This window comes from Lemur catta, chromosome 13 (assembly GCF_020740605.2).
Source record: "Lemur catta isolate mLemCat1 chromosome 13, mLemCat1.pri, whole genome shotgun sequence".
Classification (NCBI taxonomy): domain Eukaryota; kingdom Metazoa; phylum Chordata; class Mammalia; order Primates; family Lemuridae; genus Lemur; species Lemur catta.
The window spans coordinates 70,305,657-70,563,781 of record NC_059140.1 but is presented as its reverse complement, the minus strand read 5'-3'; the positions used below and the strand labels follow the sequence as shown (position 1 = coordinate 70,563,781).

Sequence of the window (258,125 nt, the reverse complement as noted above, 5' to 3'; positions counted from 1 at the left end):
CTTAAGGGCCAGGTTTCGCTACTGGACACTTCGTGGCTGCCAAGGCTGGGTCGGCGGTGGAAAGCCCCATGAGCTCACACAAGCCTTGTCTCCCAGGACAGGAATGTTCTCAGAGCCCAGGCTGTTCACAGCTTCCATCAGTTTTTGCACAAAAGTCCAGGGAGTGGGAGCAGCTCCAGATTCCTGTGAAACCTTAGCTTGGCTCAGTATGCAGCCTGAATTTTGGTGCAGTTAATCCCCTGACTTTCAGTCCTGTCACCTGGGACATGTATTTGTCCCAAATATGCATACATATACAAATGCACACGTGTTTTTCTCTCTTCCTGAGCCCATAGCTTTCAATGGAAAATCAGAATTCTATTTTTCTCCTGCCCACTGAGCCCAGTTATGTGTTTGATTACTTATTATTGATAAGTGCTATTCTGAAATACTTTCAAAGTATCATGTAAATACTAAATAATTACCATTTGTTTTAAAATGCAGCTCAAATGAGATGCATGTTACAAATTCAACAAGTGATGCAATATTTATTTTTGAACTATTTAATAGCCCAGGGATGAGTACAATGAACTCACCAAATTAACTAAACACAAAGCACTGAGCCTGCTCCTTCAAATTCTGATGCAAAATGAGAGCCAAGGGGTAAGTTAAGAGAAAGGAAGAAGCCAAGTGTATCTTCTTGAGAACAGAAATCAGAGCTTCTTTTTATCTTGCCAGTGACAAAGGCCAAGTGATTTCTGCCAAAATGCTAAACCAAGAAATATTTAATAAATTCCATCTCTTGACCCCTATGGATATTCTATCAGGGTCATTTCTTAAGAGCTTTAAGTAACTCAAATGCGTCTTACCTCTTTCCTAGCTGTTCTACCTGGCACATGCAGATAATGGGTTCAAAGAAACACCTTTGTGTTTGATTTTCTCAGCAGCAAAGTGCTCCCACTAGAAATAGTTAGGCATCATTAACCCTTTCAGGAAACCAGGGGACAACTGATAATTAAATAGATGTGGACATTAAACAATACCCACTGGCCACTACATTGTGGTAGTATCATTTGGTCCAGGACAGCAGACTGGTAGCAAATGGCACCCAGTAATGTGACAGAAGTAATGCCACTTACAAAAGCGCCTAAATTACTTCCAGACTAGCTTAAGCCTTTGAAAAATCTAACTCATATTCAGTAATAATCTGTTATTAAAATTAAATTTGAGCAGGAAACTTCTGATTCAAATAATTTTCAAAAACAGACGTTACTTCCTTTATGTCACTAAGGTATTGATCAAAGAGGTGACTGAATTAATGCATCCTTTTTCCCATGAACATCTGAAGTTAGTGGAGACCTCCCTCCAGCCCCCCAAAGCTAAGGTTGTTTAAGCTGTGTACCCCAATTGCTGCCCCAAGAAGACACATCTGCATCCTACAAGATGACGATGGCTGGGCCAAGGCTCTGTCAGTGGCTCCCATTAACTTAGTGCTTGCTTTTTGCCATGCTGGGGCTTTTATACATTTTCTTATTTTATCCTCTTAAGATCCATGCAAGGTAGATATTATTATCCTCATCTTACAGATAAAAGAATTTAGTCACAAAGTTTACGTCATTTGCCAATAGTTATGCAGCTAAAAAATGTCAAGCCCAAGTCCAATTTTTCAAATCACTATGTTTTAAAATTCAAGTCCGTTTTCCAATCGCTATGGCCATATGCTTTTTATGGGCAATACCAAATTCTAGTGCAAAATGTAATATCTTTTGGAAAATGCAGTCTTTTAATCAAAGAGTTTATTTCTTCATAACAGAGAGAGTTAACTCTTTGCTAGTGTGACCACTGCTTCCTTTAGTGATGAGTACCATCCACTGTGTCTACTTTGGGCTAAACTTCTCATGAGAACATTTATACTTTAACCTCTGACACAACGTTGATGGGCAGTCTTACCTATGAGTGCTTGTTTTCTTGAAAGTAAGTTTTCAGTGCAAACCAGGAGAGAGAAAGAGAACCAAAGAATAATGCCTTTTAATTGACCATGTATCTCTCTTCAGGTGCCTTTTGTTGCATCTTCATAGAAAATATGCTTAATCACGTAATTCAGACAGAACTACAGAATAAGGGACATTCTCAGGAAGAGATACACTTGCTATTTTTCCCTCTAGGAAGGAGAATTTACTCTGGCCCATTCATAACCTTTCCTCTGCGGCCGGCCGCAGGCATGTAGTACTCCTGGGTTGGGGCACTGTGCATATTTAGTGGCCACCACAATTATGAGAATATTATAGAATATGATCATCATTCTTATTTTCCTTTATATTTCTTGCAAGATGGTGAAGGCTCTTTATGGCATTTCCCCCTAATTACAGAACACATACTTCTGCCTTCTACTGGAACCACAGAAACTCAGTGATGAGAGACCTTAGCAGTAGCATATCCGATTTTTACCCAGTGTATGAATTCCTGCCACAACAAGTGCTCTTTCGGCATCCACTCTGTTGCTTCTAAAGTTGGCACATGCAGAGAAAGTGAAGAGAAATAAGATCATCCCTCTGAGAGTTAGAATAGATCACAGGATTCTATATATAGTAGATGAGATCTTTAAGATATAATTGTTTCAAGTGGCCATTTATCTCTATCTTGGCACTCCAAACATGCTGAGGTCCAAACTGCATTAGGTTCTGCACAGAGGAAAAAGGGTCTCTACCACACGGATATGCCCTCCATAAACCGACAGAGAGCGTCTCAAAGCTCGTTTCTCCCTTTACTGTCTAAGTATAATTGACTTTAGTAAAGGGGAACTTTGCACAACCCACTCCCCTGCTGGACAGCTCCTCAAATTCGACTGAGATCTACTACCCTGGGATTTTCCTGTTGGCCTCAGTCTACCCTTTGAACCTACAGAGAACAAATCTAATGACCCTGCCTTTTACTTATGCATTATATTCTCCCAAATTTGACTCCTCATTAACTAGGAACACCCAGCTCTTCAACTGCTTCTCATATGACATGGCTGGGAAACCCCACAGCAGTGCAACTGTCAGTATCTCCCTCCACATCTGCCTCCCAGAACTGGACATGGCACGGCAGAGGTGGTCTGACTGGTGAAGCTCCATGACTTCTTTGGTTGTTGACATGTTGCTTCCATTAAAGGATCTGACATCAAATAAATGTCTCTGACAGTCATGCCATGCTATTGACTCACCCAGTCAATAGCATGGCATGCAAAAGTAATTGTGGTTTTAGCATTGTTGAAATTTACCATTTTATATTGGAATACATTCTTAAATAAATGTGGTTATGTTATACATCATTTTAATGCACATTTCTCACTTTAATTTGCCAATGACTTATTACTTGCTGTTTATTTTGTATTTATTTTAGACTATGTTAATAAAGGTAGACAAAAAAGCAAATTCGAGCGATTTTCTTATTTGAGTTCAAAATGGGTCGTAAAGCAGAGGAGACAACCTACAACATCAACAACGCATTTGCCCCAGGACCTGCTAATGAACGTACAGTGCAGTGGTGGTTCAAGAAGTTTTGCAAAGGAGATGAGAGCCTTGAAGATGAAGAGTGCAGTGGCCGGCCATGGGAAGTTGACAACGACCAATTGAGTGCAGTCATCGAAGCTGATCCTCTTACAACTACACAAGAAATTGCCAAAGAATTTAACATTGACCATTCTATGGTCCTTTAGCATTTAAAGCAAATTGGAAAGGTGAAAAAGCTTGATAAGTGGGTGCTTCCTGAGCTGACCGAAAATCAAAAGAATAGTCATTTTGAAGTGTCGTTTTCTCTTCTTGTATGTAACGACGATGAACCATTTCTTGATCAGATTGTGACGTGTGACGAAAAGTGGATTTTATATGACAACTGGCGATGACCAGCTAGCTCAATGGTTGGACCGAGAGGAAGCTCCAAAGCACTTCCCAAAGCCAAACTTGCACCAAAAAAAGGCTATGGTCACTGTTTGGTGGTCTGCTGCCAGTCTGATCCACTACAGCTTTCTGAATCCTGGTGAAACCATTCCATCTGAGAAGTATGGTCATCAAATTGGTGAGATGCACTGAAAACTGCAACATGGAGCCTGCACTGGTCAACAGAAAGGGCTTAATTCTTCTCCACTACAACATCGGACTGCATATCACACAACCAACACTTCAAAAGTTGAATGAATTGGGCTATGAAGTTTTGCCTCATCCGCCATATTCACCTGACCTCTTACCAACTGACTACCACTTCTTCAAGCATCTCAACAACTTTTTGCAGGGAAAATGCTTCCACAACCAGCATGATGCAGACAATGCTTTCCAAGAGTTCAATGAATCTGGAAGAACGGATTTTTATGCTACAAGAATAAACAAATTTATTTCTCGTTGGCAAAAAGGTGTTGATTGTAATGGTTCCTATTTTAGTTAAAATGTATTTAAGCCTAGTTATAATGATTTAAAATTCACAGTCTGAAACCGGAATTACTTTTGCACCAACCTAATAAAATCTCTATGCTTTTCACATGTTCTGCTTTCAAGGTCGCTCATTCTGTATTTGTTCAACTAGATTTGGGGGCCTAAGCCCAGTCTTCTCTCAGAATTTTCCTTTATTAAGCTGTGTATTGTTATTTGATCCTCCTTTCTGACCTGTTGAGCGAGATCCTTGTGGACCCTGATGAGGTCACCTTACTCATGAGCGATCCCTCCAGCATCCTATCAGTCTGATTAGCACCACACCAACATCCTCATCTCAGTTGTTGATAAAAGCTTTCAACAGGCCTGGCACGGTGGCTCACGCTGTAATCCTAGCACTCTGGGAGGCCGAGGTGGGTGGATTGTTTGAGCTCAGGAATTCGAGACCAGCCTGAGCAAGAGTGAGACCCCGTCTCTACTAAAAATAGAAAGACATGATGTGGACAGCTAAAAATATATATAGAAAAAATTAGCCAGGGAGGCTGAGGCAGGAGGATCGCTTGAGCCCAGGAGTTTGAGGTTGCTGTGAGCTAGGCTTACTGCATGGCACTCACTCTAGCCTGGGCAACAGAGTGAGACTCTGCCTCAAAAAAAAAAAAAAAAAAGGCTTTCAACAGAACAGGGTCACAGCAGCCTCTGTCACCTCAATGCCCACGATTTCTCTCCAGGTTGATAGTTGATGGCAAATGACTGTCTCAATGTACTTGAGTAATTACAGAGGTTAACATGTTCTCTACAGCTAATAAATATCTAGAGATCCAGTGATAGGAAAAATTCACATTTTCACATCTAGGATTATATCCTTGACTTCTATGCCATTTTGAGGTCATGAGTATTTATAGACCACACAAAGTTTCATTTATTCATCCATTCATCTGATAAATAATGTTTGAGTGCCTCCAATGTGCCAGACACGAGGCTAGGTGGGAGTCATACAATCACCAGAGAGTTAGAAGGATCCTGAGTCTAGGCACTGACACCCTGCAGGGTGACAGGTGTTACACAAACCATCACGTCAGTACTGTAAAGGAAAAGAACACGAAGAGCTTCAGGGAGAGCGTCCCTTCCCTGAAGAAGTAACATTTAAGCAGAGACCTGAAGCTAGCCAGGCAAGAAGGGGGAAGAGTATTATTCCAAGCAGAAGCAATAGCTGTGTGAAGGCTTTGAGTGAGAAGCAGCTTGTTTAAGGATCAAGAGCCGAGCGGGGCTGAAGAGCTGAGGCAGGTGGGCAGGGAAAGTGCAGAGAGGCCGCTGTGAGGGTAGGAGGGGCCGGTGCCCCACCGCCCAGGGCCATATTAAGGAATGCAGACTTTGCCCTAAGAGAACAGAGAAATCACTGAAGGGTTTTAAGCAGAAAAGTGGCAAAATCAGCTTTGCATGTTTAAAAGCTTCTCTAGCTTTTCTGGCTGCCATTGGAGAACACTAGAGAAGGACAGGGGAATAGGAACGATTTTACTCCAAGGTCTTGCTTGGAGAGGGTGGCAGGGCACAACAGTAGCTGGGAAGGAAACTTCAAGTAGTTATAAGCCTACCATTGTTCTCTCCGAGATGTGAATCTGAACTTACTAAAGTTTTCAAATCCACAGAGTTTTTTAAGGTCCATGGATTAAATATGACATCTCCAAATGAAAAATATTATTATGTAAAATTACAGATTGTTCTTGATACAATCATTTCAGAAAAATAATTTCAAAGTATGTTATTTTTCCCTTTATCACTGCCCCAAGGCGTGGAGCAGTCCCCCAAAATAATGAAAATTTTACTTAAGGATGCTAAAATTAACCCTAAAAATAGTTACCTTTGCTAAAATGCATTTGAACAGAATTTTATTTAGCCACATTCTTCCTTCCAAAAGTTTTTTTAGAGACAAATAATTCACTTTTTCTATTCATTAACACATACATTTTAAAATACTGTACACTACTTTGTTAATTGCCGTATTCTGAGAACTTTCACTGATTCCATGGGACACAAATATTTAGGAAGTCACAATAGTTATTTATAATTGTCCTCTAGGAATGGAGCAGAACTCTCCAGAAACACCTAGGATTTTTCTGACCTGGGGCTAAGACAATAGTGATTGTCCATTTATCAGATGTGCCTATAGACTGAATAACTTCGTCAATAAAGTCAAAGAGTCTTTGGCAAGTTTTTGATATATCCCAAGGAGTCTTTTAAATTTTAATTTAATTTGTGGAAGTGGGTTTGTAAAGGTATCTCTTAAACAAAGAGAAAACTTACTAAATTTCTGCTGTAACAGAGAGAATGGCCTGAAAAAGGGTAAAAATATTTTATGTCTCTTCAAAACTGCCTCTCCCTTTTTGAGAACTAAAACCTACATCTCTGCCTCAGGCCAGTGGTTGGGAGGGGCAGGGGAGTGTCCTTTGTTCTTTGTGCCACAGGAAATGGCTCCAGGTAATTGCCCGGGTGGAGGTCACAAGATTGGCTTAGCCAAAAATGAGATTGTGGGATTAATCAGAACCTTTAAAAGCTCCGCACTTCTGCTCAGAGGCAGGACTTTGGTACTTTTGTTAGGTTGATACAGAGGGATTCTGAGTCTCCCAGGGATGAAAGTGGGTGCTGTTGCCCCCATCTTGGTCCTGCCCCACCCTAATCCTGCCATGAGGTACTGCCATACCTGGGGAGGGAGGGAATGCCCTACGAATCGGCCAATCAGAACTTAGCGTGCCAGCTGCAAAAGAATGCAGAAGACTCTCTAGCCCATGGCCAAGCCACGTAGGTACCATAGAGCCCAGAAACTGACCTAGAACAACCCACATACATAGTAATGCAAGTCCCAACTGTCCAATCAAAGTGGTTCCATGGTGATGTCTGAGCCACTAGGGAGGTCCGAACCTGGGCATTATAAAACCAGATGCAGACCATAACCAAGCTCTCTTTTTCTTGCTGCGACAATGGGTCCGGTCATCATCTGTGGCATGTGTATCATACTCTGTAAACCTATATTTTGCTCTTGACCTACAATCCTATCTTATTCTCCTTAATAAACCTCATTTTCATGCTTGCCTTACTTTGGTGTGTCTGGTCATTCTTCGACCATGAGTGCTTCAAGAACAGATGTTTCAGACTGACATATTAACACAGGAGCCTGCCAATCTCTTCATTTGCCAGCAAATTAATAAACTTCTCTTTTATTCTCCTCAAACCACTTGTCCTCATTCTACTGATGTGGCCTCAGGGACAAGTGCCAGACTTTGGTAACACGGCTACTGACAATCTTCTTCTAAGTGAAAAAAAAAAAAAAATCAAAATATTTTTGGTGTATATGTGTTGGCTCATAGTTGTGTATTCTCAGTTCTTGGTGTTCTCTTGGCTGAAGAATAACCAGACAGGAAAAGTAAGGCAAGTGTGAAGTGAGGTTTATTGAAAAAGGGCAAGATAAGTTTACAGAGCAAGAACAAGATATAGTTTTACAGAGCAAGAACAAGAGCAAGACACGTTTGCCACAGGCAACAAACAGGCTCCCCTGTCATACAAGTGGTCTAGTAATGGTCTGGTGTCTTGTTTTATGGTGTGTGGTTTGGGCCCTCCTTGTGGTTCAGATGTCATTACTGAACCATTCTTATAGACAGTTAACAACACGGTAATTAGCCTTAGGTTACTCTAGGTCACTTTCCAGATCCCATTGTGCCTGGGCTGCCTGGCCAGCGCTGGGGAATTCCCTGCATTCTTTTGCAGATTGGCAGGGCATTCTTTCTTCCCAGGTGTGGCAGCCACTGGGGCAGGATTAAGGTGGGGCAGCACCAAGCTGTGGGAGGCCTGCCTTTGACCCTAGGAGAGCCAGAGATCCCTTGCTATCTACCTAACATATGTATTCTTCTGAACTTTTTCATGCATATGTACATATGCCAAAAAATATAATTTTAAATACAAGAACAGTTAAGATGCTAATGTTATCAAAACTACAAGGGGTTTCAGCCTAGGTCCAGTTACTCCTCACACAAAGATCCAATTATTGAGACAACAAGGATTGCCAAGGAAAGGGGAATTTTTTAATCTGAAAGACATTTTGTCAAATGAATGGGAGAAGCTGCCTCAAATCTGTCTCTCTCGACTAAACAAAGATCATGGGCTTTTAAAGGAGAGGCCACATGCCTTGGGGCAGGTCATGGTATAACTAACAAAGGGCTACTGTGCCGGGCAGGGCAGGTTGTGGGTCTTGGAGTCAGGAAGTCTGCCCAGGGGCCTTTAGAATTTCAGCAACTTTATTTTGAAGAAAATCCTCCATTTCTGGGAAACAACTCAAAAAGTCAAGTGGTTAGTTAAGGGAGAGGATTATGAAAAAACACATAGGGGTCAATGAAATTTATTCATGGACCAGTTACACTAATGTATATAATGCTGTATAACTTTTTTCATTTAACGATTAACTCAAAACATGTCATAAATCTAAATGTGAGAACTAACACAATAAACCTTCTAGAAGAAAATATGGTAAAAAAAATCTTTGTGACCTTTACCTATACAAAGATAACTTAGAGAAGACCCCAAAACATGAAACATCAGGTAAAAAGAAAATCAGGTAAGTTGGTTTTTATGAAATTTAAAAACTTTTGCTCTTCAAAAGACATTGTTAAGAAAATGAAAAGGCAAGCCACAGAGTAGCAGAAAATATCTGCAAAACATATATCTGATAAAAATCTTGCATCCAGAATAAAGATCCCTTCCAGCACAACGGGAAGAAGAGCAAAAAAGGGAGGTAGGAAGTCAAAAGATATGAATAGACACAACACCAAAGAACACATAAGGATGTTCAACATCATTAGTCATTAGGGAAATGCAAACTAAAACCACAATGAGCTATCACTACACACCCACTATAATAACTAAAAATAAAAAGACTGATGATACCAAGTGTTGGGGAGGGTGTTGAGCAACTGGAACTCTCCATCATCACTGGTTAGAATGCAAAATGATACAACCACTTTGAAAAGTTTGCCAATTTCTTATACAGTTAAAAATACACCTGCTCTATGACCCAGCAGTCCCACTTCTACGTGTGTAAAGAAGAGAAAGAAGAACATTTACACAAGCCTTGTATTAAAATTGCCATAGCAGCTTTATTCATATTAGATTAAACTTTCCAAATGTACATTTACTGGTGAATGGATAAATGAATTGTGGAATATGCATACAATGAAACATCATTCAGCTATTTAAAAAGTGGAAGAACTACTGATACACAGCAACATGGAATGGATCGCAAAGCATTATGTTAAGTGGAAGAAGACACACATAAAAGACTACATACAGCATAATTCCATTTATTTGAAATTCCAGAAAAGACAAAGAAAGCAGATCAGTGGTCACAGGGCCTGGAGTTGGGAGAAGATTGGCTACAAAGGAGCATAAGTGAAATTTATGGGATAACGGAACTGTTCTATATCATCATTGTGGTGGTGGTTATAGGACAGTACCCATTTGTCAAAACCCACCACATTGTACACTTAGTATAGTGAATTTTATTGTATGTAAATTATAGCTCTATGAAACTACTTAAAAATCTCTGTATGTCAAATGAAAAGTCAAAAGGTGAATGATGGGCTGGGAGAAAATGTTTGAAATAGATATGACAGACAAAAGGTTACTATTCCTAACTGACAAAGAGCCATAGAAATTTATACATAAACATCAAGGAATCTGATAGAAAAATTAACAAAGTATATGCAGTTTTTCACATTAGAGTTGATGCAAATGGATAATAATCATATGAAAAGATGCTCAACTTTACTGAAAGTTCAGGTCGATGTAAGCAAGTCAAAAATCAGATGCATTCTCCCATCAGTTTGGCATCCATTAGAAAGACTGATAAAATGTATTGCTGACAAGGTTATAGAGGAAAGGAGACTTTCATACAACTGCTATAATCTTTTTGGAGAGCCAATTGCAAATAAACAGGGTCTTTGATTGAACAGAATCTATCCTACAAAAATAAAAGCACCAGTACTTACAGATTTGTATATAAATTTGTTAAATGCTGGTCTTTGCCTACCCGCAGCATTAAAAACCTGGGATGGCGAGGGTGGGAACTATTGCCTATAAATAGAGAAATGGCTGAATAAATTGGAGTCCATATATACATACTATAGAATATCATGCTGCTATTAATAACATATTAGTCTATGCATATTGACATGGAAGAATGAACATGGTATGTTGTTATATGGAAAGGTAAGTTGCAGAAATATTTATAGTGTGATCTCATTATTTGGTAATGAAAAGAAAGAAATAAATCTGTATTGTGTATCTGTTTGTATATGATTACACTAGTTTAGAGAACTAAAGATAAACATACATTGGGCCAGGCTCGGTGACTCACACCTGTAATCCCAGAAACTGAAGAGGCTGAGGTGACCAGATCACTTAAGCCCAGGAGTTTGGAGTTGCAGTGAGCTATGATCATGCCACTGCAGTCCAGTTTGGGCAACAGAGCAAGACCCTGTCTCAAAAAACAAAAACAAACACATACACCAAAAACATACATCTTAAAGTGTAAATATTGGCTGCACGGAAGTAGGAGGGAGAGAGACTGTTGCCCTTTTCCTTGTGTATCTCTATGTTAATGCCCTATTGCAATGAACACTGCTTGCTTTTGTAGTTTGAAAATGAAAATCAAGAACTTAGTTTTCAAAATTACACAGTGAAGCATACTCTTTCTTTCCTTCCTAGTGTTCAGAGCTTTCAAATACTAATTTAATGCGCATGCATGTGCCACTACACTCTGAAAAACTGTCCTACCCTTCCTGGGTCTAATAAAATGTGAGGTAAAATGACAGAATACATTGTTTTTACAAAGATCAGTAGGTACGGTTCAAGTAACAAATACACCCAGGGAAAGGAACCCAAACTGGCTTTACCCCTAGGGCACTGAGCTTCACTTTTCATAATCTCCTGAGGCATAAGGACCAGAGACAAAGCCTAGAATGTGCCTAACATGAAACAATGAATAGGAAACCCTATTGATAAAGCTGCGACCACTAAGAGATACACTCTCAGAGAAAGGGTGCCTGTCTCAAAATTTGGTCTTAGGTAGGAGAGGAAAACATTCCCTAAGATCTCTACAAGGAGAACTATGAAACACTGATTAAACAAATCGCAGATGACATAAACAAACGGAAAAACATCTCATGCTCATGGACTAGTAGAATCAACATTGTTAAATGTCTATACTGCACAAAGTGATTTATGGATTCAACATAATCCCCATCAAAATACCAACATCATATTTCACAGACATAGAAAAAATAATTCTACACTTTGTCAGGAACCAACAAAGATCCCAAATAGCCAAGGCAATCTTAAGCAAAAAGAACAAATCTAGAGGCATCACATTACCAGACTTCAAATTATACTACAAGGATATAGTAACCAAAACAGCATGGTATTGATAGGAAAACAGAGACACAGACCAATGGAACAGAATAGAGAATCCAGATATAAAACCAGCTACCTACAACCAAGTGATCTTCGACAAAGGAGACAACAACAAACACTGGAGAAAAGAAGCCCTATTCAATAAACAGTGCTGGGAAAATTGGATAGCCACATGTAGAAGAATGAAACAAGACCCCTATCTCTCACCATTCACAAAAATTAATTCAAGATGGATAAAACACTTAAATGTACAGCATGAAACCATAAAAATTCTAGAAGACAATGTAGAAAAAACTCTTCTAGACATCTGCCTAGGAAAAGAATTTATGACTAAGACCCCAAAGGCAATTATAGTAACAACAAAAATAAATAAATGGAACTTGGTTAAATTAAAAAGTTTTCACGCAGCAAAGGAAATAATCAACAGAGCAAACAGACAACCTACAGAATGGGAGAAAGTATTTGCAAACTATACATCTTATAAAGGGCTAATATCCAAACTATACAAAGAACTCAAGCAAATCAGCAAGAAAAGAATAAAACTCCACTAAAAAGTGGGCAAAGGGTATGAGAAGTTTTTGAAAAGAAGATAGACAAATGGACAACAATCATATGAAAAAATCCTTAACATCACTAATCATCAGGGAAGTGCAAATTAAAATCATTATGAGACATTACCTTACCCCTGTCAGAATGGCCATTATTAAAAAGTCCCAAAATAATAGATCTGGCATGGATGCAGAGAGAAAGGAACATGTATACACTGTTGGTGCAACTGCAAATTAGTACAACCTCTTTGGAAAACAGCACAGAGATTTCTCAAAGAAATAAAAATAGACTTACCATTCAACCTAACAATCCCACTACTGGGGGTATCTACACAAAGGAAAAGACGTCATTTTATCAAAAAGACACCTGCACTCAAATGTTTATGGCAGCACAATTCACAATTGCAAAGATAGGGAATCAACCTAAGTGTCCATCAATTCATGAGTGAGTTAACAAAATGTGGTATATATTTATGTACCACAGAGTACTACTCAGCCATAAAAACAAATGAATTAATTTCCTTTGCAGCAATACGGATGGGGCTGGAGACCATTATTCTAAGTGAAGTATCTTAGGAATGGAAAAACAAACACCACATGTACTCTCTAATAAATTGAAACTAACTGATGGGCACACACGGGCATGGAGAGAAGTAAAAATCATTGGAAATCAAAAACGGGGGAGGGGGAAGGTAGGGAGGGTTAAAAACCTACCTAACAGGTACAATGAACACTATTTGGGGGATGGGCACGCTAATAACCCTTACTTAAGCATTATAAAATCTATCCATGTAACAAAAACATTTGTACCCCCTTAATATTTTTAAATAAAAAAAAAGAATGAAGGCAACATAAAGATAGTCTTCAGAGGAAATAAAACTAAAAATATTTACTTCCTACAAAGTCTCACTTAAAGAAATACTTTACAAATGTATTTCTAAAATAAGCAAATTTAAATACATAAATAAATATGATGTATAACTTCCAAAATAATACACAAAACATAATAGAATTATTTTTAAAATTAATTATAATAAGACACGATAAGGAAATAAAGCAAACATAGAACAAATGGAATAATTACAAAACACAAAATAAGATGCTGGAAATAACCCAAATATGTCAATAATTACAAATGTGCCACTGTGCTGAAAACTCCAATTATCAAGGCCAAGTTGCTAGACTTGATTTTTTTTTTTTTTTTAAGGACAGAGTCTCACTGTGTTGCCCGGGCTGGAGTGCAGTGGCTATTCACAGGCATGAGCATAGCACACTACAGCCTCAAGCTCCTGGGCTCAAGCAATCTTCCCACCTTGTCTTTTGAGTAGTTGGGACTACAGGTACACAGCACAGCACTAGTCTCTAGAGTTGATTTATTAAATCCATTTCTATGCTATTGATAAGAGACACATCTAAAATGTAATGATACAATAAAAATTTAAAACGTAAGTATGGAAAAATTATACCATACAAATACTAATAAAGTTCAGATAATTATATTAGGATAAAAATTTCTAGGGATAAGAAGGTATTCCATAGTGATAAAAGAGAATTGACCAAGAACATGTAACAGTGATGAGTTGGTATGCACAAAAATGACATGACCTCAATAATATATGGCAAGAATTGAAGGAATTATAAAAAGAAAATATTTAATAGAAAAAAATTCAACAAATTTCCAAATATTGATATCATATAGTCAATATTCTCCCCTACAATGCAATTAAGTAGGAAATGAGTAATTAAAGGAAAAATTTAAAAACCCATACATTTAAAGGATTTCAAATATTCTTTTAGTAGTACATTGCTCAAAGAAGAAATCATAACAGATTTTAGAAAATACTTCAGAAAATCAATGTACTAAACATCTAATTTCAGAGGTTGGAAAGAAAACAAAAGAATAAAGCCAACATAAGACTTTTTAAAAGATAAGTATAAGAACTACTGGTAGAAAACTTTCTAAGATGGCTCTCAAGATTTCTGCATCCTGTACACACAACCAATATAATCCCCTCCTGTTGCGTATGGACAGGACCAACTTAATTAGGTGAGCCCTTTAAGTGGGGGCCTAAATATCAAAGACAAAAGTCTGGGAAATTCAAAGGTTCAGCAGGTGCTCCTTGTACTTTCTTTACAAGTATGAAACACTGAGAAAAGAAATCGCAGAGGACACAAACAAATGGAAAAACATATCATGCTCATGAATTGGTAGAGTCAGCATTGTTAAAATATCCATACTACCCACACTGATTTACAAATTCAAAGCAATCCTCATCAAATTACCAACATCATACCTCACAGATCTAGAAAAAATAATTCTACACTTTGTTTGGAACCAGAAAAGAGCCCAAATAGCAACCTCAAACATAAAGAACAAATCTGAAGGCATCACATTACCAGACTTCAAACTATACTACAAGGATACAGTAAACAAAACAGCATGGTATTGGTACAAAAATAGAGACATAGACCAATGGAAAAGAATAGAGAGCCCAGATATAAAACCATCTACCTTCAGCCAACTGATCTTTGGCAAAGTAGACAACAACACACACTGGGGAAAAGAATCCCTATTCAATAAATAGTGTTGGGAAAATTGGATAGCCACATGCAGAAGAATGAAACAGGACCCCTATCTCTCACCACTTAGAAAAATTAATTCAAGGTGGATAAAACACTTAACTGTAAGGAAGGAAACCATAAGAATTCTAGAAGAAAATGTAGGAAAAACTCTTCTAGTTACTGGTCTTGGCAAAGAATTGATGAAGAAGACCCCAATGGCAATTCCAGCAATAACAAAAATAAATAAATCAGATTTGATTAAACTAAAAAGTTTCTGCACAGCTAAGGAAATAATCAACAGACCAAATAGACAACCTAAGAATGGGAGAAAATATTTGCAAACTATACATCTCATAAAGGGCCGACATCCAGAATCTACAAAGAATTCAAATAAATCAGCAAGAAAAAACAAACAACCCCATTAAAAAGTGGGCAAAAGACATGAGCAGAAGCTTTTCAAAAGAAGAAAGACAAATGGCCAATAAACAAATGAAAACATGCTTAATGTCACTAACCAATAGGGAAGTGCAGATTCAAACCACAATGAGATATCACCTTACCCTAGTTAGAATGGCTTTTATTAAAAAGTAAAAAAACAATAGATGCTGGCATGGATGCAGAGAGAAAGGAACGCTTATACACTACTGGTGGGACTGCAAATTAGTACAACTTCTATGGAAAACAGTATGGAGATTCCTCAAAGAACTAAAAGGAGACCTACCATTCGACCCAGAAAATGCATAGAGTAAAGGAAACGATGAATAACTTGTATCACATTAAGAATCTCTATTCATCAAAAGATGTTATAAAGAAAAGTAAAAAGATAAGCCATAAACTATGAGTAGACACAATTTACAAGCCATATAATTGACAAAGGATTAATATCCAAGTTATAAACAGCCTCTAAGGTGAAAATTAAAATAACAACTCAGTAGAAAAATAAGCAAAAAACAAACATGAATAGGCATTTCACAAAAGAATGAACATGGTCCACAAACATAAACAAAAGTTCAATTCCCTTAGTGTGTCAGAAAAATTCAACTTACAATCACAAGATGCCATTTCACAGATATTACACTGGCAAAAGTAAAAAAGGGTGACAACATAAAGTGTGAGGACAGTGTGGAAAAACCCAAAATCTTATACAGTTCTGAAGGAGGTATATATTGGCATAACCATTTTGGAAAACTACTTGGTATTATGTAGTAAAATTGAAAATAAGCCTACTCTATGTGCCAGAATACCTACTTCTAAATAATACATATCCTAGGGAAATTGTTGCACATGTACTTCAAAAGACAGGTACAAGAATGTTCCTGGAACATTCTGTTCCTATTTATAACAGAGAAAGCTATAAAAAATGTAAATAATCCAGTGTACATCAACACAAAAGAGGACAAATCATGTGGTATGTTTTTATAATGACAAACTATACTGTAGTGAAAATGAATGAACTACAACTACCTACATTTACTTAGATGATTCTCACAAACAACGTGTCGAGAAAAAAAGCAAACCAGCTTCCCTTTGTTTAACTGGTATGTATTTAGTAAATTAAGCTTTAAGCTTTGAGTTAGTTAAGTGGTAAGTATGCAGTAAATATAAATTGTATAAACATAATGTTTTAAAATTGTATGTTTAAATACCTGTTTCCTGCATTACACTATTCTAGGATAGGCATTTATCTTCCTTAACTTTGTTTCCCCAGTATTTAGCACAGGTATTGTATATAATACATGTTGCCTTAGCCTGGGTTCTTCCCAAGGTTGAGCCTGAAACAAAGCCTTTGGTGCAAGTGATTTATTTGGTAAGTGAGCCCAGGAAGCAGGAGTAAGGTAGAGGAGGAAAGAAAGAGGAAAGGAAAGAAATCCAGTGTAAGAATAAGTTACCAAGATGGCCAATACTGGTGCATTATCTCACTGGACCATCTGAGGAGCCTTATGAAACACCTTCAGAAGCATTTGTCCATTGCTTCCGTCCCCAATTTGTCAAGGATGTCCAGGGCTTTAACCCTCTTTGAGTCTGGGCTGCACATAGCAGAGTGGGGAGCAGTTTCCTTCTGGCAACCAACTCCCTGAGGCAGAAAAGCTCAGGGACAAAAAGTAAGAGGCACTTGGCATGCAGCTCTAGGCAAGGTGCTGCCAGAATACACCTACAGGAAGCTCCTCAAGGCCTCCCTGTGAATGATTGCCAGTGAAGTAGCTATATTATCACATAATGAAAAGAACGAAGATTTACGAAGGGTCTACTATAGGGTAACCACTTTGTGTATCTTCTTTCATTTAATCCTCGCAATAACATTAACATAGGACTTTTAGCTCCATTTTTACTTATTAAGAAAAGATTATGCTTAATGAGAGGTAATATAACTTTCCAAAGTGTCATAATTATAATGTGGCAGAGTAAGGATTTGGGAGCAAATCTTCCTCAAAAGCCAGCGCTGCCTCTACTATACTACGAAGTTGATACTGTTGCACAGTTCTAAGTGCCCAGAGAACAATCGCATTTCAGGAAAGATGAATAGGAAGCAAGGAGACGGGGGAAATAAAAAAAGAAATGTACTCAAGGGTAGAATAACACAATGTAATTCACAGTTGGAATAGGATTAATAAAAGTAAACATGTCGAGAGAATTTGTCCTACAGTGGTTTTTGTATTTGTAAAGAAATAATACCAAAACCCAGAAATCAGTTTGTTCTGGGTTTATACTTAACAACATAACAACAAACAATCAGAAGCTAAAATGAAATGAACGATGCCATTCATAGTAACATCCAAGTACATGAAATACGTAGGGTAAAATAAAAGATGTACAAGACCTGTACACTGAAAAACCACAAAACATCACTGAAAGTAAAAGACCTAAATAAATAGACTGATATATTGTGATATTGAGTTAAGGGGTCATTAGACCCAATATTGTTAAGATGTTCATTTTCCCAAAATTGATCTACAGATTCAATTCATTCCCAATCAAAATCCCAGCAGTGCTTTTTGAAGAAATTGGCAAAGTGATTCTAAAATTCACATGGAAATGCAAAGAATCTAGAGGACCCAAAGCAATGTTGCCAAATGAGAACAAAGTGGAGGATTAACAATACCTGATTTCAGAACCTATAAAGCTACAGTAACCATGGCTCTGTGGTATTAGTGTAAAGAAAGACAAATAGAGCAATGGGGCAGAATAAAGAATCCAGAAATTGACTCATATACATGTGAGCAACTAATTTTCAACAAAAGTACAGAGGCAATTCAATTGGAAAAGGCTAGACTTTTCAATAAACAGTGCTGGAAAAAGTAAAAATCTGTATGTTTAAAAAAAAAGAACTTTGATTCATACCTCATGCCACATACAAAAATTAACTTAAAATGAATCATAGATCATAATGTAAAGCCTAAAGACATAAAATCTCTAGAAGAAAATATAGGAGAAATCTTTGTCACTTTGGATCAGCAAATTTTTCTTAGATACAATGCCAAAAGCAAAACTATTTAAAAAAAGAAATTATATCTCATCAAAATTAGATTAGGAAAATTAAGAGAATTACTAACAGATTGAAATGAATTAAGAGACTGAAAGAAGTTATTAACAAATTAATAATTAAGAGAATGAAAATATAAACCACTGATTTGAAAAAATGTTTACAAATCATATTTCTGATGAAGGGCTTGAATACAGAATATGTAAACAACTCTGAAAACTCAATAATAGGAAGACAACCCAAACTAAAACTGGGCAAAAGATTTGATGCACACAAAGAAGATATATTCAGGACAAATTAGTTCATTAGTCATTAGGCAAATGCAAATAAAACCATAAGGAGATACCACTAACGTCTATTAGAATGGATAGAATTAAAAAGGCTGACCATAGCAAGTGTTGACAAGGATGTGAAGGAACTAGAATTCTTATATACTGCTGGTAGGAATTCAAAATTGTACTACAACTTTAGAAAACATTTTGGCAATTTCCTAAAAATGTAAACATACAACTTACCCTTTGATCCAGCCATTCTACTCCCAGTTAATTATGCAAGAGAAATGAAAGCATATTTCCATACAAAGGCTTGTACAGGAATGTTTGTAGCAGCTTGATTTATATAGCCCAAAACTAGAAACAAGCCAAATGTCCGTCAGCAAGTAAATGGATCAATAAACTGTGGTACATCCGTATAGTCAAACAGTACTCAGCTTTAAAAAGGAATGAAATATCAATACGTAAAACATGGGTAAATATCAGAATAATTATGATGAGTCTAAGAAGCCAGGCAAAAAAAGAAAAATCACTACATGATTCCATTCATACAAAAATTCTAGAAAATGCAAACAAATGCTAGTAACATTAAGCCTATCAGTGATTGCCTTGATATGAGATAAGGGCCAGGAAGGAGGGATCATAAAAGGTCAGGAAGTAACTTTTGTGGATGATGGATAAATATGTTCATTATCTTGATTGTGGTGATAGTTTCACAGGTATATATATTTTTCAAAGCTTATCAAATTATATACCTTAAATATGTACAGTTTATGTCAATTACACCTCAATAAATAAAGAATTGTTTCTGCTTAAATAAACAAAAGTTAACCTGATTTCTCCTCCCTTTATCTATGGCATATTTCTTACCTTCCCACCACGCCACAGGGATGAAAGCATGTGTGGATCTTGGCTCCTGGGAATGACTCAGACTTTTTGGAATTAGTTCATTGAGGTTCCTTTGCATCTTCAGTTCTCTGACTATTTTTTACTTTTTTTGGTAGCTTATCATTTTTTTCTTATTTTTAGGATGGGATTGACGGTCTCCTCCAACTTTTTACATTCTAACAAGAAGTCTCCTCTCCTCTATGTTGATTTTAATTTAAAAGAGTCCTTAATAATATCTTTAAAAAAGTGTTTGATTTCTCATCTTGAGCCTAAATGTCACTTAATTCCTGTTGAGGAAAACATTTAGAATTCCAGATTGTAGAAATCTGTATAATCACTGTTACTGAACAGTGTGATAAGTGCTTTCAGGAATTTCCATATACTTCCCGTATCCTGGCTCTGCACAAAGGTGGCTGTGCCCTGGAGAAGGGCTGTCCCCGAGAGCAGAAACCCTTCGGATGTCACGTGTCCGATACAGAACTCTCAATAGAGACACAAACCCCTGAGCCTCACCGCGCCCCAAGCCAACTCCAGAAGCTCTACATTCAAGTGAAAATGCTAGGGATAATCACAAAGGGTCCGGGAGCAGATTCTGGGGCAACTCACAAGGGAAAAATTTCCATGCCCCAGAGGAGGTGGGTACTGTGCTCATCTTTCAAAAATGGTTTGGAGGAGTGACTTACAGGAAAGAAAATCTGACCCAGCTATGGAGATAAAGATAATTACAAGGGGGAAGAGACACTTCCAGGAGTGCTAGACATTTCACAGTCAGAGGATTCAACCCTTCCTCTCAGGGTGGGGACACAGGTCAGGACCCACACAGTCCTCTCCAAGTGTGACCCCTGGCCCACCCGCTGTTCCTGCTCCCCCCCCCTTCCAGGTGAGCGCAGAACTGGAGAGTGAGCTGCCGGGAACCTTTGTAGTCACTTGACATTGGCATGTCATGCAAACGTCTAATCAGTCATTCATTTTGTCCGTAACTTATAAAAGCGTAGGTCGGCAACATTAAAAATAGTTTAAAAAACTGGTCTTTCTCCACAAATAGTTTGAGAAGCACTGAGACTCTTCTTGCTCTCTCTGCTGCCCAATCCCTCTCTTCTGGTCTCCTCTCACCACCTTGAACCCTACATGACAGCCTTAATAACGTATTTTAGTTTCTCAGGGGTGCCAAGCTTTTTCTCAAATAGACCTTTGTTGTTTTCTTTGTCTAATTTTTTCTCCGCGTAACTCTTAACTTTTCTTGTTTCTACTTTTCTTTTTTCTTCCTTCCTGCCTGCCTTCCTCTTAATTTTTAAAAATGAACTGTATTCTATCAAGTGTTGGCAAGACTGTGGGGGAAGAGAAACTCCCACACTGCAAGTAGGGACATAAATGGCCTGCAGCTTATTTAGAGAGCAACAGGGCAGTGTACCATATGTGGTAGACTGCAAAAATGGCCGTGATCCTTCTACTTTTCCCATTTTCACACTCTTTGCAATGTGATTGTGCACATCCTTTCATCAAGAGGTGGAGTCTATTTCCTCTCCCTTTTTATGTAGTCTGACCTTCCATTCTGTCTATTCTCTTGCTTTTACCAACAGAATGCAGCAGAAGAGACATTGTGTCTTAAGAGTACTTATGCTCCTTCACTTGTTCTCTTGCTTCCTTCAAGAAGTGCGCAAGCCTATTGAAGAAAGAGATCACAGGGAGGGACCAGCTGTCCCAGCTGAGGCGATGGTAGACCAGCCAGCCAACCCAGCAGCTGCCCACAGAAGCATGAGCAGAAGTCACTATGGTAAGTTCTCTAGTCCAGGGCAAATGTTTCACGTTCAGAAATCTCATGTTCCCTGGAACATACAAGACACACCCCGTGGAAGCATCTCCTGGCGCTCCCACCCTAACGCAGGGCTACAGCTCCCCAGGGAATCTCCTGAACAACTCTGACATTCACACCTAATTGTGAAGCCTTTGGTATATCAGCAAAAGTGTTTAGGCAAAAGTGTTTAGGTTAGTTTCATTTGCTCAACTGTTTTTCACAGGACACTCACATGGAGTCTGATATTCCCATAAGATAGGCCTTCCCTTGGAACATCAGTCTCTGAGGATTGATTCTTCCATGATTTTTTTTCTGGAAAATTCTTGGTTGACTCAATGGTTAAATGAAATAATTTCAACTGCTGAAATAAGAAGCTGGTGCATGAGATTTTTATGCATTTTCAAGCTATAGAAAAAGAAATACTTTCTGAACACTGGAATTAAATAAGGCAATTTTATATATATTTATTTCTAAAGATAAAAGTTCTGATAGATAACAAAAGGAGGTAGATTAAAAGTCTAAAGGGCCCACTTATCAGGCCAACAGCATCCTTAAGGCCAGTAATCTTTTTAAAATGAGAGCAAAATAATCATCATCATGACAACAGCAACTACTATTTATTATGATATGTTAAGAACAACACTAAATGCTTAACTTACATTACTTCACTTAATGTTCCAACAACCCTAAAATATAGCTATTGTTATTTTCATTTTACAGATGATGAAGTTGGGGTATAAAGAAATTCAAGTCACTTGTCCATGGTCACAGAGCCAGTAAATAGTGAAGCCTGGCTTTAAACAGAAGTCTGACTTCAAAGTCATGCTTCTAAATGCTACAATCTACTCATTCAAACAAACAAACAAACACACACAAAAACCATTGCATAGTGCTTTGAAGTTCACAGAATCCTTTGTCATACATTATTTTACTTGATCTCTGTAAAACTCTAACTCCCATCTTACAGAGGAGCAGTAGAGCTGAGACCTGAAGTTAGGTCTTCAAGTCCCAAGTCCATGTCCTTCCCAGAAAGTCAAGCTGTTAGATGCTTGAGGGAATGTAAACAGAGGTTGTGGAAGATGATGAACTAGAGGAATAAAGAAGAGATGGTGGATGAAGGGGTTTCCCCTTAAGGCTTGACTCAGACAAGCACTTGTGGGAGCCACTTTGCAGAAACTACTTTGGAAGAAGCTCAGCCTTCCTCCTGTCTGATGGAGGAAGAGTTGGCTCTGGAGGTCCTGAAAGTAATGAAATTAACAAATGAGGGAAGAAGATAGAGACTCCACTCTGGAGAGCAAATGAGGAAGGTAAAACATGTGACTCAGTCTGTAAGCATTCCTCCCCTGGGGACAGGCTGGGTAAGCGCCCAGGGCAGGGACAGGGCCAGAGAGTCAGGAAGGACCAAGCACATGAAAGTGGAGGGCTGGAGGTAACTGAATAAAACCACACCCACGGTGACTATAATCCTCCTCCTTTGTCCCTGCTGGTGTGACCTGGAGAACTCCAATGCAATATGTCTAAACAAGACTGTAGAAATGCCTCCAAAATTGATACCTGGCAAATTGATCAAGCATATTGCCATGTGGAAATAGTGCTAGACTTGCTATTGATATTAGTCTGAGACACTGCCTTAATTTTTGGAGTCTGACAAATGCTCAGAAAGCGAGTTAAATTTAAACAACTTGTTAAATGCCTTATTTTACAATTGAGGAATCGCGTCAGTGGCGACTGGGGCAGTTGTCTCCTCAATCTGGCCATCACCAGCCATGAGAGTCCTACTCCTGTCATGCTCTCCCTGGTCAGGAAGGGGAAAAGAACTGCGGGAATGACACCGTGCCAGGGTGGCAGAGAAATAGCTCTTCCCTGGGAGCAGTGCTATTGTGCAATGACACTCTCCCCAGACCCAGGGGCGGGAGTTGAACAGATCACTTTAATCTCTTTGGGTTTCTGGATGCAAAAGCAGTCTGCGAACGGGATTCCCAGGCGCTGGCTCACGGGCTGCAAGTGTGAAGCTGTGTCACGCCTCCCGCGTGGATGCTGGGGACGATTACTAATCACTGGCCACCGCCCTGTGACAGCAGAGGCGGGGGAGGCTCGGAGCCCAGCTGTCAGGCGGGAGGGCAGAGGTCAGCGCGGGGTCTCCCGGAGCAGGAGGGAGGGGCCCCTGGCAGGTGCAGCCTCTCCCTCCCTGTGCAGCCTGGCGTCTGGCCGGGAGGCGCGCAGGGGACCCCGAACCCGCAGCCCGCGTGCGGGGGAGGCGCTGCGGTGACCCGGGCGGGGGCCTCTCCCATGGCCCCCCGCCCAGGGCCGCTGCCAGGCTCCTTCGGGTCTGCACCGCGCTCCCCAGCCGCTGCCCACTCCCCTTGAGATGCAAAGGTCTGTGGGAACACAACACAGGGATGCATATTTTCATGCCGGAATTCACACCCGAGCATGATTTGCACCACGTGATTGAATTAGGTGAATATAAAATATCCAAGCCTCATAAATAAATAGCTTTGGGGGTTTAAATAGTCAAAACGAGTTACGACTTCCCTGACTCCACCTAACATTGCACCGACCTATGTTTTGAAGAAGTTGGGGGTGGGGGAAGCTTTTCATGATTACCTTAGCCTCCAAGTCTTTAGGTCTATTAATTTGCTTTTTTCTTTCTCATCAATACAATTGCCTTGGTCTTGTGCTTCCCCAGGCAGCTTTCTGTAATTAAGGGTCTCTGGAACTAAGAGTGGATAAAATACAATTCGTGCCAATGTAAAAAACAATAGTTACAAAAACGTATACCCATGTTAAAAATAGATTTAAATCCCCAAAGTCCCCCACTTACCCATTCTTTAAAACAAGGGAAGAAGGAGCTTGTAATGGAAATGCAACCGTGTGCAGAGGATAATGAACAAAAAGTTTGACCTTAACAAATCTCTGAGACGTAAGTTTTCCATTTTATGTCCTTAAAAAGAAAAACCTTTTAGAAATTTTGCAGAGTTGGACATTGCCAATTTGCTCCCAGGCATTGACTGCTAGAGCAGGCGCCAGTGATCAAGTTGCCAGTAAAGGAGGGTAAGGCTTCTTTCGTAATGAGGCCTTTGAGTAACAACCTGAATGAATAAGTTAGCCAAGCAGATTTCTGGAAGAAAATATTATACTTCATATGGAAAGAACTGCACATGCAAAGGCTCTGAGGTAGGCTTGTTCAAGGAATATCCAGGTGACCACTGGGAGCGAAGCCAAGTGAGGAAGGGGAAGAGTTTTGGAGATGATGTTGGATAGGCTGCAAGGTTCAAGGTCATAAAAGGTGTTGTAGACTCATAAAGAGTTTGGTTTCCACTGAATGAGATGTGAGGCCATCAGAGGTTTGCAAAGAAATGACATGATTTCATTTAAATATTCAAAAGACCACTCTGTCTACTATGTGAAACAAAAAGATTGTAGAGGGGCAAGGGAAGAAGCCAGAAGACTGGTTAGGAGGCGGTTACAGTAACCTGCGTGAGGATGGGTACCGTGCAGCTGGAGTGAAGTGGTCAGGTTCTGCTGATAGTTTGAAACTCGAGAAGATGGGATTTGCTGGAGAGTATGAGAGAAAGAGAAGAGCCAAGGATCACTCAGAGTTTCCAGCTTGGTGATGAATGGATTTGCCATGTACTAAGAGGGAAAGGGAGGAATGCTTGGGGAAAGGTAATCTGGAGTTCAGCTCTTGTCTTGCATTACCCCCAGCCTTCTTTTTAACTCGCGCCTTTTCACAGTGTTTGAATTGGCCCCCAACCCCTTGACCACTTTGCCCTTTGACCTGAAATAGACCCCCTCCCAGATCTCCCCTTTTTATATTTGCATAACATTCATATTCCCATTATGCAGAAAAAATTTGCCAAACATTATTTTCAAAAGTTATTATCAAAACATTGGGAATATCCTTTTTATCTTGGATGCCAGCCATTGAAAAATCACTGCTCTCACCTGAGCAATTAATTCCTGTTTTCTACACAGGTTTTGATCTGCTAACCTGCATAGGAAGAGAAAGGAAGAGACCTTTAAGCCCTTTTTGGCAAGAAACCTTCTGCTCCTACAGGAGGGCCAAGCTGAAAGTAAAGGCCCTGTAACACTTGCTGGGAAACACGATACACATCTCCTCGTAGCTCCCGGGCATCACTGTTTGATGATGGCTTGTTTAATAGTAGATGAAGAAATGGTGAAGGTGAACAGTGTGAGGTGTCAAAAGTAACTTATTACTAACGATAAAGATAAGCTTGCAAATTATTAGTGAATTGGAGCAAGCTAAACTGTATCCCTATATTATTGTAATTCTCCCTTGTGTTCTAGAGAGAGAATAGGGTGGAGTTGCTGCTCGTGTGTTGGGAATTTCACCAAACCTTGGGCATCCCCACGAGAGTGACTGCTCGTATGAATAGCATCCATTTTTATGAATTGGCAGAAAAACAAATTGGGGGCTGCAGGCTTAGCTGTCTAAGGATAGCAGTGTGGAGGGACTCAGAAGAAACAGAGGATGTTGTCCCTGTCTTTGCAAAGCTTACAATTTTGTTAGGGATTCCAGATGTAAAGAGACAAAGTCCAATTTAATGCCAGCATTTCCAACATCCGTGGGGGCTGAGTTTATAGACTGGCTGAACACTACTCTTTTCAGTGATCACCTCCTCTCCTAAATCCCTTTCCCCCGCCGCATGGCACATGGCAGGAACAGTGGCTATCGTCAAAGTTATTGATTTATGCCTTGAGCAGACAGGAAGTCAAACAAAGCAGCCTGAGGAAGAGGCAGAGGCAGAGGCAGCTGCTTACCCAGGAGGATTTGTGGGAGGGAATCTACTGGCACAAAACTTATCTGCCCCCATTGGCTTCAGACTAGAACAACAACAACATCAACAACAACAATGCTAATAGCAGCTAACACGTAATGAACGGTCCCTGCCAGGCCCATTCTCTCATTTAATTTTCCCACAACCTTGCAAGGCAGATTCTATTAACTCCTTATTTTTACAGATTAGGAAACTGAGGCATAGAGGGGTAAGAGAACCTGCTCACAGTCACCCACTAGTGAATGACGCGGGTTGGATTTCAATTTATGTCTGTCTGACTCCAAAGCTCTTGCACTATTGTCTTCACTTCTAGCCTGGCTCCAAACTCTCATTTGAATCACTTTTTTTTTTCTTTATTTTTTTTGGTCAGAAGATACAGGCAAAGAAATTATCTTCAGAAGGTTGGTAGAAAAAATAAACATTCTGAGTGGGTGGTGTAAAGACAGCAATGTGCAGATTTTTGGTTGCCTTGACAAGACCGTATTGGGGACAAAAGCCTGTTGGAGTGGGTTCAAAAGAGAATTTGAGAAAGTAATTGGAGACAGGCATAAACCCTTTTGAAAAACTTTGCTCCAAAGGGGAACATTCTTCAAAGATGGTAGAAGCTGAAAGTAAAGTAGGCTAAAACAGGATGCCCAAATAAATGCATTAGCAATAGACCTTTAACTGGTCCATAAGCAAGATTACATTTAATATGACTCTAGTTTTTTGACACTGATATTCTATGAGGTAACCAGCCTTCCCCACAAAAATATCCATCAGTGTTACTGCCCCAGACAGATTACAGAATTGAATAGAGCAGTGGTCTGGCATTATTTGTCATGCTCCTAGATTTAGAATCCACCAACTTCCAGCTCCGTTTTCTGCCCAGAGTGCTGTAAAAAGCAACACAAAACTGAATATGTGGATCTGAGCAAAAATGTTAAAACTTTCATTTCAAAAGCTGGGAATTCTCAGGACCAAGAACAATGTGCAGTCATAGATGAAAACCCAACCACATGTAATCTTTGGTTTCAGCCGAATCATGTAAAATCACTTGTCATCAAGAAAACAAGTCTTTGTGATGTCACAAGTGCTAAGAATAACAAGGAGGAATGTAAACAGTACAGCAAAACCTTGCAGGTGCCTGGTGTGTTACTGTCATCTCCAATTATTAACATCCAGGCAATCAATCCATAGTTTTCCCACTGCCTATCAGCCCAGTTTTGATGAGTCATTCCTACCCTGTCCTTCTCCCTTAGAGCTGAAATTATTTTGATTTTCTGGCCTTGAGTATGCTTTCTGTTTGATGAAGTATTACTTTTAGGACCCAAGGTTTCAAAACATTGAAGCGTCTATTTATTCTCAGCCATAAATTATCCTATCTTAATTTTAAAAATTACAGTTGTTTCCAAAGGCTATTTTTGTTGTGAAGGTGTTAATTATTTTCTGGGCCTAAATTGTGATAGCTGGCCTAATTATTGCAGCTCCAACACCGAGCTTGGTTTATTATTGCTTTGATTTAGTTCCACCGAGGGACTGACCTAAAATGCCTTTTCTTTTTAAAGCCAGAGAGTTTAATGCTGTGATTGGATTATTGCAATAGCCTCCTACGGAGACTCTCTGCCTTCACCTCTACCCAGTCTATTCTCAAGGTAGCAGCCAAGTGAACCTTTAATGCAAAAATCATATCATGTCACTCCTCTGTTAAAAACCTCCCCAGGGCTTCATTTCATGCAGGAAAAAAAAAAAAAAATGAAAAGGTCCTTACATTGTGTGTTCTGGCCCCTGCAATGTATAACAACTTGAATGAATCTCACAAACATAATGTTGGGCAAAAGAAATCATGCACACAAAAATACATGCAGCAAAATAGTGTATTGTGTTGAAAGGAATAATAGTGGTAGTCTTTGGGGAGGAGGGAGTGGTAGTAGTCAGCAGAAGGAACTAGGTTTCCAGGGTGTGGACAGTGTTCTATTTCTTGATCTGGGTGCTGGTACATAGTGTGTTCATTTTGTGATAATTCATTGAGTTGTATACCTATAATTTGTGCACCTTCCAGTTGGTTAATTACATTTCAGCGAATCACTTATAGGAGACAGAATGGGAGGTGAGAAAGTGAAGAAAACATGCATAAAGCAATCCTTGCAAGGAGTTTTGCTCTAAAGGAGAACAGAGAAATGGAGCGGTAATTGGAAGGAAGTGAGATGGAGTCAAAAGAGGATTCTTTTGTTCTATTTGTTTCTTTTTAAAATTTATTATTATTGTTTTTTATTTGTATGGAAATATGGGAGACACGTAAAATTTTGTATATGATGCATAGTGATCAAGTCAGGGTGTTTAGAGTGTCCATCACCTGAGCACAATACATATTTGTTAACTATAGTCACCCACTATGCAATATTTGCCTTTTTGTGCCTGGCTTATTTCACTTAAGATAATGACCTCCAGTTCTATCCATTCAAATGACATGATTTTATTCTTTTATATGGCTAAATAGTATTCTGTTGTGTATACATACCACTTTTTAAAATCCACTCATCCATTGATGGACACTTAGGTTGATTCCATATCTTTGCTACAGTGAATAGTGCTGCAATAAGTACAGGTATTTCTTTGATATATTGATTTGTTTTCCTTTAGGTAGATACCTAGTCGTGGGATTGCTGGATTCAGTGGTAGTTCTATTTTTGTTTTTTCAGAAATCTCCATAATGTTTTCCACAGTGGGTACATTGTGCATGGAATAAGATGATATCTCATTGTGGTTTTGATTTGTATTTCTCTGATGATTAGTGGTGTCGAACAGCCTTTCATATATCTGTTTGCCATTCATATGTCTTCTTTTGAGACATGTCTATTCATATCCTTTGCCAACTTTTTAATGGGATTATTTTTTTTTCAAGTTCCTTGTATGTTCTGGATATTAGCCTCCTGTCAAATGAATAGTTTGAAAACACTTTCTCCCATTCCATAGGTTGTCTGTTCACTGTGTTGATTATTTCTTTTGCTGTGTAGAAGCTTTTTAATTAAGTGCCATTTGTCTATTTTTGTTTTTGTTGCCTGTGCTTTTGAGGTCTTAGTCATAAATTATTTGTCTAGGTGAATGTCCAGAAGAGTTTTCCCTAGGTTTTTCCAGCATTTTCATAGTCCCCAGCACAACCTCACTACAGCCTCCACTAATAACCACACCCTAACCCACTGAAGAAATCACAGATACCACTAATGCTATTTATAGCCAAAGAAACCATACAGAGACTACACTACTGCCTGCACCTGGAGTCAAAGCCAAAGTTCTCTACTGAACCAACACCACAGATACATGTTAAGGAAAAAATATTTTCCTGCAAAAGTAAATTCAAACATAGGAAGAAGTGACTGTTACACCAGAAGCACAGATATCAACCTAAGGACACAGAAAATATAAAAAAGCAAAGCAATATGACACCTCCAAAAGAACACAATAATTCTCCAGCAGTAGATCTTAATCAAAAAGAAAATTTTGAAATGCCAGGTAAAGAATTCAAAATATTTATTTTAATGAAGTTCACTGAGATACAATAGAATTCTGAAAAATAATACAAAGAAATCAGAAAAACAATCCAGGATATGAATAAGAAATTTACCAAAGAGATAGATATTTAAAAAAAGAACCAAATAGAAATTCTGGAACTGAACAATTCATTGAAGGAAATAGAAAATACATTTGAAAACTTCAACAATAGACTAGATCAGGCAGAAGAAAGAATCTTAGAGATAGAAGACAGGTCTTTTGAAATAATTCAGTCAGACAAAAGTAAAGAAAAATGAATAAAAAAGAATGAGCAAAGCCTTTGTGACATTTGGAACAACATATAGTGACCAAATACTCAAATTTTCAGTATCCCCATGGACAAAGAGAAAAAGAAAGGGTTAGAAAACCTATTTAATTAAAATATAGATGAAAATTTCCCAAGCCTAGCAGGAGATTCAGACATTCAGATACAGGAGGCTCAGCAGTCCCAGGCGGATACAATGCCAAAAGTTCTTCTCCATGGCACATTATAGTCAGAATGTCTAACATCAAAGTGAAAGAGCGAATCCTAAAAACAGCAAAAGTGTCTAGTCATCTATAATTAATCTGATGGGGCTTGCTTTATAGATGACTCATGTCCCAGTCTCAATCTGGCAGTACTTGTTTCCCAGTACTGGCAGCTGCAGCCCACACCTCATTTGCTTCTTAACCCCAGCTGCAGGAGCACTCCCAGCTCATGCTCCAGTCCCAGCAGCGACAGCCCAAGTTTCCCTAACACCTCTGTCCTGGCACTGCTGGGCCCCAGGACAGTGTGTAGTCTGCCAAAGGCTAAGTTTGAAAATGGCACCTTGCTGCAGCCAGTTAGGTCTCAGAAAAAGTGTGGGGCCCAGCACGAGCTCCCTTCCTGAAGCAGTTCTGTGCCACAGTCTCCCAGCAACTCCCTATGTTAGTTTCAGTGGTTGGGAGGGTCAAGGAGCTCCTCATGGCCGGAATTGCATGATTCCACAGTGGGCATGTAGGCTGCTGGAAGTCTCTCATTCACTCTTTCCATGGCTGCATTCTTGATAGGTGGTTTTGTTTGTTTAGATGGGAGATATTAAAGCATGATTACTGTGTTATGGAATCGGTCCTATATAAAGGGCCTGCCCAGTGTTCAAAAGGGACAGGGGGCAGTTGCTCGAGGAATGTCCTTGAGTAGTCAAGAGGGGACAAAACCCAAGCTAGGAGTGGAGGATGAGCCAGGAAAGGAGCAGGGCACAAAGGATTTTGCTGTTGCTAACTGAATTCCAGAGAGGTGTTTGGGTTCAGGGCAGGTGAGAGATTGGGTCCCAGATAGATGTTCACCAATGGAGTTGTGGGATGGCCATGAGAACCTTTGACTTCTGGTGGTGAGAGAATTAGACAGGCATGGAAAGAGTGATGGGACTAGTCCCCATGGCCTTTTAGGGGAAGGCAGGCAACCATTTCTAACTATATCCTCTTTGGGAATTGGTTTCAGCTTACAGTGGTGGAGCAGACCGTGTTGGGACAGGCAAGGAAAAATCAATGGTTTTCCTTGTGGCTTTCATTTATCTCTCAAGGAAGAGAGGTCCTGAACTCATAATGAATTCTTAGATATGGACTCATGGAATTAAGGGTTTGTACATTTAAAATCATGATGGATGTTGCCAAATAATTGATGCAAATTTAAATTCCTATCCATATGCAGGGTAGTTTTCCCTTGTTCCCTTACCAACACCGTGTCACAGTACACAGTCTTTGTCAAATCTAGTAGGTGAAAAATAGCTCATTGTTTTATCAATCATTACTGTAAACATCTTTTCATATATTTATTTTCTTTGTGTTTCTTCATTATAAAATGCTGTTCATGACCTTTGCCTGTTCTTCTCTCTGGTTGCTTGTCTTTTCCTTATTGATTTGAAGAGCTCTTTGCATGTTTGGGAAATGAGCCATAGGGGGGGGCGTTTAATCGTATGGGTTTGGGTTTCATTGTCATTCTTTAAAAGAAGTTACCATGTCAGATTTATAACAATATACATCTGTTTTCTTTGACGATTTTACAGTATTTTGCTGGGTGAGGTAGGAATGCAGTTTTACTTCTGTTTTTTTTCTTGTAACTTGCTTCCTCATTGCCGTTTCTGGAATAATCTGCTTTCCCCTAACATACTTGAAATGCTAACTTTATCCTCCCTAGTTTAAAAAGTACTTACAATTCAACTCAAGAAGAGGGCTCATCTGGATCCTGTCACACTCCATCAGTCTGAAGACTTTCCCTTTTTCCTTCTCAGCACACCAAGTACTTCACACTCACTCCACAGTTCTGAACCCTGTGTCTGAGGTTACTCTGATCTGAGTCTCTCAGTGGGTTTCTGTGTCTTTAATACATTAAGGCCCTACTTGTGCTATTGACTGGAAAAAGGCAAGTGATCAGCAAATAATTAGGGTCCCCTTCCTACCTCCGTCATAAAAATAGAAATTTATTACTTTCTGAAGACTTTGGAACTCTCTGGAAATGGCTGATCTTTGAAAACACTGACCGATGTTATACTCTTCCTTAAAGTGCTCACATATTCTCTCAATCTCTCGTGCCTTTTCTTCCTCTGTGCATGTATTTATTCTATTCAAGTAAAATCTCCTTTAGTAATATGACTGAAACTTCTGGTAAAGTGTCCATCAGTAAGAATTCTATCAAAATCATTGAAGTATATGCTTCAAGTATCTGTCTTCTGGAATGTTATTATGGATGGGATTCCCAGCTGCTGAGAGTGCTGGACAGATGAGCCTTGCTGTGGTTGTGGGTTTTTGTGTTCTCTCCATAACCTTGTAAGACCACACTTCCCTTTTCCACAAAGGAGAAAGAACACTCCACTCCCGTGGTCACACGAGTGACAGTAGCCCCCTCCATACCCACTAGTCTGAGTACTCCACTCTCTCACTGCTGCATCTGCTGTGACCCCCATCTTATCCTCACATCTCATCCTTCCATCTACTCTGACACCACAGGAACAGAGCTCTCCATTCACTGATCCACTCTCCAGGACCCATCACCCCTCCTCACCTGTAAAGCCAAGAGTCCCTGAGTCTTCCTGACTATGACTCTCTTGCACATTCCTTTGACTCCCTAGACTCTATCTCCCCTGTAAAAGGTGCTTAGTGAAACCCCAATTAAATCTCTGGCTACATAACAGCAGCAGCCAGGTAGCTGAATCAGCCTGGAGAAAACCCCTACATCCCCTAGGAAGCCAAACACCCTCACTGTGTGGGTCCCTACAGAGCTGGGAAGAGTGGCATAAAATGACATTGAGACTGTGATTCTTCTTCCTCTGTGCAAACCATGTCTTGGTGAGTAGACAGGCTGCAGGAAGGGAAGGTGGCAAGGTAAGAATAGCAGTGACGGTTTGGCAAAGGTCTACTACGTGCCAGGAACTTTGACAAACATTAGTTTCAATCCCTGGCATTTGAATAAGTAAATGAATATTATTACCCCCATCTTAAAGAAGAGGAAGCAAATGCAAGAAGGCCTATAATTTACCCAAATATATGCAACTAATAGGTGGTAGAGCTAGGCTCTGTTGACAGCATTCTGACTTCCAACCTCACACTCTTTCCAAAATGTGAAGCTGCTGCTTAGCTTAGGGCCAATGTGTAAGGTAATCAGTGCCCAGAGCTGAGCAGTGAGCAAGTAGTGTCTGGACAAGCATCAGACATTGAGGAGGTGGAGGCAAAAGTGTATCTGTTACAAAGGTAAGGGCCTGGGAAACAAAGAGCAGTATCAGGAACATGCTGAGGGAGGCCAAGACTGGGCATGGGAGGAACACCATCGCCAATGGCTTTGCCTTGCCTTTGTTTAAGGGGTAGCAGAATGTCCAAGGGTAGACAGTGAAAAATAATTTTCAGCTGGAAGCCTGCCATGACTGGCTTGGCTTTGCCAGTGGGATCTGATTAGTATTCTTGAGCTTTCATTAGCATTTGAAGGAAATACCCAAATGACACAAAGCCTATCCTAGCAGCTGAGATTTAACATTTTAACCCAATTTCTCTAATGCAGTTAACCTGTGATAAAATGCTGGTTAAGCACCTCCTCTACATAAACTATTTTGAGCCTCAACAAGCAAATCATTTATACAAGGACCTTGACGTTCACCTCTGCACGCCAGGCCAGTGGACATGCCTCCTTGCAAAGTGGATTTATCATTTGCTGCCGGGGTAGAGAGCCGGGAGTATTTTTCCCAGCCTTGGCTGGATCGGAGCCAAGGTTCTAAGTGCAAATCCCTTAACATGATCTCCCTGGAACTGCCCCTGTGCTGACATGAGCCCGCCCCGGGAGCAGCATTTTATTGCATCCTTTGTGGCAGGTTTTCCATTTTAGGGAGAATTGATAGTGATACTAAGTATAAAAACATTCTCTGTCAGTCAAATTCTTTGGCTAGGTTTTTTTAAAAAGGAGCTGGGCAGTCTTGTGGCCAGTAATAATATTTATATTGAAACTCATGGCTTGCTTCATAGGGTGAGGGCAACGGCGGTCAAGAAAGGAATTCCCTTCCTTGCGTACAATTATTCTCACATGATGCTCACAGGAAAGTCAGGGAGTATTATTTTGAGCTCAGAGTAAATCCTGCAGCAATTTCTCAGTTGCTTAAGATTAGGATTAAGAACCCTTTAAAAAGTTCCTTTATGCCACGACAATATGCTCATATTCAAATTTTTCCAAACACTATTTTCTGCTTCTAAAGAAAAAAAAATAGTTTGATATCTCAGCTCTCTTCCCTTCCCTTAACTCTATCAACGGTTTAGGGGCATTTTCATCCAGCTCCTGACCTTCTAACCCTATAAAAGAGTAGAACTTCCTATTGCACTGAAAAAAAAAAAAAGAAAAGAAAAAGTCTAGAATGTCTCCTTTAGTGAAATATTTAAAATCATTAATTTACCAGTTAAATGTCACAAAAGGGTAGCTCAATTATAGTTCTCCATTACAAGATAAAAAGGCACTGGCCTTCTTTTTAATTATAGCAAATGAAATCTACAAATATTAAAGAAACAAGTGATTACCCCCAGGGATGTGAATCTTACAGGTTTTTCACCCATCACTTAATGTTCTATAAACAGTAGATTCAGGAGTATTAGAATACCAACAGGTGAGAGAACCAGTATTAGCCCAAAGCAGTTGGGAAGGAAATCAGTTTCCTTCTTGTTTATTCTTGTTTCTGTGAACCTCCCCTAATATACACATGGCTATGGGAAAGATTTTTGGCTTTTCAATAGTTTCTAGTTCAAAATTGAGCCCTACTTCAGGACTGTGGGGAAAATAATCTGCAAGGTGCTTGCATTGTTGAGATCTGTTATTGGGTCTCATCAGTTCACCTGGCTACTGTTTTGAAGGACACAAGGAAATAGCCTGAGACAGGCTGAAAGGAGGAAGAATTCAGTGTTTTCTAAGATACGCCACTCCTAACACTCTCATATAGCCTTAAGACTAGCTGGGGAGAAACAAGTAGAAAGGAAAATCTGTTTGCAAAGACACCTTGGGATACACGGTTTAGCAGACACTTTTCAGAACAAGTTGATCTGTGCATTTTAGAAGTGTATTTCCTTGAAGTTTCTCCCAGCAGCACTTAAACCCTTCCATTTTATAATCTGACTTCCACAAACCTTTGCTTTGAGCAAAAATGACAAATATTTTTACTAGAGCCTGGAAAGAAAAATTCAGCAGCATCCAAGATATATTATTATATGTGTATGTGCATGTAATCTATTTTTTGTTTTCAGAAAGAATATTATTCTGGGATGTAAAAAAATCCTGAAAAATACAAAGATAAGAGGTTTCTCTGCCTTCCATGGGAGTATCATGTTACCATGGTGATGAAACCAGCTCTTGATACCCGATTAATCAGGGTGATCCACTGGCTTCCTGCTTCCTCCTTCCCTGTAACAGCGAGACTCACAGAAGAAAGGAGAAAGCCAGAAAAATACCCAGAGGCTCAGGTTCTGGTCTCAAGATTTCGTTATGTCAATGCCATTCAGAGAAACAACAGATCTTTTCCAATGTTCATTGTTTTGCAAAAAAGGCATTCTGCTTAGAGTAATTTTATAAAATATGAAAGATTTAATAAAAATTCAAAGCACCTGCTTTCATGCAGTTTCCACTGCCATCTAGAGAAACTAGAGTAGTCAAACCCCACCTCACGTTCCTGGCTGTCCCTCTCCTTAGGTACACCTGCTCAAAACTTGCTGGATCCCTCCCACCTTTGCATTTCCCCATGACTGTGCTATCTACTTAGCTTTCTAACCTACCAGAGCAGTTTCCAGAACCCACCTCAGCAAAACCTTTCCAAATTGATCGGCCTGGGAGTCCTTATTCTCTCCATCCTCACCTGGCTAGGCTCGGGAGGGCTGCACCTCCTGCCTCACCTCCTGAGGTCAGCCCTTAGCAGGTGCTTGACTGGCACGCTGGCAATTGACAGGGGCTCGCAGAACCAGCTGATCAGCAGAACCATCCTATGCAGAGTGCTGCACCCCATTCTAGAACTATGGAATCTAAATCTCTGGGAGAGAGTCTTGAAATGTATGGTTTTGAAAAACCTACAAGTGCTTCTGCTGCACTGCCAGGCTTGGAAAGCAATGATGGGTGGTTTTAGTCTGTATCTGTCCTGTCCCCATGGGTAGCTGCACCTGCTTTGTTTTTTGTTTTGAGACAGAGTCTTGCTCTGTTGTCTGGGCCAGAGTGCAATGGCGTCATCATAGCTCACTGCAACCTCCAACTCTTGGGCTCAAGCGATCCTCCTGCCTCAGCCTCCCTAGTAGCTGGGACTACTGGCACGCACCACCACGCCCGGCTAATTTTTCTATTTTTTTGTAGAGATGGGTCTTGCTCTTGCTCAGGCTGATCTCAAACTCCTGACCTCAAGCGATCCTCCTGCCTTGGCCTCCCAGAGTGCTAGGATTACAGGTGTGAGCCACCGCACCTGGCCTCTGCATTAGTTTTTAAGAGGGATAATCAGATACCAGCAAACATACTTGGCAATGTTTGTTAAATGCAGATTCCCAGGTACCAGCAAACCAAGTCTACCAGATCTGACCCCGTGGGGCATGGCCAGGGCATCTGCATTTTAACAACACCCCTACTACCCTCAATCCTGAAGTGATTTCCTTGTATAGGAGAAACAATGCCCCTTTTGGAGTCAGACCAGGGAGTAACGTCAGTGAATGAGGCAGGCTGGGTGGGGACAGTGAACACAGGGAAGCTGATGCCCCATAGGAAGGAGTAGGCACTCCTTAGCCTGAGACTGTGTTGCCATTTTGCCCTACTAGAAACAGATTCTGTATTCCCTATGTTTTGAACTTTTCAGAAGCTAGGCATTCAGAGAAGTTTAATTTCCCACAATTCAAAAAACAGCCAGTCAACAAACAGCTGCCCTGGCAACTTGTACCGTCTGCCTGTGAGGGTTTTACCCACGTACCTTGACTCTCTGGTAGTGTGCGATGCCATGCGTCATCAGGAGCCTGGCCCAGTAACCTACCATGACTTATATGGGATGACAGAACTGCAGGCTTGCAAGGTCCCACTGGGTCACCAGGGCCACTCCCATCATAAGGTTGGAACCGCCTTCAGCATTCCCGCCCCAGTGCTGACGACGCCCCAAACCACATCTCTCTCAGCCGTATCTCCTGCCTGTGCTGCAACACCTGAATGTGTTTTTGCCACTTCCACAAAGATATCCCACAAACACCTCAAATGCAACACGTCCCCAAATAAAGCTGTCACATTCTAGTGCCAACATTCCACATGCCCTTTTCTTTGCCTTCTCTCAGTGAACGTCGATACTGTCTACCTAGGTGCCAAAGCCAGGAACCTGGGTGTCATTCTTAATTCTTTGCCCTTCCTCACAACCCCTATATCGGATCATCTACCATGTCCTGCTAATTCTGCTACCACCTGTGTGAAACCTACAAGCTGTCATCCTTCCCAGACAAGCTCCTTGCACCTTTTTCACTGTGAATGTAACGCTGCAACCGTCTCAGGACCAGCCACCTTAATTTACAAAGAAAATCCTGCTCTTTTTCTACAAGCTGAAGCCCAACTCACCTTTCCTCCTTGGCTGAGAGTTTAGCTTACTTGGAAAAGGATAATTTATAAAAGATGAAATTCTCATATTTAGAAAAAAATTTGGAAACTTACATGAAGTTCAGGATCATGGAACTGGCCTGAAAAAAACAGGACGTTGACAATGGATCTGCTAGCCTCCTCTTTATGTTGAAAAGAAGAGGGGACTGAGAGAGCACCAAGTACAGAGCTGGCTCCAGGCATCCATTGCTGCATAATTCCCAGCCCCAGGCTTCTCTCCCAGGCCACGCCTGGATATAGGGAAACTCCAATACCAGCAAGAGCCCCAGCAACAATTAAGACCAGCTGGGAACAAAGGCAGCCATCCCAGTGCCCAAAATACCTCAACAGGTTCTCTTCCAATGTCAAAGCAATTACTCCTAAAGGCAAGAGAATGAAGAACAAAGCACCTGTGTGTGATAATAAGCATAGAACCTCAGGTGGAAGCTTCCAGTTTCTTTATAATGTCAAACATCCACAGGTTCTGTCCTTTTGGTATCCTCAAAGAAAAGTTATACAATTTGACATGAAAATTAGGCTAGGCCTACAGTAATTTTTAAGCTTCTCAAATAAAACTCTAGGAAATTAAATTCCCTCCATAGTACTACTAAAAGAACATATATTTATTAAACAAAACAAAAATGAATTACCATTTTCGGGGTCAAAACTGAGTATTTTCTTTAATAATAAAACGTATACATAAGAACATTTCAGTGAAATATAAAACAAACAATTTTCTCCCCTTATTTTCAATAGCCTTTTCTAATACCCAGAGGGAGGAAGAGATGAGAAACAAAGAAAGCAAGGCCCTGCTAGTCTGCAACTAAAGATCCAGAAAGAAAAATTTACCTATTAGCTATCATTTCACTCAGGAGATTGTGAAATGCAAACACACATCAGTTTATTCCTTAGTAGTCAAGTGAGCAGGTAAACACCTCTTTCAGCATCTCTCTAGATATCTTAGTTTGGGTGGTGAATAAAGAAGGAAACTCCCTAAAATGTCAAATTTGGAAAATATACCATCTAGAAATAAGTGACAGTAATTCACAGGGATACTAAAAATAAGAATCAAGTTGCAATATCTGTACTCAGTGACAAGGTATCACCTTCCCGATCTGACCACTTTATCGAGTCTACACAGATCTTCTTTAGAGCGTACTTTTTGTTTCATAAATTGTGGAATATTTTTTGAGAACAAAGAGTATAGGTCATGGAGGCCGTTTCTGTCTGGTTGGGGGAGATCCAAGTGCGTATGAAGATGAGGGAGAGTGTGTGGCCGGCTCTTTAGCTGCTGGTCTTTCCATCTGCAGAAGCTGTGGGCACACTTATCAGAAGTCAGACAATGCCAACTCTTTTGATATTAGGTCTCTGGGTGGAGCTTTCAAAATCATTCTTTGTTCTACTTTTCCTGTATTGTCAAACTGTGCCCAATAGGTGGTCTAGAGTATGAACTTCAAACATGTGCTATTAATATGCCCAAAACTGTTGCTGTAGAAAAGAAAATATGTATATATATTAATTGAATCCTGGTCTGTTCTTACTCATGATATCACAAGTATATCTTCTGTGTCCTAAAACAATAGTAAATGATTTGTAAAACCATGTGAAATCTTCAGGTGAATAAACCTACAGGTTTTAAAATATGTATTATTTACTGTTATTAAAAGTAATTACTATCTTACAACAATTCTCCAACAAAAACCACACAAAGTAAGTATAGGTAAACAGTAAAAGAAAGAATAACTTTGTCATCCTTTCTTTCACTTACCCTGGTCTTCCTGTTGGAATATGGATGATCATTAGCAACATTACTACATCTGTAAGACACTTCATAGTTTAACATTTCTCTGTAAATGTTTCTCTTTAGAATATTTTTCTCACGAGTGTTTTTTGGGAAGGTCACTATTATTCCCATTTTAGAGATGTCACAGGGCAATCATAACAGTCTCTGCCCTCAAAGGATTGCTTCAGGGATTCATTAGATCATCTACATTAAGTGCAGGGAGTATTTGGCACATTACTTATTGTGTACTCAAAACATGTTAGCTATTAATCAAATACAAAAGTATTAGCCACTATATTAAAGTGATCAGAAGTCCATTTTAAGCAGGCCGGTCTGGTTTGAGTCTTCCTCTGCAACTGGACAGTTCTTCCAAAAAATGCAGACACCACTGATTCCATCTGCTGGGAGTGCTCTGCCCTCCACACCCCTGGCTCCTAACCCCTCGCCCCGGCTGGTTCTTAGTCTTTAGATCTTGGCACAGACAGTACTCTCCAGGATGCAAGCAGTCTCTACCCTCTCCCAAGTCTAGATGATATCACACATGGTGGGGTGCTGCTCCTACCTCCTCCCATCCGTATCCAGATGGCCTGCTTCTCTGTCTGAATCCCCAAGACCCTAAAGCTTTGTGAGGGCAGAGATCATGTCTATCTTTACACACCACATTCTTAGCACAATGCCAGAATATCATGGGTGCTCAGTGAATACCTGCTGTAGGAGGACATGTGGTATCTGAAATCAGACTGGCTGGGGATGGGAAGAACAGGTTCTGAGATAGCAGAAGAGTTGCTGCCGGCCTGGGATAAGCAGCAGCCGGTCATGGAGCCGGTCTAGGATGAGGTGCCATTACGGAAACTCTGAGCAGAAGCTGGGGGTGGAGGGGAGGGGCAATCAGCTCCAGAGGAAATCAGGTTCCATCTGGTCACTTGAGGTCAAGCTAGCAGAGGTGCATCCAGATGCACTGATTCTGGACATCCAGATACCAGCTCTGCAGCAAGAGGAACGAGAGCCTGGGCTAACTGCACCTCCTTCTCACTCATCAGGGAAGAGTAACTTAGAAACAAGCACAGCTCTTAGGTCCCAGTCTTCCGAGCAGGGTATTAACAACAAAATGCAAAATAAATAAATGAATAACAACAAAATGCGAGTCTGGGGTCCCTGCCAGCTGGCGCGAAAGAGCCCGATCTGATCCGTGGAGCCCTGAAGACTTACCAGACAGTTGGGATGTGTCGTGCACGTCTGGCCCAACACAGAATTGCAGTGCTGAGGAAGGAACTTTGCAACTTTGGGCACAGCTGAAGGTAAATGAATTGAGATGCTCTGATTTGTTACGGCAGCTGCATCATAGGAAGGGATGACTTTAGAATAATATCTGACATGGAAGGAATTCAGAGAGAGAGCTGCACTGGGAATGCAAGCTTTATACAGATCACCAACACCATTCTCTGAAGTGGAGGCTGACTGACCTTTAATAAGAAAGGAGACAAATATCTGTCAGTATGCACAATTCTATAACTCCAAACTACTGTATTTGAAATAAATTGTCCTCTATCTCATCTCTTCATGTTATAAATCTGTACTACTGCTACACTCAAATGCTGATGGAAAACAAAGCGAACTTTTTAATAGTGACATTTAGTGCAATACACACACCATAAATTAGTGTTTGTGTGTCATTAAAAGATTTTAGAGAAGCAGCAGATCCCAGTGCCTTTTGGTATGTGTGTTTGGCTTTTATCATAAACAAAACTGACCATTCCAATGAAGCAAGAACAATTCCAATCAGCCACGAATAAAGTTTGGTTGATTTTCTATCACTGAAGTAGGTTATATCACTATATCTATATTCCACACAGTAACTAGAAGAAAAACATTTGAAATATACAATGTTAACAATGTCATCTCAAGTAATACTGTAAATATTTATTTTCTTCTGGACATTAATAATAATGAAAATTAAATGATATAATTTTATGTCCACTTTAAATACAAATGTATCTGAAATGTTTGTGAAAAATAATTTAAGCAAATGTGCACAGAGATTTATGAAAAAGAACACAAAAGTCAAGCTGATGAAGCCTAAACACATCTGTGTCACAGGTCAGGCTTAGCACAGAAATCTCAGGACCTTGGGTGGTCATTTAACTTCTTTAGCCTTCAACTTTCTGACGTGGGTGGTGAAAGTGAAATTTGGAAGACTTAACCAATGATCACTCTTCCAGTTCTCTTTCAAAAACAATTTGGCAACATGCATTAGAAGCTATCCATACACTCATGTTCTCTGTTCTCTAACTCATTCATCACATACTTCCAGGAATCCAACCCAAGGAATAGTCTAAAATACAGAAAATCCTACATATGGGAAAGTATTTCCTCTCACGTGGCATATAAAACCATTCTTGCCCCAAACTGGAAATGCTAAATGTAGCAATTGGAAGATGGCTACGAAAATCACTCTATAAATCACTTGAAAAACTATTAAAACCATTAAAATGGTGATGAGGGCTGAATAACAACAAATTAAAATATTTAAGACCCCAAATCAGGAGACCAAATGGGATGTCCACTATGATTTAGAAAAATGTACCTAGAAAAAGACTTGAAAGGAAAAGCATAAAAAATGAACATACTGATTATCTTAGCCCAGTTAGTAAAGGATCAGTATTGCTTTTCAAATGTAAAAATGTATTTAAATACAATTAATATGGGGATTTTGACTCATTGACCTTGATGACCTTCAAGGTCTCCTCTGGTCTGAACACGCCCTAAGTCTGTGGTCCTAGTATATCCCTGTGTCCCGAGAGCAGGCTCCTGAGGTGCAATGCCACAGGTGCTGGGGCACAGAAAGGCCTGAGCTCACTACCCTGCCATGAAAAGTGTGTTTCAGAGATTCTGCGGGATATAAATAGTATTGTATGTACAAGAAATAACACTGACAGGCATATGCCTCTGGCTTGACCTCTATCTGACTTAATCTGAGCTGATTTAATCATTCCATGTCACATTCAGCCACAGCTACTTTAAGTGGATTAACCATGGCTCATGGCAACTCTCTTCTACTCTCATCTCCTTTCCCCTAAGTCAGGAGAAAAGTCTAAACTGACTAATAGAGCTCGCTGAGGCTTATTTGATGATATGAACAAGGAGGGCTGGGTTCTATTTTGGACCCCATTCTCTTTTGCCTGTAGACACCATCCCCATTGGTTTCCATGGCTTCCACTACCTCCCCAGATATGCACAGTACCTCCACGACAGCACTTAAAATACTGTGTGAGCCATATTTTGCTTTTGCAACCCCTCTGCCACTAATTTGTAAGCTCTGTAAGAACAAGAACTGTGTCTTGTTTACCCTTGTGTCCCCATGTTTGAGGCAGGAACATTTAAGCTGAGAACTTGGGGACAGACGTGGAGCTAACCAGGGAGTGAGGGGAAGGACATTCCAGCACAGGGGAGTGTGATGTGAGAGCAGAACCCCTCGGGGGACAGTTGCCAGAAGGGTGACCTGAGCCCTTGTCATCTTGCATCTAACTTTCAGGTTAGGAGGTTCATACCTTCATGGTTTCTCCAAGGGGAGTAGCCTTCAGGAATACTAAAACTCACAAACTGGTAGCTGTGTTCTTTTCTCTGGCTCTATTTTTTTCCACCTTCTTATTTCTACAAGTATGTGGGCATGCCTAGGCTTCTATGACACGTATAACAAAAATGCCTGGCAGTGGGTAAACATTTGTTTTGTGATGAATGTTCATATGATGAGATTTCTTGAGCCCCTACTGTGTGTTGGTCATTGTTCTAGGTACTAGAAATACAGCAATGAATAAAACAGGCAAAAAAATAAATAAATAAATCCTGGCTTTCATGGAGTTGACACTCTAATGGGAGAAGATAGGCAATAAAAAAACAAAAAGTCCAAGTAAAGGATATTAGAAAGTGGCAGGAGCAATGAAGACAAATCCCGCAGAGTCCCCTACGTCATGTTTATGGGGGGAGCTTATGGCAGCTTGCAGGAATGCACAGCAGCCCAGGGGTGCAGGGGGCAGCCACGCAGGCCCAAGCGTACTGTAAGTGGCACAGGTCTTAGGCAGAGCTCACCTCTCACAGCTTCATCCAGGGAGGCCCCTGCGGCAGGAACAGAATACATATTCACGCACTTGTTAGCCAGGAATTGGATTCCTCTCACAGGTGAGTAAGTGCTTGTCAACACACTGTTTTCCCTTGAAAGGAAAGAAAAGAAAAAAAATACTTTGTATATTTTTCAAGGAAGACAATGTGAACATTGCTGAGTTCAAGTACTCTTTCATCATTCAACTGCTACAAAACACTGACAGAGCCTCAACTATGGATTATTTACATACGAACAAAGAGATGAACATGACCCAGGAGGTGCAGGAATGAATGATGTGCTTTTCCTCTATAATTTCTCTGTGTTTACGGATTCTATTCAATCCACATAAGGAAGCGATCATGTGGCATGTCACCATTTTGCACTAGTGAGATGCTTTAAGGATCACTCATTAAAATGGGGCTGGAGTATTCCAGGGCCTATAAACCTCCCAGGCAGAGGAACACTGGAGTCCCTTGTGCCTCTGCTGGGATTGCTGTGGTCACTACAGTCACAGGCAGCCAAGCTCCATTTTAAGATCCTCAGAAATAACAAAAGGAGAAGTGAGGGTGAGTCAAATGATGGAATATTACATGCGTTTATCGCTGGAATGAAGCGATACACATCGGCCATGGGGAGAGTTCACCGATCCTTCATAAATCCCTGAGCTTTCACTGAGGATGGGTTCAGTTTCTGTCTACACATCTAGCATCGGCATTGGAGGAAAATAACAAGCAGACTCCAGATTCACAAGAGGCCTCATCGTACCTTTGTGCCACGATGGTGCCCGGGAGAGACAGGTGGATGGGCATTTGCTGCTTCTTAGAAAACCTCCTATTGCTCTGGAGTACTTCTGCAATCTAAAAACATAGAGATAGAAATATATTTAGATAGATATAGATACTTTTACAGATATTCAAAGACACATACATTTCCAATTACAGAAAAATAAAAAGAAAACTGTAGCATTAAAGCATTGTATATAAGGATAAAATTCAAGGCTTTAAGAGTCAAATACCTGGTGCATGACGGCTGGAGGGATTTGCTTTGTGATGTATTTCACATAATCAACTGTTGCCTCAAGAACAGAAGCCGCATCATTCTTCCTCCCCTTTACATACGGCAAGAGAATGCGCAGCTGCTCACAGCAATACTTGATTCTTTCTCTGGACAGAGAATTGTAACAAATAAGGAGTAATTAGTCTCATTTTCTTCCTTGTATCCAAGGACAAACAACCCTTCCTCCTGGGTATGTTTGTAAAGGACTGCCCCCAACCTCCCCAGTCTAGTCTCTGTTTCAGAGAAAAGCTGTGTCCCCACAAGCCAGAGAGGCCCTCACAGCCCCGGGAATCACAACTTCCTGGGGCGGCCACTCGTACCGCTGCACCAGGAGCTGTGTGCTGCCGGCAGCCCCAGCTCCTGGCCCCAGGCCTGCTGCAGCGCAAGGATGCCCTGACACTAGCAGCAAACACGCCTCCCCCTGCCCACCGCTGCCTATGGAAACCAACAGACTGACCACTCTGCCCTTTGGTGAGAGAATCGCACGCTATATATAAATCCTTTTGTGGTTCACACTAGAAACCTAGACAGCAAAGAGCAGTCAGGAACTTCAAGTCACTAGGAACTGGACTGCATTTCCATTAGCATCTTGTAACAGACCAGCTTTACATGTCGCTCTGGAGCCGAGGGATTTCAGAAAGCTGCTTCCTTTACAGGAGGTATAGACAGAACAAATAAACCAGTATGCAAACGCGAACAACACCCAGGCTAGTATCAGACACTAACCTAAGTCTTTCATAGCTCTGGGGGAAATAGATAGGAAGCGTAGATCTAATTGATTTAAGCCGCCGGTGCCTTCATTCATTCACGTGCTCATTTCATAAACATTATCAAGCACCTGTTTTGTGTTGGATGCTGCCTTGACATATACGGGGTGGAACGGCGGCTCTGCTGGGTACTAGCTTGGGACCTTAGGCAAACTACTAAACCTCTCTAAACCTCAGAATGGCAGAGAAATTAAACAAAAAATACAGTTTGACATATAGCCAGTGAATCACTCAAACATTCTATATCAGTGGTGTTCTCATTGAGCTTTGAGGAGCTCTGTGGGTTCCGCGGAAGTGTTCCAGGGACTATTCTGGAAAGAAAGGGTGGAAGAGTCAACAATTTGACAAAGTGTATGAAGGACTTTGAAACTCTTCTCTTTGGAATAGTACTTCCACTTACAAGGATCTAACCTAAGGAGATAATCTAAAACAAAGAGCCAACTTTTTGTACACAGACACTCATTACAGTAGTATATTAGTAAAATATGGAAAACAACCCAAATACACGATATAGGAGAATGCCTTAAGTAAGCTATAGTGTAGTAGTGTAGTACAATATCATCTGGAAATGGAAGTGATATGTTATAGAGCTTATTGGAGAACAATTGGATATGTAACAGTGTATAAAATATAATCGTAGCCATTAAGCAAAGCAAAAATGAATCATAAAAAAAAGACTGAAGGCAAAAGCATCACGTAATAGTTATTTCTGGTTGCCTGGACTATGAATAATTTTTATTCCTTTCATTTTCTATATTTTCCAAATACTTTTGCTAAGCATATGTCACTTTCATAATGAAAAATCCTATTGAACATCTTTTTCAACAGTAGGAAAATGTTCAAACATACAGAAAAGTTGAGTCTACTACAATTAACATTTATTCCACAGGTTGAGCATCCCTAGCCCAAAATGCTTGGGACCAAAATGTTTTGCATCTCAGACGTTTTTGGATTTGGGGATATTTGCACATACATAATGAAATATCTTGGGGATGGGACTCAAGGCTTCACAGAAAATTCATTTATGTTTCATATATACCTTATATACATAGCCCAAAGGTCGTTTTATACAGTATTTTTAGTAATTTTGTGTGTGAAACAAAGTTTGCATACATTGAAGCATCAGCAAGAAAAGGTGTCACTCTCTCACACTGGTGCTCAAAAAGTTTCAGATTTTGGAGCATTTCAGATTTTGGATTTTTAGATGAGTAATGGTCAATCTATTTGCTTGATTGTTACGTATCATCCCCTGTTCTTACATCAACCCATTTGAACACATCAGAGTAAGTTGTAGACTTCAATACACTACACCCCTAAAAACATCATTAGCTCGAGTTCAAATTATTTTATTTTCAAGTAAAAGTTACATAAGATAAAATGTACAAATCTTACGGGTCCCATTCTGTGAGTTTGGACAGATAAAACTATGTAACATAAACCCTAATCAACATCGTCACAACCCCAGAAAGTCCTTTGTGTGCCTTTCCAGTCAATCCCATCCCCCGTGCCCACAGGGCAGCTACATTTTTGACATTTTTCCATCCCACATCATTTTCGCCTGTCCTCAAATATAAATTTGATTTATATTTATTTGATACAAATCAAACCTTACAGCATGTGTTCTTTTGCAGGGCTTCTTTCACTCAGAATGAGGTTTTGGAATTTATCCATGTGGCTGCCTATATCAGTAGTTGGTTCCTTTTTATTGAGCAATAGTGTTCCATAGTGTAAATATGCTATGGCTTATTTATCCACTCACTTACTGATGAACACTTGGGCTGTTTCCAGTTTTGGGTCATTATAAATAAGGCTGCTAGATCATCCCTGACATCTTTTTGTGAATTCATGTTTTAATTTTTCTTGGGTAAATAACCAGGAATAGAAATGATGGGTTTCTGGCAGAACTTTTACCAAAGTAGCATCATTTTACCATCAATGTATGAGACTTCTTGTTCTTCCTAATCTTTGACAATATTTAATATTATCAGTAGTTTTAATTGTAGTATTTTGGCCTTTCTAGGATATATGTATATGCTTCAATTTGCAAATCCCTGACAACTAAGGACGTTGAGTACTTTTTCCTGTGCTTACTGGGCACTTGTATAGCTTCCTTTGTGAAGTGTCTGCTCAAACATTTTGCCTACATTCTAATTCAATTGCAGGTATTTTATACTGAGCTTTTGGAGTTCTTTACGTATCCTGGATACTAGTATTTGTTAGATATCTGTTTGACAAATCTTTCCTCCCAGTCTCTGGCTTGTCTATTTTCTTAAAAGTGTCCTTTGATAGCAAAAGTTTTAAATTTTGATAAATGTAATTTATTTACTCTCTTTTATGGTTATTGCTTTCCTGTCTAAAGAACATCTGCCTACCTTCACCTCATGATGATGTTCTACTGTCTTCTTGTAGAACTGTACTGTCCAATACAATAGCCATTATCTACCTGAGTCTATTGAAATATAAATTAAAAATAAATATAATTTAAAATTCATTTTCTTAAGCTGCAATAGCCACATCTCAAACACTCAATAACTACGTGTTACTAGTGGCTACTGTATTGGATGATGCAGATATAAGCGATTCTAACACTGTAGAAAATCTGACCAAACAGCACCATCCCAGACGCTTCATAATTTTAGCTTTATAATATAGCTCTGACCATGCTCCATCTTGAATTAATTTTTTATATGGTGTGAGGTAAGGGGTGGGGTTAATTATTTTTCTGTATGGATATCTAGTTGTTCCAGCACCATTTATTAAACAGGCTTTTTTTCACCCAAATGTTTGCTTTGGTGCTTTTGTTGAAAATCAAATGACCATAAATATGTAGATCCAGTATTGGGCTATTGTGTTCTATTGGTCTATTTGTCAACCTTTATGCCAGTTACATACTGACGATTGTAGCTTTATAAGTCTTTAAGTCAGATGGTTTAGGTCCTCCAACTTTCTTATACTTTTGCAAGATTGTTTTGGATATTCTAAGTCCTTTTCACACATTTTTAAATCATCTTGTCAACTTGCTGGGATTTGATTTGGATTCAAATATAGTCATATTTCAATTTGGTGAGAACTGACATCTTAACAATAGTGAATCTTTTAATTCATGATTATGATATAATGCATGACTTAGTTTTTAATTTGCCACAGCAACATTTTGAATGATTAATATACAGATCTTTTGTGTCTTTTTGCATATTTGTTCCTAAGTATTCTAAGGCTATTCTATTATACATGTCATACTTTTTAAATTTTTATTTTACAATTGTTTGCTGTTTATAAAATACAATTGATTTTTGCACACTGACCTTATATTCTGCAATCCTGCTATATTCATTTTTGAGTTCTAGCAGTTGTTTTGTAAATGTCTTAGGACTTTATACACAATCATGCCATCTACAAGTAAGAGAAGTTTCCTTCTTCCTTTCTAATCTGTTTGTCTATTAGATATGCCTAACTGTAATGGTAAGATTATTTAGATGATGAATAGAAATGGTAAGATTGGGCACTCTTACCTTTTTTCTGACCTTCTTAAGGAACAGAGTTTCATCACTGAACATAATGTTAGCTAGAAGTTTTTTATACATGCCCTTTAATAGACTGAGAAGGTTCTCTTCCATATCTATTCACTCAAAGGTTTTTTTAATCCTGAAAGAATATTGAATGTTGTCAAGTAATTTTTCTTTTTTTTTTTTTTCCTGAGACAGAGTCTCACTCTGTTGCCGGGGCTAGAGTGCCATGGCATCAGCCTAGCTCACAGCAACCTCAAACTCCTGGGCTTAAGCAATCCTCCTGCCTCAGCCTCCCGAGTAGCTGGGACTACAGGCATGCGCCACCATGCCCGGCTAATTTTTCTATATATATTTTTAGCTGTCCAAATCATTTCTTTCTATTTTTAGTAGAGACGGGGGTCTGGCCCTTGCTTAGTCTGGTCTCAAACTCCTGAGCTCAAACCATCCGCCTGCCTCGACCTCCCAGAGTGCTAGGATTACAGGCGTGAGCTACCGCGCCCGGCCAAGTAATTTTTCTTAATCTGTCAGTCATATAGTTTTTCTCTTTATTCTGTTAACGTTGTGAATTTCATTGTTTGCTTTTTAAATGTTATATGATACCAACCTTGCTTTCCTAAGATAAACCTGATATGGTCATGATACATTTTGTCTTTATGTATTTTTGGAATTTTCTGAAATTATGTTACATATTTTTGTCCCTATGTTCATGAGGGACACTGGTCTGTAATTTTCTTTTTGTATAATGTCTTTGTTAGGTTTAGGGTTATGCTGGCCTCATGGAAGGGGTTAGGAAGTGTTCCCTCTTCCATTTTCTATAAGAATTTGTTTGTTGGTATGACTTCTTTAAATGCTTGATAAAATTCATTGGTAAAACCGGTGGTATTACCACCGGTTGTGGTATTTTCTCTCTGATAAGGTTTTTGATAGCAAGTCCAATTTCTTTAATACATAGGACTATTAGGACTATTCATATTTTCTGCTTCATCTGGTATCAGTTTTGGTAAATTGTTTTTCAAGAATTTGTCCATTTTGTCTAAACTGTTAGATTTATTGGCCTGAAATTGTTCAAAATATACTTTTTATATTTATAGGGTCTGTATTAATAACCCCACTTTCATTCATGATATTGACAAATTGTGTTTATTTTCTCTCCTAGCCTCCTTCCAACCTTCCTACTTACGTTGGGTTTTTGTTGCTGTTGTTGTTATTTTTTCTAGCTTTTTCTAGCTAAGATGGAACCTTATATCACTGATTTTTAGACCCTTTGCCTTTTCTAATATAAGCCTTTAAAGCCACAGTGTTTTCCCTAAATTTTGCTTTACTTGCATCCCACAAATTTTGACATAGTCTATTCTCATAATCATTCATTTTGAAATATTTTCTAATATTTCTTGTGATTTTGTTTTCTTTTACCCATGGATTTATTTAGAAGTCTCTTTCTAAATTTCCATATACCTGGGGCTTTCCTTTAAATCTTATTTTTACTGATTTCTAATTTAATTTAATTGAGGTCAGGGACATGCTCTTTGTCTAAGTGAATGTACAATATGCCCTTGAAAAGAAATATTCTGCTGCAGTTGTTGGGTGTCGTGTTCTACAAATATCTATTATATCAAGGTGGTTAATAGTGTTTGCATCTCCACTATCTTACTGATTTTTTGGTGTCTAGTTGTATAAATTGCTGAGAGAGAGGTGTTAAATCTCCAATAATGGTTGTAGAATTGTCTATTTGTCCCTTTAATTCTGTGAATTTGCGATCCAAATACTTTGAAGCTCCATTATAATCACATGCTCTTTGCGATTTTTATATCGAGATAAGTTGACACTCACTGCTCTCATTGTGAAATACCCCTCTTTACCTCAATGATACCATTTGTCTTCAAGAACACTTTATTTGATATTAACATAGCCAATCTGATCTTCTTATACTTATTGTTTCCACAGTGGATGTTTTTCTATTACTTTATTATGTCTTTACATTTAAAGTTTGTCTCTTATGGACAGCAGATATACGGGTCTTAGTTTTTGTTTATTCTGAAAATTTCTGCCTGTAAGTTGGATATAGTTGGATGAAGGTCTATTATTTTACAATTTTTTTCCCCTGTTGTCTCTGACTTTTTTGTTCTTCTGTTCCTCCTTTCCTGCCTTCTTTTTGAATGTTTTCTAAAATCTAATTTTAATTTATCACGTGGCTTCACAGCTAGGCATTCTATAGATCTCTTTAGGTTGCTCCAGGGATTAAAATGATATATATATATAATATAAAATATATAATATGTATTTCAAAATTATATATAGTTAATATATATTCATATATAAATATATGAACTTTTCAAAGTCTAGGGTCAATATTTTATGACATCACCTAAAATGTATAAATGCTGCAGTCATGTAAGTACATTTATCTCACTCATTCTTCATGTTATAGTTGTCCTATGTACATCAACGCATATTACAAATTCCACAATACAATGCTATACTTTTTGCTTATAATACTGTTAAGCATTTTAAATAAATTAAAAAGAAAAATGTCTGTTTTAAAATATTTATTCACATATTTATCATTTCTGATACTGTTGTGTCCTTCCCAGCAATCCAACTTTTCATTGGCATAATTTCCCTTCAACCTGAAGAATTTCCTTCAGCTTTCTTACCCTGCAGATCTGCTGGTGTCAAAATCTCTAAGTTATTTTTTATGTGAAAATGTCTTTATCTCACTATTTGCTGTTGAGAAATCATATATGATGGAAGTATGATTTACACAAAGAAGTGAAGGGCATAAGACATGATAAATATGGTGGCATACATAAAAGTGCCCTGGTGCTCTCTGTCTCTCTGTAGCAGCCAAAACTGAGTGGGAGAACACAGGAGCAAAACATGGTAATACAGGGAAATGCATGGAGAGGGAATTTTTGCAACTCACAAATAACCTTGTAAACAGTTAAGAAAAAAAATCTAAAATTTGAGTTTAAAAAAAAAAAACAGCTACAGATTAAAGTGACTGAAAATTATTTATCATTTCTCCAATGAAGAGTTAGGGTCTATTTCCCCTTCCCATTGAATATCTGCTGGCCTGTCCCTGCTTTAAACAAAAGATATCTGTAGAAGTGACTCTATGAAAGTTCTGGGACTAGCATTTCGGAAGACAGAGCTTCAACACTGGTCCCACAGAACCCTGAGCTGTCACGTGACAGGTCTGCCTTGCTTGCTGGAGAGACCATGGGGAGAGGTGCTGAGACCACAGGGCAGAGAGCAGCCCATCTGAGCACAGCCTCCAGCCATCCCCACCAGAAGACCACACATGTGGACGAAGCTGTGCTGGACTCTCCAGACAGGCCATTTGCTGAACACCATGGAGTGACCACAGTTAAGACCATGTAGAGAAGAATCACAGAGCACAGCTCTGCCCAAATTGATGACCTGTTCAATTGTGAGATATGATAAATAGGGTGTTGTTTTAAGGCACCAAGTTTTGGGGTAATTTGTTACAAAGTAATAGATAACTGAAGCAATAGGTTTCTGTTTAAAGCAAAACTAATGACAATGCAGAGTTGGTAACATATGTAAAAATGTATGACAACAATAACAAAAAATGGAAGAAGGCAAATGGAAATATACTGCTGTATTCTAAGGGTATTTATACCCTTAATACCATAATATTCAAGGTAGACTGTAAGTTAAGGATGCATATTAGAATCCCTAAAGCAACCAATAAAACAAATAGTTTTCACTAAAAAGGCAATAGAAGAGATAAAAAGGAATGCTAAAGTATACTTGATAAATTCAAAAGAAGACAGGCAATGAGGAAAAAAAAGGTAAAAGAAAATAGATTAGACTACTGAAAACAAATAGAAAAGTTGTGGGCCTAAAATCAAACTTAACAGTAATTATATGTAGATGGACTAAACAATTGAGCAACAGAAATTGTAAGAAATGGGCAAATAAAAAATAAAAATAAGATTCAACTACATGCTATTTACAAGAGATGCTCTTTAAATATAATGACATATATAGGTTACAAGAAAACCATGCAAATACTAATCATAAGAAAGCTATATTAACATCAAAGTAGATTTTAAGATAAGGAGTACCAGAATAGATAAATTAGCATTATCATTTCCTAATGATAAATGGGTGAATTCATCAAGAAGACAGGCATCTAACAACAAAGTTTCAAAATACATGAACCAAAAACTGTCAGAAATAAAGGGAAAAACAGACAAATCTACAGTTATCACTGAAGAATTTAACCCTCAAAAAATCAATAAGAATACAGAATATATGAAAAACACTATCAACCAATTCTACCTAATTTTTATAGAACACCACACCCCAAAACAGCAGACTATACATTCTTTGCAAATGCACATGGAACATTAATCAAGAGAGACTATACTTTGGGCCATAAAACAAGTCTCAGAAGTATCAAATGATAGAAACCTTACAGAGTATATTCTCAGATGACAACATAATTAAATTATAAATCAGTACTTGAAAAATCTCCAAACGTGGAAATTAAGTTACATGCTTCAATGGTAAAACAAAAAAATCACAAGGGATATGAGAAAATATTTTGAACTTAATGATTCATATTTCAGTGAAAATATATCAAAATTTATGAGATGCAGCTAAAGCATTGCTTAGAGAAAAACTTTTATAAAGAGAAATTTTTAGTTTTAAATGCTTGTCAAAGAAAAAGTTAAAATCAATTATCTAAGTTTCTACCTAAGAAGACAGATAAAAAGAGCAAAGTAGGCTGGGTACGGTGGCTCACACCTGTAATCGCAGCACTTTGGGAGGCCCAGGCAGGAGGATCGCTTGAGGCCAGGACTTCAAGAATGCAGTGAGCTATGATCGTGCCATTGCATTCCAGCCTGAGCCACAGAGTGAAACCCTCTTAAAAAAAAAAAAAAAAAAAGCAAAGTATAGAAACAAGAAAATGACAAAGAATAGAAATCAATGAAATATAAAATGGGCAAACAATAGAGAAAATCAGTAAAACTAAAAAACCTTTTGCTAGACTGATTACCAGAGAGAAAACCCAAATTATCAATACCAAGAATGAAAGAAGCCATCACTGCAGACCTAAATACATTAAAATGATAATAAGAGTATTATAAAGTTGTTCAATAAATTTGACAACTTAGATTAAATGGACAAATTTCTTGAAACACATAAATTAACTCAAACTGACATAAGAGAAAATAAAATATTGAGTTCTATAATCATTAAAGAAATTGAGTTTGTAATTGAAACCTTCCCACAGAGAAAATTCGAAGCCTAGATGACTTTTCATTGTTGAATTCTATCAAATATATTATTCCCACACAAACTCTTTCAGAAAACAGAAGAGAAGACTTTGCATTTCATTTTATGAGGTCAGCATTTCCCTGATACAGAAATTAGACTTTACAAAAACTACCGACCAAGAGCCTTCATAACCACAGATGCAAAAATTGTTAACAAAATATTAGCAAATCTAAACCAGCAATAAAGTAAAAGGACAATACATCAGGATAAAGTAGACTTTAGCATTTTAAAAAATAAATGTAATCACCACATTAGCAGAAAATAGAAAAAAATCATATAATCATCTTAATAGATACAGAAAAAAACAGACAAAATTTTATATCTATTCATGATAAAAACCTGAATTAGGACTAGAAGGGAATTTTCTTAAGCTGATAAAAGGCATGCACAAAAACCTATAGCTTATATCATATGTAATGGTAACATTTCCCTCTGAGATTAGAACAAGGCAAGGATGTCTACTTGGGTCCCTCCTCTGTACAAATGTGTCTCAAGCAAACAAGGACTCAAGAGGGAGAGGTCTCTGGGCCAGACACAACTTTGGACCCTCTGAGAACTTCCTGTTCTATCTTCCTTGAATTTCTAAGACTTGCCCAGTGCTGGAAAAGCCTTCATCTGTGGGAGACTATGGCAAAGCTCACTTTCACTTTTTTTCAAGTGAGAAGACACCCTGAAAATTATTAAACCACCACCATGTCAGTCTCATGGGCACACAAAAAAAGGATGGTATTACTTGGAAAAGTATATACCGTACAAGATAAAAACATGTTTATGCATTTTTTAAATATAATGAAAGGTATCTCACCAGGAATATAAGAATTAGTTAGCTAATTTTTATTAATCTGTTCTACTAATGAAAACAGGGGTATTGGAGTTTTTATATAGAAAAAAAATTCCTGGCCAGGCACAGTGCTCACGCCTGTAATCCTAGCACTCTGGGAGGCTAAGGCAGGAGGACTGCTTGAGCTCAGGAGTTTGATACCAGCCTGAGCAAGAGGAGACCGGTCTCTACTAAAAGTAGAAAGATTAGCCAGGCGTGGTGGCATGCAACTGGAGTCCCAGCTACTCCAGAGGCTAAGGTAGGAGGATCTCTTGAGCCCAAGAGTTTGAGGTTGCAATGAACTGTGATGACGCCACTGCATTCTCCTCCCCCTGCTTTACATATGGTTTTAGGGGGTATTATTTTGTTTTTAAGCAGCTCAGGGTAACATGCTGTTTGCTAATGTTAAGAAAATGATAGTTCTGGCTCATAGTTTTGAGTATTTGCATGTGGGAATTTTTTTTTTTTTTTTTTGAGACAAAGTCTCGTTCTGTCGCCCTTGCCCTGGGGTCTGGGTGGGCTCTGGCGCTGCTTTGACCAACAGCACATGGCAGAAGACACTTCCCATCTCATGGAACCTTCTCTCCAGGAGCCCTAAGCTACCACATAAGAAGTCCAACAACCCTAAAACTACATCCTGGAGAAGCTTCAGTGCGGTAGTCGGAGCTCAGTCTTCCAACCATCCCTGCAAAGGCTGCAGACATGTGATGTCTTGGACCCTCCTGACTGCAGCATCCACCCGCTGAAGACTACTGAGTGACCTTAGTTAATGTCATGTAGGCAGCAGAATTGTCTGGCTGAGCCCTGCTCAAACTGCTAACCCATAAAATCATGAAATACAATAAAATGGTGGTTGTTTCAAGCCAATAAATTTTCTTTTCATTTTTCAGGCAGCCACAGGTAACCAGAACATGAATTATCTTTAAGACACTTCTCTCTCCAAGCTGTTTGCTTTTGTGATATAAACATACACATGCTCAAGTCTGGGCCAGTCTAATCAAAATTTCTCACTTTACCCTTAGTCCCCTTTTAAATACCTCACACCTTCATCTGCTCCTTCCTTTCACCTATGTCCCCACCTTTCACGTCCCATCTTTCTGCTATGGTGCTTCTTCTCTAACCATACCAATCAAATGATTTTTGCCAGATCAGTGACATTTAGGCCTGGCTAGATACAAACAGGCAACGATTAGTTCTTACTTTACTTAATCTCCACACTACATTGTACTCCTGCGCCCCGTTCCTTTAGGATACACCTCTCCCCTGGTCTCCTCTATCCCGCCCCCTCTTGGTACTCTTATCCCCCTAGTAACTCTTTCTCCCTGATTCCCTCCCTGCTGCCTGGACCTTAAATACTGAGATTTTCCTAAGGTTCGCTTCTCCACTCATCACTTTCCTACATGCTTTCCGCCGTTATTATACATCCATCCCTACCATCCACTGCTTCAAATAGATGTTGTGCCCTAATACCTCTAAGTCTGTACTTCTAGCCTAGACCTTTCTAGAATCAAAGGGCCAATTCCACACTCCATCTAAACCTGGAGGTATTCAAACTCAACAAGGATGAAAACAAAAGCACATTAACCCACACCCCTTACACTGCCATGCTATCACACTTCCTCGTCCCTTTGGGAGTTATGCTTCACTTGTCCTTCAGTCACGCTCATACTGCTCCTACCCAGTCAATACGTCAATACATCTAGAATTGGCCTATCGCTCTATCCTATTCCTAACATGACAGCTCAGGATCTCATCATTTCTTACTGCAGACTCCTCTGGCCTCCGCATTCAATTCAATCTATTACATCCTGTGAAAGTGTTCATTCTAAGGTTTAAATCTCATCGTATCACTCCTTTGCTAAAATCCTTTAGTGGTTCCCCGGCAGTCCAGGTTGCAATTCAAATTCCACAGCACGACATACCAGTCTTTATCTACTACCTCTCATCTCCAGCCCCTTCCCACCTGTGTCCTGACAGCCAACCATATGGAAGTGTCCCTGTACTCTCTGCTACTTCCAGCCTCTGTATCTATTGCTCCTTCCATATAAAATGTCCTTCCCTAATTTCTAAACCAAATTAATAGCAACTTTTTGTTGAAAGCTCAACTTAGCTATTGCCTTCTCAAAAAGCCTTCTCTGTCCCCTTATTCTGTCTCAGACACCTTTCCCAGCATCCTTACCCTGTGTTCTCATCATGACATATATTAAAACGTAATTTTCTATTTAATAGCCTACTTAGAAGTCTGTCTGAACACTAGACTGAGAATGCCTTTAAAGGCAGGGATTTATTTTTTTATTTCAATTCTCCAATCATACTTTGGCACCCAGTACAGACTCAGAGCTATTTGTTGAATGACTAAATGACTGAACGAGTGAGTGGCGTCTATTTGATTGTCAGATTAACTAGTTTTACTTAGAGTTTTAATAATATTACCAAAAAAATTACAAAATTTATGAAAGTAATTTCTCCTTTCCAAGGAATAATGCTTAAAAAGGGCTGTATTAAAATTCACCTTCTCAGTTTTTCCTTGCTTGAATGAAGAAGAGAAATCTGTTTGTTTTTCTCGAACTCTGACAAAGGAGACTTTAATTCAAGCCCATTGTCATTTCTTAGAGATTCAGAGCTAGAAACAAGAGAGAATCATGCAACATTAAAGAGGAAAATTGTCAGGCAATATTAAACAATAAGCATCAATATACCACTCAAAGAGCGCTTTTCTAAGTCTCTTGCTTCATATAAAGGGGCAATAAATATCAAAGTACGTTATCTTACACATTTGGCACAGAATGTTTGTTTCAAAATTTCAAAAGAAGATATTATCAAAATCATCATAAATTCAATGAGCGATCAAAATTCTAAAATATACTATTAAGTAATAATAGATACACACAGGACTAAAACATCCTGACCCCATTTGTTATATCTATACCAAATTATATGACTGTATCTACCTATCAGAAGGAAAGGTATATTACAGGAAAAAAGCATAAAGGATTAGAAGGCCAAGATACACCCTATCCACCTTGATCAGTAAAGAGAAGGTTCCCTCTATTTCAAAATTGGTCATTTAATGGACATATTCTGGCTCTACTATTTTTCTAGGACTTCTTCAGGCATTTTGATTGATTTTTAAAAAAATATTAATCTAAAAAACTTGCAAACTAATCCTATTCCTTTTATTCTAAGGGGCGTAACTTGATTTGAAAATTTACTCTGAGGAAAGACAGAAATATTCCAGGTGAGTAGAGATTGAAAAGCAGTTGCAAGTAATATAAGAAAACCATGAAACCTTCCAAAACCCTTCCTAACCTCATATTCCAGATAAGGTTTAATTCAGTAAGTCTCTTTAAGGTTAAAATAAGACCAAGAAAGCTGCTATTTCTGCACTACCTAAGTGAGCTCATCTTTGGTTTAACCACACATACTGGCTGCCAAGTCCCTTCCTTGTTCAAAATAGTAGGTGGCCACATTCTACAAATTCCAGAAGTGACTGACTCAAAATTCTCACCATCATCAGCACCCATGTCCTCAGCATTCTTTGTAGCCCTATGCTCTATTTAAAACCTCCTTGGAAATCAGCTTAAAGGGAAGAAATCCATGAAAAGTGAGTTTTTATAAGCATACAATGCTGGCATTGGAAGGGTCTAGTCCCCAGTTCAACTGCCTTATATCTAATGCAGGTTTGAATGCCAGTGTCTATGAGACAGACAGACACGGAGAGACACACTAAACCTTGCCTTGTGCACCAGCGAGCTACTCTAAAAGCTACATGAGGTATGTAAAGGAAACTCTAAATCTTTTTTTAGCAGAAGTTTTCAGTAATTGGAGGGACAGGTTCATGACTTTGAGAAAGGGAACAGGAAGAAGCTGAGTGATAGGTAGATAACAGGCAAGGCTGCTCTTGTCTGTTTAAATATTGGGGGTTCCATATAAAATTTTTGCTTGAAGAAAGGAATCCACTGTTTTAGAAAAGTCTGAATACCACTGCCATTATTTAATTTTCATCAGTGATAACCCAGACTCTACCTTAACACTGATAAAATTCCCTAGTGATGGGGAACTTAACTACTTCAGCGTGCTTCCCTGTGGGCAGCTGAAATTGTTTGTGCTTCCTTCTGTTGGGTTGAATACTTCTGTACCGTGTACCCACGGGTGCCAGCTCAGGATTCGGAAATACAGAAAATGCTGCATCTCTCTTCCACAAAATAGCCTCTTCTTTCTTTCACGTCACTCCCAGCACTTGTGCTAGTGTTCCACAATTTGGAGACAGGATCTCACTCTGTCGCCCAGGCTGGAGTGCAGGGGTACAATCATAGCTCACTGTAACTTTCAATTCCTAGGCGTAAGCGATCCTCCTGCCTCAACCTCCTAAGTAGCTGGGACCACAGGCATGTGCCACCATGTCCGGCTAATTTTTAAATTTTGTTTTAGAGACAAGGTCTGGCTATGTTTCCCAGGCTGGTCTCGAACTCCTAGACTCAAGTGATTCTCCCACCTCAGCCTCCCAAACTGTGCTGGGATTACAAGTGTGAACCATCATACCCAGCCCAGAAATATTTTTAAGGAAATGCATACAGTAAATATTACCATTATGAAAAGGTACAAAAAAACTAACCAGGCAAATAGATCAGTAGAAAAATATTCCAAGGGTTTACTGCAAGACCTCTGCAGGAGCAATCCAGGTTCTTCAAGGCTCATATCATTCTCATTTTTAACTGAAAATTTTAAAAGAGGCACCATGTTAATTCTAAAATTACCCCTGGGGATGATGCCAATCAAACATACAAGCCTAATCCTTAAAGCAGTTGTCACCTTTTATTCAATAGATCTTACAGAGCAGTATTTTTAAAATAGAAAGCAATTTATAGATTCCAGTCTGTGAAGTATAAAACCACCTAGGTTAGAAAGCAACAACTAAAATACTATATACTATTTACCCCAAGATACTCTCTTTCAGACAGATTCTAGTAGCTTAGCAACAGGTATGCTGAAAACACATTCAACTGAGTTTATTTATCAAGCTCCTATTTATAGGTAAATTTCAAGAGACAGAAAATATGCATGAGTCTTCAATAGCAGCTGCATCGTCAAAATATGGCATCTGAATTATTGTTATTATTTATTTTTCGCAGCTGCTCATCCTCTAAGATGAGACAACTGGACTGGAAGCAGACATGGTCGTGACCAGCAGAAGGGGGTGGACAGGTGAGGAGCAGCTGCTCTATGTCAACCAAGATCCAAATAAGAAGAGGTTGCAAAAGCCCTTGGTCACCATGGCTAGCCATTTCCAGGAAGAACTTTAAGACTGCAGGGGCTGGGAGCCACTGGAATGTTACAAAACAGACTCACTCATCTGAACATTAAAAAAGAGCATAAAAAAAGGAGGGATGTACTGAATCCTGTGTCATCGGGAATCTGAACTCATAAAGGATAATCCTGAAAGTATCTTTTAGGCTCATTTTAAGAAAAATATTATCTTAATTTTTTAAAAAATGTTTTTCCAGCTTAAAATGTGTCTATTTAAGTGTACAACTTGAGTTGATATACATACCCATTGTGAAATAATCACCACAATCAAGTTAATAACATATTTATCACCTCACATAGTTACCACTTTTTTTGTGGTAAGAACACTTACCATCTACCCTCTTAGCAAATTTCAAGTACACAAAACAGTATTAATTATGGTCACACTATCGTATATTAGAGCTCCAGAATTTATTCGTCTTACACAATTGAAACTCGGTACCCTGTGGCCAATATCTCCCCATTTAAGATCTAGATTTTATTAGATTATTAAGTATGGAATGTCCGATTTCCTTACATACTAAGTTTGACAGTTGATATCTCTGACATTTCACTTTGACACTTATTTTTTTTTTATTGTGAAGGTACATCCTCATTCTTTCAAATGCATGTTTTAGCTTGTGATTATCTTTCAATTTTTCTTTTCAGAGCAACTTTTGTGAAACCATGGATAAGTAAACAATTCGTGTTATTTTTGAATATGAGTTCTGCCATGGAATCAATGCAGTGCAAACAGCTCGAAATAGCAATGAAATGTTTGGGAAGGATGTGGCTAATGAACACACAGTACATTGATGGTTTGAGAAGTTCCATTCTGGTGATTTTAATCTTGAAAATGAGCCACATGGGTCACCTGAGACCAAGGTGGATAATGCTGAGCTGAAAGCTGTAGTGGAAGCGAATCCATCTCAACCTATGTGTGAACTAGCAACAAGGTCTGATGTTACTGTTCCAATGATATTGGACCATCTGAAACAAATGGGCAAGGTAAAGAAGCTGAATAGATGGGTACTGCATGAATTAAATGAGCATCAGAAAAGAAATCCTCTTGAAGCTTGCCTTTCTTTGCTGTCACAACATAAAGGTGAACCATTTCTATCCCGTATTGTTACATGTGATGAAAAATGGATTTTTTCTGACAATCACAAGCATTTGGCACAATGGCTGGATCAAGATGAAGCACTGAAACACAGTCTAAAACTGAATATTCATCAAAAATGCTAATGGTGTCTGTTTGGTGGTCCAGCACTGGTATTATCCACTATAGCTTCATTAAACTTGGTGAATCCATTACAGCAGATGTCTACTGCAATCAATTGGATGAAATGAAGAGGGTGCTTGCGATTAAGCAGCCAAGATTGGTCAACAGAGACAGGCCAATCCTCTTGCAAGACAATGCTCAACCACGTCAGACAGACAACGCTGGTCAGACTACAGAGGCTGGATTTAAACACTCTCTGTCATCCACTGTATTCACCAGACCTTGCACCAACTGACTATTACTTCTTCCAGGCTTTGGACCACTTTTTGCAAGGAAAAATATTCAATTCTCAACAAGCTGTGGAAAACACCTTTCTTGATTTCATCACCGCTTGCTCTCCAGGGTTCTTTGCTGCTGGCATAAACAAGCTACCATTAAGATGGCAAAACTGTGTTGACAGTTTAGGCACATACTTTGATTAATTGTACTGCTTGTTTGAGATATAATAAACTAAACTTTTGATTTGAAATCGGACATTTCATACTCAATGACCTAATACAATATTTCCTAGCTTAGTATCCCAGGCCTAGATAGACCAAAAGTAGTCACTGACCAATAATGATTCCAATAAAATGTAATTTCAGAAATTGGAGCCTGTCCTCTTACAAGCCAGATTAAAGCTAATTTAATTAAGTGTTCAGATGCTAGTGATATGCATAATTTAACAGGTTAAGAGTTTAGAAATGTGAGGTCTAATTGAAGCATTGACACTAATTCTCTGTGACAAAAACAGAAAGGACAACCACCTTATTAACTTAAAGAAGTAAAAGAATTTATATGCAAGTGTTTTGTAAAGCAGAAAGTACTATACAATTCAAGGTCCATGCCCCTGGCTTTTAGATAATCATACAATGATACAGCATGATTAATTCCATTTTAATGATAAGGAAATTATGGTAGCTAGACTACCCTCCCCCCCTCAAAAAATAGTAACACAATCCTGCTACCAAAGAAAATAAATATACAACCCTGTGCCCACCATGACAACTGTATTTGCCCTTGTGTAACATTTAAACCTCTGAAGATGTTAATTTTTTTATTTACAAGTAAAGAACATATATTTCTTTTTTATTTAAATTTATTTTCTTCAGACTATAATTAAGAAAAATTACATGTTCTTTACAGCACATAGCAAACAGTTAATCCTCAGTAGATAAAAGGCATAAGTGGAAAAGCAATTTAAAAATGTACACAGTTTTTACAGAATTTTAATTTTAATTTTCAAATATTTGGAAATTTAGTTTTTACTCACCAGTATTTGACAAATATGTTTTCCAGTATGTTACCACAATGTTCATTTTTTCCATTGTCAGTGGTTCAATTAAAGTAATATCAGCTCCGTGCCCTGTAATACAACCTAAGAATCTTTGTATTAAATATTGACCTCATGATTTCTAGTTGGAGAAAAAACAAATACTATATCCAACAGGCACATACCTTTGAAATTTTCAGGGATTATAAAAACAAACATCAAATGTGTGTTTTTCTTCTTGCCAAATCTGAGAAGGGAAAAAAAAAATGTTAAAATGAAGGAAAATCCTCATTCAAAAAATTGGAATTCAAGAATTTAGTTTATAAGACACTAAACTACAATGCTTTGTTTATTTTTTTTAGAATTTAAAATGGTATATTAATATGAAAATTTAGTAAAAGTAGCACTTCAAATCAGCGAGGGAAAAGATGTACCACTTTTTATTAAAAAAATAAAAAAGCCTAAACCTTACCCAAATTTTTCATGTAATTATCAGTTTGCAAGAAATTTGGGGAAAACAGAACATTTTAAAGAACACTATAGAAAAGAAATCAGCACAATCTAGAATGTGGAAAATTCTATACGACAAATGACTCCTTTTAAAAAATATATATGATTAAAAAGACAAAAAGAAAAAAAAGATAGAAGGGAAAGTTGAATCCTGATTTGCATTAACTCAGAGATAAAAGAAAAAAATCACAGGATAAGCAGGAAAATTTGAATACTGGATATTTGATTATATTAAGGAATTGCTATTAATTTTCAGGTATTCTACTGGTATCATGATTATTTTTTTAAAGAGTCCTTATCTTGGACAAGCACCTATTAAAGTATTTCTATATGAAATGAAATGGTGTCTTAGATTTGCTTTACAATGATCCACCATGGCTGGGAGGACAGAGATGAAACAAGAAGGGCCAGATGTTGGTAACTGATGAAAGTGCATTATGGGTACCTGGAAATTCATTATACTCTCTACCTTTATATGCTTAAAATTTTTCAAAATAAAACTTTTATTTAAAAAAAATTGTGGCATTACAGTTAACTAAGCTCAGGAATACAATAAGTCAGAATTTCTAATAATTTGACGGATACTAAGCCTTGGCATTAGGCAAAATGAAATGTTTTCCAAGGAGAATATGACTGTGAACCAGACTTTAAAGAGAATGGTTAAAACTACCAGAAAAACAAACTATTCTTAGATACTGGGAACATCATTATTAGTATGTGGTTATATATGGTTATTATTTATTCATTAAAACAAGAACCCCCACTGCATAATACTGTTAGTTTATCTTATATATGCATTTGAAAGTAAGGATATACTATTCTATATTTCAAACTAATTATATATAATTTATACATCTGAGTCACATATACAGAGAGCCTACTGTGTGCCAGACTATGTGCTAGGCTCTGTGCGAGGCTCTGGGGTGGGGGGGTATCATGGTGAACAGATGGACACGGTCCCTGGGGAGGAAAGACATTAAATGAACTACATGTGGCTGATACGTGTCCACCGCTGTGAAGGAAAGCCACAGACAGGGCCAACGGGAACACGGGCCTCTGCAGGGAGCCTTCCAGCAGACTGGCCTCTGCGGCCAGCAAGGGGTTAGTCACCTGATGGGCTGCAAAAAAGGGGAGGGCAGAAAGCAGACATGCAGCAAGGAACATTCTAGGCCAAGGGAACAGCATATGCACAAGCCCTGAGGGAGCAGAGAATAAGGTGAGTTTGAGGAAGTGCAAGATGTCCACGGTGGCTCTAGCACAGAGCCTCTGAGAGAGAAAAGCATGAGATGAGACCAGAGAGGTAGGGAGGCCTTTTAGGCCAAAGGAAAGAGTTGGAATTGAATTAAAATGGATATCAGGAAGCTATCAAGCTTGGGAGGAACATGATTATAGTTGCATTTGAGAAAGACCATTCTGCCTATGGAATTGAGGAGACTATATGGCAGTTATTCAGGAAACGGCTAACAGTAGAGAAAGCACACATACCTGAGAATCTTCTGTAAAAATAAAGAATTCAGAATATTTACTAAGTTAATTACTTCAGACTAGCAGGATTATTACTAAAATGTGACATTCACCCAATTGAGGTCTATTCAGGTTTGGTTCTGTCCTATGAATTTTGAGTTTGGGCTGGAAGAGAAGAAAGGGAAGAATACACAGTTTCTATGAGTTAATGCGAAGCTCTGGCAGAAACACTAACACCAAAATAGACATATGTGGGAGCCATATGTGAGGGCCAGCTGAATGTGGAGGTAAGGATGGCATATCAGTACACTGGTGTGGTGGGGCGTGGTGGCACAGTGGGAATGATCAGAATGACATCTGCCATGATGTAAGCATTTCTCATATATATATATGCATATATATATGCATATATAGATATATATATATATACACACACACACACACACACACACATACTTTTTTTTTTTTTTAGAGACAGGGTCTCACTCTGTTACCCAGGCTGGAGTGCAGTGGCGTAATCATACTCACTGCAGCTTTGAACTCCTGGGATCCAGCTATCCTGCTGCCTCAGCTTCCCGAGTAGTCACCGTACCCATCTAATTTTTTTATTTTTTGTAAAATAATATGTTCTTATTATGGAACTTATTATGTTGCTCAGGCTGGTCTTGAACTCCTGGCCTCAAGTGATCTTCTGGTGAAGGCCTCCCAAAGTGCTGGATTATAGGTGTGAGCTACAGCACCTGGCCTTCAGGTATGTGTATGTATGTGTGTGCATATACACACATATATATATATATGTATATATATATACATATTTTTTTTTTTAAGACAGAGTCTTGCTCTATTGCCTGGGCTAGAGTGCCATGGCATCATCTGCAACCATACACTCACTGCAAGCCATAGCTTACTGCAACCTCCAACTCCTGGGCTCAAACGATCCTCCTGCCTCACCTTCCTGAGTAGCTGGGACTACAGCCATGTACCACCACGCCTGGCTAATTTTTCCTAATTTTAGTAAAGACGGGTCTCCTCTTGCTCAGGCTGGTCTCAAACTCCTGACCTCAAGGGATTCTCCTGCCTCGGCTTGCCAGAGTGCTGGGATCATAGGTGTGAGCCATTGCACCCAGCCCATACATATTTTTTAAGTGAAGAGAAAGTGTGGAATATAATGGAGATATGGAAAACAGGATGAGGAAAGACAGGTGGAAGGGGAAAATGAACTGAATAGATAGGACCACTGAAAGAAAATTATTGGGTAGCTTAGTCTAACTGTTAAAAGAAAAAATACTTTACAGATTTATAAAAAAGTAAATTCTCTTAAGTTAAAGTACTCTAGAATTAAAGGAGAAAAAGGTACTTTTAGAAATCATCTTATGTCCATTTTTGAAAAATTATACAAACTGATTTCACAGACACTAAAGTATATTCGATTTGGATATATGGATTTATATGCTCTGATGACTTTCAAATGTCAAGCTTTACAGCAGACAGAGTTGGAATTCTTGGACTTTTGTCACTGGCACAGAATCAATTACCAATTAACACACGTTCCCTGCTGCATAGGGACTCTAGGATCGATAGTTCCCAGAATCCAGCACTCTGGTCTTAAGCTTCACCGCTCATTCACATTCTCTACAAATCCAATATGCTAAAAGAGTTTGTAGTTTCCAGGATCAACAAGAAAATGTTTGCTTTCTAATGAATGAATGTTCCTTGAAACAAAACTAAGCAATGCAAAAACAAAAGTCTCTTTTTCCCACCCCAACTGATACCACCTTCATCTTCCATATGCCAAAATCAAACTGCAGGTTCTCAGACCCTCTCAACTGAAGTCTCTTGTCTTTTAAACTTTTGCAATTCATTTGGGGAGAATTCTTTTCTCTTCTTCTTTCACAGATTATACTGTTTAAATGTCATGATATTTCCTAAGACTATACCTCAAATATGAGATTGGACACTGATACTCTACATTCCATTCCTATGCCTCCCTCCCTCCAGTGCCCTATGGAACTGGAGCCAGCCATCAGCTCAGACTGCAGCAGTGCCCACCCTCACCCTCTGTCTTGCCCCTACCCCTAGTCTGGTCTCTGGTAGCTGAAAAAAACAAAAAGATCACATAAAAGTGCTTTGAGCCAAGTTGTACAGTTTGACACTCTGCTTACCAAAGGGTCTCAGGAAAGTCCTGCCCTCTGAAAGCTATCACCTAAGATGGCCAAAGGAGTCTTACAAGTCCCAGTGAAGCCAGGAGAAATTTCTAATCCTACTTCCTGTAGAGCCATAAGGACTTCAGGAGAAAAAGCCAGTGCCATCTTTGGGTTGTGGCCTTTTGAGTACAGTTATGCATTATTCTGTCCATGGGCTTAATGCAGCCAAACTAACCTAGCATGGCCTCTTTGGGACTTGTAACAAATAATGTTCTTTGTTAATTACTTAATTAATTAAAATATCCCCTTTCAGTAAGAAAATCAAGACTTTTACTTATAAATACAGAAATATTGAGTTCATGTACTATTTATAGGGTACCTGCAGTAAAATGTAATAATACCCTGATGTTTTTTTATTCTGGACAACAGTGAAGGCTGGCATGCCCTGCTCCCACTTTGCTGCTGGACAGAAGAGTTCCTGCTGCAACATTCACCATGTTAGGTGCTAGAAATTACAAAGATCTAGAATCTTCCTCAGTTCCTATTCATACCACCACCAATTTATAGGAGAAAGTTTTTAGTAAAACTATTTAGATGTTTTGTTGTTGTCGTATTTATCATCAAATATTCAGAGGACTAAGTCATGGAAACTATTAATAGTAAGATTTACTGAGTTACATTATCAAGTCAAGGATGTTTTGGGAAACACAAAAGGACAATGTGTTAGATCTCTGTGGTTCACAAGATTGAGTTTTCTTAGTGAAGTGATAAGTTAATTGATCAAACTACATGGGGAAAAATGAAATCAGATCTAAACTTGATTTGGAGATTGAGCAGATGGAACCACCTTATGCACTCCTTTCCCGTTGCTAAACTGCTCTGAGCTCATGAAAATCATGAAATTTTGAGAACTGCAGAGCCATTTCATGGAAAGGAAAATCAGAGCTCCATATATCAGATCCATATATTGTTGATGAGTTTGAAACATATTTCAATTTTCTCTCCTGCCTTCAGAAGATAAAGTGTCAGGATGTGTCCCTTTGAGTGTGGCTCAATTTTGAGAACTGATATAAGCTAACAGTGAAATATCACTGGAATTCTGGAGCCAAGCAAATGAATCCTAAGATTATCTTCAAATATTTTACCACTGGGCAGGTTTGAGTGCATCTGCTCAATAAAAATATATTCTTGCAATACATTCATGAAATGAAAACAAATTAGGGAGAACTATCAAGAACACTAACCTATAACTGAGAAGTGCCATAATTCTTGAGAATGTTGGTCTGTAAAGTACCAATATTTTATAAATGATTAAAGTTGATCAATGGTTAGCACCAAGCTTAAGAATAAATTTAAGAATCTTTTAAGGAGGCTGCTTTCATTTTATTCTAAAATCAATCTAATATTATAGCTAACAGGCAAAAGTTCATTCTTATTTTCAATTATGCCTTACAGACATATATATTTGTGATCAGGAGCTTTAATACTGAAAATAAATACAGATACTTTCACTCTACCATAAATCCCCTCCCTCACTGGCAGTTGACACAAAGTGCCCAGAGAGAGAAGAGTTAGGTAAGTAGTTGTACATTTTCCTAAACCTATCCAGATTTTGAGATATTATAAAAATGCAACAAAGATCTAAGGGGAAAAATCTAAAATACAGCAGATGAAAAGCTAAACCAGACTCTGCATTTTGGTTTGGTCATTAAATGTTAGCCAACACTCAAAAGATACCGTGCTTTAGGAAAGATGACAGTTTAAATGCTTTATAAATGGGGCAGAACATGTAGAGGACTTATTACCCTAAGAAAAACTACAGGTGAAAACTATAAACGTCTTGCATAAGGGTTTAAATAACTCATTAATCATAAACTCATAACAGTGCTGAGGGCAGGAAAGGGAATTTCAGAAACATTCCTAGCCTCTGAAGCCAGCATCATGAAGCAAAGCTTCCACAAAAAAAACTTTGTCCCCTTTTCAGAGAGGAACACAAAAGCTAGAACTCAGTTTCTGCCCCAGAATGGAATTTCTCCCACTCATCCACATCACACTCACTCACACCTGCAGCAAGGAAGCTAATACCTGCTGTTTGTCAAGACACATGCTAGATACTGGAATAGTGCAACAAGAGACAAACAAGAAAAACAAATCCAGGTGTATTCTACAAAATTATCCTTTTTTTCCTTTTCAGACAAATGCTTTTAAAGGAAAATAATAGAACTACCATTTGGATATCTGTACACTTAGTACCTTCATTTACCTTCTTTTCTCAGCTAAGAAGTCTTAAGGTCTGTTATTCAGAGCAATAGCTGCAGTGAGGAAAATCCACACAAGTAACAGGAAATTCACTCCTTTAACCGCCTAGGTTTTAATAACTGCAAGTAAACATAAAGCTGGTTTTTAAACAGAACTTTATTCTTATACTGGTCAAAATTTAGCTTTGATAATGAGCAAATACAAAGCTTTACTCCATTCAGAGAGGCACAGCTAGGATCCTACTCTTGGAATAAAGAGAGAGACCAGCTGTATTGAACTGTCCCGTGTTCCCCCAAAAGCATGTCTACGTTTGTTTACACTGAGCTTGGCATATACTGAACCCCAGAGGTGAAAAAGAGGTTCAATACAAAAGTCAAGTAATTACACACTTCTAGAAAGCACATGAAGGGAAGAGTTAAGAGTTCTAGTCTGAGTTTTTTTTTTTTTTTTTGAGACACAGTCTCACTTTGTTGCCCGGGCTAGAGTGAGTGCCGTGGCATCAGCCTAGCTCACAGCAACCTCAAACTCCTGGGCTCAAGCGATCCTACTGCCTCAGCCTCCCGAGTAGCTGGGACTACAAGCATGCACCACCATGCCTGGCTAATTTTTTTTCTATATATATTTTTAGTTGTCCAGATAATTTTTATTTCTATTTTTAGTAGAGACGAGGTCTCGCTCAGGCTGGTCTCGAACTCCTGACCTCGAGCAATCCACCTGCCTCGGCCTCCCAGAGTGCTAGGATTACAGGCGTGAGCCACCGCGCCCAGCCCTAGTCTGAGTTTTGTACAAAGCAGCCATGCGGTCTTAGGCAAGTCACTTCAGCCCCAGGTTTCTCATCTGTCAAGTAAGGAAGACGAAACCCTGTTCCACCCGCCTCATACAGCTATCGTAAAAATTTAAAAATATGATATAAATGAAAAATTATGATGAGTCCTCAACAGGGGAACTCTATCTCTAGATTGTATATAATAAAATAGGCATATTCTCAGGAGGATAGTTCACAACATGTTCTGGAAGTGAAACCCACTTTGACGTAGACAGTTTTCCTGGTTTGTCAGAGTTCGCATCCCTAGTATAAAGCCCAAAGAAATGCAGAAGATCAAACTGTTCTAGGAAACCCCAGAAGTAGCGTCTACCTGTCTGTCTCTGTTTAACAAGTGACTCAATGGCTTGGGCTTCTTTTCATTCCAACCTTTCTTTTCCCCTAACATCATTTGCCTGCTCCTTTATTCAAGGATCACAATATTGTCTCTGAACTTTCTCTTTTAGCATAGAAAGGTCTGTCATATAATTTTAACAAGCTCTCATATGTTCCAATATTATCTACCATTCCACTATCTCTATCAAGTGTTTCATATAAAGGGAACACATTTGTTCTGATCTAACCCTGTTGAAACACATACTATATAGCTCAAAATCCAATACAGTCAGGCAGGGAAGAAGAACCTAACTGTCCCACCACTGGACTCCAATTCTCTAGAGCTGCAGTGGGTGACAAGGAAGCAGGACTATGGAGCTACAAGACTAAACAAAAACACCGGAGGTGGTAGGGTCTGGACTCAATGGATCCAGAGGGCCTCATGGCTCCAAGAGACACCCCAGTCCACAGCTAACAGGACAAAGAGCAAAGAGTGCTCATTCACCTGCTTTAGTATCTGCTGTAACAACCAATGAACTCTGAAAAGATGCACTACTTTAATGATGCAGTAATTAAAAAGGAGCACGTATGGGGATAATGTAAGCATCATATACCAAGTAAATTTCTATGACCATTTTTATGACCAAGTCACTTCATTCTCACCCATACTTATTGCTTTTCAAGTTCAAATGACAATTTCTTATAACAGTATGTCAAACTGGCAATAAAAATGTATAGAGATTCTGCCCTGCCCAAGAATTTTGAAAATAAAATTGTTTTAAGTAGGAATATATCATCTTTTAAGGATTTTTCTAGAAATAGGTTTTTTTAAAAAACTATTAATATTCTAAAGATACAGAGTCAAGGTTTTTGAAGTTTACCTAATTAACTTGACTGTTTCCAGCTCCTCAGCACTTAACGAAGTCATCTTCAGGAAAATCACGTTGTATGTGCAGTCATCCAAAAGCGCCGCGGCCTTCTTCACATCGCTAGTGGTGACGGTGACTTCTGCCACACTGGAGAAGACTTTCTGTACTGCATCAGCCAGGTAGTGAACAGTGACATCTCCGACTAATAAGAATTCTATTTTTGCCTGAAAGAGAAGGAAGCCGTAGCACCACATAATTAATATCTAGGCACAGAGAAAATGGCATGTATGAGAGGATAAAATAAATAAAGGTTACATATAACACAATGACTGATTCTATAGCCGGAGCGGACGGAAGACTGTAAGAACCTCAAGGACAGGAACTATTAATTTCATATCCTCAGTGCCTATGGATCTGAAGGTCACGTTATTTTTTTAAAGTTTTGCCTACCAGTGCTATTCTACTGTGGTTTTCCTGTGAATTTCTCTCTTGTCCTATTAAACAATAGACAGAATTCTTATGACCCAGTTTTCCTGCTGGAAAGTCTGTTTACTGCTGAGAGAACCAAACTGGTGACTCTGCCACACAATTTATTTTGGTGAAACACACATTCCAGAGAACAAAGAAAGATCTAAATCCCTAAATCCTAAGAAATGCTCAAATAAAGTCTGAGTGGAATATATATGCTATTCAAATCCCAGGATTAGGAGCCAAAAGGGTTCTTTATTTCCATTTGGGAGTATTTTTCAGTACAATTAGGAAAAATAGAATTTCCATCTTCACCTTTTATTTATGTGTTTTATCCCCTACAGCTAATGAACTCAACCCACTAAAAATGCCAAAGAATGGGGATGCTTGAATTAATGGAAACAGAAAACAACTGGAAATGCCAGGCCATAGACGGATCCACAAGAGGAAAAGAACCTGGGAGTTGGCCAGAGTTGAAGCCAAAAGAAGTGGCTGAAGGAGCCAGGAAGACTTGTACAAAGAGAGAGGCAGCTTGTCCAAGAAGCAACTCCGCGGGGCAGGGTGCTGGTACAGGTGGCTCTGTTATCCCCTGGAGTGTCCCTCCTCCTTCAGCCTGATTCCTCAAGGGCTGCAGGAAAGCACAGGTGAGGTGCAAGAAACTAGGCAAGAGTTTAAATTAAGCAAAGCTTCTACACTTCTATCTGCTCACCTTCTAATTTTCTTCCCTCTTTCTTTTTATAAAAAAGTAAATCTTCCTTTATCATCTCTCACATCTGAATCCACAATCCCCTCTCTAGAAGCAACCACTGTCAACAGTTTGGTGTGTATCCTTCCAGACAATTTTTATGTCAAATATATAGTACAGCCATAGATAGCTTTTTTCATGAATGTGACATTACAGTTTTAAAAAAGTGAGTTGCTTTCACTTAATGATATAGTTTAACAATTCCTTAAAAATTCTGTTTCACTGGAAACATTCTCATCTTCCAGGATGGTATAGAGTTATTCTCATAAAAATATGTTTTCTATTATTTTGTGGGATCTGGGGTGGATGTGCTCATCTGTCATCTCGATCCAGTCTTCCTCATTTCCAATGATATTATAATAGTTGATTAAGCCATTCTCTTAATGTTGGATTATGATGCTATTATAATGCTGTGATGAACACCTATGTAAATATATCTTTGTGCAACTAAGCATATACCCTAGAATCAAAACTAGAAGATCAGAAAGCTTTTGCTTTTTTTTCAACTTACATTGTTCTTTCCAAAAGATACAAAAGTTTACATCTCCACCAATAGTATATTTGAATACCCATTTCCTCACTCTTAATAAGACTGATTATTCTTAATCTCTTTACAATTTTGCCAATAGTGAAAAATACATCTTAATTTTCCTTTTCATTTTTCTAATTAATGGTGAAGTTGAATGCCTTCTCATTTCAGTGGCAATCTGCACCTTCCATTTGTTGCATAGTGTCCATTTATTACCTTTGTCCACCTTCCTATTTGTGGTTTCTTTTTTCTCTGTAGGAGTTTATATATTCTGGATATTAGTCAACTATTTTTTTCCTGTCTGTTACTTGGCCTTTAATTTTGATTATAAAGTCTCTTGTCACTAATAAGTGTTTGATATTGAATAGTAAATCTACTATTTTCTTTATGGCTTTGGTGAATTTTGTCTTGCTTTCAAAGCCATCTCTGTTTATGTTAAAATATGCTATGATAGTATATTCTAATGCTTTTATAATTTTATTTTTAACATTCAGCTTTTTATCCCATCTAGAATTTATTTGGTAATTAACATGAGTATATATCTGATTTCATTTTTTCAAATGCAGAGGTAACTGCCCCAATAGCATTATTGACTAAACTTCTCTGTTTTCAGATGTTACCTTTGTGTGTGAGTGTGTATGTGTGTTTCTGGACTTCATTCTGATCCATGGATCTATTTACCTATTCCTGGTTAATATCACACTGTTTAATTACTAGCTCTGTATAGTGTGTTTTGATATTTGATATTTGATGGTTCCTTCTTTGTTATTTTTCAATTTGGTTCTTAAATATTTTCCCACAATTTCTTTTCCAACAGAATTTTGGCATCCACTTGTCAAGGGTTGTCAAAGTTTTGATTTGGTTGCATTTATTTTAACAGTTAATTAGGGAATATCACTGTTGTACTAAATCTCCCTATTTAGTAGGTATGATTCTCAAAGAATTTGGGTCTTCTATGTTCTTTAGTTTTACAGACTTTGAAATAGATATCATATGTGTCCTCATATATTTATACCCAGATATTCCAACATCTGGAGGTCACTGTGAAGGGGATATATTTTCTCGCTCATTTTCTGATTGATTATAGCTGACATATAGAAGTGCTGTTGATTATAGCTGATATATAAAGTGCTATTGATTTCTGTAGAAGAAATTTGCTTCAAATAATCTACTTCTGGTACTTTTTATTTAGTTCCGATATATTTTAGTTGATTCTTCTCAATTTCCTAGGTAGACAATCATACTATCTTCAAAAAATGACATTTTGTCTCTGTTTCCAGAATTCATGCCTTTTATTGATCATAAAGCACTGGCAAAAACATCTAAAACATTGGTGAATAGCAAAAGTGACAGCATTCTTGCCTCGTTCCTGACTTTAGTGGGAATATTTCAAATATTTTTATCACTAAATATGGTATTTAATGAAAGTTTCTGATCAATATCCTTTATCAAGTTAAAAAGCTTTTTTATTTGGAGGCTAAGAATTTTAAATCAGAAGTGTGTTAAAATTTATCAAGTATTTTTTCAATATGATTATTATTATTTTTTATTCTTTAATCTGTTAGGTAGTGAATTACATTAGTAGATTTCCTAATGTCAAGTTATCATTGCATTGCTGGGATAAACCATTATAATGTATAATGAACTCAGTTTATTCATTTTTAGATTTTTGCATCTATGTTCATAAGTGAAACTGAATACAAATTTTTTATTGTATTGTCTTATCTGGTTTGGGTATCAGGGTTATGCCAGCCTTGAAGAATAAAATAGAAAGATTCAATATTACTCTATGGTCTTGAATAGTTCATAAAACACAGAAATTACCTGCTTCTTGAAGTTTAGGTAAAACCCGTCTATAAAATCTGGTCCTGAAGACATTTATAGAGATAGGTCTTAGACTCCCTTTTATAGTTCCTTATTGATTACTGGTAAATTGAAGTTTTCTACTTTAAGTGAATTTTGTTCATGGAAGTTTTAAAAAATCCATTTATATTTTCAAATGTATCAGTTTTAAAGTATATGTAATATTATTGTCATTGAGCTCCTCTTGCTTTCTTTCTAAAAATTAATGTTTAATTTTTTCTCTTTTATCTTACAGTGCTTGATTATAGAACTATGTGGTCTAATATAGTAGCCACATGTGGCTACTTAAATTTAAACTTATGTTAATTAAAATATAAAATTTGAAATTCAGTTCACTAGCCACATTTCAAGTGCCCAATGTCCACATGTGGTAAGTGGCTACCATTATCAGCTTAATTATATTAATAGAACATTTACATCATTGCAGAAAGTTCTATTGGACAGCATAGTTGAATATATACTTTCCTCCAAATGGCACTTTATTGTACCCCACAGATTTTGATATATAGTGTGTTTATGTTCATTCATTGCTAAATAGTTTATAATTTCAGTTTATCTTTCAATTTTAACCTGAAAGTCATATAAACACCTATATAAAGTTGTTTTCAATTACCAAGAGGAGAGTGTGTTTTTGCTTTTTAAATTTTTTGGCTATTCGATTAGTTGCTCATTTCTTATTTCATCATGTTGTCAACAGTTAATGTGTTCTGCACGATGTCTACATTTTAGAATTTGTTGACATCTTCATAGCCTAACACACAGTAAATTTTTGTTAATGTCCCATGGGTAATTGAAAACAATGCTTATTTTCTGTTGGGCTTAAAGCTCTATATATCTTTTAGAGCAAACTTGTTCATTGTTTTCTTACTTATATTAGGTCTACTTGATCTTTCAGTTTATGACAGAGCTGTGTTAAAATATCTGTAATTATGATTTTGTAAATTCATCAATTTCTCTAACTATAGGCTCTATTTATAATTAGGAGTTAGGTACATAAAGGTTCATGATAATTATACAATTCATATATATAACATTTAACAACATATATTATATACTGATCTATGTTTATATATTATTAAATATTATATATTATATACTGATAATTACATAGAACATTATATGTGAAATATACCTCCTTGGCCCTTTGAATGCTTTTCACCTGAAATTTTTTTTTCTGCTATACAGCCCTTAGTTTTTCATATCCCTTTATTTTGAACCTGCTATATCATTTTGATTTTGTATGACTTTTGTAAATAGCATATGATTGAATTTACAGGGTTTTTTCCACAATCTAAGCTTTTTGTTTGGTTGGTTTTTGGTTTTTTGAGACAGGGTCTCACTCTGTCACCCAGGTTAAGAGTGCAGTGGCATCATCATAGGTCACTGCAACCTCAAACTCTTGGGCTTCAGCAATCCTCCTGCCTCAGCTTCCAGAGTAGCTGAGAGCCACCATGCTTGGCTAATTTTTTTTTTTTTGTAGAGATGGGGACTCACTATGTTGCTCAGGCTGCTTTCCGACTCATGGCCTCAAGCAATTTTCCCACTTTAGCCTCCCAAAGTGCTAGGATTACAGGCATGAACCACTGCACCCGGCCCTGAGCTTTGTTTTTAATGCATGAATTTAAGTAATTACATTAATGACATTAGCTAATATACTAATGTCATTAAACTAATGTCATTAATGTAATATAATTAATTAGCTAATATGAATTGTAAACATTTACACTTTAATGTAAAATGGCCTTATTCCTTTCATTTACTATTTTAGGTTTCCTATTTACTGTCATTTTTTTCTTTTGTCCATGTCTTCTGTTAGGCAAATCAAATTTTCCTTTTTCTACCCTGCTGCTCCTACAATGCTTTGGGAGTAAAATCCCTTCCTTCTATTCTTTAAGTGGTTAGTTGCCCTAAGTTTTTTATTTTGAGTGAATCTGATTTACAGAAGAGTTGCAAAGAGGGTATGGTGAGTTCTCATGAACACTTCATGCAGCTTTCCTGACTATTAACATCTTACACAACCATGCTACTTTTATCAAAACTAAGAACTTGAGTTTTTTTTTTTTTTTACAATAAAGGAAACCCTAGTTTATAAATACATACAACTATTTTATACCCATAGTAATTAAAAATATTTTTTTAAAAACCCTAAGAAATTAACATTGATATAGTACTACTAGCTCAACTACAGACTTTATTTGGATTCATCAGTTTTTCCACTAATGTCCTTTTTCTGCCCCAGGGTCCCATCTATGATAACAGGTTATACTTAGTTCTCATGTCTCCTAGTATCCTCAAGTTTGCAGTGATTTCTCAGTTTTTTTCCCACTTTTGAAGAATGCTGGTGAGGTATTTGTCTGACATTTTTCTCATAATTAGAATGGGACTATGGATTTTGGGAAGAATACCATAGACACGAACCACCCTTCTCATGATGTCAGACACCACTGAGATATTACCAGGGATGTTCACCTTGGTCACTTGATTAAGATGTGTCTGCAAGGTTTCTCTACTGTAAAGTCACTATTTTTTCCTTTCTACACTCTTTTCAGAAGGTAGTCACTAAGTCCAGCCACACTCAATGGAAGGGGACTCCTGCACCACCACTTGGAAGGAGGAATAGCAAACAATGAATGTATGTGAAAAACATCACACTAATATATATGTTGGGGGAGGTACTTTGAGGCTATGCAAATATTCCACTTCTCCTTAAAGTTATGCCCTTTAATTTCATCAGTGGCTCTTTTCTGCAGCAATTATTATTGTGACATTCCAAAGGTGATTTTTTTTATTTCCTTCCTTCCTTCTACATTTATTATTTGGAATTCTTATGTAAGGAAGATTTGTCCCTTCTCCCTATTTATTTAGTCAATCATTTATTTATATTAGTATGGACTTATGGATATTTATTTTATTCTTTGGGTTACAATCCAATACTATTGCTTATTTTGTTACCCTAATTACTCCAACTTGGCCACTGGAGGCTGGGAAGCACTTAATTTTCAATAAGTATAGGTAGCCATTTTCAATTAAGATACAGACGTAGTATAAATTTATAGCTTCTCTCCAAACAAGGTAGCATCCTTAACATGTCTCCCTTTACCCATACCTTGACCCCCTATGCACGTCTCATGATGTGAATATTTGGAATTTTAGTTCCAACCATTATTAAGTTTTTATATTTTTTCATTAACATTTATACTTAATGATTTTTTTCTCTGATTCCTATGGTTTCTTATATCTCATATTTGCTTATTTCTTGGATTCATTTATTGAACAGCAATACAGGTTCAGGAAATTCTGTCTGGTAGCATCAAAGAGAGTCCTAGCATGTCTGAAAGCATCTTCATCGTGCTCTCACAATTCAGGGCTGGTTTTACCTGGCAAATACTTCGAAGGTCAAAATCAATTTGTCTCTGAATTTCTCTTCTAGTGTCCAGAGTTGCTGATAAAAAGAGAAAGCTGCTTTGTTTTTCTTTGGGTGCTTTTCTCTTTATCCTCTGGGTTCTGATGGTTCTCCAGGATGTGTTTGAGTATGGACCTTATTCCTTCTACTTGGCCCCTAGAGGATCTTTGGCTCCGAAAATTTTCTTTTGTTATTTCTTTGATTATTTCCTCCTCTCTGTTGTCTTTGTCCTTCATTGTAAATCTTCTCCTAGATGTTGGGCCAAGTAGATTGATCCTAAATTGATCCTTCATGTCCCAATTTCTCTTTGAGAGACTTCCTTATTTTCCAGATCACTTGTTCAGTCTTCAGTCCTTCTAAAGATTTTTACAATTTAATATACTATGAACTGCTAATTTCTAAGATTTATCTTTTTTCATAATTTTTCATAACCAGCTATTTTTAGGATGTGATATCCTAAGGATACAAACTAGAATTTTAAGTTTTTTTTTTTTTCTATTCCTTTATGTCCTACTTCATTCAGGCTGCTATAACAAAACACCATAAACTGGGTGGCTTATAAACAACAGCAATTTAATTTTCACTGTTTGGAGGTTAGAAAGTCCAAGATCAAGGTGCTGGCAGATTCAGAGTCTGGTGAGAGCACAATTTCTGGTTCACAGATGACAATTTCTCCCCCGGTGTCCTCACTTGACAGAAGGATTGAGGTGTCTCACTAATCCCATTCATGAGGGCTCCTCCCTCAAGAGCTAATCACCTCCCAAAGGTTCCACATCCTAATACCGTTATCTTAGGGGTTAGGATTTCAACATATGAATTTGGTGGAGGGGGGCACAAACATTCAGACTATAGTACCTTAACAATATGTCTCTGGAATAATTGTTCTATCTGTCCATTTGTGTCTAGTTCTAATGTCAGGCAGTCCTTGGTTATCCAAACATAAATATGAATCAAGGACTAAGTGGATGTGAATAAGCAGTTTCCCTTTGCCCTGATGGCCGCTTCCTTTAATGCTGCAGTCCCCAAGCCCCAGGCTACAGACCAGTACCAGTCCAGTCCGTGGCCTGTTAGGAACCAGGCCGCATTGCAGGAGGGGAGTGGCAGGTGAGCTAGCAAAGCTTCTTTTGTGTTTACAGCTGCTCCCCATTGCTCACATCACTGCATAAGCTCCGCCTCCTGTCAGATAAATGGGGGAATTAGATCCTCACAGGAGCACAAACCCTGCTGTAAACTGCACATGGGAGGGATCTAGGTTGCGTGCTCCTTATAAGAATCTAATGCCTGGTGATCTGAGGTGGAGCTGATGCAGTGATGCTAGCACTGGGGAGCAGCTGCAAATACACATTATCATTCACACAGAGGTTTGACTACACAATAAACGTAATGTGCTTGAATCATCCTGAAACCATCCCAAAAAATTCTTCCAAGAAACCAGTCCCTGGTGCAGGACCACTGCTTTAATGGGATAACTGACTACATCCTGAGCAGGGTGAGTGGAAGCAGAGGCTGGAGTGCAGAGAGGCTGGAGCAAGCTATTTATCAAAATCGAGCTGGGGGCTTTACTCTGAAAAACAAGCACATTAGTTTATTTTCCTCCTGAGAAGAATTACCTTTCCTTTTCTCTTCCATCTCAGTTTTAGAGGTCTGGAAATAACCCACACCAGCAGCCCTCGTGCCATGTATAGTTCATTTTCCTTAGAGGGCAGTTCCTGGGGTTTATCACAAAGTTAAAAGTACCACTGCTTCTGCTCTAATAGGAGTGAGCTGAGAGAGTCCAAGGTACATCCAGGGGTCCACCAGGCCCAGGTGTTCTGTATTCAACCAATTCAAACCAGGTGAGCACCTTTTGGGCCACTTTCATCTTTGTTTCTGCTAGCATTGAGCCTGAACTATCACTAAAATTGTTTTTCCTCTATATTTCTTCTTTGTGTCTTTTAAACTGTAGTTTTTCTACTTTTGTTTGATCTCATCTGCTTTCCTAATTTCAAGTTTTTCCTGTAGATTTCTTTAATGTTCAGAGAGAACCTGCTTTGTTTGAACCAAGATCCCATTAAGGACTATGCACTGCATTTGGTTGTCAGGTCTCTTTGTTCTTTTAATTTGCAACACCCATCTTGTTATTTTTCCATGATATTTATCTGCGGAAGGCATCATCACAATTTCAAAGTAGCTCCAGCTATGGAGTTTGGGGTGGACAGCGAGGTTCACGTGTGTGCTCAATTCACCATCATGAGCCAATCTCCCTCACCTGCCCCACCCCACTTTAAAAAGGATAAAAATTTAAACTCCCTAGCTTGGCCTTTCATAGCCTGATATCAACCTACCTCTACAACCTTATTTCTCTCTGCTTCCCTCAAATTCTCTACATTCTAAGAAGACAGCACTGAACACTTTTAAATAACCTCTGAAATTTGGAATTTCTACAGGAGAGAGTGTTGGGGCCCTGATAGTATGTTTCCTTTTTACTTTATGCACGTTCCTCATTTCCAGTAGCACTTTAGGAGCTACGTGGGACTCTAAGCCACTGTGACACTCTGAGTGCAGACTGTTTGCAAATCTCCACTGTAGCACATGATTTCGCCTATACCAATATATTCCTTTGTGAACCCCAAGCCAAGCACTGAAACAGTCATTAACAAGTGGTCATAAGAGTTTTTTAATTAACCTGATTAATTGAAGCAACCTGTGAATATCCAACAATAACCTATTTTATACAGGCAGGGTGACCACATAATTTATCTTCCAAACTGAGACACTTTTGATAATGAAAGGGGTGTGGTATTAATAACCACACTAAAATAACAGGTATAAACCAGGGTGTCCTGAGCTATAAATCTGTATATATTTCTATTAGAAAAGCCGATTTTCTTTTTATTTTAAAACATCCTGCCACTTTATGCATCTGCTTAAATATGTTTTATTTATTCTTTCCCTAGATATTTATTGATCTGCTTCTACAGGGCAGACACAGTGCTGGGTGCTAGGACAAACAGACAAGGTCCCTGCCCTCATGGGACTTATATTCTAATAGCCCTTTTCTCTGCTGATAAGAAAGCATGGCTTTCAATCCTTGGAACACAGAAAGAATAGTGCATGAGCCTCAGTTCTACCGAAGCTGTTACTGATACTTTTTCAACAGCTTAATGCAGCGGGAAGGAAAGCAAAGGTTTCTGAAGCAGAGAGACCAGGGTCTGTCACTAAGTTCAACCACACATTAGTGGCTTTGAATAAGACACTAAGGTGATCCCTGTCTGGAGGACAACAAGATTGTTATAAAGAGAAGGGGTTGTACAATTCCTTCTAGGTGGTAGTTATTGACCTGTTGTCTCAAGAAATACGACACCAGAACACAAAAAAACCCGGAGACAACATCAAATCAACCTGACAGGGGAGGGGTAAAGGGAGAGGTGGAATTAGAGGGGAAAATGTGTCCATGCTGGGCTGTAAAAACAGCTCTGAATTGAATTGATCTCTGCATTGGCTGAGTCACAGAGGTCAGGAAATGGGGCCTACTGCAGAGCGAAAGGTTAAGTTTTAGAATAACAGAAATCAGCTGCCTGACTTGAACCTTTTCCTAGCTATCAGCTCCCAACGTCCCCAGAATTTCTCAGCCTTGTGGAGAAAAGGGCAGAAGGTGGGGAGAGGGGAGAAATCTGAAAGGAGGTAGGAAGCTGGATGTGGAAAAGGGAGGAGGCAAAAACAAGCACCATTAACTCACCGTTCTGCACAGGAGTCTGAAATTTTTGCTCCATGGCACAGAGAGGACATGACATAAAGAAGCTCCAAAAAGAATTGATTTGATCTCTTACCAAAGGCTTCTTTCCCTACCTTACAAAATCAGTGCCATAGCATATTCAGAAAGTTAATAATCAGAGGAATTAGAACACCGCTCAAGTCCACTATCCCAAGGTAACTCCAATTAACTGAATAGCTTATAAACAACATAAATCTAAATATTCAGTTAAAAAATATCTTGTTGACAATGTAATATGAACACAGCCTATGAGGATCTACTGATAAGAATTTTTAAAAAGGAATAAAAGTTTCTAGTATATTCTGCCTGGAAAACTGCCTTTTAGTACCTTTCACCTGTGAGCACCACAATTTGGAGCAATGCTAGACTTCATTTGATGGAAGATCTCTTTTCTATTTGAATTGCTTAAGCACCTTTTTAAACAAAAGCAGTGTGTATGCATTGGGAAATACAGGAAAAACTCAAAAAAGCCTAAAGAGAAATTAAAAAGCATCTATAAATCCAACACTCAGAGTAAGCCCTATTAACACCTCGGTACATATTAAGTGTGGGCAGTTTTTATAACTTGACATCATTATCACCAACATCTTCATCCACTCCGTTTGATTTCTGTGACCACAGTAACACTCAGGTCACTCTAGTCTCTACAATTGGAAAAACACTGGATTTCCATTTGCAATCGTGGCAGGCTAAACCCTTAATTAGTAACAGCAGGTGCTGAAGTGCTTAAAGCAAATCACTTCCACATTTTAGTGAGTTGTTATTTATGTCACTCTTATCACCGGGAGCAGCTGCATGGGCTGAGGCTCTCAGCCGGCAGTCAGAGGCCCGCGGTTTCCCCAGGAGTCGAGGGATTTAAACAGCTCTAGCAGAACCGAGCAAGCAGCTCTCCTCGCAAAGGCACACAAAGGGGTCAGTTGGGGCTTCACGCTCTCTTAAGGGTGGGAAACCATAATTATTTGTGCATTGCTAAATAATCAGATATTTAGAATTGTATTTTGTGCAGCTTTGGCTAATCCTGCACCATGAAATACGCCCCCTTCTTTTTTTTTGGAGTTTAAATAGGGTCCTCTAGAAAAAATTAAACTCTGTTAAAAGGGTCCACTTCAAAACGGTAATAATTCCATTTCAGAAAGCTTGCTCTTAAGTGCGAGATTAAGTATACAGTGCTTTCTGAGGGGTAACAAAACGTCACTCGGCACAAAAGGTTGCCCTCTATCAAGATATGGGAAATCGAGGAAAGCCAACATTAGCTGGCCTTGCTTTCTGGGGTGGGGAGGTCTCACTTATGCTTTCTTCCTGGTAGAGTAATCGCCACCTTTCACTTTTAACAAAAGCAGTCACAAAACTGATTTTGTGCTTCGCTACGAGGATGAAAAATAAGGTGCTTTTAAGACAGACCAGTGGGCTTTCTAATGTCCATGGAAGTGGCGGACATGTGGGGCGAAGGTCCCCTTCCCGCCTGTTTGGGCACAAGCTTGAGGACGGGCACTTTGGGACGCCACGCCGGTGCACAAACCGGGAAAACGCTCGGCAAGTTGTGCAGAGACGGCGCACAAAGGCAGCAACTCAACAAAGCGACTTTCCTACGTTAAAACTAAGAGCGACGTTACTCACCTATTGTCCTGCCACCAGCCCCAAAGAGTCCACTAAACTTTGCTCTTAGGTTACTCTACAAGCGACCTTCTAATTGAAAAACGATTTTAAATTTCACAAACGTTAAGACCTAGGAGAGGGGTTTTCTTTACGGAAGACTTTTTAGTCCACTTTCTTCCTCGGTCTCCTTTCCAAAGCTAAATCCGCCCCGTCCCCAACCTCGGGGCGCCGAGGACGGGCAGCACCAGGGGCGCCGTCGGGCTCCCGGGCCGCTCCCCCAGCTCTGGGCACCCGGCGGCGGTGGCCTCGCGCCCTGGACCCGGCCTTTCGCGCTGCCGCCTCGCGGTCCCCCGAACGAGACTCCTCGGCCCACCCTGACGGCCGAGGGGACAACCGGGCGGGCCGGCGCGGCTGTAAACGCAGCTGCCTCCCCTTCCTCCTCCTCCGCCCCTTACCTGGCCCGAGATCCGGCCGGGCTCCTGGCAGGTAATTGAGGCCGCCATGGCCAGCTGCACACGTGCCGGGGCTGGGACGGCCGCCCGGGGGGGAGGTCGCGGCGCGCGTCCGGCCGCGCTAATGGCTACAGGCCGCAGCTGCGGCGCGCACGCCCGGCCGCACTTAAAGTGCCCTGCCGCGGGGGGAGCGGCGGGCTGCGCGCGGGGGCCCGCGAGACCCGGGCCGGGAGACTGTCGTGAGCACCCTGCCCACCTCGGGTTCCCTCCCAGGGCAGCTCTGGCAACAGGAGGCCTCAGGAGGAGCTGCCACTGGCCCGCCGCCTGGAGAAAGGGGGAGCAAGCCCCCCCCAGAGCTGGTCTGCAAACTTTAAACAGTCTTTTCTTATGGGCGGTCTTTCAAGTTTAGATATTAAGTGTTAGAGAACACTTGAGATTTTTCCCTCTTTTCTAGACAGACATACGTTGAGGAGATAGGAAAGGTGAGCACCGTTGTGGTGCTTTCTTTCCAAACCACTGAGAAATTAAAAATTTTAGCACTGAATTTTGTCCTATGATTTAACAAATATTGTCCCCATTTTCTCAACTGAGAAAGTGAAGCAATAAAGAAATCTTGTAGTGGCTGTGGCAATGTAAACCTGTTTATTCAACCTTCACTAGACATTTTATTGAAATCTGTTGAGTATTGGGACCTGTAGAGGATCCTTCTTTTTGTCTTTCTTTACTACTGTACTGTGATTTTTCCATTACTGGAAGTGTGGTGGTTACCTTGGATTTGTGTAGACACTTGCTGTCACTTGAGCATCTCAGAAGTGCTCTAGGGAACCACCACAGCAGGTGGTCCCTGGGCAAGCCTGGCTTCTGGCAGCTGGTGCTGTGTTCTGGGGGCCTGATTTATTTAGATTATGAAAGGATGAAAAAATATTGCTGTGGTTCTCTACTATTTTGATGGAAAGAAAAGATGCAGATAAATTTCTGATAGGGATCATTCTGCATTACTTTTGGAAGCAAATATACACATTTTAATAGATTTTGTGAATAGATTTTAATGAATTTCACCTTTGTTGCTTTTCTAATTAGGAACTGACAGTATCTGGATCAGTGTCTGTTGGTTTGCAGCAATATAGGAAAAAGGTGGAGTCATGCACAGGCATTGGGATAGGGTGTGAATTGAAGCAGCTCTGGGCATTGTCTTCCTGAATGGTAACCAGGTTTCCATTGCTCCAGAAGTCTAGCAAGTCTGATGCTAATAATGACAAAGACATTGTTGAAACCAAAATAGTCATTTTTTTGAGTGAAAAATTCCCCTGAGATTATGTGAAAGGAAGTCATCACTACAGTATTGGAGGAAGAAAAAAAAAGATAATAAGTTTCTCCTGCATCTAGAATGAGTCCAAGCTTCATAAAAATCAACTTAGATATTTCTATGTAAAATCTCCTTTAAAAAAAAAAAAGCTTACTTTGCAAATGTACAGTCATCTACTATAAAAACAATGGCTCTCCCTGGGGGGATTTTGCCCTCCAAGAGACATTTGGCAGTGTCTGAGGACATTTTTCATTGTCACAACTGGGGGGTGTATTGGGTTCTCCCTGGAAGAGTTCAGGGACGCTGCTAAACATCCTACAATGCTCAGGATAGCCCTCTACAACAGAGGATTATCTGGCCCAAAATGGCATTTGTGCTGAGGTTGAGAAACCCTACTATAAACCCTCCAAATTATTTCAGAAAAGGATCAATTAATGCTTCATTAAAACTTATCTAATACATACTAAAATATTAATGTATATTTAACACATTTTTATAAAAGCTATATTGGGGTATCAATCACAAAACATTAACCCAGTGAAGTGTACAATTCAATAGTTTTTTATTATATTCACAGAATTATGCAGCTGTCACTATAATCAAGTTTGGAACATTTTCATCACACCAAAAAGAAACCTTCTACCCATTGGCAGTCACTGTCCACCACCAACCCTTCCCCTCAACCCTAACTCTAGGCAACTACTAATCCACTTTTTGTCTGTATGGATTTGCCTATTTGGACATTGCATATAAACAGAACTATGTAATATGTGGTCTTTTATGATCATATTCTTTCATTTACAATAATGTTTCCAAGGTTTATCCATGTTGTAGCATATATCATCATTTCATACCTTTTTATTGCCAAATAATACCCTTTGTTTAGATACACCACACTTTGTTCATTCGTCAGTTGATGGACATTTGGGCTATTTTTATTTTTTTGCTATTTGAATAATGGTACTAAAAACCTTCATGTATATGTTTTTATGTGGATGTAGGTTTCCATTTCTCTTGGGTGTATACATAAGAGTGGAGTTGCTGTGTTATATGGTATCTATGTTTAACCTTTTAAGGAAGTGACAGTTTTCCAAAGTGGCTGTACCATTTTACATCCTACCAGTAACGCATGAGGGTTCTGGCTTCTCCACATCCTCACCATACTTACTATTACCTATCTTTTTATTTATAGCAACATTTGTTTTTGTAAATGGTTTTTCTTGACATTTGGTAGTATATTTAGACATTTTAAATTCTGAAATACATTAAATATTGTTTTACTGATTTTTGCTTTATGAATTCTGAAGTTTCCAATAAAAAATATTGATATCAACACATATTTGAGTATCAAACAAAATAAAGATTTCCAAACTGTCATTTTTGCTCTGGTTATTACAATAAATAATTGCATTTTCTTATCAAACCTCACATTACAAGTTACCTTCAGAGCTTAAAACTAGATAAAACTTTTTCTCTACATATATTTTCCTTCTACCAAAAAATAAAAATGAGAGGTATATAACTCATTCTTTTTTTGCACAGGCCACTAGAATGCTTAAAGCTAGAGCTTTTCTTATTTGGGAATTCTTACCAAATTTTAACTTTTATTTTCACCTTTTATTTTGTAGGCATTGTTTTTATACCTCTATATTTAGTCAAAGTTAACTGACATCCATTTTAGAGGGAAATATAGCATAAAGAAATAAACAAATAAATATGTGGTAAGTACCCTTGATCTGCACAGCAATCCCAAGGGCAGTAGTTAGGATAAATATTCCCAATTTTATAAATGATAAAACTGAGGCAATGAAAAGCTATTTCCTCAAAATCAGAAGCTTAGAAGTGGCAAAACTGATATTAGAACACAGAGCTTAGAGTCTCCCGTTTTAGTTCTGTATACTATCCCACCAACATCCCATCCCTCTGTTTGAGATAGGCTGTTTCTGACATCTGAAAAGTATCCCAAGGTAGGTCCTGCAGAACTAACACTTAAATGTGATAGAATCCCTGTGATAAGGTGTTCAATTAATATTCCGTCCCAGTGATTGAGATAACTTTAAATGTTCCTTAGTCCAGTTCCCACAGTGTCTTACCTCTGTATGAAAGAAATAAACTTGTTTATGTTTCATTGATAATTATAATTATTACTAATATTTAAATTATTAATTTTCTCCTAATGCTAAGATGGTATAAAGCAGAAAAATCTCATATTTGACCAATAATATGAGTCAAGGTACCTAAATATCTGTAGTTGGCTTAAGAACAGAAGAAAATATTTCCAGTTCCAATGTAGAATAATTTACAGAAAGTTACTTTATATTTTTCTGCATTACATTTGAAAGTCACATAAAACAATTTTTTGGCTATATGAAATTTATGTTTTCTTCCTTAACGAAAGAAAGTAAACATCTAGAGGGGTAATTATAGAAATGCATTTGGTACTCACTATTGGTGATACTGAATGGAATTTAGATTTGGTGCCAGAGATAAGGTAAGAACACCATTAGCTGGAAATTATATTATCTCTGAGTGATTTCTGCAGATTTAAAGTCCAATAATTTCACTTTTTAAAGTGGGTAAATAAGTTATTTGTACGTTCTAGACCTAGGTGAGAGTTACAAAAATCATCTAAATGGCAAAAACAGTCTAAATATGAATAGAATTCAATAAATTTTATAAATGTTTAAAAAGAACCCTTCTCTTATCCTCATTCTATCTCCACTTCTGGACTTGAGTATTGTGAACACTTGCAAAATTTGGTCCAAAGGACTAGGCTATCACTACAAATTAATAAACATCACAAAATGACTTAAGTTACCATGGGCTAAGTGGCAGGACCTTGTGATTAAATAAGCATTGGTTTTCTAGAATGGTAAGAAAACTTAGAAATTGTATAGTGTGCCTCGGTCCCACAGGTGTGGGAAATCAAGATGAGATAGAGGGACTCACCCTAGATCTCCTACATTCATTGCAGAGTGCGTATCATAAGCAGCTGATTCATGATTGAGGGTTATTTTCACAATACCATGATATTTCAAGTCAAAATTTAAAATGCAGCTGTCTTTAAACCTGAGGTTTAAAAAATTGAGCATGATACAGCCTGAAATAACAAAAAGTTTTCATCAACTCACATTTTTAGCTAACAGCCAACTAGAAACCAAATATAACAGCAATGTTACTATCAGAGCAGAACATGAATATAATATTAAAAGCAAGTGTAATGATGCGAACCTTCAGGCTTCCTAGGATATTTCAAAAATCACAAACAATTCTATTAGATATTTTAGGGTCACTAGGAAAAATTACATTCATGCAGACAAAGGAACAAACTTCTGGAAAAGGATCTAAAAAGAAGTTTGGCTGTTCTTTCTTATCTATTTCATTTCCTGGAAAATGTGTTGAACATGAACTTCAAAAGTTGAACATTACAGATGGAAAAAAAAAAGAAATAGAAATCCACGAGTTCTGGAATCATGGATTGAGTTTTGGAAGATGGTTTGATCTTGTAATCTTTCTTGCTGGTCCTCTCTTGGCATTCATTATCTTCTGATTAACTGGATTATATCTTCCCCTGAAATAAAATAAGTGTTAATCATGATTTTTCAGTCGCCATTGTGTATGTGCAACAGAAACATTATATGCCACATAGGGAGAACTATATGTTGCATCCAGTTCACCCGGTCCACAGTCCTTCACATGAAAATCTTCCTGTGCATATTTTTTGTCTACAGTGCAATCTTAGGCAGCCATATATTATACCATACCATCTCACCACAGCTACAGAGGCATACAAGTCAAGGGTAGATAGTCCAAAGACTGGGAAGCAGTCCATCAGGGTTATCTAAAGAAGAAACGGACCATTCTGATACTTGCCCTGATACTTGTCAGACACACAAGGTCACATACTGTATGCTTCCATTTATAGTCATGTGCCATATAACATTATTTCGGTCAACAGACTGCATATACAATGGTCTTCCCATATGATTATAATACTGTATTTTTACTGTACCTTTTCTACGTTTATATATGTTTAGATACACAAATACTATTCTGCTACAATTGCCACAGTATTCAGTACAGTAACTGCTGAACAGGTTTGTAGCCTAGGAACAATTAGGCTATACCATATATCCTAGGTGTGCAGTAGGCTGTACCATCTAGGGTTATGTAAGTACATTCTGTGATGTTCACACAGTGACAAAATTGCCTAGTAACACATTTCTCAGAAGGTATTCCCATCGTTAAGAGACACATGACTGTATTCAAAATAACAAGAATAGAGAAATCCATAGAGACGGAAAGCAGATTAGTGATTGCAAGGGGTCTGGGGGAAGGTAACTGGTAATTAGTATAGGGTTTCTTTTTGGGGTGATAAAATGTCCTAGAATTAGTGGTGATGGTTGTGCAACCTTGTGAATATACTAAAAATCATTGTGTTTTACACTTTAAAAGGGTGAATTTTTTGGTATGTGAATTGTATCTCAATAAAAAATATTTTTAAAATGTTGTGCTTTGGGAATAAACCACTTCCTGTTAAAATGTTTTTTAGTTAATTAACAATGTTTAAGAATAATTTCATCCCCTGGTGGAATATGGAATTAACCACAATCATTCAATTATATCATATTTAATTAATAGTTCATTATAGATATTGTTTACTATACTAAATGCTCTTCTATTACTTTAAGAATGTTTTAAGTAGCTTCCCAAATATGACCTCTTTCTAAAAGATCTGACATGATGACACTAATCACAAAGCTGAGGTACTTCACTGTTAAGATATGTTTACTCTCGTAGCTGTATTTTAGAGCATGTTTTTCAAACTGTAGAATGCAACTCATTAGTGGATTGATTTGGTGAATTACAATAGCAATATAAAAATAACATGAAAGGAAACAGAACAGAAAAGGAAAAAGAACACATAAAAAGAAAAGGAGGTATCAGTATGCATCACACATAGTAAGGGCAAGTGTTGTTTCATAAATTGTTTCAGTTATATGTGGGTATACTAGGTCTTCAGTCATGGCAAACAAAGTTTGGAAACCATTTTACACTCCTGAGTATTGTGGTTTTTAAATAAATGATAATGGCTAAGCCTCTTGCAAGATTATGTTAGCATAACAGTTTTGTAGATTTGTCACTTGTATTTCAAATTATTGTCATATGTATTTTTCTATTGATACTTTGTCACTTTGCTGATTCTTTATAAAGTACTATACATTGAATGGTAATGATAATAGCCAATGTTTATTGAACTAGGGATTTTTCAATAATCTTTAATTCTCATACTAACATTCTATTTGGGTTTCATCATTCCTATTTTATAGGTGAGTAAACTGAGCATGAGAGTGGTTACTTAGATAAAGCTACATTAAATAATAAGTGGTAGAGGCAAAAATTGATTTGTCTGTCTGCTCCAAAGCCAGTACAAATTTTCATTCACAGTAGTCGCCCTTATCCATGGTTTCACTTTCTGTGGTTTCAATTATCCGTGGTCAACTGTGGTCCAAAAATAGATGAGTACAGTACAATAAGATATTTTGAGAGACAGAGAGAGACCACATTCACATAACTTTTATTATAGTATATTGTTATAATTGTTCTAGTTTATTATTAATCTCTCCATGTGCCTAATTTATAAATTAAATTTTATCATAGGTATGTATGTATAGGAAAGAACATATTAATAGTATATAATTCTAATTCAGTACTTTTCCATGGTTTCAGGCATTCACTGGTGGTCTTGGAATGTATCCCCCTCGGATAAGGGGGGACTACTATTTTTTAAAAATACTGTACAGAATTACTTACAAAAATATTTACATTGCTATTTTGACTTGAGGATTTCCATAGTCTATCTGGTAGATGGACTTTCTCTTAATTTTTCTCTTTTATTATTTATTTATTTCAGGATATTATGGGGTTACAAACATTTTGGATACAAGTTATGACTTTGTCACACCCAAATCACGATTTGGAGTGTGCCTTTGAGCCCATCCTCTGAAGGGAGGTATCATAAGTACAGAAGACTTTTTCTCTTTTAATATAAAGTTATTTAAAATGATTATAAAGTACATATATTCTTACATAAAATACTAAAAGGTATAAAAATAATTCTTCCATAATGTCAATATACTATTTTGTATTATAATTTTTACTTATATATAGGTAAGCATTTTTCTATGTCAGTTATGTATTCTCCTAGAATGTAATTTTTGCAACTTCATAATACCATCATAGTTTACTGAATTATTCCCTTAATGCTGGATATTTAGGTTGTGTTTTTTATACTCTAGCTTCTTTTTTTTTTTTTTAATACAAAGGAAGCTCCCCTAATAATCTGTCTCTTAATGAGTCCTAGAATCAATTTCCCTCAGGTTCTTTTATTCCAGGGCACTAAGGACTACTTTGTTATTTTTTTCCTCTAGGGCCTTTAATTACTTTAAAACTCTTCATAAGCAGAAAAAAATGAGGCTTTGCACTAAAGAAAAAAAATAACCTTACAGTTTGCTACTTTTAGGAACCACTGCTGTAGTACCAGCTTTGAACTCCTTGCTTTCAGGAATATGATTTTTCATAGTTAACACATGCCATGGGTCACTGTCAATAAAGTTACTTATTAACTTGTCTAGGCATTTTTTGGCAACTTTCAAAACTCAACCTAAAGAGGCTATTTCTCCTATTTTTCTTAAGGAGCCTTTTTTCAAATAAGTATATGTAAGGATCTGTAGAATATATTATATCTTTCAATGACAGTATAGAAATCTTGTTCATTTTGGGCCATAGTAGGAACATAATAGCTAGTATTCAATCAGGCACTATCCCTATTTGCTAGATTTTAAAATATAATTTCACATTTAAATGGGTATTTTCTAATGCTCTGATTTATTTTAACATTAGAAAAACTGCATAAGTCAATATTTTAACATTAGCACATATGAGAACACCAACCAAAATAAACATTAAAAGCCACTAAAACTTGATTAAAAGCGCACAAAACACAAATGCACCACTCCATGAATTATAATAAAACAAATACTCTTATAACCAGCACCCAGGTCAATTAAATAGAATGTTGCCATCATACTGGAAGACCCCCTCATGTCCTGCCCGATTATTGTTTCCTTTCTCCTTCCCATTGGTAATTACTATCCTGTCTTTGACACCACAGTTTAGTTTTGCCCGTCTTTAGTCTTTATATAAATGGAATCATATTGTATATATTCTTTTGTTTCTGACCTCTTTCACCCAACGCTGTGAAAATCATCCATAATGTTGTATGAACTATAGTATATTTGTTTTTATTTTGTTATTATGCATACATATATATAGTTTTTATCCATCGTACAACTTATGGACATTTAGATGGTTTTCATGGTTTTCAATTTGGGACTGGTATGAATAAAGCTGTCATGAACATTCTTATACAGGTCTTCTGGTGTAAATGTATACACCATCCTGTTAGGTGTATAACTAGGAGTAGAATTAGTGGGTCATAGAGAAGGTGTATGATCAGCTAAATACAGGGAGTAATGCTAAACAGTACTCCAAAGTGGTTGTATAAATTTACCATGAGTGTATGAGATTCCCCTATTCCTGTACATCCTTGACAACACTTGAAATCACCAATCTTTAAAATTTGTGGTTGTATCTCATAATTTTAATTTGCATTCTGCTAATTAGTAATGGTGTTGAGTATCTTTTATATGTCCATTGGCCATTTGGATATCCTATTCTGTGAGGTACCTAACACAAAAACTTGGTTTTAAAACTCAATTTGAATCATCAATAAAAGAAGAATACTTCTAGAGTTAAGTCACTAATTCAAAAAAACAATTTTAAGGTAGTACTAATTACATATACCTAATTTGGAAGATTACAGGTATATAAAAATGTTCCTATTAGATGAGTTATTTGGATTATTTATCATTTCAGAAAGTGAAGAGGTTTTTGCCCATTTGTTTGACCATTCATTTACTCATGAATTCATTCAAAAATTATTAAACACCAGTTTATGCTAGGCACTGGATTCAACATTAAGCTTCATCAAATATGGAAGTGATAGATCTGGGATCAAGCATGAACAGTGCTGGAGGCACAAACCAGCTGAATGAGCAGGTACCCTACATCATGTTGTCCATCTCTATGCACCAACACCTCAAGCTCCATTCAGACCTATGGCATAGAGGGCCCCACAGAGAAGCTGATCATCAGTGTGATACACAGTGGATGCTACATCAGGGGTCAAGGAGGAATGAGTTTGGCACCTGGGTAATCTGTTATACTTCAGTGTCCTTTAGTACTAACTTGCCCAATTTTTACAGTAAGTGGTCAAATATCTTAGCAATGGCCTGGAAAAGACAGGATAAACAGGGACTCAGATTTCACAGGGATAAGGGTTTGGGTTATTCCACCAGAGGAAGAAAAAGCCCCCACTTGGGTCATGGATGAATCAGATTGGTATGTGAGACTGTGGCTGCACTATAGCCCTACTCCCTCTACCCAAACCTGGTTCCTTCCCTTTTCCCACAGGTCCAATCCTAAGAACGTTCACTAATAAACTTCCTGCATGTTGATTCCCATTTCAGAGTCTACTCCCGAGAGATCCAACTCACAATAGTATTCAATGGAAAACCAAACTGCCTTCATGGACTTATAGTATAGTGATATATATGTTTGTGTGTGTTAATATTTAATTAGATTGAAGAAGTTTTATTTTTATTTTCAAAATATTTCCCCCTTTACTATTTAAGCAAATTTGAATGAGAGAGGCAATATCTTTTAAAAAGATGTTTGAACTGGAAGATAAATATCAAAACAAAAGAAAAATTATTCAGCGTGATTGTGCAGAAAGGAGTTACATAGCAGGCTTGAGACTGCTGTCCTTAGCAAAGCCTGCTTCCAAGGTTAGCCCTTGGCTGGGTCTGGGAACTTACTGGTAGACAGTTCTTTACATTGATATAAAACTTTCCCTAAATAATAAGAACGATTAACTACACCTATACTGTTTGTACAAACAATATGGTTTATACTGATCACCAGGAGTCTGGAATTTTGATATTCCTAGGTAGAGGATGCCTACCTGATATGCTCCCAATAAAAACCTTGGGTGCTTCCCTAGTATAATAGATACAACTTCATGTGCTGTCACACTTGTTGCAAGTCATTGCTGGTGGAATTAAGTGTGTCTTACGTGAATATACTTGGAAAGGACTTTCGGAAGCTTGCGCCTAGTTTTCTCAGACTTTTGTCGTATGTACCTTTTGACTTTGTTGATTTTGCTTTGTATTCTTTTGCTGTAATACATCTTAGCCACTAATACAAATAGATGCTAATCCTTGTGAATCTTTCTAGCCAATCATTGAACATGGGAGTGGCCTTAGGGACCCTGACATAGTGGTATGGTAGGTTTTACAGGGAAGTCCTTTATCAGAATTTAATATTTATACTACATTATATTTCCAATGATGAAAATGTATAAAGATAATGAATTATAATTTAAAGCATTTATGACTATTCAAGAAAGAATATAATTTTATCCAGCCAGCCAAATATTAGACAAAATGTTGCTACCTCATTAATCTACACCAATGAATTTTTCTATATTGCATATGCTCAAGTGCCTCTTGCCTTGACCTATATTTGGAAAGGATTCTCTGATTTATAAACTAATTTATATCTTGGTTTAATTTTTATAGTGTTAAGTTACATATGAATATTCCCCTACATGGGATAAGGTTACATAAGACAAGGATTATGTTAGGAATTCTTCTGTACTTAGTACAGGACCAGGAAAAATTGTGTGTGGATATAACCTTCTCAACCCATGAAACATTCCTCTGTTCTTTATCTATCCTAAAGTGGTTTTGTTTACATAGGAAAATATAGTTTAAACTGCACTGTCATCTATATTTATTTTAGTGTCCACTCCAATGAACATATTTCCTCACTAAAAAGGGTAAGGCTGACACTTTAATTGCACAAGCATACTTTGTTTTATTGCACTTCACTTTATTGCTCTTCACAGATATCACATTTCTTACAAATTGAAGGTCTGTGACAACCCTGTGTCGAGCAAGTCTACCAGTGCCATTTTTCCAACCGCATGTGCTCACTTTGTGTCTCTGTGTCATATTTTGGTAATATTCATAATATTGCAAACGTTTTCATTATTGTGATATGTTTTATGGTGCTTAGAAACCTTTGATGTTACTATTATAACTGTTTTGGAGCACCCACCACAAACTGTGCTCATATAAGATGGCAAACTTAATAAGTTCGTGTGTGTTTTGATTGCTACGCTGACAGGCCATTCACCTATCTTTCTTGGGCCTCCCTATTCCCTAAGACACATATTGAAATTAGGTCAATTAATAACCCTATAGTGACCTCTGAATGTTCAAATGAAAGGAAGAGTTGCACTTCTCTAGCTTTAAGTCAAAAGCTAGTGAGAAAGCTTAGTGAGGAATTCATGTCAAAAGCCAAGATAAGGCAGAAAGCTAGGCCTCTGGAGCCAACCAGTTAGACAAGTTTTAAACGTGAAGGAAAAGTTCTTGAAGGAAATTAAAAGTACTACTCCAATGGACATAAGAATGATAAGAAAGCAAAAGACTCTTATTGCTGATATGGAGAAAAATTTTAGTGGCCTAGATAGAAGATCAAACTAGCCACAACATTCCCTTAAGCCAAAGCCTAATCCAGAGAATACTCTAACTCTCTTCAATTCTATGAAGGCTGAGAGAGGTAAGGAAGCTACAGAAGAAATGTTTGAAGCTAGAAGAGGTTGGTTCATGAGGTTTAAGAAAGAAACAATCTCCATGACATAAAAGTGTAAGGTAAAGCAACAAGTGCTGATGTAGAAGATGCAGCAAATTATCCAGAAGGTCTAGCTAAGATAATTGATGAAAGTGGCTACACTAAAAAACAGATTTTCAATGTAGACAAAACATCTTTCTATTGGAACAAGATGCCATCTAGGACTTTCAAAGCTAGAAAGGAGAAGTCAATGTCTGGCTTCAAACATTCAAAGGACAGGCTGACTATCTTGTTAGGGATTAATGCAATTTCAATTTTTCAAGTCTTATTATTTAAGAAATATATTTTTTAAGGTTATAGCTGCCATAGATAGTGATTCCTCTGATGGATCTGGGCGAGGTAAATTGAAAACCTTCTGGAAAGGATTCAACATTCTAGATGCCATTAAAAACATTCATGATTCATGGGAGGTGGTCAAAATAGAAATGTTAATAGGAGTTTGGAAGTTGATTCTAACCTTCATGGATGACTTTGAGGGATTCAAGAACTCGGTAAGGGAAGTAACTACAGATGTGGTGGAAATAACAAGACAATTAGAATTAGAAATGGAGCCTACAGATGTGACTGAATTGCTGCAATCTCATGATCAAACTTGAATGGATAAAAACTTTGCTTCTTATGGATAAGCAAAGAAAGTGGTCCCTTGAGGTGGAATCTACTCCTGGTAAAGACACTGTGAACACTGTTGACAGGACAACAAAGGATTTAGAAGATTACATAAACTTAGCTGATAAAGCAGAGGCAGAGGTTGAGAAGATTGACTCCAATTTTGAAAGAAGTTCTAGTGCTACAGAGAAATCTTTCATGAAAGGAAGAGTCAATCAATGCAGAAAACTTCATTGTTGTCTTATTTTAGGAAATTACCACAGTCACCCCAAGCTTCAGCAACCACCACCATGATCAGTCAGCAGCCATCAACATCAGGACAAAACACTCCACCAACAAAAAGATATGTCTCACCTAAAAAGTTCAGATGATCATTAGCACTTTTTAGCAATAATGTATTTTTTAACTAAGATATGTACATTGTTTTTTTGGACATGATGTAATTGCATACTTAACAGACTACAATATTATGTAAACATAATTTGGGGTCTTTCTCTGTCTCCCAGGCTAGAGTGTAGTGATGTGATCATAGCTCACTGCAGCCTCAACTCCTGGGCTCAAGCAATCTTCACACCTCAACCTCCCCAATAGCTGGGACTATAGGTGCACTCCACCACACCTGGTTAATTTTTTAAAAAATTTTTTGTAGAGATAGGGTCTTGCTATGTTACCCAGGCTGGTCTTGAACTCCTGGGCTCAAGTGATCCTCCTGCCTTGGCCTTCCAAGTGCTGGGATTACAGGCGTGAGCCACTACTTCTAGCCTAAACATAACTTTTATATGCACTGGGAAATGAAAACAATCATCTGACTTGCTTTATTGCAATATTCACTGTATTGTGGTAGTCTGGAACTGAACCCACAATATCTCTAAGGTATGCCTATATTTATATTGTTGTTAATAGTGTAGTTTTAAGCTCTTCTCTGGCATAGTATTATTTTAGTTTAAAAAATAAGATCGTATCATGTTTGAAGACCAAAAATGTTTCTGGGATATAATAAAAGTGTTTACACTCGATAGAGATCACAAACTTCTTTAAGTTTTCTTACCATCTGCTATTTTATATTGTTGCTATAAAATCTAGAAGTTCAACTTCTAAAATATAATGGACACCTGTTTGTCAGTAGCATTCATATGCAAATATAATTAATTAGAAAAAAAAAAGATATAGCTAGACTTACGTTTTCACTAGAGTCTCTTTCATTCTAGGCAGTTGATCCATCTGTTGCCTTTTAGAAACTTGATATGAGCCAGAGACCTGAAATATAAAAATTTGAGTGTTTATTTTCTTATTTCATAATTGATTTCAGAGATAAGAGGAATACTCAATTCTTAATTAACTCCTTCTTAACTGGGTCCTTTAGGAGCACGTATAAGAGAAGCTGAAGAAAATGGAAAATTCTGGCCTTCTCCAGTATTATCAAGCTTTTAAAGATTCTGGAAATTTCCCTATCTCAGCCCCACAGTCCATATGATTTTTCAAATAAATATGAATAGTACTGTAAAAACCATACCATACATATGGTATAGATCATTAAAAGTTTTTGTAGTAGACAGTAAATATATTAATACATAATACATACAGCCTGCCTTGGGGTAGATAAGAAAACAGAAGTTGTAGATATGTTGAGGCAGAAATAGAAAGATAAGGTAATATTCTCATTTTTGTCTATTTTGAAATTTTTCTAGAATATAAAAGTAGAGACTTCTTGTGGTTGGTGTAAATATAATCTGCAATTCAGGAACAACTGAGGCTGATGGCCTCAGAGATGGCAATTGAAGCCACAAGTGAATGAATCATTCATTAAGGGCACAGAGAATCAATGATATAAACTTAGAAAAGCAACTTTTAAGGGATAGAAGAATCATCAAAGATAAACAGGGCCATCATTTAAACAAGAGGAAAACCCAGGAAAAAAATACTGGCATGGAAATCAAGTGGAAGGGGGGCAGTATTCAAAGCAGTGAGCATAGTCGCAGTGTAAAATGCCTTAGAGACCTCTAATACCAGGAAGCTTGAAGAGGAGTCATTGTATTTGGCTATTAAGAGATAAAATGGACCAGAGTACAATGGTGGGGTCAAAAGCAAGATGAAAAGAGGTCAAGGAGGGAAAAGCAAAGGCAGTGAGTATATTCACTCTTTCATGAAGTTTGGCTCAGGAAAAGAAAGCAAGGTAGTAGTTTTATGAGGACACTTGGGGTAAAACAAAAGTTTGTTTTTGTTTTGGTGGAAGAGTCGGGCACGTTGCAAGCAAAGGAGGATAAGCCACAGCCAATAAAAAAGAGATTAAAAATTTAAGATGAAATAATTAAGTGAGTCCTAGAGGCAGTGGGTGGACTTGGGAAGAAGTCTAGGATCCTTTTTCTTTAAGACAGGAAGAAGAACAGGAATGGAAGGTAAAGATGTGGATAAATTTGAAGGTAAAAAGGACAATTGGATTGCATACCTTATAGACTCTATTTCTTTCTGAGCTCAGATAACAGATCATTTGCTGAGTGACAGGTTTGAGTGCACTGAACAGCAGATGAAATTCATTCATTCATTCCGTAGTAGTTATTATCTAGTATGTGCCACCACTACATTAGGCATTGGTGTACAAAGACAAATAAGTCATGGTTCTATTGGGGAAACAGCAAAATAAACAGATGACTATAATTAAGTGCCTTGATAGAGGATTGTACAGGTGCTTTGTAAGCATACAGGAGATATAATTAATTCAGGATATGGGCAGGGCTTCACATGGAAGAAATAGAGAAAGGGTATTCTAGGTAGAAGGAACAGCAAGGACCAAAGGTATAAAGCAGCATGATATATGCAGGAATTGCCCATAGCATTTGGTCTAGCTGCAGTACAGGATGTTAGCAGGGAGGGATAAGGCTGCAGAGACACACACAGCCATGTTGGAAAGAAGCTTTGCTGTGATCTTTTGGGAAATGCAAACTGAAGATTTTTAACAGGAAAAAACACCATAATATATGTATTTCAGAATGATCACTAAGGCAACAGAAGAAAAATTGGTGTGGTGGAGACAAGACTTTGATAGCTATGCTGTTGAGATTATATCTTAAGTACTAAATTTAAACCTGGGAGCTCCATGTTTAAATGAACACTAACAAAAAAGAGTTCTCCAGAAAAGCAGCGGAAATACCTGGACAGTGTGGGACATGGCTAATGTAACTTAATATTTTAGCTAAGAAAAAACAAAACAAAACAAAAAAACTATGGGAAAACTGAGAGTTGTTTACAAATCTTTGAAAAACTATCATGTAGAAGGAGTGTAGAATTGCTCTCTGTTCTTCAGAGGATCAAACCAAATTAAAGAATTTTCAAGAAAAGAGAATAAGGAGCATCATATGATGCTTTAATATTTCTAATTAGAACTCCCCAACAATGAAACAGAACAGCTTTAGATTCCTAACTGCAAGCTAAAAACATTATATTCAACAATATCTCAGAGCCATTGTTAAAATTCTGTGTTTACAGGAATAGAAGCTAAAATTTAAGTTTATTATGTGTTGCAACAAGCTCTAGTCAGGCTTTCAGCCTGATTTTTAAGTAATTTAGTGTACCTGTGTATTCAGAAAAAGCAACGCCCATACTATATTGTGCAAATCAGAAGACTACTGAGATGGGAGAACTCTTCAGTCAAAACAGTGAATTGAGAGTGAGACAAAGCCACAGAGACAGCAGCAGAAGTATAAACAGCAGACTCAGCAAATAGCTCTAGTTATCTACCAAAGAATCAATTATTTATGTATTCAGCATGGACAGAACTGCAAATCATCCATTAACCTTTCCAGTCACCATAGTATCCGCATGGTCAGAACCGTCTTTCACTATAAAGATTAACAATTCACTCCAGAGTGAAAATCCTTATTAACATTTATACTGGGGAAAGGATTAACATCTTCCTGGGAAGCTGTTAAAATAGGCTTTTACTGCATGTTCAGTGATCCTGTATAGTCAGAAAGTAGGATTATTTCACCTAAATGAATTTTTCAGATAAACAAAGGTAAATGAATGCTTTGAGGGCAAAAAAAATCCAACAATGTTTTATATGTCACCTTTTTCTTAATAATTTGGGCTTATTATCAATATAAATTTCTGTATTATGTTCAGTAAATTGTTTTGAACATTGTCTATATGCCACTCTTAGTTTGTATAAGTGTAAGGGAATAGAAAGAACGAGGTGCCCTGTCTGACCTCAGGGAGGAACCTACCGCTGAGTGAAGCAAACAGATATATCAGCACTAAGGGACCAGGAGGAAGGGTCAGGCAAGTAGAAATTCTGATGCCTTTGCCACAGAGAGAGGGGCCAGGGAGACCAAGAAAGAAAAACAGGACAATAATATTCACCATTTACTGGAATTTAGAACCTATTATGTGCCAGGCATTTCACGCAGCAATTCGTACACATTATATCTCTAAACACAAAACCGCTTAAGATACTGATATTTCCTTTTTAGTGGTGAGGAAAGAAATTAAGGCCTGAAAAGTTACACAGCAGTAGGTGCAGAGCTGGGATTCAAATTTGCAATGGCTCTACACTCTGTAGTCTTTTCATCATGTCATGGCGTCATAACATGTGCTAGACCTTGAAGGAAACATGTGCTAGACCTTGAAGGAAGCGGAACTGGCACATGGTAGAAGGAACATATTCCAAGTCTGCAGAAAGGTATCAGGCCTCTGCTGCAGGAGGAAACAGTACTGCTAACTTAATAACAAGGACCATGAAGCTTGAACTGATTGTCTATTATGTGGACAAGAGACTACAAGGACTGATCCTATCTTGTCTCAATTTCCTAATTACTTAAGTCAATACTACAAGTCCAAGCCCTTTACCCACTGTAGCCCTGACTTACTTTCTCAAATTTTTCTGTACATTCCCTTATCAGCTGCAATCCCCAAACCTAACTCCCTTGCTTTCCACCCTTCATTGATCTCTCTAGATACTCTAGATCAGTGATTAGCAGATTACCCTTTATGTCAAGCTCATCCTCAAAATCTTCTACCTCCTTGTCTAATCTGGCTATGTCTTGAGAACTCCAAGCCTCTTTTTGGCTCTTCTTCTCTTGACTGTCACTGTTAAAGCTCTACCTTTCTTCAGAGCTATGTCCCAGACTATTTTTTCTTTTCACCTTGTATATTCTCCCTGATGCATTTCTTTCATTCTCATGACTTCACTTACTATCCATATGCTAATAATTTCCAAATTTTTATCTTCAGTCTTTATTTTTTTCCTGAGATTCATATATCTATTGCTCTTTGGACACTTCCATTTGGACAACACACATCAAAAACTAAATTTACATCCTAATCTTAAAACATATACCAAAATAATGTTAATACAGATTAAATATTTAAATGTCAAATATTATGCCATATAAGTATAAAAGAAGATGTGGTGAATGTTATGAAACATTAAGATGAAGATGGTCTTTCTAACTCTGACACTAGAAATCATAAGTAAAAGATAGCTCTGACAACATAAAAACAAAAACTCTGTAATACCAATGATATCATAAATAAAATTGAAAGGCAAATGAAAAACTGGAAAATATGTACATCTTTCATAATTTACTAATCATTTTCCTATCCTGTATTTATAAGTACACACTCTCTACCAATAGCAATTCTGATCTTAGACATTTCCATGAATAATAATGAAGTGCCTTGAATTTCATGATAGCAGAGGGATAGCAGCTTATCTGTTTAAATTCTAGCAATTATGGATCAAACTAAAGGGATAACTAAGGAAGCAAATATGCAAAATAACCTCTTAGTTTGGGAAACTTTTATCTCTTTTTACCTCTTTATAAAAGTTATGTTTTCCTTTCCACCCTTCACATTTATAAACTTGGTACCTTTTCTCCCATAATTGCAACATCTGCTTCTCTACCAAACCAAACAAAAACCTAGAAAAGTAAAAAAACATAATTTACAGTAAGAACAAACTCTTAGAATTTGGGGGAAAAAAAAGTTACCTGAGACATTTCAGCTAGGTATGTACGGCGTTCATTGTTGGTCTTGTGGTAAGCCTACATGAAAGCAAAGAAAAGTAAAAGTAAAAAAGTAAAAGTAAAGAATCGAACATAAGAGATTAGTAATACTAGCAAGACTATTAGTAAGTTCAGGTTTATGTCTCTATTGTGTTTTTTTAAAATAGTGTAGGAAATAGTTTTGTAAGCATTTTATGATAATTATATAGTAGTTTTGTAGATAACACTAGAAATCATGGCAGTTTCAAAGGAATCGTTTAGTACAGAATAAAAACAAACCTTTGATTCTTGTTCCAGTCTAAATGCATAGTCTTTCACTTGATTTTCAAGACTCCTTTTTTCTTTTTCTAGCTGTTTAAGTAATGCATTTAAGGATTCCTGAAAGTATAAATAGTAAACATTTATATGTACTCATGTTCTAAACAACAATAAGAATGACCATCAATTTCTTCACTAGCAAATGCCTTTTATACCTAACATCTTGTGATTTCATAATTCTATAATGTGTACTTTTTAAGTAATAGTAATAATCACAATATTTAATGAACTCTAACAATATACCATGTATTGTACTAAATGCTTTTCATAGATTATTTCATTTAATCCTTATTATGACTTGAGATGGTTAATAAATTTATTTCCATTTTACTGTAGAGAAAATTGCAGCTTATAGAGGCTATATAACTGGCCTGAAGTTATGCAGACAATAAATGGTAGAGATGGAATTGGAACCCAGATAAAATGACTCCAAAGGCCACACATGTATACAATTACTATATATGTGTTCATATTATTACTACCATTGTAAAAAAAAGAGGTACCGGCAAAGACATTTAAAGAGTATGTCTTATTGCTAACTGTATAATTTAAGTCAATTTTTACTTCCTGGTGAAAACTAATCTAGAGATCTACAAGAACAGGATGGAACAGGTATCCAAATAGAGGAAAAAGTTTATGGCACCTTTTTCATAAGAAGAGGGTATAAAGTGAATTATTTTGAATTCCACCAATAATACTGAACATATACATAATTATAAATTATTAGAGAAACATATAATTAAAATGTATAATTCATATCTTTCATCCTGAGTTACACTAGTTTCTAGCATTAGTGAAATAAATATAAGCAAATGCTTATGTAATAACGCATCAGATATTTGTGATGAGGGGTATCTGGGTCTTAATATCTAGAATTGTTCTGTTCTGTAATATTTTCACAATTATCCTGGTTATCAACTTCATTGCCTGTTCTACCACTCTACTTCTCTCACTTCTGTGGCTTGATGAGTAATTTCATTTTCCTGATTATATATTTTTTCTTTTTTCCTCCCTTACAAATTCCAGAACTTTGTTTTATGAATGCTACTTTTCCTCAGAGTCTTCTACCCCATCTGTTTAGCTTTTGAGAGAGGACCTCTATGTGCAGTTTCTTGGGTCCCACATATAGAAATGTAGAAAAGCTTTCAAGACTTTTATAATCCCTCTACCTGGCCAACATGTTACTGAGGGCAGAAATCTGTACAGACATGATGACTGGGGACAAGGAGGTCTGGGGAAGAGGTATGTGGATGGCCCTATAAAAGCAGAAACAAAAGGTAAGATCTCTGTATTGCATAGCAATTCTCACCAGAAAGCACCTATTATAGAACAGGCATTAAACCAAGTAGGACAGAGACTTGACCAGGAGATTATCATCCATCTTCTGCCCTTGGTCACCCCACTACTTGGACAATAAGCTCACAAACAGAGCAACTACAGTGGCTGAGATGGGGACTTTTCATTGGCTCAACAGCATGGGTTCCTTCCCAACAAGATTGATCTAGTATTGCTGCTGCTCAAGGCCTGACCTTCCAGCAAGAGACACTAACATGAACCGCTGATATGTTACCATCCTTCAAGGAAATCAACCAACTGCTTAGTAGCAAGTTGATTACATAAAAGGCCTTCCACCCTAGAAAGAGCAACTATTCATCCTAATGTGTGTTCCTGATACAGTTTTACCTTTCCTACCACAGTGCCTTAGCCAGCAACATATTTTGGTAATCTATCAGTTCTGAGAGGGAAGGATGGTTTTCTACCCAAAGATTTCCTTAAGGCAAAAGATTAAGCTTACCATGCTGTTTCAGCAGGGCCTGGCTGGACAATCAACTGGTTGATATCCAAGACTGGCAGTCTAGCATAAGTAGTGGCTCAAAGTATATGAGGTGAAAGCAGAATGGCTGGGCATAAGGCTGAACCTTTGTAACAAAGGGAATTCACACTTCCACTAGAAGACAAGTTGTGTCCATTCTATAGGAAAGCTGGATTCTTTATGGCTAGACTTGTCTCCAGAGCCCCTGCCCCATGATCACAGAACTGAACATTGGCACATGCCATTGGGAACTTGCTATTGGAACTTAATGCAGATTTGTGGCCTCAGGTAAATTCATCAGCTGGTTTTAGTCCAATAGACCCAGGTGCCAATTTACTCTAAACCTGCTTAGCTCTGAGTTGTTTAACCATCTCACACTTTTTAGTTCTTTCTTATACTCTGGGAAAACCATTAACAGGTGCCCCTCCAGGGAGACTTTCATAATCAGAACATTTTTTAGAAAGTTCATATAGAGGAATAACTGTCCACCCCTTAGTACTGCCCAGAAATGCTTGACCCTGCCTAACTCAAATCTATCATCCAGAAGTGACTTATGTTGACATTTAAATCTCCTCTGCCACCAACACTTCTGGACATCATAGTGTCCAGATTACCAAATACACAGCCTTTGGGGAAGTATGTGATCTCATCCTCAGACAAAAAGGAGATGAGTGGAAATTATCTTCTAAGGGTAGCCTAACCAACTGTCACATAATGCTATTTGAACTGTTTCATGATGACTGTGCCAACACCTAATGAAGACCTTCATCTCCTTCTGGGTGTATAGAGCACATTATGTATAATAATATATTGATTTACTGCTAGATCTAGTCTCTTATTATCCCTTGTCCAGGTAATCTTGAACTCCTCATATATATCACAAAGATTAGTTTCAATACCTAAGTAAATGAAGGTGCTACTAGCCTTTACAGCTAGGAATTCAAGTCTTGCTTCAAACATGCTCTTAATTGTGGCTCAATCCTTCAATCATGAAAACCTGAAGATTCTCTCCCCCACCAAATGAAAGGAAAAATGTGGCTGGAGGGTTGGTGAATATTGGATAGCCCAATATAGTGACCTTAAAGAACTACTCTTACCAAGGAAATTTCTGGGCTCTGCACTCTGCATAAAAGGATCATCTCACCATAGGTTCAGAGTTAGTGGGCTTAGTTTCCCGAACTATCTATCTGTGCCCAGCTCTGAATCAATCAATTTTGGTGGAGGTGAGTAGAGAAGAGATACAGTAGTTAGCCAGTCTATGTTGGGCTTGGTTTCCTGAAGTATGTATCTGTGCACAGCTCTGAATCAATCAACTTTGGTGAGGGTGAGTAGAGAAGAGATACTGTAGTTGGCCAGTCTATGTAAGGTCCTCACCTCTGGACTAATGAGCTCTGGATACATATAAGGCAGTGAAAACTCTTCTGGCATTAAATGTATGTTTAAAGGTGGGGAGAAAATACAATTTTCAGAAGAAGGGGAGTTCTGTTTTAGAAAAAGGCAGATGGAATGCTAATCAAGCCAAATAAAGGTGTCCTCTACAAAGGAGTTGTTAGCCTAGGGTTTGGCCATGATATCTGGGTTGCTGAGATCAGGGGAGGAGGAGCATTACTAAATTAAGAAGTTCAAGGAATTATGAGGCTATAGCATTCATTGAATTGTTTACAGTTAAGTTCCCTGACATATTGGTAGGAGAATAGAAAAGAAGAGGGCTAGCCAGAGGCCAAAGCAATAATGTATTATACCCATTTGGTTTAGAATTTTAATCTTTAAACTAATAGCTGATAACTTTCAGTAACTCCAATTATTTCTCAATTTATTACAAATTAAAGAAAAAAATCTTCAAGTCAAATTATCTCAATTATGTTGGTCATGATCTAGGTCACTAAATCTATTAAAAGAATCATTCAAAGAAAAATGGAAGCAGCTGATTTAATCTCCACAAAACAAAACTGCAAGATATTTTAGAGCTCATACTTTCCTGAAACACAGCTAATTCTCCAAACACTTTACTTATTCTCTTGTAGATACTTATTCATAATTATTAGAATTTTAAAAATTGTATTGAGAGAATAATTAGGTCAGCTGAAACAGGGCAAGTTCTGGTCTCTCAAAATAATACCAGTGATAAATCCCTTAGAAGTGATGATTCCCCACTATGCACATTTGATTAACATCCCTGTTAAAACATAATTGGGTGATATTTCTCAGGCAGGCATTATTCTTCTTTGAAAATTAATTATGTACTAGCATCATGAATGGCTTTCAGTTCCCTTCTGCCAAACTCAAACTTGCTCCAGAAAAAAATCAACAAAACCAAACATGTGTAAGAGGCTAACCTAAGTTATTTTATAGAAAATTAAACCCTTATGAAATAAACTGCTCAAGTATGAAGAGCTTTTGATAGGGAGTGATGAAAGTAGTTCAAAATTATGCTGCATGAAATTTTTCTCCAACAATTCCAAGCTTAGGCTACCATAGTAATATGGATCAGTTACATAATTTGTTAAATACATTTATAGATGTAAAAGAGAATCTAACCCTTTTAAATGTTGTTTCCATGGGAAATGCACTTTAAGTTCTAAAAGAAGTTAGCTTACAAATAACCTACTGGAATATGAATTATTTTTACATTAAAGATGACCTGAATGAGATGTGATCCAAAACCCTAGGAGCCCATACAAAAAATGTACATATAAGACAGCAGTTAAAATTTAAGGCAGTATATGATTAAATGCCAATATGTGAAACATAGGCAATAAATACTTCACTAGTTTTAAAAAGAGGTAGCTCAATGTGAGCATACAGGGTCCCCTAATTGGGAAGGATTTGGATGGTGGAAAAAAGAGGATGAAAGGAGCCACACATTGATCATAGGCTTGAATCAGAAATGATTATTTAATGGTAGTTATAGAGCTGATGAAAAATATTTGAGCAACATATAAGAGGGAAGGTAAGATAGCTAGGGAAGAATCTGGTTATATTACAGAAGGTTTAAAATGTTAGGCTCAGGGGTCTAAGCATTGGGAGCTATTCCAAGTTATTAAAAAGTGACATGATGAAAACAGAGGTTTAGGAATATTAATCAAATGGCTCTAGGACAGAGGATGTTTTCTGCTATTTATTGGTGTGAATTTGCAGTTCTAACTTTTGAGGCTTAAAAAGTCTTCACATACCTGTACTTTTCTTTATGATTAGATGGTATCTTGCTGCTATTCCCATCCTGACTAGATTTCTTTTCTTGTAGGCTAATTTTACAATTATTCATTCATTTATTCAAAAAATATTTATCAAGCACCTTTTATGTGTCCTTATGTGTCAGGTGTTGTGCTAAGGATACCAACAGTGAGAATTATGACTCCAGCCCTGTCCTCATGAAGCTGAGAGTCTAATGAGGGCACCAGAATGTGGCCTAACCTGGTGAATGCTAGATGTGTGCTTGAGAAGAATCTGTGTTCTGGTGGTGTTGGATGGAATATTCTATAAATGTCAATTAGATCAAGTTGCCCAATAGTGCTGTTCAGGTCAACTATGTCATTACTGATCTTCTGCCTGCTTGATCTATTGATTATTGATTGGGGTGTTGAAGTCTCCAACTTTTATAATGGATATGCCTATCTTCCCTCCCATAATTCATCAAAATTATCATTTAAGTGTTCCTACTGGTTTACAGTTCCAGCAGCTTCTGTGCCAGGTAAGCAGATCTTGGTTGTGACTGCCTGCATTTGTCTGTTTATCCAGATTTCTAATGGACCCAAGAAAAGTTATTGATTTTCAATTTGTGCACTTTTTATTGCTGTAATGACAGGATTGATGACTTCAAAGCTCTATACATGTTGGAGCTGAAACTGGGAGTCACAAACTGGTTTTGATCCTCTTTTCTAACTGGAATGGAATGAATGCATTCTCCAAATCAACGAATATGTGCCCTGTACGTGAAGCCTTATTAATCTGCTCTAGCAGTGATACATCTGGCAAAATAGCTGTAATTGAGGCTAACAATTAATTGGTTAAGTCTACATCAGCATATAGTTTTTCTCCAAGACACATCCGGTTTCTCCAGGGGTCAGATTGGCAAATTAAGCAGAGCTCTGAAAGGCACCTGTACCCTTGCATCTTTTAGGTCTTTAATTGTGGTACTAATCCCTACTGTCTTCCCTGGGCAAGAGAGTGTTTCTGATTTACTATTTTGGTCTGGCAAAGGGAGCAATTTTGGAAGTTTCTATTTGGTCTTCTACACTATGATAGCTTTTACTTCAGAGATGAGTTACCCAAATCTCTCACCTGCTGAGATTTCCTTCTCTATTCTTCTAACCCATTCACTTTAATTATCAACTATCATTTCTCTGCTAACAAATATCATATCCAAAACTAAAAATAGGGCCCTAGGTGCCTATTCTTAACATTTTTTGGCACTTCAAACTCAACTTTACCAAAATTAACACTATGATTTTACTCACACAAATTGTGCCTTAATAAAAAAAATTTTAATGGCACCAAGACTGATTTTCCAATTTTACATGGGCTGTTTGAATTTGGTTAGGTGGCATTACTTTAGAAATTTTGTACATGAGAAAAAGCATATGGGTTTACAAGACAGGGGCATTTAAGAGTGGACATACCAAATAATTAACTGTGGTAGTCATCTGAAAAAAAGGTTCCTAAAAGGGCTGAGGCCCCAGACACATACTACCTCCCTTATTAGTTTCAAAACCAAAATAGTCTTGACTAAAATGAGAACCATTCCAATTACGGACAGTTTCAAAAGCATATTCCTACTATTACTTCAATATTTCTTTGATAATTTTATACTCAAACACTATGAATTCTAAAATATATCAAATTTGAGATTGTTAAAAACCTGCCCTGTTATTTGAGTTAGAAATTCCATCAATTTTATTTAAAAAATTTTTTCTAATGTACTAATTTTACAAATCTTATCGGTACCATGTAGAAAATGTATTAAGAAACAACTTCAGCTGTGGTCCCCGTGTCTTGTCCTGTGGTTTTCTTCATTACCATTCTCTACTTTAACACCTTGATTTCTTCTTCCAGCCTCTAACATAACACTCTGCCTCCCAGCTCTGTGCTTGCTCATTCCTTCCAGGCTCAGCATAGAGACACAAAGTATTTTATCTTCTCTGGTTAGCCTGAGCACTTCCCCTACAGCAGTTCTAGCTGGGATGGCCCAGAATTCCTGGGACCTACCTACCTCACTCTCATTTCCCGGTACCTGCTTCCTATGAGTTCACTTTCAGACACACTATGCTTTGAAAGTATACTATAACTCAGGAAATTAGGATGGTTCATTGTGGCATCTCATGGGAATAAGACCAGCATAAAAACAAATTATCCTGGGGAGCAGATAAGAATATATTACAGATTTTGCAAAAACTACACTAGTCATTAAATATTCTGGACTATTAGCAACAACATATTTGTGATTATCCATTTATAAAATATACCTGTCAGGAATTCTTAAAAATTATAAAATTGTAGTAAAATAATTTTAAGGTTCATTCTAGATTTTGATTCTTTAACTGACTCCAAAATGAACTAAATATTTTAAAAACAATTTTATCAGAGGAACAGACTCTCTGATTTCATCACTTCCAATTCACTGGAAGACCCATAAGTTAATGTCCTTGATCTTCCCAAGGAGCTGCTTTTATCTAATAATATAATCAATGGTCACATACTAGAAAACTGCAGCCTGGAAAGACAAACTGAAGCCATAGGATAAATTGAGAACTCTACTAGAAATTAACAACAAAAAAATCACAGGCAAAAATATAATTCTTCTACTATCATGAAAGAGCTGTTTTGTATTAGATACTAATCAGTTCTTGGCATTCCAAGCAGTATCATATTTCACCTACATTCTTGTTTTAATTTCCTTTTAAAAGGTCATTTTCTAAGAGTAGATTGAAAGAACAGGGTGGGTAAGAGTGAGAAATTTCAGGATATTACTTACATTCCTGAAGTAAAATATATTTAGGTTAAAAAAAAAAAAAAAGGCCCTCATCTTTATCCCATGCAGAAAGGAAGCTCTATTAGCTACCTGTTCTTTTTTAAACAAATGGTAATTGCTAAAGAACACACACACACACACACACACACACACACATAAAACTAAAGTAAAAAAAAAATCACTACATTGAATGCTTACAAAAGAAAATCATGAGAAAACAATTTAGTTAATCACAGCTCCTAGATATACAGTAGTTTTCAATAAAGGCAACTACAACAATGAAAGAACACAGCCTTCTGCATACTTAAATACCAAATGCCCCCTTGTGGACAGCACTGTTATTAGATTTATATATAAAACCTATTCCACTTTTCTCTCTCTGATTTGAAGACACTTGTCTCCTAATTGACCGTTCTGATCTTGGAGATAACATAAATCCAGAGAGGTCTGTGACAAAATACCGGGAGGCAGTCTCTGATTTTACATATCTACCAGCAGCCAGATGGCCAGCGGGGATTTTACTTCTTGCTGTGTTTATACCACACTTTTGAGAATCCAAGATCCTTTCACTAATCATTTCACTATATGATTGATTGATATACCACTTTAACCACGTCAATATTTTAAATATATACACACACATCTATACACATATATGTGCATGTATATATACTTATGGGTGTCAATAGTGCTCTAGGGTCATTAATTTTAACACCTGGTTATCAAGTTCTAAAATGTATACTCATAACCTTTAAAACAAAATTTCTAAGAATGTTCTGAAGGTGGAAACCACCAGAGTGAGCCCAGTGGGAGCATGACTAATTGGGTGCAAAGTGAGGTAATGAGTCCCAGGAAGACTCAAACTGGGCTGGATGTCCGTAAGGCTGCACAACTAAAAGATTTCTAAATCATAATAACGGAGAGCAATAAATATCACAGTCAGGAAAATGGTATGGGGCATCAGGATGAAGAAAAGATAGAGTAGGTCAGTGAGTAATAAGACTAGACATCAGAGTGTGGAACATAAAATGGACCAAAGCACAGAATAATAGAGAGGAGAGACTTGTTTCTCTGAAGGGCCAAGTGTGTGATAAAGAAAATGGCCCACAGTTAAAAAGAATTTTCCTGAGACTTAAAACTGTGCTTTAGAAAGGATCCTTATATATGTGAACTTACAACTTAAACATATTCTTTTTCTGAATATATTTTTCAATGATGATACTAAATGCTAAGCCATTTCCATGGATCTTAGGTTTTTAACAAATTAAATATTCCTTAAAATGCTACCAAATAAAATTATATTCTTAAGAACATATTTAAGAATTTGGATTTCAGCAAATTGGCTTCCTATTAATTGATCAAGCATTTTCCAGATAACTTTTGAGGTGAAACTAAATATTTTCCTAAATAATGTTTCTCTGTTTTTATTATACACCTTCTCCCCCAGGCCTCCCACCACCAGCTAGTCTTGTGGGATTAAGGAGCAGGATCCATCTGACTGTCAGAGTGTCTACACCAGTGAGAGATTTCCCTAAGGATCAAAGCTGTCTGGATGTAGTAAGACGAGGAAAAGTGCACTCACAGGAAAATCACAGGCAGAGAAAAATGGCGGTAATCAGTTTTATGACTTTGGAGTCATAAAAATGAGTCAAGAAACAGTTGACTGCAGGGATATGGTAGTGCTTGCTTATAGAAACTTTATAGTAACTTTTGTCACAGAGAGGCTATCTTGCACATCTTTTTCTGAGGGATATAGATCCCCTAAATTTGTTGATCTCAAATTGTGCTCTGCAGTAGGGCCTATTGAGGTGCCTGCCAAAAAGCAACAACATAAACATCCAGGCCTTACCAAATGAAGATTTCTGGGGGTAAGCCCCAGAATTCATACTTTCAATAAATGCTCCACATGATTCCTATACAGTTTGAAAATGGAAGAACCACCACTCCATTTATGAAATAGCAACTAAGGACACGGTGGTACTGGACAGCACAGGGGAGTAGGGAAGTAGACTGGCCAATTGTCTTTTCTGTTTATGGCACAGTGTCATAGCCTCTGAGAGGCCATGGGCCTAAATAAGCCACTCTAAGAAAGAAGACATGCACTACCATATGCTAGTAGTGACAGTAAAGCATTGAAATACTACTGAAAATATTGTTGGGTACCCCACCGGCTGCACACTCAGAGCCATGGGGTTGTATCCTAACCAGAGATTAACGAAGAAGCCAAGCCAGAACCTGAAAAATAGCTAATGCTCATCAGAGACAACCAAACCTAATTAGCCTGAACTTTTAGTTATCTGGAATCCTTAAAAATTTTAGTCTTCTGGTGAATGGCTACAGGTCTTCGCTGAGCACACCTGGAAATTCTTGGAAAGAATGTTAGGTAACTGCTAGGTCCTTTTTCTTGTGAATGCAAACAGAAGATGCTAGAAAATGTACACCCAGCTAGCCCAAGAGAAGTAAAGGTTCTATGTTTCTTAAATTAAGAGTGTTAAATACCTGCTGAAGCCCCTGCTTTCTGGAAATGTACTAAGAACCATGAAATTCTATTATATTACAGTTTTGAAAAGGTACAAGAAGTTTCACAGCTTACATAACAGCACAGCCTACTAAGCCTACTAAGTGAAAACAGATTGCACATCTTTGGGCCTTGCTCTTATTCCTTACAATGGATTACAGCTAATTTCACAACAGATATGTCTTAATAAAGTTTTACTTCTCTTTTATCAAGGGAAGACAGGAAGGGAACTAACACAGTACTACACAATTTTTTTTAATCTGTCACTAACAATCATGACAACCTTGCAAGAAAGCTTAATTAACTCCAGTTTACAGATTAGGAAATTAAACCTGAAAGAGATGAAATAATTTCCTCAGTGTTCCATAGTCTGAATTTGAACCAGGACAGTCTGATTCCAAAAGCTATGTTTCTAGGTAAGGGAGGGTTATATTCACTCCATTTTCTCACCCCTACTTTTCTACCACACTACCTCTTCTTCCAATGTCCCTAGCCTCTAATTGGCACTTGTTTATTTTCTTCATTTTTGAATAATTTGCCTGAACTTTGGACCATGTGCTTTATCCTACCCTCAAGTAAAATTTTCTTGCAGGACATTCTTCTATTGAACATTCATAAAACCTTCTCCTTCTTTGGCTTCTGTGATACCACTCTTCCAGTTGTTCCCATCATCTTTTCTTAATATTTTTCCTTCTCAATTATCTTCACCAAATCACCTCCTTGGCTAACACATTAAATATTATTATTCCCCAGGCTTCCATCCTCAATCTTGTTTTTCATAGTGTATGTTATTTTCCTGCACAATCTCTTGTGCTTTCATGACTTCAAGAGACACTCATGACTCCATGATCTCTATTTTCAGAGATACAACTTTCCATAGTCTGAAACTATTTCCAGTTGCTTCCTGACCAGTATCATCTGTGTAAAACACACAAACAAAACTGAACTCACCATTTCTTAATATCCCAACTAGTTCTGATTTCTATAGGCTTGTTCATTGTAATCCGCAAAGTTATTGAACCAAACCCCTCAATTGTCCTTAAATTCTTTCCCAGTCTCACCCTAGCATCCAAGTATGCATGAAATTCTCATTCCCAAATATATCTTTAATCTGTCTCCTCAGCTCCATCCCTATATAATACTGCTCAAGCTAAAAACTCACATTCCCTTACCTAGACTATGGCAAAATCATCCTAACTGGTTTCTCTGCCTTGATTCTAACCTGCCCCTGAGGAATCTTTTCTCCATAGGAATGGGAGGTGGTGGGGGCAGCCTTTAAACTCTATATAAAATACTTCAATAGCCTCTTATCACATATTAAAAAAGGTTCACACTCCCTAACACAAATACAAAATCCATTATGATCTAGTTCCTGCATATATTTCCAGCCTCATTTCCCATGACTTCTCCTATTCATTCCAGACATACTGAACTAACTATAGATCTGGGGTATCTTTAGATAGATTGATCCAGAGGGACTTTATCATTACTTTAAAATTTGAAAATGTACATATTCCATGACTTAAAAATTCTACTTCTGTGTGTGTGGGGGTATGGGATAAAAACTTACCTATTGGGTATAATGAACACTATTCTGGTGATACGCACACCAAAAGCTCTGACTTAAGCATTATATAAGATATCCTTGTAACAAAAACACTTTTACCCACTTAATTTATTTTGAAATAAAAAAAAAATTCTACTTCCAGGCTGGCTGCCTAGTAGCCCTGTAGTCCCTGCTACTCAGGAGGCTGAGGTAGAAGGATTGCTTGAGGCCAGGAGTTCCAGACCAGCCTGGGCAACATAGCAAGATCCCGCACCCCCCCCACTGCCAAATTCCACTTCTAATAATATGTATGTTTATAGAAGTGGTTCTCAAACTTTGTTGTACATCAGAATTACCTAGAGAGTTAGTAAAGAACACGGGAATGGTAAGCTGGTTGAAGGATAGGGCCTAGCCTTTGTACTTTATGAAGTGCCCTAAGTGATTCTGTTACTCAACAAAGTTTAAGGACCACTGCTCTAAAGCAGGGGCCAGAAAAGTAAGCCTAAAGACCAAATCCAGACACTGCTTGTTTTTGTAAACCAAGATTTTTTAGAATATAGCCCACCTACGAGGTATTGTCTACAGATCCTTTTGCACAGTAGCAGGATTGAATAGCTGCAACAGAGATCAGATATCATATGGCTGCAAAGCTGAAAATATTTACTATCTAGCCCTCTACAGAAAAGTTGGCCAAGCCTGGAGGAACACTTTATACTGGGAGACATGGATAAGGATGTTCACTGTGGCAATGCTTGTCATAGTGAAATTTTGAAAACTCCTCAATGTATGTAAAAAGGGTAATAAATAAGATATACATGTATAATGAAATAGTAAACAGGTAAAATTTACTAGATCCTTATGTACTAATATGGATAGAATGAAATAACAAGTAGAAGAATATGTACAGTATGATACTTTTTATATGCATTTTTAGACATAATATATGTGTAAAGATATTAAAAAATAAACTAGAATGACATATCAAATCCATGATAGTACTTGCCTATAAAGAAGCAAAGGGAAGGAGACAGGGAGGGGAACAAAATGGACCTCAACTCTATGATTTGTTTTTATTAAAACATTTAAAGTGAAACAGTGACAAAGATCTGAAGATTTGTTAATACTAGAGTATATGGTTGTTCGCCGTAATATACTCTGTGGGTTTTGTTTTACTCAAAATTAAAACTAGAAATAACCTAAAATATTCAATTATAGAGAAACATTATTGAACATTGACATTCCAACACAATAGAATATGATGTAATATTTAAAAATGTGCCTGAAGAAAACATAAGAAATAAGTGATTGTCCTATTAGTATGGGATTCAAAATTGTTCATGAGGTAAGGTTACAATTATATTTTAAACAACAACAAAAACTAAGTGCAATCCATTTTTGTGGTCTTGCTCTTGCTCAGGCTGGTCTTGAACTCTGGACCTCAAGTGATCCTCCCACCTCAGCCTCCCAGAGTGCTAGGATTACAGGTGTGAGCCACCACACCTGGCTGGGTTGTTCTTTTTGTCAACACATATACATACAAAAATTACTTAAAAAAATAAATTGTCAACAGTAGATATGTTTGATTTTATGATATTCTTTTTCTTTGCCTTTTATTTTCCAAATAATATCAACTGAACACATATTACTTTAAAATGAAATACTATTCATTTTAAATGACCTTGTGTGGCAGATAGAGCTAATTGCATACCCAATATCCATTCTCCTCTTCTTCCTATTTATGCTCAGTAACACTACATTTCCCAGCCTCTCTTGCAAATGAAGGTGGCCATATGATATAGTTCTAACCAATGAGATGCAAAGGGAAATTGCTGGGTGCAACATGTTGGAAAACTCTTGAAAGGAAGTAGACGTGACTGGCCTTCTCCTTGGCCCTATTTTCTTTCACCTACTTCTTTCTTTAAATGAGAATGTAAAGCAGGTGAGAAGGTGAAGCAGCCATCTTACAAGAATGGGAACAAAAGCCACTCACAAAAGGATGGCAGAGTGGAAACTCAGGAGGAGCCTGGATTCCCGATGGCATTATAGAGCCGCTGCACCAACCCTGGATGGCAAACTGCTAATACTTCCTGTCACATTGAAAAAAAAAAACAAAAACACCCTTACCTGTTTAAACCTTTCTCTTACATGCAGCCAAATACAGACCTTAACTAATACATCACTGTAAAATTAAATTTTAACAAATTATATTACAGAAAGATGCTTTCAAGATATTATAATATAATCTATACTACCTTAAAGGAGAAAAGTGAATCTCAAAAACTAGGTTGAAGGCTCCAAGCTAGTCTATATCAGAACAAAGACCAGAGCTTTAATATCACTTGAGTGAATAATTTTTCCAAAATATTAAAATCAAGTCCACTTGAATGACCTGGTTTGAAAATAACTTAACATTTAATACACTTTTTCAAATAGTATTTTAAAATGTTACAAATATACTGGTCAACAAGTAGTGTCCATTCTTTTTGTTACCTGTAAGCAAACCCGCAGTGTGAAGTTACTCAAAGTTAGCATCAATTTCATAATATCAATTTCATAAGTATGTCTATATAGGTTACTCCTAAAGATTAAACAACCCACAACAAGGATAAAAATTCAGGAAATTTACAAATAGTATTCAAATTCATACTCTATCCCACAAAAAACAATGAATTTAAGCCCTTTTCTCTAATTATCGGTTTAACAGGAAACCAAAAATATGTTTGCATTATAACAATATTATATGTCTGAATTTCATAAATATTGTTCTTTATATCAAAGAATAAGACTTAGTATATCTTATATCATTAGATAAGAGAAGTATCTTGACTGGATATATGATTCTTGGATCCCAGTGCTTTTTGCTCAGTATTTGAATATTTCCATCACCAAAATCCTTGGCTAGATTTCTAATCCCTGCTGCTCAGACAAACCCCTCCTGGATTCCACTGTGTAAGAAAACCCAAATACTGTGCAAGGCATCTGCCTACAGAATAGAGGACCAGTTCTATGTATGCCGAATTTTCATTCTCTTTCCTTTCTGCTTGGTCTGTGGCCCCACTCTTGGTTGTTCTAATATTTCTTCAGTCTTTTACTGAAAAGAAATATAATTTTCTGCCTCTGGATCTAAACCTCTCAGAGAATCACATTTTCTTCAAGAACACAAATCCATTAAGGAAAATAAATGTATTTTTTGCCAACATGAATATGTTACAGAGTCTCAGGGAACAGGCAGAAAACTAATTAAATGCTCCTTAGATATGCTATATACCATTTTAGCATATCATGCCAGCACTTGTTGCTATTCTCCATGAGACCAGTGATACCCAATTTCTTGAGGTAGGATTGGGACTGGGTTATCAAGAAGCAGGTAGCCAGAATATTTTATATTTTATAGGTAGTATTTTATACTTTATGTTCTGTAGGTAATATTAAAATTCCACCTGCAATTAAGAAAAGGCACTAAGCTTAAAATAGCCCTAGCAACAATTTCTAAATGCCACAAGAGGGGGATATTACTCTAAGAAAGAAGGGGAAAAAAAACAAAACAAAACACTTTATAGGTTTTCCAATTAAAAAAAAATATATATATATATTTTCCTGACTTTCCAAGATATAGAAATAAGGATATTTCTGGGTTAAAAATAACAGAGAGGTATGCAAAAAAAAAAAAAAAAACCCAAAAACTGATTTTTCCTTGATTCATTATTAGCAAAAATGCAATATTTCTTTATATTTTTCACTAAAGGTTTGCAGTTATTTAAAGAGCAATATTCATAAATGCTCAGGTCCTCATTATAGCTGACAACTTAGTACTCTACCTATAGCCATTCAAAAACTATTTGTTGTTATTTCCGATAAGCAGTATAGAAAGGCTGTTAGTCTAGCAGAGTGTAGTTAAATGGGTGCAGGCTTTGTCAGAGGGAAAGAATCTGGTTCCACATCTCTAGATTGTGTGAGCCTGAGCAAACCACTTCCCCTCTTTTAAGCTTAGTGTCACTTGCATTAAAGGGAATAATATTAAATTTTATTTTACAGGGTTGTTGCAAAACTAAGATAAGGCACATGAATTTAATTTGTATACTATGTATATTTAACTGAAGACATCATTATTATTATAATATTAAGTCCTATCAATTCAGCTGAGTATTATATTTTCATTTTTATAAAAAGTATGCTTGGTTTTTCATGATATTTCTATGTTTTTCTGAGTATTCTTAAAATAAAAATTCAGCAAGAGTTCTGAGGAAAAGGCTACTTCTAAAGCATACTTTGGACCCAACATAAGCCATGTTTTGGACCTTCTCTACATTCTAAAGGATAAATATTTGAATGAATGAAAAGCAAATGAATGTGCTTTGTAAAGTACAAAACATATAAATTTAAGTAATTTGTTAGGGATTAAAATAAACTCTTAAAAGAGGGAAAAGATATCACTAAGGGCAACCAGAAAAAAAAGTAGATAGCTCAGCCTAATGAGGTTTCATGTTTCTTGCAGGGTAATTTTTTGGGTTCTCTATTGCATTTTGTACATATTTTATGTGTGAGTGTGTTTATGTATATAGATGTGCGTGTATGTGAGTATTTTGTGTAGATATGTACATGTGTATATGTATATTACAGAGGAACTAGAATAAGAATGTTTTTAGATATGTAGAAGATATGTATTTCCGTGTTAAACAGGCTCCTTAGGGTTGCAAGGAAAAGATACACTCAGGTTTCCACCCAGCCTGACGACTGAGATTCCTTTTCTTCTATTTTGTTTGTTTGTACCTACACCAGAATACCTGCCCAGCTTTATAAGGGGGAGATTAAGCTGACAATTTATTACAGGATTCCTCATATAAAAGAAACAGCTCCCCTGTATAAAATATTTTATTTAGACCTTGCCACAGTCTTTTAACTTTTGTTTGGCATATGTCTGGGGGTTGGGAGGGAAAGGTACATAATTTCCTTCAACTTTTTGTTTGTTTGTTTAACCATTTTTTACTCACCACTGGCATTTGTTCATAGACACGAATAGAAGATAGTCTATCTACAATGAAACAGATACAAGCAATTGATATTTTATCAGTTTTAACTCAACTTATAAAACATGCATATAATTGCTTGTGTACCTGAAGGATTGCCACGAATTTTTGCCATTTTCTCTTTGAGAGAAACAATTTGCTTTTCTAGTTGATCATTCAGTTCAAGCTGTGTCTCATAACGGGTTTTCCATTCACAGCCTTAGTAAAAAGGGGGAAAAAATCAAGACCACCTCAATATCTCGCATTTATTCATTACTGTACTTGACTTCATTAGAGATACAGATGAACTAGAAGGAAATAATTACTATGTATTTCTATGTTAGACAGGATTTTCCAGATTGCAGGGACTAGACTAGACCCACACTCAGGCTACGGCACAGTCAGACCTCACCACAACTCTTGGGATTCTGGTTCTTCCTTACTCCCACCCCTTTATCCTTCACTTCCTCGTGTATCCTTATAATGAATTCCATTAGAGAGAATATCAGGAACATGTTCCTTCCCTTGGAACTTGAAATATCCATATAGACATCCTAAACAGTACTAATCTTCTATCTAATGTCATGTTCAAGTTTGCCATGTGTAAAGCATACAATGCTTTACACATATTAAATATTAATTAATTTAATTCTCATTTTAAAAAAGTTAGTTAATTATTTTACAGATGAGGAAACCAAGGCTCAGAGATGTCAAATAACATTCTTAAGATGACTAAAGCTAATAAATGGGAGAACTGGAGTTTAAACCTAGTTTTTTCTGACTTTGAAATCATATCCTCTTAACTGCTAAGCTAAGGTAACATTGTGCACATTTAGCTGTCTTCTCAGGCATTTTCTCTGAACCTTATGTAGTTTTCTTTCACTAAACCTCTTTGGCTATTAAAGCCAAAGCACTTATCTCATGTCTGGGAGAAAGGAAAAATACAGCCTAGAATTGGAAGTCTTTGTTCAGCTTCAAAACCCAAAGCTAAGTTTTTTTGAGTCTTGAAAGTCAGGCTTTGTAGAGAGAAAAAAGACAGCTTCTTTTTCGGCTTTAAATGCTTTTTACATATCTTGAGATAATTTCTGCTACAGTATAGTTGATGGAGGAGTCAAAGGAGAGAATAACCACACACACCACTGCCAACTTCCTCAATCCTGTCACAGGGCTCCCTTACACCCTCATCTCTGCACAAATGTGGTCTACTAAAGAAAGAGGTTGGATGGGCATGGTGGTATGTGCTTGTAGTCCCAGCTACTCAGAAGGCTGAGGAGCGAATATCCTTTGAGCCCAGGAGCTCGAGACCAGCCTGGGCAATATAGAAAGACCCTACTAAAAAAAAAAAAAAAAAAAAAAAAGAAGAAGAAAGAAAAAGAAAGAAAGGGGCCCAAATTATACCCTCCCAAACCGAAACTGAGAGTCATTAATTCAAATGTTTTAGGGAACACGAAGGGAGACGCATTGAAAGACTGAACATTTATCCATAAGATACCATAGAGCCCAAATAGATGGAGTTATCTTTCCAACTGGCTAGCTGAAGTCTTTGTCACTGTATCCCCTTTACCACTATGGGAATGGAGGATTCAGAGGAAGATGAGAATGATTACCAAAAAAAAAAAAAAAATTAAAAAATGCAATTTATTTTTGGCATATCTGAGTGCAGTTTATAAATTTTGATCCCATTTTACTTTCAAATATTGTTAACCTAAAAATCATCAAATAGAGATAAGCCAAATAGTATAAAATTATATACTAATGTTAATGAGTACAAGGTCTTAGAGGTAATGGCATCAACATGTTCCTCAATGTGTTGAACTGATGTCCAAATATATACTCAAATGTGTAATTCCTTCAATGTACACAGATGGCTCCAGACTATAGAGGACAAACGAACAAAGAGAAAGGCATATGGACTGCTGAATTAAGGAGAAAATTTAAAAACAGTAGTGTATATAAAAAATGGGAAGAAAATTATCTTAGGTGGCTGTAAGGCAGCCTTATGAGTTTCATGGCTTCTAGGCACTTTTGCCTTTGTGGGCCCTTTTCTCCATAAAAAATTATTAAAAATTCTATTTTATTACTGTGTTGGTATAAGACAAATGTAATCCAGCCTGACCATATTTATTTTTTCTTCTGATTTTAAAAGAAATTAAAATAACTCATAGGCTTCTAAAATTATCATGAACCCTACATAATGTGCCTACTGTGCTTAAGAGATAAGTCAGCCCCTGGGTAGCTATAAAAGGTCAACTTCCTAATAAAGAATAAAAATTAATCAGAGTTCATAGCAAAGAATGATCTGCTCTTAAGCTATTTAGGCAATAGGTAATCACTGAGACTGATTTCCAGAGTTTTAAATTGGCGTATCTTTGATATTTTGCAAATAGTTCATTTCGACATCAAATCTATCCTACCTGTACTAATTACTGCTGCATTGCCAAAGTTGATCTGAGAATGCATTGCTGTTTTGATAAATTACAATGAGGAGGGATACACATAAAACAGAAGAACCTGCTTTAGAGAAATCTTAGGAGGCATTAAGTAACTGAGCCCACAAATGAAAGAAAATGACAAGAGAGCTATCAAATAAATTAATGCCCCTTATTCATTCCAAGTCAATTATGTCCCTAACCCCAGTCAGATAATGTGTATGTTATTAACAATTCATTAATTAAAAGACATTTATTTGCAATTGCATAAAAATGAAGAGTATATAACTCACCAAAACCTACAGTCGTGACTAACTTACATGGCTAATACTAATAAGGTGAATGTGTGGGAATTTCTGAATTCTCAGCAAGTGGATGGAGTTCCACAAAACTGGAGATTAAGCAAATTTTTGTTCCCTTTTCAGAAAACAGCATTGGCTCCCATAAAACAGGTCAACTTCCTAATTATCAACTGTTTCCTTTTTCTAAAAATGGACCACTCTGAGTTTTACTTTCCCTACCACACTTTATTCTGTGATAACTCAAAAGTGCTGAAAATACTAAGGTTTGTAATCTTTGCAACATTCATTATCTGTCTTTAAAATACAATGATGTTTAAATTATGTTTTCAACTGGAAATAATATTGATCATTAAAAATAGCAAGTTTCTGGAATAGACTTGATACCACGGGTAGTTCAGAACTATATGAAATCAGTCCAAGTAAGAGATGTGGTGTTGTCTTTGAGACTGCTACAATAAACCTGACACCAAAAAAGATGATCCCTTACCTTGAGCATGCCAAGTCAACCTAACAAGGTCTTAGATACACTTACAGAAAGCCATTACTTAAAATACAGGTTGTGAGTATAAACATTTATCAGAAACATTTGTGGATCTTAGAGGGGGGAGAAAAGAAAAAAATACTCTCAGCAATAACTCCATGAAACCACCACTCCTGTAGCAACTCTAAAAACAAACAAAACAAAACCAAGAAACAGGCATTGTACATTTTAAAGAAAAAAATAAATTGTTTTATAATCTTATAGAGGGATCTTGGCTAGGAACAATACAATGAAAAACAAAATCAAACAAAAAATTGAAAAATTCCATGAATTGACCTTTGAAGGGGAGGTTCATAAAGCAGGAGGAAATTAGGTGAATCCCTATATTTTACATAAGAATTTTTATTTTTAATTTTTATTTTACCAAAGACAAAGAGCAATGTTAACAGACAAAAAAGCCCCACCAAACAACAATACCAAGTAATACATTTTAAAGTGTTAAAAAAACCACAGTTGAATTGGTTGGAAATTGACTATAATATGTCTTAGTCCATTTGTGCTGCTGTAACAAAATACCTGAGACTGGGTAATTTACAAAGAGCAGAATTTATTTATCACAGTTCTGGGGGCGGGGAAGTCCAAGATCAAGGCACCATGTATTTGTCTGATAAGAGCCTTCTTGCTATGTCTTTATGTGGCAGAAGGTAGAAGGGCAAGCTAACTAAATGCTTTATGAAATCTCTTTTATAAGGGCCCTAATCCCATTAAGGAAAAAGGAACCTTCATAGCATAATCACCTCTTAAAGTCCTCACCTCTTAATATCACCATATTAGCAACATTTGAGTTTTAATTGTTGGTCACTATATTTATAATGATTACAGAAATGAAGTTATGTTAATTTGAAAAGACTTTGTGAAAAAAGAAAATGTTTTTAATAAGGAAAGGAAAAAGTCTAATGTGGCACTGTACTATGCACTAGGGATACAAAACTAAAATAGACGTAGTCTCAGCTGTCAATCAGCAGTAGGACTAGTCAGGAGAAAAAGACATACAGCCAGAACATTTCAGAAAAATTTTTGTTAAGTAAATGCTGTGAAATACCTTCCAGACAACCAATCTGGAAGGTGGTGGAAAGAAATTAGGGATGGGGAGATTAAAGTTGAAAAAAGGTTATAAAATGCTTCTTGAGAGAAATGACCCCTGATCCAAGTCAGAAAAGGTGAGAAAGGTTTTCAAGTAGTGATAACAGCATGAAAATGTCAACAAGTCAAAAAGGGAGGGGACATATTGGTACAAAATATCATGTCTCAACCACTTACTAGCTTATCTATGTGATTCAGAGCAAGTTCTTACCTTTTTTGTGCCTCAATTTCTCATCTGTAAAATAAGAATAAAGTTCCTATCTTATAGGATATTGGGAAGAGTAAGTAAAACATGTAAAATGCTTAGAACACTATAGAACACACAGAAAATGCTATAAAAATTTTTTTCATTGTCATTTTCATCATCATCATCATTATAAGAAATTTATTCTAGAAGTGCTTTCCAAAGAGGTAGCAGTAATATATAAAGTGCCTGTTTCACTCTTTGAAAAAATCTCTTCTTTGATAGGAAACAAAGTTTGTATCAAATTTCTTTAGCTAAAAGACAAGTTATTTTTCCATACTCATGAATTGTCTCTTTATGTTCTACTCATATTTATCTATTGGAAACTTAGTGTTTCCTAATTGAATTGAAGAACATATAGATGTAGTGAAAATATAGACCTTTTGTCCATCATCTTGGCTACTAATATCTTTCCCAGATTGCTGTTTTTGATTCTCATGTGTGCCTTTTTTTAATCAAAGGGAAGTTACTTTTTCTGAAGTCAAACCTAAATATAATTCCCTCAGTGATTTCTTTTATTACTCTTAAACTAAGAAAAGCCTTCTTTATCCATGACAGATATATGGTCATATATATTTTCTTGTCTCAATTTTTTAATTTATAAAAATGGAGGTAATAATACTTTTTCAAAGGATAATTGTGCTTTCAATTTTTAAAAATGTACTTAAAGCTCTACACAAATACTGACTCTTCTCACTTTTACAAAAATGTCACCTGAACATTCTCTTTCTTGTCTTGTCACTAAAATTTGTGATGATGAAATTCAAATTAAAACATAAAGCCACTTTTTCCATATATAGTTTCCTGTGAATCCTAAAGAACTTCAAGAGGCTACTATGGGAATGTGAAGCTTTTTGGAGTTGGTTGTGTTCGCTGTTTCACCTAAATGTTAATCCAGTTATGAGCCTGATTAAACAAGAATAAGCAGATGAGAAAGAGTGGAAATCAAAAAGTACTCTTTAGCTGTACATGGGGCAGTGAAAAGGATGACAGTTGAAGGGGAAAGGTGGGGCCAAAAGAGGTTTTTCATTTGTTCTTGAGAATGATCCAGTGGAGCAGGGAAAACAGATGGTACAGGAAAGAGAGGGGACCAGGGCTAGAGTGATATCCTTGAGTAGGTGAGAGTAGATAGGATCTACTGCACAAGGGGAAAAAGTAAGAATGACAGACCATCCATAGGAATAAGAGGGAAGAAGATGTGCAAAGACACAGGTAGGTGGTAGCTTTGTTGGTGGAAACGTGGAATCCTCTTCTAATTGCTTCTCTGTTTCTCTTAGAAAAATGAGGGAAAGCTCATTAGCTGGCAAAATGGCAGGGAGAGGTGGTGGAGGTTTGAGGAAAGTGGAAAATGTGAAGAATTATCTAAACAGTGAGTGTACCCATAATTGTCACACGTGCATGTACTTCTTTTGTAATGTTAAAACAATGGTAAATTTATTTTAAAACTCCTGTTGCCTTCAGGATAAATGAAAATTCATTAGCATCGTATTTAAAGACTCTTTATTTACCTCTTTTATAAGTCTTAATCTCATGTCCTATCGTATTCTTTCTCCATCTTTATTAATTAGGTAGCGTCCTCCCCAAATGGCTTTATGTTTAATGCCCCTGTGGCAGACTGTACTCTCCAAAGATGACCACAATAAAATTTCCCATCCCATATGCTGTTATGTAATGTGACCTTGAAAAGCAGAGTCTATTTCTCCACTCTGTTGAATCTGTGACTGTTTTAACCAACAGAATGCAGTGGATATAACGCTGTGCCAGTTCTGGGAGTAGCCCTTAATTGGCCTGGCAGTTTCTACTCGTGCTTTTTGGAATGCTTGCTCTTAGGATATATCCTCTTGGATCCCAGCTACCATGCTGTGAAAAGCAAAAGGTACAAGAGGCATTTCTAATAGGCAGTCCCAGCTGGGCTCCAGTCAACAGCCAGTATCAGATGCCAGCCATACGAGTGAGTCATCTTGGAATGACCAGATGAGTTGAAGCTTCAGATCTCTGAGCCTCAGATAACACTTGATTGCAACAAAATGAGACCCCAATCAAGAACCATGCAGGCAAACCAACTCAGTTAAGCCACAGAATTGTGAGATAATTTATTGTTTTAAGCTCCTAAACTATAGCTAATTTGTTATGCAGCAGTAGACAACCAAAAGTTTTGAGTGCTGATGTGGTAGATGGCAATTGTAGTAGTAATAGTAGTAATGGTAGATAGATAGACAATCTAGGATCAAATCATGGCTTTGCCACTCCTTGACTATGTAGCCTTAGAAGTTATTTAAATTCCTGAATATCACTTTTCCATAAATAAGAATAATAATAACCCCCTCACCTGACACAGTTCCTGGCTTTAGTTAAAGTTAAAGAAGGGGTAAATGTTTCTGAACTTCCCCTTAGGCCTTACCTTTGGCCCACTGAGGAAAGAACTTTCTCTCCTACCATTGTGACCTTTTCTCTTTGTATCCACATACTAGCTCCTCCCCATGAGAAGAACTGTTGATAGTAAGACTTAGTGAGCTACATTTTACCAGTGGACATAGTTACTGCATTGCACGTGTACCTGTGAGCATGCCTTCTGTTTTTTCTGTAACTGAGTAGATGAGGAAATTCCAGCCATCCTGCCAATGCAACCACTTGGTTAAGTACACCCAGAATCTGCCCCTACAGAGCCAGTTATACCTAAGACATAGATATAAAGATATAGGAAGCTACTTTAGCCTTGGGACAAAGCAGTACTCTCCAATCAAGCTTAAACAAAGCATTGGCTACTTAAAGAAAGTGACATTTAATTTCCCATATGGCTACTAATCCTTTTGGTTCATGGCTCCCCAGTAGAGGAAGAGAATAAATGGGTTTAAGAACCAAGCCCACTCCCATAACCCTAATAAACTCCTGTTGTTCTTTAGCATTCAGTTCAAGCACTGCTTCTTCTGGAAAATCTGTCTTTATTAGCTCACCCATGTTGTATTAGGTTCTCCTTACATAGAACTGGTATCACTTCTCATGTTTTGGTTTGACACTGTCTTTCCAGTAGTCATGAATCTCTTTAGAACCAGGAAGAGAAAGGTATTCCATTCAAAATGTTGACATATGGCAGGGTCTCAATCAATATTTGTGGAATGAATTGGTATCCTGCATACATTAAAAATTTTAGGGATATACGAGTGTATATGTGTGTGATGTGTGTTTATGCAACACCCTGGCCTCCCCACACACATTCTCCTAATACAAACAAACAGCCAAAACCTAGATAAGGATTCTAAAGTTATACCCTAAATCCAGAAGTTAAGATATGAAGGGTATGACTTGAGTTGAATAGAAAACTAGTGATGTTTTATTACTTACTAAGGAAATAATATATTTATGTCATGTAACAAAGGTTTTGCTAATTGACAAACATTTTGAATGTGTAACATAGAAAAATAAATAGTACTAGGCTTAACATTCTGAAATATCAGTTTTAAAACCTGTATGTAAAATTATTATTAAAGCCACCAAAAAAAGCAACACTGAAATCTTGGTACTATTATTCAATATACGAGATTTAATGAACTATAGGTATCTTGGTAAAATGAATAATTACATAGGAATCACATATATAAATATCTACTTATATACCTTCATTGTCATTATTGAGTTTGGCTTCCAGTTCTGCTATCTTGCGTCTTATTTCAAGCATTGAGAGTTGCACTATATCCCTGTTATTAAAAATAATTTTTGTTAATTATGATTCAATTAAAAATAACAAAAGAAAAATAATACATAACCCCCCACTACTTCAGGAACAATTATGAATCATCATTTATTGAAGGCATGGTTGATAATCAGGAATCAGGCAAATGAAAGCTTCTGATTAGCCCATTCCAGAAGGACGCAAATGTGCACTAAAGCTTTACAGGCATGCGCCACCATACCCGGCTAATTTTTTCTATATATATATTTTAGTTGGCCAGATAATTTCTTTCTATTTTTTTAGTAGAGACGGGGTCTCGCTCTTGCTGAGGCTGGTCTCGAACTCCTGACCTCGAGCGATCCACCTGCCTCGGCCTCCCAGAGTGCTAGGATTACAGGCGTGAGCCACCGCGCCCGGCCAGGAAACTCTTTACTCTTAACTTAAATTTGATCCCAAAGGAGTTGGTTATCTGGTTTTTCAGAACGCAGCAAATTAGGAGCTTCAAATTATTATAGAAAGGAATAGCTAGGGCAATAGGCAACAACTGACAAAATGAAACAAAGAGAAAAAAAAACACTAATAAAAAATGTTAGCTCTTTAGGACATCAGTAAATAGCACATTAATTATCATGATGACAGAATCATCTATTCAATAAATATTCTTGCATGCCTATTATGTTCAAGCCATTGTGCTAAGCACTGAAAAATATTACAGTGAACAAGTGAACAGAAAAATAGCAATCGCAGCAGCAAAAGTCCACTGAATGCTTATTACAAGCCAGTGCTAAGTGCTTTACAGTACATTTCACTCCATCCTGGGAACAACCACAGGAGGTATAACTATTTGTATACCAATCTTAGAGTTGAGACAACTGAGGCTTAAAGAAGTTAATTAACTTGTCCAAGATCATATAGTTACTGAGTGATAAGAGATGGGATTTGAATTTATGCAGGATTCTTCTAAAATACTTGCTCTTATCCTCCCTCAGGGAATACACAGAACCTGTCCTCAGAATGTTTATAGTTTGGTACAAGAAAAAGAAACAGGCAATTGAAATAGTGTGATTGGAGCTACAGTAGAGGAAAACATAGGATGCTAACGGGACACACAGGATTGTCTAATTCTCACGGGGCCTATGGGTGGGGTTGGAAGTATCCTAAAAAGTACCTTACAGTATACTGACATAATACGCTCCATTTGATTTGATCCTATCGGCAGAACACCCTACCTCAAAACCAGCCTATTTATAATATCAAAGGTTTAATTAGCCAAAGAGTCAAATGAACCTTTCGCATAAAATAACTATTTTTGGAAGTCGCCCGGTGTCGGCAGGTGTTAATCACGACGCGGGTCTCACAGGGACCTCAGTGGCTTTTGCCGGGGGTGGCACGAGCCGCCGCAGCTGAGGCCCCGGTGCGGACGGGCCCCCGCACGGCGCGGGAGCGCGCGCCGCCCCCAGACTCACTTCAGGTGGATTTCTTCCAGCAGCTCCATTTTAAGACGGTCGGTGCTCACACCGTCGAAGTTGTCGCCCTTTCCTTCCCCCATAGTGTCAGGTCAGAGACTTCCCGTGTCCTTCCCCTCAAAACAGCTTAGAGCAGAAGACTTGCAGCAACAACCAGAAGCGAGGAAGGAGAAAGCGTTGTCAGGAGCCGTCGCCATGGCGAACTACCTCACAGCCGCCGGCTCCGCGTCTGGCCCGCCGCGCCGCGCGGTGACGTCATAAGGCGCGCCCTGCCCACTGCTGGGGACAGGGCGGCTAGAACCGAAGGAATGTGCTCTCTGTCCCGGGGAACCCCTGGGAAACGGCCCGCTCCCAAGGTGGAGGGGACGTATCTTGCTCTGCACAGCCGGGAGGGATGTGCTCGGGCTGCATGGCTGAGTGTAGGGCGGTCGAGAATATCCATCTCCTTTCTCTCGCCTCCTGTCGGCCTTGGCTGCTTTCCTAACCCTGCCCTGTGCCCAAGTCTCCCTTCCTCTCAGCCCTTCTCAGGGAAATGCTGGATCCAGGAGTGGCTGCGCCTTTCTTTGCTTCAGCTGAACGCACAGGACATGCTCTGGTTGGGAGTGTAGGAGAAGAAAGAACTGGGCTTAGAAAGGTACTGCCTGAACACACGAAGACTTCTGAGTCGCCGGTCCAGGTTACTCTTTTTTGAATCTGTGTACTGTTCATGAACATATGTCAAAGCTGCCCTCTGCAACTTGAAATTTCCTTATGTTTTCAATCACAAAATTTGCATTCTACTCCCGATACATCTCTGTATTAATATCCCTCGCCCTGCTCCCCCATCCATCTTGGAGTAGATTCACGTCCTTTACCTTATGACTTCTCTAGTACATTTTCCTGAATTAATTTGAGAAGTGTGCGTATGGGACCATGTTTTCTGGCAGAAATCGGCACAAGTGTTCTGTTTGGTTAATTCCTTTCTTTTGTTTCATCTCTAGTGCTGAGAAGAGTGGCTCTTCGAAGTCAGTAAACCTGTTATTAATATATGCCTATAGAAGGGAAATGTTTCAAAAATAAAAAGCACATTTGGTGAAATGCTTAATTGGTTGCTGCTTACTAACATATTTTTGGAAAAGTGATAATTTATGGGAAAAATATTAGAAACTGATAGGAAAAATTAGGGACCTATGGTTGCTTTAAAGTTTGTAGAAAATAAACCTTAAAATGATTGGCAAGATAGATGCTGGAGCTAAAAAAAAGTCTTCCATTAGAAAGTAGGTTTTGACAGAGAAAGGAGACTCAGGAAATTTAGAGAACCTTTGTATCGGGGAAGGCTTTAAGCACGGGAACAATTTGGAATTAACTTGTTTGAATAAAACACAAATGTAGTAACATATTACACCAATAGTGTGTTTAATATCCAAACGAATCACCCAGGTTTGTAGGCAAGAGATAATTTAAAGCATTAAGAATTCTCAGGTTTTATTCTGAAATGTTGGTTCTTGCTTGGCGCACTCAAGGTCGAAGAATGACCAGATACACCAAAGTAAGGCAGGCACGAAAATGAGGTTTATTGAGGAAAGGCAGGATTATAGGGCAAGAGCAAGATATAGGTTAAAGAGCGTGATACATACACCACGGGTGACCACCGGACCCATTGTTGCAGCAAAGGGAGAGCCAAAGGAAGGGCAAAGAGGGCCTGGTTATGGTCTGTCTTGTTTTATAGTGCCTGGATTGGGACCTCTCTAGTGGCTCAGACTTCACCATGGAACCACTTTGATTGGACAGTTGGGAGTTGCATGACCTGAGTCTTACTGCACATGCAGATCTCCCATGAGCCTCTCTGAAAGCCCATTGGGCAGGGGTGAATAGCAGCAGCACCCACTTTCGTCCCTAGGAGACCCAGAATCCCTCACTATCTACCTAACAGAATCAGTTCAACTAATAGCAAGTAAGGATAATTTGTGTACAAAATGATGTATAAGATGATAAATATATTCACTGCTTTCAATGAACCTACAGTTTAATTGAAAAGAGAAGTGTAATACTAAAGAATTCATGTCAGTCTCCTATTGGTGACTGTCAGTCCCCAGCGTGCATTCTCTGCTTTTGTACTTCCTTCCTTCCTTCCTCCCCAGCCAGAGTTCTTAGTTCTTTTTCCCTCATTAGGGGGTGGAGTGGAAGTGAGCTGGGGATGGGTAGAGGGGTAGTCATGTATTATAGATTCTTTCAAGTCTTTCTGATACACACGTAAACCATAGCCTCTGAAATGTTAAAAGCCAAGAATCAGTGTATTTGTTCTCTGGTTCCTCTGTAGAAACTCCTGCTCCTTCAGGTCAGGAGGGTTAAGAATTGTGTCCACATCTAATGGTACTTCCAAATTACTGCTCTTGCGCTGCATGTAAAAAAACCCCACTCCCCTGATCCACATGCCTTATTTTTTAAATTTATATGTTTTTTATGTCTTAGAGATGGGGGGTCTCAGTGTCACCCAGCCTGGAGTGCAATGGCACAGTCATAGCTCACTGCACCCTTGAATGCATGGGCTCAAGACATCCTCCCACCTCAGCCTCCTGAGTTGCTGGGAGTACAGGCAGGAGCCACCATTCCAAGCTCCACGTACCTTCTTGGTGTGACACCATCTACTCTTCCTCTTTGCCTCACCCAGAGACTTCATAGTCACTGCTTGTCTACTGACTTTGACAACAAAAGTGCCTTTCCACCGTAAGTCTTGCCATATTCTTTGCAACTGGACTTCCGGATGGCTGAGCCTGTCCTACAACCTTGCCCTTCAACTCACAACTCTCATCACTTTCATCTCCACTCCACCCACTTCCACAGCCGTACTCTCAATGTTGTTGTCACTAAGAGTGTGGCCTTACCTTAGACACCTTAAATTCAAAAACTACTGTCTGCCAAAGCCTCCTATCCTTTCAGTTCCCAACTTGGTTACTTCCTACACAGCAGTGTTTTACTAACTAGGAACATCATCTGGAGAGCTTCTTAAACAAATTCCGGGACCCTATCCTGCGTTTCAGAGATCTTGCTTCATCCATAACACACTGTTTGCTCTTCACCTGGCTTCCAGATATGTCTTCTAAATTTAAACAGTAGATTGGGGGTTGGAAAATGGAGTACGATTTTGCCCACTAATAACTTTCCTTCAATGAATAGCCTCCCAGGTGGACAAGCTCTTTCTTCATGTATGACAATTCGTTGCATAAAATATATTTTAAGACATTATTTCAGAGTTCTTTTTTCATTTGATCTTAAATATTTTTATGCATGTTTCTGGATCTTTTAAATATACTGTGAAAAGTTTATTTTTGGAAAAAAACAAGCTATTCAGAAATCAATGAAATGTTCTCTTTGAATTATCTGTTGCTAAAGTAAATACAAAATGATAAAAACCCATAAGGAAGTCTGTTTTAAAACATCTAATCTTTTGTTTGGTTAGAAAGGACCAGAGAACCAGTTTGTGTTTGAGCAGAGCTTTATTTATCAGACTCACCTGGGAAGTAGAATAGAAAATAAATACTGGCTAACAAGCCTTCAGCCTGGCTTTTCTTAGTGTTGAGCAGAATACCATTCACCAGTTATTAATTCCAGGGGAGGACTCTAAACACTTCTGTCCATGGAATCTTGGTACTGGAGTTGCCAAGAAAAACACAACACAGTCAAGCACTGGATGGAGTAATGCATTACTTAAATAGAGAAGTGACAGAGCAAGATCACCTCCAATCATGTGCATCAATTTCTCATGGCTAGCGGGTCACTCAGGGAGGAGACACAAGGCAATTTACCAATGTGCACCTCTTTTGTGCTGCAGTGAAAAGCCACTCCCCCTCCTCCATGGAGTCTGAAATATTGAAAACTGGGGACATGCCTGAGGGCCATGGCACACCTGGTTAAGCAGAACAAAGGGACACTCATTAAGGGAAAGATACTCCCACACAAGCCACATGCTGTGTAGGCTATTTATCTCAATAAGGAAGTGTTCAGGCTCAAGGCCCATTCTTATGTGGCCAAGCAGGGATCAAAAGACTGTGCACATGAGGCCGCCTTACCCAACATATACAGCTTACCCTAAAATACCTATGAATATAGAAGAAAAGACAAAAGCTCACCGTATTGTGAAGATCTAGGACAGATGACCTATTGCTAACATCTTGGGAAATTTTCTACCAACTATCAAGCTAATAGAATTGTAATAAAAAAATACTGATAGTGTTAAGCAGCTGAAATCAGGGGGAATCTATAAAACCATATCTTAGTCCATTTTCTGTTGCTCAGAATACCTGAAACTAGGTAATTTATAAGAAATGAAATTTATTTCTTATGGTTCTAGAAGCTGGGAAGTCCAAGGTCAAAGGGGTGTATCTGCTGAAAGCCTTCTTGCTGGTGGGGACTCACTGAAGCATCCCGAGGCAATGACAGGTATCACATGGCTAGTGGCCTCAGTGTGCTAACATGCTAGCTAACTCAAGTCTCTCTTCCTCTTCTTATAAAGCCACCAGTTCCTCCCCCCACCATGAAAACCCATTAGTCCATTAACTATTAATCTATTAACAAATGAATGGGTTAATCCATTCATGGAGGCAGAGCCCTCGTAATCCAATCACCTCTTAAAGGCCCCACCTCTCGATACCGCCACCTTGGGAATTAAGTTTCAACATGAATTTTGGAGGGGACATTCAAACCATAGCAGACAATTTGTCTTTCCCTATCTACATCAATTTACAAAAGACAAGACTGGCCTAACAATCACACTACTGTGTAGGTCCCTCCTTTTTGAGGCAAGTATGTAACCTCTTTTTTCCCCTTATTAATACTGTTCTCCTTGATCTTGAGCAAGTTATTTAACCTTTCCGTGCCCCAGTTTCTTATTCTGTAAAATGAGGATTCTAATAGTATACACCTCATAGAAATGTTGTGAGGATAAAATAAATTAATCCTGAGACAGAGCAGGGACCCCTTTTAGCCTACCAAGCATGGAAATAATGGAAAAATCTTGAGTCCCTTCAAGGGAGCTTCCAGGCACCTAGCTAGCCTTGAAAAGTAAATGAACAACCTGATAATCAAGGAGTTAGTAACAGCAGTCTCCCAAGCAAGTCAGAGTCACAAGGTATTTGGGTTCTCTATAAAAACTAAAAAGATCACTTCTTATGTTTTTGAGTTGTTTTTCAGAAACTCCCACCAGATGGAAAATGCTGACCCACTATCTTATAGTGCAATAAATGCCCCTTTCTCCCATTGCAAATCTCAGTGTCAATGTCTGGCTTTAATTGTGCCAGGTGCATGAAGCCATTTGGTTTGTTAACAACAACAAAGTGTACAGGCACTTAGGACACTCCTGGCACTATGTAAGTTTATATAGTAAGCACTCTATAACATTAGCTATCATCATTTCTATGGCCAGTCCGTACCTGGAGGTGCTCCCAGAATACTACTCAGTACAGCATGGAGGAGGGGCAATCTGTAGAGGTAAAGCGAGGAAAACTCTGATAGCAGTAAATATTGAGAACTCTTGTTTTTCACACACCATGTTACATCTGTTGAGTCTCAAAGAGGCAAGCAGAGGTAGGTGAGAGACCTTGTCTTAGTCTGTTCGTGTTGCTATAACAAAACATCTGAGATTGGCTAATTTATAAAGAATAGACATTTATTTCTCAAAGTTCTGGAGGCTGGAAGCCCAAGGTCAAGGTGCTGGCAAGTTCGGTGTCTAGTGACAGCCTAGACTCTGCATCCAAGGTGGCAATTTGTTGCTGCGTCCTCACATGGCAGAAGGCAGAATGGCAAAAATGGGCCTAGCTAGTTCCCTTTTATAAGGGAGGGAGCTGGCGGAGGGGAGGGGTTGGCCATGAGTTTATTTTCCTTTTCAGTTTTCTTGGTCTGACAGAACTCACCCATAAGTCCTTCTAAGACTGATGTTTCTTTGTGAGGAGATTTTAAACTTACTGAATTTCTTGGATCAACTAAAATATCCTTAAAGAATATGGTCAAGGGAATTGACCCTCTTGCCCTAACCAGGCAGCAGGACTTATTAAGAAGTTATAATGATGACAGTGTGGTACTAGCATAGCAACAAAACAAATGACAAATGAACAACATGGCCCAGAAACACTCATACTTGATATACAGAGAAGCCTGATAGAGAACTGTGGCAATCACTAAAGAAAAGAACTATGCAATAAATGGGGCTTGAGTAATTGATTATCCACAAGAGGGAAAATTAGATTCTTACCTTACATCTTGTACACATATACACAATTCTCAATAAATTAAACACCTAAATGTGAGAAGCAAAACAGTTACAAACAGGCAAATTTTACAGTGGAGGGAAATGAATGGCAAGCATGAAAAATTACTGACCTCATGAGAGGTCAGGAAAATGCAAGTTAAAACTATGAAATACTGCTTTATATATGCTAGAATGACAGTCAGAACACTGTCAAGGGAAATACTGCTCAAGAGAATATGACCATTTTGGAAAATAACTTGGCATTATTTTCCAAAGTTAAAAATGACAAACCCTATGACCTGACAAGTCCACACCTACATATAAACTCTCTTGCATATGTGTAGCAGGGCACATTCAAGAATGTTTACAGTAGTACCGTTTCTATCAACCAAAATTAAAAACCAAATGTCAACTGACAGGAAAACGAATAAATCCTGGTATACTCACACAGAATACTATACAGGAACTAAACTAACCATACACATAAGCACAAGAATAAATTGTAAACACAAACTCAGAAAAGCAAGTTGAATAAGACTTTGCATTAAGATACTATATGTACAAAGCTTTAAAAGTACAAAGCTTTAAAAATACAAAGTGAAACAGTATGTTTGGAGAACATACATGTGTGATAAAGGCAAAAAAAAACCCAGTAAAATAATGGTGGGGGAGAAAGAGGCAAGGAGAGAAAATACAAAAGAACACACATGTATATGTGATTGGCAACTTTCCTATGACTTTAGTTTGGTGATAAGTTTATGAGTGTTAATTTTGTTATTATGCATCATACCTTACATGTTTTATGCAATTTTTTCTATGTATCAATTACTATATAATACAAAAAGTTCTTTATTGGAAGCCTATCTCCTAGTGACTCAGTGGAATGGTGGGAAAAGTCCATTTTCTGTACTCTAAGGGAGGGGTCAGCATACTTTTTCTGTAAAGGGCCAGACAGTAATTATGTTAAGCTGTGGGCCATACAGTCTCTGCTGCAACTATTCAACTCTGCTGTTACACTAGAGAGCAGCCATAGCTAGCATGTGAACAAATAGGTATGACTGTGCTCCAATAAAACTTTATGAAAACAGGTGGCCGGCTGGATTTGGCCCATCAGGCATATTTGCTGATGTGAACTAAAAATAAAATCCCAAGCCCTCTGCTAACTGAATGGACCCCTCTCGGCCAATATGCCCCCAGAAATACCTTAAAACTGAGTTCCCAGCCATGCTGGGATGGAAGAGAGAAAGCACAATTACATGTATATGATTTCCCTTCATACATATTCATGGCTCCTCCTATAGATACTTGTTAAATATGTTCGTTTGACCACCATGCTCAGTATAAAATCCTGTTGCCTGTTCTCTCTTCTTGGAAGTACATGTGCCTGGCTTCTGGCCTGGGATCTGCTTCCCAACCTGTTGGAATGGCCACTCAGCAGGTTGCTAACCTTTGTAAGAAATAAAGCTCTCCTTTATTATAAACCTTATTAATTAATATTTTTTAGTTAACAATGACCTCTGGTCAAAGGTAACTTTTTAACTTTAGGCTCCACTATCTGCCATTCCATTTTGTAAACTTGGCAAAGCAGAAACTGACTGGAAGCTGTTTACCGATTCATTTTTATTTCAATTTTAACAACTAGTACATCATCCATGGCCTTAGGAGAAAGCTCTACCAATTCTATGTGTTCCCAAAATACAAACCAACAGATATATTTGAGGCCAAGCAATTCAGTTTTTTATTCACAAAGTGCATTCTTCAGATAGTTTCAAATAAAGTCTAATAAACTAACAGCCACTAGAGGTTCAGAAATGATTAGAATGGACTACAGCTATAAAAACTAATACCAATTTAATCAACAAAAATAAAATGCCATTAGGTATTTACTTACACATTCGTAGCTTAAAGGTCTGTGAATATCCTGTCTTCTGCCAAAGTGGAAACTATTATGCTTACTCACCATGGATTAAGCCTAAGGTTTGCACATTCTTTACCGGATAATGAATAGAACCTTTCCTCTTTAATAACTTATTTGCTTTTAATATAAATTCCAATGACTGAATCCCAAAAGAAAAAATATATTTACCATCAGAAAACGCAATTCTGTTTATGTTTTAGTTTTCACAAAGTTTTAGCCTTTTGGAAAAGCTTACAGAAGCAGCTTTGGCAAAATAATCTCTTAAAGTATTTTTTTTGTCCAATTAAACCGATAACAAAATCACTTAAAATTTTAATACCAATCATGCCTCCAAATTTCCTAGCTCCTAATAGATCAATACCAGTCTCAATATAAAATCCTTAAAAATCTATTGTATTCATTTTAGATCAAAAAGACCATCCCATTTCGTAATAGGTAAGCTACCAAATAATTTTACAGAACCTCACTGAATTCTTCACCAGTCCCTTCTCTGTTTTTAAGTCTTTTAAAATGTTATCTGAGAATTCTTAGGCTCCTAAAGGATTACAGTTTTTGTTTAGCTTACACACTGAAAATTTTGACAAGCATCTAAAAATAAATCCACAATAAGAGCAAAAAGAGAAGACAATACTTTAAATCATTCCTTCCCAGTATAAATAGAATTAAGGTTACTAAATACCAAATTTTAAGTAAATATATAATTTCCTACTTGGCTTTCTGAAAGATAGCAGATACAAAAATAGTTTGCATTAGGTTTAATGAGGTTTATAGCACATTGTTAGCTTTAACTGCAAAAATATTTTAGCTACATTTGGAGAAAAATAAACTTATTGAGAATATAACTTCCTATTTCTAAAAGCTAGATGCAAGAATACCAATTCTTCTCCTTTTAAGTAGAATACATGCCATAAAATTTATCAGTCACTTTGTAGGAATGAATACATTTAAAAAACACTGGTTTTATCTGTGGAGAATTCCACTTTTGCCTGTTTAACACAATTTCATCCATCTCATAAGGCTTTGGTATAGGCGATTCCCAGAACTTCCATCACTTATCTTTCTTCTTTGCCTCATTCTTCTTTCCTTCCTTCGTCTGCTCATCCTTCTCCCCTCTCATGTTTACATTTGCTGCTCCTTGATTTTCCTTCTGAGAATTATCAACTATTTGATAGTCCTCAAGAAGAGTGTGTCCTGTTTGTGTTGCAGTTTTCTTCACCATTGCTTTGATACCAATGTTGTTAATGTTATAGGCAGTGACGCCAACATTGACAGCAGAATCCACTGCATTGTGTGTAGCTTCTCCAGCAGTATGCCCGTATCTTTAAAACAAATTATATTAAAGAATGTACAATAAAATTACAAATGTAAAATGAGGTTTTCTGAATTACTGTTAATTAAGTCAAATGATTATTGTGTTATCCCTGAAAGCAAAATCAAAGTTTAGGTTTCAATTTAATTAATAACTTAAAACATAGTACAGAATGAAATCACACTGTGACAAAACTGTTATTTTCTCCTTTAGTAAAAACAATGTGAAACTAAATTTAGAGTAGCTGAGAATGATGTCATAAAGACTGTTGAATAAAAATAAAATGTAAATTATAATATAGGTTGTTAATCAGTCTTTTTTTTTTAATCTTCTTCTTCTGGAAATATAAGGCAAAATATTCACCGAGGCAATTGTAGGACACAAAGAATCTAGTCATTATACAATAAATGGTTTCCAGTTCTACCTTAACTAGACTTTTGCTAAGTCTTTTAAACTATGGGAATCTGAGTTTGTCATAAGCAGAGAGTCTATGACATTCTCCTCCACATCCCACCCCACTGCACACTCACTGGCCTCCTTACTGTTCCTTGAACCTACCAAGGTCACAAAAGCCTTAGGACTTTATACTGGCTGGTCTCTGCCTGGACTTTCAAAGCTCACTGCCTTACCTTCCTCAAGTTGGCTCAACTATTCTCTTCTCAGTATCTGTTTAAATTTCCTTATCCCACATGCCCCACCACACTGCCAATAAATCCCCCCTTAGATTACTCTTTCTTCTTCCATAACTTGTTTCCTTCTATGTACTATAGAACTTATTAATGATCATTCTTTATGTCTTGCTGTCTCACTAGAATATAAACCCCACTGGGGAGGGGAATCCTTTGTTTATTAATTTATTAATGCATCCTAAATATTTAGAACAGTGCCTGACATTCAATAAGTATTTATTGAATGAATAAAATCAGCAATTTCTGCCCTATCTGCCTTAGAGTTTTCTGAATATCAAATGTATGGCAAAGTGCTTGGCAGTTATAAAGCATACACAAAAGCAGTTATTATTGATAATTAATATCAATATCTGTGTTTAATACTACTTCTATGAGAAAATGTAATTTGAGGTCCTATCCAAGGATACCAAAACATATCTCCCTGTTTTGTTTTACTCTTTACACTCTTTCTGGTAGCAGGCTTTTAAAGCTTTTCTTGCCCATAGTTTTTCCCAAGTAGAGAACTGCTAAAGCAATAGAGAAAATTTTACATTTTCTCCAGGACACACCAGGTGCTTTGTGACCTATATCTAGACATCTCATACTAACATTGGATCTGTGTTATGAATTAACAAACCCTCTATTACTATTAGCCTGGCCTAGAACAATGGTTTGTGACCCCACTGGCTTGTTTGTGCTTGGCTTTTTTCAACCCCAGTGCTACAAATGTGAAGTAATCTTATTGTGCCCCTGAATGATGACTCTGTTCTGTCCTCTGCCTAATGTTAATAATTATATTAGAGCCAGCACATGGCAGAACCCTTAAGGCTGTGCTATTCTTGATTGGGGGCCTTCTCACCAGTCACCAGAAAGAAAAGCTTCCTACAACTGCTTTCTGCCAGTCCCTGTTGTTTTGCAATCCCTTAGCACTGCACAGGATTTGCTGATGGTGCAGAAGACAGGGGGCCTTCTCATTACCAACCAAGTCCTAGTCACAAATACTATTGTCAGGTGGCAATGCTTATGGCTAAACTAAAATAAAGGGGTAACAGCCATTTCAGCACTGAAAGAATGACCATAACTCTTAGTGGAGTAAGTTTCTCTTAGGGTTTACTTCTCTAGGACTATGTGAGCTACAATGAAGTGACATGGTAACTCAAGACTCTGGCCACAGTTATGTTTTCCAGTATAGGAAATCCTCCGTATTTATAAACTTCCACTTCTGAGTACATGGAATGTTCCTTATTCCACTGATGGATGTAGTTTGATACCTCTAACTGCACTTATGATATTTCTATATTTAACACAGTTCTAAAAACTACACTGTCTTTAACAATGTACTAAAAGTGAATTTGTTTTGGAACTCTGTTGACTTTGTTCTTCCACGTTATCTCCACATTCAGCAGCAATTCCTATTAATTTGGGGAAAACAGTACCAAGCTAGGAGTCAGAAAACTAGATTCTAATATCAACTCTGTCATATGATCTTAGTCAAGTCACCACCTTTCTGCATCTCATCAACTTCCTCCTCTTTATCTCATAAAATGATGTGTATGTGTGAACGCAGTTTGAAAGTTCTAAAGTACTAAATGTATATTTTAAAAGATCCTAAAAATGGCTTGTTTTCAGTTGTGTTTATTTTTTAATATATCCTCATTTATTACTTCTGCTTTCCAATATGCCTTAGAACCAGTTTCCCTAGTAGGCATTTGTTCTTCTCTTCCTAGATAAGTAACTGCTCAGTCCTTTTCTTCAAACTGCACTGCTGAACACTCCTAGAAAGCATATCTCTGGCAAGAAGATAAAGTTCATTTTCGATCTCTTACTTTTAAATAAATTAACTTTAGAGCTAATTAAGTTGAATTTTATATACCAGCACTACCAATTGAATAAAAAATGAATATGAAGTACATCCTAAATAAGTCAATTGGCTTCAATCTACAATTTGAACCTGAATTCTCTGAAATTTTTCCAATGTGTTCAGTGATGTCAACAAAGACAACACGCTGGCAGTGATTCTAGATTTCACTAATTATAGCAGCATTTCCACCATAACAACTTTCAAATAAATCTGCCTGTAAATCAATTTATAGGCAACCTTCAAAATTATACTCAGAAATATTAACCTGAAATATTTAAAGTAGAAATAGCCTTTTATTAATCTATCCATCAAAGGCAGATGGGTTGTGGCCAATTTATGAAGGACCTTGTAGGTGAAGCTAAGGAGTTTAAACCTTACCTTGAAATGAATGAGAAATAAAAAAAAAAATTTAAGCAAAGGAATGGCATGACCAAATTCATTTTTCAGAAAGATTCCTCTAACTAAAGTTGCACTGTGAATTTTAAGAGTCTAAGACTGGAGGCAAAGGAACCAGGAAGGAAGCAAGCTGTGAGGGGGATGAAAAAAGATGATGGTCTACTCTAAGGAAGTGATAACAAGGCTTAAGGGAAAGGGATGAATATACAAATCAACAGGAGATGGTAGCAGAATGTCTACAGCAGTATACAGTTGGGATGTATGAGCCTAAAGATTAAGACAAAAGTTAACAGAAAACATAGATTTGAGAGTTACCGGCATATAAATCCTAATTGTAGCCACAGGTGTAGATGAAATTATCCACGAAGAAATGAAGATAGAACACTGAAAGAGAACACTGACAGAACACCTTACAAAGAACCAATATTTAACAAATGAATGTGGAAGACAGTAATGCTGAGAAATAGTCTGATAAGACAAAATAGAAAGCTGAGCTAAATGAGAATACTGTTACGAGATTATGCAGACAGCTAAGCCACCAATCTTAATAAGCATGAAATACTGGAACAAGAGCAATCAGGAGGAGAGGCTCCAGTAGGCATATGATTAGACTTTATCCATGAACATTTCTGGAAAAAAAATCTACTCATAAAAAAGACATGTCTTTCAAATCTGTGGATAACACAAACTAGAAGACTGGCTAGTATGACACACCACAGTCAAAAGCACAAATAAAGGACTGATTTAATGACAGATCAAAAACAACAAAATGAAGTTAAGCAAGTGCAAATGAAAGGTTTTAATTCTATGTACAAATATCAATTGTCCAAAGACAAGATGAAGGTCCAGATTTTAAAGGTTTATTTTTTAAAAAGGTCAAGTTTGTTCAGACACAGTGGCTCACCTCTGTAATCCCAGTACTTTGGGAAGCTGAGGCAGGACTGCTTGAGGCTAGGAGTTCGAGACCAGCCTGCAACACAGCGAGACTGTCTCTTTAGAAAAAAAAAAAAAAAAAATCAGTTGGGCATGGTGGCATGAGCCTGTAGTCCCAGCTATTTGGGAGGCTGAGGCAGGAGGATTGCTTGAGCCCAGGAGCTTGAGGCTGCTACAGTGAGCTATGATTGCACCACTGTACTCCAGCCTGGGTGACAGTGAGACTCTGTCTCCAAAAAAAAAAGTCAAGTTTGATATCAGTTAATAAAGAGGATATACTCTTTGTCTTCTGTGCCATACTTATCAAGTGCAAATATGACTAAAACATGGGAGGCAAATTCCACTATATTTGATCTGATCACAACATATCTGGAACATGAGATTCAATTCCAGATGCCATGTTTTCAGAAGAGCACTGATAAACTTTAATTTGTCCCTATGAAAATAAAAATAGAGGATGAGCAGAATGAAGGACCTGGAAACAATACCATATATGGAACTGTTAAAGCAACTGACAGTACTCAGGAGACAAGCAAAACCCAAGTGATGGGCATAATGATGATTAAATATTTAACTCCTGAGTAGATATTACGTAGAACTGGTTTTGGGTAATATGACATTTGCCATTGGAGTTACCCTTTCATCCAGTGCAAATTTAAAGGGAATTTTACTTAAATTTCACTATACAAACCAATAAAATACTGTACCATAAAACAGTAAATTTCTTACAAGAAAATATCTATTATTAAGCTTATTTTCCACAAAAATATATTCAAAGATAAAATATTGCTAGAGAAAATAAAAATGGATCTAGTTTACTGAAAAAGTTATATTCTTCTTTAAACAATTTAAAGTGGAACAAAAGAAGCTTAAAGGTGAAATTTAGAAGCTATGTAGAAGGGTGATGAATTATTTAATAGGTACTATACTAAAATTAAGTGTAGCAGGTTTAAAGTTACATATTGTTTTTCACTGTTTCTGCAGGCCTTCATGTTTCTAAATCTAAAATAAGACAAGTTTTAATCTAACTGACAAAAATAAACTGAGTCTTAACAAATAGTTCTTACACATTTACCTGAAAATGTTAAGAGTATAGTTATTTAATCCTCTGTATTGGCTTATACTACCAGAAATCAGATAACGAATTTTATATAATGCATTTGTTTTCTCCTAGGCATAATGCATATAATTAAGGCAGATTTAAAATAACTACTCTGGAGAGCAATAATTTATCAGAGGCAGTAAGAACACAAATTTTCTTTCTTTTTATTCTTTTGGACAGTCTCACTCTGTCACCCCGGCTACACAGCTCTCTGCAATCTCAAACTCCTGGGTCAAGTGATCCTCTTGCTTCATCTCAAGTAGCTGTGACTACAGGTGCATGCCACCACACTCGGCTAATTTTTTCTATTTTCAGTAGAGACAGAGGTCTCGCTCTTGTTCAGGCTGGTCTTGAACTCCTAAGCTCAAGCGATACTTCTGCCTAGGCCTACCAGAGTGCTAGGATTATAGGTGTGAACCACCACACCTGGCCCCAAATTTTCTTCATTATACTACCATCAGTTGGATTAGTGTACAACAACACAAATGCTCACTATATCAAATACTTTTTGATAGTATAAGTGTAAATAAGAATGTAAATAAATGTACAGAAATAAATCAATTAGTTAAAGGTACAACTATCTTTTCCATTTCTTCAGTTCTGTGACTAAGTTATTACTGGTTTAATACTTTTAGTTTCTTTCTCTTAAAAGATATTTTCTATTTCTAGGCCAGATTATCTCCACAGGTGAGAAAACAGTATTACTTGGGTAAATCCTTTATTCCCTACTGCCTCTCCCATCTTTCCAAGTCTCTAGCAGTAGAAATTAAATTACTGCTAACACAATCACCCTTATAGTTAGAAATATAAACCTACTTAATTCTCACTTACATGATTTGTATTTATTCCATGTATCTTTGGAGGAAAGGAAAAAAATAATAGCAATACATACCATAATAGAAATAAATTAGCTCAGAACCACTGTTAAAATACCCTATTCATTACATTAAGTTCTCCTTGCTAAGGACCAGAAATACAAAATTTACATCAAATCCCAGTACTTCCTAGTTATGTGAATCTCAAATTTTTAATAAGCCCATTGTACTTAGATAAGTATTTTTTTCATTAGAGTAGGAAAAGGGCAAATTCAACAAAGTACTTCCTACTTTCTAATATGATTGCCTAATTATCTGTGATAACAACAAATGACAATGACAATCTAAAAATAATTCACTTTTGGCCTAAAGGCACTTCTCACTTCCTCCTGCTCTTGCTACAAATAAACAAACTATTTTTCTAATTATGACTGATCCATCCAGTAATCTCAAGGGCAGAACAAAATTCATGAATATCAGACAGAGGTCAATGCCACAAGTGGCAGGAAGTGCACTGGAAGACTTGAGTTTTACATTTCCATCAAAAGAATTTCAGACATATTCTATATTCTCATTTTCAACTGTTTTTTGTAAAACTGACAACCCAAGAAGATGTGCCATGTTGCTTTGATTCAAAGATATGTATACCCCAAACAGAGCAGGTCAAACTAATTTAGGATGGAAATTAAATTAGTATTTCCTAAGTCAAAGGTAATTTACTGTGGTGGGAGGGAATCTAAAAACATGTTAGATAATGCTGGAAAGTACTAAGCCTGCACAGATTACCCACCAAGGGCAGTGGTGGCCCAGCACTTTTCTCTGCACTTCACAGCACACGTTCTAATGACAGAAACACTTGGTTTATATTCCAGCTCTGCTTCTTACTAGAGGTGTAATCTTTAATAAGTTATTTAAGTCTCTGTGCTTTGGTTTCCACAGCTATAAAATGGAGATAATAACAGTATTAAAAATTAAATAACATATATGAAAGCACTGAACATAGTGCCTGACACAGAAGTATGAACTCAAATAAATGTTATCAGTAAGCGGATAATTAACACAAATAACAAAGAATTGTGAACACCGCTAATATTACTCTTCCTTTTTCTTTCTAAATAAACAGTAAGATCCAAACTAATTCAAAGCTAAGAAAGCAACCCAGGTCCATCATACTAGATTTAGTCTTTAGATCTTAATTCTTTAATACTGTGTAAAGGCAGTATTATCAGGTAGAAAGAACAAAGAGCTAAAAACAGAAGATCCTGTTTTAAATCTCATCTTTAATATCACTTGTCATAAATTTGTTTAATATAGTTGCTGCTTCAGCATTCGCTTTTTAGGCCTCACATAAGTTGTCTCAAACCCAGTTGTATCCCATCACCTTTGGCCGAGTTAAAACTTCTCCCTCCCCATGTGGTTGCTTGCAATAGAACTCACTTGTTCCTCATCTCACTGACTCAAAACTCAACACACCCCACAGCTGCTGACCACGAGAAAACCCAACAGCCAACACCAGAGTCAAGTAAATAAGTTCTTCCCTTCACACATGTTTTCTTTAAACTAGTCAATCCACATCTCCCACTGGAAAGCCAAAGGGATAACATCCATGGACCTTAATGAGGGCACAGTCCCACAAGGCCCCTTCTCCCTCACATACATGTGTGCTCACTCCCTCCTTCCCCCACCTGCTGACTGAGCACCCTGCTGTCTCCAGGAAGTTCCATCAGCCCTCATGGATACCCCTCTTCTCTCATGGATCTGTAATAAAATGCTTCTATTAATTCATGTGTTTTTTTGTGCTGCTTCCTGTGACCAACACACCCAAACCTAACTCTCCTCCTAGTTAGGGGGTCTGCTTTAGAATGATTTAGTAGGAATAAATTGGACACAGGTCTATAAGACTGTATGCCAGTATAAACAAATGTCCTTAAAGAGGGACACCTGGTCATAGGTCAGACGCTTACGCATTAGGCTGTCTACCAGGATAAAGAAGTATCCCATGAAAGGTACACTGTTAACATCCACACCTCCCCTAGGGCCTCATGAGGGCAGGACTAGAATTTATAGCCACTCTCTAGAGAGATCTTAAGGCCAAATTAGAAAGAAATCAACACCACTTATCAAGTAAGCTTGTGCAATGCATTCATTTCTACACCTGTCGATTTCTTAATATATAAAGAAGACATACCATTTGTGCATCCCAATACAAACATACAGTGGTAATTAGAGTCAAGTAAGATGTGACAAAATTTTACAATCTTTGTATACATAATGGGCTAACACGGGGTATAATAGTTTAATTATAATTCAAGTTTTTCAGGCAGATATCATCCACCAAGAACATGTAGTTAATAAGTGATACAGAAATTCCAGGCTTTTAAAAGAAATTAAACCTATTCTTTAATGATGAATATGTATAACAATTACTACTACAAAAAGCAAAGTCACAAGAATTTTATTTTACCAAAAATATTATTTTCACTACTGAAGAAAAATAGTGAGTGAAAAAAATTGTTTTATCAGGTACTTAATAAAAATAACTACATAATTACCTTTTTTTAATATGGAATCTTGCTATGTTGCCCAGGCTGGTCTCAAACTCCTGGCCTCAAGTGATCCTCCCACCTAGGCCTCCCAAAGTGTGGAATCACAGGCGTGAGCCACCCACCCAGCTTACATAATTATCTTAACTGTCATGGAGTTTTACAAATGCTACAAGAGATTTAGTCATTAAAATGATAAAATTCAACTTACTTGTATTTGACAGTTTGTACAGTTTCTGCTGAAACGTTATTAACAATGCATTTAGCTGCACATTCCAATCCCTGCCAGACAGTTGAAAATCCTGCAAACATATTGAAAAGTAAGTAAATCTAACCCAAAGCAAACAGACCTTCCTAGTTAAAATTCTGGGCCCTTTTGTTACCTTGAACACTACTTGCTGCTACAACCATAGCACCATCCAGGGGAGATTTGCCATCTTTGTCTTTTTTAAGAGATTCTGGAACAAGTTTGCTTCCATGCTTCTTGACGTGTGGAGCTAGTTCTTTTCCAACACAATTTGCTACGGTGCAAACTCCATCAACTAATATAATAAAAAAAAGAAGATTTAGAAAAAAAACTATTCTTCCCTTGATTTTACCATCCATTGCAAAATCGTTAAGTGAGGATCTAAAATTGTTTTACTCCATAATGTTTCCATTTCTACTTAAGGATGAGAAGCTAGACTGGGGCATTTTTTTTTTTTTTTTTTTTTTTAGAAATAGGATCTCACTATGTTGTCCAGGCTGGCCTTGAACTCCTGGGTCCAAGTGATCCTCCTGCCTCAGCCTCCCAAGTAGCTGAAACTACTGGCACACACCACAGACAGGCTAATTTTTTTTAATCAAAGGCTATTGTTTGCTTTAAAAATGTGTTTCCAGAGCCTTCTGATGGTTATAACCTCGCCTCTTAGATATACATGTTCTTCTTGACACTTCTGTTTGAGAAAACCATCCACATTTTCTAACTGATTGTTGCAATGCAAGATTGGTAGGTACACCCTTTAGCATTTTACAGCTAAGTGTATTTGTATTTTTCTATCAGTAAATATCTGAGTGAAATAATAAGGTATTTAAGTCCGTAAATGTAAACAACCCAAAATCTGCTTCAACAAATACTAAAAAAGATAATCTTACTAAATTTAATGATAATCCATTAAGGTCCTATTTGACCATCTTAAAACAGTAAACTTTAGCGCTCTGATTCTCAAAGGACGAGGGGTTAGAAATATATTGCTTAGGAATCACTAAGTCAGCTTTTCTCAAACAATACATCCCTCCCTCTTGACCATCAACTTCCATGCAGAGAACTGCTGTTCTTAAAAGAATACGTCACATACCTCAGATGGATTCAAGAATAACAAATTCAGTCACATGCCACATGATGACATTTTGGTCATTTTGTTGTGCATATGATGGTGATCCCATAAGATTAAAATGGAGCTGAAATATTCCTATACCCTAGTGACATCAAAGCCATTATAACACTGTAGCACAATTACTTTTTTTAAAAAATAAATTTAGTTTGGCCCAAGTGTACAGGAGTGCACAGTAATGTCTCAGGCCTTCACATCCACTCACCACTTACTGACTCACCCAGAGCAACTTTCAGTCCTGCAAAGAACATTCACGGTAAGTGCCCTATACAGGTGTATCATTTTTTTCTCTCTTATACTGTATTTCTACTATCCCTTTTCCATGTTTAGATACGTAAATACTTACCATTATATTCCAATTGCCTACAGTGTTTAGTGCAGTACCTCGCTGTACAGGTTTGCAGCCTAGGAACAATAGGCTATACCATCTAGTTTGCATAAGTATACTCTAGGATGTTTGCATAATGATGAAATCACCTAGTGACACATTTCTCAGAACATATTCTTGTCATTAGGTGACACAAGACTGTACATTCTGAACTCCTCTTGCAAGATATACACTGTTCTCTCCAACTAATCAAAACCACCCTTAACCAGTTTCTCAGACTTTAATATGCAAATAACAATCACCTAAGGATCTTGTAAAAATGCAGATTCTGAATCAACAGGTATGTCTGGGGCCTGAAATTCTGCATTTTTAAGGCTCCCAGATGGCCTGATGCTGCTGGTCTGTAGGTCCCACTGTGAGTAGCAAGGAGAAACTGCTCTGTTTTAATTCTTTATTCTTGAGATTAAATCATCTAAATAAATATTTGGATTAAGAGATTATTTTAAATTTAACTTTAAAGAAGTCATCTAAAATTACTTTACCCAGGAATTGACTGACTTTTGCTGCTCCTCCTGTAGCCTGTTTCGCTATATAAAGTCCCTTGGTGACAGCTGGACTAACTTCCACTGGTTTTTCTTCTGGTTGAATCCGTTCTCGGAGTTTAGAAGCACCTTTCTGGATTGCTTTGCCAGTAAATTCAGCACCTTTGACTAAACCCCAGCTCACCCAAGAAGCACCTTTTAAAAATAAAATTCAAAATTACACAATATTAGGGCCAACTACTCTCTCCTGAATAACATCAAGAAAAATAAAAGGAGTTTGATATTCAGATCCCAAACACGCCATGTCATCAACTTTCCTGATAACCTCATACCTATAGTTTCTTCCTGGAATATACACCTTTTTTTAACTAAACTCATCTTTCAATATTTAGGTCATATATCACTCAGTGACAAGAGTTCTGCATTACTCTACGCTGAGACTGTAACTTGTAGAGGTATCTCTATGTTACTTACCACACTATATTAATGTTAGGTATTAATTTTGAGTTTTGGTGCCTTTAAGATAGTATTTGCCTAGAGGACCCAGATATCCTTACTCTTTTTGCCTTAGTCCAGGCATCACTTTCCCCCATGACATCCTGAGGGGGAAAAACAAAAACAACACAAAATGGAAACCAAAGAACTTGTATCTCAAACACTAAGGCAGAAGGAACTCCTGCTTGCTTTAGGCTAAGGCATTAGTCAGGGGGTCCTGTTCCTTCTTCAATCCTAAACTCAAACTCCTGAATCTCAGCACCTTTTAGCTTGCTACATAAACATGAATGACAAAATCATGAGAACCACCAAAGAACACATGACAAGAAAAAATCTAAAACAGAAGAGAGAGGCCTAGGTGATTTAGCCATTTCTCATGACAGTAGGCCCTAGCCCTTTGCTCTGCTCATGCTGCTTGCAGCATGAATGAAAGCAGCAGTTGCCAGAGGAAAAGCAGAATGGCAGGGTCTTTTCTAGAGAGGAGAAAAGGTCCTCAGCCAGTATGCATGTGGGGAAAAGAGGAGTAGGAGAGACGGGAAAAGCAAGAAAAGATACACAAGAACAGAGTCCCCAAAGATGGGAAGGAAAGTGTTACCCTCCTCTGTAGAGAGCTTACAATGTAAAATATTTCCTTTTTGGCTAACCCTAAAACAATGAACTTTTAAGGCTGGACATACAATACTTAAATATGTTCTATCAAGGTCTGGGCCATGGTTTTACATGATAACTCCAGCCCACAAGTAAGCATCTAGCAATGACGTCAAAATCATACCAGGTTATTTAAAACTGTTAAGTAGCAAGTAATAACCGGTTAGAAAATTTTATGCTTCTTCTCCTATTTCAGGCAACATCTCCACCTCCAGCTCCAATCCTATCCCCACTGTCCTACCCAATAACTAACTTTGGGGGAAGACCAGGTTTCAAAACCAGGCAAACAGGCTGCCATAACAATAAAAGGCTTGAAGATGTCCATTAAAAAAAATTATGTTTTTAGAGTTTATTAACTTAATAGTTGTAAAGTTTTAAGTAGTAAAAAACAGCTGAACTTGAAGAAAGAAGTCTGAGAAATCATAAAATGAAACAAAGGAAACTATGATCCTACAATGAAACTCTATAAGAAACAAAATGGATGGAGTCAATTAATGACTGAGAAAAATAAATGGAAATGAGATAAATCAAAAGTCATAGGACTAATAAAGAGAAATGCTAGATGCAAATAATCGACAACAAGATATCACCACAGAAGTGCACAGTACTGGTAAATATGTTAAAACTGTGGAAACTGCAATAGTAGATAAAAATAGTATGTCATCAATAACCATTTAGATCTTTTAAATGGCATGTGCAGTGCCAGATATACATTGACTCTGTTCACATTTGTGTCCTATGCACTCAGTTAATGCTGAAAATGGCAGTCAATGAATGTATGCTGAATAAACAAGAGGCTGGCAGATAACTTATAATCATCTAGCACAAACCTACCCACTACGGTTTATAGGACACTCTCCACTTTTATTGAACTAAAGAAACTTAGCATTTATACTTGTTATTAAAAATAGAAGCCCCAAATTACAATTTTCTTTCCAGGTAAAAGGCCAGCTGAAATCTAAGATGATACAGATCCTGGCCTTTCTGATAAGTTTTAATAATTTTATCATAAGAAATATGAATTTTAGAACATTGGTCTTTCTATATGCAACTTTTGATAACCTTTAACTCTGCTCACAGAGGGGGAAAATTGGCAGAAATAAGGGTGTACTGGCTACCACAACCTGACTACTATTGAATTTCCAATCATATGACATGTGTCTTTTGTTATTATGTTTAATTTGGTCCTCTAAAAATCTAGAAACGATTTATCTTAGCACTTAATCATCCTGTACTCCATCAAAGTAGAAGTTGTCTGAATATATGACTGTTCTCTGATAATGCTTTATTTATTCTATATACCTTATATTAAAGATCTTCGTGGACCTGACAGCCAGAAGACTGTACTAGCCCAACAGGGTCCTACAAAGAATCTATTGAAGAATAGGAGGGCTTCTTTGTGGCTATTCTTTAACAGACTGAATTAACCAAAATGGAAAATTCCTTGCCAGAGCCTACCAGCACAGAATGGTAGTGAGAAATATATAATCTTGGAGAAACTTTATGGGTACATCATAGTTAGAGCTCCCTTGTGCTATCAGCCTTAGGATGGTACGCTGGAATGAGTGGGCAGAAAGTGGTCATTCCTTCTCACTCCATATCAACTGTTTACAGAGAGTCCCAGAGTCCATCTGTACATTAAATTGGCGAGATCAGGGCGTTGAGAAGTTAAGTGAAATGTTAACCAACTAAAGCAGAAAGACGTATGTCAGTGATGATCATTCTGGTTTTAGAATAATTGATCTGAAGCCCTTTCTAACTATAAATAGCAGGGCCTACTTCCCAAACAGCTTGGCTATAACCCTCAGATCTTCTCATGCCTGCATTGCTGTGTGGTTTGGGAGTGCTGCTTTGCTTCCAAAGTTGGATAAACATCTCTTTTTTTGGGGGGAGGGGTGTCTTTGTCCATTGGTGCTGCTATAACAACATACCATAAATTGGTGTCTTACAAACAACAGAAATTTATTTCTCACAGTTCTGGAGGCTGGAAGTCCAAGATGAAGGTGCTAGCAGATTTGGTGTCTGATAAGGACCCACTTCCTGGTTCACACAATGGCACCTTCTTGCTGCCTCCTCACAGGATGGAAGGGGCAAGGCAGCTCTCTGGGGCCTCTTTTACAAGGGATTTCACAGGGGAAAGGAAAGTAATTTTATGTTCAGAGCTATTCTAACGGTTTGTGGATTCCTGAAGCTTTTCACTATCCACTTTCCCAAGAGTAAAACAGAGACTAGGCCAGGAAGAATTTATACCTATATGACAGTATGTGATGTTCTAAGAGACTAGTTCCTTCTACTTTTGAGTATTTCTGAATTGATTATTTAAAACAAAAATACAAAATATTATCTTTCTAGATATCCCTTTATAAGCAGTACCTTTATTGGGTTCCAAAGGCTTCCATTATAGGGGGGGAAATTAACATTACTATAATACCTGATAAAATATTTTGAGCCACTTTCTCACTCCATTCAGGTAATTCTTTTGCTTTTTCTTCTGAAACTGGCTCACAGGGTACAATGTGACTCAGATTAACTTCTTCACTTGAAGTATCTTTAGCCTAAATAGTAAAAATGTTTCAAAATGTGAAAGAGTTAGTTAAGTACCAAGAAGAGGTTAAATAGAAGCGTTATATAATAAAATACTAAGCCAACAAATATTAGATATAATTAATGAAAACTATCTCCAGACAACCTAGTTATAAGTATGTCTTATAAAACACAATACCAGAACTTCTATAAAGCTGAAAACTATTCTGGCCTATTTAAACCCTTACTGGTAAAATTTAAACATCAACATAAGTCCAATGTAGCATTTATCAAATCATATTTAAATTGACTAACTTTTTCCTTTACTTGACTAGACTATGAGTTCCTTTCATACAGATATCATACCTAGAATTAGTATGTATACTATACCCAGTAAGGTTAAAAAAGATTTCTGTTAAATGATTCAATCAGTAAGGAAAGATGTATCCAAATAAACTGGTTTTGACAGAGATTAAGTAAACATCTAATTTGAAACAAGAAAATATAAACACACAACCTGCCAATCAATAGAAATGGAGAGCATGGAAATATCTGTACTTTGTTAATTTAACAGCTTCTATGAGAGAGCTAGGGCCAACACACAAACACTCAAAGCTAAATGAATTCATTCTAAGAACTCAGGAGGCTGACTCAGATCTCACAGTATTAAAAATAACTTGAAAACCAAAGTGCCCAACAGAAACACAAAGAACCATTTAAAATATAAAAACAACATTAAACAAAACAAAAATGTCTATACGGGGAAAAAGCCACCCATAAGTGAAATCTAAAGACAAACTGGACACATTTTTTGCAACTTTTATCTTTGACAATGGGCCAACGTCCCTAATATATAAAGAGCTCCTAGAAACTGAGATGAAAAAGACTCACAGCTCAATAATAAAAACGGACAAAGTGAGATTTAACTCAGTGACAAGTTAAAAAAAAATGGACAAAGGGCACGAACAGACAGTATACAGGAAACAAAATTCAAGAGACCATTAAGCCTAGATACTCAACATTATTCAAAATAAAACCAACACAACTAAGATACTGTATTCTCATACACCATTTCTCATCTATTAGACTGCCAAAGTACAGAAAAACTGGTCACCCACTATGTTGACCGAGATATGGGGAAATAGGTACTCTTATACACTGCTGGTGGGAGTACTAAATAGTGTAATCCTTAGGAGGGCAATTTAGGAAAATCTATCAAAATTACAAATGCATTGATCTTTTATTTAGTAATTCTACTTCTGAGAACTTATCTGATTATCTTCACATGTATGAATCAATGGATCTACAAAGTTATTCATTGATGCATTATTTGTAATAGCAAACAATTGCAATCATGCCAAGTACCCTTCAATAAGAGAATAGTTAAAGAAACTATGATATAATCACAGAATGAAATACCAGGGTAGCTGCAAGAAAGTCTCAGGAAATTCTCTATTTACTCACATGTAAAGATCCCCAAAATTTATTATCAAATGAAAAAAAAATACAAGATACTCTATATTGTACATTATCTTTTATATAAGGAAGGAAGAAAAATAACAATTTAAATTTGCTTTTGTCTGCCTCAAGAAACCCAGGAAAGTTACACAATGTCCTAATAAAAGTGATTAACTACAGTGGCAGAGGGAATGGTGTGGAAAGGGACAAAGGTAGGAATAAAGCCTTTCACTGTACATAACTTTTAATATAATTTCATTTTTTTAACCAAGAAATTAAATTTCTTGATTCTAGAAATCAAAATTCTAAATGTTATAGAATTTTCAGATATATTAATAAAAAAGCCCAGGAACAAAATAGTATGTTTTATATGCCACCATTAATGTTAAAAATTATATATATGTATGTATATTTGACTATGCATAAAATGTATCTGAAAGGACAATAAGAAGCTGATAACAATGTGCGTGAAGAGGGGAGCTAGGTGGCTGGTGGACAGGAAGGGAAGGCAGACTTACTTTTCACCATATTTCTTTTGTACCCTTTGAATTTGATTTCTCATAATTAACTTTTTAAAAATCTTTTAAAATAAAATATATTTATTAGAACCATTTTGGAATCCCAATGTTCTCATAAAGCTGGTCTAAGATATTCAACATAAACCACAGTATCACTTTTCAAGTAAATGTAGACTATTCATGTGATATTAATTCCAAAGATAATTATTGAGCATTCAACATGTGGAATACAGGAATGAACAATGCTGCACTCAAAAGTGCCTGTAATATAATACTCATACAGTGCTGTTTTCTTCATACACTTGCTTATATTACTATTGTCTAAAAGCTCCTTGAATTTGCTATTCACATGACCAACTCTTCTTTATCCTTCTAGACTCACCTTAGCCATAATGTCCTCTAGGAGGAGGTTCTTTACTGCTTCCCACACCACCCATCCACCCACACTTATCTATTATATTAGGCTAGGCTATATATTCTATTTAATGACCACATTAGATAGAAATTATCTCTTTGCTAGCATGTTCTTCCCACTAGACAGTAAATGCCCTGAGACAAGAAATTTAAACTTTCTCTACTATGTATTTCCAACATTCTAGTATTCAATAAAATATACACTGAACTACAATCCAAATTTACCATTTAGAGCATAATACATGCTCAGAGCCTAAGAAATGAAAGAAACCACTAAATAAATTTTTAAAAAACTCCATCTCTGCCCTGTTGCCCAGCCATGAAAAACAAGCAACTGAATAAAAATGGCAGTGTAAGAAAAAGAGACAGGAGTATATTTAGCTCCAAGTTCTTGGTGCATATAGGAAGGTGGAGAACACCACAAAGCAAGCAAGAAAGGATGTGCATCGTTAAGGTAAACATAAAAATCTTTCAAATAGTTGGGAAAAAATATATCCCCCAAATACAAAATATCTTTTAAAATAGTTTAAGAAACAAACACTTAAAAGGGAACTATTAAAGTTGATTCTAGTTGTTTTTACCAGTGTTCACTTTGTAACTCTGTAAAATTATATACATACATGAAACTGGTAAAAGGTACCATTAGAAGAGAACACATCTTATTTTATAGCTTCTTTATTACCTTTTTTCCACGTTTTCCTTTATGACGCACATCCTTATTGCCTTGGTCCAAAGAAGGACCCAACTGTCTCACATCAGTGCCAGAGGCTTCCCTCAATTGGTCAGAGGGGTATCTAGTTCTTCCAGGGATTTGGAATTGATTTTCTTCTTCTGCTCTGTTCCAGTTGGTCTAAGGAGTAAAGGACGACGCTTAACTCAAATCAGAATCTGTTTTAGATGATTTTCCTCCAAGTACATTATACTATGTTCTAATGATAAACTTGTTCAAATGTCAGTGTTTGACGGTCTATAAATAACAATTACTTTTGCTGTTCTCTATATTTTTGTTTTATCTTATCACCAAACCTCAAACCTCTAAGTTCTTTGGTTTATAACACATGGTCTAAAGTAAATTTCAAAAGACAAAGTATAAAAGATAACTTACAGCAGTTGCTGGTATAAGTTATCTTTAAATCAGATGCAGCTACATTTAAATTTAATAATGAATAAATTTTAGGAAATATATGTAAGACAAAATGAGTTTAAAGACAAATTAACAAAACTCATGTCTACTTTACTAAGCATTGTTGGAAGGCTGATATTTTGTTTGTTTTCTGCACTTAATACTAAAGGTATTTTGCTAGCATATACTTTGCTGAACGAATGCTTAAGAGTAAAAACAATTAAAATTGTGACTGGTAACTAGCTTTTGTTTACAGTTGAAGTTCTTGGACAGTAAAGCCATACAATCAGAAAATAAAACTGAACAGAGAAAATAAGCATATAACCTAAAAGTCCATTTAATTTCTTTCCTAAAGCCCAGTTATGTATGTCCACTAAATATAGGAGTTAAGGGAGAAACAGCTCCATATTATTAATAGGTTTGTGAATACTCAGGAGTGTCATTTCAGTTAGTAAAGAGCAAAGCCAAGCAGAACCTAGCTCCATTTGACCAGGTTCCTGACTTTGTAAACTCCTCCCCATGAGCACACTGAGGCTACACACTTCTGTATGGCAAGCATGGGATTTGTTAACATAGCTTAAACAATTGCTGGCTATGCTAAATGGCTTGTTGATCACCAGGTCATTCTCAGAGCTTGGGAACAGGGGCTGGTTTTGTTTTTGTTTTTTTTTAAACTATCTGTCTATCTCTCTCTATCTATCTATCTATACAGTCTCCTGTTCTCATGCTCTTCCCATCCCATCATTTAACACAGTACCTGGGTAAATAATGGATTCCAAACATCTGCTGATTGAAGAATAAAAGACTATGTTATCATACTGTCAGCCTCATTCAACCCCAGATAACTGTCAACATTCTTAATCAAAAATATTTTTCCCCTCTTGCCATATAGTAGCATGGGCAAGAACACTGAATATCTTAAGCCTTTCCATAATACTCTATTTCAGCTCCTTATTAAACAGAAATACTCTACTTCAACAGGTAAGCATGTGGGCAAAGGAAACAAGCTAAATAAGTTCACAGGATGATCACATTTTATTTTCTCTTTATTTGGCCTTCATATACCAATAGAACAAAGATAATTTTCTCAGAATCTGTTTTTTCCTCAAAATGCCAATCATACCCTTAAAATCTCCAACACAAAACTGAAGCTAAAGCTAAAATTCTTTTCACTTTACCATTTAGTCCCAATAGTCCACTTTCCAACCGAGCAGTAAAACAGTGAAAACAACAGCTAGCATTTACAAAGCATTAACCACTTGCTAGCACTGATATAAATGCTTTAATGTATTAACTTTTAATCTTCACTGTAGCCTAATGAAGTGGACATTATCCCCACTTTATGATAAAGAAACTAATGTATAGAGGAGATCAATAACAGCTGAGTTAAGCAACTATTAAGTGGAAGAGTTCAAATTCAAATCCAGGCAATTTGACTCCAGAGTCCACAATCTTAACCAGCATTTACAGCAAATCCCCAGGATGTAGCTGTGAACACACAAACAAATTATATTATAGTCTTCTAACTTTGATCACTTAGAGGTTATTGCAATTTCTTTAAAAGCAGAAGTGGAAGTGCTTACGTTAAAGTAGGTTTTCACCCTAAAGATGATCATACAAGTTACCTGGAGACGAAGGTCAGACATTTGTCTTAACAGATCCTCAAAGAGTTCTCTATCATCTTCTGGTAACTCAGAGGACAAGACGACCCCCACAAAGCATCCTGCCGCCTGTAACATTGTGTCAGGAAACATGTAGGCTCCCACGGTACATTTCAGAACTGGAGATCTATCAGGAACCAGAGGATACAACCAGTCACAAACCTGAAACGATTAGGCAGAAGAAAAAAATATATGTGTCAATGAATGGAGCTAGATTTTCATCTACATTTTAATAAAATGGTTATACCAGAAAATAAACACTTTACTACCATCATTTCTGACTAGCAGAATATAAATGTGAAAGGATTGAAATATGAGAGTCTGACTCTTTCCTGGAAAGCACTTAGTAAACATTTTCAAATTCTTTTTCTTTTATGGATTCTCTGTTCCATTTGTCTCAAAAACCACTCTACCTAATATAAAAGTCAAACTTCGGACAGGTTACAATAAAACTGATTACTGTGTTTTCCAAAGTACAATAAATACATAAACCATCTGTGGTATGTGAAATGATGTCAGATAATCCACAAACTTTTCAAATTTGAGTAGTTACGTATTTTAATATATTAGGATAAAAGTACATTTTAATTTCACAGCTGTTATTGGATATAATTAACAAGTGAGAATTTAATAAAAATATTAAGAAAATAATAGGGATGTAGATTTGACAAAAAAAATTGTAAAGGTTATTCTAAAATGATTAAAGCTTGGGAAAGTTTTTTTTTTAAAAAAACTATTCCATGATTTAAGATTAACTATATTCTGATAACCTTAATTGAACTGGAACATTCCCAAATCTCAAAAAACCCACAAATGTTTACAGACCTTTCTTATCACAGGTTATTACAGATTGGTGAGCTCATCCATCATAGGCTGATTTATTCCAGTTTTATTTTCACAGGGCAATCTCATGTCCAAGTTCTATGTACACTGACTACAGATTTTAAGGGGTTTAAAAAGTATATTGAGGCTGGGCGCAGTGGCTCACGCCTGTAATCCTAGCACTCTGGGAGGCCGAGGCAGGTGAATCGTTTGAGCTCAGGAGTTTGAGACCAGCCTGAGCAAGAGCAAGACCCCGTCTCTACTAAAAATAGAAAGAAATTAGCTGGACAACTAAAATATATAGAAAAACTTAGCCAGGCATGGTGGCGCATGCCTGTAGTCCCAGCTACTCAGGAGGCAGGGGCAGAAGGATTGCTTGAGCCCAGGAGTTTGAGGTTGCTGTGAGCTAGGCTGACGCCACGGCACTCTAGCCTGGGCAACACAGTGAGACTGTGTCTCAAATTAAAAAAAAAAAAAAAAGTATATTAAAACTAAAACCAAAAGAAAAATAGTTTTTTGAAGGCCTAGAATTCTAAGTCTGCCTACCTAAAACCAAATAATATTACTCTAATTTCCTAAGTAGACAAATAGTGATTTTTACAACATAGGAAATTATACCTAACTTCTAAAATTTGGTTGGTTATTGTCTTTTTTTACGATAAAAACATTCAGTAAACGCATATGGTAACTCTTTTTTAGGATACTCTGCTATAAATACCTGGAAACATGCATGTGAGAGCCTATTAAAGAGACTCCAATTAAATTTTGAGCGTAATTTTACTTTTCATTTAGGACCAAAACAGAAGGAATGAGAAAGATTAAAAACAAAATTAAAAGCACTAAGACAGGACAAATTTCTACTACAGTACAAGTCATTTTAATGGCTGAATACAAGTAACCAGGTAGAGTGTTTCTGACATTCGTTACTCGCATCTCCAGTTGCTGAGGACCCAAAGATTTTTTAATTACAATTTTACAATGCAATACTATTAACAGATCAGCAGAAATTGTTATAGCTTTTATCAGCCCCTTCCCCAAGCCCACCATTTTTAACCTTAAGGCTTCTTCCCTAAAATAACCTACAGAATTCACAACAGTCTTTCTGTCCAGTAACAAATCTTTCCTTTCAACAATGCCTTCAAAGTAACTCCTTGGTAAGCCTGTCTTTCAACAACTTTCAAGCTGACTTTATGTAAAAGCTGCATAACAACTGATGGTAGAGTGTACCATAAGAGAAAATGAATATAGATAGCCAGTGCTGTAACTAAACTACATTATCTGGACTTTGGACAAAAGCATCTACTTTGCTTGCAGAGTGATCTCTCTTCAAAGCAAATTCCTTTGTCTAATGAGTCTCAATGTCTAATGAGTCCTCCTTTCAAGAACTCATCTCCCCATACCTACAACCAGCTTTTTAAAACCAGATTTGTCTTTGGACTACCCCCTTCAGACTACCTCACTAATCCACAGGAATGGTCTGATGCCAGCATTTAGTTAGCACCAGTCTTTACTCTTAGACCAAGTGCATTCTAGTAAATTTTTCTGCTTGGAATGTTGAAATTACATCTTAAATTATCATCACACTGTCTACTTCTAGACTTCAACCCTGGCATAGTTGAGATTTTTGGCTGGATAAATTTTTCATTGATGAGGGTTGTCCTGTGTAGATGTTTGGCAGCAACCTGGGCCTCTACTCACTATGCCAGGAGCAACCAACCCTCAGTGGTGATAACCAAAAATGACTTCAGAAATTATCAAATGTTCCAGGGGTAGGGGAGGGTGGTACAAAATTGCCCCTGGTTGAGAACTACTGTTCTGGATGGTGGGAATGGGTCTAGCCCAGTTTAGACTCTCAGCTGGGTCGTCACATTTGTAGATATTTACAGTTATATATCCACACGAATTACATAAAACCTTTTTTTTTTTTGAGACAGAGTGTCACTTTGTTGCCCTGGCTAGAGTGAGTGCCGTGGCGTCAGCCTAGCTCACAGCAACCTCAAAATCCTGGGCTTAAGCGATCCTACTGCCTCAGCCTCCCGAGTAGCTGGGACTACAGGCATGCGCCACTATGCCTGGCTAATTTTTTCTATATATATTTTAGTTGGCCAGAGAATTTCTTTCTATTTTTAGTAGAGACGGGGTCTCGCTCTTGCTCAGGCTGGTCTCGAACTCCTGACCTTGAGCGATCCCCCCCGCCTCGGCCTCCCAGAGTGCTAGGATTATAGGCGTGAGCCACCGCACCCGGCCCCATAAAACCTTTTAAAAATTAAAGCTATTAGGCTTCTTCCTCAGATAAAGAATTAAAAATTTAAGGATGATCTCCCTTAGGTTCTATCATCACAAATTTAATACCAAAATAAGACTTTATATCTCAAACAAAAGACTACTAAACACAAATATAGATGTTCAATGCTCATTGATTCCGTGGAATATACCTAAAAAGGAAATAGTCATCTTTTTGCACTTACTGTACTGGACACATCATAAATAGTAACAAATAAAAACGATGTATTCTACACATATTTCAAGTTATGTTTACATTTTCCTTTGGCTTACCTGAAGAAACCCAGGAGGACGGTTTAGAACTGTATCAAGAGAATTATCCAAGAACCTCACAATTCGAAGGTACCCAGGATACGAAGGTGCACTAACCTCCCCTGCAGGATTTACAAAAAAAATCTGTACTCCATTTGGTATTAAAATCAACTCATCTGCATCTAGCCCTAAGGTCTCAAGAGGAGGTGGCTGAGAATGATTCCTATAAAAGTCTTCTCCAACTGATGAAAACTCTCCAGAATCTGTTCCATAGGATACAGTGTAGTGACCCTCAGCAGCCTGAGGAGTATAAGCAGGAGGTGCTTCTGCAGGACAACTTTGAGATGGTAAAGACAGAGAAGGAGGTGCAGCAATTGCCCCTGCACTTGTAGATGGAGTGTTTCCATTTATTTCAGCATGCTGAGGTGGTGAACTAAAGGACTCAGGTTCTGGTGACTTTTCACACATGTCTTTTGGTGGAAATTCTGGATATAACTTGGGCACTTCCTGAAGATCATTCCGTAGAGAAGTGGCAAGACCCTTCTCGAGAATTTCCAACCTGGTGCGTACATTCTGTAGTGTTTCTTTCATCTTCTGTTGCATCTGTCTAGCAGATTCCCACCCAGGGCCTGTTTGTTCAGGGTCTGTTGATGAAATGCTGATTCCTCTGAGCAGATGTCCTATTCCTTGCTTATAGTAGTTCTTTGCTTCTTCCTTCTGACCTAATTCATCTGTATTCAGTCCTTTATTAACAAATAAAAAGGCCTTCTTATATGCTTCCCTGATAATCTTAATTTCGGCAGGTTCTCCATTTTGTGGTTCTTGCTCCATTTCTGCAAAACAAGAAATATTATCTTAAATTAATCTTCTTTAGGTGTTTAGTTTACTTATTTACTATCCATCTCTCCTACCTGAATATATTTCAAGAAAACAAGAGCCTCAACTGTTTGTTTTGTTCACTGTGGTACTATTCCCTAAGCCTGATGGGGAACTTCACCAGCATCAAGTTTATCCACTTGACTTGAACAGGGTCTTGAACACCACTGTGACTTGGCACCCACTTCTGTATTACACATTATAGGACACCACTATCACCGGGCACCATTTAGAGTGCTTAACTTATGCTGGACACACCATGTTGGGTGTTCATGTCATTAAATCCTTACAAGCAATTCTTGAGGCGTTATTGCTATTAGTACTTTAGACAGAAGAAAAATTGAGGTTTGAAGGCATCAGCTGCCTTAGATCACCTGTTTCTTGAAAGATCCTGGAGCTAGGATTTTTACATTTTTAAAGCATTATCAAAACAAAAAAGAATGTACAACAGAGGTCATATGTATAGCCCACAAAGCCTAACACACTTACTATCTGAAAAAAAGAGTTTACTGAACTCTGCCCTGGATCACAGAATTAAATAGTCTGATTTCAAAACAAATCCAAAAATCAGGGTTTCTCAACCTTGGCATGGTTGACATTTTGGGCTGGATAATTATTTGTTAGTAGCATCTCTGATCTCTGTCCACCGGATGCCAGTAGCAGCACCCCCACCCCCAACCCCCAAAATGTCTACAGACATTGACAAAAGTACCTTGGGGAGCAATACTGGCCCCTGTTGAGAATCACTGCTCTAAATGGTCTTCAAACTTGAGGATGTGGACCCCTGGAACACATGAAATCTTCAGTGAGACATGTACCAACAACGTGTAATTTCAAGAAAAAAAGCTTCCAGATCCTCTATTTCCATTAGTACTCCTCACTAAAACTGATCCGCATGGGCACATGCCTACAGTAAAGTTATGCTGGTTTTTCTCTCCCAGACTCCTTTCACAATCTTCCCGCTTTACAAAATAAAGTTTACCTTTCATCCATTCCTATTCTTACATGGTAAGGCGTCAAAGAACCTCTTTTAATTTATGCATAACTCCCACTATCCATCTCATTAAGACATACATTTCTACTGAACTACTCTTCATACTTATTATTTATCAAAATCCACCAGGTATTTATGATGTTCTGATCAACTTTAGTTACTACATGCAGTAACTCAATCAAAATTATAATTCCTAAAATTATAGTCATAGGAAATTTTTAAAATTTAGTTTCAATTTATATATTTTTATTAAAGACATGTATGACAGATTAACAAAAAGCTTTTCAAGCATAAAAGTACACTACATTAAGATAACATTTTGTGGGGTGGAGGGTGACAAAAATGAAAGTAAAATTTCAAGAAAAAGGAACTGTATGAAGTACAATGTTTTAAAAAAATTGATGGTGAAGGATATAAAACAGCAAAGATATACTCCTTTGGATAAAATTAAAAGAATACCTATTTTATATTAAAATGTCAATATCAATACCAGGTGGGAAAATGCATCCTTTTCAACTACCTAAAACTATGATGTAAAATTCAACCTTAAAAGTGTGCAAGAGGGACAGTTTTACGAAAATTATTTGGGGGGTTGACAAGCAAATTATTAATAAAACCACTGCTCTAAAACCACTTGCTACTGTAATATATTGAAAGATAAAATGCACATATGGTCTCTGGCCCTTAGAAGCACCATAATTCACTGCCTTCTATTAAGGTCGATCTATATATATGTGTTTGGCACCTTTCTAAGGTTTATCCAATCCTCATACTCTTGGAGGTTGATATTTGATTTAGAAAATGTTTTACAAATATTGAGCAACTTGTCCAGGGACAGAACTAGTAAATGGTAGGGTCAGATTCAAATTAAGGCATGGCTCAAAAGATAATGTCAATAAAATAACTGAAATGTTTGATTGCAAAGCTAAAGCTCCTAGTATGCTTACAAGTTAACAGAGCGAAGAAAGGATGAAGGAAACTTGGAGTGTTTCATGGTAGAAAGGAGTATGGCCAAAATCTTAAGGAATAGGGAGCATCTAAAGGTAGAAAGCATAACGAAGGAACTCTAGATAGAAGCAATATTTACCTTGGGTATATTTTTATTTCAAAGCTTATTTTACATATAGTGTGATGAAAGATTTCCTAAATAATGTGTCACTGGAGTAAATGAGCTGCCATTGAGAAAGAAAGGGTTGTGTCTATGTGTGTGTGGTGGGGTGTCATATAATAATTCCACATGGCTACTGATGCTGAATAGCTTTCCTTGTTCCATCGCCATCTTGAAGACAAAAAAAAGTTTAGCAAGCAGAAGAGCCGGAAATCTAGCAGGTGAAAAGTAGGTCTAATGTTCAATTTCACTCTAGTACGGGGAATCACAACACAGAAAAAAAGTTTATATTAAAATATCACATTTGATTTTGTAACTGGGATTTTCTATATTCTCAGCAGTCTCTGAGAAAATACAATTCACAGAGATAGTGACTGTAGGGGTGGTGACTTTAAAAATAATGCCTATCATATTCCTAAGCACAATTAAGTGCTTATCAAGTCTCTGAAAAACAGTAAAAATAATTATTACATGATTTCAATCTTTTAATTTTCAACTTTGAAAACACAAAAACTTTGAAATGTCAATCTGAAGTATTTAAATAAACATTACCTACACTAATATAATAGTCCTAAATCACCAATACCTGTTTCCAGATACCATGGTACACTTAAGTTATTTTTTAAACGTTCTAATAAAAGAAAACACACTTATTTCAAATCATACGTATGTGTATATGTATGTGTTTTAAAAAATACTCAGGAGCAAAGGGAAAATTCGGAATCAAAATACTTGGCAAGTTAGTTCAATCCCATAAACACCGAACTTAATGGTCAACATCACAAGGAGTCTTGTTAGGGAAGCTACATACAACAGCGTTTCAGAAAGCGCCACAGGTGAGAAGCAGACCACAAACAAAGCATTCCTTTTTCAAACGGATCAAATAAAGCCATCAAATTCTGTCTATTATTATACAGGAGCGCAACTCCTCAAAAGAGTTCCTTCCATTTATAATTGGAGACATTCTTAAGTCACCTTTTCTTTTGCTTTTGGAAATTTCCAAGAAAAACGGTTAAATTCCCAAATACTCGAGGCCATTATTTCAGAGGCAAAAACAATCTCGAACACAAATTCATTAAATTACAATACCATAAAGCAAACCTGAGGATCCTCAAGAGACTACTAGAGTAATTCATTACAAGCAGAGAGTGGAAAACTGGGTCAACCCCATGGTAACGCAATAATGCCGTGTCACGAAACTGCGCATTCCAAGACAAACTTTTCTCAGACACAGAATGAGGTCGGGCTCAATCCCTAGCAAACATTAACAAAAGTATTCGAAAGAGTAAAATCATACGCTGTCCAACCCAATATAATTGCAGCTGGTTGTGGGCCTTTTTGCAAAGAAAGACTATCGAAGCTGTGAGCGCCGGCGGAGGGCAGGCAGTCGCAGCGACTTTGGCAGCCGAAACAAACATGGGGGGCGGGGCAGCAGGAGATGCTCCCACCCGAGCGCGATCGCCACGGGCCGGGAGGGTCGCGCTCTCCCTCCCAACAGTAAACGGGGGTGAGGGGGAGGCCTAAGGGTCCATAAATAAGACCTGGAGTTAACTGAGAACAACTTCTCAAACTCTCCTCTCGTGACACTGCTCCCGTCAACGAAAATTCCATCTCTGAGATTTGGATGAGGGCCGGGGCCCTTTATCCCCCTCTCTGGCTGCTCCGCCCGCCCCGCCGAGTCCGCGGGGCCCCGCGCGCTCCCACCGCCCGCCCGCCAGGGGGCCGCGCGGGGGCAAACAGTTCCCCGCCACCACCGCCGCCCCACCTGTGCCTTCCGCAGCTCGGGCGCTTCGGCGTCGCCCCGAGAGCTCCCAGCCCGGCCGCGGCGCCCAGGGCCGGCTCCCTCACGCGACGCGCTCCGCCCGGGGTACCCACGGCCCGCCCGCCGGCGGCTCCCAAGGTGCGTTCCAGAGCGCGCGCTCCCGAGCGCGCCACGTCACGCGGCCCCTCCCGGCGGCCCCGGCGCCCGAGACTGCGCAGAGGCGCGTCCCCGCCGAGCCTCGCCTTCCCCTGTGCGCCCACTCCGGCGCGCCGCGTGGGTTCTGTCCACTCTGACCTTCTAAATGCAGTGTGGGAGGACGTCACTCCGCTTCGAACCCAGGAGTCACCGTAAAACTCTATAGGGGGAAAAAATGGAGCCAGGGCTGGAGGCCCGAAAATACCCTCGCGAGTCAGCGGCTCAGCGCAGACCCCCTACCAGGGCCTCCGGGGGGGAGGGGGTTGGGGGGCAAGGCCACCGCCCCGCGCCTGCGCAGTCTTTTCCTTCTCCGCGAAACCTGAGGCCTCAGAAGGGGAGGGAGCGTGGGCAGTGAGAGCCTGTGGCCTCTAGGACCCAGTGCACGAAGGAGAACAAAGGCTGATTCTCGCAACTCTTCTGGAACTAACTTTTGTGACTACTGTATTCGGAGGACATTTAGCCTCGTACACCATGTGCTTTAAGTTTCAGTGGTGTGTGAGTGTTAACGATATCGATAGATATCGTAAAAAATGTTAAATTCCTGATAAAAAAGTAAGTATGCCTATACCATTTGAGATTATGAAAGGCTAAAAGGGGAAAATCAAAGGGAACATACTTACTTTTCTTCAAAAGTTCTTTAAAATTAGTGAAGTACTATAGATGAGAGATTTATACTTTCGAAGAGGCCTGCCTTAAAAAAAAAAAAGGAAGAAAGCTTTATGTAGTGCTCTGAGCATTTCAGACCAGTTAAATGACTTATCTAAGGATCGCATGACTTATTCCAGATGAATTTTTACTTTCCTCAATCAAAATTAAAGATGGGGACTATTGGGCTGGGAGTGAGTCTTAAATTCAAAATTGGGAACCATTTGGTAATTACCTCAATTCTCAGACTGGTAGATCGATCTTCTCAAAAGAGTAAAACCTATTAGGAAGGAATACATTAGTACAGTTGTTGCAAAAAATTTTGCTTTTATACACCCTAAAGCTGTGGTCCCCAAGCCCCGGGGCCACAGGAACCGGACACATCACCACGTGAGCTCCGAGACAACCCCCCTCCTCGCCCCCTAACCCCTCACTCCTCCTGGGTCATGGAAAAATTGTCTTCCATGAAACCAGTCCCTGGTGCCAAAAAGGTTGGGGGCCACTGCCCTAAAGAAATACCCCAGAACTGTGTACCTTCTCCTACATTTTTAGATTGACTATCACAATTTTTTATTTCACTTAAATAGTTGCAAAGATGCAATTTCTGTTTTATTGTAAATTGATATTTTAAAATGAAACAGTTACATAACTTTTAAATGTAACCAGTGGAATCTAAATAGAAGACAGTTTTATATCAGTCATTGTCAAGTTTTAAAACCACATTAACAAGCTTTTCTTTAATAGGAGGAATTTTTACATCATCCCTTTTCTTCTTGAACTCATATTTCCATTTCATACTGTGAAATTTTATCCCAATGTAATATTTCTTTATTCTTAAAAATCTTTTATTGATCACCTAGTCTACATAAAAAATGAAAACATAAATTTGAATATAATTTCAACAATTTTCAATAGCCATAGATTAAAATGTTTAAAAATGTAAAATTTGTATATGCAAAATTATTATATAGAGAAAACCCTAAAGAATTTACTACAAAGCAGCCAGAACTAATGAGTTCATCAAGGTTGTAGGACACCAGCCTGAGCAAGAGTGAGACCTGTCTCTACTAAAAATTGAAAAAATTAGCTGGGCATGGTGGCATGTTCCTGTAGTCCCAGCTACTCAGGGGGCTGAGGCAGTAGGATCACTTGAGCCTAGGAGTTTGAGGTTGCTGATGCCATGGCACTCTAGCCCCAGCAATAGAAAAAAAAAAAAAAAAGTGTAGGACAAAATATCAATATACGAGAGTCAATACTGTTTGTGTACATTAGCAATGAACACTTTGAAAATGAAATTAAGAATTCCATTCATAATACTATAAAGAAGAATACTTGGGAATAAATTTAACAAAATAAGTGCAAGACTTGTACACTGAAAACTATACAACATTGCTGAAAGAATTTAAAGATCTAAATAAATGGAAAGCCATTCCATGTTCATGGATTGAAAGATTTAATATTGTTAAGATGGTTATACTTCTCAAATGGATCTACAGATTCAACACAATCCCTGTCAAAATCCAAGATGACTTTTTGCAGAAATTGGTAAATTGATCCTAAAGTTCATAAAATTTGTGGAATACAAAGAACCGAGAATAGCCAAAACAATCTTTAAAAAGAACAAAGTTGTAGGACGTATACTTTCCAATTTCAAAACTTATTACAAAGCTGCAATAATCAAATCAGTGTGGTACTGGCATAAGGACAGACATATATGGAATAGAATTGATCAGTGAAATAGAATTAAGAGCCCAAAAATAGTTCCTTGCATTTACAGTCAACTTTTAGCAAAGGCACTAAGAATATTCAATGGGGAAAAAGTCTTTTCAACAAATGGGATAATTGGATATCCATGCAAAAAGGGGATTTTGGACACCTGCAATACACCATACACAAAAATGGATCACAGACCTAAACATAAGAGCTAAAACTATAAAACTCTTAGAAGAAAATGTGAGTAAATCTTCATGAACGTGGGTAAAGCAATGATTTCTAAGATATGACCCAAAAAGCATACAAAGTAAAAGAAAAAATTGGTAAATTGAACTTCATCAAGATTAAAACCTTTTGCTCTTCAAAAGATACCGTCAAGAAATTGGAAATACAACCCATAGACTGTGAGAAAATATTTTTAAACCAGTATATTTGATTTGTATCTAGAATATACAGAGAACTCTTTCAATGCAATAATTAAAAACTAACACAATTGAAAAAAATGTGCATAAGATTTGAATAGACATTTCTCCAAAGAAGATTTACAAATGGTCAAAAAGCACGTGAAAAGATGATCAATGTCATTAGTCTTTACAGAAATGGAAATCAAAACCATTAGGAGATGTGATTTCTTACTCACTAGAATGGCTATAATCAAAAAGATAGTAACAGCTGTTGGCAAGAAGGTGGAGAAACTGGACTCTCAGGCATTGCTGGCAGGAAAAATGATGCAACAATTTTTTGAAAAAAGGTTTGGCTTTTTCTTAAAAAGTTATACATAGATCTGCTATATGACCTAGCAATTCCACTTCTAGGTAGAATTGTGTAGATGCGTTTTCATTTCTTTTGATTCAAAGAATTGAATGATGCTGCTGTTAAACGCTTCCCACTCCTATTTATTTTACTTAGTTGGACAGAATTTTTCAGCTTTTATGAGTTCTCTCTCTCTCTCTTTTTTTTTTATGCTCTGTTGCTTGGGCTAGAGTGTGGTGCATCATGATAGCTCACGGCAACCTCAAACTCCTGGGCTCAAGCGTTTGAAAGAATGAGGATGTACCTTTACACACACACACACACACACACACACACACACACACAGCAAAACACCAAGAAATGTCAAAGTGAAATGTCAGAGATATCAACTATTAGGACTTAAGGAACTTGACAGTTGATGCAGTCATGAACTCTCTCCATTTTATACCTTATAATTAGATAGCTGGCCCTGATATTTTTCAGTGGGCCTTTCCATGAAACTCCATAAATTCAAGGTTTATTTACCTTATGCTATCTGGACAGACAATGGATACCCTGCTAAAACCATTTCATGTATAAGGACTGTCCCTTATCTTCCCACCAGTATCTTGGTCCAATTAGCATGCTTAGAAGGAGATTTGACTTGGTTATTTCCACCTGGGCATCTCAGGATAGAAAGGATTGGTTACAGATCAGCTGCTAATACTTAACTTCCAATTTATAATTTATCTCCCCTGTCTTTTGTTCTCACCAGATTCTTCTAAAAAATAATGCATTCTCTAACAACAGTGAAGAATTGGAAGAGGTAGGTGAGGTCTTTAAATGAAAATTATTATTATGGTAATTTTACAGTAGTTTAGAGGAGGCTTCACATCAAATAGTATTTTGAATTGTCTTTTTATTTAGCACTCTTGAGGGTTTTACACCATGGGCAATGCATCAGAATAAGATTTGGGGAGCTGAGGGCTATGCATTTCTTATGTAAAGTGGGAAATGTTTTAGTGTGAAAGGAGAAGTAGGAAAAGAGATGCTAGGAAATGGCACATACAAAATTAAAGTTCTGGATATTGATTATCTTAAAACTCTTATAGGCTTGTAAAGTTTTTGCACACCTCCAGAGGTATGCACACTCCAGTTAAAGGTATGCATACTCCAGTTAGACCCCCATGTAGCTGTGGGGGTCTAAGACCACTGGTTCTGGAATTCAAGTGCCTGAGTGTGAAGCTGCCTTCATCTCACAGTTGTTATTACTTAACTATTAATAAATACTCTGAGCCTGGTTTCTCATCTGTAATATGGTGATGTGATAAAAGAACCTGCCTTATAGGATAGTTACCTAAAATCACTTTTTTTTTTTTGAGGTCTCACTGTGTTGCCAGGGCTAGAGTGCTGTGGTGTCACCATAGCTCACTGCAGCCTCAAACTCCTGGGCTCAAGGGATCCTCCTGCCTCAGCCTCTCAAGTAGCTGGGACTACAGATGTGCACCACTACACCTGGCTAATTTTTAAAAATTTTTTGTAGAGACAGAGTCTCACTATGTTGCTCAAGCTGATCTCAAACTTCCAGCCTCAGGTGATCCTCCTGCCTTGGCCTCCCAAAGTGCTAGGTTTACAGAGATAAGCCACTGTGCCTGGCCAGTTTCCTAAATTAACTGACATAACTCATTTAAAGTCAGCACTCAATAAATGTTAATGATATTTGAATTTCTTCTCTCTTTGATGAAATTTTTAAATGATTTGCAAAGAGCAGTTTTGTTCTAAGCAAATCTAAATAATTTCAAGTCTGTCTTCATTAAGATTGATGACATTATTCTCTTAATCAAGAATTTAGTTCACAGTACAAAAAAAGGTAAATGTGAATACTATTTTTAACCTTTCACAGTGCCATTAATAAAACAGTAATATTATATATAGCATTATTTTGATAACATAAGTGTCCTCAGAAGAAAAATCTACTTGTTAATGGACTTTAGGAGTGATATATGCTTATTTGGGTATGTGGGCATGTAATATCCATTATAATTACAAGTCCTGGGTGATTATGCCAAAGACTTTTATGCAGAAGCTTGTATTTTAGTTAGATGAGTGTTCTGAAAGTTTCATCATAAATTATACTAGATTCAATTTCATTCAGGTTGTCCAGTTTCTGTTACATGCTGAAAATATATTGTATTTTTTCCTATTCATCTATTATATAATATTGTCTATGGGTATTAGAAAACTCAGAGAGTGTATCATATAATGATGAATGTCATTAATGTGAGAAATGTCTAAATTACTTTAACCATGAATTGAGTTAGATGTCAGGGCATCCATCTCATGAACTGATCTAGTTATCACCGGTGATGTAACCTAATTGCTCCAAGCTTATATTGAAATCAGTGGGATGACTTGGTGTAAAATAAAACTCCTGGTGAGTACATTATGTTGAGGGCTAATGTGATAATAATGTTCCAAAAGCTCTACATGGGGCGAGGTTTCCGATCTCTGATCTTCTTGTGTTTTTCTTCCCTTAAACTCTTTGTTATATGAAAAGCATGCATTTGACAAAAGATTAATAGTTGTGAGGTTCTTAGTACAGTATAATTTTCCTCTTGCAGACCAAATATAGTGGATAATGGACAAATGCAGCTTTTTTAAAAAAGTGAATAAAAATAGAAAAAAATAATGTCTTATTCATAGAGTTGGAGATACATATGTATTTCCATATGAAGTATTGAGTCTTTCTTTAAGCAAATGTATCTACCCTTTTAAAAAAACAATCTATTGATTGAAGTATGGAAAACAATTTAACATTTTTTACTTAGCAGATTTGACTTGGTACCAGCCAAATCATACTTTTGTATTATGTTAAAAATAGGCTAATGGCTTGGCTATCTTATTTCCTATTTGCTTATATGTATAACAGGGTGGTGGGGTGGAATTTAAAACCAGACACCAAAATTATTATTATAGCAACCGTGTTGCTTTAGGAAAATGCTTTGGCAAACCACCTAGAGTTAAGATGAGTCCCCAAGGACACAGGCAAAATGAGACAAATAAAGGAAAGAATACTTACAGCATTTTGCAATACTGTCACTACATTACAAACGAGCAAAGATTCGCACAAGTGGAGCAGGGAATGAGGAGCAGTGAAAACTGAGAAGAGAAGAGAAGGCACACAACATGACAGATTGACAAAGGACTCAGAATAGTTTTCAAATTTTGTGTTTGAGGTTGTTTTGCTGTCGTAATGTAAGAAGCCTAGATTTCCTGAATCCTTTAGTGCAGTTTGCCAAGAAATGTTGTGGGTTTTGGGTCTTGTTTTGCTCTGTTTTGCTTTAGCTAGAGATTTGGGAAAGAGGCTCTATGTCCATTTTGTTTCTGTGATACAGCACAAGACAGCTATGTAAAGATGAAGACAAAGAATGATGTTGAGAGAATCCATGAACTGAACTAAATTGGGGAAAGCAACGGCTCAGAACTAGAGGTGTCCTTGAGAATGTAAGCTCCTGGGGAACTTGTGGACATTTTGAAGAGGACATCAGATTTTCTATAAGAGGTAAAGATGGAGGTTCAAAGCAGATGTCAATGCCCTCCATCAAAGACCACCAAGAATACACTTGAAGTTTTAACAGCCTGGGTTTATTGTTCATTGAAAGTGAGGGAGAACACATGCCATGGGGAGTTATGAGACATCTCAGTGAAAGGGTGTTAGAAAAGACTTATAGGATTTGGGATTGTGTATGGTGATTTTGGAGTTGGTGTAAGGAAGCAGGGGTTTGCTCTGGATTGGGTACTATCAGGAGTAGGGGTCATTCTGGATAGAGGATCTTAAATCTTAGCTAGGAGGGAAGACTAGAGCCACACCAAATCTATAATTAGTAAAGAAGCAGCAATCACTCCTATTAGCCAAGATAGAGGGATGTTTGGCCATTTTTGTGATTTGGACAACAACTATGTGTGTTACTTGCAACAAAGCAAAGTGAATTTACAAACATCCGGAAAGAGTGAAACCCTGAGAAGTTTCTAGTAAGCAAGGAAAGGTAAATGGAAGTTAATTGGACAGTATACATTCTTTACTAAATTGAAATGTGTGAAATATTTTATATGTTATTGATTCAGTATATTAAATGTGTTTTGTTTTATTTGGGGAAGTGTAAAAAATATAAACGCTTTTAAAGACTCAGTTTTAATCACTATCCCATAAACCTATTTTCCCCACAAACTTTTAAATAATGTAGACTCCTCCTCCAGCTGACAAAGGCAACTGTCCCTTCCCTGATAAAGGCCAAGCTTTGCAGATTTTCAGAGTTGCTGATACTGTTGGGGGTCTGAGTCACCATCAAGCTATGATCTGTCCTTGGAGCGGGGCAAGGTGTGGACACTCCTGCTCTTACCACTATGGAGATCTAATAGGTTTGTTCCCAGGATGGATAGTTGGCCTTATTTGGGACCTGCTTCCTGAGGAAGTAAGTGCATGGATGGGAGTTCTGCTATCCACGCCCCTTGCACAACAATGGCCATCACTGCTGGGATGACTTGCTGGGAGCGCAAATGAGACCCAGCCAGTAACAAGTGAGTCATCTTTGCTCGTACAAAGGTGAGTTGATGGAAACTGAGTAGTTTTCTCAGAAGAATGTGAAAGCATGGCCGCTTTGAAGAAAGCCCCTCAGACCCCTGGTAAGGAGAAATGCATAGCGTGCAGCTCTGTAGCAAGTCACACCCACAGAAATTCTGTTTAAGCACTGCCTGTCTTTTTATAAAAGGAACCTTTAAGTGGAATGTGAAAGAACCCCTTGGTAAAACAGCAAAGTGGCTAAGAATTCTACATTATTAAAATGGTGGTTATGTTTAGGTATTCTATGTATACTTGTAAAAGCTTTTGAAGTTCTATGTAATCAGGGATGACAAGAATATCTTTAGTGCCAGTTGTCTGCACCACCAGTCAGACACAAGCCCCTCTCCTTCTTGAGTAGATCACTTGTTGGGGCAGCCAAGAAGAAAAACATATGATAAATTTCTGGTAAAATCCACCGAACACCAAGAATTCATTATTAGACATCCTTGATTGTCTTGGAGGGGGAGGGGGATTCCCATTCTGGAACAGCTAACATTTTTCTGGCAAGATGCAGACAGTTTGGATGGAGAGATCAGGCCCAGAAATTTCATCTGCAGGACTCTCAGTTCTTGGGGCTGGTCCATCCAAGCCTGATTGCCCAAATACACTGCTGTTATAGCTGATGACAAGGAACACAATACTCAACATAACACACGGAAATGCATCAGTTCACAGAGAGTTCATAAGCAAAGACACTGTTCAGAAAAAAAAGACCCTGCTATTTTATGAAACTTGGTAAAAATACACCAAGAGTCACATTTTTATAGTTAAAACCTTTAAACAATTCTTTCCAAAAATTCTTTTTTTATTGTTCAATTGTATTCATTTTCTGAAAAGTCTGTATTTCTTACTCTTTTTTGCACATTTAGAACTCGAATTGCTATTATTTCTTTAAAAAATAAAGTTATTTTCCCTAGAGCAATACAAATTTTAATAACTCATCTCCCTAACACAGCTGCAAAGACTTGTTGCCATGACCAATATATGAAGATGAGAAATCAAATTTGAATTTACCTATTTTTTTCTCATAGTTCCAATTTAGCCTGAACAAATGGTGCCATATTACTATTATCAACAAAAAGAAGCTATTGGCTATGTAAAAAGTTCACATTTAGGACAAACGTAGGGCTTGAGAATCCCTGTTTCTTTTAAGAGAGCCAGTTTTCCCTTCCAAAATATTTGCTTAGTTTAATTTACATTAGACAAGTCCCAGTGGATCTTGTTGGATCACAGCATAGCTGAGCATCACTGAACTATGTTTAGTTGCAAGGCTTGATTATAACAGCGGGGTGCTTCTTGTGCAGTCCTGAAGAAGTAGAAATTAAAATGCTAGCAAAATCCAGTTTTAAGCAGCCCACAGAAACTATATATATATTAAACCTACTTGCCAAGTCCATAAATTACTCCATCAGAATAAGGTAAGGACTTTTGGAATTTGATGGATTCTTTTAGATAAAAATAGTTTTCATTAAATTTTCTGAAAAATTAAATTGGGCACAATAGTAATACATACTATTTTTTGGACCCAAGTGGAAAGTCCTCTACTGACTGTTTTAACTCATCATTTTATTTCACTCCTCAGTTAACTAAGGTGGCTATCTTAGATGAAGAAATGGAAGCTCATAAAGTTTATATAATATGTTCCAAACCACATAGCAAATACCTGACAAAGGCAAGATTCCCAAAGTTTGTTTTCAGAATTGTTATTTTATTAAAATTAACATTCTGTTGAATACTGTATGCTCAGCATGAATCGTTTCCATACTATACATTATTCCCCCAAAAGCCATAAGGAATGGGGTTTATTGAAATTAAATAACATGGTCAAGGTCTTGTTGCTACTAAGTGGTAAAGCTGTAATTTAAACTGAAGTCTTTGACTTTAAAACCTTTACATACTTTTTATTGTCACAATTGTCTTGTTGTTTATCTAGTTTCCAACAGTTAATATACTTTGGAAAAATCTGAAATATCTTAGAAAAGAGAGTAATTTTTCCAAGGCTAAAGGTGCTTCTTCAAGTTAGCTCCAAGAACAGACATATACTTAACATCATGGACTATCAAATGGAACCGTGTTTGAATCCCGGTAGTCTGATCTATACCTATATGAGCCTAGTAGGTAAGTCACTGACTCTCAAAGCTTCAGTTCCCAACTTTGTATAATATAATTGAGATAGCAATAACAAATTCATGGGATCATGTTTAGGATTAAATAAGATAAGGTATGCGAAGCTCTGTACCCTAGGAAAGACAGCAGATTGGAGTGGCCAAGAGCACAGATCCTGGAGCCAGCTGTTCAAATTCAGAGTTCAAGTTCTGAGTCTGCCACTGACCAGCTTAGTGAGCTTGAGCGCATTTGCTTTATTCATCTGTGGCACCAGTTCCTCACTGGTAAAACACAGTAATGATAGTAACTGCTTTATGAGTCAGAATGTATAAGGTACTCAGGGTAGTGCTGGCACATTGTACACACTATGTAAGAGCTTGTTCAATTAAAAAAAATACTCTTTGAACATAGTAGATGCTGAATTTTACCCTGCAACCACTTGGGTGAATTAAGATTTTTTTTCCCCGAATTTAGATTTTTGATCTTTGAAGAAAATTCCTACATTGCCAATAGGGAAACATGTAAAACTAAATCAGCAGTTCCAGAATGATGAGTCTTACAGCTACCCAGTAAGTTCACTGCAGTTGGGGGTGAGGGAGAGGTGGAGAGGAAGATGTTAAGAGTGTCTTTCAGATTCAGGGATTAAGCAAGTGGGTGTGACACTAGGCATTGTTTCCTGAGATGGGGAAGAGAAGGATTATGCAAATAGGAAAAGGAAGAAGAAAGAGAACTAACATTTTTTTTTCTAGTATTTCCCAAGTACCAAGCGTTGTGCTAGGCACTTTTTATATATAGTACCTCATTTTACTCTCAGAACCACTCTTTGAGTTTTACTGCCTATGGTTTATAGATCTGCCAAAATCTTTTAAAATATGTGTTTTGCCACATGTGCAAGTGAATCAACGTGCCAAATCGAAGTTATTGCATAAATGGGATAAGAATTCTTCTCTTGCCCCCTTCCCCTGCCAAATTCTGAATTTTCACATCAGTACTTTTATTGGTTAGAGTAGTCACCACTTTCAATAGAAAGTGACCCTTTCCTCTTCTTGGTAGTCTTTTAATACCTCCAGAGACAAAGAACCTTTTGAGATGCCATGCAGGCTCTAAAAGTTCCATAATAACTTGAGAATCTGTAATAGTTATACAACTCTGTCCAGAAATGTCATGGGAGTTGTTGTATTTCTCTAATACTCACATTAGGCACAGACACACTAGCACAGAGCTAACATTCAAATTCATGGTGTAACAATATTGTACGTTAATCTAGTAATGCTGCCTATATCAATTTCTACATTAATATAATGTCACTGTTTCCAGTTGGAAACAAACCAAAGTATATGCAAAGTATATTGCAATTTTCTGAATAATGCATGCCATCTGTATTACCTCAAACTTTTGGGAACAAAATGCGTTAAATTAAGCAGAACCTCAAATAGTGAAATGAATTTGAGTCTCTGTGAGGATGATATTTCTGAACTCTTTCATGAAAAAACAAGTTCTGAATCATGGAGCCCGTGAATTTTTCAAACAAAAGCATAGAGGAAACTGCCATTCATTTTAAAAATTTACTGTTATGCAAATATTAGATGGAACCTTATGAACATACAAGTGTCAGCACTTTCACATGGCTCCTCCTAATAGATGATAAAGAGAGTAGAAGAATGGAAAAACAAACACCACATGTACTCTCTAATAAGTTGGAACTAATTGATGGGCACACGTGGGCACAAAGTAAAAGTCATTGGAAATCAAGAAGAGGGGAGGAGGGCAGAGGGGAAGGGTAAAAACTTACCTAACAGGTACAATGAACACTATTCGGATGATGGGCCCTGACTCCAGCATTATAACAGCTATCCATGTAACAACATTTGTACCCCCTTAATATTTTGAAATAAAAAAATTTAAAAATTTAACAAATAAGTAAGTAGGCACTCCCAACTTCTTAGCTCTCCAGTGCCACAGAGAACTGCTAAGATGCTGACCCTTGGTTCTCTCTCTTCTTCTCTGAATTTCCCCATCTAGTCTTCTCTGCCTCTGTCTGGTTCTTCTTTTTTTCCTCCTGTAAAGATTTAGGGTTTTTAATTGACCGGAGACAAATAGTAGCATGAATGTCCCACTTGTTTTAGCTTGTGCAGTTGCTCACATTCTTTTGAAATTAGCCTGAAATTAGATCACTGCTCAAGATAGCCATACAATAATATCAGCACACAGTCTCTGACTCTAAATTATCTGGCAACTTTGAGTCAGCTCTGTCTAAATGCTTATATCCCAGGGTATCAGCAGGAATATTGTTGCAGCCTGGATTTTAAAAAAATTTTATTTTGAAATAAAGACTATAAGAAGACACAAAAATAATACTTTTGTGTACACTTCTTCCAGCTTTCTTCAAGGGTGACATCTCACATAACTATAGTACATTATCAAAACCAGGAAGTTTTCCCTGGTACAGTGCTATTGACTAAACTCTTCTTAGAGCATGGGATCTGAGAGCAGATGGAGAGGTAGATGGCAGTGTATTCCCGGCTTTGTTAGCTTTGCAAGCAAAGGAGAAGCAGTGTCTCTCCTTCACCAGTGATCTCTTTTCACTTACGAATGTGATGATAGTCATCTGGTGCAGGATTCCACTCCAATTAAAATGTCTGAAAGAATTTTTGGTCCAAATGTAACAATAGACATAAATATTAAAATTATTTTTCCTAAGTTGTTAAAAGAATATATTCCCACAAGAAGGAAGAATAATCATTTACCTCTGCAAATTTTAAGGCACTTAATTTTTTGTGTGTGTTCCCTATTCTCATTGCAACATGCTTTAGGTCTAAATATTATAAACAAGAAAAGTATTCAATACATATATATTAATGTTTGTATACCTTTGCCCCTAGTAAAATGATCATAGCTAGAAAACTTTAAGGCTTATCGCTCTTCTTTCAAGGAAGTGATCAATCAGGAATATTTAACACATGTCAACAAAAAATAGAGACTGTTGTTCCTTCCTTTCTCCCTTCCATTTTGCCAACACATTAGGCACTTTATTAGCTGCTGAGGATACAAGAATAAACAACACAGGCATGTCCTCTGCCTTTACCAGGTTTATATGAGCTTCCAAATGAACATAAAACAATTGGGCAAAACTTTTGAGGAAGAAAGATTATCAAAAAAGGTATAGAGAGAACTTATTGAGATAATGTTTATCAATCACTGTAACAAAATATTTCTTCTTCAGAATTTCCATAATTCTTTGGCCAATATATTTTTACCCCTCCTTAATAAAACAAAACAAAACAAAACAAAAACTTGCCAATAGAAAACTGCCTTTCCTAACAGAATTGCAAGCCATAGAGTTAGAACTTAATACATGGATTTAATGTTGATTTAATGAGTTAGTTACTGTGTGTTGAATTCAATATTAAGAGAAGTCAAGATATCTATATGTTATATATATTTGTTTCACATTTCCAATTAGTCATTACTAAAGGTAAAATTGAAAATCTTAATACATTACACTATACATTTTTTGAGCAGAAATATAACGATTTAAAAAATAAATTACAGAATGTTTTCTTTAAATACTATTATTTTTCTCAAAATTAAATTGGCTATTGATTTTTTCCAAGGTCATTTGCCCCCTATCTTTTGTCCTCCAAGTGTCAACATCTTGTCCACATCACTCTTTACTAAGACTTTATACAGCAGAAGGCCCAGGCAGAAAGAAAAAAAGTAACTTGTATTAATTCATTTAGTCCCTTAAAAGCCACAGCAAAAGCTGTAGTAAAAAAAAATTAGTAGTATTATTAGGTGTATTACAGTTTGCTCCTAAATGTCCTATAACTGACATTTTAGTTTTATATTCTTCATGATTACAGGTAATGATCTCTTAGTACTCACAGACACCTGAGTTCTATGATGCCATATAACACAATTTTGTCGCCAAATCCTGCTGTGGTTTCATCAATGCCTTTTTGTTAGCTCTGAGTTCTAATTTTCATTTGGAACCATAACTGACTTATCCCAACTGCGGATGGCTGCCTGGATTCTGATTTGGAACATTTCCAAACCCAGCATACTTTGCTCCAAGAAAATATGGGGCTATCTCTCTGCCCAGACTTGGAAATACATAAGGATCTGGTTTGCCATCATTTACTTCAGGGTGACTTTAACATGATTCCATGTCCTCTTAGTGTCTTTACTCCTACAAGTAAAGTAACAAACAAAACAGTCCAACTCTCAGGGAGTTCCTCTTGTCTGACAACCAGGAAACTTTCCCTATGCATTATATTGCCATTTTCTCTCATTGCTCTCTCACATTCTCTCAGTAATTCAGCAAACATTTATGGCACTCTTGTTGCGTGCAAGGCAGTGAACTCAGCACTGTAGAAAGAACGGAGACGTGGACCCGATGAGGACATGACTCTCTAGACCTTTGCCTTCTGCAGATGTTGAGGCCTGTAGGCGATGGGACTGATAAGCCCTCAGAAACGAATCCCACCCCCTATACCTTCTGAAAGAAGGAGGACTATAGAGCACACATAAAACAATAATGATTAATAATTATAATAAAGTTTACCCCTTTACTCACTCAAGAGCGATCCTTTTGGGGCAAGTCACTTAGTTTCCTTCCAGAATTGAAGAAAGTGTTCACAGATGGAAGGTGGGGGCGGTGGCTGGTGCTGGTGTGGAGCCTGGCATGGGGGAGGGAGGAAACCAGGGAGTGAAAAGGCTCTTTCATTTCCCTGGCAAAGGCAGCCTTGCAGCTGGGGCCACGGTCTGCTGTGTTGATCCATCTGTTGGGCCATTGCCCCCTGAGAGAGCATGTGCTCCTCCAGCGATTCATGTCTTAGCACCAGTCTCTAGAAGGAGCCAGGAGATGGGGAAGACAATTTAAATGATCCATATAATTTCATAAAATGTGGACAAGCACTCCCCACCCCCCTGCCAAATCAAGAATATCTACTCAATTTAAACTCTTACCTGAGATCTCTTCTCCTCAGCTCCAGGATCATAAACTTGCTGTTTAACTTGGGCATGTCAGTAAAACCTTACCCCGTTTAGGTTCCGCATATGTAAAATGAGAAGGTGGCAACAGATGTTCCTAAGATTCCTCCAAATGAAAACAAATATGATTTTTGCATCAATAGAATTTCAAGGGACTCACATCCGACTGTTAAGAAAGAGGAAATAAAAATCTACTTGTATATTTGCCACTGTTGGCCTTTTTCTGTCATCATAGATTACTTATTGCTATTTATTGACCACACTTTTGTGTTTATTATTGCCTCTACTAACAACACTGGATTAAAACAAGCAAAGGTGTAAAGATTAATATCCTTTTTAAAATTCTAGACACTCACGCACCGTGGATGTAGATGATGCAGCATGGAAATGAAAGCTTAATTGAAGCATAACTCCAGTGGTTCTCAAACTTTAGCAGGCATTAGAATCAGCTGGAAGATTTGTTAAAATGCACATTTCTGGACCTCATCCCAGAGTTTTTAATTTGCTAGTTAAGGTGGAGCCCAAGAGTTAGTATTTCTTTTCTTTTTTTTTATTTCAAAATATTAAGGGAGTACAAATGTCTCTGTTATGTGAATAGCCTTTGTTATGCTTGAGTCAGGGCTATAAGTGTGCCTATTACCCGAGTAGTGTTCAATGTACCCAGCAGGTAGGTTTTTGCCCCTCCCCTCCTCCCCCCCTTCCCCCTGCTTGTTTTCCAGTGACTTCTACTTCCCTCTGTGCCCATGTGTACCCGTGGTTAGAACGTGGTTAGTTCCAATTTATTAGAAAGTACATGTGGTGTTTGTTTTTCCATTCTTGAGGTACTTTCCTTAGGATAATGGTCTCCAATTCCTTCCAAATTGCTGCAAAAGGCATTAATTCATCCTTTTTTATGGCTGAATAACACTCCATGGTATATATACACCAAATTTTGTTAATCTGCTCATGAATTGCTGGGCACTTTGGTTGATTCCACATCTTTGAATTTTGCTTCAATAAGCAGGCGTCTTTTGGATAAAATATGATTCCTTTTCCTTTGGATAGATACCCAGTAGTGGGATTGCTGGATCAAATGATATGTCTACTTTTAGCTGTTTGAGAAATCCCCATACTGTTTTCCATAGAGGTATATAATTTGCAGTCCCACCAACAGTGTATAAGCATTCCTTTCTCCCAACATCCATGCCAGCATCTATTGTTTTTGGACTTTTTAATAAAAGCCATTCTAATAGGAGTAAGGTGAGATCTCATTGTGAAGAGTTAGCATTTCTAAAAGGTTCCAGGTGATACTGATGCTACTGGTCCGGGACTACACTTTGCAACCCACTGCTTTTTATCATCATTCCCAAAGGGACATATCCCCAGTGTATTCTCTCTTCAAATCCCTGAAAGTCATGATGTGCCTCAGGCAATAGTTTCTCCCCTCTGTTTGTCAATTGTCTGCAAGTTGTGGTTATAATTTTTTTTTTTCGTGTCAAAGCACTGTCTACCTATTCCTAATTGATTACCTACTGATTTCTCTTTTCCTTTGACTATTGCTTGCAAGGATTTCAAACCACTGTAAAACTGGCATTTTAATAGCTGGCATGACATTTTCCTCTTTGTTTTGTTTTATTTTTGCAGCAGATTAAGAACTCCCACTAGAACACATTCCTTTTTAATTCCCTAGACATTGTGGTCCAAAACTCTGTGCCAGAAATTCTGTGTTGCCCAGAACACAAAATAGATGGGAGAGGCCACTCAAGTCAGGGTAACAGGCAGAACATTTGCAATGCATTTAGCTAATTCTCATAGAGGTATGGTATAGTGTCTGCTGTGCAGGTTTTCATCTTTGCCTTAAGCAGGGTATGAACCTAAGATTGTGGAAGGAAGGATTCTGTTAAGAAATTCATTTTGTGGTATTTGAGTAGATGGTTTTTGGTAACATAGAAACACTTTATAGCCCTAACTTCAAGAAAGGCTCTTCCATTAATGCTCCTTTACAATCAATGTATTCTCAGGTTTCTGTCTTCTAAGAGGGATCTATAGAATAAATTATTCTGGAAAGTTTGTGGTATAGCACATAAAGAGGAAGGAGTGGTTATAAGTATGAAATAAAAACCATAACTGTTTTTTAAAAGGTACTTACATGACTTAATTTCTTAAAAGACTGATATCCCCATGCCAGAGGGAGAGGCATATCCTACTCTCCATCTGCCAATATAAGGAATCAAGCACACTGTTTCGTTAGAGTGCCAGCGTTAAAACTAATTAACAATGCTATAGGTTTGTTGGCAGTCGTCTTTTAAGGTGATGAAACAAGATCTGTCCTTTACACTGCCTTCTGTTACCTGCTTGTCCCTCCTTCCCTGCCCAGAAAGAGAGTCTTGGCATTTGGCAGGAAGAGAAATGACTCAGCAGAAAGAGAAACCAAAGGGCTGCTGCTGCTGCTCCTGCTGGTGACTGATGTGTCAGGGTAATTTCACCTCTGGTGCTAAAAAGGTCTAAGTTTCATTTCCAACCAGCTAGGTGAAGCCAGTTTCCCATCCCAGTCCTACCAGGTTCAGTGCACCCATGGCTCTCCAGGCACTAAGGCATTTCTTTTCCATGCAGGGTTATTTATGACATTTTTAAAGCTTGCATGTATATTTGTAGCATGTGGTGTGTTTGTGCATGTGTGCATGCCTGTGTGTGTGTATCTGGGGTGAGGGTGACTATGCTTCAGGCCTCACTTACCGTGGATGTTGTCCCCTTCTCAAGGTTCCAACATGAACCTTTGGCCTCTCCCACCAAACTGAGGCAGGAGAAATTGCCTGAGGTTTGGAGCTTGAGACCAACCCAAGCAAGAGCGAGACCCCGTCTCTACTAAAAGAGAAAAAAATAGCTGGTCATGGTGGTGTGTGTCTATAGTCCCAGCTACTTGGGAGGCTGAGGCAAAAGGATTGCTTGAGCCCAGGAGTTTGAGGTTGCAGTGAGCTAGGCTGATGCCACTGCACTCTAGCCAGGGCAACAAGAGTGAGACTATCAAAAACAAAACAAAACAAACCAAATCCCCTTACTCCATTCCCTAATTTTCCTGTATGCTCCAGAATCTCTCATATATCAATGCTCTAAAACTATTCCACTAGGCTCTGCCTTTTGTGGAACTTTCTCTCTACTTTCCTGTGCTTACTGTGGTAGATACCCTGGCTTTTATTCCAACAATCAAAAAACGTCTTCTTTAGAATAGCCTCCACATGTACTCGCCATCAAATTGGCACTAACTGATCAACACTATGGTGCTCACACGGTAATAATATCCTCCAGAGATTAGGGGGCTGTGGGGGGTAAACTCACAACTAATGGACACAGTGAGCATTGTAGAGGGGAGGGGCATGCCTCTAACCCTCGCTTGGGTGAGACAAAGACATAAAATGTAACCAAAACGTTTGTACCCTCACAATATCCTGAAATAAATTAAAAAAAAGTCCTCTTTAAGTGGAAGAGAGATGGGGAAGTGGAGGATCCGGGAAGGCTCTGGACATCTTACTTAATAACTTCCGTTGCAGCACAATAGCTGCACTTCATTATGCTATGACCACGTCGCAACTGCATATTAGATGCTGTGTTTGTATTTTCTCATTTGAGACTTACTAGCCCTATTCTAAAGAAGAGGATCTGAGCTTCAGAGGGGATAATTAATATTCTCAAGGGCACATTGCCTAAAAGTGACAAAGCTGGGGTCTGAACTCAAATCTTTTTTCCTCCAAAGCCTTTACATCTGCCACTAGTTAGCCACCATGCCTGTTATCTCAAAGAATTAATTAAAGGGAAACAAATAAATGGTTTGTGTATGTCATATAGATTATATATTGATAAAAGGTCCAAAAACATGAATATGATTAAGTAAATTATTATCCAGTGACTTCATAGACTTCTATGCAATCATTTAAAATGATAAAGAAGCTGCAGTTTGTACGTAAAGAAGCATACAAAATAATTGATTAAAAAATCAAATGTTTAATGTGTGCAGAGCACACTGTATGGGGGATGGGCACACTTGTAGCTATGGCTTGGGCCATGCAAAGGCATCATATGTAACCAAAATATTTCTATCCCCATAATATTCTGAAACATTTTTAAAAAAAGAAAATAAATAAATAAATCGAAAAAATCAAATGTTTATTATGTATAAAATTATAATCATTTAAAACCAAGCATATACAGAATTAAAAATCAGAAAAGTCATAGTGATAAAAACTATGTCTATTAAGGTGAAAGACAGGAGTTGTATTTTTCCCTAAAGTTTTTATACTTTGAATGACTCTTGTTTGTCTTTTGAAAGAAAGAAAGATTGTCAGTCCTGGGAGTACTGATTTTGCTGACTGCAAGCTTCACAAACCCAAGTTCAAGCTGGTGAACCTAAACTCCCGTTAATCTGATAGATTGATACCATTCATATTCTTCATCTCTTTATCCTGTTTCTGTCAAAATAGTACTACTGTACTTGATAGTGGAACAACTTAAAAGAAAACCAACCAAAATGCTTGCTCTCCTGCCCTGCAGGGGGCACAGGAGGCTTGTTTAAATCCAAGGCTGGTGGTGCCAGACCACTGCAAAGTGGTGAGCTGGCAGTTTGATGCTCAGAGCCTGCTCAGGCCCATCCCTCTACCAGCAGAGCCTTTCTTACTCCCCCTTTCCCTGCTCCGCCGAGTGCTCCCATGGTCAGTTGCCTACAAACGACTGGTACCATCTGAAGTGTGGCTTCTCTTGGGGAGATTTGTGTCAAGTCTCTAAGCCTTGCTCTCTGAAGGAAATGGAGACTCTAAGCAAAAGGGAATTTGAGGCACCGTTGGGAAGACAGAGAACACACAGGGAAAGCCAGCCTCACTCTGTGGCTCACGATCAGCTTTAGGCTGGTGGTAAGACTGCCTTCCTGGGGGCTGCATCCTTGGAGGAAAGGGTTCTCTTTTATTTCATTTTTAAAATAACAATTCTGGTGTTTATGACTTTCATGAAAAAGTGATTTTTGAAAAGGCGACTTACCAGGCACATAAAACCATTTTCTGTGCTCATGTCAGTTCGTGCATTTTCTCTGAAGAAGTACCACCCCTTTCTTGTGAAGGTGCATGTGGATTCTCTCTCACTAGAAGACTGATGTGAAAGCTCAGTATTCCCCAACTCTACCCTTCTTCTGGGAGATTTATTTTAAATTCTGTTACATCTTTTATAATTCATCATAGGATGCCTCACTTTGTTCCAAATGTCAGGCTTTGTTTCGGACTCTGAGCTCCTAGAAGGCAAGGCTTCCTGTGTTCCCACTGAGGGGCTGTGATTGATGGTGTATGATTTGAGGAGCTATTTCATAAGCAATACTTTTCCTCTCGTGCTACCCTCTGTGCATTTCTATCGCATTTTTATGCCCCTTGTATTAAAAAAGGTGCCTAACAACAAAGAGCCAATAACCCTACTCGCATCCCATCACTCACACCTTCTGCTTCATTTCATGCATCTGACCTTTGAACAGAGCCATGGCATGGTCCTCAGTCTACACTTTGGCCCAGATAATGGCTTAGAGATATTTTTCATAATGAATAACACCTGTTTATAGTCCAGGATACTGCACTATACATATGGAATTTAAATTGGGCAGCACTGAGCTCCTATAAATCTGGAAGATAATATAAATCATATTTTACTCCTCTCGTTCTCCTGCTTCCTGACAAGCTGCTGTGGTCTAGAAAGACCTTTTCTCTGGGCTTCTGGAGAAATAAAATAGAATTGCCCCCTGGAACTCATTAGCTGTATCAGGATCTTGAACAAGTTTCTTAATCATTCTGAGTCTTTTATGCAATGTAGTAATAATAATAGCCATGTTGCAGGGTGCTATAAAGATTATAGGAAGTAATGTGCGTGGAAACCATTTGTGCTTTGTCAACCACAAATGTCAGTTATGGTTACACTCCAAAGCTGTCCTGGCCCAGGGTTTCCTGGATCCATACTGTTTTAGAGGTCAGTAGCAGACCAAGGTCTCTCAGAATTCTCTCCAACTCTTCCTCTCCCCTCTCTATCTGTGTCTGTAGAATCCACCTCTCTGTCTTCCTTTCTTCTACCTCTGCTTTCATTTTCGGGCACTCATGACCATTCCAACAGCCTCCAAACTCTTTGTTGGACCTTCTGGAAACCAACAAAGTCAAACTTTCTTACCCTTACCTTATTTTCTGCCTTTCTTACTTGGGCATACACCAATGTCTCTCTTGGATCTAACATGCTGACATTGAAAGGAAAAGCCTCCTGGCTTCACTTCCTTCATCCCGTATTTCAGACTGTCAATAGTCATCTTTCTAAAACCCATCCATAATCATGCCACGCCTCTGCCTAAGAGCTGCCTTTGAATTCCCACTACCTGAAGATCAAGGGACACATTTCTTAACATGTCCTACGAGGCTCTTCACGTCTAGTCCCAGCCAAGCGTGATTCAACGCTCACATTCCCACACCCAGTGACTAGCCGCACTGAACTAAGCACATTTACCTATGTAGGCCATGCATTTCCCACTCTCTTTACCCTTGCTCTTTCTCTTTCTTCAGCCTGAAACTCCCACACACCTCTTGTATGCCTCACAGACTCACACTGCTCTTTCAGGACCCAGTTCAGAAATGTGACCGCTTACTCAATTCTTCCAGACAGACTTTGTCCCTCTCCTCGGTTCACATCCCATGGCTGGCATTTATTAAATGCTTACTATAGCTCAATGTGCTCAGATTGGTACTACTAGGCCCCCTGTAAGAGACATAACTTTTCACATTGCTACCAAGCGGCCGTGCCAAGCCTGCATGTATCTCTATCTTATCTCTTTCTCCTGCGTGTATCTCTCTCACTCTGCCACTCTCATACTCTCTGGAATAGGCTTTTATTATGTATCAATAATTTATCATACTGAGTCTACAGCACAGCTATTTATTTCCACATCTTTTTCTTTCAGTCTAAGCTCCTGGACTTTTCCATCTCTATGCCCCTCCCTTGGCCTAGTAACTGGCAATCAGTAGGTTCTCAGGAATTGCTCACTGAAATTGAAAGCAGGAAATTGGACTATATCCGGCATCCTCCAAGACAGCAGGGCCCCTGAGTGCTCTCATCAGTAATGTGGCCAGATCTTTTGCTTATCTAACTTGGCTCTTCAGCGCAACTGACACATCCATCACTCTCTCCTGGGACACGTTCCTTCCTCGGCTTCCATGACATCACACTCACATCACTTTCCTCCTCTCTCCCTGCTTTCTCAGTTTCTTTTGCTGATGTTTCAGTCTCTGCTCAATCTCTAAATATTGAAGTGCTCAGGGCTCTGTCCTGGGTATCATTCTCTTCTCTAGCAACACATTCTCTTGAAGTAACTTCACTTAGACACCTATGGCTTTAAACACCACCTGTGCAGGCCTCCATATTCACATATTCTCTGCCTGGTAGATGTGTCCACATGGTGTCTAGCAGATGACACCATCACAGCATGACTGCGATGGGACTCTTGCTGTCTCCCCCAAACCCACTTCTCCCCACTCACCCCCATCTCAGTGAATGGTGCCACCCAGCTGCTCAAGCCAAAAATCTTGCTGTCATCCTTGACTCCTCTCTTTCCCACGTATCTCACGTTTAATTCACCAGCAGAAGCTGCTGCTACAGCCTGTAAACACATCTTGAGTCTCTCCCTTCTCTGCTGTCAGTCCTGCTCTATCCTTTCCCAAGCCATCATGCTCCGTTTCCGAGACTGCTACACTGGTCTTTTCCATAGGTATCCTTGCCTCTACTCTTCGTCCTGTCTTCTCTAAAGTAGCCTCATTGATCTTTTTAAAATGTAAATCAGATCAAGTCTTTTCCTTGCTTAAAACTTTCAACTAGCTTTCCATTATATTCAGAGTGAAATCCAAACAGCAGAGCTTACATAGGGACCTCCCCTTACCACCCTACCCAAAGCAGTTACCCTTTTACTCCCTTTTTACACTACCCTGTAATTTTTCTCTGCATAAAATTTATCACCATCTCATTTTTTATTTATTTTTATTAAAAACAACATTTTCTATTTAAAAATACATTCAACAAGGGCAGGAACTTTGTCTTTCTTGTACATTACTGTGTTTCCTGTACGTAAGACATAGGTCTTAGAGATTTGTTGAATGGCTGAATTGGTCTAGTTCAGTCCAGGATTCCTCAGTCACCGTGAGCCAGAAGAACAATAATAAGTTCAACTTTTTAAGTCATCAGGTTAGAGAACCAGGCTCCTAAATATTACCAAAATGTATACATATGTGAAATAGAGCTGAAATTTATATATGAGTCACAAATGCTATTAACTTTTCAAAGCATTTCTTTTCTAAGACACAAAAAGGAAATAAAAATGAAACACTCTGTGTAGTCCCCCCAAAATATTTGTTACACATCGTCACCCAGGGAAAAATTGCTTTCCTCACTGTCATAGTTAAAATGCTTCAATACCATTCAGTCATCACTCGCTCGTTCTGGTTTTCCTATTTGAATCATTATCCAGATGGCACACCTGTATCAAACGCAAGCACAGATCACCACTTTGTTAGGTAGTGCATTCTTGTGTGAAATAATTTTTCCCAAAGTTTAATAAAATCTTCCAGGCATGAGTAGAATACAACAAAACTGTTCTGAAGTCTGGTACAGACCTGAAGTTAGTGCAAGTGTTCAAATCCAAGATGTTATTTTAAATATGCTCACAAATTCTGATGGCTAAGGTCAGGTATTTAGTTTTCAGTTCAGTTAAATAATTATTTACTTATTTATGCCCAACTATGGAGACCTCTTCCTCAAATAAATCCGTTTTGAGAGCATCTAATGAAGTCTTTAGGAAAAATGATGTTTTTCATCTTTACGTATACTTATAGTGAAAGTTTTCCTTTTACTGTCAGGGTGTTACATCCTATAGAAACATTGTTATATGTGTAAGGGTTTTTTTGGAGTGCCCGGCGCCAGAGAAAGAAAGACGAGCAGAGTTGAAAGGGATAAGTAAAGAGGCTTTATTGGAGCGCTCCCAGGTGGGGTAATGAGTCCCAAGAGAGGGACCTGGGCGAGCTTCACAGGACCCACGGAGTGGGACCAGAGAAGTTGCATGGCACAGAAGTTTGAGTGGGTTTATATATGTTTTTAGGGCTGGGGGATGGGAGCTTCTTTGGCCAGGAGATGTCGGGGCGAGGAGTAAGGAATTTCTTTGTTTCAGTTTTGGTGGGGGTATTGAGGAATAGGAGGGGCTTCTTCTTTTTTCATTAGGGAAGGGAGGGGTGCCTGCCACCAACCTTACATTATGTAAGTAAGAAAGACATTGAAAATAAATAAGGCTTATTATATTTTACAAGTAGCATCTTTAAAACTTGAAATGTATTGTCTCCTCCTAGAATGATCTTTACTTTCTTCCAAGAAGCAGCCTTGGTCAAACTGGAGACTGTCCAAAGTGTCTGTAGCATCTATTTAGACATAATTCTTAGCAGCAAGAGGATTTTCTCTCACGATACGGAGCTGTTAGCTAGCAACTGGTGTGGTCACTAACAGACCACTCAGTTTCAGACCCCAATGTGATTTCATACAGTGTACACATTCCATGCAGTTAATATAGATTTGTTTACCCTCCATTCTCTCCAGAGATTCTTTAAAGGGTGAAACTGGCAAAAACCAACGCAACACAGATGAGGTTATCCATATGCAGAAATAATTTACTCTATCATTTAGATTGCTTTGGTTACAAGAAACAGAAACTGACTCTAACTTATGAAAAAGGGAGTTTGTTAGAGTGATATTAGAGGCTGTATAGCATCAATTAAAACTGGGTTTAGAAATGGGCAAGAACCAAGTTCATTCCAGAGGCTAGGAAGCCAGAAACATAATCATGTCATACCAGGAGTATACTAGTAAGGGTGGAATAGAATGAAACTCCAACATTTTTTAGTCTATCTCTGCTTAAGAGTCAAATACTTGGTAAGGAACATCTGCTTGGTGAGCTCATTGGCTAGGGGAGGGTGAAGCCCCTGATTACCTACCTAAGGAGGAGGAGGTCCCAGTAAGAAAAGAAACTGGATGCTGGGCAGCCAATAATAGCAGCATCTAGTATAGCTGCCCTAAAAAATAGTACATTTATTGATCATGAAGACCAGGGAACTGCCCGGGACCAATAGAGGTAACAAGGTTGAATACCTAGGATTAAAAGAAATTAGTAACAATTTTGTTTTATACTATCAATGGATAGCAGTCCATATGGCACCCCAAAGTGGAGTGAGGGGAAGGCAAAAATTAAAGGACAAAAATTGCCTTTCATGTCTGCACAACTGTCCAGAGGGGAACATTCTCAACATACAATCCGTATGGTATCATTAAGCTATGAAGTGCTCCATGGATTAAAGTACCCGTGGCCAGCATAATGGATGCTTTCAATTTATTTAACATTGCAATATTCCCTGCAAATACTGAAATCAGAGATGCTTAAAATTTTGGTTTTTTAATCAGTTTTATATGAGTTTGGTTATTGTGAAGCAGTTCCTGACTGGGCCTGTAAACTCTTGGAGGCTAGAAATCTGAATTCTTGTACCTACAAAGCTAAGAGACAACTCCAGGGTTGTAGAGACCCCACCTAATTATTGCCTGTGTTGTGGTCCTTCATCCTCTTCAATGCCATTTATTTTGTCTTATAATTATTCCCTGAATGTTGACATTTGTATAATATGTAAAACATATACTTCTCAAAAGCAGAGTCCTGTTTTCTCTGTTGCTCTTAAAGTCTAAACTATCATTTATTATAGTTTCTTAAAGAATATTCCATGGAAAACTCAGTGATTTTAATAAGCATTTCGTGGGGTTGGGGGGAGTAATTTATGGTTAAATGTGTTTGGGAAAGAAAGTTCAGTAAGTTTCTTTGCTGCAAGTATTAGAAACACTGTGAACACTTACTGGGCAATAACTCTGTTGCCCCCTAGTGATAAAGTGCTTAACTTCAGGCTTTCCTTTCTTTGCCGGACTGTTTTACAGCCTCCTTGTAGTTTTCCCGGCCCTCAGCATTATCCAAGCAATGCTGCTGGTGACTTTATTTACCTTCCTCAAACACAGATCTGATTGTGTTTCTTCTCTGCTCAAAGAATTTTTATGGTACCATCATAATAAATGACTCAGGTAACAAGAAGGAAAATGATAGGTGTTGTTTGGGTAGTAATTCCTTCTGAGCTAGATATTCTCCTGAAATTTTTATTAGTTATTACTGAAGAGAAGCAGGTAGGGTATTTGTGCTTGATCTTAAAAAGAGGAGCTAACACCTCATTGCCCACAATGCTAGGACAAGCTGCACAGAGAGTGGAACTCAATAAATGCTTGGAGTTGAATGTAATTTCACGCCACTCATGATGATACCATCTTCTACTTCTCTACGACCAGGCCCTGTCCAATGGGGAGACAAGGTATCAGGGCCAAGTGAGAAATCACTGGGAATATAAGATATTGTTGCAGCGAGAAAAATCCTCTGGCTTCTATTTAAACCTCAATTTGATCAGATATTCCAGAATAAATTTTTGTTCCTGCCATTACAATATGCCAGTAGTTTAAAATCAGCAGCAGTTGATCTAGTTTGGAAATATGAGGGTGGATGTTAACAGAGTGGAACAAAGAGACATGTAGGTAAAGGAGAAGGTGTAAAAAAGGGTATGTGGGTTGGAGAAGGAATTAAAGGATCGTGAGGTACAGACCAACTGGTTTTTTGCTAATTAATACTATAGTTGTGAAATAAGAAAGGAGAGAAAAAATGTGATAGCATGATAGTGATTATTTTGGGATAGAAAACTTATTAGTACAATTATTTGTTTTAAGCATTTTTTTTAAAGAATATCATGCTCATCAACAACTTTAAAAAGTGAGAAGATTCACATACAGTCTGAAAGCTGATAATTAGTTGGTACCATATAGATCTTATAATATAACTAAAAAGAAGTGTGGGCTTAGCCCTTGAAATGTAATTATTAATACACACAAAGGTTGCACCTTCTTTGGGGAGGTTGACTGATGGGGTTTGAAATGCTTCCAATCATTTAAAAAATCTGCTTTTTGATACAATATGACAAATTTGAGGATATTTAAAAGTAAATGTTAAAATTTTTGAAAATATGGGTTCATAGGAAATTTTTAAACTGCTTCATGAACATTTTATTAAAATATGTGGAATGCTAAGGTACAGTTATTCCAGACCATGGTTAATGAACAGACATTATCAGGATGAACCTGGTTCCAATTTATTTTAAAGCCATCAGATCCAAAACCCATAGATCTACAATTAACTGTTCAACTAAGCAATATTTGAGCACAGTACTTTAGGAATAGAAGTTCAGAGAACTACTGCTTAATGCTTTTCTTTATGCTATGTAGTTCAATATAGCCTGGAGGTTCTCACAGTAGGATGATTGTTTCTTAGGACATTTAGATGATAATACCAAGGCCAAGGAGAAACTTGCTGGCAGATGAGCATCATCTTGGATGAATCCACAGAGTGAGATTTGGTCCTCAGCTCTGTTAGGCTTAGAAATCAATATTACCAGTTCTTTTGAAGTTGATGAAATCCTGGGAGGCTGATTTAGTCAAACAAAAAGAGAGACTAATTAATAAACCTGAAAACCAAGCTATAAATTTATAACGGGAGCAATAACTGACAGGATCATTTGATATCTGCCATTTGTCATGTGCTCAAGGCACTCTGTCCTGGAATCCACTCAAAAGACTGAATCAGAGGCTAAGTAGAAAGGCAAAATCAAGGGAGTAAGTGTTGATGAATGATTAAGAGGGAGAAACATCCTCGTCCAAATATTGGCACCTCTTTGTTAACCTACTGTTGCCTTACACAGCTTAAGGAACTGTCCAGTCTTCTTGCTATATGTCCATTAAATCTCTTCATTAAGCTTGTTTGGCTGATTAAAAATAAATATTTAAATTATTCTGTTATTCTCATTTAGCTCCCACTTATAAGTGAGAATATGTGGCATTTGTTTTTCCATTCCTGAGATATTCACTTAGGATAATGGTTTCCAGTTTCATCCAAGTTGCTGCAAAAGACATTATTTCGTTCCTTTTTATGGCTGAGTAGTACTTCATGATACACACACACACACACACACACACACACACACACCACATTTTCTTTATCCATTTATCAGTTGATGGGCACTTAGGTTGATTCCATATCTTTGCAATTGTGAATTGTGCCCCAATAAGCATGTGGGTGCAGGTGTCTTTTTTATAAAAGACTTCTTTTCCTTTGGGTAGACACCCAGTAGAGGAATTGCTGGATTGAATGGTAGGTCTACTTTTAGTTCTTTGAGGAATTTCCATGCTGTTTTATACAGAAGTTGTATTTGTTTACATTCCCATCAACAATTTATAAGTATTCCCTTTTCATTTCATCCACACCAACATCTATTGTTTTTCAACTTTTTAGTAATGGCCATTCTGACAGGGGTAAGGTGGTATCTCATTGTGGTTTTAATTTGTATTTCCCTGATGATTAATGATGTTGACCATTTTTTCATGTTTGCTGGCCATTTGTTTATCTTCTTTTGAAAAAAATCTATTCATGTCTTTCACCCACTTTTTGGTGAGGTTGTTTTTTCTTGCTGAATTGTTTGAGTTCTTTGTAGATTATGGATACTAGCCCTTTGAGAGTGTCTTTTCCCATGCTGTAGGTTGTCTATTTACTCTGTTGATTATTTCCTTTGCTGTGCAGAAACTTTTTAGTTTAGTTAAGTCCCATTTATTTAGTTTTTTTGTTGCTGTATTTGCCTTTGGAGTCTTAGTCATAAATTCTTTGCCGAGGCCAACATTCAGAAGAGTTTCTACTATGTTTTCTTCTAGAATTTTTATGGTTTCAGGTCTTAAATTTAAGTCTTTATCTTGAGTTAATTTTTGTGTATGACGAGAGATAGGGGTCCTGTTTCATCCTTCTGCAGTTGGCTATCCAGTTTTCCCAGCACCATTTATTGAATAGGGCTTCCTTTCCCCAGTGCATGTTGTTGTCTGATTTGTCAAAAATCAGTTGGTTGTAGCTACATGGTTTTATTTCTGGGTTATCTATTCTAATGCTTTGGCCTGTGTGTCTACCTTTATACCAGTACCATGCTGTTTTGGTTACTATAGCCTTGTAGTAAAACTTGAAGTCAGGTAGTGTGAGGCCTCCGGATTTGTTCTTTTTGCTTAGGATTGCTTTGGCTATTCATGCTCTTTTTCATTCCCTATGGAGTTTAGGATTATTGTTTCTAGATCTGTGAAAAATGATGTTGGCATTTTGATGAGAATTGCATTGAATCTATAAATCACTTTGGGCAGTACAGACATTTTAACAATGTTAATTATTCCAATCCGTGAGCATGGGATATTTTTCCATTTGTTTGTGTCATCTAAGATTTCTTTCATCAGTGTTTTGTTGAGATCTTTCACCCCTTGGGTAAGTATATTCCTAGGTATTTTGTTTTCTTTGAAGCTGTTGTAAATGCTGTTGAGTTCTTGAGTTGACTTTGCTTGACCATTATTAGTATATAGAAATTTTTGTACTTTAATTTTGTAACCTGAGACTTCGCTGAATTTATTTATCAAATCTAGGAGTCTTTTGGTGGAGTCTTTAGGGTTTTCTAGATATAAGATCATATCATTGGCAAACAGGGATAGTTTGACTTTGTCTTTCCAAATTTTGATACTCTTTATTTCTCTGTTGCCTGATTGCTCTGGCTAGGACTTCCAGCACTATGTTGAATAGAAGTGTTGACAGTGGGCATCTTTGTCTTGTTCCAGTTCTTAGGGGGAATGCTTTCAACATTTCCCCATTTAGGATGATGGTGGCTATGGGTTTGTCATATATGGCTTTTATTATTGTGAGGTATGCTCCTTCTCTGCCTAGCTTATTGAGGGTTTTTATCATGAAAGGGTGCTGGATTTTATTGAATGCTTTTTCTGTACCTATTGAGATGATCACATTTTTAAAAATTCTGTTTATGTGGTGAATCACATTTATTTATTCGCATATGTTGATCCATCCTTACTTCCCTGAGATGAACCCACTTGATCATGGTGAATTATCTTTTTGATGTGCTGGTGGATTTGGTTTGCTTGTATTTTGTTGAGTGTTTTTGCGTCTATGTTCATGAGGGATATTGGTCTGTAGTTTTCTTTTTTTGTTGTATCCTTTCCTGGCTTTGGTCTCAGGGTGATACTGGCTTCATAGAATGAGTTAGGGAGGATTCCCTCCTTCTTGATATTATGGAACAGTTTCAGTAGGATAGATGCCAGTTCTTCTTTGTAGGCCTGATAGAATTTGGCTGTGAATCCATCTGGTCTGGGGCTTTTTTTTGTTGGGAAATTTTTTTTATTACTGTTTCAATTTCTTGAAACAGTATTCAAGAAATTCAGAGAAATCAGATTCAAGGAATTAGAAATCTTTTTTCTAATTCTGCATTATTGGTTTTTTAAGAATTTCTATTTATTCCCAATTAAAACTTGTATTTCAAAATACAGTAGAAAGTTTTAACAACAAAGCAGATGAAGTAGAAGAAGGAATTTCAGAACTTGAAGTCAAGGCTTTCAAATTAACCCAGTCAATCAAAAATGTAGAAAAAAGAATCAAGATACATCATGTAAGGCCACAAAACAAGTCACAGCAAATTCAGAAAAATTGAAGTCATACCATATGTCTTCTCAGACTGCAGTGGTATAAAACTAAAATCAGTTACAAAAGGAACTCTCAAAACTATATAAATACATGGAAATTGAAATCAATTACAAGAGGAACTCTCAAAACTACACAAATATACAGAAATTGAACAACCTGCTACTAAACAATCCTTGAGTCAATGACAAAATCAAGATGGAAATCAAGAGTTTTTGAATTGAACAACAAAGATAACACAAGCTTCCAAAAATCTATTGGATACAGAAAAAGCAGTACTAAGAGGGAAGTCCATAGCTTTAAATGACTACATCAATAAGACAGAAATATCACAAGTTAACAATCTAATGTCACACCTAAAGGAATTTAAAAAAGAAGAGCAAACCAAACTCAAAGTTAGCAGAAGAAAAGAAATAACAAATATCAGAGAAAAACTAAATGAAATGGAAACCAAAAAAAAAAAACAATACATAAGATCAACAAAACAAAAAGTTGGTTCTTTGAAAAGATGAACAAAATTGATAGACCAATAGCTAGATTAACCAAAAATAGAAGAGAAAGCATAAGCACATTCATCTAATCGTTGTTAAAAACAAAAGTGAGAGAGATACTATTAGCTTCTTTTCTGAGCAGTGATTTATCCCAAATATATGTGTTTCATTGGCTAACCCTTTTGTCCATAATATGGCTTTGGAATTTCAAGAAGACCATATACTTAAGAGAAATAATATCAAAATAGCTCCACCTATCCTTTTAATTTTCTCTCCAAAGCAAATTAGATAATATATTACTGTTTGTAACTTGGTACCTTTTCTAGAATGCTTTTTCTTTGCCTTAGCAGCAAATAACAACAACAAAATCCCAGAAGCCTGCAAATATTCTATTTTTCCTGGAGTTTCTATGAGATCTCCTTGGCATAAGTGAATCTGAAAAGCTTTGCAGATAAGTGTTTAAAAATGAATTTTATGTCACTTCTAAAATCTGGCAAGGAAAATGATCTCTAAAGACATTAATCTCATTGACTTGACAGTTTTATTAAACTTTAATCACCTTTTCAATATTTTCATTGTTGAAGAATGCATGTTCCCATAAGGTAAAGATTCAGCTACCCAGAGCTTGAAGGATAAATACGTAATTTTCACAAAAGTCTTGTATTCCTTGGACATTGGTTGAGTAATAACACACAATTAAATAGGGCTGTCAGCACTGAATCTACCAGTGAGACCAACAAGAGTCATAGAAGCTGAGATATTTCAATAAATGGTATCAGCAGAATATCCTAAGATTTGGAATAATTGGGAAGACTAAGCTTCATATCTAATTAATCTTGAAATATTATTTCATTACTGAAATCAACTGTCACATTAATTTGTGTTCCTTGTTTCACAGGGAAAGAAGACCAAGTCTAAAGACATATTAGTCCAGCCTTTTTAAAAAATCATCCTCATTCAGGATAGGTATTCAACTTTGATTTAATTCTTCATCTCCAAGAGAAATAACAATATCTACTTATTTTGACTAGTAAATTATTGTATACCATTTTCTAATGAAAATCAAGTAGTAAGTCAACAGTCACATTTTATGACAATGGAAAATGCCCATCCCTTTGTTTTTAGAAATAAGTAATTGCTTTTGTCAGTCTACAGAGAGCTGTTCACCATCTGCCCTCCCTAACACTCCAGACACTGTGGAGAATAACGAAGCAGAATAGCAGTGCATCAGTGATAGCTCCGGATTCCAAGAAACCAAGTATTGGACAAATGAAACATTAGACATAAGTGCTTGTGAGACAAATGATATATTTCTCTTTCAAATGTTAACATTTAAAAAAAACTGTATTTTTCCTTAGTTTCATTATAATAGAGATATAATAATATTTATATTAAAATGCATAAATAGCATAACAATATATATAATTCAGCATAAGAAAAATGGAAATCTACACAGAGAGCTTATTGTGTTACCTGAGTTTCCACAGGTAGGTGTGTGAGCTGTAGTTCTTTTCCAGAGATGGTGTGATTGTTAGATCTGGGCCTTTCTGGATAGCAGTTCTTGCCATGACCTTATAGCATTCACTCTCCAGGCTCCTACTACCTCACAGACTGAGAGGAAAGCTTTTAGTGCCAAAGGTCCCATCATTTCTCTCATACATGTTAAATTAGACCCACTGAATTACTTCAGTTACATCTTTGTTGAGTTGGCCGTTGTGTATATGGTACTGTAGTAGGTTGCTTTTATTCAGAGAGTGATCATATTGATAATATGTCCATTCCATGAAAATCTGTACTAATTCTCGTACAATGATATAAAGAGAAAGAAATCAATTTTGTAAAAATACAGACTATGTTATTCATGCTGAACTTAAGGATAATTAATAGGAACTAATATTTTAAAGTATATGCTGATTAAAAGGCAACTCTAAATATGAGTTTATCCTCTATTTTCATAATGAAAAGGTACAAAAAATCTTTTGGTCAACATGAATTTATGAACACAATAGATGTTAATAAAATAGTCAATGTTTGCTGGAGCTAGTTAGTATGAATTTGTTTACACAATCATATTTAAGATAATATAAAAACATTTCAATTTAGAAGTATTTCTTCTCATTTCAGAAACAATTCTACTCAAATTCTTCACTTACATCTTGACACGAGTCTTCATCATCAGAAGTCACTATTTGAGTCATCTAATATTTTTCCAACTTTAAGTCTTTTGAGATAAAACAACTTTTAAGTGTTTGAGATAGCATAACTTTGAATTGGCATATGATATTATAATTGAAAATTTTATTTCAAAACAAAATAGCCAATTGTGAAACAGTATAACAGTTGTTTTTCATTGTCCTATAAAACATACATTTGTTATCTCCACAAGATAAACTACTTACTGCATTGCTTCATAAGAAAGTGATCTTGATAATCTTGTTTATATCCACGTTCCAACACTGCGATTAGAAGGTCTTACCTGGAAGAATGAAAGTCTTTGTCTCTTTCATTGGTTAAGTTAGATGACCTTATAAGATTCTCAAAGACTGACACCTTTTTAGGCTAATTTGTCTTTCCTGAATAGTTCTTTGTTATTAAAATAGAGTGATTGAGACTATTTGATAAAGGCCATTCTCACTGGAGTTAGGTGATATCTCATTGTGGCTTTGATTTGCATTTCCCTAATGATTAGAGATGTTGCGCACTTTTTTATATGTTTGCTGGCCATTATTCTGTCTTCTTTTGAAAACTTTCTGTTCATGTCCTTTGCCCATTTATTGATGCAGTTGTTTGATTTTTTTCTTGTTGATTTTCTTAAGTTCTATTTAGATTCTTGTTATCAGTCCTTTATCAGATGTGTAGAAAGCAAATATTTTCTCCCATTCTGCAGGTTGTCTATTCACTCTAATGATAGTTTCCTTGGCTGTGCAGAAGCTTTTTAATTTGATCAGGTCCCATTTATTTATTTTTGTTGCTGCTGTGATTGTTTTGAGGGTCTCCCTCATAAATTCTTTGCCTAGGCTGATGTCTGTAAGAGTTTTACCAACATTTTCTTCTAGAATTCTTAAGAATTTCATGACTTAGGTTTAAGTCTGTTATCCATTGTGATCTGATTTTTGTGAGAGGTGGGGATCCAGTTTGTACACCCATAATATTCTGAAATAAAAAAATAAAAAAGAATCAGATAAAAAATTTCTTCTAAAAACAATAAAATAAAATAGAGTAATTGAAAGAATACTTCCATCATATGAGAGTCTTTGAAAAGACTTGAATATTGTATCTTAGTCCATTTGGACTGCCATAACAGAATACTGTAGACTGAGTGTCTCATGGCAACAAACATTTATTTCTCACAGTTTTGGAGGCTGGGAAGTCCAGGATCAAGATGCCAGCAGATTCGGTCTCTGGTAAGAGCCCTCTTCCTTGTTCATAGGTGGCAGTCTTACTGTGTCCTCACACGGCAGAAGGGATGAGGGAGATCTCTGGGGTCCCTTTCATAAAGGCACTAATGCCATTCATGAGGGCTCCACTCTCCCTTCCTAAAGGCTCCACCTCCTAATACCATTACCTTGGGGGTTGGGATTTCAACATATGAATTTGGGAGGGGGCATAAACATTCAGTCTAAAGCACAAGTAACTCCTTTATCTGAGGATTAATTTTGTAAAACACAAAAACAGACAGACAATATTCTTCAAATAACCTGTCCTATATTTTGGCTTAAATAATACTTATTCATGTCTTGCTATAATTTTGGCTTTGATATTGTCATTCCTTAAGGTAGGACTTTTCAATCATTGAAGCCACAGAAATTCTCTATGCTATTTAACATATACACGATGTGGTGATTTTAAAACATGCCCACAAATTCTTTAACACTACTTACATGGAAAGATAGAATCTAATTCCCATCCTCTTGAATGTGAACCAACCTAAGTGACTCAATGTTAACAAATAAAATGTTCGGAAAGTGATGCTATATGACTTCTGATGCTAGGTTAGAAAAGGCAATAGAATGTCTGCCTGGTGAGCTCTCTGAATATCTCTCTAAATGTCTCTCTCTCTCTCTCTCTCTGAATGTCTCCGTCTCTCTCTGAATCAGCCACCATGTTCTGAGGAATCCCAGGCTCCACGGAGAGCCCAACAGCCCAGGCAAAGAAAACAAAAAAATGTCACTGCTTTAAATCTAGAAGAGTTTAATATAGAATTTAAAACAATTGATAGGACCAATTCTCAGCCACTATTCGAAAAGTGGGGATGAGATTGTAAATTCTGTGAGAACAGGAACTATGTCTCTTTTGTTTCCTATTATAGTCCCAATCAATACCTAAGGAAATGCCTGGCACACAGTAGGTACCAAAAAAATGTTTGCTGAAAATGACAGGATGAACACAAGTAGAAAGGGATAATAAAACTGTATATAGCTTTACGTCGTTCTCATTCCCCTCCTAGAACCTTTCCATAAGTCCAAACTCTACTGTGCTTACAGCATAACAAGAGGAGAGAGAGGTCTGAGAATTTGTAAGCAAGAAAATAGCAATCATTATTTCACTTTAATTCTACATAAGTTTAAAAGAAATGTTATATCGGCACCCCAACATAAATAAATATCAGGTTAATTTTTAAAAATCAGGTATAAAAATGTTAACCAAATGAGAACGGACGCGCTTGGGACTCTGACTCGGGGGGATGGGTGGGACATGGAAAATGTATATAACCTAAACTTATGTACCCCCATGATGAGCTGAAATAAAAAAAATATATATATATAAAAAAATAAAATAAAATAAATATTAAAACATAAAAAAAAATAAAAAAATAAAAATGTTAACCAAAGTGTTTGGTAATATTATTTTCTGAAACATCCTCACAACTATAACAAAATAATAAATTACATTTCAAACTTAACATAATAAGCTATTATATGAAAGAATACAGTGTATATTCATTCAAACCTTTAAAAAGTTCTACAGATAAACTAAACAACTCGAAGATGATATTAGGGTACAGATTTGATGGTATTTTAGAGGCATATCTAGAAAGCCATTAGAAAAATCAGAATTTGGGGGGATTTTATACTTATTTCTGTTCTGAAAAATAGTGTTTAATAACAGTAAAACAATTCCTATTAATTATATATAGGACATAATAAATTTCAATTGTTAAATTATAAGACTTTCCAAAGATAACATGTAATGTATGATTTTTTTTTTCCTGGAAGAACATAACAATGTTCAGGAAAAAAATTGCTGTACAATTTTATTTTTATACAATTTAGATCCCTATTTTTCCCCCCAGTGCAAAGTTTCAAAGTAAAAAATGAAGAGAGGGTGATATATGGCTTATAGAAAAAATGACTAAACAAAGTACTTCTGATTAATGAGCTAAGTCAAAATTTAAATGGATATACTTTAAATCAGTTCTACCTTGAAACACTCTTGGAATACATTGCTACAGATTATTAATTCACTCGTATGGGTGAGAAGTTGCATTTTATATCACATAGAAATCATTGCTATTGTTGAACTGACAGAGGATTAACCTCCAACATATTGCATTTTATTAATATTAGGGGGAGAGCAGAGCATTGCACCCTACAATGGGGGGACATGCCAGCCTTGTTCTTCCTAGCCTAAGAAGGTCTTCTCCTTTATTTCTTTTGGCTGAGTTCAATTCTTCTGGAGTGTTTCTTTCACTATTGCTGGGGTCTTAGCGTGAAATCAATGGAAACTTCAGTTAGGATTTCAGAAGTTTCCATGTTGGTTATTCCTCTTGGCATACCAATAAAGCAAATTTCTACCTGGTTTTTCTCTCTTTCTTCAGTAAAAGGATCAAAGTCCAGCTTCTTATAACATAAACATAACTTAAACATGGTTCAATATCTGCTTCTGGTGGTATAAAATATTAATTGTGGATTCCAAGCAAGCAAACAGAAACAAAGAAAATATTTATTTTTTTGATCATATCAGATATTGCTCAGAGTATGCCCTTATTTCCAAATCCCATTTATAAAGTACACATTATTTCATCACAATTTATTTGAACTTACTGTCATTGACTGGGTAAATAAGTTTTCAGATTATTTCTCCAAAGGATTGATATAGCAACAAGCTGTTAAACTGATCTCTCTAGCTCACAAGCTTCCTTCTGCTCCCTCTAGCCTGAATTGCAAACTTTATTTTTCTTCCTCTTTTAGCAAAGTTTCTTGCCAGCTTCAGAAAAAAATTTTGTAATTTGTTCTAAATGAATTCTCTTGGATTTGAAAGGCAAAAAAGTCATAATTCTAACTGTATATCTTCTATATTAATTGTAATTGTTAAGATTTGTCCCAGAAAATTTATACTTGGAAAACTTATCATCTTAGTGATATATTTAATGTGATTCCCACCACAACTCCGGGATAGTATGCTTTCTTTAGCAGATAAATAAACATACGAAGGAAGGCACTCTGGAATCTATTAAAAAACAACCCTACTCAATTAAGGAAACTAGTGATAGAAATTTTTTTCTAATAATTTCAAGGAGCAGGATTGTGAACACACTGCTGCATAAGTGATGTACTTCATATTTTCTGGAAAGCAGATGGGCAGCTCTTGTCCAATAAGGTTCATTCATACAGAGAGCAGGTCTCTTCAGTCAGGATGCAAGAAACAAAGCAATATATCCCAAATAAGGACTGATCTTGGGTGCTTAAAGCATTGGTTGAGGGGGTGAGAACTTCACAAACAGGTGTCAGCCTGTGAACAGGTAAATTCTTAAATTAGAGGAGGAGAGGATGAATTTGGTCACAAAATTCAACATACAATAGTAACAAAAATGAAGCTTATGCTATAAATTACACGGACTATTATTAATATATAAGTCTAGCATTCAGCAGATCTAAGTAAATAGTATTAACATATTTATGTAATTAAATGATAAAAGTTTGGTTAATTCACCAGGTTAACAGAATCCAACTTGATCTTTCAGTTGTTTTTGTTATTCCTCTGGACTGCCTGACCCTGGAAAATGACGTGCATTTCTTTTTAACAAGGAAAATGTAACTTCTGGATAAACTTTCCTTGTTCACTTATAAATGAGTCTTCTTTATGAATCATGTGGTGGAGTAATTGTTTCTCAAAGAACCTACACTGAATAGGTGGTTTCATGTCATTTTTTATTGGTTCACTTTATCCCAAATTATGATATGAGAATTACTTAAGAGGAAGCTAGTCAAGAAAAACATGTGCATTTGCATACACAGTAGGAGATATAGACTGATCGTGATCTCCCTTATTGTGCTGTGACTATTTTCAGCCACCAAATAGTCTATCCCGTGCTAACCAATGTGGTAGCTGCTAGCTACATGTGACTACACAAATTAAATAAAAAAATTCAGTTCTTCAGTTGCACTGGCTACATTCCAAATGTTCAATAGCCACATATGGCCAGTCATTACTATATTGGATAATATAGAACATTTTCATCATCGCATAAAGTTCTATTGAATAACACTGTCAGTATAATCCTGTAACTTGCCATGATAATTTACTTCTTTAATAATTTTTTTCATAGTAATTGATTTTTTTATTTTAGAAAATTTAGAAACTATAGATAAGCCAAGTAAACTCAACTATAATCAGCTAACCCTACGATGCACAGATAACTACTTAATATTTAGTATTTATGTTTGATGCTTCTTCTAAGCACATAAAAATTTTAGATGAAAATGCAACAAACTAAACTTACTATTTTATACTTTATCTCATAAAATATGAAAATTTCTGTGTCATTTTTTCCTCTACATTATTTTACACGGTTACATGATAGTTATTCAGACTATTGCTGCATGATTGTCAATATGTACTATTCCTGCACTATACTTCATTTGACAAATTCCTTATTTAAGACATAGATAATTTTTAATTTCCCTATTATAAAAATTCTATATGTAAATCTTTGAACCTATTTATAATTACTTTCTTAGTAAAAATTCTAAAATTAGAATTCATGGGTCTTAATTTACTTTGGAACATCACTTTTAGGAGTTGAATTTTATGGAGGGAAATCTGAACCCAGGTTTCCTTACCTATATAGGACAGGGTTTAATGAAATGACCTTCAAGTACCCTGATAGCTTTCCAGATCTAAGGATTTTTTCAATGAGTGACAAAATCTAAAGTTACAAAAAAGGAAGAAAGAAAAAAATAAACACATAGGCTAGAGAACACAATTTAATACATCAGAATTCCTCTCTTGTATACATATTGTAGTGAAACCAGGGATTTTGAGCCTGGGTATGACCACTAGGTGGCAGTAGCACACAAAGTGCTTTCTTTGGGTGGTGCTTTGACAGGTTTGCATGCAAAGGTGCAGGTGAGGTTAAGGGTGAGGGTGAAGTCCCTTGACCCATGAGACCTTCTGGAGACAATGGCATGGGGCCACCACTCAAAAGGGGAAGAGAGCAAGGGATCTCCCTGGTGAGCGGAGATCAGAGAGAGGAGGTTACCTGGCTAGGTGATGTCACTCAGCCGCACCACACCATAGGGGAGTTTCTGGGTCAGAGAGCTAGCAAGAGCTTGTATAACCTCAGGGTTTGTCTTATCTAAGGCTAACAGAGGTTGGGTGCAGTTTCTAGGGTAAACAAAACAGGCAGGCTGTAAATGACTAAAAAGTATGCTTATTTGGGCTGTATTTAAAACAACCGGATGTGCAAAAATTTGAGTTGGGTGCGGCTGAGCTTTTGAACAAATGGTCCTGGCCCGCAGTAAAGAAGTAAACATAGGGCCGATATACAGGGGCCATCTTTGTAACAAGTATAACTTATATGTTATTATTCAACAAACACTTATTAAGTGTCTACCATGTCCTGGGCACTGTGCAAGGAAATGAGTTTACAAAGTTGAGGAAGATGCAGTCCTTGATGTTAAGGGACTTAAGGGAACTGGAAAAGGCTTCCTGAATGGCAGAGTGGGACTCTGAAACAGTATACATGAACTTGTTGATCTTTTCCTTTTCACGAATTTTCCTAGACTAGCCACCTAACTAATAATAATTACTTTACACTGGGGATACTAGATAAACACATTTGAAAAGTGTGTTGCAATCAACCTACGTTTACCTCCAATTCCATCTCCAATCAACCTCTGAAAACAAGTTCAATTCATTATCATAATTCAGACATACACAGGGATGGAGGTGGAGGGAAAAGTTGGCAGTCCTGAGCAGTTATTAGGAAAGGTTTCTATCATTATGATATCCAAAGTTGAGCTCATTCTTCAGTCCCTTTCCCCTCACAATTCAGCTAAACTTTGGCATTTCTGCTTTTTTGTTTGTTTGTTTTTGAGACAGGGTCTTGCTCTGTCTCCCAGGCTGGAGTGCAGTGGAGTGATCACAGCTCTCTGTACCCTCAAACTCCTGGGCTCAAACCATCATCCTGCCTCAGCCTCCAAAGTGCTGACATTACAGGTGTGAGCCATTGCACCTGGCCTGGTGTTTCTACTTCTATTAACTCCACTATTCTCCCACCAAACCAACATAGAAATTGCAAAACTATGTTTGTTTCCATCTTCTCCTTCAAACCCAACATACAAGGAGTTGTTAAGTCATCTGGATTCCATGGTCATAATGCCTTTATTAAGCCTCCTTTCCTTTCCATGCCCTTGGCATGATTCTGGTTTAGGTCTTCATTTCCTCTAACAATTATTTCCTAAAGCATCTCCCACTCTCAAATCTTGCAACACATTGCTCTCTGTAAAAGATTGTTCTTCTATAAGCATAGTTCTAACTTCATCATTCCTCTGTTCAAAAGTGCCACAGCAGACTTCTTACTCTGGCATTCAAAAACTCTACAGGACAACCATCCTTTTCTTGGGGTAGCGCTACTGTCCATTGAATGAGTAATGAGGGCAGTACTGCTAACGCCTACACAACACTCCGGCATCAAAAAGAAATAAATTAAAAAAGAACCCTACAGGACATTATCCCAACATTCCTAATTGCTCAAAGTGTATCTTATACTATAATCTCAGATGTTATAGAACACTAGCATTCCCCAGCAAGTGTTTTGCAATTTTCTTCTCTGTGTCTTTACTCATAAATAACTCTCTTCTTAAAATACGTTCCCCAAATCAGATCCAAATTCAAGGCTAAATACAAAACCACTGTTTTCAAAAAACCTTTCCTGATTTCCTTAATTAACTGAAAACATACCTGTTTTTTAACCAGAACTTTCTCTGGACTTTTTAGACAGTGTTTACTTTACCTTGTGGCCAATCATTTGTGTATTATTTTTCTTCTTCTATAAGACTGAACTTGGTGTAAGAGTCTTTCTTACTCATTTATGCAGTTCCTATGGCTACTGTTAGAATGCATTAAAATGTGTTGTGGTCTTTATATGCAGAGCACAATGCACTTTAGACGGAGATGTTTTTGACTGAACGTTGACTAGGTAAAATGTTCAGTAACTGTAGTAAACAATTCTGGTATTATGGACAGAACCATGAAACTGCCTCATGAAGTTACAAAAAATATTAAATTCCAAAAACGAACAAATACCCATGCACACACCTTTATGATTCCTTGTTGCTATAAAAAAGTTATATGTATTTGTGATTTCTTTTACCCAAATAGGATTTTCACAAGTAAGGACTATATAAATTCTTTAGACTACATAGTTCTGATAGTAATCAAAAAGGCCTAACAAGTCTGCATGACTCTGGGTTAGGATTTTTTTCTTTGTCCTTAGCATGAAGAAATTTGTATTTTAAAAATGTAAATTTTAGAATGGGAGCTAAATGTTATTTGTTGTGACCATTATTGATATTATTAATTTCTAGATGAGCAATAAAAGTAATGAGGCAATGCAATACAAGTTTTGTAAATATTCTGTGATTTACTGGCAACAGGATTTAATTAATGAAAAATAGGCACATAATATCACTTAATAAACAGTTGCTGGTGAGCCTGTCCTGGGATATAGTATTTGTCTCTATCCAGTGAAAGACACAGACAGGTGATGTGAAAATTCCATAGCATTTTCAATTAGAGACTGAGTTAAAGAGAAATACAAAACACGGGAAATCTATTTTATGGAATCAACTTTGTCATAGAACTGATGGTTGAATAATTGACTTTCACAGAAAAACTAGTAAAAACAGGACAATTAGTTAAAAAGACATAACCAATAAATGACAGCTAACTGTGAAGGTGCCATTACCTCATATCAATATGATTCATCAGATAAATTTCAGATCTATGAAAGATTGTGTAAAACCCAAGTTCTTGATTTTCGCTGATACTAGATGGATTTTCAGTAAAGGTCTGACAATTCAAAACTTTTTCAATTATTTATAATGGAAAATGGCTCTGTTGTCCCACTGAAATTACTTTTTCCTTGGTGCAGAATCTTGGAAAGGGCTCAACTTTGCATTACGGGAATCTGATTCTAATAGTATGAATATATCTCTAGCTGAGCACATTATTAGGGACTAACTCATGGTAACTAGTTGCGAAAACCTTCTTTTCACCAAGTTCCTGGGAGGTTGATTTCTTCATGAGGTATTAAATAGCTGCTCATGGAATCTCTACCAGAGCCAGTAGAGACAGCCTTGAGGGATTATGGGATATCATAATTTACTGCTCTCCCTTAGAAGGTACTGGATAAACACTGCCAAAAACCCTGTTCTTTGGGTGCCCCCTTTCTAGGATATATGTAGACTATTACTCCTTCCTGGTCAGTTAATTTTTTAAACATGCTAATCATCTTAATGATCAGATCTGGATACTGCTTCCAAATCTTCCCAGCAATATGCCTTGTTCCTTTTCTCCAAGCTCCCACTGCTCCCTGTTTATATATCTGTATCCCCCATGATGAAATAAACACTGATTACACCACACCATAATTATCTGTTACCTCTCCTTGCCTGAAACAAAAGCTCCATGAGGACAGGATCATTTTTAATTGCAGTACCCATACCCAAATAGTCCCTGGCATATGACAGGTGCATGAAAAAAATATTTGTGAAATGAATGAATGAACAATAGACATATTGTCGAATCTCATGTATGTATTCACACTATTTTCTCTCAGAGAAGGTGGTCTTTTACAAGTTTTGATGAAAACTTATTTCACCCATTATGTACTGAGGGATCCACTTTTTATAACCTGATGAAATACACTTTGCAAGGCTATAAATTTTTGGCTCTTTCTCAAGCTGGACTTGATTCATCCTTTGGTCATCTTCCCTGGAGCTGTGGTTTAAAATGTCACAAATAACAACTGGCTCCTTTATCTTTCCTCTCACCATATGCTATGTTCTTAAATGTATACCTGAGAATGATGCAAGTATGTCCATGAACAGGCAAAATATATCCCTAAATGGACCTCTGTCCTTAAATAAATTCTTTTCTAGTTTTTTCATCTCTCTTTCAGGCCCATCTTGAAAATCAACTTGGTTTCATAAAAATTAATAAACCAAAATGTTTGAACAGGAAGTTAATTACGAGTTACAGTGAGCAAATGTAAGAGAAGTAACACCTGCTTCTGAAATGCCAGGTAATTGCTGGCAAACAGAAAAGATTATCTAAATTGTAATTTGGAGGAAGCAGCCAATGTTAGTAGGACTTCTGGGTTTTAAAAATCCCTGGTAAAGAATTCAGCTGTTATCCTTATTTTGGAAGGTAATCCTACAGTGAAAGCCAGCCGAACATTCACTATCAGGAAGTGCTGACCAGTAACTTTTTAAGTTAAAAAAGGTGTCATATTGATATTTAAGTGATGCCAAATATTTTAGATATTAATGTTTTATTTAGAATTAAATGCACTGTTTACTTCACAATAAAATTTATTACCAAACATATACTTTATGTAAAACAAGGAAAATTTAAAATCTACTTATCTTTGAGTTCTAATGCTGATTTTGCTATAAAAGCAAAATTATAATTATGCTTCTTACTAAAACTGCATAATTTGTGAGAAAGTCCTTTCTATTCCCTCTGCTGCTATTGTTCTTCATGCTAAGTTCAAATTTTTAGTTTAGATTTTTTACATAAAAATTGTGCACCTATTCATTAATTGAATTTGTTTTCATGTCATAAATCATTATTCACTGAACTGCATATTTAGTGAAGATATTTTTGAAAGCCAAGAAAACCATAAGTATTGCACAAATTAAAGAAGTATCTGAATTTCTCCCTACACTACACACACATACGTATAGGTATCAGCTCACCTGGCTCACTCTCCAATCTAAGATATGGCTAGAGGATTATAATGATTTAATGTGGAGTTCTAAGGCAGCACAAGAAGAAAACAATCATAAGCTACACAATCATTTCTTTGCCAAGTTTAGAAAAGTGTATGGAGAGGAAAGAAAGTTGGTGTTTACATGTAACAATAGTAATATTTTGGAGGTATTAAGGCTGGAATAGGCTGCAGCCATTCAAATGAACAGAGGCAGCAGAGAAGGAGTATGAAATAATCCGAGGGCACCATTTAGTTGAATTATTTGCTTTTTAAAAGGCGTTTTTCAGGCTAAAGAGGGCTGAGAGACATTAGACACCTCCATAGCCTTTCTCATGTGGTCTTGACCAGATGTGAGTTGGCAGCACACATCCTCAAAGGGCTGCCTCTGCAGAAGCCGTGATCCCCCTCTTCTCCTAAAAAGGGAGATCAAAACGACAGGCTCCAGGAATAAACATTACATCAGCTCTTTTGTTCTGGAGTGTGAGGTTTCCATCATCTTTGTCAGAGGAAATCAGATCAAAAGGGACATACAGAGGATCAGGTCCTGTGAGCACAGCCAATCTTGTCCCCTCCCGAGGGACCGGGCTCTTGGCTCACCTTGCAGGGTGAAGTTAACCGCTGAGGCCCTCAGCGTCCCAAGAAAGCACAAGTGTCCCCGGGGAAGAAATGCTCCTTTCCATCACCAGAAAGAGCCACCTTGCAAAACAGAGCATTTGGTCCTCGTTGGCATCTGACTCATCTGTTGTGGCGATCAAGACGTTACCAGAGTCCCATTAAGACAATGCACGCCCAGTTCGCTGGGTGGAAACGTTAATAACCCATACTTAGGAAGACGGTGGTAACTAATCGTTGCTTAAAGTGGCCATTTGAATGGCCTTTGGATCTGCTTTAGAGATTTAGGGATAGATGTTTAAAAAACAAACAAAAACAAACAGCAAAAGTGGTAACAGATTATCGTATAGGTATTGTGTGAGTATATGTATGCATATATATACATTTTTTCCACAAATAAAGTTACAGATTCTTTCATTTGGCTTGCCAATTGCCAGTCACCTCTACAGGTGCCAGGGGTCCCGGGTTTCCAGGACTCTCCCCGCCCCCATGGAAGGCCCTCTTCTTCCCTCCCCACCTGGCTGTGGACCCCGGATGGAGGGGCTTTCCCTCCCCTCGTGGCCAGGCCACCCGCCCAGGTCCCAGTTCGGAGCCTGGCCACTGTCCCCTCAACGTCCCAAGCCCCATCGCTGCTGCCCACGTTCCTTCCTCTTCCTGGGCCACAATCTCGGCGTTCCCGGGCCGGATTCACGCAGTAGAGGCAGGAACCCCACCGGGGAAGACCTCTCGTGGGGACCTCGAGCACCACGTGCGACCCTAAAACCCCAAGTCTCCTCTCCCGCCTCGCCGGGACACATGCACCGGGAGCAGGGCCGGCCAGGCGCGGCCTCCAGCGCTCAGAGGCCCCAAATGACCGAAGGGCCGCCGCCGCTGCGGCTTCGGAGGTCCCGCCTCACACCCGGGACCACCCCGCCACGCCTGGGCCGCCGTCCGGCGGGACGCGGAGGTGTGTGAGCCGGGCAGGGAGCGAGCCGCGCCCTCGGGCCGGCGTGGGCAGGGCGCCGCGGCCTGCGCGGCCCCGAGAGCCCCGCGTCGCTCTCCCGAGCCAAGGTTCTCAGGAGCGGGCCGCGCAAGAGACGTTAGCGGGAGGAGTTAGCGGCTGTTGGGAGGACGGGCTCAGGGGGACAGCCCCGGCACTCTCCGGGCGGGCCGCCTTCCTCCCTCCCGGGCCGGGGCGCCGGCCCGAAGGGGCGCGAGTGCCCACGGCGACCGCCCGCCCCGGCACGCCCGGGCAGGGCCTCGCAGGAGCAGCCGCAGGGCGGGCGGTCGCCGGTTGGCCCCGCCGGGCCCAGAACGCCCAGGGGTCGCGGCGCGTCGGCCGAGAGCGAGGCAGGTGAGGAGGTCGCCATGGCGATGCGGCCCCCGGCGCGCACGCCCGCCGCGGTTGGCATGGGAGCGGGCCCTGCGGGGCCGGGCGCGCCGCTGATTGGCCGATTCAACAGACGCGGGTGAGCGGAAAGAGATTAGAGCGGAGCGCTGCGGCCGCAGCCGCAGGGTGCAGCCGCCCCGGCTGGAATCTACCGACACCGAGGTCGCCCCGCCCTGCTTCGCCCCGCCCCGCTTCGCCCCGCCCCCTCCGGTGGCCCCTCAGCCCCAGTCCTCGAGTGCACTTGCTAATTGCTGCGGACACACACGAAGATACAACGCCGAGCACAGGGGGCCCAGCTGTGGGCTCCAAGCAGGTTTTGGGGCCTTCTGTCTGGTGGGAGGAGGGCCGCGGGGCAGCACCCTGTTTGTCACTTGGGAAGGGGACATACTTTGCCACAGTAATGTATCTTGGATCTTTTGTTTGGGGTCAGGGGAGATGAGTGTCATGGCAGGGAAAGACCTCGGCTCATACATTTAAACTCCCAGTCAACGTGGGTCTTCGTATCTCACCTCTGAGGTTTGCCAAGATGTCTCTCTCCTTCCAGCCCTCAAGCAGGTCCTGGAAGAAACCCCCGAGAGACTCGAATCACTGTTTTGGTTCAGAGCAGCTTTGGTCGCTTGTGCCGTCGCTCACACCCTTTCAGGCCTAGTAACTACTGGCAAGATCAGCAATTGGTGCTGATCCTGAGGTGCTGTCTCCCTCCCGGAGAGTCCTTGGAGCCCCGGGTGGAGGGGGTTGGCTAAGCAGGTTGTCTGTTTGTCTTTCCCTGGTGACAGCAGCTTGTGGCGTCTGAGGCAATGCGTCGCAGCAGCTCCAAGAGCGGAGTCGTCGTGGCTCCAGTGGCTGGAGGTCCCGATGCTTGTCAGATGCTCACCAGAGCCCAGCTGGGCCAGGATCCCCCACAAAGAACAGTGCTAGGGGAGCTAACTGAAAATGGGCAGTTCAGGAAAACCTGCGGCCAGGTAATGATTCAGAAGTACTCGGGCCGGGCGCGGTGACTCCCGCCTGTAATCCTAGCACTCTGGGAGGCCGAGGCAGGAGTTCGAGACCAGCCTGAGCAAGAGCGAGACCCCGTCTCTACTACGAATAGAAACAAATTATCTGGCCAACTAAAAATCTATATAGAAAAAATTAGCCGGGCATGGTGGCGCATGCCTGTAGTCCCAGCTACTCGAGAGGCTGAGGCAGGAGGATCGCTTAAGCCCAGGAGTTTGAGGTTGCTGTGAGCTAGGCTGACGCCACGGCACTCACTCTGGAGACTCTGTCTCAAAAAAAAAAAAAAAAGCAAAAAACAAAACAAACAACAACAACAACAAAGAAGTACTCGGAAAGATGCTAGCGGAGAATGGCTCTCCTGCTATGGTGGGAGGTGCTCTTCTCTTTCCATCGTGGGTACAGCGCCCCTTAAGTATTAGAACCCTGCAAACTGGACTATAGGGAAGTCGATTTTAAAGATTACCTTGACTGATCCTGTTTTCCACTTAGAAATAGTGATTAGTTTTCTTTCTTATTTTTCCAATGTCAAGGAAATTGGTCTAGGAACTGTTTGGATTAAGCATATGTAAAGTGATTTAAGTGCTGGGCTAAAAGGAAATGTGAATGCCCCAAAATAAACTATGAAATTGGGGTTCCTCCAGGTCAGAATGCTGTTTAGATCGATGTAGGCCATGCCTGAAGCAATCCTGGATGAGCTTTGCTGTGCTCAGTGGGAAGAGTGTTAGAATCAGGATTGGATCAGGCTAGACTAGGTAACTCCAAAAAGGGTGCTTTGAAAGTAGACATCTCCCAGTACTGACTAAGCAGCTGGGCTGATGGGTAATGGGCCCTCACATATCAGTTGTATGAGCTTAACTGATCGATCATGGATCCCTTCTTTAACAGATTAAAAACAGTACATTCCCATTTTATAGGTGAGAAAATTTGAAAGGGTTAAGCCCTCACCAAAAGAAAGTTATGGTGGAAGCTAATTTAGAAGCCTCTCATCTACTGACTCTTCAAGTGATCTCTTCAAAGCTTTGGAGAAAATTGAATGAAAGTGGTTTTAACAAACTTTAATTTGCTTAGCAATGTTTACTTTTTAAAATTTAAAGCCTAAGACTTGGCCCTTATGAATTTTCAGTTGTGCCTGTGCAGAGTGGTCTGCTGTGTCCCTGCTCTTAATGTGAGGTGATCCTCCCATGTGTACAGTATACCTCATGTCCTCTTACTTCTTCAAGGATATCACTCTAGCAACTCTTCTCTTATCAGTCTTTCCTTCTTTACTGGGTCAAACCCATAAGCATACAAATATATTGTAATTTTTTCCATCTTAAAAACCTTCCAACTACACGCTCTTTGTAGCTTTTGTCCCATGTATTGAAACATTCCCTTAAGGGTTTGTCTCCCACTAGCATGTAAGCTCCATCCAGATAAGGATTTGCGATACGTTTCCTTTTGTATGCTCATTGCTTAGAATGATAGGGTACCACATAATTATTTTTTGGATGAATGCTGTCTGTAGTTCTTTTGCTCTCTTTTGACTCAAATCTTAGTCTAGTCCTTTCCTTACTTGACTGATCAGCAGTATTTGACATAGTTAAACATTCTTTATTCCTTAACATCATTTCTTCCCACTCAGCTTGGAGAACACCACTCTCTTCAGGTTTTCTACCTAGCTTATACTCCTCAATATCCTAGTTCTTCCTTATAACTCTATTCTCTAAAGGTTACAGTGCCTTAGGGCTTAGTCTTTGGTCTGAATCTTGCACTCACTCCCTTAGTAATCTCTTCAAGTCTCCCAGCATTAAATACTATCTGTTTGTTGATGACTCATTTTTACCTCTGGCCTGGGCCTCCGAGCTGCATTGTGGGTTCACGTATGGGGAGCCTACTTGACACCTCCACTTAGATCATATAATAGGCACTCTATACTATGCCAAACCAAGCACCAACCCTTCTCCCTACTCCAAGCCTACTCTTCACAAATTCTTCCTTGTTTCAGTAAATGGAATGTCGTCCTTCCTGTGATTTAACATCAAGACCTTTTTCATCCTCGACTCTTCTTTTTTTCTCACCCCACATCTAATCTAGTGAGAAAACACTATTGACTCTACTTTTTGAAATGTCTAGAACCTCTTCAATTTTCATTTTTTACTGTTAACTTCCCTGATTCAAACCCCTGTTATGTCTCACCTAAAATTTGCAAGATTCATAACTGGTCATCTTACTCTTATCTTGCTCTCCATACCTATACACAGCCAAAACAATCCTTTCAGACATAAAAGAATCATTCCACTCCTCTGCCTAAAATCTTTTAGTGGCTTCCATCTCTGAATAAAAGCCAGTCCTTAGATGGCCTATGTAAGGCCTGCATGATCTGGGCTCTCCTTTCTTTCTGGACTTATGTACTACACAACTCTGTCTCACTGTGCTCTGTCTGCTCCTACTATGTCTTTTCTTCTTTTCTTTCTTTCTTCTTTCTTTTCTTCTCTTTCTATCTTTTCTTCTGCCCCTACTATATCTTTTCTCCGTCCCCCACCTCTTCAGGACTAGAATATAAATCCCCTGAGGGTAGTCTTTTTTGAACATTTTGTTCACTGCTAAATTCTGGGCACCTAGAATAGCACCTGGCACATAAGTTCAGTACATGTTTGTTTAATGAATATGTGTTTCCACCTACGTACATGTATCTATATAGCAAGAGTCCAACTTGGCAGTAACTTGAAGTCATGGTTCTCTGGTTATAGTAACTTGTGATTGTGCCCTTTATAGTCTTTGTGATTTTTTTTTCCTGTACTGTCATAAAAGTTTTTTTCTTAATAGACATAAGTCACATATTTAACTTGATAAAAGCAAGGGAAAGTTACGGAACCACACAGTAACTTAGAAGTAGCCCTCAGTAGTAAGCACCAAGATAAATTATATAAACAATGTTAATGCAGTAGATAGAGCTAGCATTTGCATACATATTGCTCAGGTTCATAAAGCTTGCCCACCTGCCCTGGTTCAGCTGACTTGCATACCATCCAACATGACTCACCATAAGAAGCAACAGTGTTTGATGCATTATACTTGTTCACTGTGGTGACACTACAGTTGTTCCCATTGTTAATATTATAAGAATATAGAAAAGGAAGAAGTGATTGAGAAATTTCCCCAATAGTAATTGCATTAAGCCATACAAAAACATTCTATGGCTTATAAGAGAATTTAGTAGTATGGGTTTCCAAAATCATGTTTCTAAGGAACTGGGTATAAAATGGGAACTTTATAGAAGACTGCTGGTAAAAAGTCACTATTTAAGGAGGAAGACTATAGGAACTCAGTAACTAAGGGTCAAGAGCTATTCTAACTACTTATAATATCCCATGATGCTATAAACATAAAAGCCAATTTACAAACTTCCCCTTACATGTGGTACTTATTTCATTTTGGAGAAGAGCTGTAACTTTCCTTTTTTCTATCATCATGAGTTCTCTTTGATACCTATGTGAGGAAGATGACAAATTTTAGGTTGCTCTTTTCCCATATATCAAATGTTGACAAAGATAAGGGAAGCTTCATCTTCTGGAATTAAATTGGCAACATAGATATTTCAGTTTAGGATTAATTTTACCTTCTCAGGTTATTGGTTTGAGTCACAGAGTTATATATTACCTATATGATCTTTGGGGTGGCCTCTAATAAAAGATTTAACTCTTTTTTTAGGGGATCACAACAATCAGGTGTTTTTCTGGATCTGAAAATGCCTTCCCTCCAGCTGGAAAGAAAGCGCTGTCTGACTGTGAGGTCCGCGAGCCCCCCAAGCAAGGGTTTGACATCTACATGGATGAACCTGAAAAGGTGGACAGACACAGCTGCTCAGGCAGAGAGGGGATGGCTTTTGGGGATGTATATGAAGTAGACACCAGCACACTCAAGTCAGACCTTCACTTCCTGCTGGACTTCAGCTCAGGTAATCTGACTCACCTACAACTGAGGGTGCCCTGTATTCATAACCACCCGCAGTGTTCAATAGCAAGTAACTAGCAAGACAAAAACAGGAAGTAATGGCTATATTCACGACTGCCTGTGGAGGGTTAGTGGATGGAACAAGTTTTTAAATTAAATGACTTATCTGACCATGTTGAACCCCTGCAGTTTCCCCTATGCTGGTAGATTCATCTCTCCATTCCCAGTCTGAAGATGCATCGGATTTTGGCACAGATGTGATAAATGTGACTGAATATGCTGAAGAAATTCATCAGTACCTTAGAGAAGCTGAAGTGAGTTTTCCCAACTTCTACTTCAATCTCCAGGACCCCAAGCTCTTAATATTTAGATAAGTTCTATACTCTTGGCCATAACCACTAGTGAATGGCACTCTTGTGACAGCTAAACATAAGAATATCTATGAAAAAGAATAGTTGCAATGGTGAGTGGCAATAACTTGGATTATTTCTGTATAACTCAAATATTTAAGTATTTCACTCTTGGGAATAACTCATATTGCCATTTCCCCCCTCCCTTATTTGTTAACCAAGTACATTATAGAACCAGGATTTGATACTTTCTTCCTCATCGTGGTAAAGATTTATTTGGCTCTGAATCAGGATCCTCCTAACCTTTGCCCATGAGATTTTTAAAAATAGCAGCTGTACTATGGAGTGATCTTTCTGATACTGCCACTACTTAAATGTCAAACTTTTCCCCCAAACAGATCAGGAACAGACCCAAAGCTCACTACATGAGAAAGCAGCCAGACATCACAGAAAGCATGCGTACGATTCTGGTGGACTGGCTGGTGGAGGTTGGTGAAGAATATAAGCTTCAAGCAGAGACACTGTACCTGGCTGTCAACTTCCTGGACAGATTCCTTTCATGTATGTCTGTTCTGAGAGGGAAATTGCAGCTTGTAGGAACAGCAGCTATTCTTTTGGCTTCGTAAGTGTTCTTTCAGCTTGAATAATGTGAAACTATTGCCTGTCAAAACACTTAATTTTTATTCCCTATTTATTGAAGAAACTCAGTGCTTGATAATTAAAACTATTCATATCTCCTTTGATAAAAGATCATCATCTTCACAATATTTACTGAGGAACTGAATCTTACCGAATGTTCACTCTTCACTTCAGATGTTTAAGATGTATAGCACCAAGTTCAATATCTGTCACGAACTTGTTGAGGCAGCCAGCAGCTCAAATTCAGGATCTAATTTAACTCTTTTGCAGTGTGGCCTTTTGGCTGTGTTCTCATACAAGTAAAAGTCCTATCTGAAGAGATTTTAGTTCCATGAAAGCTGTCTTCAAGATCTAGTAAATGACCCCATAACAACACAGTTTTTTTATTTGGTTACAGTGAATAAACTATTATAGCTGGTTCCTGTTACTGTCAGTCATTCACACCACCACCCATTGTGTGGGAAAAGAGAGCTGGGTTGTGAGAGCTGCCTTAAGTGACTGGGTGCTGAGGGGTAGCTTCCTTTCTGTTCTTCTGGCCCCATACATTCTATTATTGATGCATAAAAACTTGCCAAAATTCCCCTAAAGAAAGTAGAAACAAAAGCGGAAGGGAAGAATTGATAATAGTGAGACTATATCGTTATCTTCCTCTTGGCTATACAGCATCATTTGCTAATTCAGTAGCGAAAGCTAAACGTGATCTTTTTAAAAATTAAAGGCCTACAGATTCTTTTTCTATCATTGTTTTCATCATAATATTCTTTCTCCCAAAATGATTTGATGGCTATGGAATTAATAGGAATTTACCTATAGTATCTGCCATTAAGAATCTTTCAGTGTATCAGAGGCCAAACCTAAAATTCTCGGTTGGAAATTGTTTCTTTTATGACCCCTATTAGTAAGTCCAACATATCCTTGTAATTAATACCCATGTTCTTGGTCTGGAAACAAGCTAATGTTTTCATAGCCCTGTGCCACTTAGTGGTATTTAAGTGAATATATGGGTGCAAAGTAAAGAAGTCCGAGAGGGTGTGTTGTGGCATGGGAGGTAGAGCCATAGCTTCTTCTAAAAACTGTTTACCTTTCTAAGGAAATATGAAGAGATATATCCACCCGAAGTAGATGAGTTTGTCTATATAACTGATGATACGTACACTAAGCGACAGCTGTTAAGAATGGAACACCTGCTCCTGAAAGTCTTAGCTTTTGATCTGACAGTGCCAACCACCAACCAGTTTCTCCTTCAGTACTTGAGGCGGCAAGGAGTGTGTGTTAGAACTGAGAACCTGGCCAAGGTATGTATGGCACCTACGTGACTTCCAGGAACTCCTGGTGCCAGTCTTTCCCAGTTATCCTTCCATTCTTTCTTCCTTTTCAGTTTTATTTCATGAGCCCAGAAAAACTTGTTAGTAATGGAAGAGAGCTAACTTTAAGAATACAACTTCTGGTTACAAGACATTACTATTGACTACATTTGGCAGACACAGATTGTATAATTACCCAACTATTAAAGAAATTTAAACTTGGAGACTGTTCCCTTGTTGGATACGGACCACATGCAAAAAACAATTCTTAAGTTTACAAAATGGGAACAAAGTAAATGTAGTTTAATTTGGTTCTACTCTGATGCTAACATATTAAGTAATGAAGCATTGTTTGGTGATCTGGAGTTATAGAAATTTAGTTGAAGACATTAAAGTATTGGTTTGGTCAACTTGGTTTCCAACCACTGTGATCTAGGATATTTGGTATTTATGTGCTATACAAAGGTAAGAAGGATGTCTGCATAAATTTTCCAATATGTTTCTTCTAATCTGATGTGTTCCCACTTGTACTTTTCGAGCCGCTGAACTGCATGCAATATGCTTGGTAAATTAATAGCTTTAATATAGTAATATTTTTGCCTTTTAGCTAAAGACTGTTCCCATTCCAGCTGCCAGAGCAATCCTACTTTATCTGACCAACTTAAAACTGCACTTCTAGGATAAGATCAGAAAAATAACCTACCACATATACTATGTGGATAAGCCAAATACTTTTGTGTACTGAAATTTTATTACAACATAAATGTTATTCTGGTTATGGGCAGGCATACCAATTACTATCCCAGTGAATAATTTTGAATTTATGTTTCTGTACTCTTTACTAGATGTTGGTCGAACAAAGATAAGACACAATTTATTCCCTTGCTATTTTTAGATTTACTTGTGAACTTTGTCAAATTTCTAATTCCAGTGAGATTTTCTCTCTTGTGCTTAGTATGTAGCAGAACTGAGTCTACTTGAAGCTGACCCATTCTTGAAATATCTTCCTTCATTGATAGCTGCAGCGGCTTATTGCCTGGCAAACTATACTGTAAACAGGCACTTCTGGGTAAGATTCTAACTTCTTCTTTCTCGATGAAATTCAAGACCTGTCTAAAATCTGTTCAATAACTCTCAAGGCTTAAAATAGACTTGGCTCTTATGAGGGAAAGTTAGTTTCATAAGGAACTGGTTGTCTTGACTGCAGATTACAACATGCTACTGAGTCTTGCAGGTCAACCTTCATGACCTTGACTCAATGGCTTTATTCTATGACGACTGAGATTACAGGAAGACAAGGAGCAGCAGAAGCAGGCCTGGAAACCTCAATGCCCACTATTAGGCATGCAGGGCCCTTGAGGTACAATCATTGCCCAATTCAAACAAAAATTGTTGACTTTTCCTACCTGTGTTAAAAAAATCCTGAGTCCAATTAGGATGGCCAAAAGATTGCACCAGGCTTTCAAGAGAACAGAGCAGTTAGTGTTGCCTCTTGCCCGAGAAGGTGGCAAGATCAGAAATGGGCCCCTAGGTTTGGTTCTGGAGGCTCACTGTAGTGCTAAAAGAAGTTGAGTGTCTACCTTGACTTTCTGGAATACTTATTTTTTTCTCCTGCATTTTGACTAAGAATCTTTCATATTCCATACAAATAGGATGGTCAGGCAAGGGGGCTCTTTAAGGACCAGTGAAAATCCCACTCATGAGGGAACAGGGAAAGTGATCTGCCCCCAGATTGAGCATTACCAATATACAGTATGAGCACATTTAGAACGCTGGCTGTTCTTCCTGATATTTTATATCTAAAGTCTCTGAAGGAGGTTATGGTTTCTTTTGAGATGAATGAGGATACTTACTAAGAGATTAATTCTCTTTATTTCACAATCGGTTATCTTCAGATTTCTAATGTCTTATAAAGTTATGTGAAGCAATTTTTTTCTTTTGTCTTGATTAGCCAGAAACTCTTGCTGCATTTACAGGCTATTCATTAAGTGAAATTGTGCCTTGCCTGAGTGAGCTACATAAGGTGTGCCTTGATATGCCAAATCGACCTCAGCAGGCAATTAGGGAGAAATATAAGACTTCAAAGTAAGTCACTGACATTCTCTTATCTTGGCTCTCTATTTAAAGCTTAATGGGTTATAGTAATGTGAGAATTAAACATAGAACAAATCGTATACCTGGTACTAGGTTGGAAGAGTAAGGTCACACGTTAAATCAAGAAAATCACTTTGGAGAGGCCCAGATTTATAATTTGTCAGGTTGTAGTACTATAGTCAGCCAGCGTCCTTCCCTCCTGTTAAAACTACTAGAAAGTTTTCTGTGGCCCAACTGAGATTGTACAGAACTGAAGTGCTTGGGTTGTTCTGACCTTGCCTTGGGTCTCATTTCAGGTATATGCATGTGTCCCTCATGGAACCACCTGCAGTTCTTCCTCTACAATAAGTTGCAGAACTGAAGCACTTGCAGAACTTAACCTCCAGGTCAACAGAATTGCTCTTAATATTCGTAGATTCCTGCAGGTTGGGTCAACGAATGTTGCCGAAATATAGATGACTTTTTTTTATTGTAAATGTATTTAGATTCCCTTAGACTTTAGTAGCTTGTAATATAGTCTAACATTTTTTAAAGAATAAACAACTTGCCTTATGACCATGTGTTAGGCTTATTTACTAATTAACATGGCTGGAATTTTAGTTGATATTATTAAAAGTGTCATCTCTGTTTTCTAAGTTTGTTTTATAAATGTGGCATGCTATTAGGATTAAGTGTTCTAAGTTTCCAGAGACTTTTATGTTTGGTAAATGACTACCCTGAGGCTTTTTCCCTCCTATCTCTTTGCTCCCCAGATAGCTCTCCACAGATTGGCAAATGAAGGAAAGGCTGACCCAGATAGGCTGGTGAAGGAATATGAATAAGCACTGCCCAGTCTAGCTTCCCTCTAAAACCCAAGTCAGTAAGAGGCCTGAGGGCGAGGGAATGTGGGAAGGAGGTCGTGGGTAGAGTCAAAACATGAAGAGTGTGTTGTGCACCGTCTGGGGGATGGGCATGCTTGAAGGTCTGACTTGGGGGAGGCGGAGGCAAGGGCAATATATGTAACCTAAACATTTGTACCTCTATAATATGCTGAAATAAAAAAAAAAAAGAAAAGAAAAACAGTGTCTGTGGATGGAATATGGAATGTCCTTGGAGAAGATGAAGTTTCTAAGGCAGGTGAGTTGGCTGACTGAGCACGTGGGCCCATTCACTTGCCAGGCTAGGTGTCCGCCAGGCCGGCAGGTGCTCCCTTCTCCGTAGTTGTCTCCTCCCCTTCACTCTGGCTGGGTTTCCTGCTGAGCATCTCCAAGTGTTTGCTTTCATCTGTTGAGACACTAGAGACATCGTTTGCATCAGCCTGTTTGCTACCTACAAACTTGATTGACTAGCTAACTGGTAAAGGGAAGAGCTATACACAGTGGAATGTTGGCTGGATATTGGGGAGTTCCAGTCACACACTGCAGGTAACATAAATATTCTCAGCTGATTCATGGTCATATTAACTTTTTACCCTAAATATCCTCCCACTTCCGCGTGTTTACTTTTCACATTGGCTGTTCTTTCCTTGCATTATAAAGAGTTACCTGTAGGAGCAGGGACATATGTCCATGCTGAAGTCCCATCTTTATTTTCAGTGTAGGGGCTATCACATTCAAAGACAAAACCAACTTTTTCTCACTCCCCACCACCCTCAGTTTGTAAGCAAAGGAAGAAAGAGGATATCAAAAGCTACAATCCCAGCAGGGAATCTGATGTTGGGCTGCAGTTGAAATATATATGTACCCCTGCCCTTGTACCAAATGGAATTCCTTTTAATTGCATGGACAGTTGCAAAGTTACACAGTACCTAAGGCTGGAAAGGCAGCTGAACCTGACCCTTTGTCAAACCCAGACTCAGCTAATGGAGACAGTGGGTCAGGACACTCACATTCAAGTTCAGAATGGAAGCCTGTATTCTGCAACTACCAGCTGCAGGGCTGTATTTACGTGCCTCCTTGCTTCTGCGAGCAGCTCTTGCTAGAGTTGGACTCAAGCATAAAAGGAAAGTACTACCAGGCTGCCTGCTTTACTGTCCCAGCCTCAAACTGAACTAAAGATGAGACATTAGGTAAAGGTGTGGGCCAGGTGCTGGAGGAGGGAATGAGGTCAACTCAGGCTTATCCAACTAAGCTCAACCCTACTGGAATGGATTTTCTCTCCTTGCTTTATTCTGCAATGAAAACAGAGTAATATCCGGATATCAACCTGCGGAGTTGAGTGTCTCAAATCATCACAGTACTGATTTTAAACTTCTGTCATTAGCATATGCTTTCTATAATTTGGGTGATTTTCAGCAGCTCATTCTTTTAAGGGAATTGAAACTGAGAGGCAAATACAGTGGAAGGCCAGTACTGCCTTTCTCTTCCGCCCAGAAATTTATCCTTATCAGAGACCCTTAGATGGGAGACCAGGGTCCTAATTCCAGCTTGGCTATTAATTATGTGATGCTGGTTGCAGTCAGGTTAGCTAAATTGCCTTTGCCATTCCCAAATGTCTGGCTTATCACCTTAAAGATCTCTCATGTCACTGTCCAGTGTATGTTGGGGAAAAGGAGCTTTTGTTTCCACATGACCACCCTTCCCTAGGAGCCCACCAATGTATTGTATTTGGCAGGTGGACAAAGCACACCCATTCTTACTGCAAGGGGCTGAGAAATGTAATTTAGCTGTAAGCTCTGGGAGGAAAGGGGAATCCAATGTTGGTAAACAATGGGTCTTTGCCACAGTGGGCATCTCACCTAGTGTCCTGAACTTCAATCTCTGTGAATGATGAGTTTGATTGGGTTACATACCCATTTTCACTATTTCTGCCATACCTAGGTATCACTTTTAAAATGACTTATTTTTTAAACTTAACCTCTTCTTAGCAGTAATATTCCTGAAATAATGGATGTGAAATGCTAGTCACATGTTTTCTAATACATGTTAGAATACATAACTACTGAATGTGTGTCACTTAAGATTCTGTGCTCTATCGGGTACAAAATATCACCCCATGGGAATTCAATGATCTGAGATTCTGTCCAATTCTGTGGAAAATTTTTAGTGCTTAAAATAGTAAATGTCAACAAGAATTCACTTTATTAAGTGTCTTAAATTTGAGAGTCCGTGGGCAAGAAGTTTGAAGGGGTCATGAGCTGCGTTCGTTCTCTCTCGAGAATGGCACTATCTTAGGATGATTTAGGACAACAAAAGGAGGTCACAGGGATTTAGGCCTTTAAAATAGTGGGATAATATCTCATTTCATTCTTATTTCTCCTCTCTTCCCCTCCTCTTGAAGGCACTAAAAGCAAGAGCCGGGGAAGAGGGAAGATTGACATACTGTTTGGGATGGACAATTTGATCTGGCAGTTCTGACACTCAGGGCTGGGGAAGGTGCTTAAAGCTGAGACAAAACGTCAAACTAGAATTTCTCCTAGAGATAAAGCATAACGGGAGTTATGCCCCTGGTGCCAGAATCCATCTCCGTCTCACATCCTGCTGTCTCTGCCCCGCCATTTCTTATCCGCATCAGTGTCTGTGGCAGCAACCTCATGGCCTTTCAGTTTCCATGTCCCTGTTTCTAGAGTTTCTGAAATGAAATGGATGACATCTCTTTCCTACATTGAATTTCTTAATATATCACCATTGGGATAAAATATGGGGCACACAGGCCCTTCCTGAGCCAGACCCCACCCGCCACAGCAGCTCTGCTTTAATTAGTTAGCCTGTCGCCCCTGAAGGGGCCGTGTTGTCCACGCCCTATTCCCTCCCGCACACTGCGCTCTTTTTGCAAAGCAGTTCCCACGTCCCTTTACCACTTGGCTACCTCTGAGGTTATTCTTCTGAACTAATCTCTGGCTTTAGCTCCCCCATCAGCTTTAGGTAAGTGTCCCTGAGGAAAACTGGCTGCCACTTGCCTGCCATCCCTTCCTACAGGGCTGAAATGTGTCTCCCTGTGCTCTCAGCATTGGCTTGATGCTAGAGATTCGATAATACTTTGTTGAATGAATGAATGGGTTATGCTTTTTGCAGACAATCAATAGCCCTTGATTTAATCAATTACAAACTGGGAAGTGTAACACTTTTCAAAATTGGGATAAAATGAGGTTAAAGGAAAAAATTACAATTGAAGGTAAGAGTACATGATATCAATATACTGTACAAAGTTCATTCTCTTTAGAGTTAGTGCATTTATTGTTGTATAAGAAGCTAGAAGATAAAGGAAAACTGTCATTAGAGTGTTGGAACAAAAGGAGTTTCCTAGATGAGCAGTGGGAATACAGTGAGGATTTGAGAGACAGATCCTGGCCTTTACTCTCTCTTGCCTTTACATATTTCTTTACCTGCCTTAGAAGGAAGATTTTTGCCTTTAAAAGAGAAGACTTCCTGAGCTGTCATTTAATAAGCAACAACACCTTTTTTTTGCATGTACTCTGATGTGTCATAAATCATATTTGCTTTTGAAATGCATAAACAAAAGCCCTTTTAATGGAATGATTTATTCTTCAATTCCTAAAAAAAAAAATTCATTATGATGACATAACGGCCCAAAGCTTTGGCTGTATGACAGAATGGTAGCGGGAGGACACCTTCATCAAAGGACCCTAGAAATAGAATGATGAATGCAAGGTTATTTGTGCTTATGGGGCAGTGAAGCAGCCAAAGCCAACCGCTCAGACTGAGCTCAGCCCCAGGAGCAAAGGTGGTAAGGCCCCTGAAGGAAGGACAGGAAACAGCTGCAGAGAAAGGGACTTTTGAGTTGTAGGGAAGACTCTTGCAGGGCTCATACAGCATAGAAGATACTCCGTTCTGGCCTAAAGTCAGAGAGATTGAGAAAAGCTGCCTCGTTAACAGCATGGAGCTAAGCTTTTGGGTTTTTGAAAGAAGCTTTTCAGAATTCACATCTCCCTATGGATCCTGTGTTGTATGAATTGTCCTATTAGTCAGTTTAGGCTAGGCTCTGCTGAGAGAGCAAATTAGGCCCAAATCCTGGTGGCTTAAAACAGTTTGGCCAGCTTGCCTGCTCACCTTTCTTTAAACAGTGATTCCGAGGCCCAGGTTTCCATCTTTCAACTCCGCCAACTTGGAAACCTTTGTTTTCAGATGTGTTAATGAATAAGAGGACATAGAAAAAGCACCTTGGAATTTAACCACCTCAGACTAGAACTATACATATTTCTGTTTCTGTAGGGGCTGGGAAAAATAGCTTAACTTTTTGCCCAGGAAAAAGAAATGGTTAGATGAACACACACCATGGGCTGCAAAGCAGTTAACATCTTTCTGTAGATTCTCTTGTGAATCAGTTTGAGAGTTAGGAATTAGAAACAGAAATAGCCAAGGCAGTAAAATGGTACTTGCTGAACTGCAATTAAGGCAGTAAGGCTACCCTTCAAGAACTGATCTTTGAACAATTGCAGACAGGGGTGGTAGGCAAGAACAATGAAAGAAAACTATCGGAACAAGAATGGAGTTACCACCTAGTGCAGTGCTTCCCTGGCTATGCTCTGGCATCCTTGGGCCCCTGAGATGCTAAGTGTTCTACTACGAAAGAGAGAAGAGAAGAGAAGACTCAGAAACACAAGACTTTGAGTTGCTGTGAGGCATTCTGTGGTCAAATAAGCCTGAGTTAAAACAGTTTAATCATTCCACTAGTATCAGGACTCTCACAGCCTTGAGCTGGCTGACAGGCTGCCCTGGCCATGGTAATGCCCCCTTCAGATTTCCTGCTGAAAACTTACAGACCAGGGAGCCAGCTGTTGTGCTCTGACATCCTTCCTCGTGTTTGCACCAAGGAAGACATGCTTCCCTCAGGCATCCCTGAGGGTTGGGGTCCCATTCCAAAGAGACGTGGGATTCTTCTGACTGGTGACTTTGGACTTGAGGACTCCTGGACAGCCTTTCTTTCTTAGTCTGAGTCTCTTCATATCCAAACCTCCTTTCTCCCTTCTCTCCTTCCCATGAGTCAGACCTACATCATGGTCCAGAGGACAGTCCCTGCCCCCTCTGGCTCCCTCCACTTCTTGGTCACAGGCAGCTCCCCCAGCAAATCTCTGCCACATCTACTCCTGTCTTGGTGCCTTCTTCTGGGAAGCCCCAAGCTAAAACGCAGCCTTGTAAACCCTAATGTGGGGGGAATAAACAGTGTTTCCCAAATGAACCTGACCAGAGAAAATGTTCTTGATGCAAAACCTATTTGTGTTTAAAAGGTCACTAATGTTTGGAGGAACACAGGTTGGAAATGCCCCCCCCCAGGGAAAATGGATTAATTTGTAATTACCTAAAATTGATCTATACTTCAATTTCTATGTTATTGTATTTATAATTTGATTTGTACAGAGATGTTTAAATTACCTATTAGTACATTTTGTATAATCTTTTCATAGTCTTATCCAATTCTTTTACTGTTCTGAATTTAAAAGAACTCTTCAGCTGTTATTAAGGAAGATTCTTACCTATTTAGACCCAGTTGGCATTATAGTTATTGTCCTCATGCGCGGATGAGGCAAACCAGGCAAGCAGCAGCCTTGTTCCTCATGTCCCCTGGGGGTCATTTGTTGAATGCTGTTAATGCAAATCACCAAGTTAGTGATTGACTGTATATTAAATATTGACACAAGAGAAATTTCTGGAATACTTAAAAATGTCTGTGATTAAGCATTTAATGATTTTATTATATTATCACATTCAGGTCTGATAATGTCAGGTCTGATACTGTCATATTATCTGACAATATGGAATGTTAAACTTCTAACCCCATAACATTGGCTTTTGGGAAACCATTGATCTGCCAAAGAATATATAAATACTCCTTGTAGGAGAATCCTGTAGGTTCTATGTGTTAAAAATTATTCAAAGGTTCTTAAAATTATCTGAAAAGGAGACCAGAAGAGGAGAAAAGAGCAGCCCGGATGAGGAAGAGGAGGCCTGACTGGAAGAGAAGACAAGACTGGACAAGGAAGAGGAGACCAGACCAGACTGGAAGAGGAGACGAGATTTGATGAGGAAGAGGAGACCAGACCAGATGAGACCGGACGAGGAAGAGGAGACCAGACTGGGAGAGGAGATGAGACCAGATGAGGAAGAGGAGAGTGGACCAGAGGAGGAGGAAGAGATGAGACTGGGTGAGGAAGAGGAGACCAGATCAGAAGAGGAAGAGAGTGCTAAGTTCTTAATATGCAATACCTCATTGAGACCTCATGAACCATCCTGTAAGATAAGTATTGTTCTGTACCGTGTTTATAGATGAGGAAACTAAGGGTTAGAGAAGTTATACAATCTGCCCAGTGTAACACCTTAACTCATGAAACTGAGAATCAAAACCAGGCCTGACTCCAGAGTCTCTGCTCTTAGCCATTATGCAAGTCAGATACCTTCTTTTTGCCTATATGGTTGTTCCCACAGCTTCCTGCAAAGGTGTCCTCAGGCTGGCCCTGGGGCTGAGCCACAGCTGCTGTTCTGGTGATTTTCAACCCCAGATTTTAGTTTTACTGTGGATGAGGGGAGGCGCACAGTCCTGGGCTAGAGGGCAGAAATTGGGCTTCTTGTGCTGTTCCGTCTCTGGACACAAGAGGGTGGACTCTCAGCAGACATCTCTTGCACTATGCCTCACTTGCCCCATCAGTAACATGGGAAGAATAATCCTACTCCTGGTGCCTGCCAAAATCACTCTTTTTTGAGATCATATATGGAAGAAATCTGCATAAAGGATTAGCATTTATTAGACTATGTATAGATCTAGCCCCCAATGAAAGTTCCAGGCTTAATTCTCAAAAATTCCCAGCAAACTTGGAAAACCTCCAAAGGATCCTCACTTCCTGCCTTTGTTCATGCCTTTCCATGTATCTAAAAGGCCTCCTCATCTTCACCTACCATAACCCTACCCATCCAAAAGGCCTAGTTCATAGGTTTCCTCCTAGAAGGTGTTGGTGGACGGCTGTCCTTGAAGTGATCAATTTCTCCTACCTAATCTTTGGCTGTAAGCACTTAAGAGAGGCATCACTTACCATGTAATTACTGACATATAGGATGCATAGGATATCTCCTCTATGGAGGACATGTGTTGATTTTTGCTTGCCTAATGTCTTCTCCCCATTTTAGTAACAGCAACTTGATTTTCCTCTGGTGAACAACCTTCTCTCACTTTTAATCCATATGATTTGGATGGGGTCAACCCCACTTCCAATCCAGAGGTAAGCATGTGACATAGGCCATTCAGAGTTACTATAATGGGTTCAGTGAAGGGCAGGTGACTCAATTAAAAGCATTGAGAATTACTCCTAGGACTTTTGCTAGGACCATTGGCATAAAAAGCTCTATTTTTGCTACAATTGGATGTAAACATGGAGCCGTGAGGGGCTTTCACATGGAAAAAAAACTCCTGAGGATGAAGCTACCCAAGAGCAGGTTATAGAAAAAGACCTAATCTGGGGGATAACATTGTTAGAAACCCCTGGATCTTAGATTCAGCTATTCCTGAAACTATTAATAGAAGTAACCTGCCTAGGACAAATAAATTCTGTCCCCTAGCATCAGGCTAGCTCACAGCAACCTCAAACTCCTGGGCCCAAGCAATCCTCCTGCCTCAGCCTCCTGAGTAGCTGGGACTACAGGCACACACTACCACACCTGGTTAATTGTTTCTATTTTTGGTAGAGACACGGTCTTGTTCTTGCTCAGGCTGGTCTCAAGCTCCTGAGCTCAGATGATCCTCCTGCCTTGGCCTCCCAGAGTGCTAGGATTACAGGTGTGCAGACTGGTACTTTCAAACAAATGTTATTAGTCAATCTTGTGGCAAAATACAAGCTCTTTTCTTTTTTATTTGTATATCCTTTCCATCCTTGCTGTTCAAAGTGCAGTCTGTGGATCAGAGGCATCAGCATTGTCTGGGAGCTTGTTAGAAATATACAACCTCAAGGCCATCCTAGATGTACTGAATCTGAGACCTGCACTTCAAATAAGGCAGCCAGGAAATTTGCATGCACAGTCAGGCTTGAGAAGCACTGGCTTAAAGAACCCAATTCAGTTCTAGAGATATAAGACCATAATAAAATTTGGCTGGTGTTTGCAGACTAGAACCTTCAAGTAGTGACAACTGGTTTCAACATCTGTGCTCCAACGACTGCTGTGGCCTCTAGCTCTCACCATTACACATCTGCTAGAAATAAACACTGAGGCAAAATCTAAATAATTTTAAAGTGGGATTTTCAAAAATCCACAATCTATTTTGTTCTCCATCCTGCACTCAGAACTTGGAGGAGTCATCCCTGTCCCCCTCCTGCTAGTGACCTCTATGTGGCAGTATAGCTCTGAGAAATGTGCAGAAAGTCAGCATTTAGTCTCTAGTTACCATTTCTCTGCTCTGAGCTGCTTGTCCCACAACGGCATAGGGGAAAGAGTCCATGGGCTAAGCCTCTCTCTGCTTGCAGTTGGGAAGGACTCAAAGTTTTTCTCTCCTCCTTCCCTTTCTCTCTTCCATTAAACTAAAGAGACCAAACATCTCAGCTCCAGCCATATCACAGTACTATCAACTTCCCCTCTACCTCAGCCTGGTGTGTTTAACTAGAAAGGAACTCCAGAAACTGTAGAAAGACCAAGTTCTGGATCTAGGAGCACTCACAGCTCCTCCTCCTGGAGCAACACCTGGGCTTAGATCAGAGGGAGCTGGCAGATGAACAGGCCTCAGATGGAATCCTCTAGAAGGAATCCTCAAGCAGCACCCTCGTGGTGGTGTTTTCTGTGACTAACATGAGCTCCAGGTATCACAATGTTTGCGGTGTCGAGAGTCGGGGTGGGGGAAGGATCTGGGAAAGAATGGTTTGTATCCATGGACACACATTTCATGGGTGGTTAAGCAAAGCACTAGCATACCCTCTGGGAATTGAGCACACTGTCACAAACAGTTTTTGTAGCTCCCAGCCAGAGAGAATGGTCATAGCACCTGTTGATGGAGCAACAGCGCATGGTCATTCAATGCTACAGTAGGTGGAAAAAGAATTAGCGTCTTGTGCTTTTATTGCATATGCATTTTTCATGGTACTTTTAATTACATTGTTTCATTTGATCACCACAAGATTTTGTGGGGTTAAATAGTACAGACAGTATTAGCCCCATTTGACAAGTAAGAAAACTAACTCATTTGGCAAGTTTAGAGTTTGCAGTGGTAGTTGACGGCAGTAGCTCGAACCCACATATTTCATGCATTCCTTGACCTCGAGCAAGTAACTTAATGTCTCTGTGGTACAATTTCCTCATCTATAAATGGAGAGGAAAATAATTGGGTCTCATCCATATGCTAGTTGACACATGCAAAGTTTTTAGCCTAGTGCCTGCCTGTACCTAATAAGAGATGACAACTGTTAGCTACTATGATTACGTCACCAGCCCTCACCACGCTGTGTATAAATCCACCTAGACTCTGAGCTACCTCAGTGCTGCACCATGTCTCATTCCTCTTGGTATTCCCAGAGCTAGATGATTGCCAGCAGATAGTAAGCACACTAAGAGTTTGTTAACCTGAACTGCAGTAGGACTCGCAGATGTGAATTTCGATAGGAAGTGGTCTCCCATTCAATCTTTGCAGCTGAGACCACACTGTATCTCTCTACCTGTGCTGCTTTATTCTGCTCGACCTCCTTTTGTCTTTTATCTCTTCTCCTGGAGGTGTATTTATTATCTATGCCTCTAGTTCTCCGATCCTCATGCAAAGTCTGAATAAAATCACAGTTCAGCTCCAGCTGTGTAGATTTCTACAGCCCAATATGAAGCTCCTGCCTGCTGCTGAGAAAACACACAGATGTGATTTATAATCAGATTTCAGGGGAATGTGGCACGTTGTCAAGGTTTCATTTCTGGCCAAACAGGAAGGAGGAACTGAAAATGGGGCCTTCAGAACAAGAAGAAAATGTCAGGTGCTTGAAGGAAAGCACAAAGCTCAGATTCTAAACAGTCGGATGATGCCACAATAGCCTTTTGTTTGTGGCTTTATCTAATTCAGGAAAAGTGAATTATACTTGAATAAAACAAATTCATTGCAGGTTTTACACATACGAATGCATATCTGTAAGCCTATAGATATATGCATATATGGATGTACATGTACATATATCTTTGTTTTGTTTCTGGAACTAGAAATCTTCACTCTGTGTAGCCAAGCCTCAGTATACAATGTGATATTCTCATTTAATAATCAGTTTTACTAATATAAATAAATTATTTAAAATTCTTCTTATTATGATGAAAATTGTACTCATAACCCATTATCAAGCATTAGCTACTGCTATTGTATAAGACGTACTGAATGGTGTGACTGTTAGCCATGAAGAATTTGTAAGTTTACTAAAATGGATATTCATTCTAATAAACAGTTTTAAGGAGTAATTGTATAGGCCTAGGGGAGTATTCAGGGGCACCAATTAATTTACTAAATATAAGCAATCTTTCTCTTACATAATAGGAATCTTGTTGCTTTGGGCAACCTATTGAAAAAATAGTTTTTACTATTTTTGCAAGTCATCCATGAGGAAGGAAAAGACAGTGATTGCTTAATTTGAAACTTCCAAAAGGATGGAATATGATATTTAGAGCTACTTTAACATATGAAATACAAATAAGAGCTTTCTTGGTTGGTACAAACTATTTTTAAGGTTTTCTATACCTATGAGAATAACAACCTTGCTTAATTTAAAACGTTACACCCCCTGTTTTTCCTTAGTTTGAGAAAACATAAGCAGATTTGACTTCACATTTTTTTCAGCACAAACATAGTTAGCTGATGGAAGGTGGGATGTGACCTGTAAGTCAATGACAGGTCCCAAGCTAACTATGAGATCGTCAGTGTAGTTTTAAAATCAATTGGTAACACAGACCCATGGCAGAGTCGAGTGATAATTTTCTCAGACACCTAATGTTTCAAAAAATGTCACGCTATGAATTTTGATTATGGTTGTAATCTAAACCGGCTCTCCAATTTTAAAATGATTACATAAAAGCATTGATTTGGTGCCTAAAACACATTTGCTCAGGAAGCACATTTGGGTGAAATGAGAGGTTTTTAAATGAGCAGCATACATTTCCTTCACTCTAGAAAATACCCAGATAATATATTCTTCTCTTAATGAATTCTACCAATCCAAAGCTTTGATGCATCTGTCTTTATATAAATATATTATCACCTAATTTCTGATGCTGGATTAGCTGCGCTAGTTCATTTTCTATGAGTGACCGCAACAATCTTAGCCTTCACAAATACAGGGAGGAAGGAATGTCTGAAGCATTAACACCCAAGTTCTGCGATGAGGCCTTGAACATGCCCTTCTCTCTGTGTGTTGTCAGAGAAAGAAACTTACAGTGAGAACAAGGAGTGCTTGTGATCCTTTCAGTTGTCTTCTACTTAATGTTTGCCTAGAGGTTGGGTTTAATTTTTGTGAGGTGCTCCTGGGGGTCTCAGTTTGTGTAACTTTGAGACAAAAGAAGGAAGGAAAAAGCATTCTACCAGGCAGATTCCGGAGATGTCCAAGCTTTTGTGTCACATGTGGGACTTTTATGATTCAGAGGTCCTAGATAGCAGGATTCTAGGCCAATTTGGAAAAATGAGAACAAGGAAATAAAAAAATTTTCCAAATGACAATAATCTAGGCCAAACTCTGATGAGAAGTCAAGGGTAGACTACAGGAGTTTCTTTTAAAGTGTGAACAATAGGCTGTTTTTAAGCCTGGTCTTAAGGAAAAGTACCTCAGAGGGATCCTGATCCAATCTTCATTTTAGATTCACCTTGTCCCTAGACTCCTGAGTTGTCATTGTGGAAAACCAGAATGATATTGCTGCAGAAGAAATGGTCACCAACTCACTGAATCAACTGGGATTTTTCCATTTCCTAGGGGAGGTAAGAATGCAAAAAGGTGAAGGAAGAACTTGGCCAGCAATACGCTACTAAATATTTAACAACGGGCTTTCTGGGGGGAAAAAAGTATACCTATATATATGTACATAAGTTTATTATAAATTGTACAGATGTAAAGATTATGTGGCTCACAACTTATAAATAATAAAAAATATATAATACTCTTCTTTATAAATTCCATATAGTTAACTGATTCTTACAGAATACTTTTGCTAATTTTTGCTGAACTCTATAGCCAATCTATGGTTGCAAATGCAGTTCTCACATGAATATTAGTTGATATTTTCATTTAAGTCAATGAATAAGTAAAACATCAAAGATGTATGTTGAAAATCACTTGTTGGCCAATGACTTTGAATATTGGAAGAGTACTGGAAGAATATTTCCCCAATTTTTAAGTACTATTTACAATGTAATGACCAGAGACATGACACATTTAAAAAGTTTAATCTGCATTATTTACATTTCTTCTACTACTTTCTTAAGTCCAAACAAGGAATTGGCAAATCTCTTTCTTTATTTCAGAGACATCACCCAAGCTGGAGTGCAGTGGCCTAATCATAGCTCACTGCAGCCTTGAATTCCTGGAATCAAGAAAATCAATTCTCCTGCTTCAGACACCCAAGTAGCTACCATGTACCACCATGCCTGGCTATTTTTTAATTTTTTTTTTTCTAGAGACAGGGTCTTGGTGTGTTTGCCAGGCTGGTCATGAACTCCTGGCCTCAAGCAATCCTCCCACCTCAGCCTCCCAAAGTGCTGGGATTTACAGGCATGAGCCACGTCACACAGCCATCAAACTTTTTCTATAGAGGGCCAGATTGTAAATATTTTAGGCTTTGCAGGCCATATGGTCTCTGTCCCAACTATCTTTGTCTACAAAACTCCACCACGTAGCACAAATCAGTCATAGACAGTAGGTAAACAAATGACTATATTCCAACAAAATGTTATCTATGAACTCTGAAATTTTCATTTTATATAATTTTTATGAAATATTATTCTTCCTTCAAATTTTTCAACAATTAAATATATAAAAGCTGTTTTAGCTCATAAATCACACAAAAATGGGCAGTGGGCTGGATTAGGTCTATGGACTATATATGGGTTGTCATTCTCTCCTTTAGACACTCAGCAAAACAATAAGCCAATTTGTAGCATTTGCCAAGTTCTGTGATGTAAATATTCCCACCATGGACGATTTCAAGCTACCAAGGTGACATCCTTGAATGTTGGGAAGAGATGTGGTGTAACATTTCATTTTATAGTATTTCTACCCTGAAGGCATAATAGATAAGAATAACCCCAAGAACATAGATAATATTAAAATGTAGTAAAATAATTGAAATTATGAGTCTTGAGTATTTATTACTTTATTTCTAGTATAATTTAATTATTTGTAAGCATACAATTTCATTTTTAATAATGGCTGTGTTCAACAACCAACCTCCAAAAATTTCAAACATTTAACAGTTGAGAGTTGGTACAAACTGTCTCCACCTAACCACTAAACTCAGCATTTATTCTAGAACGTATTGCATCTATTGACTCTGAGATTCCCACATGAAACACAGACAGAGAACTGCCCTCCAGAGCTGCCCGCAAAGTAGAGAGAGTTCTGTGAATCTTAGACCCTAAGTAGCCTAGGAAGCTTTAGCTGACTCTACCTTCCACGTAGAGGGGAGATGAGGAGATCTTCATCGCCACAGGAGCAAGTGGGTTTTGACAGACGCCCCCAGTGGAAAAATTATTGCAATCATGATAATAGTGTTAATATCTAGCATTTCTTGAATATTTATGTTAGATTTGTCTGTGTGGATGTTCCCTGGTCCCCGGGTTCCCAGTGTCAAGAATGAGCACTGGTACCCAGTCGAGCCAATGACAGAGTGGTCACAGACACAGGGTAATTTTATACAAACAGTTTATCACATAAAAGAAAGAATGAAAATGCAGAAGGAAGCTACAAAAGTGAAAATACGTTCGAGAGAGTGGAATGGGTCAATCTCTGGGAGTGGAGAACGACACTGGAAGCCAAGCACATGCTGTCTTTCATAAGCCCACTAGTTTGTCCTGCCTCTCCCCTGGCAGGACTGGTTGCTGTTTCCCGCCTTTGGGATTCACGTGTTGGAAGCTAATACCCAATGTATTAAGAGGTGGGGGCCTTTGGGGAAGTGATTAACTTGTGAGCACTTTGCCCTCATGAATGGGATAAGTAAGTGCTCTTATAAAAGAGGTTGAAGGGAGCACCCTAGTGCCCCTTGTGAGGATGAGGCAACAAGGCACCATCTTAGAAGCAAAGGGAAAGCACAGACACCAAATCGGCACAGTACAGGGGCCTGCCCAAGGCGCACAGCCAGTGCTGCCTGGCTGTTGCTGATGCTTATTCAAGGCCTAAGGCCACTTGAGTTAGCAGGTGGTGAAGCCTGATTGGATTCAGTCTATCCCACCTGTGCAATAGATTCCCTCTGGCCTGGGGAAGACCTAGAAATACCATCCAAAAGCAAAGGTCTTTAATCAGGGGCTTCAGGATTCTGCCTAGTGCTTTATTTTACTGTGGCTGAGCTGGTACCCAGTTACAAGACAAAGTCCCCCACACTCTTCCCTTTTGCTCCCTCCATGTGGAATGAATCTTTCTCTGCAGTGCACTGCTTGGAGTTGAGGGATGGGTGATGTGGATGCTCCCATGCCTGCCATTGCTGGTGTCATGGTGGGTAGCACCCTGAGCCCACAGCCTCCAAGACCAGCATAGCACTGGGGCTCACCCAAGAACTGCAGTCACTATGGCCTGGCTGCCACTCAAATTTATTTGGGGCTCCTGGCCACTTTACGCAGCTGGTGGTGAAGTAGGCTGGGACTGTTTTCTCCTGCTGGGATAGTGGATTCCCCTCTTGCCTAGGGCTGGTCTAAATGTACCCTTCAGGGGCATTGGTGGAACAGTGCCCAGTGTTCTGTTCTACTGTGACAAAGCGGTACTGAGTGCCAATGCAAAGTCCCACACTTACTTCTCTCTCCTTCCCCCAAGCACAGACATTCTCTCCCCTGGCTGCACTGCCTGGGGTTGAGGGTGGGGTGGTATAGGCAATATGAGACTGTCCTTCCTACCCTCTACAATGTACCTTTCCATCTTATTATGCTAAAACCAGGTACTGTGATACCTCACCTGATTTTCTGGTTCTTCTGAAGACGATGTCTTGCATAGATAATTACTCAATCTGGTTTCCTGTGGGAGGATGATCACTGGAAGGTTTTATTCAGCCATCTTGCCCTGCCTCCAATCAGACACTACACCTGTGTTGAGATGTGAAGGGTGAATAAGGATTACCCAGGCAAGGAGTGAGTGTGGGGTTAGAGGAAGCACATCCAGGTGGCATGAATAATTTGGATACCAAGCCTACTTGGCTGAGTTTAGGAACTTAAAGTTGTTATGTTTGGTTGGAGTGGAGAGGCAACAATTAAGGCCAACAATTGGGCAGAAGCCAAATGGCAAAACATTTTGGATCTGTGTTAAAGAATTTGGACTTCATACTGAACACCATGAATAATTTTAAACTGAATATTGACACGATTACATTTGTTTAGAAATCTCATCCAGGCTGCAGTGTAGAGAATGGGTTGGATGGTCAGGGGTTAAAGTTGATGTTACTTACTCTGGCATTTTCATACCCATACAAAATGGGCAAGGGAAAAATGTAGGCAAGTTTATTCTTCTCTGTCCATAATTCTCGTCTGTAATTTTGACCCAAGATTACAATCTTTATCCTTAGGGGAATGGGATTATGATTCTAAATATTCATAGAAAGTTTTTTTAATTCTACCTGGATCCACAAGTAAATGCCTGTTCAGATTTCTGCCTGCTCAGATCCTACCCTGGAACCAAAAGGAAGGCACTTTCTAACACACATGACAATCATATAATTCAGCACCAGGAACTGTGAAGGAAATTACACCAGAGGATTACAGTAATTCAATTTAAAATCTGCTGAAAGCTTTGGTAAAGACTTATGTGGCTGTTCAGAGAAATTGCATGAGGTAAGAAAGCCATTGTCATGGCCATAGCATGGTTGGTATTTTGACAAAATTAAAATGCCCTCTCAGGAAAGGTTCTACCAACCCCTTAAATAACTTTTTAGATCTTAAGGTAAAAGAAAGGTAAGATATATGTGTGATAAGGCATTATGTCCATGTTATTTACAGAGCAAGCTTGTATTTCAGGAGCTCCAAGTCCTTTTGTTCTCTTCTTTTTTAACCCTAGGCAATATAAGAGCAAAATTGATCTAACTTCACAAACTGTACTTTTAGTAAGTTCTAAAAGAACTTGAAATGTTGGCCTTGAAAATGAGATGACAAAAGGGGACATTTGTGCATTCCTTTTGCTTTAGGATTCTAACTAGTAAGAAACCCAGCAGCGTTCCAGGTAATAGAATCTATGTGTGATTGCAGTTGTTCGATATGCATAATTAATTAAATGCTGATCCCAATCATCATGCTGTCAAGATATAAATACCATCTGGGAAGAGTTGTCTTATGATAAGACTAACAGTGCAAATGTTGCAATGCCATTCTGGAGTTTTGCTAAAAATAGGATGCTTGTACTGAAAAGGGAAATAAGAAGTGCTTCATTCTGTCCACCAAAGTTGACCATCCATTCCATTTCAAAGAGTAACACTCACTTCCAAACCTCCCTTTAAGATAAAAAGAGGTTGAATTGAGGAAGTATAAAAATCAATAGACCTTCTGTTATTTGTACAAATGATTCTTTCTTCCTCTCTTCCATGCAATTGTACAAATTTAATTGAATAAGTAAGAAACTAATGGAATTAATAAACATTAATAAGAGGGTCTAAGCATAAGAAACAAATGTTTCATTCTGTAATGTTTAATAAGTTTCTTAAAGCTGATAAACACACACTTAATCTTGCTCTAGAACAGATTGTTTTCAGCTGCATATTGAGGATTGTATTATTGTTTTGATTCATTACTTTTAGGTCTTATTCCAGTTGTGTAGAACTACTTAAACAGGAAGAAACGTAATCCTGAAGTCATTCCAATTTAAAAGTTGTGGCTTAAAAGTGAGCTGGTTTCAATCCCCCCACAGAAAATAAAAAACAAATACATAGTGGCAAGATCATCACCAGCATTATTCAAGAAATCAAGTATGGGGATGAGGCAGTTCCTGGGCACACAGAAAAGTAAAAGTACTGTCTACTCAAAGCAGACAGTAAGAAAACTGGACTTTCATATCTCCAGCACCCCAGCCACCAATTTGCCTGGCACCAAGCACATGGGAAGTTTCGCTCTGACTCAGGGCTTCTACACTGGAAAAAGTGAGAGTGAGGTGGACAACAGGATTCTGCACTATATTGGGTTCCATGGTGGGAGAGCTGTCCCTGTCTCAATCCATGAGAAGTATCACAAGTGCCTGAAGGGAGAAATATCCCTGAAGATAGCTAGAGAAAAAGGGGGAGAGGCAGGATACCATCCTGCTGGAAACTCTGCTTTGTGACTTGGCCAAAGGAGACACCAGAGCAGATTAGTTATTCAGTAGCACCATCCTGTAAGAGGTATGATGCACAGGTTCCCTGGGCATGCACCCTTAGTTAGCCTTCCCACACTGCTAGGATATCCCCTTCTGGGAGAGGGGCAGCACTCCAATTTTTTATCAGAGCCAAGGCAAATCTTGGCTTGAGGAGCCATCTAGTGCCAAAAAGAGTGCCCTAGCAGGGGAAAAAAAAAAATATTCAACATATAAATTACAAAGAATTTCTAAGCAAACATATCCAATAAAAACCAAAATAAGCAAGACAAAACTGGAAAAAATATTAACAACTAATACTTCAATGCCAAGACATGGACATACATCCATAAGAAACAAGAGAAAACGGGGGGTCTTGACATCCCCAAATGGACAAAGGAAGGAACCAGTGACTGATCCTAGGGACACAATGATACATGAGCTCTCTTACCAAGAATTCTTAGTCTAGGTAACGGTTCATTGATTTTGTTTATGTTTTCCAAAAATCAACTTTTTGTTTTATTGATCTTTTTTATTTTTTTAAAATCTCTATTTGGTTTATTTCTGCTCCAATCTTTATTATTTATTTCCTACTAATTTTCTTTTCTACAAATTATTTCTACTAATTTCAGGTTTGGATTGCTCTTTCTTTTCTGGTTCTTTGAAATGTATTGTTAGGTTGTTTTTTGAAATCTTTTCATTTTTTTGATGTAGATGGTTTTGGTATAAATTTCCTTCTAGGCACTGCTTTTTCTGGGTCACATAGGTTTTGGTATATGGCGTTTTTAATTTCATTTGTTTTAAGAAATTTTAAAATTTCCTTATTAATTTCTTTATTGACCTGTTGGTCATTCAGGAGCATGTTATTTAATTTCTATGTTGTTGTACAGTTTCCAAAATTATTCTTTTCATCAATTTCTATTTTTATTATACTGAGTTCAGAAAGAACACATGGTTTCAGTTTTTAAAAATTTCTTGAGAATTGTTTTGTGGTGTAACATATGGTCTGTCCTGTAGATTGTTCCATGTGGCAATGATAAGAATGTGTATTCTACAGCTATTAGATAAAATTTTCTATAAATGTATGTGAGGTGCATTTGGTCTATAGTATAGTTTAAATCCAATGTTTATTTATTTATTTTTCTGTTTAGATAATCTGTCTACTGCTGAGAGTGGGATGTGGAAGTCCTGATATATTATTGTATCAGAGTCTATCTCCGCCTTTAGATATATTAATATTTCCTTTATATATCTGGGTGCTTCAGTGTTGGGTGAATATATATTTACAATTGTTATATCCTCTTTCTGAGTTGATCTCTTTATCATGACCCTTTTTGTCTCTTTTTTACAGCATATAATTGGGTCTTTTTAAAATTTGCTCAGTTGTTTACATCTTTTAATTTGGGAAGTTAATATATTTACATTCAAGGTTATTATTGATGGGGGAGAACTTACTCCTGCCATTTAAAAAATTGTTTTCTGGTTGTTTTGTATTAATATATTCTTTGTTTCTTTCTTCCTGTCTTAGTGTTTATATTTGAAGTTTGGTAGTTTTTTGTAGTGATAAGGTTTAGTTACTTTTTCTTTCTCATTTGTGATCTACTCTATCAGTGAATTTTATCCTTTTGTGTGTTTTCATTATGGTAATTATAGTCCTTTCACTTCCAGATGTAGGACTCCTTTAAGCCTTTCTTGTAAGACTAGTCTAGTGGTGATGAATGCTCTCAGTTTTTGCTTGTCTGGGAAAGACTTTATTTCTACTTCATTTCTGCAGGATAACTTTGTTGGGTATAGTATTCCTGACTGACAGGTTTTATTTTTTTCTTTCAGTATTTTGACTATACCTTCCCATTCTCTCCTGGCCTGTAAGGTTTCTGCTGAGAAATCTGCTGTTAGTCTATAAGGGATTCCCTTATATGTGACCTGATGCTTTTCTCTTGCCATTTTAAAAATTCTTTCCCTGTATTTGACTTTGACAGTCTGGCAATAATGAGTCTCAGAGAGGAACTTTTTGTGTTGAATACATTTGGGAATTTTTGAGCTTCCTGGATCTGGATGTCCATATTGCTCCCAAGACATGGGAAGTTTTCAGCTACTATTTCACTAAGTTGTATATGTCTTTTTCCATCTTTTCTCCTTCTGGAAGCCCCATAATGCTAATATTTGTTTGTTTAATGGTGTCCCATAAGTCCTGTAGGCTTTTATTCATTTTTTAAATTCTTTCTTTTTGGTTTATTTCTAAAGACATGTCTTCAAGTTCATGGTGGTTCTGAAAAGAGCCTTTGGTTTGGAAGTTGGTGCTATTAATGATACCTTACTTGTCCTTGGTTTTGTGGTGACTCTCAGTGTTCTTGGGCAGTAGCAGAGCCTGGAAGTTGAGCAAGACACTTTTCTGTGTGATGGAGACTATATTCATCAATGTCTTGAGGTCTTTGTCATTGTGGGTGGCCAGCTTCAGGTGGTGTGGGATGATGGGTGCCTTGTTTCCATGGATCCTGTTGCCTTGTTTTCATGGACCATGGTCCAGAATGTTAGTGGACAGACACTACACACTGCCCCTACATGCACTGGTACCCCTGCCTTACTCCCTTGCATTAGTTTCCCTTGAGGAGCAGGCAGTACACACAACTCACCAATCTGGAGCCTGGCCTGGGAAGACTGAATCTTAGCCTTCATGTGATCCTTGACACCCTGCTTGCTGTGTCCAGACTTGGTGGAGGAGTAATTGTTGGTGTGAATACAGTCTCAATGGAAACCTTATTAATCAATTGATCAAAGTCAAAATATGACAAAATGTCAAACTTAAATTGAAGGATATTCTACAAAATGATTTGCCTGTAACCTTAAAATTCATGAAAGTGAGGAAAGACTGAAGAACTGTTTCTCATTGAAAGAGACTAGAGAGATGTGGCAACTTGGTTCAACATTTGATCCTGGATTGAATGCGTTTGCTATGAAAGACATCATTGGGATATTTGGGGAAATGTGAGTGGGAATTTTGAGTGTAGGGTATTCAGGAGTTCTTTATACTCTTCATTAGACTATTCTTTAAGTTGTTTCAAAATTAAAAGTAAAAAAAAAGTTCTATTTTAACAGGGCATATTTGAGGTAGTCAGAAGTGTGTTCTATTAAGTGACATGGCAGAATCAAAAAAGGTTGATTTAGCTTTTCCTGACTCACTCAATCTTCCTAAAAACATTAACTGTGGCTAATTTGACCTGAGCTGGTTTATCTTTTTGGAATGGGCATAGGTTGTGAATAAGAGGTTTACCTTTGCAGCCAAGGTCAATGAGAATAGAATTGACCTGAAATTGTAGTATAGGAATTATTGCATATAAAAAATAAACAGAAACCCAATGTTATAGTAAAAACAAAAAGATGAAAAAATGATCATATTATAAAACTTAATAAGCTTAATGTGTTAGAATTGCTTTGCAAATGTTGGAAAGGCTTGGTTCTCTACTTTGTAAGCTATTTAATAAATTTGTATAATATAGTAGTTAAAAACTTGGTTTTTGAAATCTAACATAACTAAAAAAAATAATGTTTAAACACATTGTAACTGTAACCATTAATAAAAGGAAATGAGAATAGTTCTCTTAACCAATTTCCGCTGAACTGACACATTGGATTAAAAGGTACTCTCCATTTCCCATAAAATACACTGACCAATACCCTTGGCCAACTCACATGCTGGTCATTCATGAGTAGAAATCAAGCCTCTAAAAAAGTGCTCTTGAACCTGATGGCAGATTCACAAGATGGTTCTTAAGACTTCTGCTCAGAAGTGGCAGGTGCTCCTTTCTCTCACAGTTTATTAGCCATAGTAAGTCACATGGCAAACCCTGATGCCAAAAGAGAGAGTTTCGTATAATCCTCCCAATTAAAGGGGCAAGGCAGGGAGTGGGACACAGCATGGCATGCCTGTTTCTGTGGAATCCCAGGAAAATACTGAAAAGCCCTGGTACAAACCTGTCTTCCTTAACCTGATGGGTCCAGAGACCTCAGGCCTGACATTCATGCTCTGGAAGAGGCCACAGCTGGATCTGCCCAGGACCCAGGAGGGGGGCTCAGTAGGGAAGGGCCACAGCAATGTTAACAAATACCAAGAAATGTAACACTGAGAACAAGCTAGCTCCCTCTGGCTGAAACTTTGTATGCTTTTCACTATGTCATTTTCCTTCCATCCTTCAGTCTGTTCAAAAGTACAGGAAAAAAAAAGTTTTCAAGGTTTCCATTAAAATGCAATTCTTATGTAGAAAGGGAGACTTATTAGATTAATAACAGATAATATTTTAATTTGATTTAATTTATTCTTTTCCTAAGTTTGAGAAATGTACCACCATTAGTACATAAAATAATTTTAGTGGTATATGGATGTATAGTTTTTATTTTAATAATTCTAATATACATTAAAATAAAGCACACATCAAATCTGTAATTTCATAGGTATTATTGATTAGAATTAAATTAAAATAATTATTTACATTTAAAAAATGAGTCAATTTAAATAGAATATTAGGTTAATAGCTGCTCAGGTAGTTTTTGGATATAGCAAAAATTATGAGGATGGCTGGCAAATGACAAAGTTTGGGAGATACCAATTTTGTTTATCAGATTAACTAGCTATTTGCCCATTGAGAGTGAGGGTACATAGGAAAAACATGTTTGTATGGTAGTAGGGGTGGAGTTGAGAGACTTTGGGATCATGGGGATGTTGCTGAGTCTCTGGGTCCCTGAAAGTTGGAAAACCATATCACAGAGATCATAGTGAGAGGGACATAGAAGGTGAGGAGGGACACAGAAATGTGACAGAAAGAAAAAGATTCTTGTTTCTCCATAGAGTTATGCAGGACTGGCCTAGCTTATGTGAGATGCATTTTTCTTCTTGGTGGCAAATGGCAGGCTTACGAAGGAAGACACATGTGCTTGTAGATGTCTCTGCAATTATACAGACACTTATTAGATTGCGATGGTTTAGGTACCTGCCTATTGCAACGGCTGCCCAGACATTCTCAAAGGCATTATGGCTGTGACAAAATGACTGATGAGAATTCAGTGATAATCAGGGTAGGTGACCTCCAGGAATCTTGTTTTTCTGTGACAACAGCTTGAGATGTAGCAGACAATAGCATTTCCCTGGCTGTCATTTTACATTACAAGTGTTCATAACATCTTCGAAAATAAAAATGTCCCAAGTTTGTAGAGGGAGCTGGCCCATACTGAAAGCAGCAGCAAAGAGTGCTTTTGAAGCCCTGTCTTTTCCAGAGCCTTATGATTCAGGGTTTCATGCAAACAAAAGCTTGCAGAAAGTTCTCCCAAGGCTCCCTGGAGCTGTCCTTATTACTTGGTGTGCTAACAATAATCTCAGCTTGGGAAGCAATCTTCTATTTCTCACCCCCAAGGTTCAGCAGGCTGAGGCAGGAACTGCCTCAGCTGCAAGTGCTTCTGAGCTCCAGACAGAGAAGAGGGACTTCTAACCTCCCAATGCAATGTTCTGAAGTGTGGATTTAATATAGGGAAAAGAGTATTCGTGACTTGATTGCTTTAGGCCAGGTGGTTATAAGGTTCAGACATTTCCCCCTGATAACAAAATCTGAAAATCAAAGTGGCTCACTTGTAAATTAACTGCTCAAATTTGGCTAATGTATCTAATGCCCTTTAGAGGAATGGCATTTCATACCTCAAGGTCAGGAAAACTGCATAATTAGAGTTTCAGTTTTGTGAATATAGCTAGAGCTGCCAGGCTGGGTCAGGCATAGCTAGTAACTAGCTGTGGTCCTTAGGTGGATACTACCCTCCCTGGACCTTGGTTTTATCATCTTAAAGTTAGAAGTTTCAGCCAAATAATCGATAACTGCCCTTCCGCTCTAACAAGCTACATGCCAGCACCTTTCTGAAGGTGATCATCCATTTGTTTTGGTGTGTCAGGTGAAGGAAACACTCTTCCCTAAGGAAATGGAGAACATATTTATTTTTTGCACATAGAGAAGAAGGCTTTGTGCACATCTGGCAGTAACAGTCCAAGGTCAGTCCTTTACAAAGTCATCTAATGCAGCAGGCATTTCCTTGTGGGCAGTGAATGACTGTTAACACGATGGAAGAACAACGTTGGGCATAAAAATGGCCCCTGACAATGGCACAGGTGTATGATTGCATCTTATTATATACAAGGCATCATCCGCAATAGTAATACTAAAATTTTTTTGTTTTTTGTTTTGTTTCTTAAACCTTCTTCGACCTATCCTTGTATCTGGGAAGATGCGGTCATTACTTGCCTTTTTACTCTGAGTACATTTTTGCCCTAAGGAAATATGTGTTTTGTGCTCATTCTGCTTGAACGCACTGACATTTCACATTAGCTGGCTGCCCATTCTCATGAGGGGCAGCACAGATGGCAAACTTTGAGGTCTCAAATGCAAGCCCTCCTTCTCTGAAGGAGCTTGGAACCTGAATGAGAAATGCAAAATATCTGTTTCAGTCAGTGAGATTTTCTTACAATTTCAAGAACTAAAGTCCCTATTGCTTATCATTTTGGAATTTTAATTCTCCACCCATAGGTCTTCAAAGAATATATATTAATCCATCTATCCATTCCTTTGTGAATAATTACATTCCAGTTTGGTGCCAGCCACTGTGCATCACCAGGGATACAGAGGTGACTTTGCCACAGTTGCTGACCCTGGGAACTCACAGTTGAGTTTGGAAGACAGTCATGTAATCAGCTCATTAAAGAACAATACTAGTTAAGACTCTTGGTTTGTTCACGGCAGAAACTCAATTTCATACAGCTGAGGTATGTGGAGGGGATTTATTAGATCAAGAAGAGAAAAAGATGCAGCCAATACTTGGATATTTTTTTTTACATAAATATCTGAATTTTTGGTTCTTTTAGGAAAAAAAGAGGATATTCTAGAAAGATTGGCCTGCATTCCTAGAAATGCATGAAGAAACTAAACTATGAGCATAGCTGAGGAGTGGGTGCCTCCCATTCACGGTGCAGGGGTTTTCTTGTTAGCCCCATTCTGCCACCTGCACTGCATTTGCATCTGTGATTGCCCTCAGCCCCGGTCACTCATTCATGTTTCTTGTTTCTTCTCTTTAAGCACTGGAATTGTTAGACCCTGGCGTCAGAAGAAGGTCACAGTGGAGGTGGGAAAACCAGTTGGTAAGTTATCACAAGAAAAGGTGATGGCAATACAGATGGAGAGTCAGGAATAGTGGCAAGATATTTTGGTCATGGTGACAGAACTTGGTCACTGGAGGATTACATATTTTTGCTTCTCCAAAGATATTTTTGGAAGCTTCTGGGTTTTCTTCCCCCTTTTTTTTTAAATTTTAAAATTACACCATATTTTTACTGTATGGTTTTATTTCCTTTATGCACTTATTTCAACCTTATTATAGAAATCTTTCAAACATTACGTATGTTTTTCCCTCAAGGAACAAACTAGGGCCGTGGAGAAAATAGGCCAGGGTTGGTCAGAAAGGGGGCTGGCTAAGCAGTCCTCAAACAGTAAGCTGTTGAGTCCAGGAGACCTGCTAATGGAGGTGCATACAGCCATTCTGGGCTTAGGGAAACAGCAAGATGCACAGACTCAAACATCAGGTACAGCCTCAGGGACCAGGTAAAGACCCAGGAAACCAGAGCCAGAGGCCTTGGCTTTAAGGTCAATAACAGGTCAGAACCCATCAAAGAGTCTGGGTAACAGCCAAGGGATGAAAAGTATACACGTGTATTTGTTAGCACGCGTGCCCTTGTGTGTCTATGAAGGATGAAGCTGAGCCTCCAGGTGGAGGAAGTAGGTAGCAGTGAGGATCTGGTGGCCCAAGAAGCAAGGCAGTCCTGACAGTCTGGGGAATCTCTGCCCAGAGGAGTTTGCTCCTGGCTTCCTCTGTGTACTACTTACCCTGCTGTTCTCAGAGCACATCACCTAAGATGTCCGCAGACTGAGCATCCTGGTCTGATTCTCATGAGGACAAGAGGAAACCAACCTTCTCTGAATACCTTCATTATGCCAGGCATTTCTTCCTCCCTCCCTCCCTCCCTCCCTCCCTCCCTCTCTCTCTCTCTCTCTCTCTCTCTCTCTCTCTCTTTCTTTCTTTCTTTCTCTCTCTCTCTTTCTTGTTTCTTTCTTTCTTCTTTCTTTCTCTCTCTTTTCTTTTCTTTGTTTCTTTCTTTCTTCTTTTTTTCGTTCTTTCTCTCTTCTTTCTTTTTTGTTTTCTGAGACAGGGTCTCACTCTGTTGCCCAGGCTGGAGTGCAGTGGCATCATCACAGCTTACCGCAGCCTCCAACTCCTGGGCTCAAGTGATCCTCCTGCCTCAGCCTCCTGAGTAGCTGGGACTGGGACTACAGATGTGTAGTCAGCTAATTTTTCTTATTTTTGTAGAGACAGGGTCTCCCTATGTTGCCCAAGCTGGTCTTGAAGTCCTGAACTCAAGCAATCCTACTACCTTGGCCTCTTAGAGCCACTTATTTAGTCCTGACAATAATACCAAAAAGGCATTATTCCCAGGGTTAGATGACTGAACAGAGATCACAGCACAAATCAGTTGCAGAGCTGGGATTTGAACACAGATTTGCCTGTCTCCAAAGCGCACACTATTCTACTCGTTCCATGTCGATACTGTAGCACTAAACTGCTCAGAGTCAGGTTTGTTCCTGCATTCTGGAATCAAGTGCATCTCTTCCAAAAAATATTGTTTTTAACTTAATGTACAGTGCTTATTACATTTTACCTTTCAACAAAGTAACTAATATATATATTTTTTGATTCCAAATAGAGTGTGAACTTCTGGAAAGCAAAGACCATGTCTCATTGTCTTCTTTCTAAATTCTCATGGAGCTAGCATGGCGCCTTCACAGATGCAAAGAGCTTGCATGTGCATGTGCACAAGCGTGAATTGAACTGACATTCTCTCTTCACTTATCCCTGCTCTCTGTGACCCTATGAATTTTGGCCCCTGCTCCTGTAACTTCTGCATTTCTCCCAGGTCTATCTAACATACTGACTTTGGCATTCCTCACTATTTGGTTTCTATTAATAGAGACTATTTTCTCTTGATTTCTCTGTACGTGCTGGATTTGGGACCCGTAGATTCCCTCTCTCTTGCACATACTCTGTTTCCCCATAGTATATCGTCTCCTGGGATCTTGGACCCAGAGGGTTCCTATATAACACGGATGTGAGAGACTCTGCCTTGAGGGGACAGAAACAACCATAGGTTGAGGTGACATATGAAGTGGGCTTTGAAGATGAGAAGGAATTTTCAAGGTGGAAATGAAAGTAGAGAGAAGCCATTTTGAGGAAAGGAAAAGGTATGTGTAAAGGTTTATTTGGGGATCTCTGAGAAGTTTAATGCCACTGGAGTGAATGGTAAGTAGTGGAAGATGAAGCCAAATGAACTTTTCAGTAGGACAACTTTTCCTTTTCTACTTGTCTTTCAGCATGAGCCAATGGGGTGTGAAAAGGAAGCTCCTCAATTAATGTTCATGCCCACTGGAAGAGCATTGTAGCATTGGAAGAGAAATCTCAGTTCTAAAACCACCAGACACAAGTTTGTGTTTCTCCTGAGGAGCTCCAGGGATAGCGGAATCTCCCCAAGATTTCTTATAATTCTTCCCAACTGTTTTCTAATTCTTGTTGGTCGGAAGTGTCTCCTTCTTTCCAACCGAAACCTGATTTAAAAAATTTTCTAGGTAGAATAAATAGTTTCCAAAAATCTTATAGTGTCCCTTAAGGATTTAAATGTTTTAAACTTATTTTAAATGTATATTATTTATTAGAGAACACTGGGAAATTATTAATGGTTCTATCATCTAAATATATTTATTAACATTGTAGAGTTTTTCTAGGCTTTTTTTGGTATGCACAATGATTTTTTTTCTGAACTAATTTGAAATCACTTTCTCTGTGCAATCTTTTTATCACTTGTATCCTTAAATTTTTAATTATAAATAATGTAAATATTTGAGAGGAAAACCTTGATTCTGTTGTGAATTTTTCTCCAGTATTTTGAGAAAAAATACTTGGCCTTTTAAAGTTGGATATTTCTATTTCAGATAAGTCCTGGGAAATGGCATGATATTCCAAGTGGATCAGAATAAAATATACCTAAAGGTTCATTTCAATTTTTGTCGATTTTGAATATTTAGGAGAGCTTAACTAGCACAACGTGGTCCAATAATTTTATCTATAGACAAAGTGTATTTGTTAAATCTTATCCATCAAGTTCTACTGAGAGTTTAATTCATCCTGACTCTACCATTTACTGTCTGTGTGATTTTTGGACAAGTCATTTCTGTGCCTCAATTTCCTCATTTTTGAAATTGGGATAATAATAAGTATTAGTGTAAAGATTAAAATGAATTGATATTTTTAAAATGTGTAGAACAATCCCTGGCACTTAGTAAATGTTCAATAAATGTTAATTATACTTTTAAAAAAATTTTACCTTACACACTTCAGAAATTAGTATAGGTTTATCGTTACTGCTGACATTGTTGTTATTTTTTCCAGTGTAATAAGATTCAGAAAAACTCCAAGTATTAAAATTCTGTTAAAAATATAGATTTTCTAATGTCTTCCCATTGGGGAAAAAGATTTTACCTCAGGTGACCAGTTCTCCCTTCTCGGAAGAGGTGGGTGAGTCTTTGGCATTCTAATAGACTCTGAAGAGACAAAAAATGCATTCACATTCCTTCACATTCATACTCCCAGGAAATGGAAGGTAGCAGAATCCATCACTGCCTCTTCATTAAATTTAGGAACAAAACTCATCCCTTAATTGAATTCTTATCTAATGACTCAGAGCTTTGAGGCAATCTGAGAGCTTTAATTTTGAAGTTTATTATCTATGTTAATTAAGACAAAATCATGATTATCTAGTTCTTGTTTGGATCCTCTCACTCCATCCCTTATATACCACATTTTTTTTTTTTTTACTTCTCACATCTAAATATGTTCATTGATTAATGAGAACGAGCCTTTTTTATGAGAAGCACGTATTAGAGCCAGAGGTATAACTTACCCTTCCTTCTTCCTCTTGGGATTGGCAATGTAGTTCTTTGTCGATGATGGGGTTGAGAGTGGAAGCCCTGGTAAGCATGAACAGCAGAGATTTTTTGGATTCTAAAGACACTGGTGTTCAGGGAGAAGGTTGCCCTCTAAGAGAGAATAAAAAAACAAGGCAAATGAGTTTAAATGACTCTACACTAATGAGAAAATACACACCTCTCAAACAATCGGTGATGTTTCAGTGAAACTTCCTGGGATGGGTGTAAGGGGAAAAAATACTGACAAGCAGAAAGCAAATATGCACAAGAGACTGAAGATAAGAAGCGAACTATACATCAAAATAAGTATGCAGCCCAGAAATACAGATTTATTAAAATAGCTCATACATTGAAAGGCTGAGCTATTCCTAGTCGTTCATCATGTCAGTTTGTTGCTAAGTGCCACCTGGCATGTGTACTTTGAAACTTGGGAATTTTATTCCTAGGAAAAGTGTGTAAATGTTTTCCTGCCAGTGTACATGAACAGTGCTGACAGCAACAGCAGCAAGCTACATCTTCTAAGACCTGTAATTCAGGGAGCTTAATTCTCCCCTTAGATCTCAAGACCCCATGTTCTTCTCATAACCATTTTACAGTCTCTGAAGTATTGGAGTTTTACCTAATACCTTCCTAGTTCTGCAGTGGTTGTGATAGCCATATTTTTAGCTACTGAGAAACCAAGAGTATCTGTTATAAATGCTTATTTGTGGGTTCTCAGAAATTATAGAAGAAACCAGAAGTCCTGAAGCTGACTCACTGTAACTCACTTTCCTCAGCTGCATAACAGGATTGACAAGCTGTACAACCTGTCACCTGTAGGTATCAGTTTTCCTTCTCTCAGGTTTCTTCCTTACTTGTCTCTATTCTATGAATTCTCAGAAAGCCTCTTCCCAAGATTCTAGGCCAGCACTGCCCAATGTGGCTAGTGAGCACTCGAATGGGGGTATTGTGACTGAGAAACTAACTTTAAAAAAAGTTTCATTGAGGTATGATTGGAATACAGTGAGTTGCATGTATTTGAAAAATATAAGTTGATAAGTTTTGACATATGAATACACACATGAAAACATCACCCAATTAAGATAATGGGCACAGCCATCACTCCTAAAAGTTTCTTCATAACTCTTTTAATCCTTCCATTCCCCTCCTCCGTCCTCAGGCAACCACTGATCTGTTTAATGAAACTAAGGATTAGTTAGATCATCAAGAATTTTATAATAGATTAATGGAATAATAAAGTATGTATTCTTTTTGTCTGGCATCTTTTACACAGCAAAATTATTTTTAAATTCACCCATGCCATAACACATATTCATAGTTCATTTATTTTTACTGCAAAGTAGTCTTCCATTGTGTGGATATACTACAAGTTTGTCTAGTCACCTGTCAATGGACACTTGAAATTTTTCCGGCATTTGACTATTACATATAAAGCCAGGAATATTCACACACAAGTTGTATGGACGGATGCCTTTTATTTCTCTTAAGTAAAAACATAGGAGTAGAATGGTGGCATGATATAGTAAGTGCATGTCTAACTTTCAAAGAAACCACCAACCTGTTTTTCACCTGTAGTTTATGAGAGTTCTCGTTCCTCCACATTCTTGTCACAGTTGATGTGTTCAATCTTTTGTTTCTTACTGTGGTTTTAGTTTACATTTTTATAATGAATAATGATAAGAACCTTTTCATTTGCTTATTTGCCATTTGTATGTCTTCTTTGTGGAAATGTCTGTTTGGATATATTGCCCATTATTTTGGGGTTGTCTGTTTCTTTATTAAGTTTTGAGAGTTCTTTATATATTCTGGTTACGAGCCCTTTATCAAATATATGGTTTTCAGCAATCTTAGTCTTTTATCTTCATCTTTTGTGTGCCTTTTCATCTTCTAACAGTGTCTTTCAGAGAACAGAAATTATTAATTTGAAGGAAGTTCAATTTATAATTTGTTTATGGATTGTGCTTTTATTATTGTATCTAAGGAATCTTAGCCTAACATAAGGTCACAAAGATTTTCTCCTGTGTATTTTTCTAGAAATTTTCAAGCTTTAGATTTCACATTTACTTATATGACCTACTTTATATTCATTTTTGTATATGGTGCAAGGTATAGATTCAAGTTATTTTTTCTTAATTTGAATGCCCAACTTTCTCAGCATCATTTGTTGAAAGACTATCCCTTCTCTATTGCATTGCCTTTGAATCTTTGTCAATTTTCCATATATGTGTTGATTTATTTCTGGGCCCTTCATTCTTCTTCATTGATCTATTTTGTCTATCATTTTGGCAAACTTATGCTATTTTTATTTCCATAGTTTTATAATAATTCTTGAAATCAGGTAGATCTGGCCCTCCAACTTTGTTCTTTTCAACATTATTTTGGTTATTCTAGGTCATTTGCATTTCTGCATAAATTTTAGAAAGCTTTCAATTTTTGTTTATTTATTCATTTTTGAGATAGGGTCTTGCTTTGTTGTCCCAGCCAGAGTGTAGTTGTATTATCATAACTCCCTGCAACCTCGAACTCCTGGGCTCAAGCAATCCTCCTGCCTCAGCCTCCCGAGTAGCTGGGACCACAGGCATGCACCACATCTGGTTAATTTTTCTATTTTTTGTGGAGATGGGGACTTGCTGTTGCTCAGGCTTATCTTGAACTCCCAACCTCAAGCAATCCACCCTCTCGGCCTTCCTAAGTGCTAGGATTAAAGGTGTGAGCCAACATGCCTGGCTTCAATTTTTATTTTTAAAAATCTTCCAGGGATTTTGATAGTAAGTGTATTGACTGTATATGTCAATGGGAGAAGATTACATCTTAATAATATTTAGCCTCCTGACCCATGAATACCTGAATCACTTCATTTATTTAGGTCTTCTTTAACTTTTGCTAGCAATATTCTGTAATTTTCCATGGATACCTCATTCACATCTTTTTTTCAGATTTATTCCTAATATTTTTTGATGCTACTATGAATAGCATGTATATTTTTAATTTTTTTCTATATTTATTTTATTTTTCTCTTCTGTGGTCACTGTATTTTTAATTTTAATTTTGGATTATTCATTGCTAAAATACAGAAATATAATTGATTTTTATAAGTTGGTCATATGTCCTGCAACAGTTGCTGTACACTCCACTGGATTTTCTACATGTTTTCTACAAATAAACAAAGTTGCTTCCTCCCTTAGCTTTCTGGATGCCTTGTATTTCTTTTCCTTGTTTTATTTCAATGACTAGAATCTTCAACTCACTACTGAATAGAAGAGGTGAAAGTAGAATTCTTGTTTCTTCTCTTAGGGGGAAGTACTCTGTTCTTCTCCATTAAGTATGATGTTAGCTATAGATTTTTCACAGATACTCTTTATAGGGGTGAGGAAGATCCTTTCTATTCTTAATTTCCTGAGAGTTTTATCAGACAGAGATGAATGTTGGATTTTGTTAAATGTTTTATATGTGTCTATGGAGATCATCATATGGCTTTTCTTTTTAAAGTTAATTTATATATGAATTACCTTGATTTTTGAATGTTAAAATAAACCTCAGTTGTAATGAATTAATGAATTTGATTTACTAAATATTTTTTTATAATTTTTGCATCTGTGTTCATGAGGGTTGGTTTTTTTTTTTTTTACTGTTTCTTTTTCTTGTAATGCCTTTGTCTGGTTTGGGTATCAGGATAATGCTGGCCTAGTCTCATAGAATGAGTTGGGAACTATTTCATATTCTTTAATTTTTGAAAAAATATTTGTTTAGAATTGATATTATTTCTTCCTTAAAGGTTTTGTAGAATTTACCAGAGAAGATAATTGGGCCTGAACTTTTTCTTATGGGAAGGTTTTAAATTATAAATTGGATGTCTTCAATAGATATAAAACTATTTTAGTTCTCCATTTCTTCTTGAATGAACTTTGGAGCTTTTTGTCTTTCATGAATTTTTCCATTTTATCTAAGCTGTCAAGTTTATTGGCATAAAGTTGTGCAAAATATCTCCCTGTCTTATGTCCTGTTGTTTCTCTTGCTATGTCTTCATGTTTATCTATCTTTCCTTCTGCAATGTCTAATCTTTCTTTAATGCCACCCAGTATATTTTCCATCTCACACATTGTAGTATTCTTTTCCAGTGGTTCAATTTGGGTTTTAAAAAAATTTCTTCAACGTCTCTACTTAAGTTTTTAAACATATGGTATCCAGTTATAAGTGTTTTATCATCCTTGTTGGTTAATTCTAACATCTGTGCTAATTTTTGATCAATTTTGATGGATTTTTTTCATTATAAATCATATTTTACTGCTTCTTTGCATAGTCTATACATTTTTATTGGATTCCAGAATTGTTAAATTTACCTTGTTGGGTGATGGATATTTTTGTATCCCTATGAATATTTGTGAACTTTTGTTTGGGATGAATTGTCATTACTTAAAAATAGTTTTAATTTTTCAGCTTCTCCTTTTAAGATTTCTTATGCTGGACAAAAGCAGTGCTCAGCCTAGGCTCAATTATTTAACACTGCTTAAACAAGACCCAACAAGACCTTCTGTGTACATTATCCAGTGCTCCATGAATCAAAAGGTTTTCCAGGTTGGCTAGTGGGAACAGACATTATTCTCAGCTTTGTGTGAATGATGAGTACTGTTCTCACTAGTCCTTTCTGATGGTTCTTTCCTAGATTTTGGATCGTTTCCTCACCTGCACACACTGATCAGTACGCTGCTAAAAACTTGCCAGTGGTCCTTTAGGGGGAACACTGCAGACCTCCAGGGTTTTCTCTTCATGCAGTTGCCTCCTCTCCAGTGTACATTCCTGTGAGATCTAGCTCTCTTGGTTTACCTGGGCACCCAGCCCCATCTGTTTCAGTCTATTCCACTCTGAGTGTCTATCAGGCTCTCTCTGGGTTCCCCCTTCCTTTGCCACAGCTTGCAAACTCTCTTAAGGCAGTAAGTTGTGGCAATTATAAAGCTCTCCTCCTTTGTTTTGCATATTTCAGAAATCACTGTCCCTTGCTGCCTGGTGCCCAATGTCTTGAAAGCCATTGTTTAATACATTTTTGTCTATTTTTTATTTCCAGTAGGAAGAAAAACCCATTTCCCTGTTATTCCATGTTGACTGGAAGCATAAGACTGGAACTAAATTTTTAATTGAATTTCATTTAATTAACTTAAATTTAAATAGTCATGTGGGGCTAGAGGCTCCCATTTTGAACAGAACAGTTTAGTGTATGAGGAGAAGTAAACTGAAGTGGAACAGTCTGTGATTTATTTTCGTGAGACATACTGGGGAATGGTATATTGGACACCTCCCTAGGACTTGCTTCCTTGGCCAGTGGCTTTGAGAGTGTTCCTGTGATCACACCTGACAATGACTGCTTGCTGCTGAGATTAAGCCCATTACTCCTTCTTAATGGCTCACTGCTAGACTGAGAGCATTAATTTGCAGAAATCTGGCTTTCTTTTCATTTCAGCAATCTTGTTTCTAAACTCTCTATAGGCTGTGCCTAGTTATTATGCTTTCATGACCCTGGGTCAAATACCCTCCATGGATGCACTCAGTTAAGTGTTGCCAACTGACTCTCAGGATGATACAATGTTGCATGATTTCATGTTTATTAAATGAAAGCTCATCTATTTTCCACATGTGGAGTTAAGAATTGACACTATTATAATAATGAGACTGTGAGCATTTTTCCATTCACAAAGATTATTAGCCCCGGACAACTTAAAACTAAAACAACAACAACAATAACAATAAAAACAACAACAAAAAACCTTTTGTTTCATTTTTAAAATCAATTAGTCTCTAGTCAGAAATGCAAGTAGCACTTGCATGCTTAATTTATTTCAATTAAGATAGACATCACTTGGATATTTATATTGTTGAATTTCAGACTGTTGTCTAATTGTAAAAGGATATTGTGTGCTTTGATCTTGTACCTTCTCTGGGCCATAAGTCTAGTTAATAGTTTTTTATTATAATTGAGTTTACTGGAAGAAAGAATTCTAATTTTTGGTGCCTCCACCAGAAAAAGTGGACATGCTTGAAACCAACTCATTCATCCAGGCACTGGAGATAAAACAATGAACAAAACAGATAAAAATCTCTCATTTCATGGAGATTCTATTCTAATTGAAGTAAATGGCCAGTATATATAATAGATAAGTAAAATATATGGAATGTGAGATGGTAATAAGTGTTATGAAGTAGAATGAAGGAGGAGCGGGAATAGGGAGTACCAAAATGGCTGCAATTTAGATAGGGTGGTCTATGACTGGGGACGGTGGCTCATGCCTGTAATCCTAGCACTCTGGGAGGCCGAGGTGGGAG

The 258,125-nt window shown here is 38.0% G+C and overlaps 4 protein-coding genes, 1 long non-coding RNA gene and 1 pseudogene across 14 annotated transcripts; 3 read left to right on the top strand and 3 right to left on the bottom strand.

Moving 5' to 3' along the window:
* Nucleotides 1-38,433: 38,433 nt before the first annotated feature.
* Nucleotides 38,434-84,264, bottom strand: SOHLH2 (spermatogenesis and oogenesis specific basic helix-loop-helix 2). The gene is made up of 11 exons (XM_045567180.1): nucleotides 84,143-84,264; nucleotides 71,342-71,553; nucleotides 63,131-63,192; nucleotides 62,946-63,050; nucleotides 59,741-59,840; nucleotides 57,638-57,748; nucleotides 44,679-44,826; nucleotides 44,429-44,520; nucleotides 43,651-43,772; nucleotides 40,774-41,027; nucleotides 38,434-39,269 (listed from the first exon to the last, which is right to left on the bottom strand). Exons 1-11 carry the CDS (start codon nucleotides 84,188-84,190, stop codon nucleotides 39,249-39,251), a joined length of 1,275 nt encoding a protein of 424 aa, XP_045423136.1. The 5' UTR covers nucleotides 84,191-84,264; the 3' UTR covers nucleotides 38,434-39,248.
* Nucleotides 84,265-85,990: 1,726 nt separating this feature from the next.
* Nucleotides 85,991-129,993, bottom strand: CCDC169 (coiled-coil domain containing 169). 4 transcript variants are annotated; one of them, XM_045567181.1, is made up of 9 exons: nucleotides 129,773-129,993; nucleotides 128,252-128,331; nucleotides 124,604-124,627; nucleotides 120,146-120,256; nucleotides 120,023-120,063; nucleotides 103,148-103,246; nucleotides 102,854-102,907; nucleotides 98,050-98,126; nucleotides 85,991-89,016 (listed from the first exon to the last, which is right to left on the bottom strand). In XM_045567181.1, exons 1-9 carry the CDS (start codon nucleotides 129,853-129,855, stop codon nucleotides 88,917-88,919), a joined length of 669 nt encoding a protein of 222 aa, XP_045423137.1. In that variant the 5' UTR covers nucleotides 129,856-129,993; the 3' UTR covers nucleotides 85,991-88,916. The 4 variants fall into 4 exon arrangements, with proteins under 4 accessions (XP_045423137.1, XP_045423139.1, XP_045423138.1 ...); XM_045567183.1 differs by lacking the exon at nucleotides 120,146-120,256; XM_045567182.1 differs by lacking the exon at nucleotides 124,604-124,627.
* A 7,712-nt stretch (nucleotides 129,994-137,705) lies between these two features.
* On the bottom strand, nucleotides 137,706-167,171 carry SPART (spartin). Of its 4 annotated transcripts, none has more exons than XM_045567172.1 (10): nucleotides 167,015-167,171; nucleotides 163,569-163,640; nucleotides 162,002-162,813; nucleotides 158,588-158,785; nucleotides 156,522-156,689; nucleotides 153,358-153,481; nucleotides 149,784-149,978; nucleotides 147,924-148,082; nucleotides 147,752-147,842; nucleotides 137,706-139,232 (listed from the first exon to the last, which is right to left on the bottom strand). In XM_045567172.1, exons 3-10 carry the CDS (start codon nucleotides 162,809-162,811, stop codon nucleotides 138,962-138,964), a joined length of 2,016 nt encoding a protein of 671 aa, XP_045423128.1. In that variant the 5' UTR covers nucleotides 162,812-162,813; nucleotides 163,569-163,640; nucleotides 167,015-167,171; the 3' UTR covers nucleotides 137,706-138,961. The 4 variants fall into 4 exon arrangements, with proteins under 4 accessions (XP_045423128.1, XP_045423127.1, XP_045423130.1 ...); XM_045567171.1 differs by lacking the exon at nucleotides 167,015-167,171 and adding an exon at nucleotides 166,724-166,863; XM_045567174.1 differs by lacking the exons at nucleotides 156,522-156,689; nucleotides 167,015-167,171 and adding an exon at nucleotides 166,724-166,863.
* LOC123649216 lies at nucleotides 166,711-174,365 on the top strand. The gene is made up of 3 exons (XR_006738920.1): nucleotides 166,711-166,858; nucleotides 170,781-170,831; nucleotides 173,401-174,365. It is a non-coding gene; the product is annotated as an uncharacterized LOC123649216 (long non-coding RNA).
* Nucleotides 174,366-207,698: 33,333 nt separating this feature from the next.
* On the top strand, nucleotides 207,699-207,804 carry LOC123649575 (annotated as a pseudogene).
* A 5,159-nt stretch (nucleotides 207,805-212,963) lies between these two features.
* Nucleotides 212,964-222,938, top strand: CCNA1 (cyclin A1). 4 transcript variants are annotated; one of them, XM_045567179.1, is made up of 11 exons: nucleotides 212,964-213,031; nucleotides 213,141-213,230; nucleotides 213,261-213,380; nucleotides 213,844-214,029; nucleotides 217,754-218,000; nucleotides 218,186-218,310; nucleotides 218,745-218,968; nucleotides 220,076-220,280; nucleotides 221,245-221,358; nucleotides 222,241-222,374; nucleotides 222,680-222,938. In XM_045567179.1, the coding sequence occupies exons 4-11, from the start codon at nucleotides 213,865-213,867 to the stop codon at nucleotides 222,729-222,731; spliced, it is 1,266 nt and encodes a 421-aa protein (XP_045423135.1). In that variant the 5' UTR covers nucleotides 212,964-213,031; nucleotides 213,141-213,230; nucleotides 213,261-213,380; nucleotides 213,844-213,864; the 3' UTR covers nucleotides 222,732-222,938. The 4 variants fall into 4 exon arrangements, with proteins under 4 accessions (XP_045423135.1, XP_045423133.1, XP_045423134.1 ...); XM_045567176.1 differs by lacking the exons at nucleotides 212,964-213,031; nucleotides 213,141-213,230 and having other exon boundaries at nucleotides 213,316-213,380; nucleotides 213,847-214,029; XM_045567177.1 differs by lacking the exons at nucleotides 212,964-213,031; nucleotides 213,141-213,230; nucleotides 222,241-222,374 and having other exon boundaries at nucleotides 213,304-213,380.
* The last annotated feature ends 35,187 nt before the right edge of the window (nucleotides 222,939-258,125 follow it).

What these genes read in the sequence shown, in the direction of transcription:
- SOHLH2 (XM_045567180.1), bottom strand. Translation starts at nt 84,190, where the DNA reads ATGGCGGCCTCAATTACCTGCCAGGAGCCCGGCCGGATCTCGGGCCAG. An exon ending in AGCAAGGAAAAACTGAGAAG is followed by an intron (nt 44,827 to 57,637) that starts GTGAATTTTAAT and finishes TTCTCTGTCCAG; the next exon opens with AGAAAGAATCAAGTATTGCT. An exon ending in CCTGGATGAAGCTGTGAGAG is followed by an intron (nt 41,028 to 43,650) that starts GTGAGCTCTGCC and finishes TTCTTATTAAAG; the next exon opens with GTCAGTCAGCCTCCACTTCA.
- CCNA1 (XM_045567179.1), top strand. Translation starts at nt 213,865, where the DNA reads ATGCGTCGCAGCAGCTCCAAGAGCGGAGTCGTCGTGGCTCCAGTGGCT. An exon ending in CTGTAAACAGGCACTTCTGG is followed by an intron (nt 221,359 to 222,240) that starts GTAAGATTCTAA and finishes TGTCTTGATTAG; the next exon opens with CCAGAAACTCTTGCTGCATT. An exon ending in GAGAAATATAAGACTTCAAA is followed by an intron (nt 222,375 to 222,679) that starts GTAAGTCACTGA and finishes GTCTCATTTCAG; the next exon opens with GTATATGCATGTGTCCCTCA.
- SPART (XM_045567172.1), bottom strand. Translation starts at nt 162,811, where the DNA reads ATGGAGCAAGAACCACAAAATGGAGAACCTGCCGAAATTAAGATTATC. An exon ending in AAAAGTCAGTCAATTCCTGG is followed by an intron (nt 148,083 to 149,783) that starts GTAAAGTAATTT and finishes TTATTATATTAG; the next exon opens with TTGATGGAGTTTGCACCGTA. An exon ending in GTACAAACTGTCAAATACAA is followed by an intron (nt 139,233 to 147,751) that starts GTAAGTTGAATT and finishes TTTGTTTTAAAG; the next exon opens with ATACGGGCATACTGCTGGAG.
- CCDC169 (XM_045567181.1), bottom strand. Translation starts at nt 129,855, where the DNA reads ATGGGGGAAGGAAAGGGCGACAACTTCGACGGTGTGAGCACCGACCGT. An exon ending in GAAATTGAGGCACAAAAAAG is followed by an intron (nt 120,257 to 124,603) that starts GTAAGAACTTGC and finishes CTTTTTACTAAG; the next exon opens with GCTGTGAATGGAAAACCCGT. An exon ending in TCTATGAACAAATGCCAGTG is followed by an intron (nt 103,247 to 120,022) that starts GTGAGTAAAAAA and finishes TTATACTTTCAG; the next exon opens with GAATCCTTAAATGCATTACT.